This window comes from Epargyreus clarus, unplaced genomic scaffold (genome assembly GCF_041222505.1).
Source record: "Epargyreus clarus isolate Ecla_fem2 unplaced genomic scaffold, WU_Ecla_fem_2.2 ptg000023l, whole genome shotgun sequence".
NCBI classification, from domain to species: Eukaryota; Metazoa; Arthropoda; class Insecta; order Lepidoptera; family Hesperiidae; genus Epargyreus; species Epargyreus clarus.
The window spans coordinates 10,922,216-11,142,297 of NW_027332230.1; the positions used below are offsets into that span (position 1 = coordinate 10,922,216).

The 220,082-nt window shown below is 35.4% G+C and overlaps 18 protein-coding genes across 31 annotated transcripts; 10 read left to right on the forward strand and 8 right to left on the reverse strand.

The window, feature by feature from the left end:
- Positions 1-19,168: 19,168 nt before the first annotated feature.
- Positions 19,169-21,691, reverse strand: LOC140751916 (SUN domain-containing protein 3). The gene is made up of 4 exons (XM_073086027.1): positions 21,247-21,691; positions 20,265-20,420; positions 19,779-20,065; positions 19,169-19,575 (listed from the first exon to the last, which is right to left on the reverse strand). Exons 1-4 carry the CDS (start codon positions 21,430-21,432, stop codon positions 19,275-19,277), a joined length of 930 nt encoding a protein of 309 aa, XP_072942128.1. The 5' UTR covers positions 21,433-21,691; the 3' UTR covers positions 19,169-19,274.
- Positions 21,692-21,820: 129 nt separating this feature from the next.
- On the reverse strand, positions 21,821-26,107 carry eIF3m (eukaryotic translation initiation factor 3 subunit M). Its single transcript, XM_073085575.1, has 7 exons — positions 25,929-26,107; positions 25,275-25,454; positions 24,901-24,995; positions 24,515-24,730; positions 23,903-24,168; positions 23,413-23,556; positions 21,821-22,739 (listed from the first exon to the last, which is right to left on the reverse strand). Exons 1-7 carry the CDS (start codon positions 25,971-25,973, stop codon positions 22,525-22,527), a joined length of 1,161 nt encoding a protein of 386 aa, XP_072941676.1. The 5' UTR covers positions 25,974-26,107; the 3' UTR covers positions 21,821-22,524.
- A 689-nt stretch (positions 26,108-26,796) lies between these two features.
- On the forward strand, positions 26,797-29,829 carry Elp4 (Elongator complex protein 4). The gene is made up of 7 exons (XM_073085786.1): positions 26,797-27,014; positions 27,151-27,186; positions 27,596-27,711; positions 28,212-28,449; positions 28,583-28,851; positions 29,045-29,279; positions 29,682-29,829. Exons 1-7 carry the CDS (start codon positions 26,903-26,905, stop codon positions 29,771-29,773), a joined length of 1,098 nt encoding a protein of 365 aa, XP_072941887.1. The 5' UTR covers positions 26,797-26,902; the 3' UTR covers positions 29,774-29,829.
- Positions 29,830-29,888: 59 nt separating this feature from the next.
- Tsp68C (Tetraspanin 68C) lies at positions 29,889-33,148 on the forward strand. The gene is made up of 5 exons (XM_073085371.1): positions 29,889-30,412; positions 30,624-30,842; positions 31,310-31,498; positions 31,970-32,167; positions 32,542-33,148. The coding sequence occupies exons 1-5, from the start codon at positions 30,350-30,352 to the stop codon at positions 32,857-32,859; spliced, it is 987 nt and encodes a 328-aa protein (XP_072941472.1). The 5' UTR covers positions 29,889-30,349; the 3' UTR covers positions 32,860-33,148.
- Positions 33,149-33,228: 80 nt separating this feature from the next.
- On the reverse strand, positions 33,229-65,421 carry LOC140751490 (uncharacterized). 3 transcript variants are annotated; one of them, XM_073085370.1, is made up of 9 exons: positions 64,745-65,421; positions 54,286-54,493; positions 47,973-48,719; positions 41,707-41,830; positions 38,888-39,007; positions 36,996-37,271; positions 36,167-36,293; positions 35,270-35,345; positions 33,229-34,835 (listed from the first exon to the last, which is right to left on the reverse strand). In XM_073085370.1, the coding sequence occupies exons 1-9, from the start codon at positions 64,807-64,809 to the stop codon at positions 34,485-34,487; spliced, it is 2,094 nt and encodes a 697-aa protein (XP_072941471.1). In that variant the 5' UTR covers positions 64,810-65,421; the 3' UTR covers positions 33,229-34,484. The 3 variants fall into 3 exon arrangements, with proteins under 3 accessions (XP_072941471.1, XP_072941470.1, XP_072941469.1); XM_073085369.1 differs by having other exon boundaries at positions 36,167-36,290; positions 54,277-54,493; positions 64,745-65,420; XM_073085368.1 differs by having other exon boundaries at positions 54,277-54,493; positions 64,745-65,420.
- Positions 65,422-66,090: 669 nt separating this feature from the next.
- Trap1 (TNF receptor associated protein 1) lies at positions 66,091-71,618 on the forward strand. The gene is made up of 13 exons (XM_073085604.1): positions 66,091-66,362; positions 66,450-66,598; positions 67,035-67,196; positions 67,513-67,748; positions 67,858-67,967; positions 68,159-68,232; positions 68,316-68,592; positions 68,817-68,886; positions 68,999-69,146; positions 69,351-69,478; positions 69,836-70,023; positions 70,400-70,631; positions 71,396-71,618. The coding sequence occupies exons 1-13, from the start codon at positions 66,248-66,250 to the stop codon at positions 71,568-71,570; spliced, it is 2,064 nt and encodes a 687-aa protein (XP_072941705.1). The 5' UTR covers positions 66,091-66,247; the 3' UTR covers positions 71,571-71,618.
- Positions 71,619-72,698: 1,080 nt separating this feature from the next.
- Positions 72,699-78,797, forward strand: Nrt (Neurotactin). Of its 3 annotated transcripts, none has more exons than XM_073085443.1 (7): positions 72,699-72,759; positions 72,985-73,356; positions 73,696-73,831; positions 74,511-74,680; positions 75,027-75,099; positions 75,431-75,581; positions 75,708-78,797. In XM_073085443.1, exons 2-7 carry the CDS (start codon positions 73,075-73,077, stop codon positions 77,152-77,154), a joined length of 2,259 nt encoding a protein of 752 aa, XP_072941544.1. In that variant the 5' UTR covers positions 72,699-72,759; positions 72,985-73,074; the 3' UTR covers positions 77,155-78,797. The 3 variants fall into 3 exon arrangements, with proteins under 3 accessions (XP_072941544.1, XP_072941545.1, XP_072941546.1); XM_073085444.1 differs by having other exon boundaries at positions 72,752-72,891; XM_073085445.1 differs by having other exon boundaries at positions 72,759-72,782.
- A 1,592-nt stretch (positions 78,798-80,389) lies between these two features.
- LOC140751644 (uncharacterized) lies at positions 80,390-84,762 on the reverse strand. The gene is made up of 6 exons (XM_073085619.1): positions 84,566-84,762; positions 83,977-84,143; positions 83,438-83,577; positions 81,821-83,234; positions 81,314-81,460; positions 80,390-80,775 (listed from the first exon to the last, which is right to left on the reverse strand). Exons 1-6 carry the CDS (start codon positions 84,597-84,599, stop codon positions 80,542-80,544), a joined length of 2,136 nt encoding a protein of 711 aa, XP_072941720.1. The 5' UTR covers positions 84,600-84,762; the 3' UTR covers positions 80,390-80,541.
- A 716-nt stretch (positions 84,763-85,478) lies between these two features.
- On the reverse strand, positions 85,479-86,899 carry Sf3a2 (splicing factor 3A subunit 2). The gene is made up of 3 exons (XM_073085726.1): positions 86,668-86,899; positions 86,294-86,557; positions 85,479-85,980 (listed from the first exon to the last, which is right to left on the reverse strand). Exons 1-3 carry the CDS (start codon positions 86,819-86,821, stop codon positions 85,613-85,615), a joined length of 786 nt encoding a protein of 261 aa, XP_072941827.1. The 5' UTR covers positions 86,822-86,899; the 3' UTR covers positions 85,479-85,612.
- A 543-nt stretch (positions 86,900-87,442) lies between these two features.
- Positions 87,443-89,669, forward strand: RpS10b (Ribosomal protein S10b). 3 transcript variants are annotated; one of them, XM_073085687.1, is made up of 4 exons: positions 87,443-87,523; positions 87,714-87,926; positions 89,002-89,248; positions 89,599-89,669. In XM_073085687.1, exons 2-4 carry the CDS (start codon positions 87,727-87,729, stop codon positions 89,632-89,634), a joined length of 483 nt encoding a protein of 160 aa, XP_072941788.1. In that variant the 5' UTR covers positions 87,443-87,523; positions 87,714-87,726; the 3' UTR covers positions 89,635-89,669. The 3 variants fall into 3 exon arrangements, with proteins under 3 accessions (XP_072941788.1, XP_072941789.1, XP_072941791.1); XM_073085688.1 differs by having other exon boundaries at positions 87,466-87,577; XM_073085690.1 differs by lacking the exon at positions 87,443-87,523 and adding an exon at positions 87,587-87,611.
- A 573-nt stretch (positions 89,670-90,242) lies between these two features.
- On the reverse strand, positions 90,243-93,732 carry ND-39 (NADH:ubiquinone oxidoreductase subunit 39). The gene is made up of 7 exons (XM_073085627.1): positions 93,576-93,732; positions 93,219-93,409; positions 92,808-93,031; positions 92,328-92,531; positions 91,763-91,924; positions 91,093-91,279; positions 90,243-90,529 (listed from the first exon to the last, which is right to left on the reverse strand). The coding sequence occupies exons 1-7, from the start codon at positions 93,619-93,621 to the stop codon at positions 90,350-90,352; spliced, it is 1,194 nt and encodes a 397-aa protein (XP_072941728.1). The 5' UTR covers positions 93,622-93,732; the 3' UTR covers positions 90,243-90,349.
- Positions 93,733-94,160: 428 nt separating this feature from the next.
- ric8a (ric8 guanine nucleotide exchange factor A) lies at positions 94,161-102,297 on the forward strand. The gene is made up of 8 exons (XM_073085415.1): positions 94,161-94,497; positions 94,574-94,713; positions 94,783-95,257; positions 95,813-96,018; positions 96,845-96,983; positions 97,511-97,754; positions 98,431-98,645; positions 99,049-102,297. The coding sequence occupies exons 1-8, from the start codon at positions 94,417-94,419 to the stop codon at positions 99,202-99,204; spliced, it is 1,656 nt and encodes a 551-aa protein (XP_072941516.1). The 5' UTR covers positions 94,161-94,416; the 3' UTR covers positions 99,205-102,297.
- A 98-nt stretch (positions 102,298-102,395) lies between these two features.
- On the forward strand, positions 102,396-120,070 carry LOC140751521 (spondin-1). Its single transcript, XM_073085412.1, has 15 exons — positions 102,396-103,217; positions 104,650-104,826; positions 105,227-105,459; positions 106,159-106,350; positions 107,114-107,320; positions 107,603-107,869; positions 108,259-108,430; positions 109,115-109,358; positions 110,526-110,738; positions 111,409-111,457; positions 112,128-112,313; positions 113,073-113,217; positions 115,967-116,065; positions 117,179-117,273; positions 118,725-120,070. Exons 2-15 carry the CDS (start codon positions 104,670-104,672, stop codon positions 118,878-118,880), a joined length of 2,415 nt encoding a protein of 804 aa, XP_072941513.1. The 5' UTR covers positions 102,396-103,217; positions 104,650-104,669; the 3' UTR covers positions 118,881-120,070.
- Positions 120,071-120,294: 224 nt separating this feature from the next.
- ZnT77C (Zinc transporter 77C) lies at positions 120,295-136,059 on the reverse strand. The gene is made up of 8 exons (XM_073085567.1): positions 135,823-136,059; positions 131,037-131,242; positions 130,460-130,712; positions 130,057-130,167; positions 125,474-125,596; positions 124,040-124,215; positions 123,333-123,432; positions 120,295-122,963 (listed from the first exon to the last, which is right to left on the reverse strand). The coding sequence occupies exons 2-8, from the start codon at positions 131,223-131,225 to the stop codon at positions 122,836-122,838; spliced, it is 1,080 nt and encodes a 359-aa protein (XP_072941668.1). The 5' UTR covers positions 131,226-131,242; positions 135,823-136,059; the 3' UTR covers positions 120,295-122,835.
- A 3,336-nt stretch (positions 136,060-139,395) lies between these two features.
- LOC140751600 (uncharacterized) lies at positions 139,396-150,887 on the forward strand. 3 transcript variants are annotated; one of them, XM_073085564.1, is made up of 19 exons: positions 139,396-139,554; positions 140,154-140,251; positions 141,193-141,255; positions 141,909-142,017; positions 142,976-143,082; positions 143,641-143,821; positions 144,234-144,382; positions 145,250-145,371; positions 145,562-145,718; positions 145,981-146,163; positions 146,297-146,412; positions 147,802-147,910; positions 148,249-148,399; positions 148,790-148,929; positions 149,003-149,118; positions 149,426-149,543; positions 149,906-150,112; positions 150,530-150,771; positions 150,845-150,887. In XM_073085564.1, exons 1-19 carry the CDS (start codon positions 139,515-139,517, stop codon positions 150,867-150,869), a joined length of 2,433 nt encoding a protein of 810 aa, XP_072941665.1. In that variant the 5' UTR covers positions 139,396-139,514; the 3' UTR covers positions 150,870-150,887. The 3 variants fall into 3 exon arrangements, with proteins under 3 accessions (XP_072941665.1, XP_072941666.1, XP_072941667.1); XM_073085565.1 differs by having other exon boundaries at positions 147,802-147,898; XM_073085566.1 differs by lacking the exons at positions 139,396-139,554; positions 141,909-142,017 and having other exon boundaries at positions 140,152-140,251.
- LOC140751598 (uncharacterized) lies at positions 150,784-159,591 on the reverse strand. 3 transcript variants are annotated; one of them, XM_073085558.1, is made up of 19 exons: positions 159,437-159,591; positions 159,171-159,271; positions 158,719-158,829; positions 157,988-158,092; positions 157,300-157,362; positions 157,117-157,213; positions 156,544-156,647; positions 155,395-155,566; positions 155,045-155,196; positions 154,611-154,741; positions 154,366-154,516; positions 153,806-153,988; positions 153,500-153,615; positions 153,167-153,414; positions 152,788-152,912; positions 152,574-152,695; positions 152,387-152,498; positions 151,818-152,057; positions 150,784-151,739 (listed from the first exon to the last, which is right to left on the reverse strand). In XM_073085558.1, exons 3-19 carry the CDS (start codon positions 158,764-158,766, stop codon positions 150,990-150,992), a joined length of 2,919 nt encoding a protein of 972 aa, XP_072941659.1. In that variant the 5' UTR covers positions 158,767-158,829; positions 159,171-159,271; positions 159,437-159,591; the 3' UTR covers positions 150,784-150,989. The 3 variants fall into 3 exon arrangements, with proteins under 3 accessions (XP_072941659.1, XP_072941658.1, XP_072941660.1); XM_073085557.1 differs by having other exon boundaries at positions 159,382-159,591; XM_073085559.1 differs by lacking the exons at positions 157,300-157,362; positions 157,988-158,092; positions 158,719-158,829; positions 159,171-159,271; positions 159,437-159,591 and having other exon boundaries at positions 157,101-157,213.
- A 102-nt stretch (positions 159,592-159,693) lies between these two features.
- Positions 159,694-168,190, forward strand: LOC140751599 (uncharacterized). Of its 4 annotated transcripts, none has more exons than XM_073085560.1 (20): positions 159,694-159,836; positions 160,594-160,739; positions 161,003-161,059; positions 161,136-161,313; positions 161,395-161,454; positions 161,523-161,863; positions 162,055-162,268; positions 162,543-162,673; positions 162,943-163,070; positions 163,596-163,749; positions 163,940-164,122; positions 164,758-164,873; positions 165,811-166,046; positions 166,120-166,256; positions 166,343-166,461; positions 166,547-166,664; positions 166,848-166,979; positions 167,087-167,194; positions 167,496-167,701; positions 168,047-168,190. In XM_073085560.1, exons 1-20 carry the CDS (start codon positions 159,800-159,802, stop codon positions 168,063-168,065), a joined length of 2,820 nt encoding a protein of 939 aa, XP_072941661.1. In that variant the 5' UTR covers positions 159,694-159,799; the 3' UTR covers positions 168,066-168,190. The 4 variants fall into 4 exon arrangements, with proteins under 4 accessions (XP_072941661.1, XP_072941662.1, XP_072941663.1 ...); XM_073085561.1 differs by having other exon boundaries at positions 166,848-166,964; XM_073085562.1 differs by lacking the exon at positions 167,087-167,194.
- Positions 168,191-169,118: 928 nt separating this feature from the next.
- On the forward strand, positions 169,119-172,811 carry LOC140751761 (splicing factor YJU2). The gene is made up of 5 exons (XM_073085802.1): positions 169,119-169,278; positions 169,393-169,605; positions 170,515-170,689; positions 171,577-171,754; positions 172,353-172,811. Exons 1-5 carry the CDS (start codon positions 169,255-169,257, stop codon positions 172,750-172,752), a joined length of 990 nt encoding a protein of 329 aa, XP_072941903.1. The 5' UTR covers positions 169,119-169,254; the 3' UTR covers positions 172,753-172,811.
- Positions 172,812-220,082: the final 47,271 nt, after the last annotated feature.

Here is a 220,082-nt window from a genome sequence, read left to right on the forward strand (position 1 = left end):
AAAGGGAGATAAACCGCATTCATCAGTATCAAACGATAGACATTAGAAATTGTACAGAGGGTGAAGAGAAAATAAAAGCAAAGCTTATCAGGTAAACAAGGAAAAGGAGTGTTCGGTGCGAGATAGTGCGGCGGTGGTGCGCGACACTGCCGGCCGGTACTTATTAATTGCACGCTCCCTCTAGCGCGCTCGGACCGTGCGAAGGGCGCAAAAACGTCCTCCCGAGCCCTGTCAGCGAAGGAAAAAATCAGTGAGCGATCGTCCCCTCGCGGCCGAGTCCATCATATTGATTGAGGGTGGGGCTGCCATTGGTCAGCGTCCCCCGCGCCCGTTCATTTATTATAGACACTGTGATGCTGCCGCACTACTCACTACATCCACTGTCCTCACATCATGTTCGTTTTAAACATGTCCCAAGATAAGTAACTTACATTGATACTACTCATATAGGTATGTACCTAACATGTATATATAGAAGATCATGCTAGACGTATAAGAGTATGTTATAACTGTGTTATTACTGTGTTTATTACCTATCTTCATTATCTATGTAATAAGTATAAAGATTTATAAATATAAAATACTTAGCGAATTACCAAAAACATTTTAAGTATTATTTTGTTACAAATGATTGAATAGGTTTATAAATGTCTCGAACTCGACTAAAATCCCATAAGTTTACACGAGTCGGTGTTATTGTTACGTTTCTTTCTTTAAATAACTTTGCAACTTACGTAAAAGAATCGACAAAGTCTTAAGAAAATTTAAATCCCACTTGTATTATCTATAGGGCAAGATGTTAAAAGGATTTTATATTATCGTCAAAAGACAAGCGAGATTTGCGATTTGATAGATAACGAGACAAGTGAGATTTGAAAACTGCCTTAGAGTTCTCAAGAAAGGACGTAAAAAGCTCCCAATGAGCTTGTTCTACACTGAGCGTACAATTTTATTCGGATAAATAGAGCGAGAGATTATTTTATATATTGTGTAACACAAATTAAAATATACACTAAATTAAAAGGGATTCGTACTAACAAAGGACCCAATAAAGCGAATAACAGCAGTGTTGGACGCTGCTGTGTTCCGTTTTGAAGGGTGTGGTAAGGGAAAGAGAGTTTTCCAAGGCGTTCCAGGTTAGACCTCAGGGGTAGCGGCGCATATGTGGCCGACCTCAGGTAGGAATATCTAATCCTATCTGGGGTTGATTACAGATGTCCATGGGCGGCAGTAGCCACTTACCATCATGTGGACTGCATGCTCGTCTGCTACTCCTATATTATAATTTATATATGTGTGTGTGTGTGTGTGTGTGTATATATATATATATATATATATAAGATACTCTACGATATCTACTACAAAAGTTTTACAAAACAACAAAGCGAGAACAAATTGTGAAATAGTAAAAAAAAGATACCGGCCGAATATCCACCTCATATGATAACCACCTCTTTTTGAAGTCGGTTAAAAATAGCAAATTACATGTGAATTAATAAAAAATAATAACAGTTTACTGTACATTGTTATTATACTCTACAGTAATTTTATAAGTACGTTGTATTGACCATCAATGAAGTATCATATGACGACTGGACGAATTATTACAAAAACAACAAAAAAATTAAGCAATTGAGACGAATCCAACGAAAACTTATGGGTATATTAAAATCGGTTAAGCTGTAGTGCTTTCCAAATATTGAGACATACATTAAATACTCGTACACTCGAAAAACATTTAAACAGTAAAACGGGTAAAAAGACAAGGTAGCAATAAAAGAATTAAATAATATTATTAGTAATGTTGCTGTAATACCACAGCCAGTGTAACACCAGCATTACGATTCTTGGGAGAAAATAAAACGGACGGGGGTGAAGGGAAAGTTTTACTCTCCTTAAAATATGTAGAGAAAGTGAAAAGTAAGAGGGGGTGGTGGGGTAGCGGTCAACGGAGCGGAGGGATGATGGATCACCGCGCGGCGCCGTGCCAGGACCTCTCTTTTCTTTCCCAATTACACCTACAAACACAACAACTTATTTTTTGAATGTAATACGGTTTCGATAACCTTTGTGAAAGCAGTCTTTGTGAATAAATAGGCAAACGTTAAACCTCTACATACTTATATTGTACTACTACATTGTCTACATTTGATATTATAGAGTTGAGGTTTATTTAAATAAGTGTTTTATTATTTAAACTTGGAACTTAGTGTTTATATTATATAAATACGAAATTGTAAGCTTTAGTTCAAGAATTACGGATTAATTGGAACGCAGAGAAATCATTTACTCGTATTTGAGCTGTTTGTTTATATTTGAGCTGTTTATTAAATATCTTTGACACATTGTGCTTAATTATATTGATGGTCTAGTTCTGTTGTACCTTTTAAAATATAATGTAATGTACAGTTTCGCGTTATTTTGTATAAATGTCAATAACAATAAAAAAATGTTTATTTTTAGCTATGATTTTGAGGAATACTACAATTAGAATAACTCCTTTCACTACTTTGCTTAAAACGATATCATGGTTAAAATGATTATAAAATATTACCTTCGAAAGTAGTCATAAGAAACTCTCAAAATTGTAGAGTTCCAGTAAATTTTGCAAAACACAAAAATACAAGACATTTGAATAAACTCCTGGACGAAGACAAAATAGAGGTACCTATCAACAAAATTATTCTGTAGACAAGTAGTGTGTGCATCTTGGAAACAATTGGGTAAAGTTGTGTGTCATACATATGTGGGGTTCAGTGATGCGGTAGCCGGGACGTGTGGGCGCCCCCGCCTCCGCGCCGTTGCCCGGCAACCGTTTGTTTTCGCGCCGCCAGCCAGCACTGGGCGGGTTAGAAGGGGTAGGCTCCATGATTGATCAGCCTATCCCACGACCAAATGCCTACAGACACATTTTCGGCCGGATAACAAAGTCTATTTTAGAAAATCATTCGCTATATTATTCGCTACCTACGGCCGCGCCAGGCATTGATTGAAATCCATACACCTGAGATATAAAAATAGTTGATACGGATAGTTAGTTAGATTATTTAATACAATAGATCTATAATTACATCGGTGTTTAATTCTTGAAGTATTACTCTTACGCATAGATAAGTATAGATATCTCACCGCCTTGTAACTGAAGGAAGCCCTTAAATGACTCAGACGGCTGACAATTCTGTCACCCATTTAATGGCTGTCATGGTGTAATTTAAGCAGAACATAATGCCGACATGCAAAGTTATGTGGTGCAAAAACACGAAATCGAAGAAAAAGTGCGGAGAAATATAGTTTCATTCGTAAATGATCTAAAAACTACATTTTTTATATTTTTCAAACACGAAACTATTTTCGTCATCTATATGACAGTGACAATTTCAACTAGTAACATTTTCTTGTTAGGAGTGAGTAATCTTTACTAATCTATGCTCTTACGGTCATGTTTAAGTGGATTTTTCAGATAAATTATTTAAAATAATAAAAAGTTATTTTGATTAAAAACTAAACTCGGACTTACAAAAGTATGACAAGTGAAATAGCTTAATTTTTAATAGGAGTGTACGTTCGGTTGTAGTATAGGTACTTAAACGGAAAAAGAAACGACATAAAGTACTTAAAGCCTGAGTTTCTCTTCTTTTGCATTATTATATAATCTTAATAAATCACTACTTTATACCTAGATATTATATACATACATTATCCACCTATCTGTATAATTTATCAACTTATCTTCCAAACCTTTTTCTCGCCTTTTACACGAAGGTAACCTGAAGAACCTGTGAATCACTTAGTACCGCACTTTTTTCATGTCATGCCCGCCTAATCAATAAAACATTTATTCTACATTAAAGTAAAGGTATAGCTTTTACCTAAAAACGCAGATATTTAATATCGGAATTCATTACCTATCATTAAGGTAAATGTATTCGAATAACTAAAGTCCTTAACTTCTATCCTGCTTTCGTACCTAAATAATTTGCGTATAATAAAAAAAACTTGGTAGTAAATTACATAATCTTTGTAAACACGGTTCATGGAAACAAAAATTTTAACAAAAGCTGGTTAGGTTCTCGTATTGTTTCAGCACAATCAGCCAAAAGATCTTAAAACGCTACTTTATAATTAAAATTACCGAGACACAAAAGATGTGAAAAAAATTGTTCCATATTTTATAACCAACTACCTAGAGGTTTCTGCAAAAACACAGAACCATTTTGACAAAAAAAAAATCGCAACGCAATTACATTTCAATATTGCTGCTCCTTTTCAAATAGCCTTCGCTTTGTGCCTTTTCTACACTTTTTACAAGCTCACAAAGAGTTTGGTGTCAATATTCAAATTCATAGAAGATCTGTCGTGCAATTTGCATAACCGTTTCGCAAATTTTGTTTTGTGTATCAACGACACCAAAGAAACACATTTTGCAAGTATTTACAACCTTACTACAATTAACAAGAAAAAGAAAAAATCTGTTCCATTTTAAAACATTAATTCAATTTTCACAATATTCATTTTTATACTCGTAAAAAGAAAAGGCCCGTAATTACTATTAAAAGTTGAATTATAGAATGGGCCCGAAATTAATTTATATTACTTGTTTGGTCCGTTTTTATGACCGAAAGGAAGGAAAACTAACAAGGTATAATTATTAGGCGCCTAATTGCTGCAATTGACATCCTTTTGCCGAAAAAAACTACTCTTGTCGAAGTTAATGATAGGGTTACCGGTCTACTGAAATAGAACGCCAGTTTCGTGCCATTAGTAGTAATAGAATACAGGACTAAACAATTTTAAATTGAATTTATTGCTGTAAGTTTTGCTTTAAGTGCGTAAATATTAAAAAAAGCATGCGAATATTTAGCAAAATATATTTCGTCATATTGTATTTTACTCATCATATCGAATGTTCAAGGTCTTCTGCTAAATAGAGCAAGTTGGAAAAATGTAATAAAGCAGACATTAATTTCCATGCATATCTTATCAAGAAATTCCACGGCCGGGACGCGTGCCGCTCCAAATTACTCCTATTATTTTATAATCCCTCCTAGTTACGTTTTGAATATTAATGACATTCCACGAGTTTTTCTACACGATCCATTCCGTAAAAAGAAATTTCCGCCACTGTCACCAATTTCCTGAACAAAATGTAATACGGTAGGTATTTTATGACGTATCTACTTAGTACGTAAATTAACATTTACATGCAGTATGTGAATAATCGATTAACATTTAATAAACGACAATGGTCACAGTTTTCGGTGCACTCAAAATTAAAATAACAATATTTAATTAAAACATTTTTGTAAGCCGTTCAACGGAAACTCATAAAAAGTGACCCTAACGTCTGCATAAGGTGGATTGAAGTTTTTATTAAGACGTATAAAAACAGTACAGGCGTCTTCGAAATCCGATTAAAAAAGGGGTAAAGACGCGTGCCGTGAAGAAAAAACCGTTGGATATCGAATAACCCTAATTCCACGGGATCCTGATAGAGCTATTTGAGCGCCTCGAAGGCTCAAAACGACCGATTGTTTCGATATCTACTAATTGGATCATACAGTAATCGATAACCTTTCCATGGCAATGTGTTCTCACATCTGCCGCTTAATATTGTAATATTAAAATGTTCCGATTACAAATGTATCTTATATTTAAATTTAATTTTAAATAATAGTAAACTTTACATATTTGTTTCAAAAGTGACTAAACATTTAATTAAGGATAGTACATCCTTTATTATCGTCGTTATACCATTGTTCCCTAGTTAAACTCGGAACTCTTCCGGGAAAAGGAATATTTAAATCATACTCAACTCATATTTTTGTGAATACCGACGGCCTCACGTATAAAACAACCACCTTATCTTCGGGGGTGGCAGAGTATCTACCATCAGCTTAAGGTAGAATCCCTGTTCCGCATGGAGTTGGTGAGGTACTGATGTCCTTGGGCGGCAGTGACTACTTACCATCAGGTGGACTATATGCTTATTTGCAACTTTAATCATATAGAAAACCTTATAGCTAAGTTTTTTTTAACATAGGAGTAGCAAACGAGCATGCAGTCCACCTGATGGTAAGTGGCTACTGCCGCCCATGGACATCTGTAATCAACCCCAGATAGGATTAGATATTCCTACCTAAGGTCAGCCACAGATGCGCCGCTACCCCTGAGGACTAAGCTGGAACGCCTCGGAAAAGTATGTCTCCCTTACCACACCCTTCAAAACGGAACACAGCAGCGCTTAACACTGCTGGTATTAGGCAGAAATAGGTGTGGCGGTGGTGCCGCCGGAGTCGAACCACAAAGTGTTCTACCACCTTTAAGCTATAGCTAAGTGCGGGTATTATCCTACCCACATACTTTGGAAAACACTATGGGTCTGTAGATATTCTTCCTTTAAGAAATTTTCCGTTGCTATTAAGGGAAGCGATAATTAATCACATTTCTAAAAGTGAAAGGTGCCTTGAATTCGGACCTAAATTCAGCGTGGGAGGCCAAATTCATATCATAGCTCTACATCTCTACACAAGATTAGATACTCGTATGTCCGCATTAAGCATTACCTATTAAGTTACCAAGTTTATTACGTAATTTTTGCTCTCGATTACATTCTATAAATTCTTGGATGGAATTATGATTCCTGAAGGAAATAGAACCTTTATGTTCATTTTAAATAATGGGTGTTTGTCTATTACTAAAACGAGACTACTTTCTTTATTGATTTCCCTTATGGAAATGAAAAAAAGGACAACAAATTACACTTCAATTCAGTCGTTTAATCATAAACATTAAATCAAGAAGGTAAAATTAAGTTTAGATACGTATCTCTCCGATTAAGGCAGAACAAACAATAGTAAGTACCTATACCTTTTTGTCGCAGTATAAAATATTAATATCAGCATGGAACAGCATATGCAGCTAACCATAACGGCTATACAAGCACTTTACTCAACATGCCGTCACAATTGACGTGTTCGCTGCACAAGTGCATGCACACAAAAAATACAATGGAAGGGTTGGGAAAGGGTTGCAGAGCATGATATCCGTGTAAACATCGTGTAATTTACCATTACAGGTAAAAGGGTTCGCTTTAACTAACCTTAACCGGTGGCTTATATAGTAATGGGCTTGAAATTTAATTTGCAACGATTAATTACTGTGTTACCTAAGTAGGTTTTTGTGATATGCCAAAATTGTACACTTGGAGATGCTTAGTAATTTATAGAAAAAAGGAAACAAGAAATGTTAATAATTATTAATTAAGGAAAAATAAATTCATGAATATAAACAATTTACATACCTATTACAAATAATTTACGAACTACGCGAATAGAATACCACACTGGATAAAAATACAAAAAATGTAGCTCAAAATATTATTTGTCAATAAAATCTATAACAGATATATTGTATTTGCATTGTACTAAGCTGATGTTCTATCACTCGCGTACAAGTTCTATCACGAGATCATAAATCCTACTAGACAATAAATAAAAAAACGCTCGCCTCGTAACATACACTATACACTTTTATTGCGGCCGATTAAAAAACTGATAAAGGGATAAATGCCGCGGCTGTCTGCGGAACTAATTTATAAATGATTGAGATTTCATTTTTTGCACCCTTTGGGGAAAAATTGTGATTGTATCGATAATACAATTGGACTACATACAACAGACTATTCAAGACTGTACTTATAGAAGGGGATCGTGCAGATTATCACTTCTGATTAAAACAAGTTGAGAAGATATTTATTAACATACTAAAATTTAGCATTAACTAAGCCTTCATTAATTTATCTTTATATTAGATACCACAGTTATAAACCTTCCTTTATATTTGTTACCTCTTACACTCCTACGCCACTTGCATAATTTTAGATTCTTCCCTATGACTAATACTTTCCTTTTTATAATAACTGCAAAAACGGCTTAATACAAAAACGTTAACAACGAGCATTTTTTGTATAATATCGGCAATTGATCGACACGAAATAGTGATTATTAGATCGAAAAGAACCCCTTTCTGACCCACTTTTACCCATTTTTAACAATTTTCGGTTCCCTCTTCAAAAAGCTCCCATTGAAAGGCCGGGCGTGAACGAGTTGATGATATTACATTTTTTAGTAAAAAAGGGAAAAATTTACGAACAATCTACTGTGTTTATAACAAAGGAGTTATGTTGTGTGCATTGTGAGAGTTTTTTGCAAGATCGCGTGCGCTTGCGCGTCGGCGGGCGTCCTTGCAAACCCTTCCCAGAGCGGATTGAACTAGGAACCCTTACCGCGATCGGCCTATGTGCGCGAGGGTCGCCCCACATGAGTTCACCGTTATGCTGAAACGTCACATATTCCCTATCTGCACGCTACACTTACGCCCTTTGGCCTCAAGTTCCGCTTCGCTACAATTCGCATGTGTGCCACCCGACAGCTGCATACAGTTTTTATATATTATGCTCTCTCGTATTTTTTCACAATGAAAGAGCGCGGCGCACCCTTGAAACAGTTTGCGTAATCGATGACAAAACTAAACATTCCGCCCGATGATTTCCGTATTTTTGGATAACGCTTCAATAATTGTATTCTTGATTTGAAAGGTAGGTATTTTTAACCAAAAAATAATTTTCGACATCATGACGAAATAATTCATTTTTATACCTAAAAAAGTACTTTTTAAAAGCAATAACAGTCGCAACAAATTAACACAATTAAAAGTTAATTACTTAGGTACATAAATAACACGTAAACCACAAAATAGCACACAAAGAACTGTCATAGAAATAAGAAAGTATATTTTATGATTTAAAAGTTTAAAACTATGAAGGTAAATGTGTAAAAACTGTGATTTTATAATTGACCAATGTCGTATCGAAATGATTGTATAATTCCATAAATGAGAGCGTTCTTTTCTCGTTATTCGAATATTAACTACACACTTCATTTGTTTTTTACATTTTGTAAGTTCCGAGGTTAATTTAACTTCTAATATTTTTTACGAAATATTTAAAACATCTGTAAATTGTAAATTACATATACTTTAATCCGGAAACATCTGATGATAATAAAAAATCTATTTCTGTGTACCTTGATAATAAATATATGATACATTAAAAGGATGATGAAGATGATAAATCCGATAGGTATTCCTACCTATCGGTTATATAAGAGGGTAATGTTTTTTAATAACATACAGAGAATTTAGACCGATCAAATCGAAATGGAGTTCTAGCACCGATTTTATAAAAGTTATTATTTCAGCTTCCTTTGCTTCGACTATTTAACACACGAGAAGGGTAACATTTAAAACTTTAACGTGGAAAACTACATAAATGTTGGCTAAGATTATATTATAATACTTTAAAACGGCAGCTTTTTAAAAAAAAAATTGCCGTTTTTAATGTTTGCATATGGAAAATTAGTTTTCTTTTCTTATTAATAAACATGCAATTTTTATTGGTGATCTGTTGTATTATCAGTTGGTATAATTAGTTTTAATTGCACTCAGTAGATAGTCACTCATTTTTGAACTGCCAGCAGTTAAATAAAAATACCTCCAGGGTATTTTTATCCACTTGTCCAAAATAATCTTGGGACCGTCTGAAGTGATTTTAACGCGACTTTCACGTAATGATATGAGATTTTTAGTTAATAGTGATATAGCCTACATTTTAATCCAAAGATATTTATTGTTTCTTCGTAAAAATAAAAAAAAAAATCTGCAATATATAGAGATCGCCGACATACTCGTAAAACATATGTAGGTACATATTTCAGATTTATCTACATAAGCCGCACCAAGAAAGAAATGCACTATCTCTGCATGTAATTATTTTATAGCGCCCTATACCAATTTAATATAACTTCTTGTTTATAGTATGCATGTTTATACTACGTATTATGTATTTTTAACATAAAATTTAGTTCGATTTATAGTAATAATAATAACAATCCTGAAGAATACCATTGCCACAAGCGCAACGAGCAAGGATGCAATTGTCCAGTTTTTTGCAGAAGGGGATACCGAAGGGTGAGTGGACGCATAGGGTCGAGTTCACATAGCCTCGTACTGTCTCTTACACATCGATATTCGTTATGGTGGTAGTTAACTACGCCAGTTTATTTGTGTGTGTGAAAGAATTGCGAAAATAACGGACAATATCTATACTGTTACATTAATTTATTTCAGTGGTCAACGATTTCTTTACACCAAGTAATCTTTGACTAACAAGTCACAGCCTCAGTATTACGGTTTAAGGCACTTACTAGTCAAGGTTTGATAATCTATAGGTACATTTCTACATAAACAAAGACAGTTATTTAGTATCTATTTACGACCTTAAGTATTATCGATAAAAATTCGAATTGCTATCACCGGACGAATACTAGTTTCTATAAGTGTCATGAGAGTGATATGTTACTATGGCAGCCGCCATGTGGTAGAGAACGTATCGATTGAAAAGACACAATTAAAGTTAGAGTTAGGTAAGTGCCCACGTTTGTTGTCTCACACATGCGTATGTGTTAGTTGCTTTAACCCCACAAAACTTTCATCTCCAGAGACCCTCCGAGCGGGGAGGGCCGCCACCCCGTGAAGGGAGTAAAGTTGTTGTGACTTGTTCACCTCTTTCGGTGTCGCCCGCAACTAGCCTTGCCGCCGTGTTCTTTACTACTCTTCGCTGTTTTTGGTAATTTACTAAAGATGCAAACGCGAAACAAAAATTTATTAAATAAATATACATAATAATTACTTAAACCACGTAGGTATCCGCCGAAACGTAGAATATTTCCTCATTGTTTATCTATTGTAGGTAGGTATAGATACACAAAAAACAAACATGTCTGCTAAGTCTAAGATATCAACAATGACAAACATTTTGGTAGAAAAAGGATTGCTTTCGAGTAAACATTTTAACATGCCTTAGGCAAGTTGTTTTAAAACGTGAAAAGGGTTTGAGTGCCACGACGACTGTCGAACGGTGACATGTTTGTGTAGTAGATAGTGATAAGTCGCAGTCGGTATCGCCGTAACGTGGTATGATGGCACGCACTACGTAATAAAAAATCCCTCACAAACATAAAATCGAACGCGTGCTCAGCCGACACGCAACAATTGGACTCGATAGCGGGGACACATTTTTTGGCTAAAAAAGTAATTTTATTTTTTAAAAATACTCTTCCCCCGTTTCTACTGTCGTTTTAAAAAAGCCATAATGCGTCCCTGAACGGCGAGCGCGCGCCGGCTGAAGATTTGACGCGCTCGCGCATGTGTTTATAATCGTCCCCTCGTAATTTACAATTTTTCCCTAAAATTTGAAGCAACCAGTACACCGATTAATGGCGATCGATGTGATATAAAAAATGCGAATAGTTGCAAGCGTAAAACGGACATCAAAGGAATAAAAAAAATTAAGTAGGCAGAACCGTACTTTTTCACCGTCGTCGGCCGCGGCTGGACGTTATGGCCGAAGTATTTGTAAGCTCAACGGTTTTTGTGTGACCCTCAATTTACAACATAAAAAGGGACACGGGATCAAGGTATCGCATCTTAGCGTACGTGGAATCTAATGTAAATTTGTTACAAAATGGGAATTTAAATAAGTGCCACCCCGATGAGGAGCCCTTCGCATGAAGTGGTCGTTATTAATACCGGTGTTCCGACGACATGTCGGCCCGTCCATCAAGCTCAAGAAATAGGATTACCAAAATTTAATTTGATTTACATTGAATGAAACTACGAACTATTCGCATATTCGGCGTTTTATTTGTTAATTTGTCTAATTCAGTATTACATTGTGTAACATATTGTAACTGTGACGCAGCTTTGACCCTGACCAGACAATAAAACATGTATAGTCTGTCCATCTAATTATTGTAAATTCTTAGAAGTCTGAAGTTAACCATAAGCTTTAGACAAAAAAATACCGTACCATACATACCATACATATCTCTATACTAAAATCCCCCGCATTGCGAGTGTTATAGACAAACACAAAGCAAAAGTTACAGGTGAAAAATAGAAATCTTAATTAGATTTATCTGGCCTAGGGAATGAAACGTGTATTTTTTTTATAATATAAGAGTAGCAGACGAGCATGCAGTTCACCTGATGGTAAGTGGCTACTGCCTCCCATGGACATCTGTAAACAACCCCAGATAGGATTAGATATTCCTACCTGAGGTCGGCCACAGATGCGCCGCTACCCCTGAGGACTAAGATGGAACGCCTCGAAAAAGTCTGTCTCCGGAGTCGAACCACAAAAGGTTCTACCGCCTTCAAATTAACAATGTTACCACGTTCTATTTAACAAACTGTTGTAATGGCTGTGCCACAAACACATAAAAGATGCCATTACCTACTTGTACTTAGTAACAATATTATTATTAAATATATAAATAAAATAAGCTCAGTTTTTTATTTTATTTATGATTTATACAAATATCCATATATTATTGTATATTTAATATACAACATACTGTATAACAGATAAGACGTTGACCATATATCGTTTTCTTAGAAAAAGCCGCTCTCAGAGTCACACAGGAAATTAACATGATGCGAGTTTTCCTCTGGGTAAAGCTAGAGATATCGGCAATAAATAAAATTGCCAAAAAGCAGAGCGACGGCGGGCGGCGAGCGGTGGGCGGAACTGTGTAAAAAATCACCTAGAGAAGTGACCGCTGTCCGGCGACCGTATCGATATCGACAAACTACTTATAGCTAGATACTCCGTAGATAAATACAATGTATCTTTATGGAATTTATTGAAATCCCTTTAAATCGCCGTCTATGCGAAGTACTATTAATTCCCCGAAATAAAGGAAAAGAAGCAAAAGCGATCGGTAAAAAAAGTTAACTTAAAAATATGTTTTTATGCCAATGGACTTACTCTACACCTGATTTAGAAAGGCCACTGGGGCTTAGAGACTGTTTTATTTAAACCCAAAGAGTACGTGGTCCTTATTTGAAATAAATAAACATGTTCTTGAGAAAACATATCTCAAACCAAATTCTGAAGATATTAATGTTACTTACCCCGGTCTTGCACTCCACTGTGCAACAAAGTTTTGAGTATTACGTACTTAATCCCAGTTAGGTACAACATACATCACAGTCTAGTATTCGTAGCCGCATAGCTACTGCATTTGTGCATAGTACCTACTATCTTTTACGAAATTTCTTAAAGTAACAAGTTCACATAATAATACCGTGCGATGTCGATGAGATGGTAGAAAATTGCAAGCATATTAGTGTGTGGTTGTTTAGCGGAGGGCGGGTGAGACAGGTCGGGGGTCCGGCGGCGAGACGGCTGGCGAGGGTGCCGTGAGTTGCAGGCTACCCGCTCGTTGGACCACATTTACATCAAAGCCTCGTTACCGGCCTCCGCCACGTCATCATCAGCTATCGCCTCCGATGTCTCCCGGGATCGCTCTTCGATCACAAATAACAACCGAAAAATAATGGAACAACAGAAGAAAATACAACTGAATTTGTATTTGTACTTAATAATAACAATATGTTTTCTTAGGAACAGGTATTCATTAAGTATATACCTATCTATCATGAAAGTGTATAGTTTAAAAAAAAACTTACCAGGATTGTGTGTAGATTATTCCTTAGCGTATTTTATAACAGCGTACTTTATACAACGAATACGAGTTACATTACATAATCTTCGCGTCTAGGATAAATGACCGGGTTCGGTGAGTATATTTATAGTTGAACGTATATAGTAGTAGAAAGGGTTAGTCGCCCTAACCCTTTACCGCGGCGGTGTGGGGCAGGGCGGAGGCGGGCAGCGGAAGGGTTGCCGCCCGCGGCCGGGGCGGCGCGGGGCAGCGCCGGCACCCCGCGCCCGACGCACTTTTACGACGAGCTTTTTTATCGTGCGTGCCGTCGTTTTTCCTTTTCTATTTTTTATGTTTATTTCCCCGAGATCATAAATTATGTTTGAAAGAAGGGAACTCTCGGACGTCCGCGGCGACAGGAACCGGGGTGAGGCCGAGTGAGTTTTCTGCTTCTGTTTTGTTTTTTATGGCCTCTCATGTGTGCGGCGTAGGCACTGTAGGGCTGCAGTGTTGTCATGGCGACTGCATTGCATTAGGCGGAGGCAGGGGAACCCCGACTCACGCGGACGGTAGCTGATTGTCGATACCATATAAATAAACAAGAATATTTGTTGTTGTAACGCGATCTGCATCGACAAACACGCTTGTCCATATTCATTTGCGCCATATTTGCGGACAAACTGGCGAGATGAACGTGATTCTGTTTGCACACAGCGGCTGGACTCGAGCGTGTAATTTTATACGACATTTGCAAGATATACTTAATATTATTTATGTTATCAAGCATTTAGCAAAAATAATATTCGTTCCATAATTCAGATGTAGATACCTACCTCCTTGGAAATTTTGATGTGATTATTAAACTATTGTAAAAAATTACCACTACTTATACTCTCATTACTATCAAGTCAATGTTTTAATTACTTATTTTAGCATTAACAGTATTTATCTTTTCCATATCTTATGATAAGAGTTGCTTAAAATACAAAATACCATTTCAATATCCGTAGATACTTTATAGATGGCAATACCTAATTTAAACTTTTTTGCTTACCATTGCGCACTACAACATTAACGGATAAAATAATACCTATTTAACTGAAATTTTGCCAGAGCGAACGTAATAACATATAATTATACATTTGCCAAATTTTTGTCTGGTTGGAAAGCCTTTAATAATTCAGAACAACCGCAAAAACACAACAAAGCCGATGTTGTACGTAGGTAATTGCTTACCCTTGCCAGAGGCAAAAAAACGTGCCATATTGCGTCCAGCGGACTAACCACCCGCGAAAGAGAAATTTACGAATAAAAGCCGGAATAGTTACACGCTGCATTTAAAATTAAAACCCTTTAGGGCGCCACGCCGACAGACAATGGGCGAATGGCGAATTGCCGGCAGGTAGCGAATATAGCAGAGTGAGCCCCAATAATTACTAAGGGCTCCAGTTTAATAAATGGGTCTTTTTCTAAATTATGAAGGGCCGATCGCGCCATACGGACGTACCTGCCGCGAACCCTTCGCCACTCGCAATAATGAGTTAAATTCATCACGAATTGGCAGGTTCCCCAATTTTGAAACAAATGTTGTGGCAGAATACTACAGAATACAGAATTCATAAAGTTTTACAACTTTATGTTTGGTCGCTTTGATTTACTATTTTAAATACGTTTCAATATTTAGTGATGGAATACGAGTTTTAAGATTTAAATAATGTAGGTTCATTAAGTACGTTCACTGACTGTCAAATCAATACTTGAGAGCTACCTATTTTAGTTTCATAAAATAAACGCACTTATAAGCATTCCTTCATCTATATTATTTGGACCGGTAGATATAAAAAATCGAATACAGTAGCATCTTGACAAAAACAAGAATTTCTTAGGAAGGGGCTAAGTTTGGTAAATAAAAACTGTATAAATGAAAGGGTAAGGGCATGACAACAAACACCCTTTAGGCCCGAGGCAATGGAGTGAATCGTAATGACTTGTAATTCTGATGTTTTCGCTGTTAAAATCGCATTTCCTGAGGACAACATTTAGCAAAGTCATTGGAGCGCATACGAGAGCATTTTTGATGTGTTGGCACAAAGCAAAGCGACTAGACAAAGCCTTTAGAGACTATTTAAAACGAATCGCTCAACAACACCTACGACACATTTGCCACTAGCGGCGATGTTGTGTGGTACAAGTTAAAATATTTTATACACCTACATGAAATATAGTATATATAAAGCTATATTTCTTGAGTGTGTCACAATAAAAGAAACATTTAGAGGAAGATGATATATTTTCATAAATATTTTATAATAATGACGATTATGACAATTACATACGCCGTACGCCGCACCGCGCCTCACCGCACCACAGATTAAAAATCATTCTGCCACATATATATTATAATATTTTAAAAATTATAATATTTTAATAGGTAGAGTAGCCACGAATAAATTACCCATATAAACATATTATTATGACAGACAGCATTCGATATTAAACTTAATCTTTGTTTCATATACCTAGACCTAGAACATGCTCAGATAGAGTCAATAATCCATTATAATATTCATTGTTATAAATTTGAAACAAGTTCAGTATGAACTTTAAAAAATAATAGATTCATAAAGGCTCCAGATTACCTGTGGCAAAATTATCTATGTATCTTGTCTTCCTATCCGTAGGCGAAAATACTCCGTAGGGACTCTACAAAGCCTTCATTTCATACGCTAGACATATTTAGGGGTTCTACGAAATAAAAATTACACATCATATAGAAACTTGCACGCAACATTTAAATAGCGAATATCTTGTCACTTGGACAGTCAGGAAGTCGGCGGAATCGAAGCGAACACCGCTCGGAGGCAACAGCGACGCACCCAACCGTGAAACTACTGCGCGTAATCCTTTACCGACACAAGCCTTTCACAAGCGACAGCCTAGAAACATATCCCTAATATTGTTCAATATTTTGGAGGCTCACGTATAAGGGGCAATAGAAGAAATAAAATAATAAATAAAAAAATCAAGATGTACTTACACAATCATTATTACTTGATGGATATTGTAAGTTACAAATGCATGTTCCATATGGGTTTAAAAATATTTATATCTCATAAGACATACATGGTCGCTTAAAATGAGAAAACTTAATATTTTACAAAATAAAGCTATGTCTGTGAGTTATAAGTATTATATTATGTATAATGTAAAAGTATTGTATGTGTGTCTCTGTGTGTGTATACTTACAACGTAGATAGAATAGCTTACTGACAATTAAAACCAATTATAAGGATCAAGATAATCGCTTTTTCTAACCTACCTGTATGTCTTTCACGTGTTTTTAGGTAAGTGTATTGACTACTATTTGAGTATTTTTACAATTATGTATAGTTTATATTATGCATATATTTCTGAATAAATTATATTCCTAGTACAACCTTTATGAAGAGCAGTCCCACTGCTGTTAACTTCAGTTATAACGAGCTAGAAGTGCGCTAATAGTTATCCTGATAGTAATAGGTTCCTTACTTAACTATATACCTGCCTATCTATATATCCTTACTAATTTATTATTAACCGTACTTGTACGTTTTCTTTGATTTTACATAAAAAAATCTTAATTTAAATTTGATATAGATACCTGCCTATAAACATTTAAAAATCTACATTTCTTTAAAACATAAATTCAGTTGCTTAGCGTAAATGTGTAACCGTAGTCAAACAGAAATCTGGACACAAATACCTATCATTAATACACGTCAACCAAAAGACTGCGAGGGACATTTGAACTAAGATCACATCATTAATATTGAGCGGTACATGGAGGCGGTACCGGTAGAAAAGGATAAATTTCATGGAGAGGTGCTTTCACCCTTTATAACTCCTATCTATTTGTCACTTGAAGGGATCCGCTTTGTATTAAGGAAAGAAAAGGCCTACATACCCATACTTAGCGTCATAATGTGACTTGGACAGTAATGATCTTACAGTAAGTAAGTATTCATGTATAATGATGTTAATTTTACGCTTGTCTTTTACCTTCGACATCGTTATCACGTCCAGGAGTAGGTACCTTAAGTCTAGTTAAATTACATACACTCAGTTACATACACTACATTCAGTTTTATTACAAACTGAAAACCCATTAAAAATCAGCCCAGTTATGTCTACATTCAAACATAGTCATGCAAAGATATAATATGATACTTCAAACCAGTTTACGTAATTATAGGTTCTTGTGAGTCTACATACGTAGCACCAATATAATTTTTTTTATAATCAATAATTAGTCTTATAAATCAATGAGATAGTATAAATCAATGAAGTTGATTATAGTTAAAGAGTATAAATTACCAGCAGCGTGATTACACAAAAAGATATGAACGTTATGCTTCATAGGCAGATCATGTTTAGTCATAGAAACTCGACCAATATACATAGGTACTGCTTTATTACTATTTTGTCGTTAATAATGAAAGATTTATTGCCTTGCTATTGGATTCCATAGTGCCCCAAAAATAAATAATTATCGACAGAATACGAGTAGGTATAATAGTCGGGTCTCATGGTAAATGATACACTGTCCCCAAATTACAATTAATTGCCTATTTAAAAAGAAAGCATGGGGAAAATTACACTAAATACTTACTTTAAATTTTGATTTAATCAAGTATTTACGTACCTTGAAGGTTTGTCGACTCAGGAAGCACCACCGCCTCACCAATTTTTTCCCTATAGAAATATGATAAAAAAGTTGAACGCTACTGTGTTCTAGTTTTAAAAGTTTGGTAAGGGCGAGACACGCAAGGCGTTTCAACTTAGTCCACAGGGATTATTATCCGTCCATCTGTGTCCGACCTTATGTAGGACTTCAATCCTATCTGGGGTTGATTAAATATCCATGGATTACAGTGGCCGCTTACCTTTAGGGGGACTGCATGCTCGTTTTCTATTTCAATTCTCATTATTTTAACTAGGTACAGAAGAGTCGTTATTCAACCCGTGTATTAATGAGTTTGTATAGATATAATATATAAATAGTTACTTACCTAGAGAATTTAAAATTAAAAATGTTTATTATTATTCAACATGTGCAACCAGTAGTTCGTATAATGCGACGCAGGCCGGTCAACCCATTAGTGCGGACGCCGCGGGGGCCCATGATCACTTTGCTCATGTTAATTTATGTGCTTTGTCGCTTTGTCCACTGCACAATAGGCGAATTTTTATAGCATTCGGCTGCCGGACACCCAGATTAACATCTACTGTTAGTATTGGCTTTCACTCGTTTTGTGCAAAGGCACTACACACAATGAGCTTAACCGGGCACCTGGCAGTAATGGGTTTGAAGGTATTCGGAAAAAAATAAGCGAAGTAGCCCTATTGGTACCCGTTGAAGCCATTTAGTGCAAAATAAATGTTACATATAAACCATAGGTAGGTACATTTTTCACAACAAAGAATGACAATAATCTTGCCTTTTACGACCTCCTCTATACCTTCACTGAATATTAAAATGTATTTTTAGTACGCTGTTTTAATGGCTTTGTTGAGTCTTTTAACTAAAACTTTGTTAAGTCTTTTAAATCAAAATAGTGTTTTAAATAAATAGACCACTTTAATACTTAACTGAAGTAGCATTTTAAAATACAGTAGGCACGTAAATTACAAACAAATTTCACACTGACACGTCTAGACTAAACTACGAGATTATTCGTTTTCAATTCGCAGCTCCTGGTCATCTTTACTTATCTGTGATGGTGCCTGTCCTAGCGCTAGATCTCCGTGGACTCTCACTCGGTACACACAAGTGTAGACAGTGTGTCCCCAGTTGGACAACACCCGGAATCTCACCAAATTGTAAGCCTTTGTTGATGGGTGTTGTACCTCAAAGTACTGTATAGCTTTACCGTCTTTCTTGTATTCATATGTACCAAAATCATGAGGATATTGATCTGAACGGTATTCCAAGCCTTCTAGTTGAAATAGTCGTGGGGCTGATGATATTTCACTGTAAAATCGAAATTTTATTTATTTTATTTATTTATATTTATTGCAAAATTTCAATTTAATCCTATGAATGTTACATTTTAATATATCATTTTAACACATTAATGATACTTTGACTATGTTAAATGATATCTTAAATGATATTAATCAATAATATAGCTACGCATTAAAAATACCTAATATATGTGTCGAAATTATACAAACCGGGTGGGTGAAATATGAGCAGGAATGTGCTCAATGCTAACGCCAGTAACATACACGGTGCCAAGCAGACGGATCGTAGCCTCTCCTCTGGATCCCTTGAACGCCCAGCACTCGCCAGGAAGCGTACCAGGACGAAGGATTGCCGCCGCGCCCGGGCAGTCCCGGCAGAGCACAGAGCTCACTACGTACAGCACCCACCCCACCGGAGACTCGTAGATTGCGTGTTCTGTAGTATCGCCAGTGTCTATGACGCGGGCACCAGCCGTTTCCAATGCGTAATCTGCTATCTATGTAAAAACATTGAACATGAACATAAATCTATTACTTTCCTAATATCCAAGTTTTAAGTTTAATTTCTTAGTTTGATAAACAAGTTGCGACGTGGATAGTTACCTAAATCTATAGCTATGTAAATACTTGATAAATATAACACACACAATATGACTAACCAACTACCTACCTGCGAGTAATTTGTAGAATATCTACCTGTCTGTCATAGTCGCGTATATCCAAAGCATGTCTGGGGCTACGTCTTGAAGGTTCTAAAGCATCCTTGGCGCGGCCCGCAGCGGCCGCTACGGCGGGCAGTGCGGCCGACATACGCTCCATCTCGCTTTGAAGTTGCTCGTGTTTACTAGTCACCTTCAGAAAAATGATCTTTTTTCATCAGTAAGGTCAATTAGAAGATGCCTAAAGATTTAACTTACGAAGTTGGGTAGGTGTGTAATCCGCGTTTAGTGCGGTCACCAACATGTTGGTGTTGGTCATCACGTGTGATGCTTACGGGGAATCTACCTTTGTACATTAAGTCATGTTTGGCTCTGGAATTCTCATAGATAATGAATTTATTAAAACGAACTTAAGTAATAGTTTTGAAAATTGAAATTTTCAGTCATCTATTCCCATGTTTGAAAAATATTAAAAAAAAATAGTTTATAGATCATTTACGAATGAAACAATTTCTCCGCATTTTTCGTCGATTTCCATTAAGCGTTTAAGCCATTTAATGGCTTCGTTCAATTACAAGGCGGTGAGATATCTATACTTATATATGACTTAAGTTATCGGATTTTTATTACAAAAAATTACGACTAGGTTTGTTTGTTGCTATAAAAATGTATCTAAGTGAATCCTAATGGATAACAATATGAATATGGAAGTTGGACAAATAATAGAGTCGTCTTGAGACCAATAAACCGGCAGGGATTATTATATCTTATTTTAGTAATAAAACAAAGTGTACCTACTTAAAACCTGCGTTACCAGTTTATTTTTTGGTCTAATTTAAGAGTTGACAGAACTTGAGAAGTTATCACTGATCAGACTACTTTAGCAGATATTTTTTAAAATAAATCTTTTAAAAATGTATAGTAACAAAAGAAACAATCCTAAGCAGAATATGGAATTATTTTTTACACACCGTGTCCTACTTATGTTACGATAAGTATCAACAGTAATCACTCAGTACCTCAGACAAACCATGGGTAAGTTGCATGACGACATATTTTATGTCGGTAAAGTCCCCTTCGATGACATCTTGCGGTCCCCACAAATACGTGTAAACCTGTAGGCCCAGCAACAACGAAAGAGTCACACATACAAACGAACGAAATACGTTCTGGAAACACCCTTCATTTCCATAACCATAATCCATGTAGCATAGAAATTCGAGAATATTAATTGCAGGTATTCCAATGAAATATTAATCCAATGATACTCTCTCTTTAGTAAATATACGCGTATAAAGTGACCAGAGATAATCACTAAATCACTTTGTGAATTCAAATGAACAATATTTCATACGAAAGCTCGTATGGTATGCTCAATGTCAAAGAAATTAATTTTTATAAAGAATGACAGACAGAAGAAAGGCTCCACTGAGAATTTATGACTAACCAAACATAACGCAGTTCATTTACATATAATGTATTTTCTTTTTTTTAATTTTATTATTATGTTACATTTTTTGATGATGATAAAATCTGACAAGTGTAAACTAATAGTAAAGTTTTAGGTAAGGAGGTAAAAAATAAAACAAAATATTCACTTAAATACTTTATTGTATGAACAAAGTAATTTATGTTGTATCAAAATTGTGACAAAGTTGATGTAATATAAAGAGTTTGAATAGTCTGATATTAGAATACTAGTTTTAAATAAGAATAGTAGTTTTGCTGCAGACATGTCTATATAAAGTATATTTGATAAAAGAAAATATGAACTGAACTGAACTAAGTTTGTATTATTCTTACCCTCTGTAAGAATATATTTTATTTTAAATACTTTTTATAAATGTATCAAGTTTATACTAATGTAAAAATATAATTTCTATGAAAGTTCCACTAACAACATTTGCTTACTATTCATGATACTAAAATGGCCAACTTAGTATGCAGTTTCGAAAATAAAAACGATTTAAACACAGATAATCCTTTGTTTTATAAAAAATGAACATTATGTAGAAAATGTATTATACAAATAGTTTGTCATTAATGGAACTTACAAAACGTTAACATTGTACATTACGTTAAAAACGATTAAGTTGACTTTGCGCCAAGATAATCCGCGCTTGTTCTGCCGATTCGAGTCAGTGAAAGAAGAAGCAGATAAATTGGACAACTGTTTTTTCTGTAATTGTAATATGAAACGTATAGGTAAAGACTACTCCATTCCATTCGGCATCTGCTCACTGACCGGGCTTTATTGAAACTTGATGGTAATACAACTTAAGTTAGTTTAGGTTAGGCTAAGCTTTAGCTTGCTGCGCGGCGTACTCGATCTGCGCAGCGGCGACAGACTTCATAGACTCGTGCGCCTGTTGCACGTTGGCGCGCCACGCCAGCAGCACGGTGCGCAGCTGCTGCCACTGCGCGCGGCCGAACGTGCGGTGCATGGTGCTGGACACGCGCACCGAGCGCGCCGCCTGGTCCATGCGCGCGCGGACCAACTTCGTCTTCAGCACTGCAATCGTATGAACATAGCAATCTTACTTAAAACGTACTTCAACTAAAAAAACGCTTTCTACACTCACAGCCCCACACTAGGATTACCCTGTATCGTGGGTGCTATGGACACACACAGAGACAAATACACAAACACCCAGACCCAGAAACAGAAATCTAAATTCATCGTTTAGAAATCTGTCTGGCCGGGGATCGACCCCGGGACCCTCTGCGCGTCAGACCGGCATGGTGACCGCTCCGCCACGCGGGTCGTCAACTTATGCTCGCTATTATAAAAATTGAGTTTGGCAATTCAAGAAGGCCCAATTTATGTAATTACAACAATCTTTGGTAGGCAAAAACTGTACAAATTGAATAATCTAATGACAGACGTTAATTCACAGAGTATTTTTGACCAATCAGAAAGCAATGATTTGATGATAACAGCAAATTATTTTCAAATCCATTTATATATTTCTATGATCAAGACGATAAAGGTTATACCTTAAGGCGTACATATAATTTCAATGAATTGACCATAATCCTCAATAGAAATTTAATTAACATAGCTAAATGAAATTTTTAGTCTTTGTTGGTAGTTTAATGTAATTGTTGGTTCTCATAAAAATGATATTACTTAATAAATTAAATATATTTTATATTTATCCCAAAAAAATAATTTTCCATCTTACCTTCAATAATAAACGCTTCCACATCCTTCTCCTCAATCTGTAGTTCAGATATGATATCATCAAAAGATATCTCAGGATCAGACTCCGCCATTTGCATAAATGATAATATCCTCATTTTTTTGACATTCTGCTCATGGTTGAGACCTGTAATTCAAATTAATTTCCATTGTTTACATATCGTCCAAAGGGGGCTACTTTGCATGCCATTTAGCCTTTCTAGTGAAAATGTAGTTATTGAACAACACACTATAAAGCATTATAATAAATAGTACATTACAATACGAGGACGAAAAATTTTTTTCTGACAAGTGTGAGTTTGCAGGCCGAGCCGCAGGCGAGGACTGCAATCACACGAGTCAGAAAAACATTTTTCGTCCGCGTGTTGTATAAAATTTTATATTACGGGGTCGGAAATGGGGGTTTTGCGCACGCGAAGCGTGCGTAAAACGTCCATTTACGCACGCCGTGATATAAATAATTATTGTTTTACCTTGTGAGTGAACAAACTCTTTATGATTATTGTAAAAGGTTTGATAACTGGATAGTTTCTCGGACACAAAAATAGTGAGTAGGTCATGGATGAGCTCTCCCTCCAAGAATCGCACGGGCTTGAGCGCCAACAATGGGTCTAACAGGAATGTGGTGGGGTCCGCCAGGGCTGTTGCTATACACTTTATGGCATCCTCTCTAGCATAGGATGCATTTTCATCTGTGTATGTGCCAAGTAATTCTATCATCACCTTTGATGCTAGTTCACTGAAATGTGACAAAATGAAATGCAACATGAAAATTGAGGAAAAGCAAAATAAGCGATCAATACAAATAAATTATTATTTTTAAACAGAACTTAATATCCATTTATCCATAAGAATCATTAGTTCAGTAATTGTTGTACATAATTTTACTAGTAAACATTGATTTGTAAGTAAAATATAAGCCTGTTGTGCAACATTCTTATTATATGAGAAGAAAATTAAATGCACTGTACATACAATTTCATCAATATCCCACTTAATTTAGTGTTGTTAAACTCTAAAAAATTTGAAATATTTAAGAGTTTAACAACACTAAGTTAATGTCATATAAAACCAATGTATCATACCTGTTTTGATCTTTTAGTACTTGATGTAACAATCTGTATAGCTTCTGCATCTGTTCATTGGAGGGAGGGCAATTGGCAAACTGACTTCGCAGCTGGTCTACACCTGTGAATACTTCCCTCACTGAGCCCACGCGGGCTGCTAGCTCAATTACATGGTAGTATACATGATACCGTAATGGAGAGTTTGACTCCAGATTGTTATATAATCTCCATAAACTGAAAAGAATATATAGCATTTGAAATTATGACAAAGTTACTTAATTTAGGTCATTTTTATCCAAATTCTGATAAACTAAATATAGCCATCACTGGAAAGGCTAAAAGTCTAACCCGCATAGTCTTTTAGTCATTTTAGTCCTTCCAGAGATGATATAATAAATACTTACGATTGTAGTGCGACCATGCCAATTTTAGGTCCCGGAGACTTGGTGAGTCTCTGACTGAATGCCAATATAAGGTTTTCACCTCTCTCCAATGGTATCTAAAATTAAGGCATTATATAAATATAAATGTGAATCATCATCAATACTGCTAGCATATTTTTTTACAGTCAAACGTTTTTTAAAGTGTTCCAATCTACACTTGGCCAACATGTTGTAATGTAGACTAAACCTTTCCAATTCTGAAAGGACATCTGTACCCAGTGTTAGTACAATAAAAGGTTAATGATGAGGAGTTTTCTGGTTCAGGCCTGAATCAGTTATCATATCCCATTCTATTCTACTGACATATAAGCAATTATATATAAAAATTAACTTACAGAAACCATTATGGAGACAATACTGTTAAGTATAGCTTCAACGTCAGCTTCATTGGGCTCCTTGAAACAGACATCACACACTCCGACAATCTTGTGCAAGTCATCCTCAATACCCTTGGGGGATTTCTCCTCTGATATCTCTGCGCCGAGGCTTTTGAAGTATCTTCTCAATTCTAAAGCCTGAAAAAGTAATTAGAATAAAATGTTATAACTTTCATATAATATGGTACAACTTGTACTAACTTAGCAAATATCAATTGAAACATTGAAACAGCAATGGTCCGACGTATACCAAGGCAAAATCAATACAATATGAGACATATAACAGTAAAAATTCTTCAGTCACAAAATGTTAATGCCAGAGTTATTTTGAGTAAATCGCATTAATTGTAGAAGTCGCCTACTATGAAAAAGCCGTTTTGCGATTTAATACTACTTTCAAAGACAATTTCACTTAGAACTTAATAGTGGATATGAACTTTAATGTTTGGTTTTAATTGAAGCGGCTTTCTAGTTGTACACTTTGACATACACAGTCCATTATTATTAGATTGAAATAAAGCTACTTTGCTTTATATTCTTCCCATATGGATAAACTTATTCTTAATAAACAATGCTGCAATTATCATTTAGGTTATGATCATATGTACTTACTTGATCCTCCAGGGATATATCCATAAAAACGGCTGGGCCTTGCATTTTACTGATTTATACAGTCGGTATACGCAAATCACTAAATTAATTAGAATTTATAATACAAGAAATACACAAATACGTGTGCTTCCCAACCAAGCAAATATGCACAGTACAGTCACAGACTCACAGAGTGACACAGACTAGAGATGTGCCGAGTCAGGTCGACTCGAGTCAGTACTCGAGTACTTACATAAACTCGCATACTCGAGTACCAATAGTGATACTCGAGTACCAGTGATACTCGAATACGGACGATACTCGTACACTACAACTGCTACTCGTACAACTAAAAACTTGTTTAATTTTGTGTAGTGAGTGGCGTTTTTTTTTTTTTGCTCTGTCGTGCTATTGGACTGTATGTTGCAAAGTACTCGAGTACTTTGTGAATATTTGGACTCGAGTACTGACTCGATTCTTTTTTATATGAGTACTAAAGTACTCGAATACCAAAAATGGCCGACTCGGCACATCATTAACACAGACTATAATTGAATCGCTTATGTGTCAGCAGTGTCAGCTGCTATAACAGACTATTAGAAATATACTTTCCATACACAGATAATAAATATAGCTCCAAAACATCTTGACACCATATATTGTTGTTTGGGTGCCTTAATAGGGCGGTGGTCTTCTTTATATGGAATGATGCACCAAATATAAAATAATACGTTTATTGGTAAATGTGTTCACGACGACATGACAGACAAAACATTGCACTAGTGACGTTCTATAACAGTAATGACAATTGAATATGACTAATGTGACTAATGTCAATTGTCAATGTCTGAAAACTATAAATTTTGAATAAGTTTTGTTTGCAGTTTGATTTGTTAATTTTTCATGCATTTGCTTTAAGGATAAGTTTTATTGGTTTGGAACGTATTGTCACGGTCTTTCATCAGTTGTAATAAAATAGGCATAAACTATACGCTATGTCAAGTTTTCAGAAAACGTCGAATTCAATATTTAGTATACCTGGTACAAAACTGAAAAATAACCTACCGTATATATCTTCGGGTATTCCATCACTTGATCATGTTATTGGTGAGTTCTTTAGTGCTACCTTCATGATAAAATATACCTGTGTATTTTATACATATAGTAAATAAGGATAAAATTTTATTTGCATAGATTGTCACATGTGTTGCGAATCTGAGACTGAGAAATCATTATCTTTCAGGAGGCGGGATACCAACTGGGTCGATATTTGTTATAGGTTTGTAAAATTATCCTTTTAATTGTTTTGTGAGTGTAATGTTTCCACTAATAGTATTCGAGCAAATAACCTACCTAATGTTAACATGTTACTGCCACTTGTGAACTTCTGTAAATGACATTGTTTAAGACAACAAGCATGTCTGAGATTGATCACATATTAAGTGAGGGTGTCTCAAAAAAATCAAATTAAAATAGATTGCATAACTGTTTCTGCCGTACACTCCATTCAAATCAGAGTACTACAGCAGCAGGAATATGTTTAGAAGCAGAAATAGGTGAAGAAGGTGAGGTATTTCTAATGCTGTAATTGAACCATATTAGAAATATAATAATCTAGATATTAAATAAATAGATAGTTAGATCAATAGCTGATTGTCTATTAATAATTATTCAACTTTTATTTTTAGAGGAAGATGTATTGGGAAGCTATAGCAGAATTCTCAGTAAATATTTCCTAGCAGAAGGAGTTGTTTGCAAACATGCTGCACTTGTTGCATCTGCAGATGAGAATCCAAAAAATATTGTAAGTGAATAACAAACATTCAATTAAGAATAATATTAATAAATATAATACATTTTATAATACAGTAATTACAAATACACACTATTGAAAGATTGGAACTCTTGTGATTAATCTTGTATCTTATAAATACAATTTATCTTAATATCGTTTAAAAATCATTTTTATCATGTTTCATTTATTTCCTCATCCATCAAACCATACTCTATATAATAAAACCACATCACACTGTATAACAAAATTAATCTTGAAATATGCCATAGAGATAATAAACTTTTCAAATGAAAACATCCGAACCTGAGATTTCTACTTGGAATTTTATTTCATAAGAATTTTTTAATCTTGCTAGATCATTTTCAAATCTTATAAGACAGAGCTCTTATGAACTTCTTATGTGATTGATCATGAAGAAATCTAATATGATTCATTCATTTTTGTTTCCTTCAATCTATGGGAATATGCAAATGATTAATTGAAATGAGACATTCTTATTACAATTACAGGTCACAGAACTACCACAGCCTTGTAAAGCACCTAGTAATGAGAAGGATGTACCACATACAAATAGTGAGATGAAAATAGCATGGAGGTATGAAGGCTTGGGGCAAGTAGAGTCATCATTTGGTAGCAACACAAACTTTGGACATCACTTTGATCTGAGTAAACATATCGAGGAGGAAATTATCAGTAATAGTAACATATCATACTGTCATCTATTACAAGATGAACTTCAATGCAAAGGTAGAAAAGTATTTCCTGAAGTCGCTGCTTATTTTTTTTTTATATAATGGCATACACTTGATTTTGTATTTGTAACCTCCTTTCTGTAATAATTATTATAATATAAATTTACTTTACAAATATTTATTTTTAGGATTCAAAAACAACATGTACTTCAAATTACTCTCAACTATTAAGAATGCAACAAGTAAAGAAGAGTACAAAAGCAGTAGTAAGAACAGCAATATATTGCGGATATGCATACAGTCACTGGGTTCCCCAATGTGGACAGCTATGGACTGTGGGGACTGTGCTCCGAGCAGTTATGGGCAAGATTTAATTAAATTCATTTATTGTTTGAGAGTTGTGCTCAGGGACACAAATGCTGTTGCATTTATTACGATTCCAACACATTTGTTTGAGGTAAGTTTAAAGTATAAATTATTGTAGTAACTATATAATAAAATAATATGTAATTGAAAGAAATTATTTATTTCTGACTATTTGTTTTGTAATCTGAAAGAATATTATTATAATTTTTATTATAAAAGATAATTTCTAGATAGATAATTTATAATGATTAATGAGTATATTTATTTTACATTTAATATTACAGGATGAACACATAATACAGAGAATTAATTATTCAGTAGACAATGCGGTCAGAATAGAGTCATTTGCGGGATCGAGTCAAGAAACCAATCCAGTTTATAGTGAATATCATGGTTTATTCCATATCACCAAACTATCGGCCCTCTATTCTTTGGTACCTTATGTACCACCTAGCCTAGATCTGGCTTTTAAACTGAGGAGGAAAAAATTTGTTATTGAGAAATTGCATTTACCCCCAGGTAAGACTGACTATAGAATACTTACTAAATTAACATAGAACTTTATTGCGGAATTTAACAAATTACTAATGTTACTCTTTTTTAAAGATTATCAGACAAAAGTTTTCTTTATTTCTCTTTTTTCTGTATTTGTTGTTTTATTTTTCTTTTTTCTCTTCTGTAACTCTTCTCTTCTGTATTCAAATTTAACAGTTTTTAACTTTTGTCACATGGTCTTTATTTCTATAACAAGTTCTAACTCTAATAATCTAAATTATACCTGATATATTGAGGATCAATTATTTTTTTTTTTTTATTGGATATACCTTTGTTACATAAATTCTACCTATAATATCATATCTCACTAAAATATCGCTCTCATAAATATCCTAAGATATAATAGTCTTTTTTTTTCTATTCTAGAACTTCAAGAGTCAAGTGAAAGAGAACAAGATGATATTACAGCAATTCCAAAAACATGTGGCGGTTTTAAGAAAAAAGACATTGACTTTTAAGTTTAATTAACTTGTATATTGTGAATTTGTAAAAAAATATGAATAATAAAAGGTGCTATTTGTTAAACATATTTTGTTTGATATTTTAATTTATATATATTTTAATTTATGACCAAAAATGTAAAAATAAGTTAATAAGGCTTAAGTATTTTCATAAAAATTAATCTGTGTCTATGTGAAGATGTTGATGCCTGATATTTCGTACGGGCGTTCGTACTCAGCTCATGTTCGTAAATTCGGCGTAGCGCAATGTGACTAGAAAAGGATATGTCTTGATAATAATGGAATGAATTTGGACCATAGATATATTATCCTACTGACGTAATTTGGACCATATGCGAGGCGGAAACTCGCGCATAAATTTGAAACAAAAATGCCTTTAATTATAGGCACCCCACCTGTTCAGCAGAGCGCATCTCCCTAAAACGACCGAATCTATTCATTGCGCGGTGTTTATTCAAAGGCTCACTATAATATGAGCCGGTATTTTGTTCACACCACACATTGCTTTACAATATTTCCTGTCGCAAAACGTAATAGTATTTAAAGTGAGTGAAGTTTATTTACAAGTTATCAATGAATATCAAACACACGGCGAGCGCCAAAGTGCTGTTTGGATGTCTAAATTTTATATTCTTTGTAAGTATAACCGTTTTTATTTAAACGAAATCTTTGAAGATAGATTTAATTTTTACTTTGCTATGTACATACATATTATACATGTATTAAGGAAAATGTCAAGTGTTTTTCCAATGTAGAAGTTCATTTTAGATTGCCGTGATAATATTTTAGTTAGAATAAAACATAAACTTAATAGGCATGTGGATGATTTGAAATTGATATTTTGTAGGTGGTCGGGTTCATGGAAGTAGTATCTGGATTCCTGCTGCTATGCGATTCTAAAAGAATTCTTCTATCACGGCTTCTGGCATCACCGGAAGGCGAACTGATAGAACCACCCTTTTACTATCTAGCGCTCGCATTATTAACACTTGGATTAATTGTGTGCGCGGTAGCGTCTCTCGGAGTTTGGGCCACATATATGCCCGGATATGTGGTATTAACAATAGTAAGTAACGAAAACAATACCTAGTATAATGTGTACAAAACTCTGTTGAAGTCCGAAGGTATGGTAAAATATTTAAGAATGAGAAAAGCCTGGAAACACGTGCTTTTTAAGTTAGGGTACTACATGTTAATGGGTACTGAAACTAGTAAAAATCTTTAACCAAGAAATAATTGGATTAAAATCTAAATCAGTCTTCTTGAGGTTCATCACATAAGCATTGCTGATCCTTGAAGATAAATTTCTCATCGACCTACCCTAACAACTTTATTTATTCAACCCGGTGTGCCTACCTCAATAAAACTATTGCTATGCAATCAGTGAACCAAAAAGTAAATGGGCGTAGCATTTCTGTTTCGGAAGTAAAACTATTTTATGATCGACATATGAGTATTATAAAACAAACTTATTTCCCGAATCCTGTTTTGGCAGGTTAATACAATCAGATGACTCAAATTGTCTGTCCCCAGTACTTCATTAGCGTACTATCGCTGCTGCTATGCGAGTGTGCGGGGGGTGTGTTGGCGGCGGTGTGGCCGCGCTGCCTGGCGCTGGGGCTGCGCAGCGCGCGCGGCGGTGCGGTGGGCGCGCTGCAGGCCTACTACGCCGTGCCAGAGTACGAGGACTTCACGGCAGCTGTCGACTTGGCCCAAACTGAGGTTTGTTCTAACGCTAAAATTCTAGTTCACTCTAAATTGAGACGAATGCCTCAGAGAGCCTAACCAATTTTAAGTTACCACGAATAGTGAAATAAGTATCAACGGTGTGTATTTGAAATTAAATATTAATAAATAATCATAATCATCGTGGTTAGATCGGAATATAACAATTTTGAGCTGGGAATACATAAATGCTTCAATATTCGTAGCCACGACCGTATACTATATTACATTTCAGTAGGGATTAGAATAAACTTGGCTCTTATATTTTTATAATTTTATAGACTACATAACTACGCCGACTCATTTGCAAACTATTTTTTACCAAACCTACTTCTATAATAATCAGTGACCCACACTACGGAACTACTGATTTCGGAGGGGGAGTGCAGCTTGAAACCCCCAATATCCTCCCTATAGCTATGGCATGTTATGGTACGTATGTAGCAAACGTGATTAACAACATTTCAGTTAGAATGTTGCGGCATGACGTCAGCGCGTAACTACGACATGTCGGTGTGGCAGCTGCGGCGGCTGGGCCCGCGCGGCGTGGCCGTGCCGCTCAGCTGCTGCGTGCAGACGCGCGACGCCTCCTACCTCAGCCCGCTGCCCGTTAACCAGTCGCGCTGCCAGGAGATACAGTTGGATCCCAACTCGCGACATGCTCCGGTTAGTTTGATATAACTACAGGGCTTGTAATTAATTAAATATATGTCATCACTTAACAACATTCTTTGACGAATAATTAGCTTCTCTTTCTCTACGAGTTTTCACTCGTGGCTTCGTAGGGTCCACTCGCCAGCTTTTTTTAAGGGACTTTCTTTTTAGGGTGATGAATAGTCTGTCTGCTATTAGTCTTCTATAATTTCCTGAAAGTTCTGTGAAAATCAATTTAGTCATGTCCATGAATAAAACGTACACATGTACTTGCAGACCGATAAGCAATTATTTACAAAAACGCAATACTTTCTCTTTCACTTTCGTAAATGAGTTATTTTTCTTTTGAGACTCCCAACATAATAAACTATTGTTTTTATTCACAGGGTTGTTTAAGCAAACTAGATGACTGGTACCAACATCAGTACATAATATTTATGTTGGCGCTGTTCGTGGTGGCAGTATTCAAACTGACTATTTTGTTCAGTACCGTGTTCTCCTGTATACGAGTTAAAAAGCGGCGGCAGAACATACACTCGCTCATGATGAAGTCTGCAGATGTGAAAATGAATGAGAATATATACGAGCACAGAATGTCTAACGACGAGCCCATAACGGCGAGGTACATCCAACCAAATAATTTCTACAGCCCGCGGGTACGAAATCCAACCATTTTTCAAGGAAAGCCCAATGATATGATATGAGAATTAGCCGTGGAGATAAATGCTTTAGAGAGAAAATTGGAGAAATTTTCCGATTATCTGTATAAGCATGAGGCGGATTCTATTATGTGGTAATTAATTTTAAAAATGTGGTAATTAGTTTTATAAAATTTCTGTGTGAATCTTGCAATTTTAGTTATATTTTAGTTTCTAAAGTTTATATAAAGACTTCAATAAATGTGTGATATGTGTAATAAAATTAAGTGACGTTAATTTTAGTTGTACAGTAAAAACGCCTATTAATGCCTTCGCTCTCTAAAGTATTTACTCCCTTATACCAAATTCTTTATTATTAAGGTTTGTAGATTTATGTTTATTATTTTTATATGGATTTTGAAATAAAAGACTTGATTCAATATGCAATATTATTTTCAAAAGAACATTCAAAAATTGGTCCTAAAGTTAAAAACATCATTAACAATGGCTCTGGAATGTTTCTATCGTTCACAATTGGTTATATACATGTATAACAGAGAGCTAAATCTTTATTTCTATTGTATGTCCATAAGTCATGAATGATAAATATTTAAATTAAATTTATAACCGCAAACATGCTTTTCGAATATCACAACGATTAGAAGAAAAGCAAATTTATGTTTATAACAATATATTATGGTAGTAACACTTCCTTCATGACCAACGCGACGGAAAAATAAAACCGTTATCCTGATTCCAGAATCCCACAAACCCCGACCTAAATGATACATGAGATCCTTAACAATAACAATAATCTATTTATAATAATTGATACTATATTAACTATTGACCATTGAGACCGACATCACAGTATAAACTACTAATTACATCTTAGGTACAGGAATGATCTTATTTATACCTAACTAATAAAAATTTACATTTGCACTATTATTAAAAAATAGATTGGGCCATTCCCAGGCGGATAGATGAACCTCACTAATAATCTCTGAGCTCGGTCGGGCGATGCAGGCTGCATACAATTATTTAAGTTATTAAACAGCTTGTCATAAGATTATCAGTAAGGTATCAGTGGAGGACCATAAGGAAGGAATAAATTACTACATAGCAACATTACATTTTATGATACAAACATGTAATAATATAAGCCAGCTACAGATGTATTGCCCCGATTTATTTCATTTCATTTTCATAAATAAACACATTCATCCATAAGTAAATAAAACTGTAGAAATGTCTTTTGTGCTATTTTTAAATCTCTTATAAAAATATCTGAAATAAATAAATATAGTATAAAATATAAACAGTTACCCCGCAACAGAATTGGAAAATGAACATCTTGAGAGAGTCAAGTTGTGAGAGTAATCAGTATCTATTGCTTCTGTTTCAAAAGTTCTAAACGACCATCTTAACATACTTTTTACAAGAAAATTACTAACGATTGTAAAACTATAAATATTATGAAATGGATATTTTCTCAATAAATAGTACATAAAACAACATCAGAAAGTATTAAAAACATCGAAGACTCGCAATTCTTTAAGCATCTCCTTAATCGCATTAAATTCTGCTGTTAAATTCATGCTCGATAACTTTGGTCATTGTTTGTTTAACATTGGTCAGAGTTTACAGTATTATACATTAGCAAAACATGTAAATTTTCATTGAAACCTCTATAGGATATCGTTCAAGAACGAGTTGTCCAGCGAGTTGAGTAGTTCCTGGGCGGTGAGGTTGCTCACGTCGGTGGAAGGCATGTTGTCGAGGAAGTCCAGGTTGAAGTCTGCGGTTTGTCCGGTGAAGGAAGACGTGTTGTTGAGGGATGGGAAGGTGTGGAGTAGCGCGGACTGGGGCGGCAAGCTCTGCGAGTGCAGCGCGCCCTGCGCCGGCAGATTGCCGCCCTGCATGCCGCCGCCCGCCATGCCGCCGCCCTGCATGCCGCCGCCCTGGTGCCCGCCGCCCATGCCGCCCATGCTTTGCTGCATTGACATGCTCTGTGACTGACTCATGTGAATATTTGGCATCTGAAATTATGAAAAATATTACATCAATTCGATGTTTCTATTTCTGTGCTACTAAATTACATTAAATCATTATGTGCAATACTGAAATACTGAAATAACTTGCATAACGTAAAGATTTTTAACCCAATCTATAAATCTATTTATCTTGCAAAGGGCAATTCATGGTTAAGTAAATTTTCGAAATTTGTTCGCTCCATTTTTACATCATTTGTTAATTTAAAAAAAAATTAAGCACACTGTATTAAGAAACAGAAGTTATTACATAAATTGCATCATATACCAAATGTGTCAAAATTTCACTAGTTGATACCAACATTACACTAGTTGGCTTAGAACATGTACCACAAAATATAAACGAATTATTTTGTGCATGGATGTAGACATAATAAATAGTGAACTAAAAGCAAGTAGGTAAAATAAATGCTCGTAAATACCTGTCCTTGTACACTCATCATCTGGTTTTGTTGCATAATAAGATGTGGCATTGGAGATTGTTGTTGGTTTGATGCCCTAGAAATAAATACGTAGAATAAATGAGTAAATAGTTTGCCGCGTCAACAAGGTGAGTAGAAAGGTCAGGGCGGAAAAACAACTTGAGAATGAGATGTGTATTATACTTTAATTAGTAAAACGCTTCCGCTTATGATTTCGCCGGCACTGTATAGGGAAATAGGTTCGTACTTTATTTTGAACATATTACAATTTCCTAAATCCAAAAAAGCAATAAAACATATCGTCATAGTCGTAGAACACAGTCGGATTTAACAAATACCAAACTTTACAGGGCAGCCATTTCTAGTTATTCATTCATTTTACTATGAGCGCATTTGAAATCCGTCGTTATACCGACTGATTCATTTGAAAACTAAAATACATAGAATAATTTCTGTAATGCAGTAATAATATTTAGATAATATGTTATCCAAATATTATAAAAAGTGAATTTCGCATTTTAGTCAGATCCGTCTTTGTTCTACGACTATGACGATATGTGTGCTGGAAACTGGTCTCGTATTAACAGTGACAGGTTTTTAAGCCACAATCCACTGTGCTGGCAAAGTGAGTTGATTAGTTGACTATACAAACCTTTAGAACTCTTTTAAACGAAATCTCAAGCATATAGGTTTATGATAGGTTTTGCTTCACCATTATAGCAAGCGATAAAATTAATAGGCAAGTAACTTTAAAAATCAGATATGAATACCTGGGATTAGAACCTTGGACCGTTGAGAGGCCGTTCCAACCACTAGGCTTTCGCTGATAAAAACATAACACTAATTTTCTTAAATTGAATGCGTCAAGTCTACGTCTGAAGAAATAGTTAAAGTTACCTTTGCTGTTGATGCTGCATGAGCTGATGTTGCTGCAGCCGCGCCTGCTGCAGCTGCAGCTGCTGCTGCTGCGCCATGCCGCCGCCCACACCACCCATACCGCCGATGCCGCCCATTCCAAAACCTGCTGATAAAAAACACGTTAACATTACAATTAGCAGTTTTATTATTGTTGAGGTTTCGCTTTGCTTAGTTTTTTTTTTAAAATACTTTTTTTTAACTTGGTAACAAATATAATCGTAATAGATATTACAAAAAGATTGTAATTATACTATTATAAGCAATTCTTCAAATAAATTGAACAAAGTGCTCGAAATCGTCCATCGCACAATGCAGATTCGGTTATCCCAAAATCTTTTCAATGTCAATCTGTTACACGTGTACCACCGTCGTAGTAAAAGTGACGCTGTGTATTAGTGAAGGTAATGGTGTGTAGTGTGGGTGGAGTTGTTAACATATGTATAATGGTGATAACCCCCTAGCATAGTAATGTATAAAGCCCGTTCCACATTCTCGGGAGAATCTCACGAGAACGTGAGAAAAGCACGAGAAACGAGAATGTGGACCAGATTCGTATAGGCTTTCTCGTGCTTTTCTCACGTTGATGGTGGTGCGGGAACTGCTGCCGGGCGGCCTGTTGTTGCATGAGCACGTGCCGTCACTCCAGCGAGTAAGGTCGCGCGTGGGGCGCGAACGAGCACGACCCCGCACCGCCCGCCGCACCCACGAGCTCGGCTTGTACTCCGGCGGCGGCGAACACATTTGTTGCCGTTACGCCCTAGTGACGACGTCTCTAGCGTAGTACAAAGTGTACAGCGGCGTGCCTCACCTTGATGGTGGTGCGGGAACTGCTGCCGGGCGGCCTGTTGTTGCATGAGCACGTGCCGCCACTCCGGCGAGTACGGTCGCGCGTGGGGCGCGAACGAGCGCGGCGGAGCGGCTGCGGCCCGGCGGGGCCCCGCGCCGCCCGCCGCGCCCACGAACCGCGGCTTGTACTCCGGCGGCGGCGGCCGCATCTGCTGCTGCTGCGCGCGGAGCATCTGCTGCTGTTGCTGCTGCAGCATCTTCGCCTGCTGCTCGCGGGAGATGCCCGCCGCTGCTACGCCTGCAAGTCACATTGACAATGTTTGTGTGTTTTACTCGTAACGCAGTGAGATTACAATAAGTATTAGGCAACAAAAGATGATATATTATTTAAAACTTTTTTTTTATGATCGTAATGGTTTTAATATTTCTGATTTATGGTTTGTAAGTTACTTTTAAAAAGAAAAAAAAAAGATACTTTTTTGATCTTCTCATATTTCACATTGCTTAACGACATCCAATTACAATAAATGCAGCCGGAATCATTTAATTACGTTATTATCAGCAGCAATTAATAAATAACAAAAAGACAAAAAGTACAAGTAGATATTTAATCTAAGTAGGTATGTATAATATTTGCAAGATATCGTCAATACCGGTTTAATTCAAAAAGATAATACTAAAAATAAAACACGACATTATTACAATATAGTGAGCGCATTTTTTACTAATTATACACTTGGCGTAACCGGTGCTAGTTAGCTACAGATAGCGGACGATTGTTACGACCACCTGTTAAATCGTAACTACATTCTGATATCATCACTATTTCGAAAGTATTGTCCAAATTAAAATATCTATTGCAATTATTGGCTTGCGTACAAGAATCAATACTGCCAAATATTACGTCATAACATATTATTATGATGATCAGTTGCTTACATTTCTTTAAAAAGTACACATTAGAGAACAATGTAATAGTAATTTTAAAGATGTAACCTATTAAAAACTATGCTATAGCTAACTTGTTAGAAAGCAATGCAAAAAACTTACTATGAAAATCGTTTATAATATTAATAAGGTAAATTAAGCTTTTATTCCTTTTTTAATATTGATTAATAGATAATGAAAATATTGAATAATAGTAAATATTGTACTTCTTGCGAAATTTGTGAAAACTAGTATACATCTCACAACTAATCTAGTTTTGAATAACAGCTCTATCTGCCTTCAAATACATCTTCATCGCACCATCATTCATTTTCCATCACATACCAAAAGTTTTGGCGGCATGTCCACACTATCCTAATTGTTAATAGTAGTGTGGGTTATTTCATATACATCTTCATCACATCATCATTAATTTTCGATCACATACCAAGCCGAAGTTTTGGCGACATGTCCACATAATCCTAATTAGTAATAGTAGTGTGGGTTATTACCCACACTACTATTACTAATTAGGATAGTGATATGAATGATGATGTGATATAGATGTAAATATCATTTACATCTATATCACATCATCATTCATATTCGATCACATACCTAACCGAAGTTTTGGCGGCACGTCCACACTATCCTAATTTGTAATAGTAGTTTGGGTTATTTCATTCACATCTTCATCACATCATCATTCATTTTCGATCACATACCTACCCGAAGTTTTGGCGGCACGTCCACACTATCCTAATTAGTAATAGTAGTTTGGGTTATTTCATTCACATCTTCTTCACATCATCATTCATTTTCGATCACATATCGAAATTTTGGCGGCACGTCCACACTATCCTAATTAGTAATAGTAGTGTGGGTTATTTCATTCACATCATCATTCATTTTCGATCACATACCTACCCGAAGTTTTGGCGGCACGTCCACACTATCCTAATTAGTAATAGTAGTGTGAGTTATTACCTAAAGGCGGTCCGGGCCCCGGCGCGGGCTGCTGCGCGGCGCCGGCGGGCCGCGCTCGCATCGACGGCGAGAAGTTGATGCTCTGCGACTGAGACACCGAGTACGTGTCGCACCCGCTCGCTGCAACAACATCAAACACTTTTGATTACATTGCAATCAAACATCGCAATTTTGACATACGTGAAGACTTCATTTCGTGTTTGGAAATTGTCTACATCGCTACCATTCGTTTCGCGATGTATTGATCCACCTGAGGAACGACTTGATTTTGATCTTTCAGATTCAGACATATAAACTTCCTAATTAGCTTCTCGAACAAAATACTAAGGCATACAGACATACTAAAAATTCTGCCGACTTGCAAAAAATACACGTAACACATTGCATAGGTATTAAATACAATGTACGGTTAAATAAGATTTCGTTAACTACAAAGCAGAATGTTCATGGATCGTGATTTTTCTATTTTATTTATTAGTTCACATTAAACTAAAACAACGATTAAATACTCTGCCCCTGTAAGGTACATAATATACCTATATTGTAATGGTATGGTATGTATAATCGTGTATACCTTAAGGCTTCGATTACGGCATGAAACAGGGATGTTCTATTATTATGTCATAGGTTACTAATCAATATTGTATGTTTAAGAAGTTTTAAGAAGAAATAAGTCCTTAAATACTCTAACTGTGAATGATAGCGAAAACGTTAACCGATTCTGCGATCGCGAAATTATGCACTCTTGCTAATGATACAGTTATGTAAGAACCATTACCTACATTACTACTTGTATATAAGTACAAGCACGTAACTGTAGTGTATCGTAAACCATTTCATACTTCGAAGATTACATACATAGTTTAATGTCAAGTTACATTTTTGAAGTACAATATCCAAAAAATCTAATACCCATTAATAACACAAATTAAACCAACGAAACATATTTTTAGGAAAAAAATTCAATAGTTGTAATAAAAAAACTGTAAGTAGGTACATAATTTAATGTCCACAAAAAAATGTGTACTAACAATCTAATACATACTACTAAATGGCCTCTGTGAAATATTCTATTAGATTTCTGAACCCCATGGGTTGACCGTGGAATACATCCATTTACTTATTTAAACATAAGCATCTATTGGGCGTAATTTAATATATTTGTTAATATTCATAGATATAGTCAGACATTCCTTGGTAAATTCTTCTATCTACTTATATGTAGTTTGAACAAAGATTTCGACCTATGTCATCCCCGAAGTGCGCGCTCGGCGTTCTCGCGATCGTCAACCTCACACGTGCCCTCCCCCCGGTCTCACATATAGGGTTGCAAGTTGATGAAATTATCGATACAACTTTCAATGTTTATATCAACGCCAAAAATAACGATAACCAATAAAATCTTCATTTACAAGGCGATATTATCGATAATTTAAAAATGACTTATACTACTAACAAAATAGCTATTTATTCTTAACTACCTCTTTTTATTGTCCTGGCAAATTAAACACGAAGTCTTTTTGCGATATCGTTATAATATTTTTTCGATATGCAATGGTTCAGTATAGACAAAATATCCATATTTCAGGGTCGATATAATGCAACTTTCGATACACCGTTGCATCCCTACTCAGATATCGACGCCGGGCGGCCGCGGTGCCCACTTTACTACATCTATCGCTACCTCGCTTATCACAACAACACAAGGCTTACTTTTATACAACCAAAAACACCCACGCATCAACTAGAAGCAATACGCATACCCTTCGGTACATTGTACTGAGTGTTATGAAAAATAAACTGCACGCTACGTAACATTGTTGTTTACAGTGTCGCTGTAAAGTTGATACATTAAATGCAATGTCTCGATCGTATTTCTCTAGTGATACAAACCAGAATTACCACATTCTTAGGTGTGTGTAGAGTAACAATATCTTAACTATTGGCGAATTTACGATAATTTACTATTCTAATGTCGAAAACACATGAAAATATCGACCGTATTTTTATCTCTACAAATTAAATGTTATCTGTTGTAAATTTCCGTTTATAAAAACAAATAAACATCATAATAAAATAGAATATATAGTATCACAACTATGGACTCTGGAAATGAAAATACTCTTAGACTTTAATTTTTGTCAGACTCTTTGTAAAAAGTTGCAGATAACAATCTTTACTCCATGACTAACAAGACAAAGTGTTTTACCTACCATCATGAGAAGGGAGGTATAAAATATAACGGTTCCACTACCGGATAACCATTGTTGTAACTCACCCAATTCCAGTTTTGCGGTAATAAAAACACCAAACATCGAACCAGATACGTTAAACCCGTATATTATGAAGAATATTTTCTCAATATTTATTAAAAATTTATAGGAAAACTCGTGTATTTTTTTATTTAAAAAATTTACATCGATACCTGTTTAAGTAAAAATATTTATTTACATCATCATGAAATACTTTCACCGGAGATCACATTTAATTAAGTCGTCGTTTTATGAATCAAACTCGTTTACCCAAAACTTTTAATGAATGAATGATTCAATTCAAGTGATATTTTAGGTCATAAGAGTGTATTAGGTAATAAATATTATGTGGGCAGAGTAAATAATGTAATTATTTTCAATTGTATTTTTCTCACCCTGTCATAATCAGTCGCTTACAAAGTACGAGTAGGTTTGGCAGTGGCGCCTTCAGAATCGAACCACGAAAAGCTCTACGATGTTGCGCTTTTAATAGATCTCACCATACATGTTATAAGCAGACTTGATACAATCATACTTTTGTTATGAGTAATAGTAAAGTATACATACGTTGGTGATGCTGCGGCGACGGCGTCCCCTGGTGCTGGAAGCTGGCGTACATGCCCTGCTGCGCCGCCGCCGACACGTGCCCCCCGCCCCCGCCGCTCACCTGCATATGCTGCGCAGCTGATACCTGGCGGACACATTCATATGCATAACAATTCTATCCTTTATAATAAATAGAAAACAACTTGCACAAACATATATAAACATGGACTCATCATTATCAGCTAAATAGATTTACATTAATCATAGCTAACTCAATCAAACCTCAAATCTCAATAAAAAAACTCAAATTCTATTAATTCCTTTAGGAGTTACTGATGCCATAGATGTACATTGTACGAACGTTAAACTTTAACCTCCCTCTTAGTGAGTTAGGGTTTAAAGAAAACTAAATCTTTCTTCGTCAGTAACAATTTCAATATATCATCATTATCCTTCAATAATAAAATAACCTTAATTAGCCGTACAGATAATTGCCGCACTTGAGAAGAAAATAGCTCAGCACTCGGAAAATAATGGACAGATGATAACCTACATAATTATTCTCTACTACAGTGACTACTTCACAAATAGATCTGACTCAACTAAGTCAGAATGAGACTTACAATGATAAACAGTTGAACCTGTCAGCAGTCACTAGCTAGTAGTTATACTCAGTGGTTTTACCCACGTTCAAATATTTACACATAGTCAAAATATATTGTCTGGAATAATATACCTGAAATAGCTACTAAGGAAATAAGAAAAATAACTTATTAATTCTCCAGACTTTCCTATTTTTGTCCTAATTCGGAAAATGTAGAGTCGCAATGATGTCTAAATTAGTATGTTTTGAATAAAACCAAAGGTAGTTTGGTTTTATTCAAATTTTATAGGTTCTAATTTTATGGTTTTGTAAAACACCCCTAAAAGAAAGAATATCTAGTCTGGTTACCTACAACATTAGTTTAATAGTGGGTTCTGCCGTGAATATTTACCAAAACGGAACATTGTATAGGCCATACTCGCATTTGAAAAAAGCGTCGCATTCAAGTCAGGAGATATTTATTAGTTATGGTGATCGTGTAATCGCGGTGTAGCGGGGCGCGGATCGTCTTGGCCGGCGGGTCTCAGGTCTGGTGACAGATGCCAGTCGGTAGTGTCGGCGGTCGGTGCATGTAGGCGAGCGGCGAGCACACATCGACAGCGCGCGGCGCCGCAAACCTGTTCCGCGCCGTCTCCCGCTCGCCGCGCCGCCGCTCCCGCAATTTTGCCACTCGCCTTCAATATAATATGCGTAATAGCCGCTAAGCCGTATTGTACAGCCAGACGGGCTAACGGCATCGCTTATCTAGTCGTGCATCGACGTTCCGTGAAGCTTGGACGGCTATCACGACCCTACCTGTACACACGTATGACTAGAGTGCAGTAGCCCATCATACTAACTTGAAAATTTTTAATAAGCCAAAAGGCAAAAACCGCGCAGCAGATTCTATTTTTGTCTAAAAGTCGATATTCTACGCGTTCATCATAGATTAGTAGCGTTGATAAAACAACTTCATTAATTAAATCTAAATATCAATGTTGCGAGTATCTATAAGAGGAAACGTTTAATAGAGGGTAATCAATTACATCCATGCGAAACGTAAACATTATAAGCCTCAATATGATCTGATGACTTCATGTCAATAGTTAACATTCAACTTTATAATTACATTAATTAATTTGTATTCGCAACGAAGACGGATATGAAATTTATAGATAAAAACGGTTGCTGGGTGAAGTTACTTATTACAGTATAGCTCGAATACCCGCGCCTCTTTCAGAATGACTTATCTATAGTATGTATGGTGATTTCAGTACGCCAAGACACTTTCATTCTAAGAATAAATTCTTCATATAAGTAATAAAGTCGGAAATCAACAACGGCATTTACCATGAGCTCTTTACCTACGGTGATAAGGCTCCCGGCGAGTACCGTTTGCCGACCGAGGAGTACCGCTGCGTCCCCGAACTAGACGAAGAATAGAGCTCACTTTACAAAGTAACTGGAGGCATATGTTTTATGCCCATCATAATCAAACAAGACTTTAAAACAAGACCACAACGCCCAAATGCCAAACATGCCTTTTAGTCGAAATGTATAAATTGTATACAATCTTAATTTTAATCTTAAATAATTAAAATATTTATATATTATGTCCATGTTTGATAAGAGCGAAGACGAAATACCATAATGTTTAATTAGCGTTAATAAATGCAAAGTCTGGCTGTTACTATTGGATAGAAATTGATAACAATACTACTACTACCGAAATAAAACTACAAATAACGTAAAATATTTAAATCTAAAACAATATAATTAAGTTCGATATTTTTAATTCCATACGTATATTCACAGAATAAACATTCAAGATCAAGATACACATTACTATCTTAGAAGTAAAGTATAACCTTTAAGCGACGCTTGCATTTTCTTAAAATAAATATAAAATCAATACAGACTAACGCCTTCGAAGGTCTCTGGAGGATCCGCTCGTGTAGGACTGACGTCACGGACCTCAGCCCTTGCTAACGGTATATATAGCACGCCCACACACCCGCGTCACGAACACCCACCCACCACACCTTTAGGTCAAAGGTGATAAAGGTGTTATATTTAGATATACCATTATTCAGTTCTCTAAATATCACCACTTATATTGAACCAAAGATTCGATATATAAGGCTATAGAGTGGGTTGGTATGTTAAGAGCATGATTAAAAAAATATCATCCCTCTTCACAGTAAAACGATCTCAGATTGATTGAGAGTTAACACATATGTATTTAAAATTGACTTACTACCATGTCCGATTATACTACTATACAAATACTCGTAGTGAAATGTCTATATCGGTCCAATAACTATTTCATAGGGCAAATGACGCAGTTGTCGTCAACCGATTACTATCTCACTGTCGGGCACGGGTTTGGCGTAAAATGAGAGCGGTTTAAGCCATAGCTACCACGTTGACCAAATGCAGATTTGTAGACTTAGACCTCACACACTTGAAACTCATGAGAACTTTCTTTATAGAACTCTTAGACATGACGATTTCCTTACAATGATTTCTTTCGCCGTTTAAGCAAAGGATATTTCATTTGTAATACGCACATAATTTTTAAAAGTTTTATCCTGGGATTCGAATCCCGGATTGAGCGGTCAAATATACATTACAACATGTGGAAATTATAAAGACATGATAATATAAAAAATTTGCAAAGAAATAGTAGGTACTGAGTTGCTTTTTAATATAGTTATCTACAGGCCTTATTAAGTACGTATCTAGCGACTATAAAATGTAGAGTCACCGTTAGTAACTATATAGGAAGCTCTTGGCAATTTAATTGAAAAAGTAAAAGAACATTAAGGATCAATGACCACGAACAATACTTGTGATGGTACGACAATGTATGAAAAAAAAGGAATTTTCTACAAAATTAGCTTTTTCCTTTAATTTGCCATTTAACATTACTTCCCAGAATTTGATCCTAGTAAGCGATAGTATCTAATAGTGGAATAACGCAGATTGAGTCCTTTAAGCATTTTGACTATTCCTTATTGTTTTGGATTTCTCCATCCACGCATATTTAAAAATCCACCTGTATATGAGATAGTTAAACATTAACACCATTTCAATGATCACAGTTAAAGTTTCTATACAATCCATTTTGCTTTACTTACTCATGACCTAAATTACACGTGAAGTCGCAGGCGGAAGCCAGTATGATATAATATGGCCGTACACGTTTTCATTAAACTCCAAACGCAATATTTATTAAATTATTCGTATTGTACTCCAGAACTACAACATAACCCTTAGTATGAGTTTTTACGTTTTGACAATATTGTTTTTGTATGTGTTTACGTATTTGCCCATACATTTCCAATCAGCGTCCCTAGCGGACTGTATCAGAAATTCAGAACTGATTGGAAATGTATGGGTAATACGTAAACAAATGCAAAACAGTCATTTTTGTAAAAACGTAAAACCTCATACTAAGGGTACAGAGCACAGATAGATGTAGAGCGTTCTTAATTAAGGGAGTGTCGAGCTAGCTGTGGGTGGAGACACATGTTCTCCGTGCAGGAAGTAATCGGACGGGAGTCGGACTACTCTTTTTATTTTATTCGAATACTTGTGATGTCATCGGCCTTATCATTGCTCCCTTCCGTCGAAAGTATTGTTACGAATCACTTGATTGTGACGAGTTACGACCATAATGTTTTTTTCTTACTTAATTTATAGTAAGACGAAGCCCTATGATTCATGACCTATTTTTTTTTCATCAAACAAGCATGCAGGCCTGATATTGATTAATGACCAATGCCACCTACGCATTTATCAATAATCAACTCCAGAAATAAATTAAGTTCCGAAGTCGGCCACGGGTGCCTCTGAGAACTTATGGAATGTTTCGTAAAGTGGCTCGTTACCAGAACATTCAAATCAAACCGGTGACGCATTCGCGCAAGACACTGCTATATCAAGCAGAAATAGGTGTGGTGGTATTGCCTTTCAATTATAGATTTTTATTATATTTAAAATAATCTAGATGAATTTAACTCTACCATGCTCTAAGATCGCAGGAGCAAGAGCTACCCGTATAATCATTAAACTATTACGAGTTCACGATCTCTAAATGTCATCAAGAACTTTATATAGCTATAATATGCAAATGCAAATATAATATGTAAATAGGTAGTGTCAGTAGCGACAATATGATTTGAATTGAAGACATAGGCAAATTGAATAGTTTTAATGCTTCACAATCCACTAAATTTTAGCAGCTATAATTATCTATAGGCAGAAACGAAGAAAATAAAAATATTCTTCGTACTACAATACAACAACGAAACAAGCACTTGTCCGTCATCGAGATGACAGCCTCGCGATACTAAGGCGTTGCTTATACCGTCATTTAAATCCAAACATGTGGCTTTCGACACATCTGCTATTCGCAAAACAATGTAGGTATGTGTACGTAGATACCGTAAACATGTGTATATCCTACTTTACACTTTACAAGTTTTTATTAGTTAACTGCCCGTCTTAAAAATTGTAATTAAGCTGACTTTGCAAATTTGTAACAAGTTTCACGGCGTTTCGCTGCTGTTTCAAAATAGTGTCTCTCAAGGACTGTACCGTAATATTACACAGTGTTCAACAAATCCTAGTCTATCAAATTCAAAATCTTTTTTTCAGTTGTGACTGTTGCTTCCAGAGATTATCGCGTTCGAGCAATCTCTTCAGCAAGTAAATATTACTAGGTGTCTACATAAGCAAATACTTGACGAATTTATGAATAAAGCAACTTTACCGCTTTGGAAACACTGAAAAAATGTGTTTATTGTCTTATAAAGGCCGTCAACGTCGCGAGCGAATAGGTACTGATGAAACCACTTGCAAATACATACACATTTGATTTCGCTAATGCATCCATGAAATCCCTTACCGAATTCGTCAAAAAGTTTCAATAAAACAACAAGTTGATCTACTGTAACTTTCGCTCTATCACTTAAACTTTTTTGAGCGACTGTATAAAATCTATAAAATAGAACAATATTACTCTAAATTATTAGCTTATAAAGTTAACTATTTTACATTAGACATGTGCAATATGCATGTATACCATGTAACCTTTACAAAAAATCTTCTAACGATAGTTTCAATGAAGAATATTAGCGATAGTGTCAATATGTCTCTACAAGCAGCTTAAAAGCTGTAGTGTTAGAGAAAGACAAAAACGGATGGTCGCAGTCGTCTCGAATCTCCTAGCAGTAGTCTCGGAGCGGCAGCGCGCGCACGCTGTCCCCCGGTCGATACCACACCAGACTCCCATGTTTTTTATGTCCTTTCACGTCACGAATAACCCAATAAAGAAGACTTCCAATTACTAAACGCAATTTACCGAATGGGTTCGGTTTATGACGTGTCAGATGAGCCAGTAGCATTACAAATAGTTATTTAATACAAGATTCCTAATTTCCTTCTGTCCTTACCAAATAGAAATGGAAGCGTCGATTCCGGCGTTACTAACAGAAATATTCTTGTTTCAAACTTTGGCGCGCAGATAACAACTAGTACACGAGTATCAATGAGATATATGTATGAGTGAGATTTTTGAGAGATGTCATTTCGGTAAAACTCACGACGTAATAAAAGTTATGAAAAGCAATACAAAGTTGTTACACGTACATAGATTTAAATATTACTAAAACTAAAGTAAACAAAAGCTCAAACATACCTGTAGGTTATGATGCGGCTGCGTAAGATGAAGTTGTTGCTGCTGCGACATATGCAGATGATCAATCGGTGGCGGGTTGGGACGCGGTCGGTAGTTGCCGTAGCCCCTGTATCGCGCCCAGTCGCCGCCGGTCGCCTGCTGATGCTGCTCCGCCATATGTTTCAGTGTCTGCGCAGCTGGGGACATTTCACCGCCGCCGTAAGGCCGCGGCGCTGGCTCCCCTTCGGGTGGTTCCAGGCATCCGACCCCACCGCCACCGTTAAGTTTCCCGCCGTCTAGATCGAAATCTTTCATGAGCTCGGGGAACTCGGATATCTCCGTGATGAGATGTTCGAAGGCGTCATCCCCGTCATCCTCGCCGATGAGGTCCGCGAGGCCCGGGAAGGCGGAGGCGGCGTCTCGCTCGAGTGCGGCCGCGCATTCATCCAAGCCGACGAATTCATCGTCCGCCACCTCCGATTTGCATTCGGCTTTGCACTCTCGTTCGCAATCGAGCGGGGAGGGCACGCGCGGCGGCTGAGACGGCGGCGGCGAGCCGGATGTTTTCACCGCGTTCGCAAGGGCTTTCACCGTTACGTTCGTCGATATTTGTTGAGGTTGTGAGTCTGCCGCCGATGTGGTAAACTCCAGTTGCTGGACTATTTCCACGGAGAATTTCGTCAGACCCTCGCCCGCCCCGCTCCCACCGCCACCTCCGCATTGTAGTTTCGCTGGTGGCTCATAATCACCGCACCCGAATTTTTGTTGCTGTAACAAAACAAGCAATTTATATTTATGGCATAAGATGAAGGCATCTTACACGATTACAGGTGATGTACAATATTCAATAGCACAAAAGAATGTGTTCATAGTACAAATCTCACAGTCTTTATCATACGTACGTACATAAATTACGAAACATTGATAACAGAGAATATTAGGTACGTTGAAAACTTGCGAAATCGAATGAATGTCGGAACAAGGCTATGGGAAACAGTATTATTATTATATGGGTGTAACAATAGAAACAAACTTATGCTAATCGGACCCCGATAACCAATCACGTGTCTAAACATCACGAAACGTGTAAGGAGAATAGTGATCGAACAAGTTCCATGATTACTTCATACTTAAACCAGTTATAACAATTTTAGCACAATAAATGTCAATTAAACTATAGGCCTCGCCTTCATTAGCGTATTCTATTACTTTGATGCTTGGTAACATTTGAAGTTAACCTGAATCATATAGCGCCTAAATAATATTATTTATTATCATGTCATGTTAAGGAATAGATCGTGCCTTGGTTATTTGGTATATTAGGTGATTGGGGGTGGACAAAATACTCCTCACTCTTTATGCAAAAGTGTAGCAAACAACACATCGATCTACTATTGAACTATGGATGGATAAGACGAATGTTGGTACATTACGTACATATTTTAACGAGAGCTGTTTAGGTAACCCCAAGCATCGCAACAGTGCAATATTGAGAAAGATAAGGTTTATTTCTCTGGTGCGCTCGATCACGCTACCGAGTGTTGTAATTACATGAACGCGAGAAATCACATACATGTTATCATGTAAACAAACATTGATTATTATATTTTCACTGGCAGTCGAATTTCTGAATTATTACACGTATGTAGTTCTAACTTAACCGTAGAGGGCGCGATAATGTTTACTCTACTAAACTATGCATCGCAAATATCTCTTTATAAAATGTTCGTAACGAGAAAATGATTCATTTGTTAATATAGCCAGGAGTATGCGAATAAAACATCTCGGTAGCAATTTTTTTTTTCTGACTCTACAAATACAAAAAAATCAGTTTGAAAATTTTATTTCTTTAAACATTGCACAAGTGGCAGAAAATCATGAAAATCAGTCCTGCAGTTTCAGAGTGCATCGAATACAAACAAAAAAATCCTCTTAATAAGATTAAAACAGTACCTATAGGCACGTAAGAGAATCAATTGTTAAACCAAGGTAGACGAACTCAACACGCGCAACGCAGACTTATCAGAAAATCAGTAAACATGTACGTGAAACCAGTTTTCAAAAGCGCCATTAATCATGCTAATTAACTAAACACTTTCGTTAAATTAAAGAAGAATGGCAGAATGGCACATAATCCTAAACACGTTATCGACATTGCTCGTACATTGGATTGTGTCGTGATATGGAGAAATCGGAACACATCACATAATTACGAGCATATTGACGAACACGTCAACTGTAAATAGGTAACTATATTGACTAGTGAACTATCGAACATTCATTACAGTCATGATCTCGGTCACATTCAATTCAGCGACGGGATATGAAAAGTCTTATATAGATAGTTCACATTCATATAGAGAGAGCTTAGGCTCTGTCGGTCTCCCACGCTAGAAGTCACGAGATTAAGTCGAAGAAACATCTTTAATTTTTGCCAATGATTTGCGTTTTACATGGTAGCTAAATATCATTGCTCTAAATGAAAGAAAGCATTGTGAAAAATTCCATATATTTCACGACAATAGTTTCGAAGATGTACTAATTGCCTCTTTAACGTAATTTTAATTCGAGAGTCAGTACTTAGTAGTCAGTAGTCACAATTGCGGTCCGATGATAGAAATACAGCTTAAGCCGACCTTGGATAATTCACAGCTCAAGGCTTTGTAGTTTTACGGTATAAATCTTAGTTTAAAGCGGTTGTTCGCCATCACAGTCGGTTCGATTACTCAAAGTTTCAGAAATCAGCGCGCGCTCGGAGGTCGTCGCAGTGAGCGGCGCGAGACAATGCGAGGCGTTCGTTGTGAAACGCGCACTTTGCACAACCGACCCGCCCTGCCCTACCACACTTCTAATGCAAGCAAAGTGATAAATGGACAAAAATAATATAAGTATCTTAGACTCGCTACCTCATAGCTCAGAGCTCTAAGACGCCGGCACAAAAATCAATATCGACATGTATTTACCTAATACGTATCTGCAATCACTTGCGCGTTCTACAATCAAGGTTGTAAAATGAGATGAACCAAAAGTAGCTATTATACAACTGCTTTTTCAATAGACTTTCAAATGAAACATAGACTTAGAATAAATTATATACACAAGAGGACATGTTATATATTAAACTGTATATTTGTATAAGAACGGCTATAACAGTATTTTTGTGATTTGGGTACTCAAAACACATAATAATCCGATCGATTTATACTGTTCAAAACACATGACCCTATGTCACTCTCTATTTACTACATAGTACTTTGCCCGAAAGCCCCATAAAAGTAGGTTCAGGCGTTTCCAATATTAGCCTCAAGTAAGTGTCTGAGTTTTGTATGAATAAACGTACAAATTATGGAAACCGGTTTCGAACGTAAACAGGTACCGGAAATCCGGTTCTGTAACAATGACCGGTTTGTGTCTTCTAAGCCTTTAATTACTAGTTCAAGATGAAAAATATGGAAAATTGACACAGTTCGAGTTAACAAGATTTTACAAGATTTTTTTTATTTATTAACCTGCTGTTAGTGCGTACATGACAAATCGTGCAGCAAAACTTGAAACTACTTAAACATAACCTAATAAGCTAAGATTTGAAATAATGTGTCAATGAGCTGATCAAATGATTGACCCGAATTTCAGGTGATCTAAGACTCAACTGAAAACATATTGTCATTCTATTTTGTATTTTCGGTTAGTATTATTTGTTTTAATATATATAACAATAAACCTATGTTATTATGAACAGAACAGACCTCTTTAAACGACTTATAAGACGATGTAACAGATAGAAGACTTGGAAATAATTCAAAGATGAGCGAACAACGTCACACAACTAAAGAAAGTTGTACATTCCGCCCATTGCAAAGAATATTAAACGACCTGAATTTTTTTTTACATTTTGCCGAAACGCAACATTTTAGTGACAAATTAATGAAGTGTTAATGAATACTTTGTAAATTCTTAATTCTTCATAGATTCCAGTGCGCGTACGCGCAGGAAATACGGGATGCGGAGCCAGAGCGTCAAGTCAATTGACGTCGGTAACATCCTTTCAATATTGTGCCGAAACGCAACATTTTCAGTGACATAGTATCGAAGTGCTAATTAATATTGTAAGTCCTTAATACGCCATGGTAGACTCCAGTGCGCATGAGCACGAAACACGGGATGCGGTGGCAGAGGGTCAAGTCAATTGACGTCGGGTAACATCCGGGCGCGATTCGCCGCGTCCCTGCCCGCACGTGCTCTGTACTAATTAACATTTATCGTCTTACATCACCTGCGCCATGTATGGTATTTTTTCCATATGCCTAAAATCGTATCCGAAATCTATAATTTACTTACATAGATTAGTAAAGATTACTCACTCCTAACAAGAAAATGTACCCAGTTTTGAGAATTGAAATAGTTGCGTAAAAAAGTTTTGCCACGTCTCCGTGCTAAAATATCCCTAAAATATTTGAAATAATTATTTATTTATTATGTAAATTACGCAGTATTAGTTATTTATTCGTAAATTTTCTCTAAAAATGTTTTTATTCGTCAAGAATTCAAAAAAAGAACTTACTAATAAGCCGTTTGTGGCTTCATTCAATTTTAAGGCGGCGAAGTATCTTTACTAATCTATGTTTACTTATTAGACACTGTATAATCTACCACGACAATATGACTGAATTTTCAACAATTTGTATATGTGTTGTGCAATTTGCCAAATTTCGATATTTTTTCTTTGCCTGGCCGCAAAGATCTTATCGCCGCGATCGGCTAATTAGTTTATTACCATCTTATGTATAAAGATTATAGATGTCTTCATAGTTGGACTATAAAGACACCAGTATTCGACCGTACCACCGCCAAAACGTGCATGAAACAATTCTCGCGTGTTGGTGAAACAGTATGCATTCTGTCTAACTCATATAAGGCGACCATGTTAATCCTCAAGAATGATAATACATTTGTGCTTGACTTTAGTTGGAACTTCTGTTCTATATAGAGTTACTTATACAGTTTCATGGACGGCAGTGGCCATTTACCATCAGATGGATATGGTCGTTTGTTGTTACTTCAATGTTATAAAAAACACTAACAGCAGATACTTTCTGCCATAGCAACAGTGTTAAGCGCTGCTGTGCTCTGGTTTGAAGGATATGTTAATGTAGAGACGCTTAGGTACACGAGACGGATATGACGTCACTTCACTGACCATCATGTGAAATCATGCTCCTTTACTATTTAACTATACAAATAAATTCAGAACATACAAGTCATGCATTTTAAATATAACTTATTTTAAGCTGATATTCTTATCTGTGCTATACTGAAACAAGCATTTTGGTTTTTTAATGTTTGTTTGATTGGCCATATGGATTTTTTTAACACTCTACGTCAGTTTTAACGACAATATCACTTTGAATAGGCCCTTACATGGACACTCAGGAAGGTTTTACCTCGAAAATGTCGCCGAAAATATTTATAAGCAGGTACTACCTGCGAATAAGTCGAAAACTGCGTACGGATGCACGTGGGAACCTTGCGAGGAAGATTGTATTACATAAAAAAATTAACACTAGTTTGTAGAGCAAGATAGGTATAATGTTCAATTTTGCCAGATGGTCATGGCATTAAGTGATCTCATCTAAGGACACGGTGGCGTCGACGGAAGTTTAGATAACCCTAATACCTACATTCTGTTGTTTCATATAAATAACGTTATGATCCAATATTGTATGAGGCATACTTACCACTATATTGAATTCCACCAACATATTATTACTGAATTTAACCAGAATGAGTTAGTCAATAACTCTATGATTCAAATTAACTAAAGTCTACTACTACCTACGGCATAACAATGGATTTTAACAATGCCTTCAAATAATGTGTATTTTTATCACGTTTATATCTACTAATTATGTTGTCATGGCAAAATAAACTGAACGTAAAATATTAAAGAGGATTGTAATAAAAAAGATGATTAAGTACTGAAAACTTAAATAAACGAATCCAAAAATCCAAAGTGACAAAGTTAAAACCACAACAATACATGCCAACGAGTAAACGTAAGTCGTTTGTGTCATTTGATAATGCCCGACCAGCCATTGAATCAAAGCTGCCATTTAAAATATTATTCTTTGTCGTAACGTTAACAAGCTAATTGGATGTCCGTTGAGGATATCGATGTCATTTTGGAGTTGTGGAAATGGTGACCTGGCCAATTGTGAACGAATATTAAGGCGCTGTCGTGAGAAATGCTGATTTAAATAAAAACAGGTCTAAAATATAATAAAAAGGTAAAATAATAGAAAATATGAATTAAAGTATGGTAGCTCACACAGCTCACATGCACGCTGCTGTGCAGATTACTGCTAATAGCAGGCAGGTCGGGCTTGCGGTCGGTCTTCTTGGCCTGTCGCTTGGCCTTGCCTTCAAGGAAACGCTTCTGCAGCGCGCTCGTCTCCAAGTTTTGTTGCTCGCATGCACCGCTGAACGACTGGTCGAATCTCGGCACACATTCCGATTGCCGACGCCGGTACGTTTCGATTCTTCGCCTGTCGACAAATAACGTTATTAAGAAAAAATATATAAAAAACAGCATTTTGTCATTAGAAACATAAATCTTTCTATTTCACTTTTTATTACAAGTAGGTTTAATAACACTTTGCGAACACCTTTTTCCTACCTACCGTTTGCCAAAATTCCCATGTGAATATCTTTTAAATTGAGTTGAGAATGAGTAATTACTTGTTTCATTTAAACACAATAAGGAAAACAATTGTCCTAAGTTTTTTCCTTTTGCTCAAAAAAGTATATTTTTCTCCAATAAATATTTAATTTGTAAGAACGATACCTAAGCAAAAACACTAGGTTAACTTAATCAGTACTTAATGCATAATATGATTTGCTTTGATATGAGAGTATGATCAATATTGAACTCATATGATCCCGTTACTTGTTAATTAGTCGAATAGGTACTATATTGATGTTTAGAATATTTTATCTTATAATTCTGCGTCTATATTAAGAACATCCGCTTTTAGTGCGGTGTGCAAAAATAGTTATAAAGCTACTCCACATAGTAATTAGAACCAATTATCACGAACGAGAGATTTCATACATGGATACATAAAGAAGATTGTATCTGTATGTGTCTGATTTTTAATTGTTTACTGGAAAACATTTTTGCTTTATCATTCGAAGTACTGTGGAAACATTTTCCTTACGACGTCCTCACAAGATATACCTATATTGTTTAGATTCAGTGTGCTTCTCGAGATACGTACTTAGCATTTAGCAGACTAATATTACGTCATAACTAATCAGAAGCGTCGCAATGCGACACAGATCTCTTTATAACCAGGTGAGGCACACAGTAGGTGCAACAAACAAACAACAGTATTTCAACCGATGCTCAGTCAGCCGCGACTCCGAGCGGTCACCTTGAGCGAATGTTAACGCGAACACTTCGTCTGCTACCTACCTAAACAATATCATTATAATTTATTTACGTATTAGTTTAGTCAGTTCTGTACTCGCAACATTATTTTTTGTCTCACAAATAAGAACACAAGATGAACATATCCATCTGGATAGCAATACAAGTCTAATAGACTTGTATTGCTACCGTCCTTCTACATACGACCGTTAATAAGAAAATATAAATTTTAGATAAAGTTTGCTTATAACAGCGCAAAATTTCAGCAACAATTGACAAATTTTGAACTTGTGGTAGTAAAAACTTGATTAAGATTGATTATTAATTTACAAAAGGCGATAAGCCTAATATAATAAACACATAACATAGAATCAATTTTTTCATTAACAGTCCAACCAAATAAACAAAAATTTCCTACACAAAAAAATACGAAACACAATTGAATTTCAAATCATAACACAAAAAGAGCTCTTACAAAGTCTTCTCATTAAACCAAGTGAAAAGTTTCAAACGAACACAAACAGATTTTTGTAGCCCTTGAAAGTTCTCCTAAACAGGGTTTATTACCAGACGCCGACACAACATTGATAAGGAATAATTTTAAGACCAAAGCCTATTTTAAATCGATCACCAACAGCTCAGCTATTATTGATCTAAGAGTGTAGCGCATTGTATTTAAAGGTAGAGCTCTCTGTGATACTTTTGAAAGGAGGTAGAACCAATATAGCTCGACCAGGGAAATGCCTCCGTCACACCTATTTCCAGCGTGAAGCAATTCTAGCGTTTCGATAAAAGGATGTGGTTGTTGACTGACTGCGCATGACAAGGAATCTGCATTCGGCTTCAAATAGAACCTGCTGTATATGCAGTTGCTTAAAGATGTTTGAGGGACGCAGTGATCACCTACTATCAGATGGACTGCATGTTTGTTTGGTACTTAAATCTCTAAAAAAAATTGGCAGTGTTACGATACCCATAAGTATCTTAGTAACTTAGTAGTAGTAGTTTTGAAAATTGAAATTGTTGCGTAAAAAGTTTTACCACGTCTCCGTGCCAAAATGTCCCTAAAATATATACTAATTTATTTATTATGTAAATTACGCAGTATTAGTTATTTAGTCGTAAATTTTCTCTAAAACTGTTTTTTATTTGTCAAGAATTCAAATAAATAACTGACAAATCAGCCTTTTGTGGCTTCATTCCATTTCAAGGCGGCGAAGTATCTTTACTAATCTATGCCCATAAGGTATGGTATGGTAAAGTACTACAATGGCTACATTATCAATTGCATTACATTATTTTTTTATATAAAGCAGACGTGCTACCTGATGGAAAGTAGTTAACGGCACCTATGGACATTTGCAACACCAGAGGAGTCGCCAATGCATCGCCGGCTTTGAAGAAGAGCTCTTTTTGCACCTTTTTTGAAGAGCCCCATGTCATAGCGCTCCGAGAATACCTCGGGAGGAAGCTCATTCCACATCTTACACGTCCGTGGCAAGAACGTCCGTGCAAACCGAACCGTAGAGGACCGCCACGAGTCCAGTTGGTGTGGATGGAACTTCATCCTTCGGCGAGTGGTGCGATGAAGGAATGGTGACGTAGGCACCAGGTCAAATAGTTCCTCGCCATTATAAAGCCGGTAAAACACGCAAAGGGAACCTATGTCCCTCCGTAAACTTAAACAACAAAAAATGTAACAAGCTGTACCGTATACAGGCTAGAACAAAACAAACGTGTCGTATAGAAATTACTTATTCTAGTTTAAATACATTACTTTTCTTCCGTCACCCGTAACACAACAACGTTTGCGTCGAAGTGTGTAATATTGTTAGGTAATGTTTTCGGTTTGTAGACATGATTACATAACCAGTATACATGTATCAGAACACGTCACTCGGTGTTTCGAACGCGATATCAGCTACGCTCACATAGCTCCGCTACGCGTGTGTTGAGTGAATGTAGTGTGACATAGGTATATTTATGAGCCACTTATCATCTAATCTGATATTCAGATGTCGCAGCCCTACGTTGGACATAAGAATTTAATTCAAACGAAAATACTTAACATGTAAAGTTATTTTTTAAAATATCCATCAATATTTTCATTTGTAATTGTTTCCATGTAGATTATCGATCTGTTAAAAATACCATAGCACCTCAACCATAATAGATTTACAACAATCTAAGATGATAGAATTTGGAATTTTTCACAATTATAATTAGTTGGTAGATAACAGAAATAGCGAGAATGCTGCGTGCGCGCTACATGAAGCGATGGAGCACTTTCCCTTAGGAAGATCATACATAAACTGGTATAAAATAAAGTTTATTTCAAAATCAAACATTTAACCAGTAACAAAAATAGCACAAAGTCCACCTGCATGACTTGAGACTTTGTTTATTTGTCAAAGGATTTTGGACCATTGAAGTAATGGGTCAATGTATTTGCATACAAGTAATTGTCAATTTTATATCTTATGTAGACAAAATGTGGATAGTTAGAGTATTAATAACGAGCGTCACTCTATTGTATCTAAAATCTTTAACATTTGTATAAATGAGTAAAGACAAAACAGTATAGAACATTTGTTTTAATTTGTCGATCAATTTTCCTTTTCTTTTCTTAGGGCTCGAACACAAAACTGCGATGCGACGCGATGCGAATTCGCAACGCAGAAAATTGCGATGCGAATTGCTGCGATGCGATATCGTGCGGCGTAGCGTCTCTCAGGGTGACCAACAACAACAACCACTGTGCGATGCGAATCAATTCGCAAGTTCTTGCGATGCGTCGAGGGAGCTCGCAGATTTTTGCGATGCGACGTCGCATCGCAGTTTTGTGTACGAACCCTTACTTAGCTATTGACGAATTTATAAAAAAAAATTGCTATTTGTGATTACGGTCGATTTTCAACTGCGAACACTAGCACAAGTAAGCATACAGATAAATTTCGAATATAACTATTGTCTACTGGAGATAACTAGTCTATCCGGTGAAACTAATTAGATACGTCAGAAGTGTCTCCTACTAGTGCGCCTCTTGCCTAGGCACTTTCTCCGAGACTTAAATAAAACCAACTTACAGGTTCTAATGTTACGTCCCTGTTTAATAAGCAACCGTGTACATTCCAGTGTCGAACTAGAAATGTGAAAGGAGCCAGTTAACGGCCAGGCAGACGTCTAAATAATGAAGATAGATTTCTGCTCCGGATCTAGGTGTTTGTGTTTACAAAGGGACTAGTATGGAGATATGAAAATCGTTATTATTTGTGATCTTTCTTTCGACTACTCTTTCTCTTGATGGCCGCGAATCGTAATGAATTAATAGGTAAAATAACATAATACTTTTAAGCAATTACTATGCCACATAATTTAAACTTCATAAATAAATGATTTGATGAAATTTCGTCCTTCATATAAAGGGATATATTCGTAATTATTGGTATTATGTATACCGATATTGCTAAGAATTTCACAGCCTTGTCAACGTGAAGCCAAGATTGGCACGGCCAAAGGGCTTGTAACATGCAACTGGGGATATAGCACGGCGCTTCACTGTAGGCCCGTAGGTGTGTTTTTGTTTAGTTCATTGACCAGCCGATGCGGCGTCGCTACGCAAACAACGCCTTCGATAACTCCCGATTGTATGTCACGCAATGTCACTGACACCACGATGTTATGGCCCAGGTTTCCCGACCGATACCTGCTCCTTTAATAATATTACAAACTAGTTTTCATTAAACACATGGGAGAGATATAGAAAATGCGGTTAAATGGTAATTAACAGTTTATTGTTTAAATTTTACCTTATAATCACAACAAATATCTGCCTTATTTTTTTATACTATACAAATTACGCAAAACAAAAAAATCTAAAATTTTAGTTTACATGAAAAAATGGAACACTCATGAAAACCGGAAGATCACTGAATTGTAAAACCCGCATAAATAAATAAAGCTCACGCAACGAGGTCTAGGTTCCGCCCCTGTTTAAATCAAAGCTCTTAAAACTAGAATTGCGAATGGGCGTTAAAAAACTTTCCGAATCTATATCTTATATATAAAATTCTCGTGTCACAGTGTTAGTTACCGTACTCCTCCGAAACGGCTTCACCAATTTTCACCAAATTTCATAAGCATATTCAGTAGGTCTAAGAATCGGCTACTGTCTGTTTTTCATACCCTTAAGTGATAAGGGTGTTTCACCCTTAACATTTTTTTTTATTTATATGGCAACACAACGAATTTCCGGGTCAGCTCGCTTATTTATACATTTGTCTTGAGATAAAAAAGGTAAGGAACGCCCGGTTTTACCAACAATTCCAAGTTTTAGGGAAACCCTAAGCTGAATACAATATCCGTTTTCATTAACAATTAAAAGTCAGGGAGATCCCTGACATTTACAATTTTCCTGATGTTTGGATTTTTATTAGGTACTTAAACAATTTATAATAATATGATGAAGAAATCACGAAGCGTAAAGGTTATTTGCGTTTTTCAAATTCATCACTGGAAACTAAAATATAGGATGAACACAATGTTTATTAAATATTTTAAGCCAGCGTTCCCATTAGGACCTGATACAGTTCACCAGGTAAAATATAGTCGCAATCAATCAGCCGTAGCCCTATTTTGAGATTTATAAATTTTACTAACTATTTAATCGCATCAATTTTTTAACCAATCTTTTCATGATTTCGCAAATTCATACTATACTTCAATTCTCGTTTGTTGAAATTGTACTATTTATGAAAACCTTTTTCCGTTATACTGTAATATTAAGAAGTCGGGTCGGAAGTTCGAATTTTGTGAAATATTGTCCGTGAACCCTGAAATACTACTTTGAAAATATCAAAATATTTCTCAATATGTTTATCTTTATTTTTTTATCTTCTTATTATTTTTACTGGTGGTGTTGTGTTGTCAATAGACACGAAGCTTAAGATATAATCGGAAAAAATCATATGGAACCTTTATGTGGTTACGCGTGAGTCAACCTTACACTTGTCAGATATCCTTAATGAGGTGTTACTCTGTTTCTAACAGTACGAATGAAAGCTGGGTTCACTTTAAAGTTTTAACTTTTAAACAGCAGATGTAAAGATCTTATCTGTATTCCATATTTCACTGCTTTCTCCGAGACATAAATGTGCTACATATAAAAAAAAATTGCTCCACCATAAATCTTTACGTGTCGCGCGTTTTTTTATACAAATAACGTAAAGTAAAAGTATTCATTTCGCATCTTACTTTTATTTATGTGAAACTATGATACTCTTCGTAATTATTTAGATGTATGCGCGGCCAGGATCGAACTCGAGTTCCGCTGCATTCATATCAAACAGTACTTTAGGTCGTAGTCATATTTACAATAATTGACACAGTTACATTTACAAAAGTTACTACTTAAGGCTACGTAATTGTGCTTCAAAATATAAATCCTAGATCTAGGCCAGGAGGAAATAGCAAAAAAGACAGCGCTAGAAGAAAAAAAATAATGTCACTCATTCAAAATGTTTCGTTATTTTCTCATTCGTTTTTATTAGTTACTAGAACATATTTACCGAATTTAAATATCGAATTTCAAAGTTTTAATGAAGCACCAGTTTTTTTTACCAGTTACTAAAGCAGCCAAATATTTACAGGTTACTTACTACAAATAGTGAAAGTGCTAAAATTATAAAGGTATTACGATACTATTACGAAACCGTCTTACTCCACTGTATTGTATTAGAAATAGATGTAAACCGAAACATGTTACGTAATTTTTTTGGAACAAATTTCCTTAAAGGAACTTCTGGTAAAAGTTGAAAAGTTGAAATCTTACGTAAGGATAAAGCGTTATAGCTCTCCGCGCGACTTTTTAACCGACTTCAAAAAGGAGGTGGTTCTCAATTCGGCCGTTAGATATATTTTTTCTATATACCGGCTATCAATCGATATGTATTGAGCGCCGACTTCAGAACTATGTACTAAACAAACATTTATTTGAATTATTTTTTACTTTATAGTGACATAGAAGTCGGTTATATTTTTTTGTTAATTTTTTTTTCTCTTTACATCTCCTTTTTATTATATACTAGTTCCTATTATATTCAGCAAGTTAGAACACTTTAGTAGGACGGCACCACCGCCATACCTATTTCTACCTAATTTTTAACAGCAGTGTTAAGCGCTGTTATGTTATGGTTTAAAGGGCGTGGTAGGACACATACGTTTCCGAGGCATTGCAGCTTAGTCGTAGACATAGTGGTTAGAAATTTAGGTTAGACTAGGAATTTTGTTCCTGAAAGAGCGTTTCTCTGCCTTATTTTTTACTTTACAAATTTCATTTTCTTACAGAACTATTGTAATACTATTTGTGTAGCATTTAATTACAAAAGTAGTAGTATAAATGTTTTTATTGCAAGATATCTTTGCTTTAAATATCATGTTAATGATACAAATTGGGAATCTTGGATGATAAGATTCCTTTCACTCTGATCTTATTTGACTCGAAAATCTAATTATTTCATACATTTTTGTTTAACTTATACTTCAAGGTCTTTTCTATCAAAACAGATGAAATAGAATGTTCTGCAATTAATGCTCCATTAATTCTTTTGTGGCATTGAGATAAAAAAAAATGTATAAAATTAGAGTATTTTACATAATCGAAAAGAGATAAGCTAAATGTTTAGATTTTATATGTTTACCTAATGAATTTACAATCGTAATATGTATGAGGACAGGATTAATTTCATTGTATTGTTTGCTTCGGCTTAAGACAGAGCATAGGTATTTAAAAATTCTACTTAATATTATTTTTAATGAAGAAAATATATGTACGTTTGACAGTTCATCTGACACTTATTTAAAGTATTTTGCGATTATGTTAAGAAGTTATGTAAATGGTCTTCGGCTAATGTAAACAAGATAGAGTGTAAGGGATATATTATTTAATAAGCATATTCGTAATTCTAGGTTTTTTGCAAATGTGATAGCATTACCTTTTTTTTTTTTTTGTTTACGAGGGAGAAACCTTCAAAAGGTACCCGACGACGTGGGAGCGACGCCGGGTTATGTGGGATTTTTACCGCACTAAAACCCCCCCCGGTGGTCGTCCTCAACGCTTGTTGGAGAACTCAGGAGGAAGCGCAATGCCCCGATCGGGCTCTACCCTTGGGGAGCACTTTTGGCTCCTCCCACACCATCTGGTGTTTACGACGGTATGCGACCACACATACCGTCGTCCTTCCCGGGGTTGCTTGCTGGATGGTTCGAGCTCCCACTCTTGCCGCCTGCAACCCCGGAAGCCCCCTTTTAGTCGCCTCTTACGACAGGCAGGGGATACCGTAGCCCTATTCTATTCCCGAGATTACAGGGACAGTGATAGCATTACCTAACTTTCGAAAACAGGAGGAGTAACTTAAGACCAGGAAGTTTAATGTAACCTCTCATTTTTTCACTAACCAAATCAACCTTCAACATAACAAGTGCTTAAAATTAATTGATTGTTTTTACTAAAAATTAACAATTAATTAGTGAAACAGTAATAATGGTCCATGTTTACTTTAAACTTTGAGCCAGTATGTTTATACTTAACACTTTGATAATATGTCTGCATGAATTTAGCAAGTATAAAGGCTGATAAGACTTATCAAAAAATTTATATATAAACAATGATATTCCAGGAATTCACTATTTATTTAAATTGCAACAATTTATTGTAACGTTCGAATTTATTATCACTGATTAATACATTAATGTGATTTGTTTATAACACCGATGTAGTAAACGAACAATTTTTCCGAGGCATTCCAGTTCCAGGAATATCTATGTTTTATGGGGTATATTACAGATGTTCATGGGCAGCAGTAGCTAGTTACCTTCATTTGGACTGCACGCTCGTTTGCTACTCTTATATTATTATAAAAATACTAGCTGACCCGGCAAATGTTGTGTTGCCACATAAATAAAAAAATGTTAAGGGTGAACAACCCTTATCACTTAGGGGTATGAAAAATAGATCGTAGCCGATTCTCAAACCTACTGAATATGCATATAAAATTTTTTGAAAATTGGTAAAGCCATTTAGGAGGAGTACGGTAACTAACATTGTGACACAAGAATTTTATATATAAGAGATATATATTTATATAGTGCATCGGATAAGTGGTTTTGTAGCCCTTGATTGTAACCAACTTAATATACAACAGAGGATCTACCTTAAGTCATTCCTGCTATTCAGCATTTTGTGGGAAATGTGTGTTCCCACAAAACGAAAGATCTACTTTATGCAAGAAATAGGTGTGGCGGTCATACGTCCCTCCAATTTTAAAAATGCAATCATGATATTAAGCACATGGAAGAGTTATTAAGCTGTTGGAAGTTACAACAAAATATTTACTCAACTAGCCTCAAAAATGAGATCTAATATTAAGATCTATATCGTTACATCCTATATTCTCATTTCTGCTAAGCTAATCTCTATTGCAATAGTGTTCTTTGTAATTAGGGTAGAATTGTCAGTTCTAAACTAAAAATCCAAACAATTAAAGAGAGATGTCCAGAGAGAATAATAATATATCAAACAACTAGTAAAAAAAGTGAAGGGAATTAATGCAGCATCTGTTTCTCCATATGTTATGCAGTGATAGCCTAATGGTAAGGAAAGTCGGCCTCTCGATTGAGGGGTCCGAGGGTCAAATCACAGGCACGCACCTCTGATTTTTCAAAAGTTATGTGCGTATTAGAAATTAATTATCACTTGCTCAGCGGTGAAGGAAAACATCTTGAGGAAACCTGCATACCTGAGAGATTTATATATAAAAAAAAGAAATCTCAAAGGTACGTGAAGTCTACCAATACGCACTCGGCCAGCGCGGTGGACTATGGCCTGATCCTTCTCACTCTGAGAGGAGACCCGTGCCCAGCAGTGGGACAGTAATGGGTTAATGATGATGTTTCTCCAACAATCTATCCACCACTATTCAATATTTAACATATCAGGTGTACCATTGGATTCATCTAATCTCACCATTTATCATTCTTAAAATCTGTCAGGCCATTTGGTCTGCAGGGGCTTTGGCCAAAGAATGAGACATATTTAAACTCAAAAAACTTAGTCCTCCGCAGCTATATAAAATTCAATTTAAAGACAAACCATTCATAATTATTTATTTCAAACATTACCATTAAAAGTTGGGCATCAGAGAGAGTTGAAAAATTTAACTTTCACTACTTTTTGTTTTAAATAGATTATTTTAGTTCTTGCCGAATAATAAATATAAAAGCACTAGTAAAATAAATGTAAAAATAAATAATTCTTAATATCATATCAAAGTCATGTTTTTTGATGTTGCTATGCAAATGCTCAACTCACCTGAGGCGATCAACAACAGCTTGTCTCTTTGGTGGCAGGATCATCTCCTCCATAGGCTGCAGCATGTTGGGCGGGTGCTGGGCGGGCGAGGCGCTGGGCAGCAAGCCGCCCGCGCCGCCGCCTCCCACCAGGTGCTCCACGGTGCCTGATCCCCTTCACCTGTGTTCCCTCATCCTTCAGTCCTTACCTAACAACTACCTATTCAAGTACTACTCGGCGACCACGATAACACTATGTGAATGTACGTGAAGTTCGTCCTGGATACCCTAAACACATTTCTCATATTGACACCGTTTTCGAGTCACTCAGTCACTGCTACACACGCAAGCAATGAAGTTGCTGCTTTATTAAAACATTTGAACACTTTCTGAGCTACGAAACGCTAAAGTTTTACTTGGTTATTGGAATTACAACAAGTTTAAAACACTCCACAGTCAACTATAAAAATGTACTATGATGTTTATTACATCAACTACACGACAAATGTTCGGAAGTATGAAGACTAGTTTTAAGTTGTACGCTATGACAAACACTATTATTAGTTATAGAACAATCTAAAACTATTTAGCTAAAATCAAATATTCTTCAACCGAACCGAAACATCAACTGCACTGATGAGTGAGCCTGCCTGACCTGCCTGACTGACCGATTTGACTAGTTGACTGACGCATTATTTTGACGGCGACGCTTTCAGTGCTACCAGTCTGTAAGTCATATTTTAAATTAGATATTTAAATTATTTTAGCTAACATTTTAAAAATATTTGAGTAACATGTGAAAATACACAAAAAACATTTTTGTCTGTAAATTACTTATTTTTATGACTTATCAAAACGTAATAATATGAGATGCCTGGCTGCTTATATTGCAAATTAACATAGATTCCTTTTCTAAATAAAAAGTTAAAAAGAAGAAATAGAATAAAATTAAACAGTTAGTTTATAAATAACCAGAATAAAAATCGTCAAGGCCGGCTCAGACGAACGTTACATATCCGATATAACTGATGACTAGTTATGACGATTTACAGTCTATAGCGTGCTCTTTCAATAAAATTATGCTTTATTTCAATAAAAAATGGAAAATGTTTTCATTTCATTGAAAAATAACTCAACTTGACTTCAAGCAAACGTGCAGGCGATTGTTTCATGCCCGCCCCAGGAGCTTTCGGGGAAGGTATGTTTCTTTTTAAAGTGATTTATTTTTCAGGGGATCACGACCCCTATAATGAGTACGAGATAAGTTGCACATTATTATGCAGTCTAGTTAGGCGCGAGACACGATCCGGATCGGATCAACGACAAAATTTTGCGCCGTATGTTTATGTCACTGTCTAATGTCAATTTCGTATAATTGTCAAATGTCAATTGAACTTCATAACTCGTATCTTTTTGCAGATCAGATATATTTATCTTGTAATTATAAAATTCTAATAAATACGATAGGATCTTACTAGTCGCTCAGAGAAGATAAAAGTACGGAGTAACTCAGTAAACCTTAAAGATGTCCGCTTTACGTGCTAGACTTGGGTTATCTGCACGATACGCAAAAAGACTACTATTCCAACCTCTTCATAGTTCGCAATATGTAAACGGAATTACGATCACATTGAACCACGGTAATCTTAACAATTATGAAATTAGGATATGTTGTATGTGTACAATTTGGTAAAGTATTTGTATATGAAGATATATTTAATTTTCAGACAGACCTTTGTACAAATCGAACTATAGTACCGCATCTGATCAAAAGCCGGCGGAAACATCGCAAGGCCCTGTGGAGAAAAAAGAATTTCAAGCTGAAACACGAATGCTACTCGATATTGTGGCCAGATCGTTATATTCTGACAAAGAAGTGAGTTGCATAATACTTTCTTCGTTATACTTATTGGTCATAATTGACCTAAGAACATATTGTATGCTATATTGCACTTTTTATATAAAATAAAAAATATAGCGAACCGTATAGCAGAGCAGTCAATATACTATCTGACAGTTTCTTCTCTATATGTTTGTGTATTCATTTGTGTGTGTCTTTAATCCTTCATGAGTTTACCACCGCAATCACTTATATTCCAGCTGTATAGCAAAAGCATCTATCGGTGAAGGTTATTGGAATAGTGACACTTATATCTGGCATTTAAAATTACTTCTATAACATAACAGGTCCCATTGGTGTTGTTTATATTATTATATAGATATAGATGTATAGCAGTGACTACTTTTCATTATGTAAAGATTCTCTTTTAGCAATATTTCACCTGTATTAAAACTGAATTGTCCACTTCCAGGTATTCATAAGAGAGCTTATATCAAATGCTAGTGATGCTTTGGAAAAATTCCATTACTTAAGTGTCAGCGCAGCCCCTGATTCTGTGAAATTGGAAAATGTTGACAGAGCTCTGGAAATAAGGCTTGTAACAGACAAACAAAACAGAACTCTTACTATCCAGGTATATAAAAATTGATTTTATTTGAAGACGAATTGTGCCAAAACATGTCATTTGATGGCCTAAATAATAACACACAAAAATTATTCATTGTTGAAATTTAAATGTAATGTTTTGAAATATTTGATTTTAAAGCTATAGTAAATGAAAAATTGAAAATTGAGAGAGATATATTAGTGCAGTACTAATATTCAATAAAATGTTATTTTTAAATGTCCCTAATTAGTACTTCAGTGAAGAATTAAATACATAAGCCATTTATTATTAACTTCCTTGTTTAATACATACAATACCATGCTTTCCTGTCTATGGCTTTCAGGACACAGGTATAGGTATGACCAAGGAGGAGTTGACAGAAAATTTGGGCACAATTGCTAGATCTGGGTCAAAATCATTCATTGAGGAGATCAAGAAACAAGGGGCAGAGCAAGCCAGCTCAATCATTGGGCAGTTTGGTGTTGGTTTCTATTCAGCTTTCATGGTAGCGGACAAACTTGAGGTTTACACAAAGAGTAGCAAGACCGGTTCCCCTGGTTATAAATGGAGCTCAGATGGGTATGTTATAAACATATTCTTATTAGCAAATTAGTTTTTACATATTTTACAAGATGTAACTGTGATTACACTAAATTATAAAAATTATTTTAATTTGTAAATGTTTTAGATCTGGAACATATGAGGTACAAGAAATGGAAGATGTACCTATTGGCACAAAAATAGTTGTTCATCTTAAAACAGACTGCAGGGAGTTTGCTGATGATGACACTGTCAAAAGTCAGTACACAATTTATTTAAAACATTTTTTTTTCCATTTATCCCATACATTTGTATATTTTTTGTGTACTAACTTTAGAATATAATGAAAACTCTTAATGAAACTGTTTCTACCTAATAACTATATGTAAAAGTGAATTTTACAGAATTATAAATCCACATTAAATGATATACATATATTTCTATTACAGATATAATAAAGAAGTACAGTAATTTTATAGGAAGTCCTATATTCTTAAATAATGAACAAGTCAACTCTATCAAGGTAAGACTAGACTTATTATAAACAAGACTTATTTTACTACAACTCCTGTAGTTATACATTAAATGTTATTCATTTGTTTGCAGCCTTTGTGGCTCATGGAACCAAAAGAGGTTTCACATGAGGATCATACAGAGTTCTACAGATTTGTAAGCAACTCATATGATAAGCCGAGATTTACTCTACACTACAAAACAGATGTACCATTAAGCATCAGAGCCATTCTGTATGTGCCAGAGGGAAAGCCAGGTCTCTTTGAGTTATCCCGTGACTCTGATGTAGGAGTGGCACTGTATTCTAGGAAAATATTGATTAAAAGCAAAGCAGAAAATATCTTACCCAAATGGTTGAGATTTGTTAAAGGTAATATTGTAATTACATCACATATTTGTAATTTTTTACCCATCATATACTTGGTTGACTTAACTACATGTCTGGCCTTATTTATGCACTAATGATAGGAAAATAATTTGTTACCCCAATATAAAAAGGATTATATGTTCAGGTTTCTTAAGTGGACCAAAGTCATACATAGGATAATACATTAAATGTGTATGTCAGTACTAAATTGTATATTTATTTTTCAGGTGTTGTGGATTCAGAAGACATTCCATTAAATCTTAGCAGAGAATTATTACAAAACAGTGCCCTGATCGCGTAAGTATTACAACTGTATGGAAAGATAATTATAATATTTGGAGAGTAAGTAATACATACATGTTTTAACATGTAAAACCAAAGACTGATTTTTTATTTTATTTTTTTGCAGAAAATTGCGTCATGTTCTCACTAACCGTTTTCTTAAGTTTATGGTTGATATGGCAAACAAGGACCCAGTTGGATATGATGCCTTTTATAAGGACTATTCTATATTTTTAAAAGAAGGCATTGTGACCGGCCAAAGTCCTTTAGAAAAGGTAACCATAACCACATATTGATAAAGAATATGCAAGTAAATGCTGTAACTCTTCAATTGATATAACTTAATTCTTTAGTAGTTTAAGATCTTTAGAAAGTCAAATCAATGCTTTCCAACCTTTTTCGAGAGTAACATTACATTTATTTTAAAAAATCCACTGCCTGTGTCCTGAATCACTTTTTAAAGAGTAAAAATGTTGCAGGAAGAAATTGCAAAACTACTGCGTTTTGAGTCATCCAAGTTAGAAATTGGAGTCAAAACTTCTCTAGCTGATTATAGCACTCGTCAAAAGGAAGACCAAAGATCCATCTATTATTTGGCAGCTCCCAGGTAACTCTAATGTTATATGATTACGCAATTTTGCGACGCGCGATTTTAAGTAAACTGTATATTACTGTATAATTGAAAAAGAGTAAGAACTCAAAATTTAAGGTGGTAAGATCGTTTGTGGTTCGATTCTAGCGGCACCACTGCCACAACTATTTCTCCTCAGGGGTAGCGGCGCATCTGTGACCCACCTTAGGTAGCAATATCAAATCCTGTCTAGCATTGATACAGATGTCCATGAGCGACAGTAGCGACTTACCATTATGTGGACTGCATGCTTGTCTACAACTCCTAAATAATAAAAAAAAATATATACGAGTATACATGTTGAAAATTAACAAATTTTATGTATTTTTTTAGCCGTGAATTAGCTCAAACGTCGCCATATTATGAATCTCTGAAGAAGCGTAACGTCGAAGTGTTGTTTTGCTATGAAATGTATGATGAGTTAGTATTATTGGAATTGAAAGAGTTTGGTGGGCGGGCGTTAATTTCGGTGGAAAACGATATGCAGAAGGATGCCAATGAAAGTACTGAAACAATAATTGGTAAGATTAATATAATAGGTACAATTATTTTTTGTTTTGGTAGAGGATTAAATTGTTTATTTATTTTCTAAGATATCATTTTTTTTAATGTTTCTAGAAAAGAAAATGAGCCTGCAGTAAATTAAATGTTAATTCCTATGTGTGTTCGAAAATTCATAAGTGACTAAGTATTGTTGACAACTTGACATTGCATTTTATATAACATCTAACTTCATACCTCTAACATTAGTATTAGGTACTCCATACTGCTACCTTAATGTAAATATTAGCTAGTTTTTAGCATTCCATAATTTATATTCAGTAGAACATTATATTTTTTTGAACAATCCATACAATTATAAAATACTAATATACCGTTATATTATTACTATACCAGGTAGTGACGACTTGCAGCAGAATCAAGTGAACGATCTCATAACGTTTCTGAAGACAAACTTATCGGGCAAAGTGTTTGACGTACGCACAACACAGAAGTTGGACTCGCATCCCTGTGTCATCGTGGTGCCTGAGATGGCGGCGGCTAGACACTTCATCCGCACACAAGCGCAGAGTTTGAGCGAGGAGAATAGATTCGCTTTACTTAGACCGCAACTTGAGATTAATGCTAAGTAAGTATATGTGATTGACTAACTGTAAAGCAGTATAGTTATATGTGTCGTGAGCTGTGGGTATAACGCAAATCATACACACAAAGTCCGAGTATTGTCAGCTGCTAGATAAAATTGGTTGTTTTATATACGGATATATTTGAGAACTGTTTCGCTTTTCGTGTTGTGGAAGAGATAATATTATATTCAGAAAAAGTTACTTTTTCGCCGTTTGTCCACCGCAACCGTCACCGAGCTAATACCGATAATTAATGAGGACGTCGAAGTAGCGTACATATATTTATTATAGCCGCTTGTCCATCGCACGTCCATCACCCGATCACCGGTTCCCGGTCTCCGATATTTCGAGTAGATCGACGTGACCCCTAGATCGGCACCGAGATTTTGACCGGCCGATGTGCCGGCAATATAAAACACGTTGGAACAAAATAAACCGCCTATATCGGTCGCGGTGGATAAACTATCGCCGTCATGTCATTTTAAAATCGGCCCGAAATAATCTCGGTATCGGTTCGGTGACGGTGGCGGTGGACAAACGGCCATTTGATATTAATAACGTCCGACAGACGGGCTCTTATAAGTTCTCAATCTCAAATGTTTTCTTATTCAAGGCCTAAAACAAAAATAATATGCAGGAGATCTTTTGGACAAGTGTTGTGTTTCTCGTATCATTTAACTATCTATCAATAAAAAAATGTGTATATTTATGTATATTTATGACGAAGCAGAATTTCTCATTAAAATCTACATATTTCTTTCAACAGGCACCCCATAATCAAAAAGTTGCATAAACTGTTATCCAGTGATAAGGAATTAGCAAACATGGTCGCCCAACAGCTATTCTCCAATGCAATGGTTACGGCGGGCTTGGTGATGGATCCCAGGAATCTGATTAATAATATTAATGAGCTCTTGATAAAAGCTTTAGAGAAACATTAGTTATAGTCCTTATTAAAGTTACATTATAATAATAAATTGTTTTTTTAACCTGTGGTTTACATTTATGAAAGTCGTTTTTTATATGGAATATTGGTATAAATAAGAACAAACGTCGTCAGTTCTGTGATCTTTAAACAGTACAGATATAGTAATTTTATTAATATTATTGTAAAAATCTAGTCCTTAATATTTTATATATATCCTTATGTGGCAACATTCGTAAAGGTAAAATTTTCAAAATCGAATTACGGAACAATGTATGTATGTGTGAGTTTTGTAAGATAACAATAGGACACCGATACAGTTTTGTACTGCACAAGCTTAGCCCAACACTTCGGCCTCATGCGTTCCATTTATAAAATAAATGTATGGAGTCAGCATCGAACTGCTGTCGATGAATAGTTGCAGCTGAACTGCGGAACGCTCAGAACAATGATAAGCATGGAACCCTCGGAACAATATTAAGTTCTGAGCATGAACGGGCAATTAGAAGAATAATTTTAACATGAAGTAAAAATAATATTATTATTTTTACTTACAAATAATATTATTATTTTTACTTCATTCAAATATATGAATAATATTCAAATATATGAAATATTTACAATTTCTGCAATGCCTCAATAATCTATATTGCGAATAATCCAACGAATAACTTGCCAAACATTGACAAATATGTAACACGATCGATTTACACCAAAATACCTACTGACGCCGTGTGGAGAAGTGACTATTTTATTAATATACTTATGTTTGCCTCTATTCATCCATATTTGGCGAGTATCTGAACATTGCATTACGATTATTCGCGAGACCTAATAGCCGTGTTGGTATTTTTTTACGAAGAAAATAAATATTTTTGAGTTCAATAATAGTTTCTTTATCTTCGAACGGAGCTTTCATCAGTTTCTTATTCTTTATCAAACTTTTCGTCTTATCTTTGCCGAATCGTTCAGATATAGCTCGGTCTATTTGATGGCGATATAAAATAAATATTATACAAAAAGAAATAATATCATAATTATTAGTCCCATAATTTATACGGATATTTTTATTTCAAACAAGCCTTTAAAGATTTTAGACACTATTATTTTTTTATTAAATGACACAGATCAGTGGTTTGTGAAACGAAACGTCAATCAATCGACCGAAGCGGCACAAAGCGAAGTAGCGGGGCGGCTGGCGTAACGTGCGTAATTATTCGAAATTCCGGTATTTTTAAATGAAATAGATTAGATTTTTGTATCGAAATATTTGAATATTGATATTACACTCGTTTAAAATTAACTGTAGATACCAGTTTGTTGTGTTATATTAATAGGTATTTGACATTAAACCTTTGTGCATCTCTTGGCCGGCGTTTGAATAGGGCTGAGTATTATAATTCTTCATGGTTCGTTTACTTTCATTTTAGTGTGTGGAAGAGTCGTTTTGGCAGTTAAATCTACTATTAAGATAAATTCATTTATTCATGAGTTCCGCGTGATAAAACAAGGTGTCAGCCATGAGTACGACCGACATAAATAAAGTGGATAATGAAGAGGATAGTAAGACGCTGGATAAACAGCAGATAGAATTGGAGGAAAAGGAGGTAATGTTGAAGGGTGAGAATGAAAATACTGAAGACGGCGGGGAACCAAAGACGGACAACGAGGGCCTCGTGAAAGCCGCCCTATCGGGCGACGTGACAGAGCAGGGTCGCGAAGTAAAACCTAAATTTATTCCCATCGGAGCCATTAAAATGCCTGGATTCTTTACCAGAAACGTCGAAAAGGATAAATCGAAGGTACGATTTTAGATTACTTTGCGTATTTAAGGTTTTATAGTAACCATATGAGATTAGTTTAGTACAATTTATTTTATAGTGCCATCACTTGGCTCTAAATTACTCTGCATCCTTTTTGGAGTATTTTCTCTTAAGTTATTTCATTTCAATATAACTACTTATCTATACAATGTCAATGTAATGTCTAATAAAATATAGCTTTATTTATGGTTGTTTCTAGTAATTTATACATTGTAAGAGCAGCATCAGGTTAATTTCCAATAAATTACCTTTTGAACATTAAATTTTCAACAATTGCTTTTTTCAATATTTATTAAATTTACTTCCACATTGTTTTAGGATGAAGAAGCAATAGAGAAGGAAAATGAGATTGAAAAAAGTGCAGAAAAGGCTGAAGATGAGACCAATGCAAAACCAAAATTCAAATTTCTACAAACATTTACACAGTTTCTCCATCGCCCACAGACTGAAACAGGTAATCAATATTAAAAATATCATTTGAATAACCAAACAAACCAAAAAACTAACATTAAATACATCATTATTACAGTATCCATAGTAAGAAAATATATTTGATATTAATTGTAAAAAAACTGTATGTGATTTGTGTATTATTTAGAATTGAAAAATTTAACACATAGCCTATGTCCTCCTGGGATTATTTTTCCAAATGACATTCAATTAGTTGTTGTACCAATTAAATAACATTCAATTAAAAGCTGGTCCTATTGCTGTTAAAATTATCATATAAATTATAAATTGAATTTATATTTTTGGAATAAGCTGTAATCTTTTTGCTAGAAAGCTTTGTAATACAGCATAAACATTATTTAGCTATTAAAAGTAGGTGCTATACTAAAAATGTTTATCAATGGATGGGGAATGAGATAAGTTAAAGTCAAAGTCAAGTAAAAAAGTAAAATTTTGGGAAATTATTTGGAAAGTCAAGTTTACACTGTACATATTAATAAAATGCCTGATGCCACTTATGAATAACACAAATACAAAATTACTGTATAGAAAATGTCAAGTTTTCAATTTTGAATGGGCAAAAATTTGTTAAGATATATTTATATAATGTGCTTTAATCAACTGCATCTCATCTGCGTTTTAGATTTTTTTGTTTGCTTAGTCCTTTTTTCTTTCATGTGTAGATGGTGCCAATCAGGGCAAGAAGCATTTTGGTATGTTCAATGTGAAATATCCCAAGATGTTTCAAAAGCGTACAGCCGCTGCCGAAGCCACTCTGGCCTCCATGGAAACTCTGGAGGACAAACTTGACACACCTAATGATGGAATGGAAAATGTTAAGTTGGATATGACAGTAAGTGAATACTTGTGTCTACATTCTGTTTGATGAGGCAAATATTTATCTTGGAATTTTGCATTGAGATTGAAGTATTTAATGACATCACAAATCTTGTCTGTACCAGAAGGTCACAACTTATTGTACCTCTATTTTATTTGTCATAGTTTGATTGACAGTATCTGCTCTAAATTAATATCCTTTGCTAATTATTATAGAAGTATCTAAGCAGCTTATTATAACTACAAAGAAATCATTCAATCATTTCAGAAGCCAATTGGTTTTTGATTTCATTAACAATATTAAATTTACTATCACTATATAACATTTGGTAATTTTGTTAATTTTTATTTTATTATTTTAGGAGCCAGAAGAGGGTAAAGTTGCTACTAGGCTTCCATTAAAGGAAAGGATTCGACAGAAGAAATTTATTATGGGTGTGTACACTTCATTTTGTCATGAATCTCAATATTTCATTTATCTACCATATAAGTTGAAAACTATTTTTTTTTATTAACAATATAGGAATGCTATTTTAAGGGCTAATTCAGAATTTGAATAATATATCAGATAAAAAGTGAACTGCTAAAAAATCTAACACTACATTACACATATTCCAGTGGTTAAGGCTGTGTGTTAAATTTTCTTACATGTCTACTGATTTTTTTTATATTATAGAATTAAATGTGTACAAATTGCTTTTGTTATATTTATTAATTTGATATTTAGAATGTAGAGAATAGTTTTAAATCTTTTCATATGTTTCAGATGACATCATGGTGTGTGTAGTGGCTCTGGTGGTTTTGTTGTCGGTAATAATCGGGATTATTGTGGGTGCACGAGCTGGTCCCCCCTCTGAGCGTCCTTTACGTCTCGGCCGTTATATTACTACACTTAGTACTTGTGGACCTGTTGAAGGGTAAGATTTTTAATATATTATTTAAAGGGCAATATTTTGTAGTCAATTTTGTCATAAAACAGTGTTTGTTTATTTTTTAGTTTGACATGGTACAATGTGAAACAAGTACAAATTATTCATTTTCAGAATTTTAGATGAAGGCGTTTACAGTTTTTATGGAATTCCATATGCATCACCTCCAGTAGAAGAAAAACGCTTTACCTATGCTCAACCCTTGAATGACATATCAATGTGCTGGAATGGTACTTTACAAGCGCATGAACGTGGTCCACTTTGTATGCAATTTTTGGAAAACGGAACAATAGTTGGCGAAGAAGATTGTTTAACTCTAGACATTGTGACGCCTCACGTGAGATATGATTCGCCATTGCCGGTAGTCGTTCTCATCGGAGCCAACTCCTTGGCTGGGGGTATCAGCCCGGCTCAGCCTTCAGCACTGTATGCGCGCACCAAGGAAGTCGTATTCGTACGTCCCAATTTCAGATTAGGGCCTTTCGGATTTCTAGCTCTTGATATTCTATCAAATTCCAAATATCCGGCTACATCAGGAAATTACGCACTCAGTGATCTAGTAGTCGCGCTGCAGTGGATCAATTATAATATTAAACATTTTGGCGGAGACCCTGAATCCGTGACGCTTCTTGGACACAGGGCGGGTGCAACTTTAACGGCTGCTTTAACGACGACAGAGAAGGCGCAGAAATTGTATTCCCGGGTTTGGCTCTCTTCTGCCTCGGTAATATTCCCCGGCGAACCGCTAGATCTGGCTCAAAAAAATAACGAACAATTTAAACAGATAAGCAAATGTAACGATGCTGATTGTTTACGACGCAAAAAAGCCATTGAAATCTTGACTGCAACCCCCGATATCTGGCTCGGTAGCACTGTCGATTCCTTGCCGCTCGCGGACGAGTTCAAACGGTCGTGGCTGGTACTCGACGGCGACTACTTGCGGACACATGCGTACGAAAGCTGGGACGCTCAAAAGGAGGCCAAGGAGATAGGCAAGGAGAAAGCTTTCAAGCCAATGGTGTTCGGAACGACCCAACACTCGGGGCACTCTGTGCTCTCGTTCAAGAAGCATATAAATTGGACTTCGGAACTGGTCGAGCGCATGGTGAACGAGAGTTACATCGGAGAGAAGAACTTGACGAACGCCGTGTTCAAGCACTTTAACAAGACTTACGAAGGTCTCGTGGAGTTGATCTCGTCGGTGCGCACGCTGTGCCCGCTAGTGAGTTTGGCGCGGCTGCGGCTGGGCGCGCCGCTGTACGTGGTGACGGCGGCGGGCGCGGCGGCCGGCCCGCCCGGCGCCGGGGTCGCGCGCGTCGCCGGGATCGACGCCGACGTGGAGGCGATCCTCGGAACGTTCGATTCCGAAATGCCGGAGCAGCGTCGCTTCATGGCGGCGATGCAGCAGCTGTTCTATTACTACGTGTGGCACGGCCACCTGCCCGGCCCGGAGACGGGGCTCATTGCCGTCGGCCAGGACCTCCTCCCGTTGCCCGGGTTGCCGGTTTGCGACTTGCTCATCCGGGAGGATGTCGTCCCCCGATACGCACACGTGGATTAGAGTAGGCCGAGACTGAGGCATGTTTGTGTGGCTAGTTAGGTAGCTAACTGTAATTTGTTATGCAGCTTTATATTAATTTCTAGATTGCATGCAGTGACTTACATTATTGTAGCTTCGTTGTTTTGTACTTAATGAGCACCTTTTTGTAACTTTAGAATATACGTTAGTTATTTTTGAACGAAACTAGTAACTAAACCAAATGAGTTCAGTATTGTTTTAATTACCGCGCACCAAATGGTAATAAGTCAACCAAATATAATGTACAACCCCAGTATTTATAGTATAATTAGTATTTAAAACATTGGCGAGGCTACTAAATCAATAAATTATTACAATCCTTCAGTTGATTGTAAATTTTACGCAACGTTCCTATTTACTATGAAAATAATAGTATATAGCGACAAATGCAACAATATTTAACGATTCACTTGATTTACGTGATAACTACCTACTCAAATTGCAACGATTTGGTCTCAAATTAGAAAAATATAATTTTGTAATTGTAATTCTTAACTGATAAATTATTCGCATAAATATATGAATATTTTATTGTAATAATATAATTTACGCGAACAATAACAAAGACTGATTGTAATTCGCATTTTTAATTCATTGATATCATAAACAACCTCTTTGGAATGTGTTTCATACTTTCATGTAATGCTTTGATAAAATTGTTACCACAATTTCCATTGTGTATAAGTTTATTAAGGTAAAAACGATGTTCGTGTTAAGTGTAGATGTTTTATATGCATTATTACATCTCACATGTATGTTTAGTATTAATATTGTAACTTGGTGTCCATATCTTAAAGTACTTGTGATTTAATTTAAAGTCTGACTTATCCAAAGAGTGATTTTGTGGATTTTTATAGCAACTATAGGTAATGTCATAGAAATAAGTAGCATTTATATTCCTACCGTGTGAAGTAGATTTGTAATTAATTTCGTTTACCTTTTTTATAATATAATCTTGCCATAATTTAAAAAACAACAAAATACTGTACGAAGAATCTCTTATATAAGTTATAGTAAGTGGACCTGCTCATTACAATTAGCTTGATCTCAATAATATGGCTTCTACATACAGACCAGTCTTCATAATCATAGAAAGACAGTATTGTGAGATTAAATAGATACTCTGTTTTTTTCTTAAGCTCATATGGAGGTTAATGTGACCTGCGAATCTCATCTACTACAATATAATCTAGAATTTATGGCACTGGACGTATTGAGTATAATATACCTGCATCGCAATACGTTCTGCTGTTTAAATATCCTTCAGTTATGCGTGATATGTGAAACTTGCGATGTTTATACTCTATAATATGTTGTGCCATTACAAATTAACAAATGAAACTGGTATAAAATTGCTTTTATTCATAGCCTTTAGTGAATGTTTGATCTGTAACTAGCTAGTAATGTTTAATGATGTATTGTGTATGTGTTTTCTTTATAAATACTCAACAATAAATTTTACTAATGAATGTAGGTTTTGTACAAACGAGTAGCAGTAATATTAGTGTTCTTACTGCTTTATGTTCCCATTTTGTATATTTATTATCTTTATTAGGATAAAATTATATTAGCAATTATATGCTTCATTTTGTAAATTGGTTTCTAAAATAAATACCGTACTGGCATATTTGTTTTCTTATTATATCCTTTTGTTATATTATATGATTTTCTGCTATTTAAAAAAATCATCAGAGGACCTCTACACTACTCAACTAAATAATATTGTAGCATGAGACAGTAGAATATCTAGCCGTATGGCCTAATGTTAAAAATTGTTCAACACGGATCGGATGTTCGACACGGGCGGCCCCCACGAGCATACAACGATACAAACAAACAAACAAACGCTTTCTACACTCACAGCCCCACACTAGGATTCCCTGTGTCGTGGGTGCCATGGACACACAGACAAATACACAAACACCTAGACCAAGAAATCTAAATTCATCATTTAGATATCCGTCTGGTCGGGGATCGAACCCGGGACCCTCTGGGTGTCAGACCGGTATGGTGACCGCACCGCCACGCGGGTCGTCTTCGGCAATCCGCGATATGTAGCGCCGTTCTACGCTAACCTGCTTTTTAACCTAACACCGTCCTGATTTGCACACATTAATTTGTGAGTGAGCACGTTCTTATTAGTGATCGAAGGTGAGCACCCACTGCTCGCATTCGGAAGTAAAAACAGGAGTATAGGTGTTCTGTGGTAAAAATCCATAGGACAAACACTGGCATGTGGCGCTACTCATACTTTTGTAAAAATAAAACAGAAACATGCACCCTCGTTAGTTAAAGCATAGGTCCCCAATTTCTCATATTTTATTTTTTTGGTATCCAAAACGATTTGCTACAAGTACTAGTAAAATATTGGAATACTTAAAATTAACTACGTTACCTTTCCTTAGAAAACTACGACTTATTTTTATACCACGCGGGTATGTGTCCACATTTGATTCTGAATCGCCTACATCGTATCCTAAATACAGATATTTTGTCTTTTTATCATGCGTGTTAAGTGCACGCTGGTCGCGAAGATAGCAGGGGTGGCTAGCATCAAAGAGTAACCTAGCTAGCATCTCCTCTTCATTTTGCTGCGGTTAAGTGCGTACAATCTTATGAGGGGTAAATACTAAACTTGAAATGCTGCTAGCCGCGAGCTTAACCGCTAGTGCGTAGGAGCAGTTATTGCATGAATAAATCGCATTAATATATACGACAAATATCATAACGCCTTCTTAGGGAATTCACTAAATAAAACACACTTTAATTTCAACACATTTATTTTAGTAACTGAAAACACTACACCTGTTTTTGTCAAATTATGGATAGTGCACTCTGTACGTAATATTTTTAACGAAACGTTAACAATGATGTCCAAACGATTAACACTATTAATAAATTAATAAAAATAAATAATCAAACATGTTTAAAAACCTCTTAACTTTCGAATTTAAATTATATCAAAAATAAAAATAATATGAAAGTATAATTTATAACGGTAAAAGTCGTGGGGAGTACCCGCACTGTATTAGGGTTTTCATAATTATTATAATTATTTATTACCGATAGCAAGACTGCAGCAACTCGTGAAAAAATTGAAAATAAATGTACAAAATGTATTTGTTTTTGGTTAAAAAAATATTTGTTCAATGTTTCATCATTAAATCCTTCGTGTGGCTGCAATTCAAAATAATTTGATTTCAACTACAGCAAACAAAAATGTTGATTAGGTAATTATTTCAAGTACTACTTTTGTCGGCAATTTTGCAGATTATAGATCTTATGTAAACCTAAAATAAAATAGATTGTTGTAAAATGACAGTGCATGCTAGAAACTAGTGCATTTTGCGCGATAACTTCTCCAGCAACTTAATGATTACGTTCCCTCAATGGAGAAATTATGATATTTTGTACATTTTCTTTTCCAATCTTTTGTGTTTTCCTGACTAAAGAAGGTGATTTTGGCATATTTTTTGGTGCTTGTTCAATATCTTTTTTCAGCTTGTCTATAATAGATGATTGTTTAGCCATGGACATAGTAAGCTCTTCATTTTCTTGTCGAAGCAGAGACAGCTCAACCACCAGTGACTGCTGATCTTGAATCTGTAAGATTAAAAAAAAACTTAAGAACGCGCAGAATTATTATTTTGTATTATTTTAATAAACACAAAGTCTTTGTTCTGATCAACAGAATTAATGTAATTTACTCCATTTTTGTTGTAACATATTAAATGTCCATTCACAACAATGTTTCCATCCCTTAAATTTCAGGTCTTGCAGAAATAGCTGTTTTATATGTTAGCAAACGAGCATACAGTACATCTCTTAGTAATTGGTCACCGCTGCGCAAGGACTCGTGAAATCAACTTAAGATAGAATTAAAATCATATCTGAGTTAGCCAAAGCTGTGTTGCTAATCCTCTGGACTAAATTGGAACGCCTTATCTAAATATCTTTCAACTACCTTTTAAATTAGATCACAGCAACTATTCATACTGTTGTTATGAAGTAGAAATAGGTTTAGCTGTGGTGCGACTGGCGTCAATCTCGAGTTCTGAGTTCTACCAACTTCTTATTGATAACACTTACATTGTTAACCCAACCCGATCCATTTCTATCATCCACAAGATGCGACACATACCTGTTGCTGCAGGCACCTATTGTCGCTCTCCAGCCGCGATATCTCAGCCGCGGCGGCCGCGAGCAGCGCGCGCGACTGCTCCGCCGCGGCAGTGGCCTGCCCCGCGTGTTCAGTCGCTAACTCGCAAAGCTTCCTTTTCTTTTCCACCTATATACAGAATGGCACATGAAAGATGCTTAACTACTCAGCAAGTAAAGTCTATACATGTGTAGTGGAAAATTACGTATCTTTATTAATAGGAATGACGAAATCGTATGTTACAAAAAAAATACATAGTATGCCGCGTAATACTAAGGTTGCAGATAATGGCATATTTTTAGTTATCTAAATTTATCCAAAACAAGTAAAGTAAAGATCCTAACAATTTGCAACAATTTTTATATTACTGTCTACTGGTTCCATATAAGGCCATTCCATGTAGGGCCTGCTAATGAGCTAATGAGGTATGGATTTTTTTTATCAGATATTATACTAGATAAATTAGCTATAAAAGAAATATTGCATTACCTCATCTTGAAGCTTTTGGATTTGGGTTAGAGACTCCTTTTTGATCAACTCTACATCCAATAATTCATTTTTGATACTTCCTAATTCACGAATAGCTTCTTTTTCGACATTCTGCAAGCTTTCTATCAGAGATACATTATGTTCCATTATACGATTGTGTTCTTTAGCAAGTGCAGCCTTTGATTTCAAGATATTGACTAATGCCTCTTTATATTCATTACATTCTATAGCTGTATTATTCAAAGTATTTTTGTATGATGTCAGTTCATCTTCGAGCAGTTCTTTGGAATTTGTTAATGACTGGACTTTGTTTTCTAAATGTTCTAATTCATTATCAGATTCCCTAAGCCGCATGCTCAGGACTTGAACAATGTCTCTGGTGACCGATAAAGACATCTCAAATTTTTGTTTTTCTTTCATGGCCCTATCAACTTCTACTGTTAGCTTATTTTTTTCATTTTCGAAGTCAATTAACTTTTTCTTAGAATCCTCTTTAACTTCATTTAATTCACCAATTAGTTGCATTTTTTCTGCTTTAATCAATTCATTTTCTTTGCGTAAATTATTCATGTCTTTTTGAATCTGCATATGTTGTTCCTCATTTTTCTTCAAAGTATATTTAAGATCTTGAATCTCTCTTTCTAGTGATTGTATTTTATTGTGTTGTTGATTGCAATGCTCTTGAATGCTCCTACTGCGCTCTTCAAATTGTATTTCACATAGACGCAATTTTTCATGTGTGGCTTCATCAATTTGTTCTAATTTAGCTTGCATTTCTTGATCTTTAACAATGAGTTCTTGTTGCAATTCATTTATTCTTTCATCTTTTTCCTTCATGATTTGGCGCTTAATGGACTCCATGGAATTATTGTATTTTACCCTTACATTTTCTTGTTCAGATTTACATTTATTAATCAAAGATTGTCTTTCTTCCTCAAATTTATTTTTAATTGTTTCTAATTCTGCTTTGTATTCTCGTCTAATGCTTTCATTCGCCTCTAAGGCTAGCGCATGATGGCCCTTCACCATTTCAAGTCTTTGGCGTGTTTCATCTAGGCAAGATTCCATATCAGTCAGTTTCTTTTGCAAGTCCTCACAAAGGCTATCTCTAATAGTTATTATAGTCTCAAGTGAAGTTAATTCAACTTGTTTGCTACTAACCTCCTGTTCTAATTTGTCACATTGTTTTTCTAATTCACATATTTTACTTTGCAAAGAATTGATAAGAGCATTATCATTAGAGTTGTAAGGAACACAGTTATTTGTATTGTCCTGTAAGTTGATTTGGGAAAATTGTTGGTCCAATTTCTCAACACAATTTGGATTCTCTTTTAAAAGTTTATGTAGCACTGCAAGTTCATTTTTTAGTTCTTCGACTTGTTTATTATATTCTGCTATTGTGAAATCCTTATTTCTGGAAATATTCAAGATCTATTATAATAGAATTCATGAAACTGTTAACCTAGGAATTTACAGGTAAATTTAATTACTTATCCTTGCCATTTTTTTGTCATATCAGTTAGGTAATAATAAATGTATGCATATTAACAATTCAAAACATGATGAGACAAAGAAAATCTATGTTATTATCCATTACATTTGTAATCATGTTCTTACCTTATTTCAACTTCATGAGCTTTTATAAGCTCATCTTGAATTACATTAGTTTTTTCCTTGCCAAAGGGTTTGTTTGGTGGTCCAGACTTCTTGAGACTGCTAGTTCCTTTAGCTGATAGAGCTGTTTTAATTGGTTTTGGCTGTAACAAATCATACAATATAGAATGTAAAGGGTAGTATATTTTTGATAAAATAATTGAAATAGAGGTGATACAAGTTTTGTTCACAACTTACTCTGTAGCAACAATTTGAAGTACCCATGGTGAATACTTTTCATACAAATCTAAGATGCTCTTACATATACTGAATTGTAATAGCAATGTGTTAACCATATTCATCAATACAAAGCCACAAGTGTCTGATAAATACATTCTGCACATATTTTTTTCCATAAAAGCACTAAACCAAGCTTAGTTACAACACTTGCTTTATACAATTTCATCATATGTTTAACAGCCTATACTGTGGACCTATTCATACAATTTGCAGAACTCAAAGTTTAAATAATCCTTGGAAACAAAACTTTTAGGAATACTTACTGTAACAAAAGACTTGGTGCTTGGTATAGAGCTGCATAGAGACTGTGTTTCAGTTTTAGACCTAACTGCTTTGGTAGCGCTAACTTTGGTAGATGTTGCTGGAATCTTGATGGGATTTTTTTCATTTTCAGATTTCTTTGGTGCTTTGGCTTGGTTCTTGGTACATCCTGAAGCAAAATTAAACTTCAATAGATTCCTAACATAAAAACCACTGCTAATGTATTATCAGTTTTAATTCCAAAGTAAACCTTAATTACAGTTATTTCAATTAATATTGATGATTTCAGAAAATAAATAAAATGCTACTTATTCAGTTACGACTCCCTACCCTACTACATTCATACATGATAGGAACAAATTTCAGTAAATGAAACATTAAAAAAGTCGCCTAAAAACGTTTATAGCAATTAAGTTATGCATACTTAAGCATCACTAATTTCACAGTTTTAATAAATTATATATTAATATATCAAATTTAAACTTCATCTGAAACTTATAAATAAAATAAATGATTGTTAAAACAAAATATTTGATGTAAGAATATTATTTATACAAAAATCGCAACTAATGTTATGCATAGTGTACTCACCATTATTTTCAAAGCGCTTTGCTTTTCCAAACATTGTTTTCAATGTTAAATAAAGCTTAAACAATATAAATTCAGTGATAAATAACTCTTAAACAATAAAAATTTGACCGTTAACGACTGCTCAAGCGCACGTACGCTCACTTCCATTCATTTCTTTTAAAACATTGTTGCCGTTCCACTCACACATAGGGACTGACAGCAGTGACAGCTGACTCGACTTGATTTCAATACAAAACTGAATTTACTCAACAAAGGTGGAATGAAATTGACGTTTATCTGCGCGCGAAAATATTTAACGGTTAATTTACGTTCCGTTACACACAGCATTCAATTTTATCAATATATTTTTATGAAAAACTTGTTTCTGATACTAAAATATAAAAAACACATACTCGACAGTAATTGATGTAATTGATGTACTTATCTTAATGTGTAAGTATAAATCACTGTTTTTCGAAGTCGTACAGGGTGATGGTCGTATCAATCGATTTTAATGGAACTTTGTGTTGGTTGATTCTAGACTGAGTCAAAAAATATACATAATATATGGACCAAAGATTATGGACAATATAGTACCTATATGGACTGAATCTTGTAGTGTAGACCTCGTAGGTGGCAGGAGTTTTATAAAATCTAACGCACCCTGACCCACTAGTTATGTGGGAAACGCTGGCTGATAACCAATCACTATATATATATATATATTTTATATCTGTCTATCTTTTCTTGAGTATTTTCGCTATATACTTTATCCATCCTGGACATATTAAATTCTTAAAATGATACTTAAAATTGTCTTTTCTTCTGTTGCATTAGTGTCATAATTAGCTAATCAAAATAGTAAAAATATAAGTTGGTAGGTTTATCTCCAAAAATGTTATCATAAATTCTATGACTATAAATAAAACAAAGATATTATTAATTCATTATGTTTATTAAATTTACTATATAGTTTCATAGTTATTACACTGATGTGGGCGCAGTGCCACCAGCAGTAGATGAGGTTCCCTCATCAGAAGTGCTCCCAATAGTGGGAGCAGTCCTATGCTACATGGATGGGGGAGGTGGTGGCACAGGGAGAAGTGGTGGAGGTGGGGGTACACCCATCATTGGTGCTCCAGGGGGAGGTGGCAATCTTATGCCATGGTTCTCCCACATTTTCGGAGGAGGTGGCGGCATTCTTAATGCTTCCATCTTAAAAGCAAATTGCAGGAAAAACTGTTTAGTGTCTTTATTCCAATGTGTCCAGAATTTTGAGTCATGTTTCTCAACTTCTCTACTGGGCACTTTGAAAGCTATAGTCTCATAAGGTTCAGCAGCAAATAGCAGGTACTGCCACCGACGATCTGGGGGTTCTATCTTCTGTTCATAAGCAGACATGAAGCGATGTCTGGGTTGCACTCCTTCAGCAATTTCTAAAAACAAATAATTATGGATATTTACAAAATATTGATAATATTTGGCTTTTAGTTAGTTTACAGTGTACATTTTTTTTAAATGTTGCAGTAGATAATAGCTCAGAGCACTTCTATTAGGTTGTTTTAATAACATGGGATATACTTTCAAATTGTTGTGATACTGGTAATAAATTATGTTAGTCTTTTTCTATTTTAGAGTTTTCAAGGATTATATATTTTGCTAACAAATGGTAAATCTTAGTTATCATTAAGACTGAAAAAACCTCACAGAAAATAAATATAGTTGAGGAAAGTATTGTATATTACTAACCTGGATAATCAACCTGGAAAAGCAGGCTTTGCTGCCCATTTTCAGGATCTTTCTGCTTTGTTACTCTGTAACCTGGTCTTCCAATTTTTACGAACTTCTTCGGTTCGATCCTAGGCTTCTCAGGCGCCAATTGTTGGGGTGCTTCTTTGGCTTCCTTGGCAGCTCTGCGAGCCAAATTGGCTTGATGCTTCTTACCCTGAGTGTGAGCTAAGTAACTGCCCTCATTGTTGTGCAGCGTAAGACATAACTTGCATTCATACGACCCTGGAAATTACAAATGAAATGATGCAAAAATTACTAACCAACAAAAACAATTTTTTTGTCAAAATGTTCTTAAGGTTGATTCTTAGTGGAAATATGGAATTTGTACAAACCTAAATGATTTTTCATAAAATAGGGATCTTTATTTAAATCGATAGTCTCCAAAGCAAGTTGCCGGAGCCTCTCCCGTCGATCCCGATTGCTTTCGGACCATGATGCTACACCTCCACCGCCGGTTTTGCCACCAGGGCGGTTTTGGAAATCCATTGTTTACAATGACTTGACTTGTTTCAGTATATGTTTCTTAACTTCCTTGAAATTAATCTTCCATCTAACCGAATAATATGAAACCCTATCACAATCACAATATTACCACAGTGGCACAGACTACATTACATTTGTCATTTATAGTTTATATTAAGTCATAACAGATTATTAATAGTTGACGAGTAAAGTCATAGAGCATAGACTGAAGAAATACTTTTCTTCGGCACGTTTTAATATCATTAGTGCTTTGTGGTAGTCTCAGGATGCCTTTACTTGCTTATTAGCCAAAAAACAATTCACATTTGGAAGTAAAGTGTTAAATGATTATAGGACATAAATTTAGCAATTTGTATAGTGTCTTTTCTCTGATAAAGATCTCAAAGTTGCATTTTAACAAATCCGCAGTTGGACTATGACCTAAAACCTTATCATTCTGAGCGTAGATGAGGATCTAGTAATTGAACATTATTGAATTGATGATGTAATTATAATAATAAAAGTATTTACAAATGTATTTATACCATATAAAATTAGTAATGTTATAGTCTAAAGAATAGAAACATAACATTATACTCTCTTTGGGTAAGAATCTAAGTCAAGATGTTTAAAAAAAATTAACCGTTTTTGACAGCTTTGACATAAAAGTCAAAATGAAGATGACGTTTATTCTTTCTTTCTTTTTGCTGTCAAAACAGACGGAAGGTATCTAGCGATTTTTGTTTTCTATCGTATTTTATTTACGGAATCCATTAAAAGGTTCGGAATATTTCTGAATAATCGGATATTACAGGTTTCATTCAAGACTGTGTTTTAATTATTTTTTGTGTTTGCTATAAACTATATAGAAAATTGTGTTGATAACCTAAGCGACTGAAGATCATCCATGTTTTAGGTAGCGGGTCAAGATGTTGATGCCGAAGCAGAACCGTGTCGCTATTTATGAATACTTATTTAAGGAAGGTGTTATGGTAGCTAAGAAGGACTACCATGCACCCAAGCATCCAGATCTTGAGAAGATCCCTAACCTTCAAGTGATTAAGGCTATGCAGTCACTGAAATCCAGAGGTTATGTGAAAGAACAATTCGCATGGAGGCATTTTTACTGGTAAGTTTATTTTACAGAATTGTAAAAAAGTGTTTACAGGTGTTTTAAAGTGGCAATTTGTAATTAAATGGAAATGCTTTAAAGCTACACCAGTGTAACTAACAACTGGTTATCTGGTTGTTGAAAACAAACTGATTTCAAGTGATTTAATTTAGTAGTTACTAATAAAAATAAGGAGTTTGTTACTTCATACAACTGACTTTCTCTACTAGCAAGCCTCAATTTTCGTGTAATACAAACTTGCCAACCATAACACTCAAATTGTGCTTTGGTTTGTGATATTTTTGTGAATGAAGACCTTCATCACACAAATACATGAAATATATTCTATTAAAGAATTGTTTTACCAATTTTTGTTTGGCCCAGGAACGGTTGCTGTGTACCATAGTGATGATTATTATCTGGTGTTTTAAGTGACAATATAACAGTTTGCCAAGTTCAAGATTAATTAGATAATTGAAATCAGAATCACTTCAATAAAGCTGACGATTTCATTATGAAACTATCAGGATGTGTTTGTATAATCATCAGCTAAAAGGATTTTGTAGAGAGTATATCGTTGTTAAAGTGTAGAACTAATATTTTTCATATAGCAGTGTAAGAAGTATTGTAACAAAGTGTTCCATAGGAGTCTGCATAGATCCAATCAAAAGTAAATCATGTTGTGATTGTTTACCCTCTGTGCTGTGCTGGACATTCATTTCTTCTATCTACGAGTAATATTTGACATATGAGCACAGCGTTTGTTGGTAATTTCAGAATGTTTGTGCAAAGACAGTTCAGAAAGTGAATGTTTAAATTTCCTTTTGCGGGACAGTTATTGCAACACCTTTTTTTTGCCCGATAATAGCAACAGGGTTAGTGTTGCTGTTTCCTACTTTGAAGTGTGTGGTAAGGGAGACCAAATTAGTCGTCAGGAGTAGTAATGCAATTGTGGTCAACTTCAGGTTGATTATAGATTAGTTCCTGGGTGGCAATAGTCACTTACCATCCAATGGACTGTATTTTTGTTTGCTACCTTAATATAATTAAAAAAATGTATATTGCATATCCATGAAATTCTACTTGTCCACAGGTACCTTACAAATGAGGGTATTGAGTACTTGAGAATCTTCCTCCACCTGCCACCCGAGATCGTGCCCGCTACTCTGAAGCGATCAGTGCGCACCGAGACGGTCCGCCGCGGCGCCGTGGGCCGCCCCGACGCGCCCGCGCGCTCCGCTGAGGACCGCTCGGCGTACCGTCGCGCTCCCACAGCGCCCGGCGCTCCCGGACACGACAAGAAAGCTGATGTCGGACCTGGCTCCGCTGATGTTGAATTCGTAAGTGTTGCAGAACAATGCTACTTACTAAATACTGTTTATTGAGTTGTAAGATATGTATTGTGCCCTGTGACAGCATGAAATGTTAATACTATGATTCATTGTACTGAGGGATAGTGAAAAGAACATAGTAACTTACAAAAATTTACTTTAGACCAATTAGGTGGCATTGGGGTAATATTAATTATTAATAAATTTAAATTCACATTCTCAGACTCAATAATGCTAACAAATTATTCAAATCACCACATAACATGCCAGAAAGTACAGAATGTTTGTTTAAAACTTAACAATATGCAGATTTTAATATCATACTAGATTTACTTATACCATTTTCTTTTCAATTACAGAGAGGAGGTTTTGGACGTGGCAGGCCAGCACCTTAATTTTAAGTATTAAATAAAAAATCAATAACCAATAAGTTACTTTTATTTTTTTCTATATTGTATGAAGTTATAAAATGCACAAACCCAAAAACTAAGGTCCTTTTGGTTAATTCTATGTAAAAAGCTTGTTTCAAAGATGGGATTTAAACAAATGTAAAAGATACTGAATCCTGAAGAATGATCCTTCTCATTCTGAAAGGAGACCTGTGCCTGCAGTGAGACAATCATCATCAACAACCCATTACTGTCCCACTGCTGGGCACGGGTCTCCTCTCATAATGAAAAGGACTAGGCCATAGTCCACCGCGCTGGCCAAGAGCGTATTGGTAGACTTCACATTCCTTTGAGTTTTTTTTTTTGTGGGACAATGGGTTGATGATAATGATGAAAAGAATGAACGTGAAGGTGTGTTCGCTAACACTGATGCGTGTGTACGCATGCATATGTGCGCGGCGCGTGCTGGCACAAATCTAGAAATTAAGTGTCCAGATAAGCTAAGCTGGGCATTTTAGATTGTACTCATAGCAAGAGGCGAACAAGAAGGCCATCGTTTTATGGAAAAATAATGTTGAGAATTAAGTATAATGTCATTTAACAAATAAAACTAATTCTAATGACAATATTTTAATGCCATCTACAATGATATTGCAGTAACAACAAATATTAATTTTATTTTACATAAATTAGGTACTGCAACATTTACATATATTTTGATTTAGCCTGCATACACTGGTGGAGGGTCTGGTTTGGGGAATTCACCTACTTTGTCCATGTAATATTGATATTGTCTGAAGGGCTTAAGCTCCCATGGCACTTGATCTTCCATCGGTGTCAGACAAACACCCAAGTCCTCCAATGTTGGTATTCCACTAATTACCTTATCGGTTGTAGCTTCCTGTAAGTATAAATAATAAATGTCAAAAGTAAACAATCTTAATTTATTTTTGTCACAATGCGACGATTTGGGATTCCAAACATCGATGAGTTTGCTAGTGCCTGTCAACAGCATGGCCTTACCTACGGAAAAGTAGATTCTAACATTTCAAATACCTAGCCCATAAGGTAAAAGAACGAATGAGAAGAACTTGGCTTGAAAAATTATCAAGCTGAAGTGGTCTCTTTTCCCAGACAGGTGGGGCAGGCGTGTACTCGAAAGGGTACTACTAATCGAAGTAGATAAGACTGCTTCTGCTAGTTGGAGCTTGAGGATCTTAGGATCAGGTGCTTGCTAAACTTGTTAGTCATTGAGGCTAATAAAAATCCCTGTATCTGTCAAGACTCGCACTTGGTCGGTTTTTTTTGTGGGGAAACCATGCATAGATTCCTCTGCCGCAGGGAGGATATGCCGGACTTTTCAGGTAAAACATTTAAAACGCGTTAGAAAAAAGTGGTCTAATTTGATCAAATTTCCTCTGTGCAAAACCTTATTCTGCGATCGCGCCTGTTTATAATGCTTACCTTTTCAAGGCCTTCCCAATGAAGATCGCCGAAGGGGAAAGCAGGTGCCAAGGCGTTCGCAGCCATCACTTTCAACGGCATGAGCGGGTCGTATTTCATGTCGATGCGACGGTATCCCCACTTCTCGTCCTTTCGCATTAGCTTGTAGAACCAGTCCACCAAATCGCCCAATAGATATCTTTTAGGGCTAAAATAATAAACAATATGAATCGTCAGATAACTAAATCATAGGCTGACTGCTCATGACGCTACTATGATGTCGGCGATAGTTGCGTAGGCCACATTTTGTCCATTAAGCTATTCGATTATTTACTAAGGAAACTTCGTCTTACATATAAATATGCAAAAAGCAATTTAATATGTCGTTTTAATCGATCAATAGAATCAATGGTTGCATCTTTGTAAATTACAATGACATACTTTAGTTCTTAAACAATACATAAGAGGCACTCCATGTAGACGTGTATACCGAGGATCAGCTCTATCACAAAAACTCAAACAGTACCTTTTTCTTTTTGTTTGCCAACTTATATTAGTTATTTTTGTAAAATAGGTTTATCAATTAAAAAATCCTCAAATTTTGTATAATCATTATGATCACATTACTATCACAATCAACTTGTTTAATTGACAGCTGAAATAATTGATGTTAACAGTACATATTACTTACCCGACAGCTTGATAAATTTGGCATCTAGTGTCTGGATCACGGACAGCATTCACAATACCCTGGGCTACATCAGACACATACACTGGTTGCTTTATGGTCTCCATTCCTTTCTTGTACAACGGCATGTAGTTATTGTGAATGCGCCATGCACTAGCAAAAGCCCTGGAAAATTAATCAAAAATAATATTTTAATGTGTTATCATGTAATAAATTAAACATTAAACTCATTCATTTGAATTTGCATTGCTTTACAGCTGCTTTACAGGTTTTACTGCTAAATAGCTAGCTATCTTTGATATAAAAAAACTAATTTTGGAATTATAAAACTAGCAGATGATTGTCAGATGTACAAATTCAAGTGACATTTCTATGTAGTTTCAAGGTAGGATAATATGATTTTGATATGAATCCAAATTTATATTTAAATTTCAGGATTATATATTATAATAACTAGATTTGATTTGCTGCTGAAGTCTGCCTATAAGCAGAGATACATCTAATTAACATGCTTAGTAAATTTTATTAAAAACCACTTATATTAAACAAAAAAGATAACAGTTCAAACCTCAAGAATCTGTCCTCAGAGCCATAGATATCCGACGGGCGGAATATTGTTGCAGTGGGAAATTCTTCCCTCACGGCGCATTCTCCTAAATATTTGGAGATTTTGTACATAGATGGTTTGCTCATCACCAGAGGAGTAGGATGCTCTTCAGCGTTCAAGTAAGACACATGAATGAACCTCTCCACACCCATTTCCCTGCTAATCCTGTAAAAAGAAAATAATGTTACAATTTAGTCATATTTCATAGTAATATAATATCATGCAGTTATACAAAATAATTTAATTCAGAAAGCGGATGAATGTTTTGGAAATAGTTAATATTGATCTTGTTATGATGAAATAAAATGATTTAATGTATTTCTGTGTTGCAAACACATTATTGCTCAACTGCTAGGTGCCTTCTAGATGTTTTCCTTTACCATTGTAGCAATAGATAATTAACTGGAAATTACAAATAAAGAACATGATGATAATACTTAACTGGCAAGGCGGCGAGGACCTTCAACATGGACATCCATATATTTAAAATTTTTGGTCTCATAGTCTCGTCCGACTAGATTGATGACCACATTAGAGTAGCGCACTGCTTTAGCAATAGACTCATCATCTCTAATATCGTAAGGAGTAAAGAGAACTTGTCCAAGATCACCACATACTTTCAACCTTTGTGCATCGTAGAAGTCACCTCTATAGGGCAGTATCATCTGAAAAAACATAATTTAAATTAATTAATTATTATCAATTTTGTTCTGCTTTATAAATCACTTCATTAATGAATATTGTTGATATACAATACGTTATCTCGAAGTAATATTTCTGGGCTGCAAATTGTTTAACCTAGTGGGCTTATATCATGCTTTTAAAATAGTACCTGCTTACAAAAAAACATACCTGGGTACCAATTTTTCCCAATTTGTTGCACACATAGCGACCAACAAACCCAGTACATCCGAATACAGTCGCAACGACCCCGTTGAAGCTGCTACGGCCACCAGTACCCCGTTTGTAAGCAGCTATGTTGGGTTTATCCGAACTATACTGGGCCGACTTGATGTACACAACACCGAAGACTCCATTTTTGGCTGTATATAAAATAAAGTAGCTAAATAAAACGACTTATTTATTGATATTTAACAAAATTTAAGGTATCGTAGTGTTGATAGCAAAGATGTCAAATATGACGAATTATGTAATGAATTAATAAATCTACTTAGAATAATAATTCTATAGGTCCAATTGCCGACTTACGTATAGATTTAAGAGCTAAGTGGCCAGTTAAGGCTATTGTAGCCATTTTCTGGCTTTTATTCGTATTTGTTACTCGCAAAACTAGTAATATGCCCTGCCTAGACCATTCGAAGTATTTTTTTCAGTGACAGCTGACAATGCTGACTTACATTGACATAACATCTGTGACACATATAGATGCCAGTAAATAAAATTAGCTAATGTCAAAACCAGACATAGCTGTGATTGCCATTACTAAGGGAGTACGAAGTATTCGGGCGTATTGGCTTTATGTCGGCAAACCAATTTTGTATAGTAAAGCATTAAACGTGCTAATGTACTTCCTTTGCTATGTCATAGTCATATCACATACATATTCCTCTAGAGATTACAGAGCAAGGACCATTATATTGCCTAGTATTTTTTTATTATCACACATGTAATTGAATATCCCCATTTATAAATTTATATCTAAAATAGTTAAAAGGCCGGAAAACTATTACTCAAATAAAAAAATGACAATTTAACTTTGCTAGTGTAAGTGGCATACGGTGCAACCATGCAGTACACCAAGTCATGACGCGCCATTAGGCTGAAAAGAAAGAAAACAAGGACTGAAATTTGTTCCTTAAAAAAGATTGTCAATTAATATCATTGACGTTTGTTATGATTTATGTATTGACTGATTGTCCGATTTGATTGAAGTTATTGTTATTAGCAAAGTCAGGTCACAGGTCAAGGGATTCAGAAGTGGGCCAAGAATCCTTTTCCATAAAAGTAACATAATATCACTAATTCGTTATAGAATATAAGTTGGTGTACATGAAATCGATATATTGACATTTTCCGGGGTTTTGTGAATATGAACGAAAACGAAATCGAAGTGGTTGTGGGCAACAATTTATCGGAAGTGGCTGAAGTACTAAACAGATTCCTAAAAAATGTAAGTATTTGACAAAAAGTAACAGTACTCTCCCATTATAATGGTACTGAGAGCATAATAACGTTTTTCATTTCAGAATGAAAATGTGTTTGCATTTCCCAAATTGTCTGAGAACAGTAATCGTGTCACTTTATGGTCAGCACTATTTGAGCACCTCCAGCGAAAAACATCAGTTTCGGTTCATGTTTTATGTCTGGCTACGATAAGGCTGCTAAGGTATGTTTGTGACATTTCGTAAAATTCACTTATCTACCTATGTACTACTAAGGTATTTAAAATTTACAGTCGCGACAAAACTGAGCTCGAGAATTTGATTTGCGAAAAATGGATGACCGTTTTAATCGAGAGGGCTGGCCTGTACAGCTTTTTGGACCCAGATGAAAGTTGCACAGGGATAGATTTGCCTGAAAAGGACATTGTTGTTGAAGCAATGAAATGCTTGTGCAATATAGCCTTCAACAGTGAGGTGGCAAGGGCTCTCTGTGCACACACTGAAATAGCCCGAGGCTTAGTGGCTCGGTTGAGGTCCTACAAGGAAATACCTTTTAAAGAAGACATCATGTTATTTGACATGAAGCTGCTCTTCATCCTCACAGCACTGAGGCAAGACATAAAGGCAAAAATTAAAAATGAGTTGCATGGATTGGACTACTTGATTAGTTGTCTCAATGAGCTTGTAGTGGAGTCATCATTGATAGAAATTGGTGCAACGGCAAGCAGTGGAATGGGAGAAGACGGGAGTCAGTATTGTATGTTAAGTGTAAGTTGATCAATATACTATATAGCATGTGATACATGTTTAGAAGAAGATTTTCCTTATTTTTGTAAGTGAAATAATGCTTTGCATGTAACAATGGTCTCCAAGTTGATCTATTATGATGAGAATTTTGATATCAGTGTTGCTTACTTGACTTTGTGCCCATATCACACACAAATTGAATCTGATTTTACTATAATTAATTCTTCTAAGTATTCAATGTTTGATGGAACTAAATGGGTAAATACACTATAAACTTAAGATATATATAACAATACTAAATTATATTTTAGTTAATTAATATTATACTGCATAAGGTTAATTTGAATGCTTGGAAAGTAAACAATTAAAATTATTGTAAACTTTTACATTAATATTTAAATAACACCTATTAATGTTGTTCTGATTGATTTCAATTGTTTGTAGCTTTGTAAAGGATACTTACTTATATTCTTTATCTTTTCTTACTTTATCTTACTTACTCATATTTATTATCTTACTTATTTTTTAAATAAAATTATGTATTCATTTAATGGTTATATCCTTGTTTTTGTATAGGACAACCAGCAAGCAATAGCCTGTGAGATATTGAAGACTCAGTTTAATCTGATCCTGCAATCTGGCATTGAAGAGCATGTGGATGAATCAGAGGAGGCTATGTACTTGAAACTGATGCCTGCCCTTACATCTCTGCTGTACGCACATACTTCCAGTGAGGAGAAACTTATGGAGCTTCACAGTAATGTTGCTAATTTGTTGACGAGGTATGTGTTGAAAAACAACCTGATTTTATTTAGAAATAAAAAATTGGTGGAATAAAGGTTTTACAGGGGATAGTTTTTAAAATATATGTTAGATGGGGATATGTTTTTTTTTGTTTACTGCTGTTGTTTTTGGATCCCTAATTTGGATAGTGTTGTGATGAAGGTTGTATATTTGGATTTCAATATTTTATTATTCATCTCAAAATGTTGTCTACTTTACAGAAATTGTTGTTAAAATAAAAATGTAGTCAAAGTCCAATTTAAAGCCTCAGTGAAGCCACAAGAGCAGTTAATGCTAACATACTGTGTACATACTACATTGGTAAAATATTATCAAAATCCATTTAGTACAACTAAAGTTATTAGCAATGAACAGACAGTCCTTGTGACTTATTTAGAGATTAGTGACTTAAATTGGCTTATGTCAGGTTTTCCTAACAGTAATGTAACATCTGAAATAATTTTCAAAGTTCAGTGTTTTTAGGGCTCTGATCCTAAAAGAGTAGTTAGAGTGTGTTAAATTTTTTTTTAATCTAATAACTAATAACTGTTCATTAGGTTATTATTGTAGTAGTTGAAAAGTGCAGAATTGCATTTTCAAACATTAAGGTTTTGTAATATGAATGTAGGGTCATCCTTAATCTTATTTCTGTATTATTATGCATACTGTTACACAGTTTGGCAGACTAATAATATATGTTTGAATGTACCTTATGAGAGAAAAAAAATAAAAAAAAAAATGTCTTATGTCTTTATATAGTTTGCTATAGCTAAAAATGATTTTAATTGTATGTAATTTATTAATAAGGAAAAACTTGTTTTGCAGTGTGCCTCCAATATTTTATCAATACTTGACACCAAAGCTGGATGATGGGGAGAGGGCCCAGTATGTGTACAATGGTAGAAACATGGATGCAATGCAGTCATTACTTCATCTACTTGTGTACCGCTTATCTATTACTAGTGTGAGTATTAATGCCCCAAGCCCCATATATGTATGTGTGTGTATGATATTGTTGATACTATAATTTGTTATTTAAAATCTAATTGTAAAGTATAAAACACATTGTGATTGAATAAAGGGTATATTAATTATATCCAGCCAAAGGCCGAATTTGACCAACCAATTTTCTGAATTTGATTACGGTTTCTCTTTCTTTCATGCAATCACTTGGGTGGCCATTAGCTGTAATTGGACATGTTAGATGGCGGTGTTGTCGATATTGAGATTTTATTTTTGAGCATTTCTAACGAAATGCTGTACATTGCCGATTTTTTTTAAATTTTGGAAGAAATTTTATTTACATCCTTTTTTTGTCACATAAAAAACTATTCGTAATATCCTCTGAAAATAGTTTACTCGAAAACAAAAACCGCAGCCCGTCTATTAAAACGAGCCGCGGACTGGATACGAAGCCGAGGCACTTGACATCCGGCACGTGGGTCAGTGGTTGCCCATATCTGTTACTTTACAACAATATCTCCCACACAGAGCACAAAGAACCAATACGAGAACCTGTCCCCGATCCTGACGGTGTTGAACAAGAGCGCGCGCGGCTGCCGCGAGCAGCGCAAGTACCTCCGGCAGAGCGTGCTGCCGCCGCTGCGGGACGTGTCGCGACCGCCGGAGCGCGGCCGCGCGTTACGCAACCAGCTGTGCCGGTTGCTCACCTCGCCCGTCACCTCTGTGAGGGATCTCGTCGCTGAGTTCCTGTTTATACTGTGCAAGGAGAAAGGTGCGTTTTTTCTATATCGGTATTGCTTGTTTTGTGTTGCATATTGCTGCACATGAAAATTGCAATTGTATTAAATTATTCTTTAAAAGTATTGCCATGTTTCAGACTCAAAAAAAATGTACTAAAAGTTTGATGTTGCTAGTACTGTAATAATTTCAAGGAATTATTTAAAAATTCAAATGGAAGTTTCTATACCTATAATAGAATTGATTTTTCGAAAAAGGTGTATATAAAAAAAATATGTTTGTACAAAAGTAATATGTATTCTTTAAATACGAATTAAATTTCCTTAATAGACAAAACGTCGAAACAAAAATATCCTGGTTTAAATACATGAAACTTAATACAATACTATAATAATTTAAAAGGTGGTATAATCCTTGGTTCGACTCCGGCGACACCACCGCTATACCTATTTCTGCCTCATAACAGCAGTGTTAAACACTGCTGTGTTCTGGTTGGAAGGGTGTGGTAAGGGAGACATACTTTTCTGAGGCGTTCCAATTTACTTCAGGACTAGTGGCCTATCTGTTTCCGAACTAAGGTAGGAGTATCTAAACCTATCTGAGGTTGATTACAAATGTCCATGGGTGGCAGTATTTACCATCAGGTGGAAGCATACTCGTCTGCTACATCTATATTATAAAAAAAATACATCTATCCCTTAACACACCAGTGGGTCGGATGGTCAAGTACACCGGGTTCGGCAACGCAGCGGGGCACCTCGCGCAGAAGGGGCTGCTAGGCAGCGCGCCGGGCGCCACGCAGTACTCCTCCAGCAGCGACTCCGACACGGACGAGTACCGCGAGGCGCAGCCCCACATCGACCCCGTGGTCGGCTGCACCCGCCCACCCCGCACCAACCCCTTCGAGGGCATGACAGAGGAACAGGTGACACATTTAATAATATTCTTGGTTTTATATCTAGCATGTAGCATGCATTTTATATGTAGCGCTTTTTGGAACTTCAATGTAGAAAGTATACAGTGTGGTCTTTGTTGTTGACCACGCATTTAGGCCAACCGCAAATAACATTTTAACAATCACTTATTTAACCCTCAGTTTATATTTCGCGCAATAAAGTTCATTTCAATCAAAGCTTTTATTTTATCATTTCACAACTATCAAAAGGTGTTTCCGACAGACAATATACCTCCTAGACACCTAATAATTGATTTACCTATTGTGTTTTATACAGTTGCGCTTATTATGATACAGTGTCATTGTCCATTAAACATTTGCAGAAAAGCATATATTTAAATAATATTAAGTTTATATATTTTTTTGATGACAGAAAGAGTTCGAGGCGATGAAGTTGGTGAACCTATTCGACAAGATGGTGTCGGAAGGGCCCGTGCGACCGGCTCGGCTGGGCCCGGACGGCCGCCCGCGCCCGCTCGACCACGTGCTGCAGTTGCAGGAGCCCGACTCGCACCCGGCACAGCCCTAGCCACGCCCCTACCGAAACTAGCCACGCCCACCCGAAACTAGCCACGCCGCATCCATGCTTGGTCTGAGTCGTGCACCGCTCGGCCTCTACTTAGTATAGTCCGATTCATAATTAGGTGTCCAAAAATGTAAACAAAGGTGTTGACCTATCAAGAAAATATGTTTCAAATGGTGGTAGTTTCTTATTTTTGACGATATTAAAGTAACACAACGATAATAAAATAATAATCTAAATAAATCAATACACATTTTCCAATATTTATATACCCTCAATTTCGTTCCATACAGTTATAATAATAAAAATCAAGGTTTATGGTAGAAAATTAAAATGTGATAATGGTAACACAATTGGGATCCCAAACATTTTTGTGCTGCCATTTTTAAGTTTCGTAGCTGATGTTATTCACTTTCGTGATCGTGGTCGAACTCGAATGTTTTCTCGTTTTCATAGTAATTTTGTTAAATTGTGTGAACAAATTAAGTGTTTGCTTTTTGTTAAGTTTGTTAAAGTTTTGTTTCTTGTTAATTTGTTAAGGTTTACAATACCTGTAATCTTATTTTGACAATGACATTTCTTTGTTTACATTCTGGACACCTAATTATGAATCAGACTATATGTCCTATTTAGTTTCAGCCGTGCACCATTCGGTCTCAGCTGTGACATACGCGGTCTTTACCAAGCGCGTTTGGTGGAAGCCGTTTCCCACTGTGTCCCTGTGTTTCCCCACTCTGTTCTGAGTTCTACCCCACTTTGTTTCAGTCGTACGCCACTCGGTGTATGACCTTTTCTGACCCTGACATATCAATATACTACCATTCATTGTTGTGTATTATTTCTATCTGATACTCTATGTATCTTGGAACTTACAACTGGTTTAGATTAACAAATGTTTCTGTGATCAAATGTTACTAATCTCGTTGACACTTAACGTCGTGAGATGGGACGATTAACTCAAGTTGAAATATAGTAACGTATTAATTGCATTGATCCCGTAGCTATTTCTTATCCAAACTATATCATAGATTAAGTAATACCGAGCACAAGTAGTTATTGAATGGATGGCTCTAGTAGAATGTGTTGCGTGCTTTATATTACGTCAAAAATTATTTAAACACGTAACAGCCGTCAATGTTATGCAATGGATTAATTGAAACAGATGGCGCCTCAATCGGGTGTACCCTACTGCTTATGCAGCCGCGCTATGAATCTTTTAGTCTATCATTGATATTACGCGAGTTCAAATTCTATTCTTAAAGATATCTCAATCCTTTGAACATCCAAGGATTGCTAAAGTGGGCAAGAAAATATCGGTATTAATTGTAAGACATAAAATTATAAGAAGCGCCAAAAATGCACGCCTTGTAAACTTAAGCAATATATTATAATATACATGATTATTATATTAAGATTTTCGAAATTCTCTCTACAAAATTTCTTAGAGTTTAAACTAGACGAGATTTAGAATTTCTGGATAGTATAATGTTTGATGTTTCGGCTTCTAGTGTTTGAAATCACAACTTTTATCAGCAGATAATTAGATATTTCGGGAATACTATTGATAGTGCCGTAGTTCTTTTTCATATAATTAATCAGCGTATTATAAATGGTAATCATTATTTTTTCAATTTATTTCTAACACTATGACAAGTTTTGCGTTTCTTACGAGAAGTGGCGATTATTTAATTCGTTATGTACAAGTTAATAAAATAGTGAAGATACAAATACTAACTATTTATATTTATGTGCTTACTAAGTAATATTTTACTATTTTGAACTTTCATATAATATTGTAATTGTACTATACTGTGTAGTCGTGTAATATCGGAGTTTTAACAAAATGTTTATAAAAGTAATTGTAAATTTTAACACGGGTGGCACAAGATTGGTCATAAAATTTGGTTAGCACCTTATCTATATTATTAAATAAAATTAATAGTATATAATACTATATAACATATAATTAGTAACATCTGTGACCAAGCCTTGGGCCATTTCAAGACAAAAAAATATTGTTTTTTAGTCTTTTAAGTGTAAAATGTATTATTGTAGTCTATCCAACGAGACAAGATAATATAACGTTCTCCCTTTAGCACTTGTTTCGCACCAAGTCACTCGATTTTTCACACACAGATCGATTTCACATTATTTATACATTTTTATTCATCTCATTCATTAAAACATAAAACAAATTGTGCAAGTGTGCTTTTCTTTTACGCATGTTTACGTGTCTTCCATATATGTACACGTGAATTAACTTGGGCCAGTCTTCCAGACCCGCGTGCGTACTTACTTACACATTTGTACTATACTTGCTCGCAACAACTTCAGAGCGGACTGGCAATTTGGCGCGATATACCACGCGTGCAGGTATGATGCACGTGCGGGCGTATAGCTGCGTGACATGAACAAGGCCCTAAAGTTCATAAAAACGCATCTACACTGTGCAAGCGCCAGAAGTTGATTGAGTTTTCGGCACAATATGAACGCGTCACTAGCTAATATTGGACTAAGGGCGTCCATTTCATTTTTCTGATATTATCTTGTCTCATTGAACAGACTACCTAATGTTTTAATATTTAGATCCGTGGTAGATCTCTTTGAGTCTATTATTGAAGAACCCTAGTCAAGAGAATGAGGTTATTATTAATGTATTTAGTAATATATTCAATCATTTTGATGTCTTAGAAATAAATTAAATATTAATTTATTTTAATTTTCCTACGTAACACAAAACTTCATAACTATTGTGTGAAATATTGTCTGATTAGAATATAATTTTTTAGGACACAAAAAATATGAAGGACTGAAGAATATTTTTTCATATTTGTTTGTCTGTGTTTGCATATGTATATATTTTCATTGATCATTCCAAATTTAATTTTTCGAACATTGAAATGCAAAAAACTACCTTCATGTTACATTATATACTTATCGATGTACCTACATAATATATTTTATCTTTACCTATTCAGGTAGTGTTTTAGTACTTTAAATCTACAAAACTACGAGCTACATACGTTTTAAATAACATTTAAGTAATACTGTTTTATAATATTATGTATATCTACCATAATAAATTAATATTTAAAAGAGTACCTTGTTCATACTTACCTTTATTCCTCTAGAAATCATTAATTATCATAGATATTAGATATATACTATATATTATAACTTAAATATTTCTATTTTTATTTGTATAACAATTTATTAATCGGAGGGTTCGAGGTTCAAATCCCACGCACTTCTGTTTTTTTTACTTATGTGCTATTAGAAGTTAATTATCTCATGCCATGGTGAAGGAAATCGTGAAAAACCTGTACTTCTGAGAGTTCTTTAAACAAATCTCAAAGACGTGTGAAGTGTACCAGTTCGTACGTGGCAGTGTATTATGGGTCAGGCTGACTCACTTTAAGTGGAGACTAGTGCACAACAGTGGGACAGTAATGATTCCATTTATACAACATCTAAGCTCTTCGGTGTTTTATAATGAATAATATATATTTGATTAATAGTTAATAAGAATATTTTTTAGTAATATTTATATTTTTTGTGTTTAATAAAGAGCGCGAACATTTAATATGTTATGTTTTCAATTTAAGTTTTTATATATCAATCAAAATAATATTTATTTTAAGGTTTTAAAATTAACGTTTTGATTTTGTAGACATTTCGTTCAGCAATACGCTGAACGATCGCCATGTTTCATAATATTCAGCAAATACATGCGCCAATACCGGCGTTGCAAATCTTTATACAATGTATCACCTCTACGGTGAGCCCAGTTTAACCCCGCGGGGCGCGTAGGGCGGGCGGATCCCGCATTACGGTACGGGAAAATAATTTAACTAAAAGATTAATTAATTAATGAAATTCATTATTTATACATTAAATAATATAAATCTGTATTACGGATCGTATTAGTTCCATAATTGATGCACGATACTCAACTTTAGTATGTCAAGTATAATTCAGTGACCTTTCTTTGTGTAAGCGCTCACATAGTTAACTCAAAGGTAAATCAACCCTTACAGTGAAGCCGGTCGCGCCTGTTGACTTACTTTTTTGTTTATTTTTGATAGTAGACAAAAAATGTGTATAATCCAGTTATTGTTTTAGTTACATTTATGAGTACGTTCATTATTTTTTTATTTTACTCTTGTTTTCATTCAGGTAATTTATTTTCTGTGTTGTTCGCAATAACAATGGAAAATAGGGGTAAATTATTGAATTACCGTATCTTAAGCTGCATTTACTATAACAGTTACTCGATAAAATCAGTCAGGTAAATGTTAGGTATTTAATGTGCGTGCTACGGTAGCACCACCATTGCATTTATGAAATTCATATTTTATGTCAACGTCATTATCAATTAAAGAATTGTTTATATTATTTATAATAATATAAATGTGACACTCTATCGATAGATATATCAATAGGTATCTATAATCATGTTGAAACGGGTAACGGGAATGATAATTAATAATTTTAAATTGTCAGCAAAATCATATCATATCATATAGCATGCCAACTACGCAACATGATCGCCGAACAATCGTATGGGAATTTTATAAATATTAATGATGTACAGTGGGAATTGGATATATTGGATTGTTATTATGGGTAGTACAATCGTAATTCGTATGGAAATATTACTAATATAGCATAGTGAGAAAAGGATATACTTGATTGTTGTTATTGATATAATGTTTTAAGATGTCTAAAATATATTTCTATGTCAAAATATTCTGAGAATTTTGATTTACTTATATTAAAATATTAAATAGAACAATCGCTTCATCTATGTTTGTACTCTATAAGTAGTGCACTTTAAAGCAGCACGGAAAGACGATTGCTATTGTCAACTGTGAGGAGCTGTATTATTATATCGTACCTACTCATTTCTATAGGAATGCTTCAATAATTTCAGGTACATATTTTATGCTTAAATTGGTCATTTCAAAACTTAAAGAAGTAAAGGATACACTTACATATACTTTGTGACGCTATCCGGATTGTAATAAAGCACCCAGATTTTTTGTAACGTGGGAAAAAGTGTAAGGTAATAAATATTAATTTCATCACGAATTTATTACGATTTAAATTGTCAAAGTTGGTAGACATCTCTGTGGTTCGACTCCAGCGGCACCACCACTACCCCTACGTCTCCCCAATAACAGCCATGTTAGGGCGAACGGTCTAGTATGGGAGACCCAGTTTTCCGAGGCATTCAAGTTTAGTTCTCAGGGGTAATAAAGCTTCTGTATCCGGGGTTGATAATAGATGTATATGGGCGGCAGTGGCCACTTAACATCAGATGGACTGCATGCTCGTCTGCTACTCCTGTATTATAAAAGAATTTACGTTTAGGGCGACACAAGGAAAATGAAAAACAAATGAAAATAGTTTATTTCTCTCACAATAAACTATTCTCATTTTTTTGGGAAGGACACATTGGAATAGCGAGTATGTTCCTCGTGGTTGTCGCGTGCCTGGTGGCGAGTGCGCGCGCGTCCCCGGCGCCGTGCGAGCGCGCGCCGCCGCACGCGCAGCCCGCCGACGCCAACTACCGCCTCGGCATCGCCGGGGACCCCGACCTCTTCCTGCCCGGGGAACTCTATACAGGTATGTTGTATAAACTCGGGTATAATCTATGTGGAATTACTTCATGTTTTAAAATCGTGGTTTTTAGGTTTCTACTTAACTATATAATTATCAAGTCGTGGAATTCTTTTTGTAAGGGTTTGGCTGCATCTTATTTAGGAGGGGGCGCGCCTTGGACGATGGATCATTTGCGCGGCCCATTAATGTCTTGTTTAAAATATTATTTGCAATATGAAACAATTCACTACTGTATGTACGGTTATGTATCAACCAATATGTAAAATATATCTACCTACCATCCCTAGATGTTCCACATGTTTAATAAGTCTATTTTATCTAATAACAAGCGATGTATGCTGAAATATTTAAATTTAATTCCGCACTCCACGAGATATTACCGGAAGGAATTTTCTTGTCGTAGTTTCGCTGCAAAGCGTAGACAGTGGTCAAGGGCCAACGCCGTTCGTTGGTTTCACAATATGGGCGGAAGTGGTGCAGGAAGTTCCGCTAAATGACAGCGTGGAAGAAAGGAAACTCAGCGAAAACAATCAGTCTCTAGGGACGTTCCAAGCGTATGATTCTCAGGCCAAACCGCACGAGGTCTGCATACCAGCTGTGAATAATGCGACATCACACCCTAAAACTGAAGTACAGGTATATCTCTTTTATAGCATATATAAAAAAATCTCTTTGTCTATTTTACTACTGCTACAATATAATCCCATCATTTCATTGTAATATCATGTGCACTTTTTAAAAGAAAATTTGAATCACTCTCCTAAACATGACTTCAACGTATGCACCGGTTTTTATTTATGTAGTTTTCGTTGTTTGGAAGGTGACTTTAAAATTTTAGAAAAATCTGTTTAACTCCTTGAAGATCATGAGTTCTATGCTACTTGGACTCAGGGGTATTTAAATTTCAAGTCACTATTCTTGTTTTTTGCATGTGATTAATAAATAATAGTCATCTTGAAGGTCTTGAAGGCGTATAATCTTATAGTCACATAAAAGGTACAGAGTAACGATATAATAACTATACGTAAGTAAGTTCACACTAGTGATTAGAAGTATTATAACTACACAAGTATCTCCGTTATTCGACTGTTCTTGCTGAAGTCTCCGACCAGAATGTCGCTCTCTGTTAATTCGAGCGCCGCCAAGGTGTCGTCCCCACTTCACCTACTCGCATCTGTTTTTAAACTGTAGTGTCAAATGAGTCACATATTATTTTAATGTAACGTTATAAAAATGTGATATCGTTAATATCCAAGCTTCTTATTAACGATGATAACATGATCATTGATAATTTTTCCATCGTGGGTAAGTTAAGTGTCGGTAATCGGTATCCAGGTGATATGGAACGCACCGACCGCGGCGTTAGAGTTTTGCGTGCGTTTGTGCGCTCGCGCGGAGCACGCGTCGGGCGGCGGCTCGGTCGTGCTCGCTCGCAAGATGTGCCCCGCGCCCGTCGCGCCCGGCAGCCTGGCGCGTCCACCGCCCATCGTCGAGCCCTGCTGCGCTTGCGACGAGGCTAAGTATGAGGTATGAGGGTATAAAACGCTCCAAACTTCTAGTCCGCTCTGAAGTTATTGCACGCAGGTTTAGTTTGCATTGCACGGAGTATATTCGTAACGTACGGGGACACTTACTGCGCTATATACCCGTTGGCGAGAGCGAGCAGCGGACGGGTGACGGGGGGCTCCCGCGCTGTCTTCGTCCCGCTAATATCTAAAATTTGCTACTGCGATGCGACTCGTTTCTATATTCGGAGCGGACTAGCAGTTTGCCGCGAACTCTACTAGATACTAAGAGTAGTACGAGGTATGGGAATTCAAGATACTAGGGTACGAGATGCTAATCCACGAGCTATGAAGGTACGAGTTATTAGGGTATAAGATACGCAGGCACGAGAGTGCCAGTTAGCCTAGGTTTAAGCTATGTAAGGTTTGGTAAAGTGATGGTATCCAGGTGATATGATAAGCGTTGACCGTGGCTCTAGAGTTTTGCGTGCGTAAGGGAGATGTAAATAAAATGTTTGGTTTCTTAATTTTTTTTTAATTTCTTTATAATTTTATTGTCTATGATGTAAATACTTTTGAAATTTGAAAAGAATTGTGGAAAAGAAACATTAATGTCGTTTCTTTAAATACAGAGCAACAACATTGTTTCTCTCAAGTCCACAAGATAAGAAAAATCAATATTATATTTGTAAAACTAGACTATGGCTGCGTCTCTACAGCTATTTCTGCCTTAAACCAGTATTTCTCAAGGCATCGAGTTATTTGTGTAACCGATTTGTTAACAGGTAACATTCGAAGGCCACTGGTCCCAAAACACCCATCCACGAGATTTTCCTCCAGAGAGCGCACAGGCTCACTTTGGGGACATTATCGGTGCGTCACACACCGCACAATACAGGGTGTGGCAAGAGGGAAGAATTGCTAGCACAGGGTTGAGACGATTGGCTGATGATGGGGCTACCACTGCGCTCGAGAAGGAATTGAAGGCAGAGGTTTGTATTAATTTTTTATTTAACTATTAAGTCGAGCTCAAAACGGTTTGCCGACTATTATTTATTGAAAGATTTATTATTTTTTCTTAAATGGTTGTTTTTCAAAGGGACCCCAAATTCTTGTGTACCCAGGGACTCCAAAAATTCTTAAGACGATCCTCTGAAACCATGTACGGAAGCATCTAGAGTAAAGATGCATACATTGGGTGGCTGTTTTAATTTTAGTTTTGGAAGACGAAAATAATGAGAAACTACTTATTAATCTTTATGTTTTGATTGTAGAGCGACCACATCCGCACAATAATCAAGGCGCGTGGGATAACCTGGCAGCAGGTGGCCAGCGGCGGGGTGCCCAGTACGTTCGCGGTGTTCCGAGTTGACGCTAAACACCACTTGGTGTCGCTGGTGTCGAAACTAGCGCCCTCGCCCGACTGGGTCGTTGGTATATCCGCGTTGGAGCTGTGCAACGCTAACTGTACTTGGAGGAGGTCGTCCACGTTACCCCTGTATCCGTATGATGCGGGGACGGATAGTGGTATTACGTATACGGTTAGTGGTGATTTAAGTAAATAAATAAAAAAAATGTACAAAGACATGTTTTCATCACTTACTTACCTAGTAATTTCCTTTGAAGTTGATTAAAGTTGACATTTGAAATAAATAAATTAAACAGAACCTATATTAATAGGTTCTGTTTAATAGTCTCTTTCTTTTGGCGTTTAATACTTAGCTTTATTCTGTCAGGCTGGTACAGAAAATCTATCACGGCGGTGTAAATTCTACAAGGCACTACAAAGATTGATTATTCTCGGTTGGAAATGGCGTTCCATTCTAATTAATGAAGTCTTAATTAAATAGTATTATAATAAACCAGATCGATCATTCTTTGACTTCGTGAAGTATTTTTTTCCACATAAGAAAGATTTAATTTGGTTTAGGCACGCCGTTCCCCAACGATCCCGCCCGCACCGGTCCGCGCGTTACGTCCGGAGTGGCCTCGTGACGAACGCTCCCCCTTCTACAGCCCGACGGGCGAGATGCGACCCTTCGCTCGGCTCCGTCTCACTAGATTGAGACTCTATGAGAAGAGCTGTGATCCAGTGGGTAGTGGTAAGTATTTGTCTATTATCTCTGTGTATGGATTGTGCTAGTGTGAAAATTTCTTATAGGAGCATTATATTATCTTTGACGCTATTTCTTCTATGCAAAAATGCAAACGATAATAGAAAGGTGTCATTCCCGAAAAGCGCCGCGCTCTTTCCCGCCGTTTGTTCATGTTTTAAGAGGCGACTAAATAATTGAATTGAGGCAGGACACTTGTAAGCTAATACACATGAATCTCAAGGTACATCTCTAATACCCAAATGCGGAGAATACGGCAAAAGTCTCCAGTCAAAGAAAAAGCCCGATTCCGATGCTGAGGTTACCAATACAGTAACCATTTAATTCATTAAATAGCAAAACTTTCTTCTAAGGGCAAGTTTTTCTAAGCGGTGGCGCTCTAGAATGGAGTCTATCCGATGGCAAGTGACTACTGCCACCCATGGATATCTGTGGTCAACCCTAGATAAGATTACATTCCTACCTGAGGTGGGCCACAGATGCGCCGTTACACTTGAGGATTAAGCTGGAATGCTTAGAATAATTATGTTTCCCTTACCACGTCCTTCAAACCAGAACCTAGTAGCGCTTAGTACTGCTGTTATCAGGAAGAACTAGGTGTGGCTGTGGTGCCGCTGGAGTCGAACCACAGAGGGTTCTATGACCTCCCTATCGTCGCATATGTTTGCGTAGGCGTAGAACCAGTGAGCGAGGTGGGCGTGGAGGCTGCGTCGCGCGCGGCGGCGGCGGTGAGCGCGGCGGGCGGGTCGTGCGCGGTGCACGCGTGGGGCGGCTGGGGGCCGTGCAGCGTGACGTGCGGCGCGGGCCACGCGTCCCGCCAGCGCGACTACGTGTGGCCGGCGCGCGCGTACGCGGACGCCTGCCGCACGCCGCTCACCGAGTACCGCAAGTGTCGCGGCCCGAGGGTGAACTGCAAGTGAGTCGCTTGTGTTCTAGTGAGGTTGCCGGAACAAGCGGGTCAGTAGCGGCACATGTACGGTGCACGCGTGGGGCGGCTGGAGGCCGTACACCGAGTACCGCAAGTGTCGCGGCCCGAGGGTGAACTGCAAGTGAGTCGCTTGTGTTCTAGTGAGGTTGCCGGAACAAGCGGGTCAGTAGCGGCACATGTACGGTGCACGCGTGGGGCGGCTGGAGGCCGTACACCGAGTACCGCAAGTGTCGCGGCCCGAGGGTGAACTGCAAGTGAGTCGCTTGTGTCCTAGTGAGGTTGCCGGAACAAGCGGGTCAGTAGCGGCACATGTACGGTGCACGCGTGGGGCGGCTGGAGGCCGTGCACCGAGTACCGCAAGTGTCGCGGCCCGAGGGTGAACTGCAAGTGAGTCGCTTGTGTCCTAGTGAGGTTGCCGGAACAAGCGGGTCAGTAGCGGCACATGTACGGTGCACGCGTGGGGCGGCTGGAGGCCGTACACCGAGTACCGCAAGTGTCGCGGCCCGAGGGTGAACTGCAAGTGAGTTGCTTGTGTTCTCTATCCGGGTGTAAATAGTAAGGTGGGTGCAGAAGAAATGCGCGTGGTGGTAGGGACAAGCGGTAGAAGCAATACATGCGCAATGCACGTGTGGGGCGGCTGGAGACCTTTATAGCGCGACGTGAGTTAAAGGCTGCACGTTGCCCATCAAGTACCGCAAGTGTGATTAGTTGGTTCTTGTTTTCTTTATCGGGTTAAATACTGTCTATACGGGTTACTATACGGGTACTATACGGGTTAAATCTTGTATATCTGTTGGTAATTTTTATGTATTTCGGATTTCTGCTAATAAATTACCGATTTAATTTGCTAAAATCTTCTTTACAGAAACGTCAAAGTCTTCAAAATAATATAGAATATGACTACTAATATAAGATATCAGTTTAGTAGAAGTGCGAAAATCATTTTTCTGTTATATGATTTCGACACGTTTCTGTAAGAAATATGTTTCTTATAGAAACATGTAATACATGTATTTCTTACCCAAACGTGTTCCGTTCTTGCCCGTATGTACAGAGTGATATCGCAGTACGAGCCGAAGGCGGCAAAGTCGTCAGGCCCGTGCGCGATGTCTGTTCTTACCTAAACGAAGTCTGCTTGTGCCTGTGTGTTCGTAGAGTGATATCACAATACGAGCCGGAAGCGGCGGAGTCGTCGGGCCCGTGCGCGGTGTCGCCGTGGTCGGAGTGGTCGCCGTGCGAGGGCTGCGGGGTGCGCGCGCGCACGCGGCAGTACCTCGCGCCGCGCGCGCACAAGCGCTGCCACGTCGGCTTCCGCGCGCGCACCGTGCTCAGCCAGGCGCAGCCCTGCGACGCCGGGCCCTGCTTCAAGTTAATATGGAGACATTTTGACATATACACACACACACATACACACGCACGCACGCACGCACGAACGCACGCACGCACGCACGCACGCAAACACGCACACACACACACACACACACGCGCACGCACGCACGCACACACACACACAGTCACAAACGTCACATACACTTACATATGTGCGCAAACGAACATTTATTCACTCTCTCTCCCTTCTCACTTGATGAATGCACACGCATTCGTATGCGAGCACTCACACGAGTATCCATTGTATTTAAAATGAATACAAATTACCAAAAACACCGCATTCTATTGTTGTGATTATTATTTATGGCACACTTCATTTGTATTTTAAATATAATTATGTAAGAATAAAAATACCCGAAAGTAGTAGAACACTAGAACCTAGCATGTTTAAAAATGTCTTCCTCTGAAATGCCGATATTCAAGAAAAAAAAACCCTTTACTTTTTTATATTGTTACGGCGTATGAAACGACACCATGAAGTCAAATAAAGAGTAAAATAACATAACTGCAAAATTCCCATGCAAATATTTAAACAAAAAAGAATTTATTATGAATGTTCTTTCGCTTATAAAATGATGGACATAATAAATTAAAAACGTTTGGTCGCTCGTCTGCTTGTGAATTCAGAACTGTTTTGCTTTTGTTGCAGACCACCTGGAGAGTATGCAAATGCTACAAATTTCGACTGGTTCTTCATTGTAAGTTCAATCATAATCATTTAATCCCTTTTTCTGAGATCGTATCCTCATAGTCATTTAATTTCTTATTATGCAGTTCTGAGAAATTTAAAAATTCTTGCAACTATTTATCATCAAAAAAAGGTGCCAAATAGTTATAATGTTGGAGTAAATTCATTTTACGGTTAAAGCTCTTGAAGGTGCCGAATACTAATGTTTTATGCAAATTATTTAAATGATTTGTTTCTTATTTCGATGTGCAATTTCTATACCTATTGTAATGTTTTTTACAAACTATCGTCGTGAGTCGGTTTACATGGGTTGATCTTGGAATGCTTGAAAGTAGAATAAGTAGAAGGAGAGTGAGAAGTGGTCACTTAACAGCATTTTCTATCCCTATTTTGGCAAATCACATGCCACGTTGGCAAAGGGTATGCACCAGAAGGCAGGGTGATTTATCCCGGGGGCCGTGCTCTCATAGCCAGGGTTTGGATTTAATATACATGCAAAATTGTTAGGAAGCTCCGATTGCGTAATTCAGATATACTTGAGGCTCTTCACGAGTTGCGAAAGACTGTTACGCTATATTGTAAATATTTCTTAAAGATATGTGAAGTACTCAGTCTTGGCTAGAGTAGAGAGAAAAAGTGTGTCCAGATGTGATAGGAACGGGATGTTTTTTTTTGTATAGGACAATCCGCGCGGGGAGTGTACGGTGACGGCGTGGGGCGGCTGGTCGCCGTGCTCGGCGCGCTGTGGACGCGGGCGGCGGCTGCGCGCGCGGCTGTACGTGGCGCGCGACTCGCGTCTGCAGCCGCGCCTCACGCGCCGGCTGCTGCGCGACTGGAACCAGCGGTTCGCCGAGCTGCAGAACATCGTAGGTCCTGTGACGTCAGCGCGTGGGGGCTGGTCGCCGGTGACGGTGTGGGGTGACTGGCCGGGCGGAGCACGGTCCACGCCGTGTGACGTCATCACGTGCAGGTCAACTCCGACGAGTGCGGTGACGTCGTGGAGGAGCTTGATGCACTTCGCGTAGTTCCAGAGCTACGATAGTTGTTTATTATCTGCCTTGTCACGTCATCATATACAGGTCAACCTCCGACTAATCCGCGGCGATGACATGGGGAGGCTGGTCGTCGTGCTCGGCGCGTCTATAGACCTTTACGTGTATACCTCGAAAGTAGGTAGTTTCATAACGTGCAGGTACGTAAAGAACGCACTACGTTGACATACCCAGTTTATGCTTATGGAGAAAGGAAAGGCAATCTCCTAATAATAATAAAATTGGCGAATGACTCAGTTACTATCATCTGAAAATTTAAGCATGATTAAGATGTCAGAATAATTTATGATAGGGTAACATGATTTGGCTGCCGTATCTTTATCAGCACGATGTCGTAACCCTTTGCATTCATATTAGTCCATCCGCATCTAATCCAGTGTATCTTTAAATCTGTGTAATATAATTCATAATGCAATATTGCAATTAGGATTTGGATATTAAATTTAGTTGAAAATATGTAATATAACAATACTTATATAATAAATAAATACAAAACAAATTGTGGAAACGTGATTATATTCTACTTTCAGCAACATTTTGGCATAGAATAAAGTCTATAAAATTGTTATACAGGAATTACCACCAGAGAATACAACGAATGAAGACCCCCACATCGAGACCCTGGTGCAGGAGCATCTGGACAGGTGTCAGTTCACACTGACGCAGCAGGAGGCGTTGTGTGACGGCGAGGAAGAATGCGACGTAGCTGTCTCTCCAGGTACTAATTCTCCAATTGGTAACTTGTAAATACAGGAGCAACACAACAAACAAACACCTGCAGAATAAGAGCTTGGCACAGCAGCACCTGGACATGTGTCAGTTCACACTGACGTAGCAGGATGCGCTGTGTGACGGTGAGGAAGAGTGCGACGTAGCTGTCTCTCCAGGTGGTAATTTGTAAATACAGGAACAATATGATAAACAAACACCTGCACAATGAGAGCTTGGTACAGGAGCATCTGAACAGGTGTCAGTTCACACTGACGCAGCAGAAAGCGCTGTGTGTCGGCGAGGAAGAGTGCGACGTAGCTGTCTCGTCAGGTATTTACTCTCCAGGTGGTAAATTCTAAACCCAGCGACAACCGGACTAACAAAGACCTGCCGAATGAGAGCTTGGTGTAGGAGCATCTGGACAGGTGTCAGTGCACACTGACGCAGTAGAAAGCATTGTTAGATGGTAAGAAAGAAGGACGTAGGTTATAAATAGAACACGACATACGAAGACCTGTACATTGAAATAACGCAACATCACAATGTTTCCCAAATTCCTCGGCAAAAAAGACCTCAAATTAATGTATTTGTAAAATTTGCGCCCCGAAAAGTGCCGCCCGAAGCACAAGTACTCGTACAACTTGCCGCATAGGAAGGTACCATATCATTGTGATTATTATTGCAATGTGATGGACACCACATTCACAGCGGGAAAATATATGCTTATCAAGGCGTTAATAAGTCGTAGCATATTATTTTTTACCTTGGTTTACCTTTGGGAGACCTTGAGATTCATGGCAACACCTAAACATAACAATCAGTATCCGTTTACAGTTTATCAAAATGTTGATTTACGGTATGTTTGCGAGGAAACTGCTATCAACATGAGCAGTAGTCAATTGTTGATTGAGATACTGTTTGATAACCTTTTTCGGATAACCGCGTAGGCGAGGTGTACAACAATGATGTTATTTTGATGAGTGGTTATAAAATGATAGTGTTATCAATTGAAACCGACATCAATATACTAAGCATACTCGTATATTTATTTCGTTGCGATGTTAAGTAAAATGTTTTTGAAAGGTTTGAGATTTATTTTATATGACCAAAATTTTATTATGACGACTATGTGGGGCTATAAATGTAAAATGCATCTTTCAAAATTTAAAGGTTCAATTGTACTGATTGATTGGTTTTGAAGAGAAAGGCAAAATTTTATTATGTTAAGCGGGCAATCTGGGCAAACCCTCGTGAATATAGCTTGACTCCACTACCCCTATTTCTACTTCTGCCTAATAACAGCAATGTTACGCGCGTCAATATTATAAAAAATAGGTATATGCAACTGAACCATTGTTCATATGTTGCGATTTAAAGTCCGCGCCTAGTCCGCTTTTTAAGTTGCTGCGAGGAGGTGTCATCATACAATTTACTATGGCGACGCGATTCATTTCTACATTCAGAGCGGACTAGCGGACTATACAAGAGGTATACCCTGATAGTTTTACGCGCGTCAATGTTATAAAAAGACTAGCTGACCCGGCAAACCTGTTGCCATATAAATAAATAAATGTTAAGGGTGAACAACCCTTATCACTTAGTGGTATGAAAAATAGATAGTAGCCGATTCTCAGACCTACTGAATATGCATCAAAACTTGGTGAAAATTAATAAAGCCGTTTCGGAGGAGTACGGTAACTAACATTGTGACACGAAATCAAACTTTTTTATTCAAAATAGATTATTTACAGAGCACTTTTTGAATGTCAACACAACTACCACCACTTCACAAGGTGTTTCGTTATGGTGTTCATGGGGTCATAGTTAGCGGTCTGTTCAGAGGTGTGCAAGGAGCCGATGGTGGTGGGTCCGTGCCGGGGGTACCGCGAGCGCTGGTTCTACGACGCGGCGCGCGGCCACTGCGAGCCCTTCGGTTACACCGGCTGCGGCGGCAACGGGAACAACTTCCGCTCGCGGGACGCCTGTACACGCGCGTGTATACACCGGAACGATACTACCACCGCTTGTATGTTTCTTAATGTTTCTTTTGTAGTAGTAGCAAACAAACGTGCTGTCCGTCTATCGAAACGATACGATCACCACTTGTATGTGTCTTTTTGTTTGTTTTATGATATAGTAGTGGCACACAAACGTGCTGTCCGTCTATCGAAACAATACGATCACCACTTGTATGTTTTTGTTTTTGTAACGCTTGCAGTCTACCTCGGACCATGTATTGAAACAAAAGCCATTTGTATGTTTCTGATTTTTTTATGATATAGCAGATGAGCATGCGAGTCATATGATGGTTAGGGGTACTGCCGCCCATGGATGTAATCAACCCCAACTAAGATTAGATTGCTACCAGAGGACTGTCGCAGATGCGCTGCTATCCCTGAGGACTAAGCTAGAAGACCCCAGAAAAGATGCATTCTCACACTCATGCATAATTTTTTTAACTAAGAAAACGACTGTTTCTAGCCTGATCAATGTTATCTGTATAATTTTATATGTTTTTCTATGTGCTAAAAATAAGTGTAACTTCAAAAAAAGTTAGAAAAAATCATAAAATACAGCTTTAATACTCAGCTATTTTCTTGCTCTATTCCTTCCTATGCGTACTATTACTTAAGCACACTTTAAGAGTATCTATGGCTTTTCAAACCAAAATAAATAAATAAATTAAACATAATATAAATGTAATCGAGACGTATACAAAATAAATATTTCAAACATTACTCATTATTTTGATTTAGCCACAACAACGCACTTGGAAACAAGCACGAAGAGATTAAAATCAACGCCCTCGAGTGCCGACAACGAAGTTATTATGAACGACACGCCCAACTCACAGGGTAAGTTTACATAAATTAATTAATAATTATCATTTGTTTATTTTGTTTCTTACCGTATGTTTTAATTACACGCTTATTAGCTTCACTTGAAACTGACTAACAATATAATAAAATCTTGGAAGTCAATTTTAACCTACTTCTAATTGTTCTATAATTTGGTGTTGATCTGATGATGATGATGATGGAGTCTGAAGGTAAATAATGGACCTCTTCGAAGCCAACTAGTAAACCCCTTGTGTATAGGCCGTATGATTTATTTTGACCCAATTTTTATAATTTTAGTGGAATTTGTAACCATTGCAGAATTAATATGTTCTTTCGTTTCTGTAGGTATATGATAATCCCTTATTTATAATGTCTTGCCAATGTATATATCACACAACGGGGTGTTCAATATGCGGCCATATTGAATCGGACATAAATTTAATTGATGAGTGGTTTGCGTAAAGAATTTCAATAGACAATTATTGCCACATAATCCTTAATCGCCCTTCAAGTAGCTTTAGTGTAACAGTAGATGTTTGTGAAACAATTATCTTTGTACGTGGTGTCCATATTCCATATCTACAAGATAGTAGCCATTGTAAGACGCAGTAGCCTACTTCAATACACAAAGGGTACAGTAGCTTGCATAGATCGATACAAGCTTGTTTCCCAAGCGGTATTATGTAAGGCAAACGGTAAAAAGCATAGAGTAACTTTTGAGGAGAACTGTACTCCGATTATCGTCTGATAAATTTCTATGTGTAGAGTTAAATGTCTAATACGAAGATATAGTAAGATTTATAGTAAATCCTATAATTCTGTTATCTTCACAATATAACGTGTAAGTAGGTTTTGATAAAGTTTGGAAAGAGGTAGAACTATGCGTAGTTTCAGAAATACGAAAATTTTGGATACCGCTGTTGGTCTGAGGTCAAGATTCAGGCATAGGGCTCTAATGGTGAAGTTATAATATGCAACTTTGTTTCCTGAAGGTTTTCCACAACTATGCGGATTGCTTCGCTTCGCAGACATGGTAGTTATAGATATTTAAAATTGCGAGTAAAAAAATGAAAGGATGAAGACAAAGGCTTCTGTTTATTGCAATCTCAAAAGTGGTCCAATTTGCAGATATTGGTAACTGCGAGACTGGTCCGTGGATGGGTTGGAGCGACTGCTTCGGCGAATGCGACTACGCGGTCAAACTCAACTATCGACTCATTGTGGTAAGTATGCAAATGATATACATTTGGTTTTATGTTAGCCCTATTAGATAAATCTTCACTGAGAAGGTTTAATATCTATAGGATTCCTCAAAAGTTTATTTAATAGAATGCCTTAAAGTCAGCAATACATTAGCAACTCCATTGGTGTTCTATATATAATTTTAGAGGATTTTTCCTAAATTTAATCACATAGAGTCGGCGAAAGGCGAACTCCGTGCATAGATTTCCTGAACGTTTCTATTATATTGAAAGAAATTTATATGATTAATAGTTAACATAATATTAGGTACTTTATCTTCAATACCGTCATAATTACGTATTGCCTTCGATCACTAATAAGAACTAGTGATCGAAGCGTATTGCTTATAAATATACTGTGACAATAGTTACATTTTCACTATATATTCGTTGTTCCGTTATTGACTTTGTCATTATTTTACACATGTGTATTTGCGTTACGTCTTAGTTACGGTTGTATAGGCTTATTGTCTACAACCCATTTATTTATAATAATAATAATAATAATAGTAACATTTATTTGCAGAAATAAGGTACAATTTAGATGGCATATTTCATGTATACAAGTCCTCTTATTTTACCTAATGAGGCATGCAAATTACAATAGCATACGTAATATGTAATTATTACGTACAAGTCACTGTGATCAAAAAGTTAATAGTATTAATATATTTTGATCTTCACAAATTATTGCGCGATTAATAAAACTAATTTTAAGTTCCTTGTGGAATATTTTATACATTATTTAAGTTAGCGTTTTAAAGTTTAAGTAAAGATTACTTAAATAAAGAAAAATTTACAAAATTGTTTTTCTAAATAGATTATTAAAATGTAGATTTAGGTAGGTATTTGAGCTCATGACAGTCTCAGGACAAGAATATGTGATCATGTAAGATCGTAAATTCTTCTTTAAAATTCAGTACTTATAAAAAGCTCTATAAAATTACTAAAAAGGTGTATTTACAAAAAAGGTTTCACGCGAATGGTTGATCTCAAAGACACATGATTATTCCCGACCCTGATATCAGCTGTAGAGCTGCAGGCGTAAGTGTGGCTTATAGTTAGGGGTGGTTCGTCGCGATATATTTTTATTGTTTATTGTGTATTTTATTTATTTTTATAATACGGTCATGGTCGGCTTATTTATTTACGTTTTTGTTGGCAAAATCGGTATTTCTAGAGTACACAGATAAGTCTATTGCCTACATTTTGAAAAAAAAAATCACGACAGTTTCTTGTAGAGAACAGAAAGCATATTGTTTTTAATTGTTTTATTTCTGTTCTTTTTTTCCCATATCTTTTATCATAGTTAATTTCACCAGAATAATCTAGATTATCATAATAATATTTGTATGTAAAAATTGACTCGGTATGTTTGTGTCTGTCTTGCCACCTTTAGATAGTTACATTATGTGTTGTTAATTTTCTTCCAGAATAATACCACGGGGATCGGCAAATCTTGTCACAAATTGGTCAAAAGTCGTTCGTGCAAGCCTGGCCATTGCCGCCGCCTGTTCGTGGCCAACTCTACCGACGTCTCTACCACTACTACTGTGGACGATAGGAGTCAAAACGCAATTTTTCATTAAATATTCGATCTATGTTTAGCGCATTTAAATAAGCGAAGTTATCTTAAAATATGAATACTTATTGATTTTTTATCTTATCTTTATAGCAATAGTTATAGTCAGTAGCGGGTTCAGTACCCTTACCAGGAGTTTTTACGTTTTGACAAATATGACTGTTTTGGTATTTGTTTACGTATTTGCCCGTACTATTTCCAATCAGCGCCCCTAGCGGATTGTGTCAGAACTTGGAAATAGTATGGGCCAATACGTAAACAAATACCAAAACAGCTTCGATCACTAATAAGAACTATTAGTGATCGAAGCGAAACAGTCATATTTGTCGAAACGTAAAAACTCATGGTAAGGGTACAGAAGGGGGGCTAAGGGACTCAAGTCCACACAAAACTTAAGCGTCGTGACAAATATTAAATTAAAACTTGATTCTGTTTTATATTCTGAGTAACTTGCAGCTCATTACCTATCCTGAATTTAATCAATTGTTTTTAATCCACGAGTTTAAAGATTCTTCTTTTAATCCGCTGCCCTGATCTCTGAAAAATCCTGAATCCGTTACTACTTACAGATAATAAATATTCCATGATTATTACGATATTCACTTATCTTCATGCAATACTATTTAGGGTTTCTAGTTTATATTACGGCATTTAAGATGTGATATATTTTTTGTAGATTAGGAATTGGATGATATTGCTCATTATGGTCGATAGATCAATGAACATTTGACTGTTATTGTAGTAATAATAAGTTCTTATCGGCCTGTTTTTGATAATAATTTTCTGATAGAATTAGACAACTATTTCTTATATTCAACATTTATGTAAAACTAAAAGTATATATTTTTTACTAAATTTATTTATTCCTTAAAATTGTATAGTCCGCGCCAAACTGCTAGTCCGCTCTGACGTTGTTGCGAGCAGGTGTAGTCATACAATTTGCTATGGCGACGCGACTCATTTCTATATTCAGAGCGGACTAGTAGTTTCGCGCGGACTATAACCTTTCTGCTTTCACTGTTTAACTAATTATGTTTTTAGGACAGTCCCGTCGTTATGTAGACTTTAATACTAGAATTTTGAATCTTAATGATGAATTACTACGAAATGCATGCATGATAAACAAATTTTGGAAAATGTAACTAAATTTGTTGTATTTAGAAAATTGTAAGTTGAAAGTAAATTATTGAAAATAAAGGTGTTTAACTCATTAACAATATCCCAAAGACCACAAAAATTGTAGAAATGTATTTATACAATCAGATTGTTTTAATACTTTATTAATTGGTATATTCACTTAAAAATAGGAAATATTTTAATTATGTTATTCCATGTTTTAATGCGCATTAGTAAAGTGGTGCTCATTAGCAAATATGATTATTGTTTCAGGCTTTTCGAAAATAAATCAATAATACACAGAGTTATTATTAAAATATTTTATTTGTATTACAATAGTCAACAAAACTGTACACTTAGGATAACATTATCTTATTATTTGTCAACACTGTTACGATATCGCGGGCGCTCGAACAATCGCGTCTAACTAGCTTCTTATAATACTGTCTAGGAACATCACGGTCGCATCTCATTGCAGATGTGTTTGTATGTATATAATACTAGCTGACCCGGCAAACGTTGTGTTGCCATATAGATAAAAAAAATGTTAAGGGTGAACAACCCTTATCACTTAGGGGTATGAAAAATAGATAGTAGCCGATTCTCAGACCTACTGAATATGCATATAAAATTTGGTGAAAATCGGTAAAGCCGTTTCGGAGGAGTACGGTAACTAAGATTGTGACATGAGAATTTTATGTATTAGATATTGTATAAGGGGTTGTTCCCTTACTGTGTCACAGTTGAGCACAGGTGTCTTCTCAGAATGAGAAGGTTTTTGGCCATCACGTTATAGCGCAGCCCAGTACGGCTTAAAATATTTCATACAGCCATATTTGTTTTTAATTTGGAAACCTCTTCGAATTTTATACACGGCCCACCATCGTGGCTAAATTTTTAAGCTGTTGCGTATTTATTTTTATATTTTCTTCTACTCGCTTAGTTAGGTACCTACATATCGACGAGTCCTACGTAAACTAGTGCAAGTGCGTTTTCACAACTTTACAGTAGAGCGATTTGAATGTTCTAATGCGTGTAACTTTAACATTAGATATTCACGTATAATGCAGTTTTTTTTTCAAAAGGATTCAATTATACCATTTTAAAATTGTATCTATGTACGTTGAATAATGTTCAAGTTACACGCATTAGAACATTCAAATCGCTCTACTGTAAAGTTGTGAAAACGCACTTGCACCAGTTTACGTTGGACCCGTCGATATGATTATATCAGGTGGGCCGAAGAGTATTATTACTGATAATACTTCGAAATATGAATTGTGTGTATCGTGCATAAATATCCGATGCGCGTTTGTTACCAAAAATGGTTCAAGTAAATATATAAAGATAAGTTATGTAGCACTAAAAAGTGACATTACAATGGTTATTTTAATGCGCACTCTGGGCAAATGTGTTTGAACTGCGAGGAAACGGTAAAATGTTCTTTTTTACGAAAAGAAATCTTTAAAAAACTTGTACAGCGTACCTACCTACGGAGCAAGCATCTACGATACATCATAGTTGCAAATTACGTACAAGTAAACTGAAGGTATACCTATTTTCTTTTTAATATAAATTCAGATACTTATTCTACAAATAACAAAAGGTTTTTTCTATTTAGGTAGGGCTATGTACGATTTTAAATACATATTGTAACAGTAGCATAACCTTATCGATATAAGTTTAACACTTTATCATAGTTGGTGGTAAACCTCTGCGGTAGAGTGCGACATGCGGCCGCGAAACAATATTGAGGACATTATTAAAACATTTTTTTTTACAAAATATACTTTTTGTTATAAAATAATACAGAAATAACGCTTTACCTGTTAATATTTTTACAATCTAAAGTAAACTCGGTAGTACAATGTCCTAAATAAATTTGTACGATACGACCCGTGTACATAAGCAGGCATCTATTATTTTCAGTAGCATTCATAGATTAGTAAAGATACTTCGCCGCCTTGAAATTGAATGAAGCCACAAACAGCTTATTTTAGTAAGTTCTTTTTTTTGAATTCTTGACAAATAAAAACATTTTAGAGAAAATTTACGAATAAATAACTAATACTGCGTAATTTACGTAATAAATAAATAATTATATCATATATTTTAGGGACATTTTAGCACGGAGACGTGCTAATGTCCCTAAACTTTTTTACGCAACTATTTCAATTCTCAAAAATGGGTACATTTTCTTGTTAGGAGTGAGTAATCTTTACTAATCTATGGTAGCATTAAATTAATGAAAATACAAACATGTATTTATAATTTTACGACTGGCGGTACTTTTCTATATAAGTATCCATAATACGGTTGGCTAGTAGCATCCGATTGGTGTATACAACAATAGAAAGCTTCGGCCAAACGCTTGAACAAAGGTCATCGATAATTTTCTTCAAAGCGACTACAATGGCCATTGAAAATCTCGGAAATTAACAATGACTTGGCAAATGCGTTATTGATGGTTCATTTGGATGTAATTCAATAATATTTAGGTTACCGAGTGATATGATGTAGCAGCACGGTACATCTTTTTATGGATTTACTTTCACTCTTATTCGCGGCTCGTCGGTGGTTTTTTGTATCGATACTTGTCACGGAAGACGTCTACAATACTATGAGTGGATCATCTTTGGTTGTACCTAGTTAATATTTTTTATCTTACTTCATTAAAACTTATTATTAACATTGTCCATATCACATACACATACATCAAACAAACTGAGCGTTTAAAATTTCCTACTGAAGTCTCATTAAACATTGACTCATGATATGTAGGTAACTTGTTACACAACATTACTCAAATATTTGTATTATGTTCTATCATATTTGTTTAAATACTACTAGATACGCGTGATTGATGGTTTCTGAGGGGCAGTACAACATCGGGGCGCGACGCATTCTTTCGCGCAGGGACAAGAGCAGGCTACGTTGGCGAAATCTATTAAAGCTTTCGTATCCTCGTCTGCACCTGTAGACAAGTCAAGATTATATTATAAGGATCATGTGGAGCGGATTTGTTCGTAAGATATAGATTGGAATAATATTGGACCGACTTTAATACGTTGATGTCCTTTCTAAAAAAATGGAATTCATTAGAAGATACCAGGTGCCTAAAGGTTATGCTAAATATGTAAAGGTTGCTAAAAGAGACAAGGTCTAGAGAAAACTGACCAAATAAAATAATTTTAGTCAATTAGAAAATTTTCATGATATAAAACTCTTCGCATTATTTTGTTCAGATTCTCTAACATTCTGAGAGGAAGATACTAAGTTATTGCTGAGTTAAGGGCAAACCATAATACTAGCAAAAATGTTTTGCAATATTAAAATTACTTACCCGTTATAGACACAAAAGCAAATTCAGGTTGCAGTGTAACAAGGTTTATCCCATGCCGTTTGAAAACATCACAAACGAGAGCTGAGTTGCGTAAGTAATCCTGTGAATATAAAATCTGTTAGCATTTTTCTGGAGGTATTAATTAAGTAGTCTAATGAGATATATTTCATTCTTTCATTTTGCTGTAGTACGTTACGTAGTAAATATGGTAGACACAATAAAATTCAGTGGAGTAGGTTAATACGCAATTTTAAATATATATGTCATTTAAAGGTGGTATTTTCCACGCATTGACTCACTGCGGAACTAATTAAATTGCATTAATAATTTGTATTCCGGTCTGCGTCTGAAATGGTTTCTCGATTCCTGCTCATAATGAATTATATCTGCTTTGGTTTTTTTTTATTTCATTCCTTCGGGGGCTGTAACATATGTGTGAGTGAACTTTTATATAAAGCTATAGGTACCTGTTTAGGGTTGATCAAATGTCGGAGGAAAGTATTTAACATGCGACAGACAGAAGGCTAATACACGAGTGACTGTCGTTAAAAGTCGGCGACGATCGCTGATAATAGTCGTCGTATTATCAAGTCACGGTTCCTTGTTACCTTACCGTTACCTTTCCGAAGCGGAAGTGGTCATAATATATCACATATATAACATCAATGTGCTCTATTAAAAAAATATTGTGATGATCTATGACTGACCTCGTGAGTGTTATAACAGACATGAGCGGTGGCGACAACTTTGTCGCGATGTAGTTGCCACACATGCAGTTCGTGGATGGCGATAACGCCGGGCACCCGCAAGGCCGCCGCATGCAAGTCGCACGCACCCAGCCCTTCAGGAACCGTTTGCAGGAGAACTAGCCCCGCTGATCTCACTGTAAAATTTCTTTTAGTTAGTAAAAAGTGTGGTACACTTTACTTGTACTTAGTAAACAGAGGCGACTTAATTTGTAAATCTGCTCCTTAATACGAGGCCCCTCGTTGTAAAATCAAAGGCTCCACTGATTTGCCAAAATTATCAGCATATTATAAAATTGCGAAATCTAGCAGCTAGAAAGTAATTAACATTCAGTCTACCTATTTCTTTCTTCGTTTAGAAGCTACCCCTTAATATAATCTTCGAACAAGTTTAACATCATTGCAGTAATATATTTCATCAAAACGCTGCTCGTGTCAATGACCTTGCAATACTCCGACCGCCCGTTGCTCCGTAGGTACTCATACATACTCGTATTGCACGATGTAATCATCGTATTGATAAATGATAAAAATAAGTAACCGTTATTTATTATTTCGACAGCAATAAGTCATTCATCCCTTTCATACATTCAACCTGTGTTTGAAATGTGAATTTAAAATTTGTAAGCTTTATTTTAAGTAAATTCAGGCATTTTAAAGCTGAAATTTTAAGCTTATACGTATTCCAAGAGGTTTCTTTATTAAAACATCGCTGAATGCCACGCTATTAAGTACAAAATATGAAATTGAAATAATTCTTATTTTATAGTAATAATAAACTGTGTAGTATGTAATTTAATTACTGCGGGAAAAGGAATTCAAAACTCTACGAGACCTCTACATAATATTTTTTTTTTGAATACGTATTTTTAATTTCTTTACGTTTTACGTTTCTTTACGTTTTAAGAATTTTGTAGATGTTGACTTTTAAATAGGTACTTATGTTATGTAATCTTAATCTAAGTATGTCAACGATCATGAATTTTCAGCTGATAACGAATTACGTTATTGAATACTTATGTTCAAATAGAATTATTACTTACAACACCATTTTCGCCTATTCTAGTTTTCTATGAGTCGATTGTAATGGATAAAATATGGTTAAATGTGTTATTAGATATAATAAGAGAGGCCCAAATAACAATTGACGAAAATGGTTGACTTGTTCCGAAAGGACCAACAATCTCTTTTAGATCAATAATATACCGTTTATTTTGAAGATAACCTATTTTCTACAATAAAAAATAATTAAAACATATTTACACATTATTTTTCATGTCTATCGATCTGTAAGTACAGTTGAAATCAGTCATACTCCAAGTCATAAAGTCAGCTATACTCCAAGGTCAAGGTAGGTAAACCAATGACCTTTAACACTATAACTAAAATACTTACTGAACGGGTAGTTGAAGATGACCAGTATAATGGCGGCACAGGCGGACAGCGCGGGGTCAGCGATGCGCGCCGCCACCGGCTCCCACTCCAACGTCAACCCAGCGCTGATAACGAACAGGCTACCTGGACCAAACATGCTCTCTGTTATAAACAATGCATGTATAAACTATAGAAACGTGACGTTTACTCAACACAATCGTATATATGTGTATATATATCATCATAGGCACATGTAAGGAAATGTATACAAACATAGTGGTAACTTTTCCGAGGCTTTCCAGCTTAATCCTCAAAGGTAGCGGCACATATGTGGCCGACCTCTGGTAGGAATATCTAATCCTACCTGGGGTTGATTACAGATATCTATGGGCGGCAGTAGCATAGCAGTTAGCATAGAGTGCGTTTGTATCGCTAACAGTACAAATATGAAACTAGCTTCATTTTGAAATATAGTAACCCACTCATTTTAACCGCACATTTGATCAAAATTACGATGTTTACCATGTAACCTACTAAATTAGCTAACCTGCTCCATTTAATCTTGAATTAAGATTTCGCCCTATATAGCGCCATAGCTCAGTGATGATGTTGCTCACTTTTCACACTCGACTAGGCTCATTCTAGATACCAAAAACTCTGAGCTTTTGATATTATTACGATCATTGCACAGAGTTATGTTGCTACTAATTTTGTTCATCACTAAACTGATGTGTCGTTGCAATATGAGACCACATTAAGCTTGGAATTAAAATATAGTAATAAGCTTGAATTGATGGTGTAAATAGATACTGCACTATCCGGAAATTGAACCCGGAACGGCGTGTTAAGCAGTAATGATCGTGAAATTGTGGTTGTTAGGTAAGACCGTAGTTAAAAGATACCGAGGCGCTATATGGGAAGCGAAACTAATGGTTACAACTAATTCGCGAGTGAATATATTAGATCACAGTCGTAAAGTTGTGCTCAACATGCAACAGAAATACTTAGGTATGTGATGTAATACAGGTAATAAGTCTACTTTAATATGAACGTTGGAAATTAAAATGAAAATAAGTAATTTTTGTATTAAACATTAATAAATAAATGTAGATATTATTATAATAAATAGATGCTGAGAAAGTGCGCAAATAGTACATTACGATACGCGTGGCCAAAGTAGCCTATTTTCGCACGGCGTGAAGTTAGCGCCCGAGCGCAGCGAGGGTGCTAAACGCCGTGCACATAATAGGCTACTTATGTCACAAGTATCGTATACTATTTTATAGCTCGTGTGACATAAACCCGCTTATATTGTGAAGTAATATGAAAAAATATGATAATTATTTTGAAACTTATAAATGATTGAAACTAAAAATTATGAACTAAAAAAAAACAATAAAAATGTGACACAACCAAAACCATTGAAATTTGATGTGAAGATGTCTTGATTTAGAAAATTTAGTAATTATTCTGCTCTTGTGTTAAAGACAAATCTAACACCACACATACATCGAAATCTATCAAGCCATTTAGGCTACATACAGGCGTCTAGACCAATGACTTATAATGGGAACTCCACCTAAACGTATTAAAGAATATGTTTCTTCAAATGATAAGCAATCACATAATGTACTAATACATGACTAATACTAGTGATACAGTAGAAAATCGATTATCCGGACCTCAGTTATAAATATTCGCGATTATTCGGATTGACAAACGTGAACAAGTAGCTTTGTAATAACCCTTGCAAATCAGTAACATTTTGTGTGACATGTGCATTTAAACTCCGGAAAGTCGCCAAATCGCAACTAAAAAGTTACTATAGAAAACAAAAACCCGATTGCTAAAAATATAGCCTATGTTATCTCCACAACTTAGACGAATCCAACGACACGTCATATGTCAAAATTAGTGAAGTCGTTTGAGTTTGCCAAAGAATGAAAAATACATACGTAACAAACATATAGTCGAAAAACATCACCTTCCTAAATCGGTTTAGATAGCTTTTATTCATAAACTCAATTATCCAAATTTTCGATAATCCGAATGCCACAAATACGACAACAAATAGGTCGCTTAGTCGAGATTCTACTGGAGTAGCATTATGGCTAATTTGGATAATTATTCCTAATTTAAATATCTCCTACTTAGTCCAGGAGGAATTGGCGCATGAGTACCGAAAACTATTCCACCTCAATTTTTTTATGCGATCCTCTTTAAATTGTCCTACTGGTGATATAAATGCATGTTGCCATGGGGCAACCCCGTGCCATATTGTTTAAACTGAAATTGTTTAAACAATTGCAAGGAATTGTTATTTTTCAACCGGACAAATTTTTTTGATATTCTTTATTGAAATACGAATAAAAAAAGTCCTATGACTTTTCACGATAAAGTTAATATTTTTAGAGATATGAATTTTTAAAGGTTCGAAAAATCTCAAATTTGGGTACTTTTGACCCATGAAAAATATATTAAAAAAAAAATATATAAATAATATATTTGTTTTAATTCTTTATACAATAGTTAATAATATTCTTAATAGAGACTTTTAAAAATTTTATTCCGTGCACATCAGATGCCTTGCATTTGCATGCACTTAGAGCTTCTGCTCAAACATACATTTGGAAAAATGCATTGAATCCCCAATATAAAACATTAGATTTTACGAATTTCGGATACAAACTAGAGAATAGTACTTTGCTACCTTTATTTATGAACAAAAGCCCATTTCCAACTGATCTTAAAAAACCATGTAATTGTAAGAAAGCCTGTAAAACCAAAGCTTGTTACTGTAAGAAAAATAATATTAGTTGCATACTTCTTGTGGCTGTGATTCAGAAGACTGTAAGAATATAATATACAAAAATGATATTAATAATAAATAAATACTTTTTCTTAAATCTTGTTTCATTATTTCATACTTCTACATCCATAACCTTCGTTTGAAGAAGTTATTCAATGTAATAACTTTCTGTTTTAATAACAAAAAAATAATATAAACTGATAAAAAAGTAATTTTATTTACATGTTCCGATTCATGCTTAAATAACTTTCGTAAAATTGATTTCAGAAAAAAAATTATGAGAAACAAATTGTAGACAATTTAATTATTAATAACATTGCTCTCTTTAACAATCTTGATAAAGTTAATAGTTTTTAAGATAAATGATAAATAATGATTCAGGACATAGAGAGGCCGATGCAGCGCATGAGTCAGAGAGAGACGGCGATACTTAAAGGTAAGCGGCGCATACTTGTGAGCGCGTGAAATTAACAATTATAAAACAGGTATAAACAATAAAATTTTTAAAAGTCTCTATTAAGAATATTATTAACTATTGTATAAAGAATTAAAAAAAAATATTATTTATATATTTTTTTTTTTAATATATTTTTCATGGGTCAAAAGTACCCAAATTTGAGATTTTTCGAACCTTTAAAAATTCATATCTCTAAAAATATTAACTTTATCGTGAAAAGTCATAGGACTTTTTTTATTCGTATTTCAATAAAGAATATAAAAAAAAATTGTCCGGTTGAAAAATAACAATTCCTTGCAATTGTTTAAACAATTTCAGTTTAAACAATATGGCACGGGGTTGCCCCATGGCAACATGCATTTATTTCACCAGTAGGACAATTTAAAGAGGATCGCATAAAAAAATTGAGGTGGAATAGTTTTCGGTACTCATGCGCCAATCCCTCCTGGACTAACTATAGTGTGTAGCGAAAATACACAGTCAAAACAAACCATAAAACTCGATAAAGCCCAACAGTTAGTCTTATAATGATGCTATTGCTTAGTATAAACACAATGGCAAAAACATTTATAAATACGTCCAAAATAAAATATTAGCATAATTATAGATTTAAACAAAATACTCATTACTCACTTTTATGTTTTAAATGGCATTTAAAAGTATGAAACGTTCATAGCGATGTTAATTTTTTACAACTGTGAGGGTAGTGTATTAATATTCGTACGGTGTAAAAATCGGCTACTTTGGACACAGAAATGCGAGGCTAAAATGCGGGTTTAGGTCACAGAGTGCACATAGTACATTACAATACGAGGACGAAAAATTTTTTTCTGACAAGTGTGAGTTTGCAGGCCGAGCCGCAGGCGAGGACTGCAATCACACGAGTCAGAAAAACATTTTTCGTCCGCGTGTTGTATAAAATTTTATATTACGGGGTCGGAAATGGGGGTTTTGCACACGCGAAGCGTGCGTAAAACGTCAATTTACGCACGCCGTGATATAAAATAATTTGCTATTATCGTTGATTTTCATTATTTTTCCATAATATTGCTAGCATATATAAAATGCATTAAAACTCAAAAGGAAAAAAAATGCAATGTGCCGGGTCAAAATATAATACAAAGCCACATTTTTCCTCTATCAAAAAGCTAAACATATTTCTTTATTCATTTTAAAAATGTCCCTTAAGATACGAGTAGGTTAGAATTTTTCAAAGACTTGTATATTGCTGCTTAGTAGTAGTAGTAGTTAGTTATATGTCATGTGACTTGATGATTGTGGAACAATATATCGTATTTTTGCAATCCTTTTTGAATGTATTATTACGTCATAACTCACTAGCTATATCAGTGGGAGCGTGTGCGAGGATTGGTTCTCCCGCGCCAGTTTTGAGTACTACCCCGCCGCCTTCCGTCATGCTGAGCCGACGACTGTAGCTAAGTTCACGACCTGATTAACAGAAATATTGATAATATATAAACATAATTATTACCTATAAGTACAATTAATTTTATTAAAATATTTTTCTGAGAATTAAAAATAATTGCACATATCTAAGCTCATGTTTGTACAATGTCAAACCATAAAAATATTTTTTTTTCGGCTGTCTTTTTAGTTAAATGCGACTGAATTTGCGGAATATATTTTAGGTACTTTTTTTATCGTAAATTAATTTGAGTTGTCTTAATATAAACACAACAAAAATAGCTTACAGCTAATAATAAAGATGTAAAATATTAACCGGCTAGTAGTATATAATTGAGGGCATGCAACAGAAGTCCAATGACGGCGCTTCCAACGATGACTCTGGGATAGAGTGGCGGCTGCCCGTGCGAGGAGTGGACACCCAGTTGCAGAGCATTCACCACCAGGGCCAGCGCGAACGAAGCGAACAGCACGTGTACCGACAACCGGCCCACTACCTCAATGCGTGCCCATCCGAAAGTGTTGCGAAGGCGGTTCTCCGTTGCAGCACCCTCGTCTGCGCGTTCGTACTGTCATGTAGACATTAGAAAAAATATTATTATTTACTTATTGCAACTTTTTTGGTCAGTTTTTTGTCATGTTAATCCTAGGAAAGTATGCATGCATTTACTGAAAAGCAGTGATAAATTATCAAAACTTCACTGACTCATTAAAAGCAAATAGGTACTCGTATCTATAGTTTTCTGTGCGATGTAAATCTTTCTATCAAAGCCATTTCTATCGAAGGTGGCGAGTCTAATGTCTCAAATGTCTATAAGCGTTGGTAACTACTTACACTGAAGTAAATACAATACCTGTCTATTAATGTAATAATAAGCAATATTTGAAAATACCTTATAAGCTAATACGGTGGTGATAAGGCCGACGAGCCTGCAAAGGGAATGGCAAGTGTCGACGAGCAGTGTGGGAGAGTGCGTGACGTAGGACGCGAACAGTCTGCCGCTGAACCCAGCCACGGCCAGCAGCAGCGCCAGCAACGAGCGCGGCGGCGGGAGCCATTGAAGCCACTCTTTCATTGCCATTTTCTAACTTTGATATTCTGTAACAAGTATCGAGGTCTGTAGAAAATAAACCAAAGGGAAAGGGTATAGAAAGATGAATTGTTACCCTATTTTCAGCTTGTCTTTTTAAATATAAACGTATAGTACCATTTTATAGTAGTGCATGGGTACAATAAAAGGTAGAGTCGGAAGAAATGCTACAGGAACTATTTTAGTATACTAAAACTATCCCGGTGAATTAGATAAATCCACTGACATCATTGTTCTCATACATGATTATAGACTATACAGCCTTACAGTTGCTATAAAGTGCATACATGAAGCCCTCGAGACGTGTAAACACAGTGGAGTGACAATGTAGTACGTTATACGTGACATATGTTTGTGCATGTGTCTACAAAGGCGAATACTTTGTTTGCAATAGTAATTATTACATAATATGAACTGTTCACTGTTATATGATAAAGCATATTTATTTGTCATAATTATACAATCAGGTGTAGACTTTATTTCAAATTGTAATTAATTTACAATGTTTTTGTGAACAGGTGAATAGCGTCATTCGTAGACGTTGGTAAGAGTAAGAGACACACACTTTCATTTATTCGAGGCGTTTTAAAATAGTCCTCAGGTGTAGCAACGCAACCTGTGGTCAATTTTAGGTGGAAGTATACCTTTAATCTTGTCTGATTATTGATTACGGATGTCCAAGGCCGGCAGTAGCCACTAAACTGCATGCCCGTTAGCTACTTTGTGTTTATTTACGGAAATATTTTTTGCATTATTTTTAATCCCAAAAGTTAGATTTCTAAAAAGTTACCTTAGGAACCTTCCTACAAATGTATTAAGACATTTCTTGAGTATGATGACATAAATAAGTTAAATCTAAAATGGTAATTTCTTAACGGTGTGGGTTGATTTTTGATGCAAATTACGTTAAAGATTACAAATTTTGGTTTAAACTATTGTATTAAATAGTAGTAAAACACCTTACTTGGACATAATAAACATTTATTTTTGGCAAGTTGCTCTAATATAAGCTTCTACATCCAGGTTACTTCGAAATAGATAACGGTAGTCTTCGAAGACGGTGTGCACGTGTGGGAGCTTACGACTCTCACGACGTATTTGTTAATCACGAGTTGATTATGGATTTGCATTTAACGTTGTTTTCTAAGAAGATTGTTATCTAACTAGATTATTTTAGGTTAAAGAAGGTGACCGTGCGACAAGTAAGAGTCAGCCTAAAATTGAAAATAGGTTCTAATGATATAGTGTCTAATATGGAATCGTTTAACGTTTTATAACTTTTAGAACGTAACAATTTAAATTGTTTTAGTATTTTGATTTTCATTTATCTACATTACCTATTATGAAGTTTTTAAATAAAGGAACTAAACCTATTTTATGCGTACCTCATTGATATGGTTAGTCGTAAGTAAGCCATAATAATATTTCATACATAAATAGAAAAAAAGCCAAATAAAAAAACAAACAAGTAAAAGTAGATGATTGGAAGCGTTTGACCTAAGTTCTGCCTATTGGTTTGACCTGCAGTAGCGGCTAGTTCGAGGAAGATCGCATTCAGCATGATTATGGGCAATCTCCGGCAATTGAAGCCGCTCGGATCTCACGGCTCTCTGTTCAATTTTAATGTTCCGTTTTATTTTTATGTTCGATTACTTGCCTAAAATCTACACTTTTTAATATGTGAATTACTTAAAAAGAACAGCTGACTAATTTTGTATTGACGGATCATTGTACACAACGGTTTTAAACGAAGAGAAAGATTTTCAAACTTATTTATGCATCGAAGAGCATTCATAACAATTCACGTGACGATTAAAACCTATACGAACAATTCAGAAAATCCAAATCAATTAATAACGGCACTTCACTATTATGACAATCCATAAATGTTTACCATACTTTATTTTGGAAACCTAAACTATTATACCTACAAACGAAAGAAGCTCTTCCGACTTGACCTATTTCTTGCGCAGTTCAACACAAAATAAATAATTCCGCACAATGTAGGTAAAGAGGTTATTACCGACTGGTGAATCGCATCTATTCCTAATTTTAGTTTCCGTTTAAATGTCATCAGTCGTCAATTTAACACAATAATATTTTGTTGGTGTCTTTATAATACGCATTTTTTGAGAATGTTTAAAAATGCTGCACTGAAAAACTTTGACGATATGCAAGGTCAATGGTTACGTGTAGCTTTACTATATATTATTATTTTAACAAAACTGAAGTGCTAATTCACATTATGGTAGAGGAAATTTTTTTTTTTTTTTCTTAAGAAAGGCGAAGAAAATCATATATATAGGTAATATAGGTATTCGTCCGTTAGTCGAATTTTCACTATTCAATATTTGAGGACAAAATATTTCATTGACAACGTTGGTTCCCGTCATTAGTTACTATAATTACCAAATAAAAATAGAATTTGGTTGATAAACACAATATTCCTCTATTTATATATAGATGTACATCTATATACATTGTTACATTTACCTAACTATATAATCCTCGATTTTGTGTTTCGAGAAATCTCGCAATAATTTCGTATATAATTTCGTGGGTAAGACGCGGTCAGAACGAAAGTAACGAACTAAGCACCGTGACAACTTAAGTAGGTTATGATCACGGGTCACAATACTCACAATAGACACGATGCAATGGCAATAAAACAATACTCAGAGATATTTATCTCGGTGACAACTCTCGTCAAATCTGATTTCACTGCCTGCGCGTGCGGCGTCTGTGTACCTTATATCCACACTATTGTTATGTCAAGTTAATTGATGATTATTTACTAAACACAGACGGTAATTATAGTTTAAGATAAAGGGAATATGATAGACTGTTACTGATGGGTACTGGTTGGTCATGAAATCCCGATGATTTGATTGAATTCTATAAATTTTTAAAGGGGTTTCTTAAGGCATGTGAAGTCCATGAATCCGCGCATGGCCAGCGTTGTGGATGGTATAAATCCTCATCACTTTGTGTGGATGCACCCAGCTGTGGATCAGATGATTCTGATGATGAACATAATATGAACCTACTTACTTTCCGTTTTAATACAAAATCTATGCCTTTATACTTAATACGGTTATTATAAATAAAGTTTTAAATTAAAAATCACGCTCTAATTTAAGGTTTTAGCAATATAGCTTACAAAAGAAATTAGTAACAGAAAACATTTATGTAATTGTTGTTTGCTGTAAACACAGTTGCGGTCAGTCACAATCGCGACAACATCATTCATGGTTCGCCTTCATACTAATGAATTGAATCTGACTGATTTGCAAAACGAAGTTAAGCATTGAAAAATTAAAAAGTTTATAATCTTAAAATTGTACACGAAATAGAAATAATGCAATTTATTAGCGTAAGCTTAATGTAAGGAATGTTTTGATCGCAAATATCGCTACTATCATAATAAAATTACCTGGAATAATACCTATAATTAGGTTTTGGGGATATAAAATTTATTGTAGGGATAATATATTGTTGTAGGCAGAAATTGTAGTATTTTATTTTAAGAATAAGTAGTTTTCTGCAACTCCTTATTCAATTGTGGTTGGACTTTTACAGGTAGAGTTCGCTGAAAATATGGTATGATCAACTTTTACACTAACATATACATTTTATAATATGAATTTTATCATACTTTCATCTTCAAATAACCATAAAACGAACGTAGCTAACAACAATAACATAGGACAAACGAAATTTAGGACAAACGAGAGAAATTAAAATGAAGAATCATCATAAATTATTATTTGAAATATTCCTACAAATAAAAACATTTTTTCTTACTCCAAGATAGCATAAATATCAGGAATTGAAACGAAAGCGGCGCAAGGTTATCTTCCTAGCGAACAAATAACACACATTCAGACAGCCGACCAACGTTTTATCTATTTATACGTTCGGCATGTGTGATTTTATTATAGATGTACAGAACAACGTTAAAAGAAAAAGTATTTTTCGTTCTTATAATTTGTATCCTTTCCTTGAAGTACCAACTTTTTACAGTTTAAGTACTAATTAAAAGAACAATAATAAGTACGATTATGTACGTACATAAAATTCTAATATCAGAGCTTGTGAATAGAGCGTGCTTAATTGTGTATTGATTGAGGTAAATAGTTCGATTATCGTGCTTATAAACCTTTTCACCCATTTATTTGTTAGCGAAAGAGGAAATCATCAAGTGGATAAAATGTACTACGAGCAAGTTATATGTATTTATTTATGTTATTTGGTTTTGTTGTTGGAAACAGAATTTTTGATTGCATTGAAAGTTTGTCTGTAGGAGATATGTTTTGGTTCTAGTTGGATGCGTAGGTGTCGCCTAAACCCTGTGTCACTCTTTAATTGATAGATTGACGATTCTTCGAGCCGTGAACGCGGGACAATTGCATCGACGTGTATTATTTTTGTTTTAGAAACATGACTAGATCGGTCAATAGCTCCGCGAAAACGTGTTACACACAAAAATACGTTTCGCTCGCTACCGCACTTTTCGCGGATCCGTAAAATAAGATTTACATTTCCACGTGAAAGTAATATATTCCGAAATTCTATTAGAAAAACTTACCTCCTAAATGTATCTATTTTGCTTCGGTACAATAACGCAGGTTGCAGTAAAAGTATTCGGTTTTACACACACCACGATTTACCAAACACTGCCCGGCAGTCAGGCACATAGCAGTTGTATAATAATTGTTTATATTTTGAAAACGTAACGATGCTATCGTTTCAGCAGAGCGATTTTGCACTATGGGTTAGTGCGCCGGCGTCGGTCGCGGCACTGGCGTCCGCGTGCGCGCGCGCCGCCTTATCGACAAGCCTCCGCACACGATAAGCAAACTGTCCAATTGTTGTTAAGTACTCATGAACTGGACTCCGTAACGCGGATCAAGCACCACGATTTTAAGACAGAGCTGCTTCAGCGTAGATGCTGCTGGCGATTGGCAGCTATATTGTCACGCTTGCTTGTATGGTTCGTCGTCAACTTATCACTGTCCCACTGCTTGGCTCGGGTCTCTTCAAAAAGCGAGAGGAGTTTAGGCCATATTTTACAGCTAATATTTCTAAGTGCGTATTCTTAGACTTTACCGACCTAACCTTTGAGAAATACTTTTTTAAGAACTCGTAACTTGTATTTTCCTTTACCGTTAAAACATTGACTCACATAATTTTGATTAATTAAAAGGTGTTCCGGAATTCGAACCTCGGACCACCCGATCCAGAAGCCGAGTTTCAACAGCTAGGACATTACCGCTACATTGTGCTGCATATCGTGTACCTATATCTATTTTTGTGTTAAACCAAGATTTAATGTATCTTTGAAAAACACGAAAGCTGTTATATTTAAAAAAACGAATGATCGCATAGGTCATTGATCTGTTTGTATAAAAATTCGAGCCAAAATGTTTTTGTGTTATACGTAATGTTAGAACGACATAGCTTTTTGAACGTCAAATGAAATATGAATAATCCGTTCACATCTAATGTTATAGTAGAATATGAATGAATTAAAATGTAAAATATGTTAAGGTCATGTTTAATTTTAAAATGGTACATTTATTAGGCCTGTATGAGGTCACGGCCGACCGGCGTATTTCTGCGCTGCGATGAGCGTCTCAAAATATCTCCACTTTCTTTTACGCCAGAGAAGAAGTAAACAAGATATAGTGAGCCATCGGAACATTTAATATTTTTCCGGCATATTTCTTACAATGTGTGCATCAAATATCTTAAACATCATACTGAAATATATGAGATATATTGATAAGTTTGTCTTAAACAAATAAATTAATACATAGGACTACAATAGATACAAACAAAATATTTCGAGTTGTTAAAATAGTTATCTGTATACACTTTAAATAAGTATAAAAAAACGCATACAGTTAAATTCTAAAATATTAATGTAAAACCATTACAAACAATACAGAAAAGACAAAAGTGGAACTAATTTATCTAAATATTGTCACGGAATAAGGAGACATAACGTATATGTATAAACGAGCTTTTGCCCGCGGCTTTGCTCGCGTTACGAAGTAATATTATCATCCCCTATTTTATCCCCTTGGGGGTAGAATTGATCAAAATCCCTTCTTAGCGGATGCATACGTCATAACATCTACCTGCATGCCATAGTTCAGCCCGATCCGTCCACTGTTTGGGCTGTGCGTTGATAGATCATTATGTCAGTCAGTCATCTTTAAGTTATATATATTTAGATTAGCATGGTATAAGTTCAGATTCAGTTCCGATTAAGAAGAACGAAGAAAACTAAGAGTTTCGAGTAGGTGTACTAGCTATTTATTTTGACGATATAAAATAAGGTGTTTCGCATCAGTAAGTGAAGCAGAGCAAGACTTTTTGCAACTCGTAGATGGTGGATTCTGCAATAATCGTTTTTTTGTGAAACAACTCGTAATTTAAACTTAGCTGGTACCTGCGATGCTGTATCGAAATGCGATTGGATTGCATTCGTTGCCTCTCGAATGTAACGTAACATTCGTTTTATCGCTGACATTTTCTGTGAAAATAGAAAAAAACGTGTTATGTTTGCAAACACTGGCTTAGTTTATAGCTTATATCTCTATAGTTTTTTAAGTAATGCATAAGTAATTTGAGCACTTATAACTTTATTCAGGCTAATAACTAGATCAAGATGCAGAATAATTAGATCAGTTGTATTCAATACAAAGTATCAATTCAATACATTTGGTATTACAGTTTAACGAACTTCGTTGCATATAACATAATTTGACAATTTTAGATAGAGATAGCCCTTGTAGGATATTAAGGTATATCTGTGGTATCAACAAACTTGCTTTACGTACTTATACTTAAAGATTTATTTATTTTAGTACGTTATACCGGTAATGTATTGTGATTTGATATAAGTGTGTACTTCTCAACGATTGGTTGAGATTAATGTATTTAAGGTTCAATTAATTATTTAATATGTATTTTTTGGATCTTTTCATTTTTTATAACAACGATAACATAAAGTTAAATAATAATTTTATCAGTGAGAAATTTAGTAACTTTTGATATTCGTCCTTGTACATATTTACTTCATATTGAGGTCAAAGATAAATAATTTGACAGAAACGAAGCCAAACCTATTGTTTCGATCATTCCATATCCATAACCAGTTAATTACAGACTTTCAGATACATATTTTAATTATAGGATTTTTTAAGCATATTGAGTACCGACGCAATAAATTAAAGAAATAATGTTGATGAAATAATTATTCTGTTAACTACATATAAACGTTACGATTAAAACTATAATGTAAAAGGTAATGGTACCCCACGCTGGATATGCAATTTAATTGCTAAGTAAATAAAATCCTTCTAAAAACCTTCCCTTCAAAATTACATAGTTACTAAGATAGTCCACACGAAATTATTATGGGATTGGTTTCAAGTGACTTAAGATTTTTAAGTTATACTTATCATTATTTATTTGTATTACTTTGTTTTCAGTTAACTATTATATTTTCAAAGGTTTGTATAGAAAACATAACAATAAAATAAAGACAACATTATTTAAATAAACTGCTAATTTAAATTTAATGCTCTTTAGCTTAACTAATGAGAAAACAAAGAGAAACTGGGAAACATGTTATTAAACGTAAACAATGCAATACTCTGGCCCCTAACGAGTCTTAAAAGAAAGACCACGTCTAATTAGGTATTACGAGTATTTATGTATGTTAACAGTATATAGTTAAGATACAGTGTTACTAATCCCTTTTGATGTGTTAATGTCGATAAGACCTTCGGTTTGGATTATTGCCGATGTGTAAAATTATCTGAGTTGTATTTACCCGACCTAAATACAATGGAAAATGACAAGGTAACTGATATTGATAAAATGAACCTTTATGCAAGTTGTTATCTGTTTTCGTATACTACTGATGAAAACAGTGGTGGCTGTAACTAATGACTGATGTGATGTTTAGTACGCTCTTAGGACAAAAGCTTCGATCACTAATAAGAACGACAAAAGTAGTAATTTTATGAAGGTTCGTTGATAATTTTACTGTAATAATAACTTCTAATCTTTTTAATTTTGTCTACCAAACTTCTCAATGCCAATACAGATTTTGATTCTTGTACAAAGAGAATATTATAAACAGCCTGACAGTTATAGAAGAGTTAGGAATGTCGCGATGAAAAAACCTGTCAACGGTATCATTGACAAAATTTCCAAGTGAGTTTATGTCAAAAAATATAAAACTAAATAAAAAAAATATTCAGAATGCTGAAAAATGCGTGTAACTCTACCCCAGTGGCCACAGGTATCTATGAACAATATTGTCTTTTTATGTATTTGTTATATGAATATTATTAATACCATGTACTAAGTTGTTAAGTTTAGGTATGCTACCATACCGTACCATATCCTTATCAAAAGGTTCAATATTAACAAGATTAATCGCCCTTTACACACCTAACACTATGTCAATGATAAAATTGATATGTTGACTTTTTCGTCATCATATCACAGACCTTGGTTCAGCTTCAATAACTCATACTTATTTACTACCCATTTCGAATGTTTGTAAGTAAATATCAATAAAGGTACAGGATGAATTGCAAGTGTCAGTGAATGGCACTGAATGGTGAACTCTAATACTATAAGTTAATAGCGATTACCTATTATTACCTATTAGTTTAAAAAAGAAATGTTTATCCTTTGGTTATAATTAGTAGTGTAATTGGATAACATTTTTTTCTAAAAAGGCCATGTAAGAACATGGTATCGGATTGTGGCTCAAACTTCCCAACTCTATTTCTTATGAGTAACTAAATTCGGATTTGGCCATTCACGCACACTTGAAAAAATCAAGTGCATAAAATGTATTATAATCATAACCATAACGATATCATCTTTTAGCCCATGACATGAACACCGGTGCCAAGAAACGACCACTTCGACCCCCTGGTATATATAAGAGAGCATTTTCGGCTAGTCCTTCGGCAATCAGATCAAGAGTATGAATATTTTCACTATTAACACATTGCTGGTTTTATTGAGTAATTCATGATATTCGATCTCTCATGTTGGGTGTCCAGGGTTCGAATCCCATGAGCCAGAGTTCTGATTTTTTGACACAGGTACGCGTACCATAATCTTTAAAACAACATCTCTATTAGGCAAGGAAAATATCGCGCTAAAACTTACGTACCTGAATTCTGTAAAATAAGATCCCAAATGTTTATCAAGTGTACGAATCCACAATCAAAAGTTCTCATAATTAGGACAGAAGACGACATGACATTTTTGCATTTTTTAAGATTTACAAAATATGTTACCGTATCCATTTAGAATAGTACTAGTAACTACTTAGTTTTTTTTTTTACTTTACTTTAATTTGCAGTACCTAATACCACAGAACACGACATGACATTGAAGACGACATGACATTTTTGCATCTTTTAAGATTTACAAAATATGTTACCGTATCCATTTAGAATAGTACTAGTAACTATTTAGTTTTTTTTTTTTACTTTACTTTAATTTGCAGTACCTAATACCACAGAACACGACATGACATTTTTGCATTTTTTAAGATTTACAAAACATGTTACCGTATCCATTTAGAATAGTACTAGTAACTATTTAGTTTTTTTTTTTTTACTTTACTTTAATTTGCAGTACCTAATAAATTTCAGGGAATAAAACCTTTATATTATTTAGAATCTTAATCGGTTTTAACCATTCAGAGAACTCCGAGAGCCGGTATGGATATCGTTTATTGATAAATGAGTAATGTCGTTTTCCAAGAACCACTGAACGACTTGAACCTAAATCACAATTCGATTTATTTTTATGCCAGCACATTGGGATTCAATTTGTGTTATAACGCAAGCAGTTTTAAACAATGCAGTTGTGCGAGTATTTCAACAATTTAAATGTAATTTTTGACTTTCAGAGTCCTAGTTACGTAAAAAAATCTGCAAAGGATAGAAGATGTCAAAGTTTGTCCCCGGGGAGCGTAAGTTATAGCTTAGAATTTTGTTTTTTTTTTTTCGATTTGTGTAGTTTACTGTTGGTCCTAGCGACCTGTACAGCTTCACCGGGTTTTGGGAGGCGAGCCTAAGGCTCAGCCGGGACAAGAAGACTATGGGCTGGAAAGGAGGGATAGCTTTGGTCACCGTTGCCAATTCCCTAAGCCGTCCACCTTCGCTGGAGGGAGAGAAGGTTGCGGACCCAGCTACTGCCGGAGTCCTGACCATCCACCTCTTGTCATATAGGGATTGCGGCTGACCCAAGGGCACATCCTGTGAGGTTAGAATGTTGTGATAATCAAATGATCTCTTTTTATAATACGACTATATTGAAAGGTGGTAGAGCTGAACAGTTTCCCGAGGAGGAACCACTACTACATTTAATTCTAGCGTAAACCAGTTCTGTTGGTTAAAGTATGTGGATATCGTGTTACAAATGAGGTGACCATTTCAAGAGTGGGCTTATTCTTAGGTAGACTGCAAGCTCGTTGGTTAATTTAATCTTATAAAATATATTATATTTATATAGTGTAGTAATAACGGTCTGAAATACTTTTCTCATTTAACTTCTCCTTAAGTACATGTTATAGAGTTTGTTTATATTCCTTCTATTTATAAATGAAACTCCTTATTTCAACAGAAAAAGGCTCAAAAATCCCTTGCAGATATAGATTATTCCCAAGAAACTGTTACACTCTCAGAAAATAGTAACTCTAAACCGTATCAAAATTACGAAAATCAAGTACCAGGTACGCAATTTAATATGTAAACTTTGTAAAATACAACCTGTGTAATATTAATATTTTTGCATAACTGTTAAGGATAATGCTTTTCCAGCGTATGTTTGTCACATTCTTTAGCATGCGCAGTGGCTCATATGGCTTGCCGGATTTTGGCATTTAATATGTCGTTGGGTTCATTTAAATTATAGGAGTAATATAATTATTAGAGATGCGCCGAATATTTATTTGGTATTCGGTATTCGGCATCTTCTTTGCTATTTGTATTCGGCCGAATTATTCGGTTTTGATGCCGACTATGTTCGTTTCGAGTATTTCTATTTGCTTGTATACACGATATGGTACAGGACTAAAACACAAAACTTCTTATGTAACGTTTATATTATATTATAAGTCAAACTCAAATCCTATGAAGAATGTGTTGAATAAAGCTTATAAAATAAAGCAATTAAACTTCAAATCAATATTTGTTTTGAAACCTCAAGTCAACACATTTATTACTTAATCTATAGTTTGTATAGTCAACATTTAGGTACCTTAAATCGGTATTTCTTTTTAAAACTCAAATCAACATGTTAAAGTGTTAATGAACACACATAATTGGCTAATTTACACTAAAGAAATGGTAAACCGAATAATTCGGCCTATTCGGTTCGGTTAAGGTTAATCCGAAAATTATTCGGTATTCGGTATTCGGTTATTCGGTGAAACCACTATTCGGCGCAAATCTATTAGTTACCGTACTCCTCCGAAACGGCTTTACCGATTTTCACCAAATTTTATATGCATATTCAGTAGGTCTAAGAATCGGCTACTATCTATTTTTCATAAGTAATAAGGGTTATTCACCCTTAACATTTATTTATGTGCAGTAGCCGGATTTTGGCATATAATGTGTCGTTGGGTACGTTTAAATTATGGGAGTAACATAATTATGTTTTACTTTATACTTATCTTTATATTGCAGAGAAGGATGTCGCGATTCCACATTGTATACTTACCAAGACCATGCGAATAATAGCGACGAAGAAAAGGGAGTTTATTAAATTGCGAAAAACCCTATTATCGCAGCAGGTTAGGAATTAATCATAACTGCACGTAACCTTTTTCTGTTTAATTTGTTAACATAATAAATAATGTGTAGTATGATATATTTTAATTTTCGTTCGAAATCACACTATAGAAATTCTATATAATTGTGATGAAATGTGCTGTAAGACTAGTAATTCTTAATAACTTATATAGTTTTAAATAGTTATAGCATTTGTGCATACGATTGTACCGAGGTGATGCGATTCGAATTGATATGGACACACTCTATACTAATATGTGTTTATTTATTTATTTTAATATATAAAGAGTTTTTTTCCCTAGGCGAACATATCATACCGTACAAACACAATATAAAACAATCCATTCATCATAAATAATTAATTATATGTACAATATGTCAAATTGTATAATATTAACGTTTTAAAGGACTTAAATTTGCACACATACGGACTTCCTTTCGCCACTAGTTACCTCTTCATAACGAACCACTTTCCAAAGCGGTAGTAGTTTGTTGATGTTGGAAAAGAGTTATATGTCTAAGAACTATATGTGTATGGAAAATAAAATACGTGTTTGCAGAACTCGTTGTTAGTGCAATACGCTGCGTTGAAGGAGCTAGAAGCGCGGGCCGGGATTACCGACGACTCCTTGGGGGAGGTGCGCATCCTGTCCGTGAGGAACTGGCCTGCGCACGACTTGCTTTTGCTCGTGAGAGAAGACCTTGAAATGCCGATGAACTCCGAGATAAGTGGAATTTTTGGTAATACATTAATAATTATAATTAAGTATGTATGTGATTAGATACTATAATATATAATATTATATCATGCATAGAGTTTATGTTGTAGATTTAAGGCCGTGATAACATGACATGATTGTAGAGCTGTAGGTATAGTATCAATCTATACATAACAAGAAATGTATTGTATCATTTTAGAAATTTATAAAAGTACCTATCTACTTAAGGTGTACTTTTCGTTACCGATTTTAAATGAACATAATATAAAACTTTTGGAAAATTTCGAAATTGCTCATTTTACGGAGAATCCTGACATGTAATGAAGATAATTTTAAAAGCTTAGTTTTCTTTATTCGTAATTATTATAATATTAGAATACTTTTAATTTTTGCAATTATAAGTGTATAATTTAACTTATTTCATGTTTCTTCAGGTCCTCAAGTTCTGCAACAGCTACAAGCACAGTTGAACCCGATCCCGGAAGAAGTACTGGGCGTTGGCGCTGAGCTGATGGCGCGTCGCATTGAGCTTTTAAACTTATTACGCTGCAAACACCGCGCGGATCGCGCTGGTTATACCACAGTATGTATATAAGCAAAGAGCATACTAGCAAAGAAACCGCATATTATTAAGGTTTGATTGACGGGAACATTAAATTTGAAGCAATTGAGCATGGTTGCGTATCAATTGTATTCAATCTTCACAATAACTACCCAAAAAAGGGAGGCGCGCAAGAATCAAGTGAACGTCCACTTTCAACAAAGTCATAGTGCAGTACAATATTATTGTGCATGCATACACAATTATGAATTTAACTGTGACTATCTGTTAGATAAAGCAAGAGTTGAGAACTGTTGCAGTGAACAAAATGGGCAAAATGCAATAGAGTTACCGACCAAAGCTATAATTGGAAATGAAGATGCCGTAGGGATGCATTGCGTAATCTACACGTAATCAAAAAGATTTCAATGTAAAATTACAAACAAGTCAATGTAATGGTACTGCAGGAATAGAATTAAAAGGGAATTAATTTACATACAAAGCGAGGAACTCGTTGATCCACTTAAAATACGAATTTAGAATTCGTCACGCGTTTTTAAGGTGTACAATACTGTAGAACATTATTTTGATTAATCTCGTAGGGTTCAGCCTGCGTTTGCAATGTAAGCCCAAAAATATGTATTGTACATACAAACCTTACTGCTGAATCACTCGGTCTATTAAAAAAAACTGCAAATAAATCCGTTGTGTATTTTTAAAGATCTAAGCGAACATGGGGACAGACAGCGGGAAGCAACTTTGTTTTATAATATGTAGTATGATAGTGATGAATTGTGTAACCAGTCTGTTTGTATGTATCATTGTTTCAATTTATATTTTACATATAATTACGTATATTATCTACTAAACTTCTTTACATTATGACCTCATAACTATATTTGTTTACAGAACTTGGAGTGGAAATCAAAAAATTTGGAATTTGATAATGAAACAGAAAAGCTACATAGAATGGTAGCTGGAACTGCGGAAAATTTAAAAGCTAAAATAACCTATTCTTTAGATCTCGCAAAGTTAGTTATTTTTTCTTTTTTATGTAGAGAATGTATCTATATGTACATATAAGGGAATATAGCATATTATAACACAGATTTTTATAGAATACCGTGTCGAACGATAAAGGGATTTCCGCCTTTAAAGTGTAGGTATCTTACAATTATAAATAATTATATTTACTTATTCCTTAACTTTAAATCCTTTTAGGGTTCCGTGGATGGATCGTGAGACAATGGCGAAGAAAATAGACCGCTTGCAAAAAGAGATCGTTGTACTGCAACATAAAAATGATGAGTTGATGAAAAAAGAAACTGAAGAACCTAAACAGCCGGGTCGTGCAGCAGCACCTACTCCCAGTTATCAGGTATTATGTTTGATTTATAACTTTCTGGTATATATTTAACGGATTCATTAAATACATTTTTCTATAAGATTTTGGATGAGAGAAGTTATGTATTACATAGAAAATATAATTAAAACCAAAAGTCTGAAAAACTTTCAAAAGTATCAGTAGTAAAGGTTTCATTCTAAGTAATATTTCTTAACCTAACTAAATACAAAAAAGAAAGTGAAATTTAGCTTTTTAAACTTGTATCGCTATATCAACATATATTTTGAACGTATAGGCAATGTACGAGGAACTAACTAAGGAGCGAGCTGCCCGCGAGGCTTTGAAGGAGGTGGTGTCGGCCGCAGAGAGCATGTTGCGTGTGGCGCGCGCCCGTATCGCCACACTTGAACGACAACTGAAGGAGATGCGTAACGACCTTGAAGGCGCCAAACGAAAGCATAAGGATCTTGAACAATTGGTAAAGTATTCTTAATTAATACCGAATTCTTAATTAATACGTACAAAAAGTAAAGTAAAATAAGTAATTTTACATGTATTGTATGAAGAATTGTATAATTTTTATTGTCTTAATCAATTTTGATGTTGGCCAGTATCGTCACCGCGAATCAAGTTATGACGCCCGATCGAAGAAATTAATAGAAGTTTCAAAAACGGGAGAAATTACGATCGAAGCTTTGTCGCGACAGCGTGACGCTCTAGAAACAAGGTTTGAATTTTAAGATTTTCTTAAATATTACATTCTATAAGTAAAAATAATGTACCTTTCCACTACCATTTTCTGAGAGGTAATCAAATCAAATCAAATCAAATCATTTTTTTTTTATTCAAAATAGGTTATTTACAGAGCACTTTTTGAATGTCAAACTACCACCACTTCACAAGGTGTTTCGTTATGGAGAAGAAGCGGCGAAATAAACTCCATAACACACATCTTTTAAAAAAATGGATTTTACAATGTTAAACTTAACCTAATGGTACATGTGGAGCTGGAACTACTTCAGACCACACCGTTTTGTCAGTCAAATAATCACTTAGTTTATAGTACGCTTTTTTACATAGCGTTTGTTTAACGACATGTTTGAACTTTTTTTCTGTGAGATTCAAAATGTGGTCAGGTATTTTATTGTAGTAGCGAATACAGTTACCCAAGATCTACCTTGCATAATAAGAAGCCACCTTGCATAATATATGTTTAGGAATTGCTAATTTATTTCTATTTCTAGTATTAAAGTTATGGTGGTTACTATTTTTTTCAAACATATCAGTATGTTGTCTTATATACATAATATTTCCATAGATGTATTGACTATGTACCGTCAATATGTTAATAGTGGGAAACAGTTCTCTTAGGGACTCACCACGTCGCAGACTATATATTGACCTTAATGCTCTTTTTTGAATAGTAAATATAGAGTCTATGTCAGCAGCACTACCCCACAGCAGAATGCCATAAGACATAATGCTGTGAAAGTAACTGAAATAGACAAGCCTGGCAGTGGGGATGTCTGTTAACTGTCTAATTCTTCTGACTGCAAAAGCTGCAGTACTAAGTCTGCTGGACAAAGCAGAGATGTGAGCGGAGAGTGAATCCGCAATGGAACAAATAATTATAATAAACTAGTGGTGCCCGCGGCTTCGCCCGCATTTTAAAGAAATAATATAACATACATAAAACGGAAAATTTGTACCTGCATTGGAATGACAGTGGTGCCATCTGGCGAAAATTGGTCTTACCAACTCCCAAACCCTCGTGGGCTCATGGACAACAACTTTGCTAAAAATCATCACTTGATCAAATGCTTAGTTTCCGATTCTATAACTACTTACGAATTAAAAATTAATTTAAAAAACCTTTTCCCACGGACTAAATTGTGAATCTAAACCATTCTCAAGTCCCCTTGAACACACACAACAAATTTCATCAAAATCAGTCCAGTCGTTTAGGAGGAGTTCAGTGACATACACACGCACATAAGAAATATATATATATAAAGATTTAGAATAAAGAACAAATAAATTTCCTAATAATTTCTTAAGTACAGATGAATGTCTGCGCATGTCTGTCTGTATTTTTCAAATTCAACGTTTTGGCTAGGGTTAAAGAATTGCGAGAGCAGGCCCAAGCTGCCGAGCGAGCGGCGGCGACGCGCATTGCGGACGAGAAGGCGCGCGCCGAGTCGCTACAGGCGAAGGTAGCAGAGCAGGTGCCATGTTGTCTCAAATTTATCAAGAAGTTGTGCTAAACTGATATATAAAAACTAACTATATATAAATACCGCTTGTAAAAGATACAAAACAACCTTACATGCTCAAAAGATTGCCATTTACCAAAAAACATCATTTCTGCAATTGTATTTAAAGAATCTTTTCAAAGATTTAAAACGAAACTGAAGAGTTATAAAAGCTGATGTCCAGTATGTTTTTTTAAAGCGGTGTGTTCACTTATGATCTATTAGAGAAAGGCAAATATGACGTTAGAAAGATTTTTTAGCTAATGAGGAAGTATTACTTATTTTTATTTACTACTAATCAATCTTTTTAGGAAAAGAGCAGACAAGCAGCTCTATTACGTGTTGCAGAACTAGAGGCGCGCGTGAAAGAATTAGAAGAACATTTAAATTCTCTCCGCGAGCGTTCAGTTCGTCTTGTTGATTTGGAGCGAAGGCATTGCTTGGAATATGTGCCTTGTAAAGGTATTCAATAAAGTAATATTACATGCAGGAGTAGCTTAATAAAATTGTAGAGAATATTAAGAAAATCAAGATGTTAGGTATAAGCATCTGCAGCCTGCAGCACATTGATTTAAATGGCGCTTTTCCATCTCAATAATGATAATGATAAGGATATTTTACTGTACAGTTAGGGTAAGGTCTTGCATCACAAAAATTGCTATTTATAATTATAAATGTATTAATGTTAGGTTGTAACGTAACACTTAAGTACTTTGAACTAAAATTAATATCATCATCATCAACCCTTTTTTTGCTTCTGCTGGGCACGGGTCTCCTCTCACTCAAAATTAATATAAGAGGTGCTATTGACAATATGTGTAGAAATTTTAATTTCTTTCTTTAACTCGACAGAAAGTGAACCAACAGATAGAGAAGTGGATATTTGGAAAGAATTACAAATAACAAAAGTGGCATTGGGTCGCGCTGAAGAAGAATTACGCCAGAGTCGTGCTGATAAAGACAGCTTTTTGGAATCCTTGTCTAAAATTGCGGTATAATCTTAAAAATAGCAATGCTTTAACGTATAGTTTCATTTATTTTATTTCGAGCCTTATATTTTTTTAGCAAGAAGAGGGAAATGACAAACAGGACAAACTCGCAACTGAATTGCTAAATAGAGAAAGAAAAATAATGAAACTACAACAGGTCATAGAAGAACAACGAGAAAATGAAAAGATAATGTATGTTTGAAAATTATTATTGTATATAAAAAAGATGTATCTCCTTACACCATAGATAATTAAAGATTACTCACTCCTAACAAGAAAATGTACCCAGTTTTGAGAATTGAAAAAGTTGCGTAAAAAGTTTTGCCACGTCTCCGTGCTAAAATGTCCCTAAAATATTTGAAAGAATTATTTATTTATTATGTAAATTACGCAGTATTAGTTATTTTTTCGTAGAATTTCTCTAAAAATGTTTTTATTTGTCAAGAATTAAAAAAAAGAACTTACTAATAAGCCTTACACTTACTAAAATGTTTTATAGGGAACAAAGTATGACGGAATATGAAAATCAACTGGCTTCCTTACGATTAGAGGTTAAACGGCTTCGCAATTACGAATGTTATTCTAAAGAAGTTTCATTCCAAGATATGCAAACTGAGGTATTATTTATAATTTGTTATTCTAAGTTGCACTGTTAGGTAATATGCAGGTAAAATGAAACATAGTATCGTAGAATTCTAGATTCTTTCCAAGTAACTGAAAGTGTTAAAAGGGTGTATGATGTGTCGCCGATCACCAGACGCAGTGAGTTTTGATAATTTTAGAGTACTTTGCGAGTAATTGTAATAACAATTTAAAACGAGCCGTAAACGTTCTAGGTCTTTATACTTTATTAATATTTTTTGGAGACACCTTGTACTTAGTTATAGTCACTTGAATGTATTATAGTCATACATAGCTTTAGTGACTGTATGCCGTTATCCCAGAGCTCGAGTAGGTTAATATAAATTACACTATACAGTTATTAGAACTGCACATGCAAGTGGAGACGCTATCCCGTGAGCGGTCAGCGCTGGTGACCGCCGCAGCGTCTCGGGCGCTGATGCTGGAGCGGCACGAACGCGCCGCTGACCTCTTTGCGCGCATGACACGTGCCAGGCGGGATCTGACCGCCTGTTTGGATGGCTTAAATGAACCGCAACCTATAGACGAATCGGCTCAAAGACAGGTATGACGAGACGATACGAAACAAATATTCAGATACCAATATTATCTTACATTTTTCATTACTGTTTCTCAGAGGCAGATTGAAATAATTTTAGCCGATTTTAATGAGACTATAAATTGATAGAACTTTCTATGAATAACAAGTTACGATGCTTATGAATAATAAGCTAAGCAATCCTAAAGATAAATGGTTACTGCCGCCACAAAATAGACATCGTTTTTCAATCAAAATATTATTGCTGCGAATGTTGGGCCTCAAGTGCGTTAGTGTAGAGGCATTAAGAGGGAGAGGTTAAAAGCCCTAATATCGTTTATATCTTTAAAAAATAGCAGTTGATTCTTCTTTTAAGTTCGGTTACATGCCGTAAGGTAGATAATAAGAATGGTATCAGTGTTTTACATTTCTATAATTCAACAGCTATCGCGCTCTTTATCTTCGGTATGTGCCGGAGCCTCCGACACATGGACGGCGTTGCGCGCAGAACGTGCTCGAGTGCTCAGGTTGGAGAGAGCGGTCCTAGCGCAGAGCTTGCAATTGGAGAGAGAGGCAAGAGTCCGTACGCAGCTGGAGCGTCGCAGAGCTATGCTGGAGCGGGAAATTTTGCGATCTCGACATGCATCCCCTTCACAAACAGTCACATCGGCGGCGGATAATCCAAGGTACACTAATTAGGTTACATTTACACAATTGTTCCTATAAATGTGAAATTATATTTTTTGTTCTTTGTTACAGACTCAACCATTTTTTGAATAAATAGCATCTCTGAATAACACAACTTTTTTCATTTTACCTTCATTTTGCCCTTTATTTACTAAAAACAGCCTGACATTATTTATGGTTTCAAAACATATGAAATATACATGAACGTTTAAGTTCCTTAGAGCCTGTGACCAGCTAACCTAAACATTTTACGCTTTTTTTCTTCCTTCAAATGGTTTGATATAAGGCACTGTACGTTTCTTGCCAAATTGCGATTCTCGGCATGATTCAAATTATCAAAAGGCTCATAAATATTGCTGTCCTTAATAAGTAATTGTGGAGGAGTATGCACAGGTTCATAATCACGGAATGGAATACATTTTGCCACGTTACGATTGAAGACTCCTTTTCCACACCCAAAATCATTTATTTCAGGTAAATCAGTCTTAGTAGGCATATATGTTTTCTTGACAAAATTCCCCATCTCTATTTTAGTAGGAAGTGCTTCGTGATGGTCTTTAAAATGATCTGAATGCACAGTCTCTTGGAAAAATACATGATTAGGCATTTGTTTTTTATTGTTATATCTATTTTTATTATTCATATAATAGCCTTGATCCCTGTGCAGCTGTGGCTCGATGGGGCTACTTAACTCCTCTTCAAGAATTTTAATTAAATTATCCAAGTTATCTGGTTGATTCTCAATATCTGTTTTATTTTCTAAACGACAAGCTTCATACTTAGCTATCTGTTTTTTCAGTACGCGCAAGTTTTCTTCATCCTTTCTTTTTTGTAGCGTAGCTTTTTGTACCTGATCTTCTAACGTTAAAATGATTTTCTCCAATTCATTGATTTGTTGTTTGCGTGCTTCTAAATTATTTAAAAGTGTATCTATTTCTGCATTCTTTTCAACAAGCTGCCTATTCATCTAAAAATACCATAATTATTTTAGTAAGTATAAATTACACCTAATAATTATTAGAATTTGTAAATAAATATTAAATACCTCTGAATCCATATGGGCTTTCGTTTCTATGTGATTCTTTAATAATTTAATAATATTAGCATGTTCTTCCTCCTTATCCGTTAAAATTTTAATTAAATCCTTTTTTTCTTTTAAAATTTTCTCTTGCTCCTTTATGGTATTTAAATTATGTTCTATTTCGCTATTCTTTTTTTCTAGTTCTTCAGCCATTTCACTGTTTTGCTGGGTAATTTCTTCTAATTTCGTATTTTGATTATTAACCTGTACAAAAAAGCAATGTATGTATTATGTACGTATGAAATGTACGCGAATGTAACGTCCTTCATAATCTGTTTGCATTTTATTTTTTTATTTGGACCTTTCGAATTTAGTGAGAACGGCAATGTAATGTGAATGCGTTTGTATGGTATATGCAAATCGTTTGTCTTCATGTTACATGTAAGCAGATCTATACTGTCTGCTTGACTCAGCAGTCTTCTTATAAGATAAGCTTCATAATCACGAGGACAGAAAACATTACATAAAACAAAATATATAAATAGTAGTTACCGATTACCAAAAGAAAACATGGAGTAGAAACACATATTCACCATATCAGGAAGAAGATGTAAATTTTCAATAGCACTCCAACGCTCTTGAAGTTCTTCTGCTTGGGTTTTTAATGAAAATATCTGCTCTTCATATTGTTTCATTTTAAAATCCCTGTGAAGATAACAGGAGATAATATAATTACGAATATGATAATTGATATAAGAATAGTTAGTAATAATCACATACCTGTTTTGTAGTTGCTTTTCTAAACTTTTTTGCCTTGTTTTAAGTTCTGAGATGGTTTTCTCTTTGTCATTGAGTACACATTTTAATTTTTCTTCAGAAGCAAGTGCTTCGTTAAGATTCTCCTGATAAATGTTTTAGTTTAAGTAAGGTTCATATGATTTTTACAGGCTTTTATTTAAAGTAAATAAGGACATCTAAATATTTTAGTACGTACCTCTATTTCTTTAACGGCGTCATTTTGTTTTGTCAAACTTTGTTTGTAATCTTCTATTTCGGAGTTTCTTTTGTCTAGTTCCATTTTAAGACTACGTAATTCATTTTCCAGTGTATTCGTTTTACCTAACATATTATTTATTCACATTAGTTAGTTAAAATTAAATTAAAATGCTTTGTTTTAATAAATATAATAAAACAATGTCCCGCCCCGCCACCAATTGTCCACCATCTTCAGTAATAGTCCTGATACATCGGAAAAGTTTTGGTGTATGATTAATTTAAAGTTTTATGTAAAATTAGCTGAAATGTGACGTATATGATGACTGATCATAGTTTCGAGAAAATTGATCGGAAAAATTATCGATAAAAATACTAACTAAGAAGTAATTTCTGCTCTTGCACCAATGCTGCAGTATCCTTATAACGTAACTCAGTTTCGACGAGCTGGGTGCATAACAATTCGATTTGTGTATCACATTTCTTTCTCTCTTCTATTTCTTCATTATATTTTTTTTCAAATTCAATAATTTTTTCAACATTTCTACTTTGTTCTTCTTTCATCAAATCAAGCGATTCGTTATAGTTGTTCGATAATTCTTCAAGGCGCTTCTCAAGATCTTCTTTCCTGTTATTTTTTAGGTTTTCGGTAAATACTTATATAATTTCCTTGTTTAGGAAAGATTCAATTTAAATAAGTGTTTATAACTTACTCGGTTTGTAATTTCTCGCGAGCGTCAGCAATTTCTTCAAGATGTGTAGTGTTTTCTTTGATAGATTGATTTAATTTGCCCAATTCTTTATCAAATTCGAGCTGTAATCTGTTATTCTAAAATATTTTAAAATGTGTTAAAATGTTATATATCTAATAAGTATCTTTATAAGATAACAACATTATGGTGGATGTAAAAAAAATAACATTTAAGAAAACGATAACTAATGAAGTTGATTCTGTAAATATTTATAATACAATACTGTATCTTAAATCGTATGATCTAATGAATGAATTAAAATATTACTTGATCATTTAATTGTTGCACGGTGCGCTCTAAGTTCCTGTTGTGTGACCGTGCTTGATTCAGCGCAGCCTCCAGTTGAACAGACCTCTCTTCACCAATCTTTACTTGACCTTCCGCTCGTGTCAAGCGATCCCGTACCATCGTCTTCCTTTGTTTCTCTTCTTTCAATAGGTTTTCTAACTCCTTCAAATTAAAAATAAGGTTAGAATAGTTAGATCTCACGGAGTATTCCGCCTTCCGTGCGTGGGGCGGAAACGCAAAACGCGTGGAGATATGATAATTTAGGTAAATTACAGTTACCGTTTTTACGGCGCGAATTATTTTCGCTTCGTCGAGATTATCTGTTGACCTTGCTACGATGGTGGGAAAGGTAACATATTATATAGATGTCTTTCCGTTTTATGGCTACTTAGGTGTCGCTAAGTAACAACTACTCCGCGTCAGCAGCGGAGGTGGAAGAAACACGCTCCATGATTTTTTACTCTAAATGTTTTTTGTTTTTATGCCATTACATTCGGTATCTATTTTCTAAGTACTAATCACTTGTAAAATATACTTACCATGATGCGGCTTCTGTTATTTTGTGACCTGCATTGATCTGCATTATAAATCTGTTTTCGCAGATCAGAATTCTTAGAATTTATATCTGACAATGCACAATTTAATTCTTCTGTTCTTAGCTGGAGAGCAATCGTGTCTTTTACGCACACCCTAAATAATAAATATTTTCATTAAATAGGTATACAGTAGTCAGTAGTATACACGTAATAAAAAAGATCTGTAGTCGGCATTTATTCTCGCTAACCTTAAAAAGTCGAAAATGTCGTTCAATTCTTTTAGAAACTCCGATTTTACATTATCTAAGGAACAGTTTAACATTTCGTTTTCTGCATTAAATTCTTTAATTTTTTTCGTTAGAGAACTCCTTGTGCATCCCTACAAAATAAATGAATATATTTTATTATAAGTTAGAAATATATTTTTTGGATCTCCAAAATCTTATATATAAATTTTCTCGTGTCATAACGTTAGTTACCGTACTCCGAAACGACTTTACTGATTTTCACCAAATTTTATATGCATATTCAGTAAGTCTGAGAATCGGCTACTATCTATTTTTCAGACCCCTAAGTGATAAGGGTTGTTCACCCTAAACATTTTTTTATTTATATAGCAACACAACGTTTGCCGGGTCAGCTAGTAATATACATATAAAGATGTTTTATCATAAAATCATACCTTTTCTTGAGTATTTAATGTATCAAACCAATCGATAATTTCTTTTCTTTTCATCAATGTTTCTTCACATAAAGCTATTAATTTATTAGGCATACTGTTTAATTTCTTAATGTCGAGGTTTAATGGATTATTATTAGGAAGAAGTTGTTTATCTGAAAGATTTAGATTTAGGAATAAGTTACAATAAAGACTAGTTTTAATTTTTTTACCCGGGTTCAATCTCTGTTCAAGCTTAGCGAGTGGGATACGCGTGCGTGCGTGGACATGCGTGACAGAATAATAGAAAAAATCTATTATATTAAGGAACAAATACACCTTTTTTTATATAAAACTCATTTAAATGCAGTAACCATTCTGTTGACGTTTGGCGTCTGAACACAATTGTAGCAATTGGTCCGGCGTCATCTTAGCTACATTCATGACGCGAAGATCTTCCGCAGACGGTAGACTTGACTTATGCCCCAGTGCATTCAGCTTCTGATGTGTGTTGTGAAGAGATGCGTACAATTCCAATATCGTTCTCTGTTGGTTATAAATATCGGAAGGTCAGGATTTTCGCTTTGGACTTGCTCCAGCCGAAGGGTTCAAAGAATTTGAAAGGGAAAAGGTCTTCCTATTTTTTTAATTTTGATACCCTTAATAGGTCACTGATGAATATTATACTCGCTCTGAGGAGAGAGGTAGGAGGACTCTTAGCCCTCTCCCTAGGTTCGCCACTTGAGTTTGAATATTTAGCCTAGGTTCGCCACTTGATTTTATATAGCTACAAGCAAGAAGCTAGTCACAATTCATGTCCACTACTATGATTAGCTACGTTAATTTACGCTCATGATGGGATTGATATTTTGCGTATTTACGATCGTGATATTAACTTCATCGCTATTTAAAGAGAAAATTAGATACTTCACACTATTATTTTTTGTCAGCAATAAATAATAGACTGTAGTGACGAGAAAGTAAGCTCACTATGGAAAAAAAAGAACACTTTTTTGCGAACTTCTTTAATTTTTAATTTTGGGCAAAAAGTTATATAAACATATTTGTAGGTAAAATAATTTGCTACAAATTTTTTGTACTTTACAAAATTTTTGTACAAAAGACGCATAGTTTCTGAAATATTGCGAAAAAAGTGTTTTCTCTTTTTCCAAGATGGCGGCCGGGGGACAAGGTTGGCGACCCCACAAACTTGAGGTTAAGCTTCTACCCCTCACACAAGTCCCAAAAATAAAATTGCGTCCTCTAAAAATTAATATTCGGTCCTTAAATAGTGACATTTCAATGGACTATAATTTAGTCGCATATAAGGGAAACCGTAATCATTTAACTTCAAGTGGAGTGACTTAGCTGAATACGTTAGTAACTGAAACTAAGGTAGTTTTAAACAGTTGCATATATCTAAGGCGGTTTGTATGTGTTTGTGGCATGGTCACACTCTAAGATAATTACTAAGTAGCTCAAATATTCAGTTAGCAGTTGCATATTAAACGTTCTACATATACCTGTCGTTCATTGAGTTCGAATTTCATACTCTCGAATTTACCGATCTTCTCTTGCCATTGCATTTTAAGCTGCATTATTTTCTCACTTCGAGAGGTAATTGAATCTGTTAAATATGCAAAAACATGATAATGTTTAAACAATATTTAACGGGTAAATTCGTGAGCAAACTTCTTTAATTGTGTGAGACAAGAACTGTAAACTCCCAATTGAAACATAATTTTTCATGATGAAAAAAGGTCTGCATAAAGTACCCATGTGAGTAGTTATACAATATAGGCTCGTATTCTTCATTGATCAAAGTAGATATAGAAAGTCAACCACAGATTTGCTTTTCCTGTGATATGTAAGATCACATCCGAAATAAAACGCATAAGGTGCCGTGATAAGCTATTTTTTACTCTTCTTGTTTTGAGAGGAGTGGACCTACGTTCACAATTCATCCTTAATCAGGGGATGACGATGGTATTAATAATGCTCGTTAAAATATGAAGTTTCCATAGCGCTAATTACTCTACAAAATATTTTGTTATACTTTTTAATTCCTAAACAAAACTACCTAAAAAATCAGGCACCTCTTTCATTCACGTCGCCGCCAGGATGGTAAATTTGATTAGAATCAGTTGGCTCATCTTGTTGTGTTTCTAGATCTTCACATTTTTTTATTGTTTCCTGTGCACGAAAATTACAATTTTCGTTTTTAACATTTTTTTAACGAATTTAGTTAAATCATATCATTAGAAATTAGTGGATTTTACCTGGTCAGGCAGAGGCGAAAAGTCTTTGACGTGGAAGGTATGTCTTGTCGCTCCCATTTGTTTCTTAAATAAATGTTACCGTTATAAATAGTCATTTAACTACTAACTACAGTGATATATCACAAATGTGATTTTTATAATATAAGAGTAGTAGACAAGCATGTAGTCCACCTGAGGGTAAGTGGCTACTGCCGCCCATGTACATCTGTAATCAACCCCAGAAAGGATTAGATATTCCTACCTGACGTCGGTCACAGATGCGCCACTACCTGGACTTAGCTGGAACGCCTCGGAAGAGTATGTCTCCCTCAAACCACAACACAGCAGCGCTTAACACTGCTGTTATTAGGCAGAAATAGGTGTGGCGGTGATGCCGCCAGAGTCGAACTACAAATGGCTCTACCACCATCAAAAAAAATATATAACTGTTATCCAGATAGAAAAGTGAACAGTATAGTATTAAGTATGGTTATAAAAGTTTAAGTATACTTTTAAAGACAAGTAGAGGTATAATAGCATCATTATCCACTAGCTGTAGGTGCTGTAAGCCTAAGAATGAGAATTTAGGCCGTAGTGCGGATCAGTAGGTACACTTTAGACACTTTACAATCCAATCAAGAGTCCACTGTCCACTAGTCTTTCACTGTTTACCACACTCCTTTTCTTAATAGACGATAATTATGCTCACCTGTTTCCCTGCTAATGGAACTGTTATAATTTGTTTGGTTGCCTTATTTCCTGTTGTTAGAATGTTATCATGGAAAGTTGCTTTCCTCGTACCTGTGACTGGTTTCTGATAAAAATATAAAGACATATATTTGTAGTAGTAGAATCAAAGGTTACTAACGTTGCAGAATTCAATAACAATTATCAGGATAAGATTTCTTATTTGAAGAACTTAATATGTATTTCATAAATATCGAATATTTTTGCATATACATTAATTAACTGTCATGTCATCGTGTTCTGGAATACGCCAAAAGTAAGTAGGTAATCATTCCACATCTTGCACGTTCTAGGTAAAAAAGCTCGTGCAAACCGAACCGTGGAGGACGCCCACGAGTCCAGTTGAAACTACTACGCGGTGTAGCGTGCTGCGTGACACAATAACTCCTTTTATATGTTATTTTCGGAATATATCTAAATATATATAACTCAAAGGTGACTGACTGACTTAGTGATCTATCAACGCACAGCCCAAACCACTGGAGGGATCGGGCTGAAATTTGGCATGCAGGTAGATGTTATGACGTAAGCATCCGCTAAGAAAGGATTTTGATCAATTCTACCCCCAAGGGGATAAAATAGGGGATGAAAATATTACTTAAAACGCGAGCGAAGCCACGGGCAAAAGCTCATTTGTAATTAAAATTCTAGAGTAACACTAAGTATAACAATTATAGGATATCTTTTACTCGCCTTTAAAGCTGGTATAAGTTTTTCACGGTCCAATCGTGCGGACCGCATGGGATAATGCGTGGCTTGGCCGGCTTCATCCCGTGCTCTGCTTGCGGATTTTGGACGGGCATACTGATAACATATTTTTTTGAAAAATTAAACTGGTCGCATATGATTTTAGAGTATAGGTCTGTAGTCTCGCGGTCTATTGGACTATGGATACTTTAGATTATAAAATTATTAAACAATGAATATATCAACACTTATATAGAGGCAAACTTCTATAATTAAAGAAAATAAAATAAAAGTATTTTCTATTTGCACCATTTGTATCTTAGATTGTTAGAATATTAAGAATATACGATGCATAAGGTAACCACGTTGTACAGTTATTGTATATAGTTATTATATATGTGTAACTGTATAAGTACATTTAGCCGTTATGTAAATAGGGATTAAAAAATATAACATACCACAAATTCTGAATAGTTTTCTGCTTTACTTTTTTCAACCGATTTCCTCTGTCTGCCGGGTTGGACTCGCAGTGGGATCCGCCCCCTATAAGCATGATTTTCTGCAAAATAATTTAACATTTAAAGTAACTTCTCAATAAATCAATACTTAACTAACTAAATTAGTCAAAGGAGCACACCAAACTATGATTTTCTATATTGACTTTTCTACCTTGTATACTTTGTTCCCCAAAAGCCGCCATGGACACACACAATTTATTACTTACTGAAAACAAACACACACTATAGAATTAGTATATAGTTTTACGGGGTCTCCAGCAACAAAAATTTTGTCACGTAAAATTTTCGATGCAAAGCTTAAATAATGGTGGAAGAAATTAGAAATACATCTAACTTCTGTCACGAAATGACACAAAAGAAAAGAACATTCAACGCTGGCAATTTTGATTATTAAGAACCTTCGTTAGTTTCTCTATATACAAAGAAAAAATATAAGTTATATTTCAAATTTAGAATTTCAATTGTAGACATGTAGCATGTAGCGGATATTCAACACAAATCGTTTCAAAATTTTAATTGTATTGAAAACAATAATATTTTACGTGGTACACTTTGGTGGAAAGTTGAGTATGACAACCACGGCTAAACCACAAAAAGATAAACCCTGTAAGTAATCTCTTATATTTTTGTACTTACTTAAATCTGTAGAGTGTAGGAATATGATAAACTGTTCATTTTTATACTAAACGAGCTTTTGCCCGCGGCTTCGCTCGCGTTACGAAGAAATATTTTCATCCCCTATTTTATACCCTTTGGGGTAGAATTGATCAAAATCCTTTCTTAGCGGATGCCTACGTCATAACATGTACCTGTATGCCAAATTTCAGCCCGATCCGTCCAGTAGTTTGGACTGTGCTTTTATAAATCACTATGTCAGTCAGTCACCTTTGAGTTATATATATTTAGACTTAGGAGTATTACATGAACGGATCAAATGCGTTACTACCATTGAAAACGAAGTTGGATTGTTTAGAATGAGTGTCTTTCCCTTTCCATATGTTTTGAACCAGAATACAGTAGCACCCAACACTTATATTATTAGGTTTTTGTCTATTCATTCTGTCTATAGATAAATAAAAAATAATTCAAAACGTATCAAGTAGCAAACGAGCTTGCAGTCCATCTGATGGCAAGTCTTCATTACCGCCCGTGGGCATCTGTGACCAAATGCATACATAACACGTTATATGTGAAGCCGATCACACATGCGTTGCTACTCCTGAGGATCAAAATAACGTATCATATGTAAGTCAGTCGGTATCCACACCTTTCTACCAAAACGTAGAACAGTTTGACACTATAGATGGGTTGAACTCCCTAAAAGAAGTACTGTTTCTATCACATTCAAAAACTGTAATTGAAGTCGGGGCAGCGCCTCGCCTGACGCCCCGTCCGACCGCCGCTTCAGTGGCACGCGCCGCTCGCAACGCCACCAATCGCAATATGACGCTACCCATGGCGCAACGACAGTCGCCTACACGCTCGCCACCGTCGCCCGTTTCATCTAAAGTAATATTATTAAAACATTTTGTTAATATTGTTAATGTAATGCGAATTTTAGCTTTTAACATTTATGATTTGAAATATGCTTTTAGTTGTATTGTTAGTTCTCTTATGTTTTAAATGATTCTTAAATAGGAAGGCTAGCAATTTGTCGCCTTTACAGGATATCTATTATTATGCATTTGAAGACTCCTCAACTTTTAGTTTCAGTGTATATATTATATAGTAATATAATTGATTGATTTATATATTGCTTGATTTATGTTTAGATCAGAACAAATACACACCGCAATGGACAAAGGAACGATTCAAAGTCAGATGTGAAGGTAAGTTAAAAAGTGAGACAAAATTGTTACTAAAATCAGTTATGGATAATATAAGAATGTTATTAATATTTTCCAGATTAATAGAAATTGTGAGAATGTGTTAACCATTACCGACATTGAACAAGCAAAACATGAATTTGATCCTTCGTATACAGAAAGCGATGCAACTGTTATTCTTCACGATATAAAAAAAGAGCAGTTGGCTTATTCAAGCACTGCTGATGTGTTAGATGTACAAGACACTAATAATTTTGGTATATGAGCCTATTCTATAAATGTTTTTTTTTTAACATTCTAATGGATAATAACGAAGACTGAATTTTATTTTTTAACAGATTTAAATCGTGGCGCTGATAATTCGTCCAAAATTGATGATAATCCGACTGTATTATTTGGTGAGTAAATAAAAATCTAAATAAAGTAAGTAAAGAATTTCTATTATAAAACATTTTTTTGCTTTTAGAGTCCGGGAATACAAAACCAAATAATACTCCAGTAACAAGCCGTCCCCAAACTCCTAAGAATGTGTCGAGTCGCCCACAGACCCCACGTATGCAAAGCCGACCTTCAACTCCTGCTACGGCACAACGTCACAGTACTCCAGTCAGCCGTCCCAATACCCCACAACATGTAACTACAGTCACTAGACCCAAAACGCCAACTCCTCAAAAATCTGCGAGACCTAATACTCCGGTTCACACATCACAAATTCCACAACTGGTACAAAATGACGAATTGAAATGTGCATTTACCACAAAACACCAACAATATCAGCGCATGAAGAGGGAGCTGGACTTAAAGCAGGTATTAATTATAAATTATAAATAAGGTATAAATTATAAACTACTCAAACGAACCTAATCAATTCAAACATCTAGTATACTTACACTAGAATGGTATGTTTCATAATACTCATATAAAAGGCCCATTTTACTAGACTTTTTGCGAAGTATTATGCACTTAACTTATATTATGCTATAATATGTTTTGTCCAGCAAGCCATTCTTGAAGTATTCGAAGGATTGCGGAGTTTACGAGAGCATATGTCACGTGAGGGTATAACAGGCAGCGAAGAGGAGCTACAAGAATTTATGGTATTCAACGTGGGCGACTGGGCGGCTGATGAGGTGGCTCAACTGTGTCGCGACGCCGCTGCAGCTGCTGCCACTGATGGGGCAGCACGGCTGATAGATACCATTGCTCCTGTCGGTAAGATCAAATATATACGTTAACAGACCATTATTATTCTACTGCCAGAAACCGGTTTCTACTCAGAGTGAGAAAGAAAACGGTTTAGACCATAGTCCGCCATGTGGTCGATGAGAATGTTTTACAGAACTTTTGGGCATGTAGGGATATTTCACATTTTTCTTCACTGTTTTTCATACCATTAGGCTATCACTATCTTTCTACAATCTTACTTAACATAATTTATGCACGTCATATCATGCTTTCAACTTGTGCTCAATTAATTTTACGATAGATGAATGCGCGGTGGCAGAAGTGGAAGCAAAAGCGTTGAGTGTTCCAGTATATTTTGCCGATCTTTGCATACAGGCGTTTTCGGCACGACAGGAGATTATTGATTGGATCAAAGACATTATTGCTAAGCAGGTATTAAATTAATAACATAAATATAAAATTTTAAATGTATATAGAATAGAAAATAATGTTGGATGTCTAACGTTGAGCAATTATTTATTTGCTCAAAAATCCTTCTTGCGATTCGTCGTAATATATGATAATGATTTTCTTGAAAACAAAAATGAAATCTTTCTCCAGTCCAATTTTCTTTCATTCGTTCCTTGTCCTCTTTAATTTTTACAATCAATTTATATTTTTGTTAAATTCCTCTCCTTATCTAGTTAATGTTTCCATTTCAGGAGTTGGGTAATGAAGAAATGGATCGTATAGCTGAGTATAACGCTCAGGGGCTTCAACTTTGCGAATCACTTCGGGAGCTTAAATCCCAAGCAAGTGATGCTGTGGACATGATCACACAACTTTCTAAGTAATTATCTAATTTGAAAGCTATTTCTGAATAATCCTCGTAGTGACCTCTAAAAATGTAATGCATAATTTACCTACCTATTAGTTAATAGTAAAAGATCAGCTTTTTGAGTCAGTAGAGAAGTTGAATGAATAATATGCTATTTAAAATATCAATTTTATGTCCGCTGCACCTGTGTCTATCTAATAAATAATATACTTAAGTCAAGGGCTGCTGTGTTTTGGTTTGAAAGATGTGGTAAGGGATCTCCCTTTGTTACAAATATATCTATACTTTATAAGATGTTTCATTTGTAACAAACTTCACATAGACTAAAGTTTTTGTCTGTGGACCATTATAGATACCGTACCATTTTCGCCCCATACCTAAGTATCTAAGTCAACGGACATCCTTGCGCTTTCACCGAAACGCAAGATCCACATAGAAATAGGTGCAACGGTGGTACCATTCCAGACAAACTACAATAGTTTTATCACCTCATCAAAATTGTCACTATCTACTTTAAAAATGTAAATTTCAATACAGGCGAGCGTTTCGAGAGCGGGCTGCGTTGATTACGGTGGGAGAGTCGTTGGTGCGGGAGGTGGCGCGTCTTCGACAAGATCTCGAGGCCCGCGCAACTGTCGTCCAGGAAGTGCAAGAAAATCGCGTTGCATCTGAAACCACTAAAGCACTTGAGGTTTTATTATTATTATCTATATTTTATTATGTGAGCGATATTCTGAAAAAGTAAAGAAAAAGCATTTATGCAATGCATTCAAATTTTATAGCTGGTTAATTGTGACCGATTAGGGGAATCGTTGTAACTTCCAGTTACGTAGCTGGTATTTTTACACAATGTATATTTATATTTACTTATTTAAATGCAGGAAATACGTCGTGAATTAGATGAGGAAAAAGCTGCGAAAGCAGCCATAAAAGATAAACTGGCGACAACAGAATCGCAGCTGCGGCAGGCTCGCGTGCGCGTCAGCAAAATGGATCGACAACTGCGCGAGGCGGAGGCGAGCATAGCTAGCCTCACCGGCACTGTCAAATCTCTGGAAGATCAGGTATGCTCACTCAATGACGATCGTAAGTTATAGAAGAAATACCTATTGGATCGGATTCTGTAGGTACTGCCGACAGCGATCAGTCACTTCCAGGTATTTTTGGAGACTTGGCCAATCAGTACGTTAAGTAAATTCTCGAACTTTTCTCAGATTTTTTTCAATAATCTGTTAGTCCTTTTTTTGTCTACGAGGGGGAACCTTTATAAGGTACCCGATACCGTGGGAGCGACACAGGGTTATGTGGGACTCTTACCACACCAAAAACCCACCCGGTGGACGTCCTCGGCGCTACGTAGAGGACTCCGGGATCTCCAAAGGAACGCAACCGGAGTCCTCTTAGCGCATTGCCCCGTCGGGCTCCGCCCAGGTGAGCTTACCACCTCACAGTCAGGTGCGTTCGACGGTATGCGACCACAAATACCGCCGTCTTTCCCGGGGCTGTTGGTCGGGCGGTTCGAGCTCCCACAGTTGCCACCCACGACCCCCTTTAAGTCGCCTCTTACGACAGGCAGGGGATACCGTAGCCCTATTCTTGTCCTGGAACTACAGGGATAAATAATCTGTTAGACCTAATAGTTATTATTACATAAAAATAAATAATTTTGATGTCTTTAATTTATACCTACCTATTTCAGAGCCGTCAAAAAGAGGTTCATCTAGAAGCTAGGGCAAGGAAGCTAAAAGAGTCTCTCAAAACAGGGGAAATGGCTAGCTCCCAATTATCCCAGCAACGGGACTCTCTTCAAGCCGAGTAAGACTATATAATATTATATATTAATCTTAGTATATATATAACATTACATAAAGAATAGGTGTAGTTTCTTCACTTATATGACCAAAAAATTTAATAATGCTCATTCTGTCATGTGGACATGATTTCAAAAAACCGTTTTGTACGAGGTTAAATTTTATATGAAAACTAGCTGACCCGTCAAAAGTTGTGTTGCCATATAAATAAAAAAATGTTAAAGCTGAACAACCCTTATCACTTATAGTAGAAGATCCGAAGCTAAGTCGAACTGGACCGAGCTGATAATAGAATAAAACACATTTTATAACGAAATTAGTACATTGGGTAAATTAGTACATTGGGTAAAAAATAATTTTCATTTTGCAGACAACCCTATATCAACGTGTTCACAATAAAACAGCGCTTCTACTGATATAAAATTTTATCTATTATCATCATGAGTGAAAGTAGTTGCCAGCGAAATACCTGTTTATACCTGACAACCCAGTAGTTCGTCCACGTAAATAATAGGCAACCCAAAGCCTGCACATTTTGTATGTTTTTAACATTCACTCAGAATAGAATTTTCTTATTATCTTGATGTTGCAAAATTTAATTTTCAATTAAATTTTAATTTTTCAAAAAATAATTAAAATTATCCTGTCCAGAATTTTTTTAGCAAACCCATTTTTAATGTATTACCCAATGTACTAATTTCATTATAAAATGAGTTTCATTCTATTATCAGCTCGGTCCAGTTCGATTTAGCTTCGGATCTTAGACCATTAGGGGTATGAAAAATAGATAGTAGCTGATTCCCGGACCTACTGAATATGCATATAAAATTTGGTGAAGATCGGTAAAGCTTCGGAGGAGTACTAACATTGTGACACGAGAATTTTATATATAAGATGTAATTTATAATCATTGTTATTTATAAATACTGAGGATTGTGTAGGGTGAATGAACTAAGGGAACAAAATCAATCAATACACGCTCAGCACAACTCAGCTGTACAGGACCTACGTAATGAAATAAACGAACTAATGGCTGCTGTAGACGAGGAAAGAAAATTAACAGCACAGGAAAAAGAAGCAAGGGAATCTCTTGAAAAATCGCTAAGAGACAATGAGTATACTATTGAAGAGTTAAAGAATAAAATTGTAGAACTCGAAAATAGTAAACCAAATCCAGGTAGGTGTGATATGTGTAGATTTAATACGTTGCATTTAAAATATCTCATTACTTAAATTAATATAATTTACAGAATTACCAACAGAACGAGAAATGGATTTATGGGCAGAATTACAAGCAACTAAAGATATTTTACGCACAACCGAAGATGAAGTGAGCGCATGTAAAAGAGAGAAAGCTAGGTTTTTAGAATCACTTACGAAAATATCGGTAATATCAACTATATTTTTGAAAACTCATTAATATATCGATGCATCGAATCATGTTCGATAACTTATATTTTTATTAATACGCAGGAGACAGATAATAAAGTGGGAATGCAACAAAAACTAGCAGCTGAGCTTCTGAGCAAAGAAGAAATAGTAAGCAAGATGCATGCACAAATAAGAGAATTGACGAAAAATATAAAATTGAAGTACTTAAAATTACTTACATATTATTAAATTAAAATTAATGAACTTACATTTACGTGAGTGATATAAATAAAAGTTTTATTTTAGCGAACAAAAAGTTATACAGTACGAACAGTATGTGCGTGATTTACAAGCTCATAATCGCGCTGTAGCCAATTGTCAGGAATCACCAAACGGCATCAGCTATCAGGATCTGCAACAAGAGGTTAATTATCGTCGTACGAATATCTTAATTATGAATTGTTTATAATAATAAAATATTTTCACTTTGAGATTTTCTTGTCGTATTTTTACAATATTCATCTATAATGACACTATGACATGAGAATAAGTAATATTTGTAATAATTACCGTTTTCTCATAAAATTTAACGACCATAATATTTCAGATCATGAACTTGAGAATGGGGCTTCTAGAAGCCGTGCATAAAAACGAGGAATTGTCGGAGATGCTTGTACAGAAGGAGCAGCAATTAGAACAACAAGATAAGACATCACGTGCCCAGGCAAGAGTTATAAAGGTTACTTGTTCTTGATCATCAATGCCAGTTTTAAACAATTACTCTTTTAATATACCTTTTTGTAATCATATCTAGTATTTCTTTATTTACTTTTATGTATCGTGCAGGTTCGCGAGGAACTGATCAATTTGCTCAAAAATAAGGAAACTGAGCAAAGTCGCGAACTTTCAACTTTGCAGCAAGATCTCGAGCATCGAATGAAAATTGTAGATGATGTGAGACTCGTGTTTATTTATTTTGCTTTGTTTTTTATAACTATAAGTTATTTTTTTTTTTTAAATATATTGTTTTTATTTTTAATTTGTATACTATGCCTTATTCTTATCTAATTATATATAAAATATAATTTACACAATACTATTCAATTTTTTCAGTGTGATGATGACACGATGTGTGTTTTGGAAATAGATTTAAGTTATTTTTATAATAAATTTTATGGGCAAAGCTGCGCATAAAACTTGTTGTAATAATATTTTGTAACTTTAACCGTGAATATCATAAATATGTGAATATCAGGTCAACAAGCAGATAGCCGCAAAGGCGGATGAGATCCAAGAACTATTTTCCACCCTGGAGAACAAGCAACAGCAGATTCACCGACTGGAGAAGATTGTTCTTGCGCTGGAGGAACAGCAGAGGCGCGCCCAGGCGCAGCGCACGCGGCAGGAGGAAAAGATTGCTGCGCTTGAACACGAACTCGCCGCTGGCAATCGGCGGGAAAGGTTACCAGTTTTGTTTATTTGATGCCAACTCAAAATTTATATTTTGTTCGAATGACGCATGTGGGAGACCTTGCCAGTGCATGCACATGTACTACTGTACTCGATAAATCTAGTGTAGTTCGCGCCAAACTGCTAGTCCGCTCTAAAGTTGTTGCGAGCAGGTATAATCCATAGATGTACTCATACAATTTGCTATGGTGATGCTTTTCATTTCTATATCAGAGCGGATAGGTGTCTAATATTACACGGTCACCGCGTTAAATTTTTTATTTAATTTAATAAATAAATTTAATGAACAGAAAATTGAAAATAATTTAAATTAAGCAAATCTTACTAAATTTTCAGGAAATTCCTATTTTTCTGAAACTCTTCAGGTGCATCGGAAATTTGCAGTTGAAAAGTAATAAATGTGGAAGTGACCGTCTCATGTAATATTAATTTCGATTGTATTTTGTATTTAAATAAAGTGTTGTCATGTCTGGTTTTCAATGCTTCACTATTTTATCGTATATTATACTCCCAATCACAACAATATTTTTATTAATAAACTAACACGTCGGAGTTAATTATTGTTGGCCGAATATGGACGCAATCTGAGCCATTTCCAAAAGAAAAATGTCTAATGACATAAATCATAACTGACTTATGAACAGTATAGCCAACCCTACAGTTTTAACTGTAGATAAAGTTTTTTGAAAGTTCTCTCAGTTTTTAGTTAAGGCCTTGAAATCTACAGTTTTTTTATATAAGATGCTAGCAGCATCTATTTGTTTCGCTACGAATTCCACACACTATCGGACCGAAGGTATAGTGCGCGTAAAACTGCTAGTCCGCTCGGCCGGTCCGGTCGTCGATCGGTGGTCGGTGTCTGTTTTCGCCTAACTTCTGTAGTGGATTAGCATTTCAAAGTAGTTTTTAAATATTATATTGCTAATTTGATTTGACATGGTGTATGAGACTTTCGACATTTAGTTTGATTAAAACTTTTATAATTACATGATTTTTTTACCACGTTTTATTAATTTGAGGTGTATGCATGTATGTAACGGAATCTTTTAACTCGATTTTACCCACTTTGAACGGTCCGATTAATTTATTTTTTAGCAATTAACAAGAACCGATGACTAAACACGAATTTAATAATTTTATCCCATTCTCCTCATCAGGATCGTAAGGAATCAGGATTAACGATTTTCCTTGTGCGATTTTGGCGGATTATAAGTTCTTATACTATAATTATATTGTTTTTAATTATCTCCCTTATAATATATTCTATGTATGACTATAATTATATAATACAAAAGAATAAAAAGATAAAGATGTAGCTTTACTGTTTTTTAATTTGATTTTTACAGTTTTTTTTCAACCATATCTACAGTTTTGCCCTATGCTGCGGTTGGCAAGCATGCTTACGAATGACAGTCTGTCACTGTCACAAAACTCACAAATGTTTATGTAGTCTGCGTTTTGTGTTGTGTTTTACATTAAAATTGGTAAATTATATACATTTCAGCCTATTACATTACATTAAATTGTTTGATTTTTAAGTAAAAATGTCGGAACGAAAAGTTTTAAATGTAAGTATTCTACTCAATCTTTATAATTACATTTCAGAGGTTATATTAGTTGTGTTATTATATTTGCTCAATATCTTCTTAATTAATCTAATATACATGGCCATTTGTTTTCAGAAATACTATCCCCCGGACTTCGATCCGTCGAAGATCCCTCGTATGAAATTGGCGAAGAATCGCCAGTACACTGTCAGGCTGATGGCTCCGTTCAACATGAGATGCGCGACGTGTGGAGAATATATTTACAAAGGGAAGAAGTTTAACGCGAGAAAAGAAGACGTTGAAAACGAAGATTACTTGGGCATAAGGATATACCGGTTTTATATAAAAGTATGTACTGAATGTATTGTAGTGTGTATTATAGTGTGCATTGTAATTATCTTTATATCCCTTAGGATTATATTCTAGTCAAATTGTAGTTAGCATTTCAATTACTTTGGGCCTTTATAATTCTGTATGATTGGGCTAGTGAAAATAAAAGAGTAGCCCAAACAGAGCTAGTTTTGAGCAAGCGATCATTAATTTCCGATATACACATAACTTGAAAATATTAGAGTTGTGTGCCTAAGATCTAGACCTAGCACCTTGTGATTGAAAGCCGAAGTTCACCTTTATCACTGCTTCACCTGGCACCTCACCCAATAACTACAATAAATAACAAAAAATAAATTTTAAACTTCTAAAAATCAAGAATACACAATGTAAGTTACAGATATAAAGCTTTCGATACCTTAATTCGCAAATCAGCCAACTCCACTTTTTGTCAAAATGTTTTTTTTTATTTATTTTGATTTCGTTCAATGCCATTTACTATCAAAATAAATAAAAAAAATATTTTGATAAATAGTCAAGTTGGCTGACTTGCGAATTAAGGTATAGATATTTACTGTCACTACAAAAATTGCTGTATAAACATACTTTTGTAATCATTAGCTCTTATTAAAACATTTTTTTGTTACTGCGAAGTGAAATGGTCAAGACGTTATAACTATTATAATTAACTAATATATTTTGTTTTCCTTATTCTATCTTGTGGATTCATCTAGACTTAAGTTTGGGTTGGCCAGGTAATAGTGGTCTATTGGGTCCTCTGATTTTGTAACTTACTTGCAATGATAGTCATAATAGCATTAGTGAACTATTCTTACCTAAACTATCTAAAATGTCTGTATGGAACTAATGTAGGCAGAGTCCCTTGTGAAATATAATAATGAAGCTAAGAATAGTAATGCTTTTCAGTGTACAAGGTGCTTACAAGAAATATCATTTAAAACAGACCCCAAGAACACAGACTATGAAATAGAGGCAGGTGCTACGAGGAACTTCATGGCGCTGAAGCTGGCCGAGGAGCAGGCTAAGCGTGAGGAAGAAGAACAGAAAGAGGAAGAAGCTAATAATCCTATGAAGCTTCTAGGTAACTCTACTTTATTATTTATCCTTATAAGCTTTGGCCATGTTAGCCTATTTACCTACAAATACATAAGGTGTTAATGAAGAACATATTGAATTTCATGATAATTGATGTTCACAAAATGATAATAATAAATTACCAAAAAAAGTAACAGAAATGTTGTAAAATGACGCCGATGAATTATGATGAAATGTTGCATTTGTTCTTAGCAAGATTCATTTAATTTGCCACAGGACCAGGCCTTGGGTATGCTTGTTGTTAATCAAAAATGAATTTTAATGTTGTACATAAAAATATTTTATAAATTTATATCATATCAAAACACCCTCTTGCAAAAATGTCCCTTTATGTACCTGATACCTCGTTTATATATCTTTACAACACTGTAAACTAAATATGATTTGAATGTCACAGCTTGTGGCTATCAAGTTATATTAAAAGTTCATCACAATTTACCTGGTCACCATTACACTTGTAACTTTAAAGTGTTTTTATACTTTAAAATGTATTCAGGTATTTCTTACCTACAATAGGCACCAGTCTCTCACTACGTAAGGTTTAAGATATTCATATGTTGTAATCATGCAATTTAACATAAGACCTTTCTTGTGAGAGAAATAAACTATTTTCATTTTTTACTATCCTACTATTGGATGGATATGTGGGATTCTTCTCTATGCATATACACATTAAAAACGATACCTGTTTTCTTCTGTTAGTATCAAGAAATACTCTCAGTATCCTCTCACAGATTTTTGTCTATAAAAAAATCTATCTTGTCTGTATAGAAATTAAATCACATAAAGCAACTTCTAAAAATTTAAATGTGTGAAGTTTAATATAAAAAGTATTATAAATATAAATACTTAATTTCAATTTTTCATTTCCAGAGTACAGAACAGAACAATCAAGACAAGAGATAGAGTTGCTGGAAAGTTTGGAAGAATTGAAGGAGTTAAATAGGAGACAGCGCACTGTGGACTATGAGGGAATGCTGAAACAGTACCAGCCCGAGACAGCCGAAGAAAGAAAGGCCAGGGAGAAAAAAGAGGATGATGATTTCATTAAGTAGGTTATAATTTCAAACTCTTCTTATAATTGTAGGCTTTAATATTTCTCTATTAACTGTACAATAATGGATCAATTATTTATTCTTGTTGTTAAGTTAGTTGTAGGTCATCAGTATAGAATAGCACCACTCCCTCTCTGAATTTTGTTGTAATGCAATCAATATTGCTGCAATCAGTGCAATCAAAGATTTGGGAAATTGTGTACTCCCTGTACAATTACATTAATATAATGACAACAATATCAGGCAAACAACTGCCCTTTTATATAGAAAGTTATTTGCCGTAGCAATAGACATTAAAGGGCAAATGGATGAATATTAAGCTTAATGACAATATTTTAGCCCAAGCGCTATGTTTGGTATGCGCCTGTGGGCTTGGTATTTCCTGTGGGCTAACAACCTCCATGATGCCGCCCATAAACATTTGTTATCATCCCAGATACGATTAGAACCCTACCTGAGATTGGCGACAGATGCAACAACACATTGATGTGTATCTTACACTATTTCTATTATCATGTTGCAACTTTTTTTGAAGATATTGCTTTAATATTATAAGAAATAATGTCACTAATAAAAATATATGTTAAATTTCAGGTCAATTAAATTCAGTGGTACATCAAAAACTAAAGTAGTTAGTGAAGAAATTATTGAGGATGTTGATGAAGAAGGCGAACCGGTAGCAAAAGTTGCCAAAAAAGACAACATCCCATCAAAACCAGTACAAACTAAAAATAAGGAATCATGGAACAAGAGCATAGGAATTATATCTAAGAAGAATCCATTGGTTAATCTTGTAAAAAGTAAAAAAGCACCAGAAACTGTTGTTAAAAGTAGCAGTCAAGAAAGCAATTCTCAAACATCAAAGAATGAGAAATCAACATCTTCAAAAGATACAAAACCTATTACAGCAGTACCAGATAAATCGGGGTCTACTGTGCCAACTTCTGGACTATCTTTACTGGCGAATTATTCTGGAAGTGATAGTAGTGATTAAGTCATACACAGTAACATTACCGTCATTGTAAAAAATATTAAAATGACTTTTCAACCAAAGTGCCTGTTTTTGACTGTTATATACCACCCTTTATACAATACTAGCTGACCCGGCAAACGTTGTGTTGTCATATAAATAAAAAAATGTTAAGGGTGAACAACCCTTATCACTTAGGGGTATGAAAAATAGATAGTAGCCGATTCTCAGACCTACTGAATATGCATATAAAATTTGGTGAAAATCTGTAAAGCCGTTTCGGAGGAGTACGGTAACTAACATTGTGACACGAGAATTTTATAAGAAGATTATGCTTCACTGAAGTAGATACACCCGCTAATCTAATGGTTTGTCTACGGAAGTTTCAGTAGTCAGCAATTGTCAAATTTTTAAGTGGTAGGTAAAAATTGATAGATTGGTTATTAATAATGGACATATAAATAAATTGTCGATGGATGGTAGGTAAAATATTGGATAGATTGATTTATTCTTAAAAAATAAAGTTTTCTTTGTAATTTCCACTTTTAATTTGTATGCAAATGCAAAGGCAAAATCGTTAATTGGCATGGAAATTAGTTTATCTATGTATCCTTTTTTTTTCGAGGGGGAAACCTTCAAAAGGTATCCGGTATCGTGGGAGTGACACGGGGTTATTATTTACGGCACTAAAACCCCCCCGGTAGCCGTCCTTAACGCTTGTTGGAGAAATCTGGATCTCCGACGGTCCACAACCGGATTCCACCAAGCGCGATGCCCCGATCGGGCTCTGGCCTGGAGGAACTTTCGCTCCTCGCACAACATGTGGTGTTTACGGTATGCGACCACACGTACCGCCGTTCTTCCCGTGGTCGTTAGCCGGGCTGTTCAAGCTCTCACTCTTGCCGCCTGTAAATCTATGTATCCATCTGTTAAGTTGTTAACTGTCTAAGTTAGTGACCACTTCATTGCTCTCGAATTCAAGGTCTTCTGCTCTTTACTTCATGATGGACCCACTGTTCCACCGGCCGTATCCCGGGATACGGGCGGTGGAACAGACACACCGTACACCCGGGTGTACGGTGTCTGTTCACCCCTGAAACCATACCGCCATTGTTACGATGCCGTAAGGAGTACCAACTCATATGAGGGATCTGCTGAAATAGTGCAAAGCTGTAAGCAGTAAATAACAAGTCGAAATCCCCTAAAATGGCGCTAGTTTCGCATAATTGAAAAAAATAGTAATTGTTGCACAATTGTTGTCACAATTGTTGCATCTGTACTATTTTAGGTTAGGGTAGCCCAAAATATTTTCGGAAAATAGATATTCTTGCCGCATTCATAAAATTATCCACATGCTACACTAACGCCACCTTTAACGATTTTCGTTGGACACTTTTGAATACATGAACGGTACTTCTTAATTCTACATTCTATACCGTTGTCTTTAGAGTATATTTTTTTAATATTGATTCTCCTGTCTGAGGAGCAGAATCCACCTTTTAGTCTTTGAGTCGTTTTATTTATTGCATGACTACAAGAAATACGCATAGAATGAATAAATAATTGTTTTACATAACAATATTTCTATGTTCATTAATATCTACTTACTTATTTTGTCAACATTGCATATTTCTGATATTTCCTTGACGATCCATGTCACGAAAGTTGTCTACAAAAAATAGACATGACTATTACATGAATTTGCGAAGGTAATTTGTGACGGCTTAAAAAGTAATTTCCTGTAGGATCGGTCTATTCTACTTATTGGATTACGATGAAGAACTACTTTGAAGATTAAATCTAAGAACGATGTGAATGACACCTCTTGGTACGCTATGCGGAACAAAAATGGATTACGCTATTACAGCAAGTCGTGGGTGACAATCGATGCAAAGCCCGCATCACAAAAGCCAGAATTCCTTTCCTTAGTAGGGCTTTCAAAATATTTTACTTACGTACATTTTAATTTTACCTCTTCTTTGTAACCTTTACTTAAAAATATAATATTTTAAGTTGCAAAATTGTAATTATGTGTTTATGTAGGTATGTCATTGTATCTCTCAAGTAGGAGGACCAATTTTAATAAGTTAGTATTTAAAATCAGGTTTAATTCCGATAATAACTCCGCGACAACTTACGATAAATTAGTGTGGATGATTATCTAACTATATATCCATTATAATGTAAAAAAATCTTTGTCAAGGTCAAAATATATATAGCAGTGGTATACTAATCTTGCCACATATTGTGCCTCATTTTTCTTTATAAAAACTTATAAAGTATCTGACTCTACATTTTAAAATTCGTATAGACAGCCCTATTTACGAATAATTCCCTTTTGTTGCTATAGCCTTCCATTTATTAAAATGTCAGTGAATTCACGCAACGGGATTACGTGGCGCTTTCTTATTTCATTCCGACATCTAAGTAGAGACTGCACTATTTCGATGAAATTGAGTAAGTATAAATAGTTATTAGTTTTTTGTTGCAGTGAACAGACCCGTACATTAAATTTAAGCTAAGGAAAAATTATTTCGAATTTACTAGCAGATACTTTTATGCATACTTAAGTAGGTAGGTATGTCCAAATTATTTGATATTGAATGCAAATCTCCTGCGTGTCGCTTTCTTAATTTTTACCACAATCATGTGATTATAACTAAAATCTCTTGTTTATGGGTCTATTATGTAATTGCCAAAAGCCCCGCCCATGTGACCATTAAATCATTTACAAATTAATATTTCTTCGCACGCTAGGCGGATTCCTGCAAATCGGGATCTAAACAAAAAGCTCATAGCTCACGGTTTTGAGATAAATACGCCTCGTATCCCGATTTTTTCGTCGACATAAATATTGTTTTTTCAAGATGTAACGGCTTCGAGCCGACACGTCTGAGTTCGGTTCTAAGAAGTAGAGTTGTCGCGGCGCCGGGCCGTGCCTGTGTTGTTCCTTACTCGTCTAATAAATAAAAGGCTTCTTGGGAAATATTATGTTACGTCTTGGGGTGTTTTTTGGGTGAATGCGTGCGGCGCGGTGGTCGGCCGCTTTGGCCACTCATGCCTGGGTAATGGAGCATATAGTTCTTGGAGCTTGGAGAAATGATATGTGTGCTTTCTACCTTGTGTATTTATTGAGTTAAATACACAATATACTGAATATACTTATATCTTGTTTATTGAAAATCGATTCATCTTACAATCAATCGATACAAAAATATGAATATTTCAGCTTTTCAGCAGCCTACTATTGGCTTTGGTGTTCGATCGTGATAGCTTCGTTTAATTATTTGATTATATAAATATGGAATCCATTAAATAGTTTTTTTCTCATTTTCACTTTTCTTTATTGACAAGTCCTTAGGAATGTTAAACAAAACTAAAGTTGTGTCTTCCTTGAGAAACCAGCCAAAGGAACCGCATTCCATGTCCCGTACTGTGGGCTGTGGCGTGTCAGATAATTTAATTTGAACGTTACCTTCAATTGCGAGCGTAGTTTTCTACTGGAATGATCAGCACTTATTGGTCAATTGTTCTTGCGCCGGATGCCTACGTAGGCCATATGATTGATTAAAAAGCCGCAAATTATGCATCCCACTATAAATAAAGTTGTTAATGGAAGGCGGCTCCGCTAGTAATTGGACCTTAAAATTCCATCTCATAAACGCACACACCCGTCTCGGATCAAATCCCACTATCCTGTCGGCGAGTTGGGACTCTGTGAGGGCGGACCGGTATCATTCACACAATAATCATTGCTCACAACTGTGATTTCTAAAATTACTGGTATTGATTACCTACCTCATTCCTTACAGGTGACACAGGTTTATGTTTGAAAACTGACGTAGGATTTTTACATGAAATACATTCATGAGTATTAAAAATGTACCACGTAGGTACCTATATGCATTTACAAAATTGTATATAGCTATTCTTCGGTGTGCTTTATGGTGAATTTATTTATCTAGGAAGATATTCAGGGCACTTAATTACCTTCATAAGGTAGATAGGAAAGTTATCTCTAGGTCTTCAAGACCCATTTACCGGACGGTAACGTGATACAGAAAAAGTAATACAATATACGCAAATTACGAACACGGATCAAATTTTGTTCTCCCTTTATGTTTGAAAATACCGGTCTAGTTAGTGATGTATGTCCTTACACGGAATTCACACATCTATGCAATAACCGTGAAGAGATAAAGCCGTTGATGTGTGGGGCTCACGAAGGTCGTCCGCACACAATGAGAAACCTCAGAAGACGTTCCATTCATAACTTTAACAACCACTCATTATAATATATTGCTTGGGAATGAGGGAGCGAAGAGCTGGTGTATATAACACACATCGAAGTATCGCGTCGGTACTAAAATCCTGTCATAAACTACGCGCAGCTAATTATCATTTTCTTACTAAATACTGAGGCAACGTTGATAATACTAATAGACCAAACGGAATATACGTAAACCTACTCATGTACATAAATACATAAAACAATAGGCATAACAAAACAATGCATTTGTCTCTTTTGCTTGTCAGCCAATGTTGCTTTTTTTGTTTCATTGATATGGACAATTATTAATAAAAACGTTCGAAAAAATTCTAAATATGACCTAATTTTGACCACTGGGAGTAGACTAGTCATAGTTAAAAACTTAGATACTAGATAAAAATGTTTCTCCTCAAGTTAAGACTCCTAATAAAAACCACAAAAACAGTGTCTTAGTAATTCTTACAAGAATTTGTTATATCAACTCCGTGTGTGGTTTATCCTTTCCGATGGCCGTTATGAACACAAAGGTGAAAATTAAAAAGCCTTCAATACGCCCACATCAACCTATATCACTAGGATATGCGTATACTTACATCGTTTTTGTAAGCATATTAATTTAAAGGCCATATTTCCTTTGGTTTACAATGAATAAGCCTCTTACATGGGAGATACCTACTGGTATGCTGCAGAATAGCGTTTTCTACACTTGACCTTATATTAAATAGAATTTTCACGAAGACAAGAATTTTTCAAAGACGAATACAAACACTGACACCAAGAACAGAAATCTAAATTCATCACTAATCTGGCTGACCGGGGTTTGAACCCAAACCCCAGTGCGTGTCCGTCTAATGAACCCTCCACCATTTTAAAATAGAAGTAACTATTGTACAAAATTCCATTGATTCGACTGTCTTGGTGCCACTCTACCTTCTCTTCTCTTCTTCAACTACCTTTTTTAAGTACTTCATCGGTGCCCTTTTGCCAAGCGGTGGTGAAAAATTAAATAAAAAGTTATGCAAACTGTATCGTGTGGCATGTCAAATGAAAGGGTTTGTTGTAAGGATCTCAAATATATTTAGTTGTAGATACAATAGATATTTTAAAGTTATTCAAGAAAAAAGCAGACGAAAATTTACCACCAAATTTAACAATGTTTTGAACATTTTTACTATTTTGTGCCATGTTAAATAACACGACACAAACTTAGATACATAGAGAGACTGATAAACTGCCCATTAAAAATATGACAGGCAAGCCATCTACATTCCTGAACAACAAAGGCCGGCCTACGATTAAAATAACACCTTCGTAGAACGTATGCATACCTACATTTTACTTCAGAAGGGTCCATAACGTTTCCGCTGGGGTCCGATGATACCTTTTTTCCGAGCCCTTTAAAAAAACTTGGCGTCCCATTAACAATAAGATCAAAACTAGCCGCGCCACAATGGCCGAGCGCCAGCCTCCGCCCGCTCCGGACGCTTCCAAGAATCGCGTTTAAAAAGACCAACTCATCCTGGCCTGTGGGAGTTGGCGAACTTGCATTCCGCGCTTCAGGGTTGCACTGGTTGCAGCCCAGCGGTCATGTTACTTTCGTTTATGTTATTACACTTTCGGTGGGTATGCGATTTTATTTGCAATCCAAGCGTTTATATCTTAGTAATTTAATGGTAAGCTGATATTTTTATATTATTTGTTTGTGAAATAATTTTCCTTTACATACTTCGCTTACAGTTACACACATTAAAGTGTTTTCCATGATAAAGGTTATATTAGTTCAGGCTAAATCAGTGGAAAACTGTTTTCACACAGCATATCAAATATTTTCCTAATAGCTTATCAATGTTAATATTATTGATTCAATTAATATACGTATAATGACTAAGTAGGTAATAACATCAGGTAAGTAATAATAGTACCCAAACGTAGTCTAGGGATAACGAGAGTAAACTGAAAAGTTTAAAATTAGATTTTTCAAGTTTCACAAATTCAAAGGTTTGCTTCGATCGAATTATGATATATTTCGAGAAAAAACTTCACAAATTAAGTTAAGTGGACGATAAATTTGTATTTTGCATTGCAGGCAAAATGCATACACAATCAATAAATCACCTGATTGCGATATCATATTCGCAAAGTATAACATTACAACGTCGGCGAAAACAGAGGAATTTGTGTTAAAAAATGGCAATAGCAGGTATTCATGAAAGCAGGTCGACTGTCCTTTACCTATTATGCAAGGTGGTTAGTTCCATTGTACGAAACACACAAAAAATCAACAATGATAAGTACAAAAGTAATGTTATGATCCGAAACATCCATTAGCAAATGCCCCCGCAAGGCTCCCACGCTCGTTCGTCCTTCGGGGTGGTTACCTACAATAACTTGATATACACGTCACAGCTGAAGTTGAAATGGGAAATGGAAATTAAATTAATACTTGTCATTATTTATTGCTTTGTATCGTGCTTATACCTGCGGCACAGAAACGTTAACTACCTAGAGGTATATACCGTGGTGCCGTATACACAAAATAAAAATAATATTAGAAGGTCGTAACAACCTTTGTGGTTCAACTTCGGAAGCACCACTGCTACACCTATTCGTACTTTATAACAGCAATGTTAAGCGCTGCTGAGTTCCACTTTGAAGGGCTTGTTTAGGAAAACTTATCCGTGGTGTTCCCACTTAGTCCTCGGGGATAACAAAGCAACCTTGGCGAACCTCAGGTAGGAATCTAATCTTATGTGGCGTTGATTACAAATGTCCATGAGCGGCAGTACCCACTGCATGCTCCTTTGCTACTTCAATATTTAAAACAATATACATATGTGTACCATAAATTAGTAAATATTACTCACTCCTAACAAGAAAATGTAATGACAATTAAAATTGTCATTGTCATCTATTTTCGTGTTTGAAAAATACAAAAAAATAGTTTTTAGATCATTTACGAATGTAACGGTATTTCTCCGAATTCGTGTTTTTGCACCACTTAACTGCGCATATCGGCATTGTTCCGCGTAAATTACACCATGACAGCCACTAAACAGCTGACACAATAGTCAGCCGTTTAAGCCATGGCTTCCTTCAATTAAAAGGCTGTGAGATATCTATACTTATCTATGATGTCTAGGATGACTATGTCCTAGAGTAGGTATAGTGTATGGAGAGTGGACTGGTTGGAATATGTTGATAATTAAATTGACAGTTTGCCGTGAAATAGAACTACTATTAAAATATAGTTGCTATGTGACGTTACAACGCAAAATCAGAGAACAGAGCGATTCCCAAGTACAAATATGTAAGGAAACTTGCAGGTAGTATTATATACTGAAAACGTTATAAACGCCTCAAATTACAATTACCTAAGTTCTTGTAGTTGAATTTGCAACGGCACTTTAGTAATTTGTATACAATAAAAGCATAAGAAAATCCGCTTTATGCTAAATGTTTAAATTGAGTAACTCACAAGAAAATCACGCTCGAGTTCATTGCCTTATTAATTATTATTTTCTAATCTGCACTTATCTCATTGCTGTAATCACTTGCACGTTTCGTACTACACACAAGATATTTGATTACAGGTGCATTAGATATTATTTCTTCTTATTGTAGAAGCTATATTGAAGGTGGTAGAACCCTTTGTAGTTCGACTCCGACGGCACTACCGCCACACCTATTTCTGCCTAATAACAGCAGTGTTAGGCACTGCTGTGTTCCGTTTTGAAGGGCGTGGTAAGGGAGACATACTTTTCCGAGGCGTTCCAGCTTAGTCACCTAGTATCTGGGGTTGACTACAGATGTCCATGTCTGGCAGTAGCCATTTACCATCAGGTGAACTGCATGCTGGTCTGCTAATCCTACATTATAAAAAAAAATAGCAAATGGACTCTCTCTACTTCTGTGTACCTACTTGATACGCCTTGTATAAGTGAAATGCTGTACCGTAACATTTTAAACCAACACTAACTAGCGTCTAACATTGTTGTTATGTGGTAGAAATAAGTGTAGCGGTAGTGGCTCCAAAGTCGAAACACGAAGTGCGTCAAATGACAACACGAATTGCTATGACTAACTACATTAGTAGGTACTTACGCATATGTTTTGGCTTTACAAAGTAAACCTATGAGGATTATTTTAAATAAAAACCAACTTTAGGAAATGGTTTAAGGACTAAGTACTTAATATGTAAGAAAATCAAAAACCTTGAATAGAAATTGAATTGATAATCATAAGGAATACAGAAATAAGTAGGCATGGCCTCTGCTTCAGTTTAATTATCTCTATCATCTAATAGATAGGTACAGTAAAAACGTCATATTTACACTTTTAACGAAAAAAAAATACAAATAAAATAAGCCAGCTGATAGTTTCTAATAAACACTTTATTATTGAATATTTATCATACGTACTGATATTATTTTCTATATAAAATTCTTGTGTCACAATGTTAGTTACTGTACTCCTCCGAAACGGCTTTACCGATTTTGTCCAAATTTTATATGCATATGCAGTAGGTCTGAGAATCGGCTACTATCTATTTTTCATACCCCTAAGTGATAAGAGTTGATCACCCTTAACATTTTTTTTATTTATATAGCAACACAACGTTTGTCGGGTCAGCTAGTACGTAATAAAAATATTAAGACATATGTACATGTATTCCTACCAACCATAAAATGAGTTCCTCTACTTATAAACACAATACGCATTCCAAACATTCCGAAGGTACCTAGCGTATGAGACTCGAAGATATGCTCATATCTATGAAAAGCAACGGTTTATGAATGACGTGTTTGCTGAGCAGTTATAGTAAACACGTTTACGTAGTTGTCCCACATGTCACAGTATGCAGCGCCTCCCACAATAGAATGATTGCTTATCGACAATCACTGACCTTTGGATAGTCAGATATCTACATGGGAAATGCGACTTTCATGGGAACTACTAAACATAGGTGATCAAAGTTCCGCTCACAGGTAGTTGCTATAAAGATATTTTAAATAACATATTGCGTACTCTCGTACACGGCGTACGATTTATCATTATCATCTTGTGATTTTTTATGCCGACAAAGTAAGGAAATTATATTTTTGCGCTAGAAGTAAATTTAATAACTCTAGTCTGCGTGTAGGCCGAATAGGATCAGTTCACGTGCCCGTACCAACAACAAACTAAATTTTCGACAAGTTATAAATTATATGGGGATATTCCATAGTGATCAATAACGATAATAAAATTATACAATTCCAATACGGGTGCAGGACTACAATGACCAGTCAAAATGTTCGTTCGTGATATAGATTAAACGTAACATAATAATCACATCGTATAGTACCCCATTCGCCTGATTTAGACCCCCTAATTTTGCTCGACGAGGCAATTGTGGCGAATTTACGACACGTGACCACTATTTGCCCGCCGGAATTATTGCGACGATCGTTAAACATTGGCTTCATTTGTTTCTGAATTAAGTCATCTCATAATACAACATGCGGGTCTGTTAATTAGCGTTCACAGAGTGTAAACACAGGCATTACTCTTGCTGTTTAGTCATAGAAGCTGGTTTAACTTGGTTTATACGAATGTATCGGATAAAATTAAATATGAATAGACTTTATTAAGTCTACGTCGATAAGGGTCGGGAAGGCGACGAGACGGCTCGTATCCGGTCGATACAGTGATAAAATAGTCACATAAACACAGTGCAAACAGATTTTAATGACGATGTTATCGCCAAATGTTCAGAGTTACTTTCGTTGAAATCAGGCTTAGATTACTGTCAATAAACTAACAAAAGGGAGTTCGTGGAAGCGCCACCGAGTCGAAATTTCGACGTCAACATTCATTGATCCGAGTTGCAAAGTGTCCGCGGGAAGTATAACAGCGTTTAACAGATGAACAATAGAATAAGGATGTCTGGCGCCAACACGTCGCTTCAACAACAAATGTATAACGGTCGGAGGAACCTGCAGCACGAATTGATCCGGGCAATTGTATGCTCAATGTACCTGCGCAGGTACACCGCTTTACGCCACATTCCTGTTTATTCTGCGACAAAAATAAAAAAAATGGGAAGTTATCTTCTAAGTTCTACAATCCTTGAATGACACTTATTCCCCGTATTAGACTATTGTGTGTACGGGAAGTGAAGTAAAGTGGTAACTGGTGTCACGTATGGAGTTTACTCAAGACGTGCTCTATCTCTATTGTCATTTGGTATGTAAAAGGCAAAGAAAAGGCAACATTCGGATACGAAGTGAACAGTCACGTTAATTTGAGCGTACACATTGTTAATAAATAATATCCTTTATGCTAATGCTTATCGCTTTTGTGGTTCTGTATAAAAAGAACCCGTTGCTAAGCTTACACCATCCATTTAAGTAGTATCTGCCTATTTTTGAAATGTATTATATACTTTTTTATAAATTTAAATAGGCTGTGTGGTGATACGACATCATCAATTTTATACTTAATTAAAATATTGCCACATAATGCTGAACTAGATAATTAAATCAGTTATACGATCATCAAAGATTATTATCCTAGAATGACTATCGTATTCAATATTTTATGAATACATTTTGTATTTAATACAATGCATGCTTAACCAAATGCTTAAAAACAGTCTTCAAAGATTTGAAGATTGTGGTATTGAAGAAAGACGTATACAAGGCGTTCCAACTTCGTCCTAAAGAATAGCAACCATCTGTGGCCGACCTGAGGTGGAACTCACATTCTAAAGTTGATATAAATGTCCAAGGCCTGCAGTTGGCACTTATTAGGTGGGTGGTATATTCGTCTGCTAATCATATTATAATTTTAATTCCTTATCTGAGATATGTTTGCTACAACAGAGATCAATATTGAATTATTAAATCATATTTGTCATGCACTCTACATCATGGTATTGTATAATTAAACTACAAGTATTGATGATACCATATCCTTACTGCAGGTCGATAACTGCGCTTCTGCTTGTGCCCTGCTTAAATCCAGGACATTTCTATAATCTCACCATCTCATACCAGTAATTGTCTACATAAACCCTATGGCTCTATATAAACCTTATTAATATTAAATAAATACTGATGTATTCAGAACATTGTTATCTTAATCGACAAGCCATTTCGATCTCACTACTGGGATGGGTCTCCTCTCAGAGTGAGAAGTGCTTCAGGCAAAAATCCACCACCCTGCTCAAGTCTAGTTAGTTAAGTGCTTTTGTTAATTTATTGTTTCCTCAGATATAACTTATGATATGGATAATACAATATTAATTACGAAAATTAAGTGCAATTTTTTATATACCCACATATGTACACACACGTCCACGTTTAGTTTATATATTCTAAGCCCCTCCTAGTTTCGAAATAAGACGTTCGAGTCTTATTATAGCAGAAGGTCAATATTTATAATAAAACCGTTTAAAAATACATACATTATTGGGTTCTCCTAATTTTTTTACACAGCTGTGTGTGACGTATGAATGAATGTACCCAAAAACGAGCGTAGTTCCGGTCGCAGTCTGAAATATTATTCGGCGTCATAAAAGGGGTTTCTCCGAAATCCCCGAATGGACGTAACATTGTATCGTCCTTTTGCATAAGACAATAACGGCAGTACCATGTGTTGTGAGCCGGGGGGTAGCGGCTCGCATATGTTTACGCATTCATTCACTTGTGAGTGCTATTAATGGGTCCATTCAGCAGTATTGTCTTGCACATGCACCGGAAACGCTCGCCGCCCGCGCCGCTCCGCGACAAATTAACTTCTGAGTAGGTACATAACTACATACATCCGTCAACTAACTATCGAATCTGTAGGAAAGTTGTTTGCTATTTTGTTACCGTGTAACTTAATATAACGTTCCGGTTAAATTAATTATCACTTGCTTTGAGCTTAAAGGAGTTTTATTTTCCATGAGGAAATTACATAGGTGAGAGTTCTTAATATGTGAATTTTCAAAGGTCATGTAAAGTCTAACTAATGCACAATTTACCAGTGCGATAATATATGTCTTAGCCCTTCTTACTCTGAAACCCGTGCCCTACAATGGGACAGCAATGGGTTGGAGACGTCATGGTTTATCATTATGTATTTATTGTATGTATTATGTATTCATTCAGCCTTATTATAAATGAACAATAATTTTCGAACAACTAAAAGCCGTTGGAAGAAAAATGTAGCAGTTATATTTAAATAATAAAATAATATTTTTTAGCCAGGCCGTTTTTAAATGTAAGTAAACTTGAAGTGTTGAAGCAAATCCCTTAATCTTGGTATGAAACTATGGATTTATATGATATGTTACATTTGGTAACGCTAACTAAATTAGATGGTCCATAGGATAATAAAAATAGCTAAAATAAATCAATAATTTTAATTAACGTATAAAATAACGTAAAAAAGGATCGCTTAAGTTGGGGAAGATAATTATTTATAAATAAAACTTTGCCATAATGGACCGAATGAAATAATACAAGAAGATATATGTATACTATAAACATAACTAAAAATATAAACTAAAAAATAAATCTCAAAATTGGAAATAAATTTGAGATTTATTTTATAGATTTTGTCGGGGAAAAATCATATTTACCAATGACCACCATGTATCTTAGCGTTAAAGTCCGGTCATAAATATTTAATGGTCTCTGTCATTAAATTTGTACGCACTTTAGGCACAAAATGACAAAAACAAAATTTAAAAACAACCTACTACGAAAGGACGATATTCCAAAACAGAAATATATTTCAAAATTATTTTTAACGAATAAATGACATGAATATCTTTGGCATTTTTAAATACACTACTGTAATGTAATGTAACTTATTTTGTTTATCGTAGAATACATTACAGTACTATTAAATAGTAATAACTTGATTAATTTGTGTACACTTTTTTCCTTGTTACTCGCATTCTATTGCTTATTATATTTTTGTGTTTACTATGGTGTGCTGCTACGAAATTCGTAGCCGAAGTCGAGTTGATGGCGTAGCGCGAGTGCTACGAATTTGGTATAATAGCCCCAAAGTCCGAAACTTGCATAGTTGCATTATACATCATCATCATCATCATCCCAGTACTATCCCAATATTGGGACAGGTCACATTTCATTACGAAAATTGAATAAACCATGGTGGACTATACATACATAGACGTGGTGGCCTATGTATGTAATCTTTGAGAACCCCCTAAAGAACATTCACGCATGTATTCCATTCCGGTTTCCTTCGCTGCAAGTATTTATTTTTTCCCATTTTTCGAAAAGGGCCTCTCTCTACTACTTGGGGATTCCTGGAACATGTTCCACCACGATGCTCCAATTTTCCTTATGAAATGAAATGTGCGGGTTAATACCCAATTTTATCGAATGTTTTCATACTACCCTTAACGTCAAAGCTTAATTTTCGCCACCCTATGGTCATAACCAAGACCACCAACTTAACGTCTCCTCGGAGCCAAGGTTTTCCATCCAAATTCCGATCGCAAACCGATGTTACCTTACTTTGTATAGTAAAAATGATTTACCCAAGCCATAAAGTTATGCTTGCTTCATAAGCAAAGCAAGTTATCACAAATTATTATAAATTAGACAAAATAGAGCCCTAGAAAACTAACCCAAAACATCTAGAAAGCGACGTCGAATTGCATAATCTTGGGATATCACTACCCGTCTTTGGGTGATGTATGGATATAGATTCCTCGATTTTCGGATTACTATAAGTAAATTAGCAGGAGCACACATACTTATGCAAATCAGTTCATTTTACAAATAATCGTTATATTTACCAAAATACTTTTCTATACGTAATACGTGCATCGGATCGAAAGCAACAAAAGTTGGAACATACGTCTTATAATTCAATTGAACAATATAACTGAATTGTACATACGTTTAATAATGTATTAAAATAGAAATTCTGCCTCACAATCCATTGTCTTCTATTCTGTAAGCAATTGTAACAAAATAATATAAGTATCGCCATAGATTAGTAAAGATTACTCACTCCTAACAAGAAAATGTAACCAGTTTTGAGAATTGAAATAGTTGCGTAAAAAAGTTTTGCCACGTCTCCGTGCTAAAATGTCCCTAAAGTATTTGATATAATTATTTATTTATTATGTAAATTACGCAGTATTAGTTATTTATTCGTAAATTTTCTCTAAAAATGTTTTAATTTGTCAAGAATTCAAAAAAAGAACTTACTAATAAGCCGTTTGTGGCTTCATTCAATTTCAAGGCGGCGAAGTATCTTTACTAATCTATGAGTATCGCATTGTACATTGTATCAATCTTTTGTCATATAAAATTCCATCTTGTATCAAATCTATCTCCGTCCATAAATTCCTGGTTAAAATCGGGTACCTTCGGATAACCACCCATTGCGAGGCTTTCAGGCGACCGACACTAGAGCTGATAATTGACTCGTCTGACTAGTTCGCGTCCGGCCACCCCTTCCATAAATATTTCCCGATCAAATTATTATGCGTTCTAAAAAATACTTCGAGTTCGATTCTGAGAAACCTTAGGCCAGGGCGGTTATATTCAAAGTTGGCGAGCGAGATGGAGCACACATCGGATGGGAGTGAGCGAGACGGGCGCTCAATGGAATGAGGCTCGGAACAGTCGAAGGGGCGAACTGTGAGAATTACAAGGAATGGATTTATTTATTGATATATGCTGTTCCGTTAAAGAGCGAACAGTGAAAATAAACATTGCCCTTATGTGATAAGAACTGCAAAGTTGATTTATCTAGGAACGCAAAACACGATCCGACACTTCTTGATCTAGTGTAGGTACATATATGTATTTGTATACATGGTACATAACATGTTTCAAGGAGGTTATTGAATATTAACAACAATAGTAATGAAACAAGTCCTTATATGTAATTATTATTAACGCATACTAAGTTATATATTATGTACGTATGTATACACTTTCTTACAAGTATGCTACATGAAGTATATGGGTTTCCCATAAAATCATATTATTTGTAATAAAAATACACTAAAAAAAAGTTATTTATTTGATTTTTATACCATATGTTTCTGAACATATTTCGATTGAGTGTGCAAAAAAAAAATACGAACAAAGGCATTGTGTCATCAATAGGTCAGACTCAGTACATTTGTGATCGTAGTGGTTATAAAAGTTAGGCATATAAATGAGTTCAGGTCATTGCCCCTGTGATCTTATGCACGGTAAGAACATTAAGTGTTATGTGGTTAGATTTGCTAACAAGCTGTGGTTACATTTGCTAACAACATCTAGCAAATACCGGACAAATTGGTGACGATTGGTGGTGATTTCTGTGAAGGGAAAAATTCATTGCTTTTTTTTTATAATATAGGAGTAGCAGACGAGCATGCAGTCCACCTGATGGTAAGTGGCTACTGCCGCCCATGGACATCTGTAATCAACCCCAGATAGGAATAGATATTCCTACCTGAGGTCGGCCACAGATGCGCTGCTACCCCTGAGGACTAAGCTGGAACGCCTCGAAAAAGTACGTAGTTAAAATCTAGCAAATACCGTGCAAATTTGTGACGTTTCTGTGAAGGGAAAAATTCGTTTCTATTGTACGTTTTTTATCTCTACAGATAAAAAAATATGTTATAAAAATAAATTATTTATTTTTTGCGTAAGGACGTCTTATATTTTTGGCCTGAAAAGTACTTACCTCTAGTATATAAAAAGTCTATATTAACTAACAAAAAATCCTTTTTGTGAAAATTTCAAAATCTTGTTAGCTGTTTGCAAGATCGACACCAAGAGCGGAAAAAAATAAAAAAAAAACCGGACTATTCTATTTTGATATGATTTCAAATAAAAATAAGTAAATACACTTAGGAATGGCACTTGTTTTTGAAATCACCTACACTTATTAATATACTTACCTATATGAGACAAACACGTTAACAGTTATAATCCTGCAATTTTAACGCATATCTTACGTGTATTAAAGTCCAATAATGAATATGAAGTTATCTTAATATGTCCGGTTATAGAAGCTTTCGACAGGAACACCGAGATAGGCGTTGGAATGTTAATAGTATGTGTTAAGTTTTTCATTCACTTGTACGCTCGCAATGCTAGCCAACATTGGGAACGCATTTTACACGTTAATTATGAATAAACTTTGTTTTAGCACCATTTAAAACTCAATTTCTTAAATTACTTTTAATTTTGAATTTTACATAATTTTTTTAAAGCTGAAACTCAGCTTTTGATGTAAAAGTTTATTAAATATGTTTACTAATAATTACAATCTATATTTTTTCAGATTAGTAATGGAAACAAAAAGAGTATTCAAATATTATAGAGTGTTAGAAGAAAAGAGTAGGATTTTATATTTCACCTTTTGTTAATTCGTTAATAATTGTTTATTTGTAATCCTCAACAACCGACAGTGTTGTGGTAATTAATACTATATACCTGTATTACTTTAGTTAGCTTTCGTAATCCCATGTACCTATGTAGAATGAACATATGTATATATGTACAGTGCATGAAAGTCCCGTGCACGATATTGTTATAATTTCGTGCATAAACCAACGTACTAAAATGGAACTAAAAATTCATTTGAAATACAAAAAAATAATTAAAACATACGTTGTTTCGATAATATAGAGTGAGTAGTTGGTATAAAACTAGGACACTCTAATAAATTTACTATAAAAAATACTGAACGAAATTTCGATTTCACATAACGCCATCGACTACATTTTTCCGGTAAAATTAGTGTTTACTTCAAGACAATGCACGTATACGAGTATTGCGTTAAAATTGAGGAATACCTTTTTCCATTTTTGGGTCGTGAGAATCGAATGGATCGCGTGTAGTTGACAGATCTCATTAGGTAAACAATATAACGTCTTTGTACACCGACATCGGTATAGATAAATAACTTTCCACGAGACTCTCACGTGGTGATAGTATTTTTCAATATTTATAATCTAGATCTAAATAATCTTGAGACACTCAGAGGACGCACAACTGCTACGCTTGCTCCTGTCTCATAACGGAAGTATTAAATTCTGTTGTTCTGGTTTCAAGAGTGTGGTATGGGTGGGACACATATTCCAGTCGTTTGTGCTTAGTCCTCAGGGATAGCAAGTATGTAGCCAACCGTGGCCAACCGTGGGGTCATCTCATTCCATTTGGGGTAGATTATAGATGTCCATGGGCGATAGTTATCACTTACCATTGGACTACATGTTTGCTATTTCTATGATATAAAAATATCTGTTACACATTTCATAATGTTTAACAGATTAATTACAATTCCACGCGTCGTTTTAATATAAAAGGAGCATGCGGCGAAACATGTATCTTAGGGCTGGCAATTCTTATAAAATATCGAATATAAATTTGAATTGATTCTAAAAAATCTATCCAAAAAATACTAAGGATGGATCGAAATCTTAAAAATCGATCTTCAAATAATTTCATTACTGCTCCGGAAATATAGATTCGCGAAAAATCACCCATCTTCAGTGCTGCATAGAAAAGTCGACGAAAAAATTTTTTGTAATTGTTTATAACAAAAATATATTGAATGCCGATTTTTTGCTGTCGGAAGTCGGTTCGCCAAATGTATTAATTACTTATGATTGATTTAAAAATAGATGCTGTTGGTCCAAGAAATCGATTCTCCGATTAATCGATATCACATCGCCATCCCTAATACACGCAACCGTTGGAATGTGGAGCACCAGATTATACGGTCGACTATTTAATTTTGTTGTCAGTTCCCAGGGATGATATCTAATCAGTGAAATTTACCCGCCATTACGACTTCGGCTGGAAGTTCTGGGACTCAAACTGCGAGCGTCGCTTGCTTTTTCCGACTAAATTAAATATGTATAAGAGCAACAGCTTCCTCTAGATAAAATACTTCTTAGGTAGGAGTACGTGCGCCGGAATTTGTCGAGGGAAGTAAGAAAGGGTGATCAGCGTGTTGTGATCGTTTATAAAAACAAAGCATCTTAGGTGACTGATTAAACTGATAAATGAATTTTTTTTTTTACTCATTAGCAACACATATACTCAGGCATCTCAAATCTGATATTATTTTTTTACACGTTGATGATTAAAATGATATATTTAGGTAAGTATTGTTTTGAATAAAATAGTATATCTTTAACAGCTGATCATTTCTGTTACCTCTTAAAACCGTAAATCAATGAAAAGCTTTATCATCGAGCGCAAATTATTAGGCATACTAAATATTTAATATAAACATACTTAAAACAGAATTAAAAGTGAAATGTACCAACAGATTAATTTAACTTACATATCTTTTATCGTTACAACATCCAGGCGCCTTAATTTTTATCGTGGCTTGATAGTGATGTTGTAATAAAACATTCCAGCAATCGTTATAAATTTATTTAAACTGTGAATGGTATGTTGATAATATTTAATGTTGTTTAAAATGACGAGTGGGTTGTCGGCCGACCGGGAGGGTGGTCGCGGCTGCTCGGGCGCAGCTATGCGCACTGTCAACACCGCTTCTCCGCACACTGCACACAGTACACGGTTTTTTATACGCACATGTGCGCCACGACATACCGCCGAGACCACAACTCCTGACAAATATTTGTCTTTAATTCTAAAATGCTTAGAACCCCCCGGCCAGCCAAATAGTTTACCATCGGCCTGTCAATCGATTCAATTCTTAACTAAATTAATTAATAAACACATTTTGTTACTTAACAATTAAAAGGGAAATTAAGTATTCTATGAGAGATCTAATGTCAAAAATAAAAACCGAATGACGCAAATGTAAAATCTATTTACAATAATTGATGATGAGCCGGTATCGTAGGCATCGGTAACATTCCATGACATCGCATTGCGTTATCATATTACCTTACCTGTCAAACCCTTCGAAATAAATTAGTTTCTCCTAATGCCTACGCAAAAATAAACCAAGTAACGGCGCAATCCATTAATTGACTGGACCCCGCAGTTGAATAAAAAAATTCTATCAGATAAAGCGGGTAAGTGTTTACGGTTTCTCACGAGCCTCGACCAGCCCTCAATGGCGCCTTGCTGATTGATAGTAGCTTAACCTGCCTCGCACCCTCGCACACACAAACAATAACACACCGTATATCGACAGCGTTAGATTTATATTCATATCGCATTATCATCTTACTGTAACAAAATGCGCTGAAGGTCCGTATTCGAATATCAACTTATACGCCTCCGTATAAGGTCCGAAACATACCAACTATAGGATATTATATAACGCCCATTCAAAGAATTCTGCATCCTCATAGCGTATACCTGTCCGCGGCCACCTCCAAAGGAGTTAACAAAAAATATTATGTTAATTTCTTATATCAAAGCATTATTCATAGCTGCCATAATAGCTTTGTTATCATTATTGGGTAACATTCTCTTGTAATTGTCGGCGGCGTGACTCTGCGCCGGAGCTTTTTGAATGTTAATAAGTATCAAATGTATCTATAAAATACTATATTCATGCTTGTCACCGTTACCAATAACCAGGATAAAATTACTGGATTTTTTATCCCTGACCTCATAAGTATGCATATTGTATGTCCATCACAACTCTTCGTCCCTATTCACACGTACCACAACCATGCCACAACGTATATGCGTGGGTGCGAGAAAATGTGTTTGAAAATACTTTGTTTTATTCACACAGTTCATATTTTGCATGTCAGATCAACAGTATTGACCATACTGACCATATTACATCGCAAAGAAACTTTTTTGTTACCTCTACGCTACGTTTAGGTGTTAACAAAATCACAAGTAACATCTGTTTAAAGACATTTTGTCGCTGCCGCCTTATATGGTTGTAGTACGTGTGAATACGCACTTTGTCATAGAATCATCATAAAAATTGTAACATACATAGTTGTCTATAGGACGTAAGCAAGGTGCGGCAGGGTGGAGCATATACTCCCACGGATATTTTAAAATAATATAGACATTTTAAGTTAAAGTGTCTAGTTTGACATCATACGTATTTAAAAATCGATCAGTCAAGACAGAATACATCGTTATATCTCACTTAAGTGTATGTTTGGTTTGGATTACTATTATTAATAATAATAACTATTATTTCCTTTGTATATCTATTTATACCTGTCGTCAAACCGTATTTTAATCTCGCTGTAGGTTATCTACGGTGTCGATGAAAAACTGAAAAACGTATATCGTATACGCTTAGATATTTCCCAATTTTCATACAAGCATAAAATGTAAATGTAAATCACAATAAATGGGTAAATCACATATTAGATAACGTAAATTAGGAAAGTGACATTATTTTTCTCTCAATGTGCAGCGGACCCTTTCTTGTTTGACTGCAAAGAGACTGTGAAGTGATGCTGCAATCTGGTTTCAACGTAGTTTTACAGACTTGCAAGGCGTTCCAACTTAGTTCCTTAGGTAGGAATACACTCCTGGTTAATTTTAAAATTAGTTCCATTGGGAGTTGACATCGTTATCAACAGCCCGCCCAAGCAGTAAAGGTTGGAATACATTTTGTTATGGTAGGTACATATTTCATTCTATGTTCAACGACCTCATCCAATCTGTATAATAAGACATAATAACAAAATGTAATAAAATAAAATTCTTATTATATTAAGAATTTCGCTTAACTTTCATACAAATCGTTATGGGAAGAACGCCCCGTGTAGAGTGCGAGGCCGTCGCCGGCAGCGGCAGCTCTGTCGGTGTCGGCTTACGGCGCCTCCCGCAATTATCATATTCCACCTAAACACATAATATTGTGCACGCAATTTTAAAAATAACCAGCGTTCGCCCGACCTCAATCGACCCTGATTTATAGCGAGCACCGAAGCCGCCGATCGCCCGCAAAAGATTGCATTCCCAATAAAAATAACAATAAGTGCCCACACGATACGGTTAAACTCGCCAACTCGTGAACGCTTTTTTTGTTAATCAACCGTTTTTAGGCGGCGAAGCCTTATTAAACACGGAGAGATGTAGAGAAAGAGATTACATCACGAAACAAGAATAAAACGTATCGTCGCAACTTGACGGAATTTGTTCTATAAATTGAGTACAGTGTTTATTGTTTTGATGACTAAAGATACTGAGTCGTAAATGTGATGTATGAGGGTTATTTTGTCCTTAATAAACTATTTCTGTTCCGCAGGGGGCCTTCGACATTTTTTGTTATTAATAGAAAGTGTCGAAGTTTAAACAATAGTAATTTATATTAGTGTATAATACTAATAGACTTTTGTGTTAGTAATACTGCCTATTATAGTGTCAATTGCAAGTATAGTATTTTTAGTAACACCGGAATTGAGATCCATTTAATGGCGCACGCAAACTGCGTGCGTATTTATATCGCGACCATTGTGAGCGCGCAGGGCGAATAATCAACAGTGCATGCCCTTAGAGCGCGCATAGCCGCATACATTTATGAATCAAATGCATGAATGAGTAGGCAGCCACGTGTCGGCGTTCTCACGCCCGGCACCGGCTTTTTATCGCCGCTTCATTTTTTCGAGGCGTTGTCGCGTGGGCTACATGTGCGGACCACCACCCCCGCGAAGTAGCACATGGCGCTAACTTCGCTAATTGCTACGCCCGACAACTAATTCCCGATCAATTCGTATAAAGTTTCATGTTCGCTGGTATATTCAATTTAAACTTAATATAAATGCTAGTTTTGTTGCAATTAAGTATTTTGCAACCGAGGACTCTACCTTTCTTAATATACAAACTGGTTTAGGTTTGATAAATATAATTAAAAATATTATTAAAAGACCTGTAATGATAGATGTAACGATAAAGAAATAAATAAAATGTTATACCTATTTTTAACCGACTTCTGTATAAATACAATGCCATGTAAAATAATAAGTTGATTGATTCGTAAAACTTTATAAATCACTGAACAAAAATGTTAACTTTTTGTCCGAATGGAATCTAGCATAACTAACAAAAAGTGTCCGAATCAACCGTTACTAAACCTTAAAAGTCTTGAAAAATTGGATCCATTCAATGGAATACCTTCATGAAGTATCCTTTTTGTATTGGCAAAAAAGTGCAAAGCAACTACATATGGTGTAGTTTACAAAATAGACGACAATGAATGAAGTGTCAAGTAAAGCGTGACGACGTCGTAAAAGTATCTAGCCGGAAATTAAATAGAGCACAATAGATGTAGTTAAGACAAATTCTATTCGCGCGTGCAAATTGCCCGAGTCAACAGTCTCATTTGGTCATAGTTAATGGAATGGCGGCATTCTTTTTGCTTGGCATTAGTTTTAACAAAGTGGTGTCACGACTCGCCCGCAGATAGAGATGCAAGTTGGTGATATCGATTTACATCAAAGGCCTAAAATATCGATATACCACGAATATAGAAAATTTCAACGCGATTAATTTTAACATTCATAAAATATCGAAGTAGGAGAATCTTTTTGTTGACAAATTTCAAAGATAAAATTAATTAAAATTTTATCTTTAAATATTTTTTCCCGACTTGGTTGTTTTACTGCACTAATTATGCAAAAATTTCGCTATCGATATTTTTTTTCAATGCGACTACATCGTATCGACATTAGTTTAATATCGTTAATAAGGGTCGATATTACCGAACATTCGACATTGTGCATCCCTAGCAGACGGCGAGATGAGCCCGCGGCGAGCAAACGGACTCCATGTTAACAGACGCAACTAACAACACAGTTTGCTCACTCAGATAAATAACAGCAAAGCAAAAAGTATAGAACTAACGAACTTCAAGTAACTTCAACTTCATTTAACAAATTATTACTAAAGACTAATTACGGATATCTATACAAAGTAGCCTTAGACAAAGCAATTCAAAACATTTTTCTCTATTGTATCTCAAACGTTTTTGTTGGTAGCTATTGACTAGTTTTGGCGTTAATAATAAAAAGACTGGATTTATGATTATGACCGAACTTCGACTATTGGGCGGACACAACTCTACATTATTTACTTTGACATTTTTAAGTTCGAATTTAAAATCGATTGAAACAGTTGAAACCATTTGAAGGTGGTCCAACCTGTGTGACTCCAGCGGCCACTGCCACACCAATTTCTGCCTTATAACAGCGTTAAGCCACCTGTTTGAACTTTGTTCTGGTTTGAAGGATGTGGTAAGGGAGATATACGAGATATTGCAGCTTGGTCCTCAGGGATAAAAGCGCAACTATGGCCCACTTCACGTTGGAATCGAATCGAAATCGATATAAAAAAAACTTTAGCAATAACATACTTAAGATAGTAGCAAAGTGTTCTTGATTAATAGTTAAAAAACAAATATGCTATTACATCATCGAGGGAACGACGTGTCTAAAGACATGAAATTAGGCCGCCCGATAAATTAGGGTGATATGTAGGGCACTGTTGAGTATTAGGAGGGCCTCGGGCGAATCGTGCCGCAAATTAGTTCCATCGTGGCTATATTTCGCTGTCATTGATAAATATATTTAAATACAAGCTTTGGCGTTACTTTGAAGGTATCTGACATAAAGCAGATATACTCAAAATTCAGAACTTTTTTATTTGTAGCGAACTTTGGAAATATGTATGTTTGAAAGGTGGTAGAGCCACATTTGACCCGTGAGGTACTACCGCCACACTCAGTTCTAGATTGATGACTCAGATCTAGATTAAGTGGACGATCAGTGAAAACACATACCATGAAATGTTTCCACCTTTTCAATCACAGTTATTTGAGAGATGACAAAATATAAAAATGGCTAACATTTTTGCTCCGTTTATGGTTTCAATACATGTTCGTTAATCTTCGGAACGGTTGAATCGATTTTAAAGGGTTTTTATACAAATTTAGATAACTCTACAGCAACTTCAGAAACGTCACACATCACGTTTTCGTAATAAAAGTTTCGGTGTAAAATTGAATTTGTAATCATGTCGGCGAATATTCTAGTGGTAGCTACTCTATCATGAATTAATGTACTATTTGCACAGTGTATAGGTAAATATCTAACTTAAAAAACGTAACAAAGTTAAATTGAAACGTAGACGTGATCGTAGACGTGCTCTCTGACAAAAGAGGAAAAACCGTCTTATTTGTAGATTATTTGACATTCCAATGACTTATAGTTATATTACGGTACCTTTAAAATTATAAAACTCTGCGTAAATGTTATTACCTACACGATTTTGAATATTATTATACATAAATGATACATTTATACTTATGTGTTTAATCCTTAGAAAAAGCAGCGAAACTATACTTAATCAATTTTTAGTAATACTCATATCCTACTTTTTGGCATATCCAATTATGTGTTTTAGAAGCTATTTCACATCATAATATAGTCTATCTGCTTATTTCATATTTTCATCATAAAACGCAAAATAAATCTTTTATGTTATATAAATTCGTTAAAAGTTATGTATATTTCTTTAGCGTATTTTTGACATTAATTAGTTATTTATTCGTTCAAACTGAATGAATGAGAAATTTTAATTGAGTAAACGACGAATAGGCGAATTATATGTTACATAAGCGCGCTCAATTTCCTGTCCTTAAAAATATATCCTAATCTATTTTCCCAAACACGCCAAAAGAAGTATAATTTCTAAAATATGGACTTCTTTTATATTATACTAGTAGAAATGGTAAATAAGTACGCTAAAATTTTCCATAAGTATAATTTTACTGTGACATCCTCTAACAATTTTCAAGTTATTCATATAGATCTTCCACATTTCAATAAGCCGTAATAAAATAAACAAAGCAATTTGTCCACAGTTGACAGCTGACAGAACGGTTAAGCCGAGGACTCGTCGTATATGAAACATATTTTGATATAATTTTAATATGTATATGCGTATTCGTACATCCGCCCGTTTGTGAAGTTCCAATAAATTTAATTCGATATCTCTAACATATGTTAGACCCGATACCGTACCGATATCGGTATTGATAATTTTCCATTAGATTTTTTCTTTTTGTATTCTTTGCTTTAGTCTAAAATCATGATAATTTAAAATCTTTCTTTGGATCAAAAAAAAAAAGAAAATATAACGCAAAGAATTTGTTATCGTTACTGAATGTAAAAAAAACATTCAAAAAGACCATGAAATGAATAACTTGATTTCAATTTGGTAGTAGGTAATAGTAAAAAGAAAATCTGCTGAAGTTTTTTATAATATAGGAGTAGCAGACGTGCATGTAGTACCACCTGACCACAAGTATGCACCTGATAGCAAATGGCTACTGCCGCCCATAGTCATCTGGTAATTCTAAACAAGTTTAGATCTCTACCTGCGGTCAGCCACAGATGCACTGCTACCCCTGAGGACTAAGTTAGAATGCCTATGAAAAATGTCTCCCGTACCACCTTTTATAACAGAACACAGCAGCGCTAAACTGAGTATTTCCAGGCAGCATTCTAACCAACGATTTTATCATGAATCTCAAAAAAATATAATTATAAAATTCATTAGAATTATTGAATTAATTATTATATATTATTTATTAATTATTAAAAATATATATCTAGACTAATATATTAAATAAGGTATAAGAAATAAGAAATAAAAGATCTCCTATTTTTAAGTCGTTACGATACCAACGTGTTAAATCAGTATTCTAATTTTTGTTTTCCTGTCTTCTCCTATCCTTGTTCCTTAGAAAGAGCTGAATATTTGAGAGGTTTTTACACTAAGATAGATTTTATTATTTACGGAAAACCTGTAAACGTGAAACACGCGGGCGAACCGCGCGTTTCTCCGCTGCCATAAAGCAGAAATAGATATAAGTGTGTGGTGGTCGTGATGGGGATTTCGAGGTCAAACCACAAGGAGTTCGGTCGCCTTGAAATCAAATTAGTATAAATAAACTGCCCATTAACGTACTTAATGTTACGAAAATTTGCGTATATACCTTTTTTATATATATCTTTTTGTCTTTACGAGGGGGAAACCTGCAAAAGGTACCCGACGACGTGGGAGCGACGACGAGTTATGTGGGATTTTTACCGCAATAAAACGACCCCGGTGGCCGTCGTCAGCGCTTGTTGGAGAACTCCGGGATCTCCGACGAAACACAACCGGAGTCCTCCAAACGCGATGCCCCGATCGGGCTCTGCCCTGGAGGAGCAGTTTTCGCTGCTCCCACACCATCTGGTGTTCACGACGGTATGCGACCACACATACCGCCGTCCTTCCCGGGGTCGCTTACTAGACGGTTCGAGCTCCCACTCTTGCCGCCTGCAACCCGGCAAGCGTCCCTTTTAGTCGCCTCTTACGACAAGCAGGGGTTACCGTAGCCCTATTCTAGTCCCATAACTACAGGGTCGTTGCATATGAACCTAGCTTTACAAAACCGAATCTAGTGACCACGCGCTAACGCGTACCCGGACGATGACTTACTAACAATTCATTTCTCATTCCATCGTGATTGGTTTTTTGTGAGCCGTCTACAGATTTTACTAAATCCGAAACAGAGATTTTTTGTGATATCGAATAAAATTAGAATTCGTAAATACTTTAACTTCGTTCACGCGATTGAAACGACGGACGTTGAGGTGTTATAAGCTCACATGTTTTAAAAGTGATTTACAAAAGTTTGTTAATACTACTTATTTACGTACGTTAGAAATTATACTTCTTGAAGTAATATTATTAAGTTCTAATAAAATAATATTCTTTTATGCATGTAAACAAATTTTAACCAGACAAATCAACAATACACGAAAGGCTAATAAATATGAATAATAACTAATAAATATGAACCAACCGTTCAGAAACGCTTTTTAATACTTGACTAAAATAATCGTATCCGGTATTGAATCATTTAATTTTTACCCTAGATGGCGCTGGTCACGATCTAAAATTACACTGTAATCTTTTTTTAAGCTTAAAAGAAGTATAACTTCAAAAATTGCAAATTAAATTGTATAGCACCTAACATATCTTTCGAGAGAGCTGCAATAAAGTCTTATTAAGTAAAATCATCACTACACAGGTGAATTATAAGAAAGTTAATAACCGTAACCGTCTAACAAATTAATTATCACTTAATGGTTACTACCGTTACATAAAAACAGGGCTTTTTGTAACTATAATAAACGTTTAATTATTGAATTAATTTTTAAAAATTATACCTATTCATTTCAAATGTTACTATTTCATAATGGTTAGCTACGGCTTTGGCGAAACATAGATTTAAAAAAATTAAAAAATGCAATAAAAAGAGTCTGATATTACCTGTAACTGTTAAGTGGCATGCCTGCCATGCCATGCATCATTTACGGATATTGCTTTTTAAAATTGTTATATTATTATATCATATGACATCATTAACGCTTAAGACACATTAAGAATTAGCTGAAATTTAACTACTCTGCTGTCTCATCTGCCTCATTCATTCAAGCATCTCATTCGCAAAGCGTTTACACATCCGAATGGTATCTCGCTTGTTAATTAACAAAGTAAGCAATTCGCGTTGCGTGTTTGCAGAAAGGTCACCCTAGGCTCGTGGTCGGCAACCTGCGGCTCGCGAGCCACATACGGCTCTTTCAATGTGAAGCTGCGGCCCTTTAGATTTTTTTATATATAACATAAAACTAGCAGACGAACATGCAGACCACCGGATTGTAAGTGGTTACTGGACATAATGTAATCAACTACAGATAAGATTAGTTACCTTACTGAGGTCGGTCACTAATACGGCGCTACACCTAAGGACTAAGCTGGAATGCCTCGGAAAAGTATGTCTGCCTTACCACATCCTTCAAAACAGAACACATCAGCGCTTGACACTACTGTTAATAGGCAGAAGAATCTTTGAATTTATTTAATTGTAATTATGTGGCTCTTTAAAAACTCTTTAAAACTTGGAAATTGTATAAATTGTAATTTTTGGTTCTTCCGATTCAAAAGGTTGCCGACGCCTGCCCTAGGCCCGTCGGCTGCTTCCTGCGCTCGGTCAACTCGGGTCCAACTCAATTAAAACTCATTGCAGGGGCGTGCGAACCAGCCGGCCCGCGGCGCCCGCACTCCCCTTGTCCCGCAGGAAATAGTGCTTGTCTAAGTTGTCTCCGTATTTTGGGTCAATAAACTCTGTACCTACTCTCTCCATTTCATATTATAATTGCTTTTTATTCTGTTTATTGACTCGCGACTGGTACGCGCAGATCATAAACTCTTCTTAGTGGGTGCCTACATAACAAAATTTTCCTATTGTCTGAATTTCATGGTTCTAACTTCAGTAGTTTAGGCTCTAAGATGATTACTCAGTTTATTTGATGATTATAATCTCTATTTTAAAGAGTATACCACAAAGAGGCCACTGTTGTTTCTTTTGCCGCATACGTGCAAAATGTGGAATGAACTTCCTTCTGAGGTATTCCCTCAGGACTATGACCTGGGGCTCTTCGAGAAGGGTGTAAAAAGAACTCTCCTTCAAAGCCGGCAATGCATTGGCGACTCCTCTGGTGTTGCAAATGTCCATAGGCAACGGTGACTGCTTTCCATTAGGTAGCCCGTCTGACTTATCGCTAGGTTAAATATAAAGAAAAAAAAAATACGTGTGGCACTCGGAGACTGCCGCGGTAAAGCTATTGCATAGCATTTTTTATGCTATGAAAACGCTCAGAAGGAATTCCAGAAATACAATATATTCTTCCATAATCATCAACATTTACATTAATACATCTTTATCCACTATTTTATCATATCTCCATTATATAAGACATTGCAAATATCAGCTGACATTTCATAACTCCAAGCAAGACTGAACATTCTAAAATATAAAATAGAAAAGTATTTAATAAGTGACATAAAGTATTAACTACCAGCAATATAAATGGATCAATGCGATGTGCCTGTGACATTTGGCCGAATGTTACATTATACATCGCATTTTTCATTAATAAATGCACTTTGTTTATTCATATTTAAAACACTTTGTACACAAATTATTTGTACCATAAATCATAATGGCGTTTTGATTTTGTGCTGTCAAGTCTGTCAGTTGTAATTGTACGTTTAAAAATAACAAACACTCTTTTACGTTATTTTATCAATCCAGAATTCAACATAGCTTATGTTGATAAAACATATTATTTGGATAATATGGTAATAATTTTATAATGGGAATATAAAATATACTTCACGCAATTTTAAGATTTCTGCACGGATTATAAAAAAATGTGTATTACTGCCATCTGTGTTCAAGTTGACGAATTAAGGTTATCAAATAAAATAATAAGGAATGTAAAATAATACTTTATTCAATTATATCCATTTTTTTCTATTGACAGTCAACAACTCGGTTGCCTGGAGACTTGATATCCAACAGTCCTCCACCGCTATTTTCACTTACACCACCAGGGGCGCCGGCAGCATTTGGTCAAGGTGACGGCGCACCAGTATGCCATTTTCAGTTCTGACTTCATAATGGAGTCTACCTAATCTTCGGATGACGACTCCGAACTCCCATTTAACTCTTGGGTTGGTGTAACTGCGGACTTGTACCTTATCACCTTGTCCGAACTCCTGCGTTGGCGGTGCATTGTAATGTAATCTGGATAGTGGAGCGGATTTCTTAAATAAGGCATGCATATAGGTTCTTACCTCTCTGCCGAACATTAACTGATAAGGTGATAACTCTTTTGTATTAGGTGTACGTCTCAAGCGTGCCTTGACAGTTAACAGTTTATCAAATAAACTTCCGCTCTTGCTGATATAAAAGAACATTCAGGTATTAGCCGATTATTTTCTTTTTGTACACTCATAAATTTAAATTTTAGCTTTGTATATATTTCTTTAAATTCGTACCTGTATTTTATTTCCTCTTCTAAATTTTCTTCTTCTGTAAGCCATTCAATTTTTTCTTGAATCGCGTAGAATTTGTTCAAATTTTCTTGTAAAGAATTCAGTCGTATATTTATTTCTTCAATGTCAATTTTTTCTATTCCCGAAATGTAATTTTCGGTTCGTTTCATTAACCCACGTAATGTGGCTCGTATTTCCTTATTGTTTTTTAGTTCATTCGACATCTCGTCGTCAATATCAAATAAAATAATAAGGAATGTAAAATAATACTTTATTCAATTATATCCATATTTTTCTATTGACAGTCAACAACTCGGTTGCCTGGAGACTTGATAGTTGGATATCAAGTCTCCAGGCAACCGAGTTGTTGAAAGGTGTTACTTATTTTCGTTACGGAATTTCTCGATTCGGTCGCCGCGCTCAAAGCCCGCGATAAAAGCTATGCAATAGCTTAAAAAAAAACTAAACTCTGAAAAAAAAAACTGAAGAGATTTGTATGATTCCTTTACCATTAGAATTAGGTTATATTTAAGATACCACGGTTGACTTATTAGTAGTGAAGAAGTGCAACAGTAGTGGTAACGTTATCAAAAGTGGGATAGTAAAAGATGCCAATTTTATGTTTATTATTAGTAATTAAAGGTAATAAACATAAAATACAGCTGTAATTATTTCATCGCAGCTATGTTTACTTTATAGTGACAAAATGTTAGACCTTAATCAGAATATTATTGGCAGCCTATATAAATCAAATTCTTTTGTCCTTTTGTTCAAGAAAAATGTCAGTAACTTTAATGCTTACAATAAATCGCATCGTATAAACCATAAAGCGCAAAAAATCGCTATCTACATTGATTCGCAGCGCCACTTGCAGAATGTCTAAGGAGAATCAATAATTAATAGCTCTTAATTAATTACCTTGCAGCCATTCCCTACAGCTACGTAAGTTTTTGTGGCAGCGCTCTCAGTGAAAACACTCCTAAATATAGTAAAGTTGCACATTCCTCTTGGTAGACATAATTATGTCTACTTTGTCTATACCACATCATTGACTTTTGTAGTACCCTGTTTTTGTAATAAAGGAGCGTAAAGTCTCTCTACATGATGATAAGTAGCCACTGCCCCAAGGACGTATTACCAACTCTGTATAGAACAGCCGGTCTGCCTGAAGCCGATCACAGATGTGTTGCCACTTCTCATGACCACAGTATAAGTATCATGACTATGCCATCACAGTCATGTCAACTGCTGTACGGAATGGTGGTTTTTGCATTTCTACCGGCGACGTTCTTGAATACATTATTTTAGAACTAACAAATATATCATATATTTATACTTTTTCATATCTGTGAGTTATGAAACTTAGTATTAAAAAAGTTTATATAGACATTAAAATAACTTGAAGGATATTTTACACGAGGTAATATTGCATAAAAACATACTGCTGTAAACTCTTAACCTGATAAAGTAGTGCGGTTTTAATAACGTCACGCACATTTTATCGCTAAACATAAATATATACTGCTATATAGGTACTATTCTTAGGTACATTATACAAATACCTTTGTATTTTCCTAGGGTAACACTCGTTAGTAAAACGTTCCATATTTCAATTCGATTCCATTTCGCTATTAAAACTCGAAATTTGACAGTTTCTAGGCTAAACTTATCTTATTTAGATTTTTACTATGCTTTGGATAGATTGATAATTTATTTTAATAATGGACTTTATGCCTCTTTAGTTTCACATCTTAAACACTTTCGGATAAATATTTCGTTTTCCACCGGTAATTTAATTATAGTCTAATTAAAGCCCTAGGACATATTAGACGTACAAGAAATGAGTAAGTAATAAAGTACCTAAGTATAGAAAAACTTAAGTTATTTTCTTAAAGGGAGACCTACTTACTGGCAGGGCATGAAATTGTTGGTTTCTAATATTTACAAGGTCTAAATGAATTCAATTTCAGAGGACTTCCAGTCTAAGATCGTCGCAGCAATGTAGACAACTTCCAATGCCTTCTAATACTTAAAATCTGGTAGGTGCATGTTGTAACTAAGATTTTGGAGTTTGCACTAAAACCAGTCAGCCAAGTTTAAAGATATATATAATTATATGCCAAATTGACAAAGGGAACCCGTCTTATTCAACACAGATCGTACTCCCCTTCAAGAATACATAAGCGATATAGAGCAACATCCTCTAACTTGTTAAAGTTGACAACACAAAGTGCCCCTAGGCAGTATTCCCTGATAAATGGCTTCATCGTATTGTAGTACGTATCACTACCAACCAACGTTGCTTAGTACTAAAATAGAGGAGCAACACAATATTGAGGCCCACAAATTCTGTATACGCAGACTCAAGGCCCGCGAGTCAATGGCACGCCCGCACTCAAGGCGACGCCCGCCGACCGCCAAACGACATGTTTTATAGGATTTTAGGGCTTCCGCCGCATGCCTCTATAATTTTATTAATTTTATTCACGAAACGTAATTATAACCGCTGATAAGGCGATATAGGCAACACATCATATCAGGAAATTTAATAACTTACTTACATCAGGAAATTAAAAAAATAACATTACTTACACGTTTCTAATTAACTAATACTTATAACTTTAGAAATGAATTGTAGTCACCTGGCAATTAGTAATGTAATTACCAGTAAAATGAACTGTATCAGCTAAAATGTATCAGTAATGAATTTAAAGGATCATTACCTCCGTATGCTCAATTAGCGAAATTACGTTTGATGGAAATTATTTTAACAAAAACGTTAAGACTGTTTTGGTGTAATATAACTTAAAACTATATACGTAAATTCAAGATATTCAATTATTAAAATGTCCTAAAATTACAGGGAATCTTAATCCATTTGGTGATAGATGGTATAGTGAGCTCAATTGATAGGAGTAGAATTTAGCCTTAAAGATTAGTTAATATTAATGTCCATGGGATGTAAGGATCACTTAATATCTATTTCCAGCCTCCTCTGTTCCTTTGCCTACTTGCTTTAATATTTACAAAGCACTTAAACATTAAGAGAGTCAATGTTGTTGTATCTATTACCATAATTTTGATTCAAAGCTTTAAAAAATTACAATTAGCATGTTTTATTATTACAATAGATTTATCACGCATTTAAAAAATATACTTACAGTAAATCTAGAAAGCTAATCATTATAATTTTATAATTATTTACAATTTTCTTGGATATATTATAATTTATCATTTCACAATGTTTTCGCGTCTCTTTTATGATAGTAGAGTCTGATTGTGCACATAATTTATTCTTTTTATACTTATTTTGGGTCTTCCACTAATAATGGTCATTTTTCTTTTTACTGTTATGCTATTTGTAATATAATATATAGAAAAGCTTATTGAATACATATTTCGAGTTTTAAGGGCCAATATGATAATGATATGAATAAGGATATTTTTTTAATTTCAATTTAGTATAATTAAAAAAATAATAAGGAAACCTTAAGTTGTTTAAGAGCTAGTTTAAAAATTTCCACATAACTATCAGCATAATCCGTACGAAAACAAATCCATTCGGAAACCTTTGTGGGGTATAACAGGGTGTAATCATCTCGGCACGCGGTTGAGCGGGAACCCGATAAGAACACAGCAGGTATTCTATAAAATAAAGGGCATTCGACAAACCGACTGGTTTCGACACAGGCTGGGCGGCGAGCTGGGCGCCTGCCCTCAAATAAGACAACTCTTCCGGAATTGTTAGAATGTGGTTATACAATACACTTGTTCATACGATAACTTCTAGGATAGAAGGAATGTTATGTTTTTATTTTCATAAGAACTTAATGTAAGTATGTAATCTTAAATATGTTCGATGTAAGAAAGCAACTGTAGGCAATGTTTACTTCCTGAAAAGTTTTATAATTGTGTAAACGTCAATAGGTTTAGTAGATCGGACCAAACTACAAAACATCACATACAAAATACCTACTATAAACTGTTTTATTTCCAGCTTAAAACCAGATAATTGAATTGTATATGTTAGTATAGTTTCCTTTACATAGCGTTTTAAGCGTTAGAGCGATGTTAGTACACGTGAGCATACTCTTCATTGTTTGTATTTAAGGTACAAAACAAAACTGGAATTTTAATATGTACAAGCTTTAGGAATTTATATAAAAACTTGACTGGAGACAAAGGAAAAGGCGCGGCTTGCTCCATTTATTAGCGAATCTACAAGTAGGTACATGGTTATTACGTGCGTAGTCCTGCACGCGTCCTTTCATACCAACGTTTTTATCTACATACTTATCAGCCGACTTTTAGCAACCATCTGCCGAAATGGTCGCTCCGATGGCATGTAGATAAACATAATCCTGGGGGTTCACGGCCAACCAGTGGGGGCAGAGGTTGTAAAGCTATCATCTGTGCGGTAATAATGTTCGCTGGCATGTGAATTAGCTTTAGCATTGCCATTTTATTAACCAGCTATTTGAACATTGAACTTTGCCACGTGGCGGCCATCTAGCCATCTGTTAACATTTCTGGTCACATCTAATTTTGGATTCTGCGTCACATGGGAGTTTTAACAGCAGATGATTAATTTGATATGTATCGATACGTCTTATCTGTGATTTCGAAATAACTGCATTTTCTAAGTTAGTACGCTTTATCGGCATTGACAAAAAGAGATTAAAAATTAGGTGTAATTCTGCATATTTCAATGTATGTAAGTACTTATACTTACCTACACAGGGAGGAAAAGTTTAAAGCAATGTAATTTGTAAATGGAAAACAGGCTAGGGAAATCACAAGCTAACATTAAATTAAAACAAAATAATAAGATAAGAAGAAAAAGAAAAGAAATAGATAATCAGAAAAATATATTCTTGGGTACTAGGTACCTATAAAGGAGATACTATCATCATTTTGTTTAAGTCTGCGTCATGTTTTGCGGAAAAATGTGTATCAAATGCAAACTGCACTTGTGTAGGAAATTGAGTCGAATACCATCACTTACTCATATTTCCTTGTTTCTGTATACTTAAGTACCTAAATCACGCCGCTACTTATGTAATTTGATTCTAGTAAACTACTAAATTCAAGGCTACTTTGAAATATGTCAACGGGATGTCTGCAATATTTTTCGTTGCATTTGGTTATTTGATATATGTTGTTTATTCTTTGATGTCTATATTCCATTTCCTGAAGATCGAATTTAATCAACATACTACAAATTGTGCTGTTTTATAAAAGCCCTTAATGGTTTGACTTATGAGATCACGCACCTATTTTACCGTCACACCTATTTTTACTTTATAACAACAATGTAAAGCGCTCCTATGTTCAGGTATGAAGGGGATGGTCAAGGAGAGTCACTTACTCGGGATGCGATGCATCTGTGGGTTACGGCGATATAACTATAATCTGGGGTTGATTTTAGATATCCATGGGCGGCAGTTGTGACTTACAATCAAATGTACTGAAAGCTCATAGCTGGTTCTTTAATATAAATGTACTAGCTGACCCGGCAAACGTTGTGTTGCCATATACATAAAAAAATGTTAAACGTGAACAACCCTTATCACTTAGGGATATGAAAAAGAGGTAGTAGCCGATTCTCAGACCTACTGAACATGCATATAAAACTTGGTGAAAATCGGTAAAGCCGTTTTGGAGGAGTACGGCAACTAACATTGTGACACGAGAATTTTATATATAAGAGAAGAGATATGTTTAATGTAAGCTTTAAATAGTTTATTTTATTTATGATTATTGTATAATACGTACCTTTATTTATATGTTTTATAAGAAAAAGGTATGCTAAATAAGCTTTCAAGTATAATAATGTTATGAGCCAAACATTATTTATTTAAAATCATGTATGCCTGCTGATGCCATCGATTACAAAATGAAGTACGTAGGTCCTATGTTACGACTTACGACTGTTGAATATTTTATGCATTATGATATAATCGCAGTACTTAATATTACAAGGTTACAGTCGTTATCTAGGGAGGTACCTCAGTGGCTACTTGTAAAGAATATAATAGATAATTATATTTATATTTCGAACGTCTGCCGCCGATGCTTATTATTATAAAAAATCGTCGCTACATTTCGAAATCATTCTATTTTTTTTATTTGACGTCTGTTATCATCATCATCATCAACCCATTACTGTCCCACTGCTGGGTACGGGTCTCCTCTCAGAATGAGAAGGATTAGGCCATAGTCCACCGCGCTGGCCAAGTGCGTATTGGTAGACTTCACATACCTTTAAGATTTTTATCTCTCAGGTATGCAGGTTTCCTCACGATGTTTTCCTTCACCTTTTAAGCAAGTGATAATTAATTTCTAATACGCACATAAATTTGAAAATCAGAGGTGCGTGCCTGGGATTTGAACCTCGGACCCCTCGATCGAGAAGCCGCGTTTCTTAACCACTAGGCTATCACTGCTTGAAAGGTCTGTTATAAGTAACATGAATACAAATGTTGCCTATAATATGAAAGTTTACCGTTTATACGCACATTATCAACCAATCTAGTGAGGATATTTGCTATTTAATGAGAAAATGTACTTATATTATGCTATTAAACTAGGTGCAGCTCTATTGAAGGAAAAATAGTACCATAACTTGTTGCTCCCAGAAAAGCAAACGGGGGAACTTTGTTTATGCCAAACTTATACTGTACTATATCATCTGTCATAAAACAATACCAAATGATTATACGACCACTATCCAATTCACTAAATTTAATCTTATATGTAAAAACATACTGTTTGTTAACTTAATAATAATTGGGAAACGTGTGAGAAACAACCATAAAACGTATGGCACAACGTGCTTATACTAAATATTGTGTACTACATAACCCCTCAAATTCATAATAACCGTTTTCAGTACAACGCACTCGAAAGTACAAAAAGCTCCATCCGAGCAATCCGTCAATACACGAGTGCGCCGATCAGACAATCAACGGAGACAATGACGCTCGTTCCCACGGGGCGGGTGCCCACCATTCCGGTTTTCGCCAACTTAAATGTTTGTTGTCAAATTAATCCGAAGTCGTTTAGTATGCGCCATTCGACCAGTCGAGCAACTATTCATTCATAGCCGCTGGAATGCTAGATCGCTCGTGGTGCTCGTGGCTCGCCTCGGCCGACCTTCGCTCGTCCACAAAAACTGTGTGAGCCATCGCGAGTCTACAACTATGTGGAAGTACCAGAATCCAACCCGCTCCGCACTATCGACTATGAGCCCCCGATACGGCAAAACCCTACATTAATTCGCTTATTGTACCAACTTCATTGCTAGCAATGTTTTTGTGTCCACAGCACAAGCACATCGCTTAGCCGGTCAATGAATGTACGTTTACGTATTAATTACTATTTCCCATGGGTTAATATCAAGTCAAGCTTCATAAAACTTATGGGAATACAGTTGATAACATATTTGTTAGACATTAGGAAAGGTAAACTCGTAATTGTTGATTAGAAAATCAATTAAGTAAGTACTTTTTATCATAAAGAAATTAAATAGGTAGTTGTTAAACATAAATAAATCATTAAATGCAATTAGCAGAACTTATGAGAAATATGATTTTGGTGATTCATTTTGTCATTATGACCCAATTTAACATAAACAATTTAATACAATGATATTTTCATGTTAATTTATTTTGTTTATTGTTGTTAAAACTTTTAATTTCTCTCTACATGTACTAACAACGCTAATATAACTCTAGTGAAACGTCAAAATAATATAATGTTAAGCCGTTTAAATAGACCATCGGCTACGTAAGTAATTTAAGTAAAGTTATTAGATCCAGTTTAGTTTTAATAGGTTTTAATACAAGACGAGTAACGTTACGTCACTTATTGTATTTCCTTAAATTCGTGCGTTCTCATTCAACGTCGCTGTCGGATGTTGGAACTGTTGGAAGTCAATGACCTCATTACGGCGTTCGGGGGACAGTATTTTTAATTAATGATATCTTTCTTTAATCTACCTACGATTTTGTCCAAAACTGCACATTTTATGTATTTCGCGTCTGTATTTTTAAATACTGTAAACGTGAGAATATATTTTACTAATTAAGTCTAGGTTAGAAAAATTAAAGTAGGTACGTAGGCTTTTTTGTAGACATTATTTCTTTATAAAATAACAAGCGTATTAAAAGCATTTAAGCATTCCATTTATGATAACTGACTTTTGTGAAAAATCTAACTTGTAGAAATACAGACGTGTTTACCATCTAATTGTTAGATTTATAAGAGTCCCAACCACGTTATAACACAACCTAAGTCGATGAATGTCAGGGGTTCGTGTCTACTGAAACCCATTGGCACCTCCGCGGTGACGTCACTCCGGACGCGGTCCGCCGTCCAAGGACAGTAAACATTTACCAGGTCAACGAACGACGCCATCTCTAGGCGCTTTTCGTTTGGCTGACTCTCTTGCCAAGGTACGTAGCAGAATAAAGCACTGCTCATTACAAGATTACCTCTTTGCGTGAGAATAAAAATTACTCGTGTGGTTTTAACTAAAACCCCACGTAAAAGCCCTCATTCTAAAATGTGAAGCAAAAATATTTCCTGGTCTGATAGTGCTATGTACATATAATTGAATATTTATCATCTACATATTGTTTGAAGTTGTATAGTTAGGAAGGTATAAAAGTAATATTCAAACAATAGCAGTGGTTGTCTCCCAAATTTAATATAGAGTGTCCGCTTCTAATTACTTCATATAGACAGTAATAAGCGGACGGTCAAAAAGACGGTACAACGGATACTTATTTGTCAAAAAAAATCATAATAAGTTTTAGTTTATGCATAATGAAGGCACAAATGAACATACATATATACGTTCTCTCCTTTTGGATTTTCCCTAGTCGGGTAATAATAAAAATGAAGAATCACTAATAATCGATTGTTATGAATAATGACGACAATTCTCGCGCTTCTGTAAATTCATGGCACACTTTCCGTTCCATACACTTGTATAAACTGCGAGTCACGCTCTCCGGCATGTTGCTGCAACACCATCCATATAGATAGGAGGAACGTGGTCCCTTAAAGGTTTGTGTAAGTATTCTGTCGTATATAGGTTTGCACAATATCATCAACAACCCGTTACTGTACTACTGCTGGGCGCGGGTCTCCTCTCATAATGAGAAGGACTAGGCCATAGTCCACCTCGCTGGCCAAGTGCGTATTGGTAGACTTCACATACTTTCAAGATATTTTTTTTATAAAACTCTCAGGTATGCAGATTTCCTCACGATGTTTTCCTTCACCGTTTAAGCAAGTGATAATTAATTTCTAATACGCACATAAATTTGAAAATCAGAGGTGTGCGTGCCTGGGATTTGAACCTCGGACCCCTCGATCGAGAGGCCGCGTTTCTTAACCACAAGGCTATCACTGCTTGCACAATATCATCCCATTAAATGTAGTGCCACAGGAAGCTGCCTCTACTTTTGACAAAATAATAAATACGAGTGTTGGTTTAGAGGTCGAAATACGAAAATAATAATTAGGTAAGTATAGGAAACTTGAGATTTTTGTATACTAAAGGTTGTCAATACCTAGAAATAAAAAGAATGCGAAACAGCGAAAAGGAAACTGTTTTGTCTTGGCCTATTTAATATAGGTATAAGAATAGACACTACTAAGTTGCAGCAAAGCTACAGATAATATATTAAGAATTGATAGTCGAGTGTCACTGCAATAAGATGTCAGTCAGCTACTTAACCACTTATTTGAAACGATTGTAGAGTTGAGAGTGGAGACCTCACACAAGTGTCAACGGAAATATTTAAGGCTGTATCCTGTTGAAGACGATTAGGGCGAGTATAGACTACAACATTTTCTCGAGCTTTTCCATGTAATGTAACGTTTTTACGAATGATACATTACAATTTTGAAAGTATTTCAATGTAATCTAATGTTTCTGCGAATGCCGGATGCTATTTCGAACGAATTGCTGTGTCATTTACCTGTAATTCTGATCTATTTTGCGTTTTGTTCCCATTTTTCTATTTTACGCTCATGTTTTTGCTTCACAAAATGTTACACAAACTTGCTCATTTATTAAAAAATTAAGTTGTGACGGAGTGTGGAACGTCATGTTCAAATTCAGTTCATGGCCAATGATAGGTAACATGAAAATTGACCTGTAACAAATCAGTGACTCAGAATAGCAGCTAAATATCGCGCTGTTACAACTAAACGCTGTAGTCTCCACTCACCTTTAGGTACATAGCAACTCGTTAAACGTTCTAACGTAGTCGTCACACAGCTTTCAAAACCGTCCGCCTGAATAGCGATGGAACGAGATTCAGCGGATGTTTAGCTTTTTAAATCTTCAACGGTTCTAGGTAACTATTTCAAAACAGTTATGAACTGATTTTGATGAAATATCGTCGTGGTGGATTATTATGCTATTGCTGGGCACGGGTCTTTCGAAGTACAGAAAGTATGGGAGTTATAGCCATGATTTACTACGGTGGCCAAGCGCGGATTGGTAGACTTCACATACTTTTAAAACGTCAGAAGTGTAGGTTCCCTTATAATGATTTTTGGCGTTTGTAGCAAGTGATAATTATTTTAATTCCGAGGTGAGTTTGTATTTCGGATGTGGAGCGGCCGAATGTAAACCAGTATAACAATGCCGTTTTTATATGAACACGTCAACAGATTTGAAATTACAATTAGATGTTCAAAACTTTTTGTTGGAAACAAAAGCTTTACTAACGGACTTCCTATTCATACAATTTCAAAGTGTAAACTGAGATAAAACATGAGCGATAGTCAGGTAATACACAAGTGACTGTCTGCGGTAACGACCTCCGACTGTTGCAGTCGATACACGTTGTCGACGGTCGTCACTGACAGCGGGCGATTGCCACCGACTGTCATCAGCGACTGCCGCCGACCATCGGTGACGGTAGCCAGCGCAGGCTGTCACTGATATATGAGAGCTTTAAAGCGTGGGAACAATCTCATAAAATGCAATGTCTTCCTGACGATTAGTTCCAGCGGTCATAATTCGTCTTAATTAACAAATTTATACCTTTTAATTAAAGGTAACAGTTATCGCAAGTCTTCACATGAAAACTTATATAGATTTAGGAAACGTATGAGATTAGTTTTTCGAATTGGCTATCTTACCCATAAATTTTCTAACACCTACACAATGGGCACATGTCACAAAATGTGTACTTTAAAAAAACATTGTTTTGTTACAAAGAAGTTCAGGGGGGTTACTACCATCTCTTAAAACAATATTATTTTAATTATATTTTTACTTTTTTGCAGGAATTTTAACTTTTTAAGCAAAATATGACAATTTCAGTTGGTTTTATACAATGGATAAGCGAAAAATTAATAAGGGTTTAAGTTTTTTCAACTGTGTATGACGGAATATTTTACTGTTTAAGGATGAAATAAAACTTTCCTGAACTATGATGGTTTTTAAAAAATGGTGGTATGCCCCCAGGCCTCTTTGAATATTAAACATTTTACGTTTGTGTAGATAATCGAAGTAAGAGTGCTAGAATGTTAATACGAATACGTAAGTACATTGTTCTGTACGTCACAAAACGTAATATTAAGTACATTAAAGTTGTCGTGAACATCATAGAAGTTGTAACGGAATCGTAAAACCATTCGCTTATCATATTACATAAAAATATTTATGGACACAAAATTAATTTTAAAACTTGTAACGAAATATATTCATAGCCCTATAAATCAAAATTTGTAGATTTAATCAACGTTGCTTCTAAGTTGTGTGATACCGTGGGCTATAAAAATGACAGGACCAGTGCATATGCACTGGGTCCTAAGTCCGTTTTATATGGGTGACACATACGATTACGATTTTGTGCGGTCATATGCGATGATACAAAGTTTCCCACACCATTCGCCCACGCAGCCGTATCAGTGAACTAAAATAACACGCTTAGTGACTTTTCGTAGTAGATAATTTGCTAAAACAAAATTTTGTACACAGAAGCGACATGTGGCGTGAATGTACGTAGCGTCACCTATTCCTTTGTTCAATTATGTCGAATTTAAAAGTTTTGTGTCACTCAATATTCATATAAAAACACTTTTTCTGATTGGTCTGTTCTAAGATGTCCGATTTTATCAACACAATAGAATGTTTCAAGATCAGGCACAACAGTCAAAAAGTAGGTTATCATTTTTTTTTCTTTTAATTATATACAAAACATCCGTAGATATTAACTTGCCAGTATTTCAAATATATTATGCTTTTGTACCTACGTAACATTTAAAGGTGGTATGTTACTCCTTATCTATCTATCTTATATACTATGTTATCCCTTCGTGGTTCGACTACGGAACCTCAGGCCTATTTCTGTCTTATACTAGCAGTATTCGCAGCAAGTCGGAGTTCGAACTTATAGGGATACGGAGGGATGCTTATGCATATGAGGAATTCCACCTTAATTCTAAAGGGCATTCCAAAACACTGTATCCAAACAATTCTTAAAGAAACATGAGTATTCAAACTTTCTAGGACCTTTACGTTATTTTCGTATAAAATATCCATGTTTTTGTCTTTTGACTAAAATCATACCTACATAAACCACACCAATATAGTATTAATATCGTAGAGTATAGGACCAAGACGATACAAATAGGTTTTCATTGTGTACCTATATACTCGCAGTAGCAACAAACGTGATTCGAGTTTTATGGGCAAAGCAATTAATTATTAAAAGTAGTATACATTTACGTTTATTATTTTTTTATTCACCATTATTTAATAACCTATTGTAGTAGCTAGTCTATTACGTAGTTATTACTACGGTTTTCGCATAGAATATAACAGCACTAGTTCCTTCCTCATTTCGTTTAAAACCGCAAACTTCTTTGTGCTTATCATTAGAACGTCCTTATTAACAGAATAGAGAAAGAGACAGTTACAAATAGACACCTTTTACCGGTATACATATACCTGTTTATCATTATTCGTAGAAATTGTAAGGAACTTCATATTACCATTATAAGTATCTCTGATGTTCGTATATCAAACAATATCACAGTTTTGAGGGTTTTCTATCGATTTAAGGGTTAAGTACATATGACAGTAGGTACACTAAATGTCAGCTGACTTACATATATGACTCCCATTTTTGTCCTCAAAAGTGGCAACGCAATTGACGCCAGGTAGGATCTAGATTGAAAGTTAATGAAGTTGGTTACAGGTTGCCATGGGCGGCAGTAACCACTTACTATTAAATGGAGTGTATGCTCGTTTGTTCTTTGAATCTTATTAAAATATTCTAACAGACTTTTGCTGTAGTTGCTTACGTAAATGTCAAATTTCGACGGTAGGCAAAAATTGGTCAAGGCAAAAGTTAATTAATACCAACGGGCATCAGTTGACACAGAAAGTACATTCCAACCAAGAAACCACGGGACACATCTAGTATTAAAATAAAACATGCCTTAATAGTGGTCACTATTTTTAGGCTAAATAGTCGATTGTTCGAGTGGCCAACGGTCTTGGTTGCATTCCATTTTGCCGCGTTCCATTACGCAGGCTCGTGATTCCGAGAAAGAGTGATGTCCCGCTCGCACTAAGCATTCGAGTTTATTGCCTGTGTTTTGGAATTCTGTTCATTGTTTGTGTTCAAAGCTCATTTCAATACAAGTAAAGACTCAAACCAAAGCAACATTTGAGTCCGGTAATATCCGGTCAAAGGTTCGCGACTGACTCGTGCATTTTTGCTAAACAACAAAGGAATTCCTAGGAAATGTACATTTACCATAATGTCTTTAAATTACAAAGTGTAGAGCATCATCAGCAGAGTTCGTAATAGACAATTTACTTAATTTAATACCACTTTGTGCAGCGTAACCACAGAATATGCCGCCAGAAGTAGGTACATATCTAATTGCAATGAGTAGATACATATCTACTTATTTTTATAGATACATATTACATTAAAATAACGGAGGAAATGCTAGAGACTGCATTATTCATTTCAACGTGTGTTGGTTACGTCATTGCACAGATTTTTATGAAATTCTACAATAGGCCATCCGAAAACATGTCGGGTACGAGTGTTTATTTAAAAAATATTTAAAATTACTGGCATCCAGTTAATTTAATTATAAAGTTTACTTCTTTCACTTGATAAGTATCCTATTAATTGAAAGGTACAAAGACCGTATTGATTATTTAAGCTAATTCAGCAGAATTGTTTAGTCTAACAAAAGATTTTTATGTTGCAATTTTTTCAAATAAGTAGGTATCTTCTAGTATTTATGTATATTATACTGTTTTCTGAATTTCGTGGTGCAATCTATATCTAAAAATGTCAGCCATAGTTGTATTAGCCATTCAAATTCCGGTGGTAGGTACCTACACACTTAATTACTTATTTTGCAAGCCTTGATAAAGGGACTATAAAAGGAGAAACTTATACTCGTAGCTATGGTCAAACTCATTTTAATGTCACCGATTCACAACACATGATATGATTCACATACATAGCTAGTTACATTTAGTGCCATTTTAGTTTCCCCTTATAGAACAAACGTAGGTATTACATTGTAGTATACACAGTTAGTTTTTCGGGTACCGTAATTGGTTTATTGATAATTTTGTTTCAATTCTACAATCCAGACGACATAATTAACAATAATGTATGTAGAATCGATAAAGTTTGTGGTTTAAATATAGCTATCTGAGGTCACCATTTTCGCCCGTTACAACAAATTTAATATTTCATGTATGTTACTATCGAGAAATAAAATAAAAAATATTATTCAAGTGCTAGCTTCCTCCTGGGGCTTTGCATGTTTTGACTAGGTTAGGGAATTATTAAAGACCATATTTCTAGAAGTATTAGATATATGAAGTCACTGGCAGTTATTGGTTAAGCTTCCTAATATTATTAGAAGCTTTTATGTATCTTGCTTTGTTAACTCGTATGTACCTATGTGATGATCACATTTTGAAACTAAATTTTTATGCACACCTACCATATGAATATCATATGATTATTATATGAAAGAATCTTATATGAATGATCATATGTGAATGATAAAAATTTAATATGAAAAAAGTTTGCTTGTAAAAACCTTTTAATACACATTTATTTTGACATTTTACCTAGAAAATGTATTTAGGTAAGTTGTATAAGACAACGAATTATAAAATATATTCTTTTTTATAATGCAGATAATTGTAGGTACTCAGCAAGAATTAATTTGCCGGAATGTTCGAGAATTTCTAACTTAAATCAAGTTAACTTCAAGTAAGCAACCAATTTCGCCGATTAAGAAGCTACTCGATGATTGTATAGCGCACTTCCTGTCCGCGCCCGCCTGCGTTCGCGTCATTGTGGAAATAAACGAACAGACGCGAATTCGCGATAGAACAATATCGGCATTGTTTTACTATATTGTCGCTAGATTATAATTAACTACATTCTTGATGAAATCACCATGTTTTGTTCCGAATTGATGAACGTGAATAAGTCTTTATAGTATTAATAATGTTGCTTTATATGAATATGTACACAAAATTCGTCAAACTGTATTCATTCTATGATTCACCGTTTAAGGAGCTTGTCTGACAACGCATCGGTCTTGTTTCCCTGTACCACAGAATGACATAAGAAACGTGGTTTATTTAAGATAAAAGCTAAATAAAAGCTTTAAGATAAACACTAGGTACACTTGCGTACATCAGTATTTTATGCAGTTATGTTGCAGCGTTGCTGTGTCTGGCTTGATGGAGTCATTGATACAAGGTACATGGGACATTCCAGCATAGTTCTCAATATTAGAAACGCATTTGGAATCGACGTTAGATCAAGCACATGGTAAACATAAACATTTTATGTCAGATGCCTTGTGAGTTGACACACAAAAGTAGTATTGAAGCAAGCACACCACCAGTTGGAAAATGGCAATGCTATTTGCAATCAACTAGGTAGGATTTAAGTCCTGAGTTAGATAGTTCACAGACATGTTGTTACCTCTAAGGACTAGGGAGAGACACATAAACCAAAGCACAGCAACGCTTAACACTGTAATAAGGGTGAAATGATGTGGCGGTCGTACTTCAAGAGTTTAAAAACGAATGTTTAACTACCAAACCTTGTAGCAAGATTGTCATGGCATGAACTTAAAATTAAATAGGAAGGTAAGCAAAATTACTATAATATTATTTTTAGCATAATTTTAGGTATTATTATCTAAACGTTCCTAATCAAGCATATATAAATAACTTTAAACACGTGAAACAATATTTTTTATCCTGTTGCCGCGGTAGTTTTCAAGGACTTTTACGGTTTCATGGGAACATTGTCAATCAAAAATACATAGGTGTTAAAACCCTATGTGGTTCAACTCCGGAGGCACCACCACCCTACATTTTCGTGCAACTGTGAGGAGGCCGCCCCCAGGACCAGTAGCCCGCGGCCAGAAGGCCGCCCTATACGTTTTGTGAGGTTAATGGATTAAAAGTTTTTAAGGGACAATCAATATATATTTTTTATAATATAGGAGTAGCAAATGAGCATGCAGTTCACCTAATGGTAAGTGGCTACTGCCGCCGATGGACATCTGTAATCAACCACAGATAGGACTACATATCCTACCTGAGGTCGGTCACAGATGCGCCGCTACCCCTGAGGACTAAGCTGGAACGCCTCGGAAAAGTATGTCTCCCTTACCACACTCTTTGAAACGGAACACAGCAACGCCTAACACTGCTGTTATTAGGTAGAAATAGGTGTGGCGGTGGTGCCGCCGGAGTCGAACCACATAGGGTTCTACCACCTTCAATTTGAGTATTATCTGTGGTTTTATTACCTTAAAAACTTTTATGTGTATTTACGACTATATTTATAATTTACACTGATCTTTTCAAGTCTGAGGGGTGAGGTAAGGCATACAAAAATAACTTTCCTCAGAAATAGAATAATTAGCGTAGCCATGCATTAGTGGCCCATTTTCGTTACGTATGAAGACAGGAACCTGAAGCACATTGAACTTACCTAAATAGTAAATACCTAGTCCCTTGATAAAGACTACCTACCTAATTAGTAATTACCTACCTAAGCATGTGTCCACACTATCTACATAATTAAGTAAATGGCCGTATCTTTAATCAATTCCGACATACGTAGGTAGGTAGGTACCTATATCTTACATGTTACCTTTTCTTACCTACATACATTATCAGTTTTTGTCACCATTACTATTGTGTA

Coding starts and splice junctions, on each gene's coding strand:
- LOC140751916 (XM_073086027.1), bottom strand. CDS start 21,432: ATGGATTATGGTTATGGAAATGAAGGGTGTTTCCAGAACGTATTTCGT. Junction 20,066..20,264: donor TACGCGACTATGACAGACAG/GTAGATATTCTA, acceptor GTTTTTACATAG/ATAGCAGATTACGCATTGGA. Junction 19,576..19,778: donor GCTCATATTTCACCCACCCG/GTTTGTATAATT, acceptor TCGATTTTACAG/TGAAATATCATCAGCCCCAC.
- eIF3m (XM_073085575.1), bottom strand. CDS start 25,973: ATGCAAGGCCCAGCCGTTTTTATGGATATATCCCTGGAGGATCAA. Junction 24,169..24,514: donor GTACTAAAAGATCAAAACAG/GTATGATACATT, acceptor GTCACATTTCAG/TGAACTAGCATCAAAGGTGA. Junction 22,740..23,412: donor GGAAGCGTTTATTATTGAAG/GTAAGATGGAAA, acceptor ATACGATTGCAG/TGCTGAAGACGAAGTTGGTC.
- Elp4 (XM_073085786.1), top strand. CDS start 26,903: ATGTCAAGTTTTCAGAAAACGTCGAATTCAATATTTAGTATACCTGGT. Junction 27,187..27,595: donor TGGGTCGATATTTGTTATAG/GTTTGTAAAATT, acceptor TTTTATTTTTAG/AGGAAGATGTATTGGGAAGC. Junction 29,280..29,681: donor GAAATTGCATTTACCCCCAG/GTAAGACTGACT, acceptor TTTCTATTCTAG/AACTTCAAGAGTCAAGTGAA.
- Tsp68C (XM_073085371.1), top strand. CDS start 30,350: ATGAATATCAAACACACGGCGAGCGCCAAAGTGCTGTTTGGATGTCTA. Junction 30,843..31,309: donor GATATGTGGTATTAACAATA/GTAAGTAACGAA, acceptor GTCTGTCCCCAG/TACTTCATTAGCGTACTATC. Junction 32,168..32,541: donor CCAACTCGCGACATGCTCCG/GTTAGTTTGATA, acceptor TTTTATTCACAG/GGTTGTTTAAGCAAACTAGA.
- LOC140751490 (XM_073085368.1), bottom strand. CDS start 64,809: ATGCTGCAGCCTATGGAGGAGATGATCCTGCCACCAAAGAGACAAGCT. Junction 36,294..36,995: donor GTTCCCGCACCACCATCAAG/GTGAGGCACGCC, acceptor GTTTTTTATCAG/CAGGTTTTGGAATGGGCGGC. Junction 34,836..35,269: donor TGATGAGTGTACAAGGACAG/GTATTTACGAGC, acceptor TCATAATTTCAG/ATGCCAAATATTCACATGAG.
- Trap1 (XM_073085604.1), top strand. CDS start 66,248: ATGTCCGCTTTACGTGCTAGACTTGGGTTATCTGCACGATACGCAAAA. Junction 66,599..67,034: donor CGTTATATTCTGACAAAGAA/GTGAGTTGCATA, acceptor GTCCACTTCCAG/GTATTCATAAGAGAGCTTAT. Junction 67,749..67,857: donor TATAAATGGAGCTCAGATGG/GTATGTTATAAA, acceptor TAAATGTTTTAG/ATCTGGAACATATGAGGTAC.
- Nrt (XM_073085443.1), top strand. CDS start 73,075: ATGAGTACGACCGACATAAATAAAGTGGATAATGAAGAGGATAGTAAG. Junction 73,357..73,695: donor TCGAAAAGGATAAATCGAAG/GTACGATTTTAG, acceptor ACATTGTTTTAG/GATGAAGAAGCAATAGAGAA. Junction 75,582..75,707: donor ACTTGTGGACCTGTTGAAGG/GTAAGATTTTTA, acceptor ATTCATTTTCAG/AATTTTAGATGAAGGCGTTT.
- LOC140751644 (XM_073085619.1), bottom strand. CDS start 84,599: ATGTTTGGAAAAGCAAAGCGCTTTGAAAATAATG. Junction 83,578..83,976: donor GCACCAAGTCTTTTGTTACA/GTAAGTATTCCT, acceptor GATTTGTTACAG/CCAAAACCAATTAAAACAGC. Junction 83,235..83,437: donor GCTCATGAAGTTGAAATAAG/GTAAGAACATGA, acceptor GAATATTTCCAG/AAATAAGGATTTCACAATAG.
- Sf3a2 (XM_073085726.1), bottom strand. CDS start 86,821: ATGGATTTCCAAAACCGCCCTGGTGGCAAAACCGGCGGTGGAGGTGTA. Junction 86,558..86,667: donor TTTTATGAAAAATCATTTAG/GTTTGTACAAAT, acceptor TGTAATTTCCAG/GGTCGTATGAATGCAAGTTA. Junction 85,981..86,293: donor TTTCCAGGTTGATTATCCAG/GTTAGTAATATA, acceptor ATTTGTTTTTAG/AAATTGCTGAAGGAGTGCAA.
- RpS10b (XM_073085687.1), top strand. CDS start 87,727: ATGTTGATGCCGAAGCAGAACCGTGTCGCTATTTATGAATACTTATTT. Junction 87,927..89,001: donor GCATGGAGGCATTTTTACTG/GTAAGTTTATTT, acceptor ACTTGTCCACAG/GTACCTTACAAATGAGGGTA. Junction 89,249..89,598: donor GCTCCGCTGATGTTGAATTC/GTAAGTGTTGCA, acceptor TTTCAATTACAG/AGAGGAGGTTTTGGACGTGG.
- ND-39 (XM_073085627.1), bottom strand. CDS start 93,621: ATGGCTACAATAGCCTTAACTGGCCACTTAGCTCTTAAATCTATAC. Junction 93,410..93,575: donor CTTAGCTCTTAAATCTATAC/GTAAGTCGGCAA, acceptor TTTTATATACAG/CCAAAAATGGAGTCTTCGGT. Junction 92,532..92,807: donor GGTCCTCGCCGCCTTGCCAG/TTAAGTATTATC, acceptor TTCTTTTTACAG/GATTAGCAGGGAAATGGGTG.
- ric8a (XM_073085415.1), top strand. CDS start 94,417: ATGAACGAAAACGAAATCGAAGTGGTTGTGGGCAACAATTTATCGGAA. Junction 95,258..95,812: donor GTCAGTATTGTATGTTAAGT/GTAAGTTGATCA, acceptor GTTTTTGTATAG/GACAACCAGCAAGCAATAGC. Junction 97,755..98,430: donor TATACTGTGCAAGGAGAAAG/GTGCGTTTTTTC, acceptor TTAACACACCAG/TGGGTCGGATGGTCAAGTAC.
- LOC140751521 (XM_073085412.1), top strand. CDS start 104,670: ATGTTCCTCGTGGTTGTCGCGTGCCTGGTGGCGAGTGCGCGCGCGTCC. Junction 104,827..105,226: donor GCCCGGGGAACTCTATACAG/GTATGTTGTATA, acceptor TTCTTGTCGTAG/TTTCGCTGCAAAGCGTAGAC. Junction 109,359..110,525: donor GGCCCGAGGGTGAACTGCAA/GTGAGTCGCTTG, acceptor GTGTGTTCGTAG/AGTGATATCACAATACGAGC.
- ZnT77C (XM_073085567.1), bottom strand. CDS start 131,225: ATGGCAATGAAAGAGTGGCTTCAATGGCTCCCGCCGCCGCGCTCGTTG. Junction 130,168..130,459: donor CAATTATATACTACTAGCCG/GTTAATATTTTA, acceptor TCTGTTAATCAG/GTCGTGAACTTAGCTACAGT. Junction 123,433..124,039: donor TCTGTTATAACACTCACGAG/GTCAGTCATAGA, acceptor TTATATTCACAG/GATTACTTACGCAACTCAGC.
- LOC140751600 (XM_073085564.1), top strand. CDS start 139,515: ATGCTGAAAAATGCGTGTAACTCTACCCCAGTGGCCACAG. Junction 139,555..140,153: donor CTCTACCCCAGTGGCCACAG/GTATCTATGAAC, acceptor ATCATCTTTTAG/CCCATGACATGAACACCGGT. Junction 140,252..141,192: donor CTTCGGCAATCAGATCAAGA/GTATGAATATTT, acceptor TTTGACTTTCAG/AGTCCTAGTTACGTAAAAAA.
- LOC140751598 (XM_073085557.1), bottom strand. CDS start 159,412: ATGGCGGCTTTTGGGGAACAAAGTATACAAG. Junction 157,363..157,987: donor TTCCATTAGCAGGGAAACAG/GTGAGCATAATT, acceptor CATTTATTTAAG/AAACAAATGGGAGCGACAAG. Junction 155,567..156,543: donor TCGAACTCAATGAACGACAG/GTATATGTAGAA, acceptor TATAACCAACAG/AGAACGATATTGGAATTGTA.
- LOC140751599 (XM_073085560.1), top strand. CDS start 159,800: ATGACAACCACGGCTAAACCACAAAAAGATAAACCCT. Junction 164,874..165,810: donor CGGGACTCTCTTCAAGCCGA/GTAAGACTATAT, acceptor AGGATTGTGTAG/GGTGAATGAACTAAGGGAAC. Junction 166,462..166,546: donor ACGAAAAATATAAAATTGAA/GTACTTAAAATT, acceptor GTTTTATTTTAG/CGAACAAAAAGTTATACAGT.
- LOC140751761 (XM_073085802.1), top strand. CDS start 169,255: ATGTCGGAACGAAAAGTTTTAAAT. Junction 169,279..169,392: donor CGGAACGAAAAGTTTTAAAT/GTAAGTATTCTA, acceptor ATTTGTTTTCAG/AAATACTATCCCCCGGACTT. Junction 171,755..172,352: donor GAGGATGATGATTTCATTAA/GTAGGTTATAAT, acceptor GTTAAATTTCAG/GTCAATTAAATTCAGTGGTA.